The 284,847-nt window shown below is 42.8% G+C and overlaps 4 protein-coding genes, 2 non-coding genes and 1 pseudogene across 23 annotated transcripts; 4 read left to right on the top strand and 3 right to left on the bottom strand.

Annotated features, from left to right (window-relative positions):
• Positions 1–50,863: 50,863 nt before the first annotated feature.
• On the top strand, positions 50,864–75,231 carry VPS26C (VPS26 endosomal protein sorting factor C). Its single transcript, XM_069568192.1, has 8 exons — positions 50,864–51,098; positions 62,011–62,154; positions 62,862–63,011; positions 68,808–68,888; positions 70,942–71,016; positions 72,368–72,518; positions 72,715–72,867; positions 74,967–75,231. Exons 1-8 carry the CDS (start codon positions 51,042–51,044, stop codon positions 75,047–75,049), a joined length of 894 nt encoding a protein of 297 aa, XP_069424293.1. The 5' UTR covers positions 50,864–51,041; the 3' UTR covers positions 75,050–75,231.
• Positions 75,232–101,089: 25,858 nt separating this feature from the next.
• TTC3 (tetratricopeptide repeat domain 3) lies at positions 101,090–226,700 on the bottom strand. 18 transcript variants are annotated; one of them, XR_011252227.1, is made up of 47 exons: positions 226,542–226,700; positions 213,666–213,820; positions 212,671–212,713; positions 212,208–212,358; positions 211,679–211,766; positions 210,057–210,110; positions 208,938–209,058; positions 207,255–207,340; positions 205,626–205,720; positions 202,835–202,897; positions 191,619–191,673; positions 183,522–183,684; positions 182,277–182,322; positions 181,145–181,265; positions 180,549–180,612; positions 178,352–178,412; positions 175,385–175,469; positions 165,968–166,102; positions 165,178–165,258; positions 162,970–163,082; positions 159,471–159,591; positions 157,155–157,277; positions 156,153–156,254; positions 154,550–154,642; positions 153,831–153,895; positions 152,718–152,854; positions 150,357–150,683; positions 147,744–147,995; positions 145,228–145,274; positions 144,196–144,252; positions 143,003–143,076; positions 140,277–140,441; positions 136,098–137,145; positions 135,074–135,139; positions 132,549–132,698; positions 121,356–121,495; positions 118,973–119,041; positions 118,137–118,233; positions 116,369–116,469; positions 113,746–113,836; positions 113,194–113,295; positions 110,928–111,265; positions 108,851–108,977; positions 108,544–108,678; positions 104,869–104,961; positions 102,346–102,605; positions 101,090–102,259 (listed from the first exon to the last, which is right to left on the bottom strand). XR_011252227.1 is itself a non-coding variant. In XM_069568025.1 (46 exons), exons 2-46 carry the CDS (start codon positions 213,807–213,809, stop codon positions 102,531–102,533), a joined length of 5,964 nt encoding a protein of 1,987 aa, XP_069424126.1. In that variant the 5' UTR covers positions 213,810–213,820; positions 226,542–226,700; the 3' UTR covers positions 101,090–102,530. The 18 variants fall into 18 exon arrangements, 17 of the variants coding, with proteins under 17 accessions (XP_069424126.1, XP_069424133.1, XP_069424146.1 ...); XM_069568025.1 differs by having other exon boundaries at positions 101,090–102,605; XM_069568032.1 differs by having other exon boundaries at positions 101,090–102,605; positions 226,433–226,687.
• A 10-nt stretch (positions 226,701–226,710) lies between these two features.
• Positions 226,711–238,523, top strand: PIGP (phosphatidylinositol glycan anchor biosynthesis class P). Its single transcript, XM_069568179.1, has 5 exons — positions 226,711–226,958; positions 227,477–227,580; positions 235,579–235,651; positions 237,465–237,583; positions 238,331–238,523. Exons 2-5 carry the CDS (start codon positions 227,499–227,501, stop codon positions 238,441–238,443), a joined length of 387 nt encoding a protein of 128 aa, XP_069424280.1. The 5' UTR covers positions 226,711–226,958; positions 227,477–227,498; the 3' UTR covers positions 238,444–238,523.
• Positions 238,524–240,470: 1,947 nt separating this feature from the next.
• Positions 240,471–243,351, top strand: LOC138427969 (glycine cleavage system H protein, mitochondrial pseudogene; annotated as a pseudogene).
• Positions 243,352–256,842: 13,491 nt separating this feature from the next.
• Positions 256,843–256,946, bottom strand: LOC138431340 (U6 spliceosomal RNA). Its single transcript, XR_011253619.1, has one exon. It is a non-coding gene; the product is annotated as a U6 spliceosomal RNA (small nuclear RNA).
• Positions 256,947–270,985: 14,039 nt separating this feature from the next.
• LOC138431539 (U6 spliceosomal RNA) lies at positions 270,986–271,088 on the top strand. The gene has a single exon (XR_011253719.1). It is a non-coding gene; the product is annotated as a U6 spliceosomal RNA (small nuclear RNA).
• Positions 271,089–274,936: 3,848 nt separating this feature from the next.
• RIPPLY3 (ripply transcriptional repressor 3) lies at positions 274,937–284,581 on the bottom strand. Its single transcript, XM_069598579.1, has 6 exons — positions 284,324–284,581; positions 283,803–284,004; positions 282,822–282,900; positions 282,152–282,218; positions 278,335–278,402; positions 274,937–276,492 (listed from the first exon to the last, which is right to left on the bottom strand). The coding sequence occupies exons 1-6, from the start codon at positions 284,579–284,581 to the stop codon at positions 276,192–276,194; spliced, it is 975 nt and encodes a 324-aa protein (XP_069454680.1). The 3' UTR covers positions 274,937–276,191.
• Positions 284,582–284,847: the final 266 nt, after the last annotated feature.

Here is a 284,847-nt window from a genome sequence, read left to right as displayed (position 1 = left end):
GTGAAAGTGAAGTCGCTCAGTCATGTCCAACTCTTAGTGACCCCATGGACTGTAGCCTACCAGGCTCCTCTGTCCATGGGATTTCCCAGGCAAGAGTACTGGAGTGGGTTGCCATTGCCTTCTCCGTAATAGATTGCAAATTCCTTTACATCTTGTCCATAAACAACACTTTTACTTCTTTAATTTTCAAACAATGTGCTTTTTATTTCTTTTTTTCCCATGACTGTACATAGCTGAACCTCCAATATAATGTTGACAATAAGTAGTAATAGCAAACATTTTTGTCTTGTCTATTCCTAGAGGGAAAAGCAGTCAATATTTCACAGTTCAGAATTTCATGTATTAGCTGTAAGCTTTTCAGATACTTTATCAAATGGAGGGAGTTCCCTTCTATTCCTGCTTTACTGAGTGTTTTTGTCATGAACAGGTATTGAATTTCACTGAGTGACTTTTCTGAATTTATTGAGATTGATCATACAGTTTTAGTCCTTTATTTTGCTAGTGATTTTCTGTTAACTATAGCTAATTTTTTTAGAATTTTGTGTTTACCAGAGATATTGGTCTGTATCTTTCTTATAATGTCTTCATCAGGTTCTGTTTTCTAAGTTGTGCTGGCCTCATAAAATGAGTGAAGAAATATCCTCCTTTTATCCTTCCTGTGAAACAGTTGTATAAGATTCGTACCTTTTCTTCATGACATTTTTGAAAGAATTTACCAGTGAAGTCAATTGAGACTGAAGTTTTTGTAAAGTGACCTTTTTTTAATGACAGATTCTATTTCTTAAAGATATGACAATATTCAGATATTATATTCTTTATATGAACCTTTGATAAACTTATTTTTTCAAAAAAATTTCTCCATTTTATCTAAGCTATCAAATTTCTTGACATAAAATTGTTCTTAATTTCTTCCTATTATCCTTTCCATATCTGTAGGATCTGTGGTGATATCTTAGTTTTCATGACTGGCATTGATACTTGTGTTTTCACTCATTTTTACTCATCAATCTTATAAATGATATATTATTTTAAAAAATCTTTTCTGGAGAGCAACTTGTCATCTGGATTCTTTTCTATTGTCATTCTGCTTTTCCATTTCATTGATTTTTTGCCTTATTTAAAGTAGTTCTTTTCTGCTAATTTCTTTGGGTTAAATTTGGTCTTATTTTTCTAAGTTTTTTCAGATAGAAGTTTAGATAATTAACTTTCAACTTATCTTCTAGCTTATGCATTAGAACAATAAATTGCCTTGTTAAGAAATGCTCTGACTATACCCCACAATGCTGATAGGTTATATTTTAATTATTATTTCAAGTCAAGATCATTCTAATCCATTGTTTTTCTTTAACACATGGGTTATTTAGAAATGTGCGGCTTAATATTCACAAATAACTAGTTAGCTTTTGTTACTGATTTCAACTTTCATTCCACTGTAATTAGAGAACATTCTCAATGAGATTTCAATCCTTTGAAATTTTTTAAGACTTGGCTTATGACTCAGTGTATAGTTTATTTTGGTGAATATTTCATGTGCACTTGAAAATAGTGTCTATTGTATAGTTGTTGGGTGAAGTGTTTTATAAACGTCAATTGGGTCAACTTGACTGTTCAATGCTGTTGAAATTTTCTGTGTTCTTACTGGTTACTTGGCCTGTTTATATTAGTTATTGAGAAAGGTGATTGTGGATTTGTCTTTATTTTGATTGTGGATTTGTTTGTTTCTCTTTAATTTTTGTTAAATTTTGCTTTTTATGTAGAAGTTGTTATTAGACACAGATATGTTTGTGATTATTTTGTCCTCCTATTGACTTCACCCTTGTATATCATGAAATGTCCCTCTTCATCACCAGTGGAACTTCTTCTTGCCTTATCTTCTTTTGTGTGATATTAATTTGCCACAACAACCTTATTTAGCTAATGTTGACATAGTATGTAATTTTCCATCTTCACACTTTCAGTCTAAATTTATATTTAAAGTGTAACTCTGTGAAATAGCATATAACTGAGCCTGACAGTCTTTGCCATTGAATCATAATTTGATCCATTTTATTTTAACTTAATGGGCTCCTCTGGTGGCTCCTGCCAACGCAGGAGACATGAATTCCATTCTTGGTCAAGGAAGGTCCTCTGGAGAAGGAAATGGCAACCCATTCCAGTATTCTTGCCTGAAAATTCCCATGGACAGAGGAGCCTGGCATCCTACAGTCCATGGGGCTGCAAAGTGTTGAACACTGCTTAGCGACTGAGCGACAGCAACAATTTAATGTGAGGTGACTGAATCTGTGCCTCCGTCTGCTATTTGTTTGCTACTTATGTCTCCTGTTCCTTGTCCCTTTGTTCCCTTTTTTCCTTTTACTGATTTCTTTTGGATAAATCAAAGAAATGTATTATTCTTTATATTCCCTCTGTTATTTTTTCCATGTCATCCTTCCCTGATTTTAAAAGTTTAAGTGGACACAGGGTCTTTATAAGCAAGAAATATGGTCCTGAATGAAGAATCACATGCAAAAATCATATTTGTAGGAGGCATTTTGTTGGTGAGGATGTGGAGCAGAGAGCCTCGGTGTGGTGAACAGCAATGCAGAGCTGATCTTTGATGCTTTGGAGAAGTAAAGACTGAAAGAGTGTACTCAGGACACGTCATCTAATATTCAGGAACAGAACTCTGGCCCCTCCTCCATCTGAGCTTACTGAAATTCGCTTGTCATCAAAACCCTCTGTTTATTTACTTAATTCATAATTTAGAAATGAGCTAAAACAGAATCTATGTAATTATCTTGCCATAAGTACATGATGAAAAGAAGAAAATAGTAAATAAGAAACGTTAAATAGAAAACTATTGGGATGCAGCAGAAGAATGTTGTGACACTGTAGATGAAGTTTATTCTGAAAACAGATAAAACTGAATTACAAAAGCCTAATCAGGCTGTTCCCTCTACAACACAAAGTACAGATAGAGATATAAGAGCTCAGGGACATGCCAGGACAAGTTAAAGAAGTAAAAACTTAGAAAACAAATTTAAAAAGTAATTCCAGAAATGAAGCCTCAGCTGAAAGCTACATAAAGGAGAATGAACACTGTGAAAAATATAATGAATCATATAGAGAAGAGGAAAGAGAATAGCAGAAAAGAGAAATAAATAATTATTTTAAAAGGATTAGAGAGAATATGTTTCACATATGGAAGACAGAGACGATCCAACGTGCATAATCTTCATACCATTAGGAAAAGATTTTTTAAAAAACCCAGGGAGGAGTGAGTCTTAAAAAGTATTTAGAGATCTAATTCAAGACAACTCTCCAAAAATAAAAGAGAACTTCAGTCTGTAGATTCTAAGGAAATATTCTGTTCCAGGAAAAATCTCACTGAAAAGGACTAACACGAGGACGTAATCTCTAAGATTTCTGATCTTCAAAGACAAACGAAAATCCACAATGGATACATAAAAACTGGAGAGAGAGGAACACAAGCATGCCGCTAAGAAAGTCACAACATCCCAGAGGAGCAAATTAAAAGGAGGAAAGAACGGAGAACTACAAAATGCAACCGGGAAACAACAATATGTTTATAAGCACATCCCTGTCAATAACTACCATAAATGTCAATGAACTAAATGCTCCAGTCAAAAGATATCTAATGGCTAATGGAATCAAAATAAGACCCATCTATACACTGCTGACAAGAGACTCGCTTTAGAGCTAAAGATACACACAGAGTGAAAGTGAGGGGATGGAAAAAGGCACTTTATGCAAATAGAGATGATAAGAAATCTGGAGCAGTAATACTCATATCAGACCAAGTAGACTTAAAAACAAAGTCTATAATATAAGACAAACAAGAGCATTAGATATTGATAAAGGGATCGATTCAAGAGGATGTAACACTCGTTAACATATGTGGACCTAATACATCAGGAACACTTAGATATATAAAGCAAATATTAAGAGACATGAAAGGAGAAACTGATAATAGTACAATAAAAATAGAAGAGTTTAACACCCCATCAGTGAAAAGGTCATCCAGACAGAAAATGAATAAGGAAACAGTAGTCTTAAATGCAGAGAAGGCAATGGCACCCCACTCCAGTACTCTTGCCTAGAAAATCCCATGGATGGAGGAGCCTGGTGGACTGCAGTCCGTGGGGTCGCTAAGAGTCGGACACGACTGAGCGACTTCACTTTCACTTTTCACTTTCATGCATTGGAGAAGGAAATGGCAACCCACTCCAGTATTCTTGCCTGGAGAATCCCAGGGATGGGGGAACCTGGTGGGCTGCCGTCTATGGGGTTGCAGAGAGTCGGACACGACTGAAGTGACTTAGCAGCAGCAGCAGTCTTAAATGACAAAGCCAAAGACTACAAAAACCAGAAAATTACAAGCCAATATTTCTGATAAATATAGATGCAAAAATTCTCAACAAAATGCTTGCAAAGCAAATTCAACAATACATAAAAAGAATTATACACCATAATCGAGTTGAATTTATTCCAGCATCACAGGATGGTTCAATATACACAAATCAGTCCATGTGCCACACCACATTAACAAAAAGAAGGATAAGAACCACTGGCTACCTTAGCAGATGCAGAAAAGGCATTCGACAAAACTCAACATCCATTCATAATAAAAACTCTCATCGAAATTGGTATAGAGGGAATATATTTCAACATAATAAAGGCCATTTGTGACAAATCCATAGCTAACATGATACTCAGTGTCGAAAAGCTGAGTTTCTTTCCTCTAAAATGAGGGACAAGGACTTCCCTGGTGGTTCTGTGGTTAAGACTCTGAGCTTTCACCGCAGTTTTCACTGCAATACTTTTTAAGATTGTGTGGGGTTCAATCCTTGGCCAGGGAACTAAGATACTGCATACCATGTGGTGCAGCCTAAAAGGAAAAAAAAATAATAATAAAACGAGAAATAAGACAAGGATGCATACTCTTGCCACTTTTATTCGACATAGTATTGGAAGTCCTAGTGGTAAGAATCAGAAAAGAAAAATAAAATGCATCCAAATTAGAAGGTAAGAAGCAAAATTGTCACTATTTGCAGATGACGTGATACTATATAGAGTAAACCCAAAAGTCTCCACCAAAAAACCTATTAGAATTAATAAATGAATTCAGTAAAGTTGCAGGATGCTTTATTAGTAAAGATAAGCATGGTGCTTTTCTAAAACTAGTAATGAACTATCACAAAGAAAACAGTTTGGTTTAAAATTGCACCAAAAAGAATAAAATTCCTGGCAATAAACATAACAAGGAGAAGGAGGACCTATATTCTGAAAACTAAAAACAGTGATGAAAGAAACTGAAGGTGATTCAAAGAACTGAAAAGATATTCCATGTTCATGGATTGAATGAATTAATATTGTTAAAATGTTCATAATATGCAAAGCAACATGCATATTTAATGCAAATTCTGTCAAAACACTGATGAGATTTTTCCCAGAACTAGAACAAATAATCCTACAATTTATATGGAGTCACAAAAGACCCCAAATTGCCAGAGTAATCTTTTTGTGATTAATTTATTTTTAACGATGTATCAGTTCAGTTCAGTCACTCAGTTTAATGATGTATCAGTTCAGTTCAGTCGTTCTTTGCAACCCCATGGACTGCAGCATGCCAGGCTTCCCTGTCCATCACCAACTTGCGGAGCTTGCTCAAACTCATGTCCATTGAGTCAGTGATGTCATCCAACCATCTCATCCTCTGTTGTCCCCATAGTTGATTTAAAATGTTGTGTTAGTTTCAGTTGCACAGCAAAGTGATTCAGTTATTCATACATATATATTTTTTTCAGATTATTTTCCCTTATAGGTTATTACAAAATAGAGTATAATTCCCTGTGCTATTTAGTAGGTCTATTTTATACACATTAGTATGTATTTATTAATCCCAAACTCCTAATTTACTTCTTCCCACCCTGCCAAAGCAATCTTAAGGAAAAAAACAAAGCAGAGTGTATCACCCTCCCTGAGTTCAGACTATACTGCAAAGAAAAATTAATAAAAACAGTACGATATTGGCACAAAAACAAAGATATAGATCAATGCAACAAGGTTGAGAGCCCCGAAATAAACCCACTTGTGGTCAATTAATGCACAGTAAAAAAGGCAGAAACATACAATGGAGAAAAGACAGTCTCTTCAATAAGTGGTGCTTGGAAAGTTACATGTAAATGATTGAATGAAATTAGAACATTTTTTCACGCCAGATACAAAAGTAAACTCAAAATCAATTAAAGAGCTAAATACAAACCCTAAGATGATAACATTTCTAGATGAGAACAAGGGCAGAGTACTCTTTGGCATAAATCAAAGCAATATTTTTTGATCTTCTCCTAAGGCAAAAGAAACAAATGAGACCTGAATGAAATGTAAAAGCTTTCACACAGCAAAAGGAACTGTAGACAAAACAAAAAGAAAACTTACTGAAAGAGAGAACATATTTGCAAGTGATATAATTGATAAGGAGTTAATATCCAATATATATAAACAACTCGTACAACTCAATATCAAAAACTCCCCAAACAACTCAATTAAAAATAGGCAGAAGACCTGAATGGACATTTTTCCAAAGCAAATATACAGATTGCCAACCAGCACGTGGAAAGATGATCAACACTGCTAAATCATCAGAGAAATGCGAACCAAAACCACAGTGAGCTATCACCTCACCCCTGTCAAAATGGCTGTCATCAAAAAGTCTGCAAACCACAAATTTGTTGAGGATGGATAGAAAAGGGAAGCCTAGTACACTGATGGTGGGAATGTAAATTGATGCAGTTACTATGGAAAAGAGTATGGCGGTTCCTCAAAAAACTAAAAATAGAAATACCATATGACCCAGCAAACCCACTCCTGGGTATATATCTGACGAAAATGAAAACATTAATTTGAGAAGATATGTGCAGCCCAGGGTTCATAGCAGCATTATCGGTAATAGACAACATATGGCGTCAGCCTGCGCGTCCATCCACCGACGAATGCGTAAAGAAGGTGCGGTGTGTATACTCAGTGGAATATATCCTAGTCATAAAGAATGACATTCTGCCATTTGCAACAATGTGGATGGACATAGAGGGTGTTACCCTAAGTGAACTAAGTCAGAAACAACAAATACTCTTGTTTTCACTCGTGTGAAATATAAACAATATAACAAATAGAAACAGACTCACAGATTCAGAGGACAAACTGCTGGTTTCTAGCAGGGAGAGAGAAGCAGGCAGGGGTAAGACAGAGGATTAACAGATACAAACTATTCCGGGTAAAATAAATAAGTGAAAGTGATGTATTATACAGCAAAGGAAAAACTATACATTGTAAATCATAGTGAAAGTGAAAGTGTTAGTTGCTCAGTTGTGTCTGACTCTGCACACCATGGACGTAGCCCATCAGGCTCCTCTGTCCATAGGATACTCCAGGCAAGAATACTGGAGTGGGTTGCCATGCCCTCCTCGAGGGAGTCTTCCTAACCCAGGGGTCAAACCCAGGTCTCCCACATTGCAGGAGGATTCTTTAACATCTGAGCACCAGGAAAGCCCATATTGCAAATCAACCATACTTCAACAAAAAAATTTTTAATTTAAAAAATTTAATTAAAAATATATCATCAGAAAAATAAGAGAAATACTGCAGCCATGAAACAAGAATAGTATGCTCAAAATGGAACAAATTAGAGAAAAAAAATGAGCCCCTGAAAACTAAAAATATGATAGCTCTCGATATATATTATAGCAAAAAAGAAAAAAACAGTAAAATAGTTGAAAGAGATCTCTCTCAAAGTAGAGCAAAAAGAATATGTTCCACAGAAGAAAAAAGTAACAAAATTAGAAGCTCAATGTGGAAGCTCCAATCTGGGTGACAGGAGTCCCAGAAAGACAGACCAGAGAAAATGAAAAGAAGGAAATTAATGAAGAAATAGTTCAATAAAGTCTCCCAGAAGTGAAGAACTCAAGTCTTCAAGTGAAAAATTCCACTGAGTGCCAGGCGTGATGAATAGAAAAAGACCAACATCAAAGAGCACCGCGGCGCAAAGTCAGGACGTCAGAGGGAAAGAAATATCCCAAGAATTTTTAGAGAGAAAAAGGTCACAAACAAAGGGTCAGGAGTTGGAATGGAATTCAACTGCTCAACAAAACACAGATAGCTATCAGATAAGGAAGCAAAGAAAACATGGAATCCAGAAAATCTGGGATGCAACACGCGCGAGATGGTGTAGGAATTCGCAGGGCGGTGGTGGAGGAAAGTCAGTAAACTGTAGGACGGGAACCCTGAGCAGCACGCAGTCCAGACCCAGATGGTGCTTGGAGAACTCCACATCAGGTATCCTAAGGAAGAAGAGGGAAAGTTGCTCAGTCGTCTTCCACTCTTTGTGGCCCTATGGACTGTATAGGCCAGAATACGGGAGTGGGTAGCCTTTCCCTCCTCCAGGGGATCTTCTCGACCCAGGAATTAAACCAGGGTCTCCTGCATTGCAGGTGGATTCTTTACCAGCTGAGCTCTCAGGGATGACGTACGGGAAGCGGCATTGAGTGGGATGTTACAGCGCTGTTATTTTTGGGTGAGAAAACACTTAACAATAGCTCATAAAAAGCAAGGCAACTGAAGAAATAAAGCAACTAAGTCAATAAAAAGGTCATTTTTACAAATGAAGAGCTGTCATCATGGTGTACGCACTTGTTAATCAGTGTACGGCCTTACGTCATTTAGTTGCAAGAGTAAAAAGGTCAAACATGGATCTCACCGCAAAAGAGCTGAAAGTGTCACCTATTATCCTAGAAAGTTATTAGATAGATCTAACATTGTAGACCCAAGAAGCAGCAGTATCTGCATTTGTTTTTACATTTGGGAGGTATGTATCAGATTAAGCAACGAAATACGCTGCAAGCAGATAGCGTGGGCGACAGGAAGTGGGCAGAAACAGGAGACCACATTTTTTGCAGTGAGATTTTTCCCACTTGACTTTTGTCTCTAACTTGTCTCTTGAAAATGTTCAAATCTATATGAAAGGTAGAGAATAGCTCAGTAAGTCGTATCCATATACTCTCAGCCTGAGTTCCACATTTGCTTCCTCTCTCCCTCAGTTTTTTTCTGCACTGCTTGAAGTGAGTTGAAAACATCACAAAGCTTCATTCATAAATACTCCAGCTGGAGTCTCTTGAGAACAAGGACATTCTCCTCCACACACAGAGTGTCATCCCCACATCTAAGGAAATCCACAGTGACCCCCTGTGATCTCCCAGATGGACCGACGACAATCCACAGCCACATTTCCTCAGTAGTCCCCCAAATGTTGTTTGTATACCTTTTCGTTCCATCCAGGGTTTAATCAGATTTCAGAGTTTGCACTTGGGTGTTTTATCTCTTTGGACTCTTCGAGGATAGAAGAATCCCTGCCCCGCTAGGCTTTTTTCTGTTCTGTAATGATGCTGTCTGTTTTGAAGACAGGGCTCCAGTTGGCTCTTCGAATGCCTCACCTCTGGATGTTTCCTCATAATTAGATTCAGGTTCCTACTGAAACTGTCCCAGTGGGCACATATTACCTTAATAAACAAAGTAAAATGGGAAAAATGAAGATGGTATTGGTGTACTTTTCCGAAAAAGACGCCTTTCTCTCTTAGGTCTCTTTCAGCTGGAGTCTGATACCTTCCCTGTGTTAATTGGGTCAGCATGTGCTTACTAAGTGTTCCCAACACAAGTCACTCCAGGAAGCAGGTTAAACACCTTTTCTCGGAAAGGCGTACATTTTTACAGCTTTTCATTTTAAATGTGTTCCCAGTGGGGATTTTTTTTTTTTCCCCTCATCTACCCAAGAAATTCTGTGTCGGTTATCTCAAGCACAAATGGAAGGCATTTCCACACAAATCCCTCTGTTGCTGAATAGATTGGATTGTCCTGTGTGAGAAGCAAGATTCACAGAGGGAGCAGCACGGGGACCCCGCTTCTGAGTCCGGCTCTGCCATGGACGCCTCAGGCGACCTTGAGCCAGACCCCCACCTCCCTAGGCTCCAGCGTTCTTATCTATAAAAAGAAGGGGTTGGACCAAGTTGATAATGAAAGGTAGCTTTCAAACGACAGTTCTGAAGCGAGCAGAAAAGAAAGAGTTCAAGGGCGGGCCTGCACACCTCTAGAAGACGTCTTTTTTTACCTTCCTGACAGCCAGGAGTGGCCACCCTCTGCACAACAAAAAGTTGATCCTCAGTTGTCACGGGGAGACAAGGAGGTAGAGGATGGTGCAGGGAAGAGCAGATAAGGGGTGACGATTCGAATACCAGCACTCAAGTGGAGACAGAAACCCCCACCTTCCAGAGTATTCCACTTGAGGATACGCTGTGAGGCTTGAATTCAGAGAAACAAGGGTGAAAGGCTCTCAGTCATGTCCGACTCTTTGCTACCCCATGGACTGTACCCCGACAGGCTCCTCTGTCCATGGGGTTCTGCAGGCAAGAATGCTGGAGTGGGTTGCCATCTCCTCCTCCAGGGGATCTTCCTGACCCAGGGATCGAACCTGGCTCCCCTAGCATTGAGGCAGAAACAAGCCTAATGCTAAAATCGAGAGATCCTCAAGTACTCTTGTGACATAGGGATACTCAAACGTTTACTAAATGGTGAAGGAGTTCAGGACATACCACCCCAAAATATGTTGCTTTAGGACACTAATTATTTTGAGCTAAAGCCACTGGAAAAGTAGCACTCAGGTAGAGGCTTTCTCTGAACCCCCTGTCAGCTCCCTAAAGTCAGATCCTCCAAAAGGAACTTAGTCGACTTAAATTCCCTCTCCGGGAGGGTCATCAGCTGGGAAGATCCAGCCTTATCCCAGGACAGGAGACCAGACGTTGGCCCCAAAACCAGACAGACTCCTCACAAACCATCACATCTCCCATCTGTTCCTCTTAGAGTGCCTTCACCTTTCCTAAAAATATTTTGCTCTTCTCTGAACTGGCTACATCCTCTCTCCTCTTCTCCAACTGATGGTACTTAAGCTCCCCAATGGAGAAGGAAATGGCAACCCCCGCCAGTATTCTTGCCTGGAGAATCCCAGGGACAGAGGAGCCTGGTGGGCTGCTGTCCATAGGGTCGCACAGAGTTGGACACGACTGAAATGTCTTCGCATGCATGCATGCATTGGAGAAGGAAATGGCAACCCACTCCAGTATTCTTGCCTGGAGAATCCCAGGGACAGAGGAGCCTGGTGGGCTGCTGTCCATAGGGTCGCACAGAGTTGGACGTGACTGAAGCATCTTAGCATGCATGCATGCATTGGAGAAGGAAATGGCAACCCATTTCAGTATTCTTGCCTGGAGAATCCCAGGGACAGAGGAGCCTGGTGGGCTGCCGTCTCTGGGGTCGCACAGACTCGGACACGACTGAAGTGATTTAGCAGCAGCAGCAGCAACAAGTTCCCCAATGGGGCTTTCCTAACGGCTCAGGGGTAGAAAGTCTGCCCGCCAATGCAGGAGACACAGGTTTGATCCCTGGGTTGAGAAGATCCTCTGGAGAAGGAAATAACATCCCACTCCTGAAACTCCCACGGACAGAGGAGCCTGGAGGGTTCTAGTCCAAAGGCTCCCAGAGAGTTGGAGGCGACTGAGCATGGCGTAGCAGCAAGCTCCCCAGTGACACCAGTTTATTGAGTACTCACTTCTTTTCTCGTGATGCCCACACACATGACAGTAAAATGAACATTTGTGTACAGTTTTTCAGCTCTCAACCTGCCTGCTGTCTATGTCACAGACTCAGCTATCGAACCTAGAAAGGTGGAGGGAAAAACCTTCCTCCCCTACAGGGGAGCCTCCAGGTACAAGACGGTGAGTGATCTCAGGCCATCTTCAGGGCTGGTGTTAATTCATTCAAGTTGCTCCAAACGCTTTGTAAGTTCTCTCTTGGAACCTGAGAGAAGGAAGGCAGGAGAGACAGAGAGAGCCCTGGACTAGGCATCAGGGGGTCTGTCTCTCTTCCCACTCTGCAGGTCAGTCAGTTCAGTCGCTCAGTCGTGTCCCACTCTGTGACCCCCTGGACTTCAGCACTCCAGGCTTCCTGGTCCATCACCATCTCCCAGAGGTTGCTCAAATTCATGTCCATGGAGTCGGTGATGCCATCCAACCATCTCATCCTCTGTCGACCCCTTCTCCTCCCACCTTCAATCTTTCCCAGCATCAGGGTCTTTTCCAAGTCAGTTCTTTGCATCAGGTGGCCAAAGTATTGCACTCTGCAGGTAAGTGGATCAATTTGGGGCAAATCTCATAGCCCCTCTAGGCCACCATTTTCTCATCTAGGAGAAGAACGGAGGTGGGAGGTGTAGATTCACTCACCTCTCTAATTCTTTACTGCTGAAAACTTAATGAGACAATTTCTAAAACTTTGGGGTTAAGCAAGAGACTACATTTTTCGCATGATTTATACTGTTATCCTGTTGAATAACTGGACACTGACTTGGTGGTGCTTTCTCATTTCCTTTACTTAAATTATCTACTCTCTAACTGGTTTTCCTCTCTTAAATGTGTATCAAGGAAATATCCAATTTTTTCTCTCTAGGCTTATAGCCATGGCTTCTTGTCCCAGAGGTTTCTGAGCCTGTGAATAATTATCTGGTTAAGGTAAGGATGCCCAGAAGGTGACAACATCTGTTGCTCGTGGTTGAGGTTTCCTTGTCCTCCCTGTGTAACACTCTCCCCTCCAAAACATTCTACAATGATAACGATACCACTTTACATTTACACAGAAATTTCTACAAGAGTGTCTTCCACGTTTCTTATGACCAACACAAGCTTTAAGGATTAAGGACAAGCATATGTTGGAGGCTTTTAAAACCAGTTTTGTTATTCACTTGTAGATCTTAACATCTTTGCTAGAACCTCAGAGTCTGCGGAGCCTAGAGATAAGTGAAGAAGAAGGGAATTCAAGGAAGAGCCCTTTTCAGGCAGAGGGTGAGGTCCTGAGTCCTAGGTCAGACCTGCAGGAAGTAGAGGGGAGGTGGAGAAATCACTGTAGCACCCTTTTTTTTTTTTAAATTTGGGGCCATAGTTAATGTGCCATGTTGTATGGCACCCAGGGTTTTTAGTCTTAAGAGGTAATCAATCAACCACAGTGATAAGCCGCTTTTTAGATCCTGATCCAAACCACTTGTTTAAAAAAATACTATAGGACAATCAAGGAAATGAAGCACTTACTGGTTTGCGGTGAAATTAAAGAATTGCTCTTATTTTAAGATCTCATTATGATATTAAGCTTTCCTAGTGGCTCAGACAATAAAGAATCTGCCAGCAATGCAGGAGACCTGGGTTCAATCCCTGAGTCGGGAAGATCCCCTAGAGAAGGGAATGGCAACCCACTCCAGAATTCTTGCCTGGAGAATCCCATGGACAGAGGAGCCTGGAGGGCTACAGTCCACGGGGTTGCAGAGTCAGACATTTTTCACTTCATGATATTGAGGTTCACGTTCTCTTTGAATGGTTTTTATCTTTTAGGAATTCTGACTGAAATGATAATGGTGTCTGGTGTTTGCTTCAAAATAGCCTGAGTTGAGGGAGGGAGGATGAGAGATGGAGTAAGATGGGTTTCTCCAGTGGCTCAGACGGTAAAGAATCTGCCTGCAATGCAGGAGACCTGGGTTCTGTCCCTGGCTTGGGAAGATCCCCTGGAGAAGGGCATGGCAACCCACTCTAATATTCTTGCCTGGAGAATCCCATGGACAGAGGAGCCTGGCGGGCTACAGTCCATGGGGTCACAGAGAGTCAGACAGGACTGAGCAACTAAGCACATACAGGGTTGGGCAAAGATTAACAAGCGCTGAAGCTAAGGGATGAGTAAGTACTTGGACTTCATGATATGATTCTTTCTAACTCTACGACTGCTTGAAATTCTCCAAAATTATTTTTAAACAACAACCGGGAAAACAAATCTTTTCACAATTGAACAATAAGAGAATAAGGAAAAGCCAGATTTTGTGTGTTCCATTTTACATTAGGCAGCCTCTCAAGTTTCTTGGTTAGAAATAAACTCTTGCATTTTAAGGTAAATGTAAGGAATGGGAAATGGGAGAAGGGTGAAGAGTTCTGATGCTTTTCTTTCCCATATAACCCTGATATTGCCACACATTTGAGTGATGTCTTACAGTTTCAAAGTGCTTTATATCTCGTTCAATCTCAAAAAAAGCCAGGTACGTACATATGTTGTCATGTGTGACCTCTGACAAAATGTCTTCTTTATGTTGTTTTTGCAGTTTTATTTTTAGTGATTTACTTTAAGCCTCTGAAAATAGTCTTATTGTTGTATTAGTTTCTTAGCTGATACCTGAGGATTTATTTCCTGCTCTAGCTTTGCATGGAAAACTCAGCCTGGATGTCTATTTACAATATTAGAATTCTTAAATGTTCCCCTGTAATGACTGGGAGCAATTTTATTTTTCCTCTTAAGTTTCTGTTTGGAGAAATGTACAGGGGGTTGGGAGGGGGGGGACCTTTCTTATTTCCTTTGAGTCCACCCAGCTGTTTTATTTTGTGTTCGCTTATTTCCCAGGCTTCCATTTGGAGTGTGAAGCCATCAAAAGTGTTCTGTTCTTTTTAATACTTATCAGCATTTCCTTTATTAGCCACATTATCCTTGCTCTCTTTCCTGCGAAAGCTTTTAAAGTACCAATTGATGAAGCCACATCTTTTGTTATTTAAATATTATTCCATCAACATTTACAAGTGCATCCTAAGAAGACTCAAGCACAATATCCTACCCTAACGATCAGAAACCCACACATTTTTAAAATCTGACTTCTTTTCTTTTTGTGTGTGTGTGTTCCTCCCATTCCAGGATTCTACTAGCTGATTCCAGGAAACTACCAGAGCCCCGGTATTAAAAGTCCCCAGCTGATCACAGACCTTTAACAAGATCAAGAGAGGTACACACATTATAAGGGCAACACGTCCTTAAGTTAAAACAAAAGACTTAGATGTGTTTCGCCAGCATTGATCCTGAAGGAATCGCCGGACAGCCGCTCAAGGGGGATGGAGTTTCTATGCTGTACCAAGACGTGCTCTAAGGGTTTCTAATAAGCAGGGCCCTGGAGGAGAGGGATCCCTGGGGTGAAGGTGTCCCTGAACTCCAACTGGAGCTACTCTGTGACTCTGCAAATATTAAATATAGCCACATGAATCACACTACAAAATTCCAGTCCTGAAATCTGGTATCGGGCATAACAATTTGTTCTCTCTCCTTGCTCATGTGCAACAAAGAATCGACTGAAGAGATTTTTGGTGTAAAGAATAGGCTGGGTGCTTTTTACCTTCTTCTGAAAGACTCGGTCTGCTTTCGACAAGACATGCTTCTCAAGTGCTATTTTGTGTTTATTCATCTTTGAACTAAATTGTCAGTCCTTGTCACTAGAAAGACATTTCCCCGGAACCCTCCTGACTCATGCTCAGGGTACACAACAGCTGATAAACTCCAGTGACCTCTGAGGAGACAGATGGGCTGTGTGGCTTTGAATGCCCACGTGGCTTTCTGGGCTATAGCTGACCGCATAACCCACGTTAAAGCGGCTGGCAAACTGATCACGCTTTTTCCACATTTACCATGTTGATTACAGGGGTTGCGTCACCTATTTTATTGCTCTACCTAATCTCTTTCTTTATTATAGATTATATATTTATATATATATGTTATATTTCTTCATTATCTTGCCACTAACTTCTTTATTTGCATTTGTCTGTGTGTATTTTTCTTTATAATTACAAAATAATTCGTAGTCACTGCAACAGTGACAAAAGCTAACACTGATTGCTTCTAACATGCCAGACACATTCCTAAAAGCTTAACTCTTGCCTCACCTAATCTTCAAATATTTACAGGATCAATATAATGGTATCTATAATGATCTTCACTTTGCATATTAAAGAAAACATGGACGTAAAGCACTTAGAAATTTTCTCACCTATTCATTTTTCTTGAAAATATTTCCTTCAGGAAAAAAACAAGGAAGCCAAGAAAGAAAAGAGTATTAAAAACATGTAAAAGTAGTGAAAAAAAAAATCCTAGTAAAATTTATACTTATATTTTAATGTTAGGACATTTAAGAAAGAATTTTTAAGAAATAAAACAGAAGCCTGTAAGGAGGAGGTTAATGATAAACTAGAACTCAAATTTCAGAATAGTGCTACAAACATGAGATCCTTAAGATCTTACCTGGCTCCAAAGGTACAAGTTATACTGATTCATTCTAAATTCTTATAGAAAAGCACGTTTAAAAGGTTTTATTAAATTCAAGGGTATTCTGGAACAGATAAAGGACGTTTGATAAAAATCACATTGTTACAGAAAACCTGAGTTTGCCTCTTGGTGGGTGTTGAACTGAAAGACACAACCAAGGCAGAGAGCACAAGGAAGGAAGGATTTATTATCTTTGTAGCAAGTAAGGAGCACACTGGGGATCTTCTCCAAAGCGGTGTCTCTCTAAACAGCAAAGTTGGGAAGTTTTAAGCTAAGGATTCATGAATATTCATGGAGGGGCTTTGATGGTGTATGCACATTCATGAAGGGGCTGGTGCAGAGGAGAATTCAACATAGAATTGGGGCAAGGGTCCACAGAATCCAAGCTTTAATAGTTTAAAGTCAGAAGAAGTCAGCATCGTCCTTCCACCCTCCAGCAGGACGCGGGCCTCAGTTCCTGAAGACCTCAAACGTAATGTGCCAGACTGCTACCTACCAGACACCTTGAGGAGGAAGTAAGCCTCTGTGTTAATCACTGGACAGTTGTTTCTTGACTGCTTTTCCATAGTTCCTGCGTTCTCTCATTTCCCTTAAGATCATTCGTTACTGAGACCTTTCCAGGGCAAGCACTGTGGCTGGGCTTAGATCACAGAATGGCTTACACCAAAAATGGCTTCTCTTCTGTCAAGAAAGCTATGCCTGGTTCTCCTTCCCCAGAACCTCCTACCTGATCTGCTTACAATATGAATCAATATGAACTTTAGCTAAAAAGGGCTTCCTAGGTGGTGCTGGTAATAAAGAATCTGCCTGCCAATGAAGGAGACACAAGAGACTTGGATTCCATCCCTGGGTTGCGAAGATCCCCTGGAGAAGGAAATGGCAACCCACTCCCGTATTCACTTCATGACAAACAGATGGGAAAAAGTGGCAACATTGACAGATTTTATTTTCTTGGGGTCCCAAATCATTGTAGATGGTGACTGAAGCCATGAGATTAAAAGATGCTTGCTCCTTGGAAGGAAAACTACAAGGATGTGAGAGTTGAACCATAAAGAAGTCTGAACACTGAAGAATTATGCTTTTGAATTTCGGTGCTGGAGATGACTCTTGAGAGTCCCTTGGACTGCAAGGAGATCAAACCAGTCAATCCTAAAGGAAATCAACCTTGACTATTCGTTGGAAGAATCGATGCTGAAGCTCCAATCCTTTGGCCACCTAATATGAAGAGCCGACTCATTGGAAAAGACCCTGATGCTGGGAAAGATTGAGGGCAGTAGGAGAAGGAGACGACAGAGGATGAGATGGTTACACAGCGTCACTGACTCAATGGACCAGGAAAGCCTCGTGGGCTGTAGTCCATGGGGTCTCAAACAGTTGGACACGACTTGGCGGCTGAACAGAACAGAAACAAAGACAGCTTTTCTCCTTTGGCCAGTCAGCTCATCTTCCGATTCTTCAGTTTCCTCATCTTTCAAGCAGAGGTAATAATAGTATCCGTGTCATGGGACTCTTATAAGAATTATGTATAACACACATAAAGTGAGTGGCGCAGTGCCTGCCACAAAATACGTGTCCTGTGAGTATCACTCTCATATTCAAGAACAGAAATTCCGAGGTTGTATATTCCAAATGTCTTTCAGTAATGCTCTTGGTTTTCTTCAAAAAGGTCTCAAGCATTTGTTGTTGAACTCCTACTATATTTTAGTGTCTTATTGCTATCGGGAATGGAATTTTTTCTTCCTTTTAAGAATGTTTTCTCGTTGGTTATTGCTAGTATAGACAAATGTTATCTTTAATGAAGCAAAGCATTTTTTTTCTTTTAGCAGTTGGTATGGGGACATATTTATCTAGAAGTTGGTACCTTAATGACCGTTACTACCAGTTCCAATAGATTTTTATTCTTTCGGGTTTTCTGTGTAGACACTATGACCCACAAATGATTGTTTGTTTTCTCCTCTCATATCTTTTCCCCTTTTGCACTGGTTGGCACTTTGAGAATGATTTCAAATAATGCCTGTAGTCGAGGACGTCTTTATGTTGTCATGACTTCATTGGGAAGTTTTTACATTCTTTTTTAGAAAACAACTTTACATGTAGAAGAGAAACCAAGAGGAAATCAATAAACATTATATAGAAAAGGTTAGGTTGCAAAAGTACTCTGAAATTATGTTCCACATAAGAATAGATTCAGTCCATCACATATCTACATATGTGTTGAGCAAATAATGAAACTGCGAAGAGCATAAAATGACAATTTCTCAAATGAAGGTTAAACTATGCTTGGTAGATTCAACTAAGGCAAGAACACAAAACCACACGTGTTACTACATTCACTGAGAAAGTCAAATTAACCTTCATAAAATTAATGCATTCTCATTGAAAAAAAAAAAAACAGAAAATACAGAAATATATAGAAACATGAAGAAAATTTTCCCCTTGCCTATATTCTTCATTCTGTGTCCCAGAGGCATCCTTTGTTTACATGTCAGTGTATAGGCCTCTAGAAATTTTTTATGCATATACATGTACAAAAATGAGTAATCTAATTTGGAAACATGGAACAACTTTGATTTAAAAACCATTCGTTTTTAAAATTGAGCTTTAATTTTGTAACACTGATTTAGGCATAAGATTAAATCCTTAGGCGTTCTGGTCAACTGGGAATTTAATGAAATCACTGCTAAACTTTGAGATGTTTCCCTGATAAAAATCCTCTATTTGATATTTGCCCGGAGATTCTGTCCTCTTTTTAATTTATTTCTATTTTTTAAATATACCTTCTTTTTCATTGTGGTTTATTGCGGGACATGGATACACAGCACTGTACGGTAGGACTTTGTTGCTGCCCGTTCTACATAGCTGTTTGCAGCTGCTCATCCGGACTCCCCGTCCATCCTTCTCCCACCCCCTCCTCCTTGGCAGCCACAAGTCTGCTCACCCTGTCTGTCTGTCTCTGTTTTTTAGGGCTCATCAGCGTCACCATTTAGATTCTGCATATAAGTGATACCATATTGTATTTGTCTTCCTCCTTCTGACTTCCGTCACCTAGTATGATAATCTCTATTTATATCCTGTTGCTGCAAATGGCATCGTTTCATTCTGAGGACAGAGCAGTATTCCATTGTACATATGCACCACATTTGCTTTATCCATCCACCTGTCGATGGACATCCAGGTTGTCTCCATGTCTTGGCTATTGGGAGTACTGCTGCTGTGAATATAGGGGTGCATTTATCTTTTAAAATTATCTTTTTTACTTTGAGAATCTTTTGCTCTGACTGGAATTATTCTTAAACTCCGAAAATCTGGCTCCTTTATAGTTTTTTAAATTTTTCTTGAAAAATTCTTGCTCTTTTATTGTTTGTGACCAAGTAAAAAGATTTGGCACTTTTAAGATTTTGCCTTAGGCAAATCCATTGATTTACTAGATGCATTTTCTATATCACCACAGAGAATAGTTGCCAGACTTCATGGCATGACATAAAAGGGTTACCTTTTTTCAGTCCAATAATAATATCCTACCAGTCTCCTGCCTACAATAATATCTTCTCAAGGGACTGCAAGTTTACACTAACAGTCTCCTCACTGGCCTTCCCAGCTTCTGCTCTGTGTTGGTCCTGAGGCCCATGCTGGCTGTGTTAGGTTTTGGTCATGGGTAGCACCCTGATTCCAGATCCTACATTTCCACCCCAGTCACCACTGCTGCCAAAAAATGAGCCCCAAATTTAACAGCTTAAAACAATAATCTTGTTACGCCACCAGATTTTGTGGGTAAGCAATTCAGATGCAACACAGTAGGGACAGCTGTAACGCTTCCCTCGCGGCTCAGCTGTAAAGAACCGCCTGCCAATGCAGGACACATGGGCTCAATCCCAGCATCGGGAAAAAAACCCTGGGAAAGGAAATGGCAACCCACTCCAGTACTCTTGCCTGGGAAATCGCACGGACTGAGGAGCCTGGAGGGTTACAGTCCATGGGGCTGCGAAGATCGGGCATGATTGAGCAGCTAAACAACAACTGCCAGAAGGGGTAGCTGCGTCTGCCTCGTGATGTGTGAGGCCGCAGCTGGGAAGATGTGAAGGCTAAAGGGAGTCGGTGGCTAAGAGCTGGAGTTACCTGAAGACCCACTCAGAGTCTGGTGAAGCTCGGAGGGCTAGGACTGCTAACCAGTGTCTGCATGTTGTCTTTTTCCACATGTCCACCCCATGACACAGTGCCTGGGATCCAGCCCTTCTTCAGTAGCAGCTGAGGGCTCTTAAGGGCAAGTTTGCCAGCAAACAAGACAGACACTGAATCATACTTATGACCTAGCCTTGGAAGTCACACGGTTGAATTCTTCCCATTCTCTATTGTTGAAGTCATCCCAAACCCGCTAGGTTCAAAGGGAGCAATCGACCTCATCTCTGGATGGGAAGAGTAGCCAGGACACATTGTTGAATACCTTGTATGGTGGAAGGTATTTTTGCAGCTATCTTTGGAAAACACAACATGTTACGTAAGAAATCAGTAACAGTAGAGATTATCTGATCAATGCAAATAATGGAAATATATATACAGTGATCTACACAAGTTAATTACGTCAGTTTATTTGTATATACACATATGTTTGTACCCTTTGATCAGGGAGATACCAGAGCCCATGGGTTCACAAGGAGTTGGACATGAAGTGACTAGGCGCACAGGCACGCATGCACATATATGTATATGTGTGTTACACATATAAAACTTTCATTCTTCTGAAGTGTTCACAATATATCAACCAAAAATGATAATACGCTGAGCATAAAGCAAATCTCAACAAATTTCAAAGGATAGTCATTATAAAGAGAATATGCTCTGGCCCTAGTGAAATTTTCCCAGAAATCAGTAACATCCAGGTAAACAGAATATACTCATATGTTGAAAAGCAGCACATTTCTAAAAATTAGGTCAAAAAAGAACTTCTAAGGGAAATTAGAAAATATTGTAAGTTAAATGTTTAGATGATGTTTTCAATTATTATTTTTATTTTTCAGTTGAAGTATTATTAGCTTCCAGTGTACAACATAGGGATTCAAAAATTTATAGATTATACCCTATTTAAGGTTATTATAAATATTCCCTCAGTTCCAGTTCCTAAAACAGGCAATGCCAAAGAATGGTCAACCACCACACAACAGCACTCATCTCACATGCTAGTAAAGCAATGCTCAAAATTCTTCAAGCCAGGGTTCAACAATACATGAACCATGAACTTCCAGATGTTCAAGCTGGTTTTAGAAAAGGCAGAGGAATCAGAGATCAAATTGCCAACATCCTCTGGATCATCGAAAAAGCTAAAGAGTTCCAGAAAAACAGTTCTATTTCTTCTTTATTGACTACATCAAAGCCTTTGACTGTGTGGATCACAATAAACTGTGGAAAACTCTGAAAGAGATGGAAATACCAGACCACCTGACGTGCCTGTTAATAAATCTGTATGCAGGTTAGGAAGCAGCAGTTAGAACTGGACATGAAACAACAGACTGGCTCCAAATAGGAAAAGGAATATGTCAAGGCTGTATATTGTCACCCTGCTTATTCAACTTATATGCAGAGAGTTCAGTTCACTTCAGTTCAGTCGCTCAGTTGTGTTCGACTCTTTGCAACCCCATGAATCACAGCACGCCAGGCCTCCCTGTCCATCACCATCTCCCGGAGTTCACTCAGACTCTGGTCCATCAAGTCCGTGATGCCATCCAGCCATCTCATCCTCGGTCGTCCCCTTCTCCTCCTGCCCCCAATCCCTCCTAGCATCAGAGTCTTTTCCAATGAATCAACTCTTCACATGAGGTGGCCAAAGTCCTGGAGTTTCAGCTTTAGCATCATTCCTTCCAAAGAAATCCCAGGGCTGATCTCCTTCAGAATGGACTGGTTGGACTCCTTGCAGTCCGAGGGACTCTCAAGAGTCTTCTCCAACACCACAGTTCAAATGCATCAATTCTTCGCCACTCAGCCTTCTTCACAGTCCAACTCTCACATCCATACATGACCTCAGGAAAAACCTTAGCCTTGACTAGACGGACCTTAGTCAGCAAAGTAATGTCTCTGCTTTTGAATATACTATCTAGGTTGGTCATAACTTTCCTTCCAAGGAGTAAGTGTCTTTTAATTTCATGGCTGCAATCACCATCTGCACTGATTTTGGAGCCCAAAAAAATAAAGTCTGACCCTGTTTCCACTGTTTCCCCATCTATTTCCCATGAAGTGATGGACCGGATGCCATGATCTTCGTTTTCTGAATGTTGAGCTTTATGCCAACTTTCTCACTCTGCTCTTTCACTTTCATCAAGAGGCTTTTCAGCTCCTCTTCACTTTCTGCCATAAGGGTGGTGTCATCTGCATATCTGAGGTTATTGATATTTCTCCCAGCAATCTTGATTCCAGCTTGTGCTTCTTCCAGCCCAGCGTTTCTCATGATGTACTCTGCACAGAAGTTAAATAAGCAGGGTGACAATATACAGCCTTGACGTACTCCTTTTCCTATTTGGAACCAGTCTGGTGTTCCATGTCCAGTTCTAACTGTTGCTTCCTGACCTGCATACAGATTTCTCAAGAGGCAGGTCAGGTGGTCTGGTATTCCCATCTCTTTCAGAATTTTCCACAGTTTATTGTGATCCACACAGTCAAAGGCTTTGGCGTAGTCAAGAAAGCAGAAATAGATGTTTTTCTGGAACTCTCTTGCTTTTTCCATGATCCAGCGGATGTTGGCAATTTGATCTCTGATTCCTCTGCCTTTTCTAAAACCAGCTTGAACATCAGGGAGTTCATGGTTCACGTATTGCTGAAGCCTGGCTTGGAGAATTTTGAGCATTACTTTACTAGCATGTGAGATGAGTGCAATTGTGTGGTAGTTTGAGCATTCTTTGGCATTGCCTTTCTTTGGAATTGGAATGAAAACGGACCTTTTCCAGTCCTGTGGCCACTGCTGAGTTTTCCAAATTTGCTGGCATATTGAGTGTAGCACTTTCACGGCACCATCTTTCAGGATTTGAAACAGCTCAACTGGAATTCCATCACCTCCACTAGCTTTGTTCATAGTGATGCTTTCTAAGGCCCACTTACCTTCAAATTCCAGGATGTCTGGCTCTAGATTAGTTATCACATCATCATGATTATCTGGGTTGAGAAGATCTTCTTTGTACAGTTCTTCTGTGTATTCTTGCCACCTCTCCTTAATATCTTCTGCTTCTGTTAGGTCCATACCATTTCTGTCCTTTATCGACCCCATCTTTGCATGAAATGTTCCCTTGGTATCTCTAATTTTCTTGAAGAGATCTCTAGTCTTTCCCATTCTGTTCTTTTCCTCTATTTCTTTGTATTGATCGCCGAGGAAGGCTTTCTTACCTCTTCTTGCTATTCTTTGGAACTCTGCATTCAGATGCTTATATCTTTCCTTTTCTCCTTTGCTTTTCGCCTCTCTTCTTTTCACAGCTATTTGTAAGGCCTCCCCAGACAGCCATTTTGCTTTTTTGCATTTCTTGGTCTTGATCCCTGTCTCCTGTACAATGTCACGAACCTCATTCCATACTTCATCAGGCACTCTATCTATCAGATCTAGGCCCTTAAATCTATTTCTCACTTCCACTGTATAATCATAAGGGATTTGATTTAGGTCATACCTGAATGGTCTAGCGGTTTTCCCTACTTTCTTCAATTTGAGTCTGAATTTGGTAATAAAGAGTTCATGATCTGAGCCACAGTCAGATCCCGGTCTTGTTTTTGTTGACTGTATAGAGCTTCTCCATCTTTGGCTGCAAAGAATATAATCAATCTGATTTCGGTGTTGACCATCTGGTGATGTCCATGTGTAGAGTCTTCTCTTGTGTCATTGGAAGAGGGTGTTTGCTATGACCAGTGCATTTTCTTGGAAAAACTCTATTAGGCTTTGCCCTGCTTCATTCTGCATTCCAAGGCCAAATTTGCCTGGTACTCCAGGTGTTTCTTGACTTCCTACTTTTGCATTCCAGTCCCCTAGAATGAAAAAGACATCTTTTTTGGGTGTTAGTTCTAAAAGGTCTTGTAGGTCTTCATAAAACCGTTCAACTTCAGCTTCTTCAGTGTTACTGGTTGGGGCATAGACTTGGATAACTGTGATATTGAATGGTTTGCCTTGGAGACGAGCAGAGATCATTCTGTCATTTTTGAGATTGCATCCAAGTACTGCATTTCGGACTCTTTTGTTGACCATGATGGCTACTCCATTTCTTCTGAGGAATTCCTGCCCGCAGTAGTAGATATAATGGTCATCTGAGTTAAATTCACCCATTCCAGTCCACTTTAGTTCACTGATTCCTAGAATGTCGATGTTCACCCTTGCCATCTCTTGTTTGACCACTTCCAATTTGCCTTGATTCATGGACCTGACATTACAGGTTCCTATGCAATATTGTTGTTTATAGCATCAGATCTATGCAGAGTACATTATGAGAAATGCCAGGCTGGAAGAAGCACAAACTGGAACAAGATTGCCAGGAGAAATATCAATAACCTCAGACATGCAGATGACACCACCTTTATGGCAGAAAGTGAAGAGGAACTGAAAAGCCTCTTGATGAAAATAAAAGAGGAGAGTGAAAAAGTTGACTTAAAGCTCAACATTCAGAAAACTAAGATCATGGCATCTGGTCCCATCACTTCATGGCAAACAGATGGAGAAACAGTGGCAGACTTTCTTTTTGGAGGCTCCAAAACCCCACTGCAGATGGTGATTGCAGCCATGAAATTAAAAGACGCTTACTCCTTGGAAGAAAAGTGATGACCACCCTATCAGTTTAGCTCAGTCGCTCAGTCGTGTCCGACTCTTTGCGACCCCATGAATTGCAGCACGCCAGGCCTCCCTGTCCATCACCAACTCCCAGAGTTCACTCAGACTCATGTCTATCGAGTCAGTGATGCCATCCAGCCACCTCATCCTCTGTTGTCTCCTTCTCCTCCTGCCCCCAATCCCTCCCAGCATCAGAGTCTTTTCCAATGAGTCAACACTTTGCATGAGGTGGTCAAAGTACTGGAGTTTCAGCTTTAGCATCGTTCCTTCCAAAGAAATCCCAGGATTGATCTCCTTCAGAATGGACTGGTTGGATCTCCTTGCAGTCCAAGGGACTCTCAAGAGTCTTCTCCAACACCACAGTTCAAAAGCATCAATTCTTCGGTGCTCAGCCTTCTTCACAGTCCAACTCTCACATCCGTACATGACCACTGGAAAAACTATAGCCTTGACTAGACGGGCTTTTTTTGGCAAAGTAATGTCTCTGCTTTTGAATATACTATCTAGGTTGGTCATAACTTTTCTTCCAAGGAGGAAGCATCTTTTAATTTCATGGCTGCAGTCACCATATGCAGTGATTTTGGAGCCCAAAAAACTAGTCTGACACTGTTTCCACTGTTTCCCCGTCTATTTCCCATGAAGTGATGGGACCAGATGCCATGATCTTCGTTTTCTGAATGTTGAGCTTTAAGCCAACTTTTTCACTCTCTTCTTTCACTTTCATCAAGAGGCTCTAGTTCTTCTTCACTTTCTGCCATAAGGGTGGTGTCATCTGCATATCTGAGGCTATTGATATTTCTCCCGACAATCTTGATTCCAGCTTGTGCTTCTTAGAGCCCAGAGTTTCTCATGATGTACTCTGCATATAAATTAAATAAGCAGGGTGACAATACCCAATTTGGAACCAGTCTGTTGTTCCATGTCTAGTTCTAACTGTTGCTTTCTGAACTGCATACAGATTTCTCAGGAGGCAGGTCATGTGGTCTGGTATTTTCAAGGTTGGGGTTAGCAGATGTAAACTATTATACATAGAATGGATACACAACAAGGTCCTACTGTATAGCACAGAGAATTATATTCAATGTCCTCCAATAAACCATCATGGAAAAGAATATTTTTTAAAAATGTCTATATGTATAACTGAATCACTTTGCTGTACAGTGGAAATTAACACATTATAAATCAACTGTACTCCTTGGAAAAAAGTTATGACCAACCTAGATAGCATATTCAAAAGCAGAGACATTACTTTGCTGACTAAGGTCCGTCTAGTCAAGGTATGGTTTTTCCAATGGTCATGTATGGATGTGAGAGTTGGACTGTGAAAAAAGCTGAGTGCCAAAGAATTGATGCTTTTGAACTGTGGTGTTGGAGAAGACTCTTGAGAGTCCCTTGGACTGCAAGGAGATCCAACCAGTCCATTCTGCAGGAGATCAACTCTGGGATTTCTTTGGAAGGAATGATGCTGAAGCTGAAGCTCCAGTACTTTGGCCACCTCATGCGAAGAGTTGATTCATTGGAAAAGACTCTGATGCTGGGAGGGATTGGGGGCAGGAGGAGAAGGGGACGACCGAGGATGAGATGGCTGGATGGCATCAAGGACTCGATGGACGTGAGTCTGAGTGAACTCCGGGCGATGGTAATGGACACGGAGGCCTGGCATGCTGCGATTCATGGGGTCGCAAAGAGTCGGACATGACTGAGTGACTGAACTGAACTGACTGATACTTCTGTAAAAATTTTTTGAATTCTTTTTTTACTTTTTCAGGTATGACATTAAAAGAAAAAGAAAAATTGATAACTCTGCCTCTTCCGGTGCCTGCTTGGTCTTGGGGAAGGTACAGCTCCAGTTCCAGGCTCAGAATCAATGTTGTAAGTTGCTACGGATCCACACATTTGTAGTAACAGTATAAAAGCAGGCATGGAGACAATAATCACCAAACCCAGAGTGTTTCTTGCCCTTGGAAAGGCAGAAGATGTCTTGGACCTGAGAGGGGTACACAGAGACCTTTGATTCCAGCTACTAGGCAACAACAATGATATTTTAATTTTAAAAAATTATTGAAAGGAGATACAGCCAAATCTGAGGATTTCTCAAAGCCTTGCAGTGACTCCATTTGTTGTTCAGTCACTACATCGTGTCTGACTCTCGGTGATCCCATGGACTGTAGCACCCCAGGCTTCCCTGCCTTTCACTGTCTCCCTGAGTTTTCTCAAATTCATGTCCAGTGAGTCAGTGATGCCATCCAACCATCTCATCCTCTGTCACCCCCTTCTCCTTTGGCCTTCAGTCTTTCCTAGCATCAAGGTCTTTTCTGAAGAGTCAGCTCTTTGCATCAAGTGGCCAAAGTATCGGGGTTTCAGGTTCAGCATCAGCCCTTCCAATGAATATTCAGATTTTATTTCCTTTAGAATTGACCGGTTTGATCTTGCTGTCCAAGAGACTCTCAAGAGTGACTGCATGTGTGTTTGTTATCACTAAATTGTCTATGTCACTATTTGTTAATAAAATGATGTTTTCTAAACTTCAAGTCACTTTGTATAAGTGGTTTGTGAAATCAGCTATGTGCCCCATAACAAAACCTTTTTTAAAAAAAAAAAGAGAGGGAGGCCTTCCTTGGTGGTCCATTTTGGCAGGGGATATACTGTATGCCACACAGTGCAGCCAAAAACAGAACAAAAGAGAAAATAATAGGAAAGATTAGAATGCTTAGGGGGAAAGTTAAATATTGTTTTGTATAACTTTTAATTCAGGGATTAGTGTACTGCTGTATAAAATATATTTCTTCCTGAGGGTTCTGCACAAAAATATAATATACAAAGCTATTGGGGCTTCCCTGGTGGCTCGGTGGTAAAGAATCCGCCTGCCAATGCAGGAGATGCGGGCTTGATCTGTGATCCGGGAAGATCCCACGTGGCAGGGGGCAACTAAGACTGTGTGCTCTAGAGCCTGGGAACCGCAACTGCTGAAGCCCGCTCACCCTACAGCACATGCTCTGCAGCAAGAGAAGCCTCCGCAATGAGAAGTCCATACTCTGCAACTAGAGAAAAGACCCAGCACAGCCGTAAATACATAAGGAAAAGAACTTTTAAATACATATATAGAGTTGTTGTCCAAACATACTACATAGGTTGAACAAAATTCTTCTTATGTCTGTAGTTAAGCAGTTTTACTGTGTTCAGTTCAGTCGCTCAGTCGTGTCCGACTCTTTGCGACCCCATGAATCGCAGCATGCCAGGCCTCCCTGTCCATCACCAACTCCCGCAGTTCACTCAGATTCACCTCCATTAAGTCCGTGATGCCATCCAGCCATCTCATCCTCTGTCGTCCCCTTCTCCTCCTGCCCCCAATCCCTCCTAGCATCAGAGTCTTTTCCAATGAGTCAACTCTTCACATGAGGTGGCCAAAGTCCTGGAGTTTCAGCTTCAGCATCATTCCTTCCAAAGAAATCCCAGGGTTGATCTCCTTCAGAATGGACTGGTTGGATCTCCTTGCAGTCCAAGGGACTCTCAAGAGTCTTCTCCAACAGTACAGTTCAAAAGCATCAATTCGTTGGCGCTCAGCCTTCTTCACAGTCCAAATCTCACATCTATACATGACCACAGGAAAAATCATAGCCTTGACTAGACAGACCTTAGTCAGCAAAGTTCTCTGTTCTTAGTCGGCAAAATGTCTCTGCTTTTGAATGTGCTATCTAGGTTGCTCATAACTTTTCTTCCAAGGAGGAAGCGTCTTTTAATTTCATGACTGTAATCACCATCTGCAGTGATTTTGGAGCCCCCCAAAAATAAAGTCTGACATTGTTTCCACTGTTTCCCCATCTATTTCCCATGAAGTGATGGGACCAGATGCCATGATCTTCGTTTTCTGAATGTTGAACTTTATGCCAACTTTCTCACTCTCCTCTTTCACTTTCATCAAGAGGCTTTATAGTTCCTCTTCACTTTCTGCCATAAGGGTGGTGTCATCTGCATATCTGAGGTTACTGATATTTCTCCCAGCAATCTTGATTCCAGCTTGTGTTTCTTCCAGTCCAGCATTTGTCACAATGTACTCTGCATATAAGTTAAATAAGCAGGGTGACAATATACAGCCTTGATGTACTCTTTTTCCTATTTCAAACCAGTCTGTTAGTATTAAACAATTACAGGACACAGCATAATACTTTATACTTCATGATACTTTATTTCATAGTCAGCCACAGCTATAGAGATACAATCCAGAGCAGAAATTATAGTTTGAAAGACCTTTGCATTTTTCTTTACAATATTTTAAGTTAAATACTATTTTAAGAGCTGAAGTTTGCAACGGACTTAAAGTTAGCCTGGGTTGGGAATATAGCGAGGTGAGGACTCACATGGGATTCTGTTTCTTGTTTCTATCACCCTCACTGCAAAAGGACATGGCTCCATGGAGAACTGATGTCAACTAGCAATCGCTTCATTGACTCAGCCATATTATTAGCTTTATCCTGTGGTGTAAGTATTTCACATGAACAAGGACATTTTTAGATGCTCTCTTTGTGATGCTAAATCTATAGTCTCATTCATCAATACCTGGAGGTGCAATGAAGGCAGTCATTGAACCCTTCAGTGTAGAAACGGATTCAGTGTAAAAACGGATTTGGTTGTTTGGGTTTTTTCTTTTTTTCCTTTTTTTTTTTTTTGATCCCTGTATGTTTTGATTGGAAATGTCCTTGCAGTGAACTCCTGTTTCCATGACTCAGAGTGGGACTTCAGCCCTTGAAATCAAAAGTGCCACAACTAAGGCAATGTGAATTGGTTTGAATACACACTTGTTACAAGAGCGAAAACTGACCGTAGAGAGAGAGACCAGCCAGGAGAGGAGTATTGCAAAATCTAATCAAAGTAAACATGAACGGGAAGAAGGAGCAAGGGAGGCTGAAGGGGAAAGGACCAATGGAAAGACATGGACATTTGGATACTAAACGGGCAGTTGGGGGTCCTGGTCTCAGAGGCAGCCCCCAAACGTCTCTAAGCATGAGGATAACCACACAAAGAGGACAGTGATTGATAGGTCATAGAGGGAGCAGGTGGTCTCCTGCAAAGAACTGACTTTGGCCACCTTGAAAACGGATAGGGATGAAAGTGAAATGGACAGTCACAACTTAAACTTTAAATACTTCTCCACAAATCCACATCCCCAGAAAAGACCAGTGGAAGCATAGGGAATATATAAAGAATGAAATCAGATGCTCTGAACACTCAACAAGCACCCTCCCCCTCCACCTCCTACTCACTCCTCTAAATCAGAAGGCATGCATGGATATACAGAGCCTCTGGGGGCTGTTGGAGAGCACCCAAGATGCTTTATTTTCCTGCACACATGCTTTCAACCTATTTGGAAAATATTCTACTTTGAGAGAATGTTTCTTACTTTTAAATCTACCATGTCATTTTTAATAAAATAAAAACCTCTCAGTATATTGTTGTGTGTACTTCTTGTTTGTCTGGTTTTGTTTTGCCACGCTGTTCTGCATGTGCGGTTTTAGTTCCCCAACCAGGGATGGAACCTGTACCCTCTTGCAGTGGAGACTCAGAGTCTTAACCACTGGACCTCCAGGGAAGTCCTGTAGTTTTGTTTTTTTAATATAAAAGAAAGCTATAGATCTTAGGATATTTTATTTTCGATTGCACCATTGGAGATAAATTGAACACAAACTCAAGGTTGTTGTTTTCATTCAAGGGAAGGTGGGGACACACAGCCCTGGCATGTTTTAATTCATGTACTAGCTGTACACAAAGCCTGCTCCCATGAGTGGTGACTGCCTTTGGAATGACACTTCTGGATCTCCAATTTAAGAAGCATCTTCCTACTTTTGAGTGTTGATAGTTTTGCGTTATTTCCGAGGCAATCCCTTGAAAAAATTCCCATTGATGTTTTTAGAGTTACTTATCATGGAAAAATTTAAATATGTAGAAAAGTACACAGACTCATACGATGAACCCCAGTCACCCAGATTCAACAATTATCAGCTCAAGGTCAACTTGTTTCATCTACACCCTCACCCACTTCCTACCCTGTGGCATCATTTAAGAGCAAATCCTGACGTCATATCATTTCAGGCATCAATATTCCAATATGTAACTCTAAAGACAGAGACTCTTTTTATTATTTTTTTAAAATAAAATATTATTTTTTATTTTGTTTTGGGGTATACTGTTCAACACTGTTGTGATAGTTCTAGGTGAACAGCAAAGGGACTCATCCATATCCCTTCTCCCCGACACTCCCCTCCCATCCAGGCTGCCACATAATATTGAGCAGAGTTCCATGTGTTACACAGTAGGGACAGGGACTCTTTTTAAAACAAAACATACCCACAGTTCCATTCTTGTACCTAAAGGTTAATTGTTTCATAATTTCAAATACAGTCAGCATATGGTATAGTCAGTAACTCAAACCAGATCATTTTTGGAGGAAAGCTCTCATTTTGCACCAACAGTAAGACAATGTGGTCTGCCTTCCTGTCTGCCGAAGGAAGGGATAAGAGTTTAAACAAGGAGGTGAGTGTGTGCTAAGTCACTTCAGTCGCGTCCAACTTTGCGATCCCATGGATGGTAGCCCACCAGGCTCCTCTATCCTTGGGGATTCTCCACACAAAAATACTGGAGTGGGTTGCCATGCCCTCCTCCAGGGGATCTTCCCGACCCAGGGATCGAACCCACATCTCTCATGTCTCCTGCACTGGCAGATGAGTTCTTTACCTCCATCGCCACCTGGAAAGCCCAAAACAAGAAGGGTGGCCAAAGGGCAATATGATTGTACCTGGGTTTGTGAGGATGCTGACTGCAGGTCAAGGTAGATTAAACAACCATAGAAGCACCCTGTGTCCCAGTAGTAGAGGAGCATCTCGGGAGACTGAATGGCGCTGAGGAGGTGAGCTTGGCCCCAGAGGGGACCAAACAGTGAAACGAAATGAGTCACTTCAGGATGTCCTCTTTCTCAGATAACTCTCCTCTCTCCCCACTAGACTTCCAGGCTACTCCTTCCTCAAGTGGAAAGAAATGCAGTGCTAAAGTTGTTTTCCTCCTTCTCTGTATGAGAAAGGCAGCTCACACTGAGATGGAAATATCTTATCATTGCAAGTTTCCAGGAAAAGGGGCTCCCGTTGGGCCAGTTTGGGTTAAGTGGTCATTCTCGGTCCAAAAGCCAGTGCCTGAGGCAGTGGGACACACGTTAGACATGGGCTGGCGTGTTCGTAAGCATGGCTTACCCACGTGGTCTGACGGGTGGGCAGAATCTCCGAGAGGTGGTCAAGGACCACTAGCCACGGGCTGGGTCGTTGCGCAGGAGTGTGGAAAGCAAGGGTATCTCTGGAGCCAAGGGACCCACGTGGACCACTGCCCACAGGTGGGAGGGCACATCTCTCTCTCCACGTGACCACAGAGCAGGTATCCTCCCCAGGGGAAGGGTGCTGTTTGGGCTGGGCTTCAGATCCAACAGACCCTCGCTTCCCTCCCCTCAGCAGGGTTTCAGAACAAAGAATCACCTGCAGTTTCTTCTCGGGGATCCCAAGGTGAGCCTGTGAGCAAAGGCTTGATCTGCCTCCAATTCGGTCTTGTCCCATGGCGGGGCAGTGGGGGTTGTGCAGGAGAAAATACTTCAGCTGCTATCTGTCTCCAGCCCAACACAGGTGAGACTCCTCAACCTGAAAGCTGAGACAGGTAAAGATGAGGGCACGATGCCAGATGTGGAGATGAAACACAGCGAGAGGCTCAGAAGGAATTAAAACTAATTCAGCGGAAGTAACTAGACAGCAAGGCCTTCATCTTCATCTTTCTTTCCTCCCTTCCTTCTTTCCTCCCTGTCTGCCTCCCCTTCTCCTCCCTCCCTCCTTTCCTTCCTTCCTTTTCTTTTCCCCACTTCTTTCTTCAGTGTTCCTTAACCTGTGTTTTGAGGCCTTTCAGCATAAAGATCACTTGTCAGCTCATTAAAGATTCAGACTCTAGCCTTCCTTCCCAGACGTCCAGTTTGGCAGCGTTGGGACCCGGCCTGGGAACCTGCCTTTTTAACAAAAGTCGGGAGAGTCTGACGCACACCGAGTACGAGAACTGCTCGCTGTGGACAGAAACACCAGTCAAGTTGCCTCCAGAATGTTCCGTCCATTCTTCTGCCTTTGACCAAGATGACTTTTCCCAATCTAATTGCTCACATGTCTGTGGTGGTGGTGGTGATGAGTGTAACCAGCATGCCACAGTTGTTAGTGAAGGCATTTACGTCTACACCCTAAATACCCTTCCTCCTGCCCTGGGAGCCGCCCTAAACAGCTGTCTGGCTCAAGAAAAGCTCACGAAGTTCTCCTGGGCTCCCAGTCACACCACTATCCCCCCAAATTAGGGAAGCAGTGTGTTTGTTTCCCTCAATCTGACAGACTAATATTCTTGGGCATGGCATTAGTATTGTGTGTAGACTAATAGAATAATTATGCTTTGAAACTGTACATTGCAATTTTGGAAACCTGGCTTAATGTAACAGTATCTTGATGTGTATGTCAAAGCACCTTGTTTGGGAGACATTCTCTCACATTTCGAAAGTACAATGGTCTTCGTAGCCAGTGGTCTAATGGTTAAGACTTCACCTTCCAATGGAGGGGTGTGGGTTCAATCCCTGGTCAGGCAGCTAAGAGCCCACATGCCCCAAAGCTAAGAAACCAAAAACATAAAATCAGAAGCAATATTGTAACAAATTCAGTAAAGACTTTAAAAGTGGTTCCTATAAGAAATCTTTAAAAAAAAAAAAAAAAGTAGGATGGCTACCAGACTGTTAGAAGTGAGGCCATCTGTCTGCAACTGGCTGGTCCTGAAAGAATTATCTCTGTTCATTTCTCCTTTTGACAAAAACAGCATTGTTGACATACAATTTATGTATCACAAATGTCACTCATTATAAGGATACAGTTGACTTTAGTTTTAGTGAATTTATACATTTATGTACCAACAGCACAATCTGGTTTTTCAACACTTCCATTGACCTGAAAAGTTGCCTGTTTGCTCCCTCCTCCCACCTGTGGCCCCAGCAACTGCCGGTCTATACTGTCTCTATAATTTTGCCTTTGATAGAAATTTCGTCTAAGTGGAATCATCCAGTGTGCAGTCTTTGCATCTGACTACTTCACTTAGTGAAAGCTTCTGAGATCCATATAGGTTGTTCTGGAGATCAGAAGTTTGCTCTCTCTTTTTGCTGAGTAGTATTGCACCGGGCAGATCCTCTCAGTCTCCTGATTTGCTCTCAACTCTCTGAAACAGAATGTTTTCACATTGGTATGGTTGGAGCCTTCCCAGGAGTAGAAACTCCAAGCTTGGACAATCCCTTCCTGCCTCTGTGTTGTATTGTCAGTTGAGTAAACCTGCACAGCCTTTTGATTGTGCGAGCTGGCAGAGAATATGAAAGGATGGTTTTCTTATTGTGGGTTCAATACTCAGCTGGTATTCTCAGATTTCAACTAAAGATACCTAATTTTCAGTAAAAAATCATTGTACGTCTTTTTAATTTAAAATTTTCCAATTACTTTTTATTTCTTTCTTTTTGGTGCACTGGGTCTTTGCTGCTGCTCACAGGCTTTCTCTAGCTGTGGCGAGCCGGGGCTGCTCCCTCGTTGTGGTATGCTGGCTTCTCATCGCAGTGGGTTCTCCTGTTGCCCAGTACAGGCTCTAGGCACACGAGCTTCAGTAGTTACAACATGCACGTTCGGTAGTTGCAGCTGTTGGCCTCCAGAGTGCTGGCTTAGCCGTCGTGGAGCACAGGCTTAGTTGCTCCTCGGCATGTGGAATTTTCCCGGACCAGGAATCGAACCAGTGTCTCCCACATTAGCAGGCAGATCTTATCCACTGCACCACCAGTGAAGTCCTGTATATCTTTTTTAAAAGACATAATTGCTTCCACAAGCTTTTTTCTGAAACATGTTAGTGTCATTTATCAGGTCATAGCACTAATAACATGCCTATGAGTTTGATCACGATTTTATACGTCTTTTACCATAAGAAGATCAATGTAAAACCACGTGCCACGTATTTTATAGTTACTTTGATTGTTCAGTTCACAGTACTGGGCTGCAGCCCCTAAATCTGGTAAAAGCTTAATATTCCATGGATGTGCTCTATGCATCTATTTTCGAGTGCATATTCTTTGGTTCAGATATCTTTGTGAATATACTGCTTTGGAATTATCCACTCAGCTTCCGAGGCATTCTCCAAACACTTTCTGACATAGCCAACATTCCGGGGTATTTGAGGGAGAGCTGAAGTTGAAGCTCTCACTCCACCATCCATTTCCAGCTGCACAGCTGAGCAGCCCAAAGAGGAAAGAGCATCTAGCGGTTGAGAGAATTTAGTTCAGTTTGCCCTGGAGGTCTTTATTTTTAACAGTATGATTAACAATATTTCTGACAACACAGGAAATTAGACACATGTTTACTGAGAGCTTCTTTTGAAAGAGGCACAATGCTAGGGTAACAAAGCAACGATTTATATACTTCATTCATTAAAAAGAAATTTCGGCACCAAGTATGTGCTCAGTGGGGTAGGAGACACAAAGCTGACTGATTCTCAAATTCAAGGAATGACAGCCTACGAGAGGAGATGTGACTCCAGTGTTCTTCCTGAGCTGATCTGTGTTTGCTGATGAACTTTGAACATCTACATGATTTTTCTTTGGTTTTGTTGTTGTTCAGTTGCTTAGTTGTGTCCCAGTCTTTGTGACCCCACGGACTGCAGCACACCAGGCCTCCCTGTCCTTCACTATCTCCCAGAGTTGGCTCAAACTCATGTCCATTGAGTCAGTGATGCCATCCAACCATCTCATCCTCCATTGCCTCCTTCTTCTCCTGCCCTCAGTTTTTCCCAGCATCAGGGGCTTTTCCAATGTGTTTGCGGTTTGCATCAGGTGGCCAGCGTATTGGAGTTTCAGCTTTAGCATCAGGACTTCCAATGAATATACAGGGTTGATTTCCTTTAGGATGGACCGGTTTGATCTCCTTGCTGTCCAAGGTTTGGTTTGGTTTTAGTTTCTTCATTGCTCTGGAGACAGAAATCTTTTGCTTCACCAGAATACAAGTTTCTTTGCAATCAGAAGAGCACAAGTTAAGTGGGTCCAGTTGTTTCCTTAGGATGCATCTCAACATGTTTGCAGCTTAGGAGATCTTTCATTGTAACCTTGATGATACAAAACTTCTGTAACCATCACAGAGGACACACCGAATATTGAGAACAACTTGGGTGCTGATTATGCCTTTGCTGCTAACTAGCAAGGGGACCCGTGGCACCTACTTCGATGTCCCTGGGGCCTTGGCTATTTCATCTGGAGGAAAAGCATGTCAAAAAGACTTTAGGTTCTTTTTAGCAAGGGGCTTTTTTCACTGAGGACACAAATTGCTGTCTAGCCCCTGTCTAATAATTACTGCCAGGTAAGCTTCCTAGGTGGGCTTCCCTGATGGGCTATGGTCCATAAGGTCACAGTCAGACATGATTTAGTGACTACACAACAATAACAGCCTTTGTGACTCAGCTGGTAAAGAATCCGCCTGCAGTGAAGGAGACCTGGGTTACATCCCTGTGTTGGGAAGATCCCCTGGAAAGGGAAAAGGCTAACTACTTCAGTATTCTGTCCTGGAGAGGTCCATGGGCTCTACAGTCCATGGAGTTGCAAAAAGTTGAACATGACTGAGTGATTTTCACTTTGACTTTAAGGCTTTATTACTTTTCCATTCTTCGGGTGTTATACATCTTTTCTTTCCATCAGTTAGTAATGGAGCAAAGTAAGAAACACATTGATATGATTGAAGTCTTAAATACTGACTTTGATGGGGCATTAATGAGAAAATTAACTTTCATATTTCATGGTTTAGTCACTCAGTCATGCCCAACCTTTTGTGACCCCGTGGACTGTAGCCCGCCAGGCTCCTCTGTCCATGAGGATTCTCCAGACAAGAATACTGCAGTGGGTTGTCATGCCCTCCTTCAGGAGATCTTCCCAACCCAGGGATTGTACCCATGTCTCCCACATTGCAGGCAGATTCTTTATGTCTGAGCCACCAGGGAAGTCCATAGACATACATATATCCCTTTCTACCATGAAAATGAGAAAATCAAGTCATTAACGCAGGCAAATTAGAAGTAAGACTTTTGGGTTTCAGTGCCATTTCTTCCATTCTCTGCCTACCTTCAGTTTCAAGACTGGTAGACCATGAAGAGGGTAACAGATTGTACCATGTCTCAGTGTCAAACTGGTTGCTGTTCTTAAATAAAGGAAAGATAAAAATCCCTGTCTTCATAATGTAAAAAGTAATGTAAAAAGTAGTATTTGTTCATCCTAGTGATAAACTTCTTAGATAACTACAAAAGCTGGGATGAAGTCTTTATGAAGAACAAATCATGATGAAACACCAAAATCATAAAAATTTAAAAATTCTCTACAATTTGATACCTTGAGGACATGCGAAATGATGGGCTTAGTTGAGAAGGGGATGCCCTTACACTGAGGCTTACCTCTCGATTGGCTCTCACTCTCAGGCAGAAAAATTAAAATATGAGGCCATTTGTAAAACTTGGAGACTTAAGTACAACCATCATGTGGGGCTGCCTTTGCCTGGGGTATGGAAGCAGACCCCAGATTATCAGTTCATCAGAGAGGGCTTTGTTTGCACCACAGTATCCCCTGTCTACAAACTGGTTGGCTTCCTCACCCCACCCCCAGTTCACCTCTCCCTTGGGCTTTGCAGGAAGTAAAAGGAAACAGCCCAGGGTGCTCCAAATTCTGAATTGTTTAACCATTTTTCCTAACACTCAGCCTTGGTCAGCAGGTAGTATGCCTTCTAAGGTAATACTGGGGACTTCCCTGGTGGTTCAGTGGTTGGGAAGTACCTTGCAGCATGGAGGCATGCGTTTGATCTCTGCTAGAGGAACTGGAATCCCACACGCCTTAGAGCAGCTGGGTCTCCATGCCTCAGTTTGCTGAGCGCATGCATCATACAACTAGAGAGTGTGTGTGCTGCAGCAAAGACCCTGCAACTAAGACCCAACACTGCCAAACGAATAAATATTAAAAAATAATAATAAGTAGAGGTAATATTGGGAATATGCAACCAAATGTCTGGTTGCCGTGAACTAAGAGCTGTCGTTTTTCCTACCTGCTATAACAGAGTCCTCACCATCCCATTGCTACCTCAGTGCCGCACCTGAGCTTCCTTAGGTCCTGTCACCCGTATCTCCCTTCCAGGTACCCAACTCTGTATTAGGCATGACCAGAGTCAGCTGCCAGTGCCAGAAAGCACAAAATAACAGGCACTTCAGCAATCGTATTGGCCTCAGTTGGTAAAGAACTCCCCTGCCAATGCAGGAGACAAGGGCTTGATCCCTGGGTTGGGAAGATCCCCTGGAGAAGGAAATGGCAAGCCACTCCAGTATTCTGGCCTGGAGAATCCCACAGACAGAGGAGCCTGGCGGGCTACAGTTCATGGGGTGGCAGAGTCAGACATCACTGAGCGACTGAAAAACAACAAAGCAAGTGTATTATTTTCTCGTGGCTGCTGTAACAAATTACCACAATCTTAGTGGCGTAAAACAACACACATTCACTCTGTTATACGGTTCCAGAGTTCCGAGTCTGAAGTGAGAATTCTGCAACTAAAACCCAAGTTCATGAGCTCCTTCCGGAGACTCCAGCAGAGAGCCTGTTTCCTTGCCTTGTCCAGTTTCTGTAGGCATTTCTAGAGCCTATATTCTTTGGTTTATGGCTCTTCTTTCCATTTTCAAGGTGCATCTCTCCAACCTTAGCTGCTTCCATCAGTGCAGTCCATTTTCCAGTTTCTGAGGTTCCTACCTCCCTTTTCTAAGGACCCTTTTAATTACCTTGAGCCCATCTGGGAAATCCAGGCTAATCTCCCTGCTTCAAGATCCTTGACTTCATCACAGCTGCAAAGTCTCTCTGCCAGGTAACACATTCTTCTAGACTTTCTGCACGTTTTTTTATTTAATTTAGAGACTTACGGTGCATGTATTTTGTTTGTTTGCCTGTTTCTCACAGCTGCAATCGTATTACAGATAAAATTCTGAGTTCTTAAATTCTCGTTTTAGCACAACCATTTTTCTATGTTAGCATATGATCTGTATAACCATATTATTTAGCTTCTGACATCAATTTCTGGAAACATAGTTTATATAAAATGAGACATATCCACCACGCATATGGCAGTCTGGTGTGCTGCAGTCCACGGGGTCACCAAGAGCGGACACAACTGGGCAACTGAGCAACAGCCATGCACAGACAGCTTGATGAGCTTTAACACGAATAACCTGTGTGACCATCTCCCACTCAAGGTGAAGACTATTTCCTTCATCTTAAAAAGCCCCTCCTACCTGTAGCCCGTCCCCCAACCACCTCTCAGGTATCCACTGATCCATTTTATGTCTCTACTGATTGGTTTTTGCCTGCTTGCAACTTACATTAAGTATGCAGTCTTAGAGTTGGCTTCTGCTCAGCGTGTCTTAAGATTCCTCCTTGCTGTCCCACGTGTCAGTAACTTGTATTTTTATACTGATAAGTAGTGGCCTACTGTGCTGATACACTACCTGTGTGATGAAAATTTTAGTCGCTTCCAATTTTTGTCTGTTATGAATAATGTTACTATGAACACGCAAGTACAAGTCTTTGTGTAGACAGACGTTTTCATTTTCGTGGATAAACACCTAGGAGTGATCATGTTACACCATATCACAAGTGTATGTTTAACTTTATAAGGATTTGCCAAATTGTTTTAAAACCGTTTTACAAAATGTTTGTTTCATTTCGCATTCCCATCAGCAAGTGAAGGTCCCAGTTTCTCCACAATCTCACCCACACTTGGTATAGACAAATTCTTTCATTTTAGCCATGCATATGGCACGTAGTATACCTTGGCATGACTTTTTTTTTTTGGTCATGCCATACAGCCTGTGGGATCTTAGTTCCCTGACCAGGGATGGAACCCATGCCCGATGAATTGGAAGCATGGAGTCTTAACCCCTGGACCACCAGGGAAGTCCCTCTTGGCATGACTTTAATTTGCATTTCCCTAATAGTTAAAGATGCTAACCATCTTTAAGTGTGCTTATTGGCTATTCATGTTTTCTCTCTTGTGAAGTACCTACTGAAATTTCTTGACCGTTTATTAATATGGTTGGTTGTTAGGCAATACAAATCCTCCAACTTCGTTCTTCTTTTTCAAAATTATGTTGGCTACTTTGGGTTCTTTGTATTATCATATAAATTTTTAGATTAGTTTGTCCATTTTTATCAAAAAGGCTATTGAGGTTGTTGAAGGGGGTTGCATTGAGTAGAAGAATGGACCTCTTAATAATATTTAGTCTTATACTCCAACCATGGAAAATTTCTCCATCAATTTGGTTATTCTATTACTTTTGATAGCTTATGGTGAAAGACGTCGGATTTGTGATCTCCGAAGAAGAGGACTGAGCTTTGGGACCAGGGACCAGGATTGATCACTCAAGAGCTCTTGTGTAGCAGTCTTATTCACTTTAATAAGTGAAAACGGAGAGAAAAGCTTTTGACACAGACATCAGAAGGCAGAGTGCCCCCACTGACTAGTCTTATCAAGGCCTTCTATACTTTTACCAGACCCATGCCCCAACATACATCTTAAATTAATAAGATTAGAACTAACAATAGAAAGGTTTTACCAGACCCACTCCCACAACATAGCCTGGAGATAACAAGATTAGTCAGAAGGTTCTTGTTAAGGAGAAACATGTCCTTGGGCAAGATACATTGTTATATTAAGTCAAAGCAATGTGGAAAAAAACATTGTCCTTTTCTCCTTAAGAGCCCCAGACCTTTCTCCTCCTTGGGACCCCAGACTTCTTATCAACCTACCTACTCTCACTTTCAGCATAACCATGTTTTAATTTCTCTGATTTGAAGGTATAGTTTGCCAAACCATGCTTGTTTTGTGAATTAAATTGTTTCCAATCTTTTTCATTACTAATGCTGCTGCTGCTGCTGCTGCTGCTGCTGCTAAGTCGCCTCAGTCGTGTCCAACTATGTGCGGCCCCATAGATGGCAGCCTACCAGGCTCCCCCGCCCCTGGGATTCTCCAGGCGAGAACTCTGGTAGTGGGTTGCCATTTCCTTCTCCAATGCATGAAAGTGAAAAGGGAAAGTGAAAGCGCTCAGTCGTGTCTGACTCTGTGCGACCCCATAGATGGCAGCCCACCAGGCTCCCCCGTCCATGGGATTTTCCAGGCAAGAGTACTGGAGTGGGGTGCCATTGACTTGCTGTTAATATTGTGATGTGAAAGATTTCTTTCAATTTTAGGATTTATTTTCTTTAGATGGGTTTACAGCAGTCAGATTACTAGGTTAAAGAATACAAAGATTTAAAAAACACTGGTATATACTGCCAAAATCTTTTTTTTTCTATTTGTGTTGTACCATTCACATTGCTATCATAAATAAATGAAGATTTTTGCTTCACCCCTTACCTGCCAATACTGAATGTTTTTGTGTGAAATTAACCTAAGAACTGGAAGATTCTTATTAGCATTTGTTGTTTTTAAATTGAAGTTAAACATTTTTGCATATGTCTGCTTACTACTTAGTTTGCCCTTTTGCAAATGTTATTCATATCCTATGGTTTAGAGTTCTTATTGATTCAATAGTCCAAATTGTAAGAATGACCCCCAGTGACTTAGTCCTTGTATAATTTCCTTGCTTTTGAGTGGGGTAGAAGTTAAGAACATGATAAAATATCACCCCCAGGATTATGTTGTTACATGGCATGTCTAAAATAAAGAGATTTTAGTCTTGTCAGATAAAATAGATTGTCCAGGTGGGCCTAAATGAGTATCATAAGCCTTTTAAAAGCAGAAAAATTTCTCCAACTAGTAGGAGAAACAGAGTTCAGAGATTCAAAGTATGAAAATGATTCGATGCACTGTTGCTGGCTTTGAAGATGGAGGAGTCCCCATGCAAGGACCACAAAGAGACCTCTATGAGCTGAGATGGTCCCTGCTCATAGTCCTACAACCACAAGGAACTGAATTTGGCCAATAACCTGAATGAGCCTGGGAGTAGATGCTTCCAGAGCCTCCAGTTAACAGCTCGGGCTAGCAGACTCCTGAATTTCAACTTTGGGTGATTCTGAGCAGAGAGCCCAGTTGAGCCCATCCAGACCTTAATGACCAACAAAACTGTGAGCTGGTAAACGGGTACTATTTCAAGTCCTCCCAAGGTTTGTGGTAATCGGATACATAGCTATAGAAAACTAACACATCCTTTATCATCAAGATATGATCTTTGCTTATCTTTATTACATATCTTTCCCAATATGTTCTTTCCATTATGGATTTTCTCCCTTCATGTCTAGTAAAAATTTATATGTATTACATTGATTCTTTTTTCTCTTCATGATATTCTTTTATCAATCTCCATACTTAACCTAACCATATCAAAGTTTTAAAAATTCAGTTATATTTTCTAGCTTTTGTGTGGTTTAATTCTTTTTGAATTAAAATGTTCTTTTTTTTCTCTTCTTTTTCTTTCTTACTGAACTAAAACATTTATATGGTCCTATAGTCAAAGTTCTATGGCATTCCATGGTACATTCAGAGAGATCTAACTACAATCCCTGTTTTTCCCACCCTGTTCCATCTTTTCTCCTCACTGAAGTTAAACATTACTATTACTATGTGCTGAAGCTGAAGCTCCAATACTTTGGTTACCTGATGCGAACAACTGACTCATTGGAAAAGACCCTAATGCTGGGAAAGATTGAAGGCAGGAGGAGAAGGGGACAACAGAGGATGAGATGGTTGGATGGCATCACTGACTCGATGGACATGAGTTTGAGCAAGCTGCGGGAGTTGGTGAGGGACAGGGAGGCCTGGTATGCTGCAGACCAGAGGGTCGCAAAGAGTTAGACATGACTGAGCGACAGAACTGATTATTATATCACAAACCATCTCGAAACTTCTTGGCTTAAAATAATAATTATTTTATTATTTCTCACAGTTCTGAGGGTTGACTGAGGCTTAGCTGAGTGATTTTTCTCTGGTCTTGCTTTGTGTCTTCATATGGCTGCAGTCAGATGGCAGATCACCTGTGGGGCCCTCAGGGGAACAGCAGGAAGGCTGATCTCAGAGCCTGGGGGCTCTTTGTAGCCCCTCAACGTGGTCCCTCCACCAGGGTCTTGGGACTCCTTTTATGGTTCCTGGAGCTCCCAAAGTCCACATGCAGAAGCTGCCAGGCCTTTTAAGGCTTAGGCCCAGAATTCCCACTTCATGCTTCATTATTTATTTACAGTTAAAGTGAGTCACATGTGTGAACACCTGTAAAATACAGCCCAGGTCTGCCCTTCCCACTTGCTAATTTCTTGTGGGGATTTTTCTGGCTATTCTTGATTATTAATTATTATAAATAAACTATATAATAAATCTGCCTGGCTCCAGGAATAAAGAGAAGATGGTATTTTATTGGCATTGCTTTAAAATTGTAAATTAAGTAGAAGATTAAGAAGATTTTGGTGATGTTGAACCTTCCTATCCAAGCCCATGATAAGTTTTTTCTTCCTTCAAATCTACTGGTAAATCTTTTGCAAGATATTACTAGTTTTCCTCACATAGATTTTTCATATTTTTTAAATGCATATGCCTGACTTGTTTATCATTTCCTGAGCTCTTTAATCCTGATATGGCTTTTTGGAGAGGATGGGATAAGAGGACTTGTGGGGAGATAGAAAAATCTAAATAAATTTTTCTTATAAATATCAAGTCATTTAGCCTAATATCATTTACTGAAGAATCCCCTGGTCTCTACAGATTTGTGATAACTCTTTTACCATATATTAAAATATTATATACTAATAGAGTATATTATATAATATAGTAGCATTATATACTAATATATTGAATCCATTCTGAGCTATCCCATCCAATAGATCTTATGACAGAAAGATGTGGTTTTAACTCTCATAGCTTTATTATATTTTGTGTTAAGTAGGGCTCTTTTCCCTACAATTAACTTTTAAAATATCTTGGCTCTATTTATTTATTTATTTTTATTTTTTAAAGTAATGGCCATGTGGCATGTGGGATCTTAGTTCCCTGACCAGGGATCATACCTGAGCCTCCTGCATTGGAAGGGCAGAGTCTTAACCACTGGATCGATAGGGAAGTCCCCCTATAACTAACTTTTTAAAAAAGACAAATCATTTTTTAGTATTTATTATTTTTTCAGAAGAATTTTAACATAGGTTCATTAAATTTCCTCATTAAAAAGTGTATTGAGGGGAAGGAATTAAACCTAAAATTTAGTTTTCATAAGACTGGACATTTTTTTTTACTTTTTTTTTTTTTTAAATTTTTATTTTTACTTTACAATACTGTATTGGTTTTGCCATACATTGATATGAATCCACCACGGGTGAAGACTGGACATTTTAAAGTATTTAGATTTCCTATTCAGAAATATTTTACATCTCTCCATTTTTCAAAATACATACATCTTAATTCAGCCTCGTAGCTTCATTCATGCAACTCAAGTGTATATTACATTTCAAGTATTTTAGATTCTTATTGCTATTGAAAATATAATCCCTATTTTCATTTTACTTTCTAACTGGTTATTGGTGTTAAGTAGAAATGCCTATTGATTTTTGAATATGTAGCTGTTTGAAAATTTACAGGCACAACATATAAATGGCCAGAAAAGTGATAGCTTTCATTTCTCTATAAATTAACCCAGTTTCGCTCTCTAGCAATAATTTCTACTGAGGATGGAAAAAAATCAGTCTCACTATTCAGTTGGAACTCAGCTGACAGTGTCTTACCTTCTCCCTTCACATTCTCATCTCCCTCTCACCTTCCTGCTGAAGTATTCTACCTGGGATGAGAGAGACCCTGTACCCACAAAAAGAGAAACACAGATCACTGGAACAGGAAAGAAAATCCAGAGATAAACCCACACATCTAATCTATGACACAGAAAACAAGAACACACAACAGAAAAAAGTCTCTTCAATAAGCGCTGCTGGGAAAACTGGACAGCTACACGTAAAAGAGTGAAATTAGGGGCTTCCCTGGTGGCTCAGTGGTAAAGAATCTGTCTGCCAATGCAGGAGACTCGGGTTCCATCCCTGGTCTGGGAAGACCCCACATGCCACAGAGCAACTAAATCCATGCACCACAACCGCTGAGCGTGTGCTGTAGAGTCTGGGAGCCGCAACGACTAAGCCTGAGCACGCCGGAGCATGTGCTCCACAACAAGAGAAGCCGTCGCAACGGGAAGCACCTCATCGCACACCACAAGAGACTAGACCCCGCTGTCACAACCGGAGAAAAGCCCGCACAGCTACGAAGACTCAGCACAGACGAAGTAAAACAAATTTAAAATGTTTAAGTGTTTTTGTTTTTAAGGAGTGAAATTAGAAGACACTATACATAAAAACTACCGCACAATTGCACTCATCTCACATGCTAGTAAAGTAATGCTCAAAATTCTCCAAGCCAGGCTTCAGCAATACGTGAACCGTGAACTCCCTGATGTTCAAGCTGGTTTTAGAAAAGGCAGAGGAACCAGAGATCAAATTGCCAACATCCGCTGGATCATCGAAAAAGCAAGAGAGTTCCAGAAAAACATCTATTTCTGCTTTAGTGACTATGCCAAAGTCTTTGACTGTGTGGATCACAATAAACTGTGGAAAATTCTTCAAGAGATGGGAATACCAGACCACCTGACCTGCCTCTTGAGAAACCTATATGCAGCTCAGGAAGCAACAGTTAGAACTGGACATGGAACAACAGACTGGTTCCAAATAGGAAAAGGAATACGTCAAGGCTGTATATTGTCACCCTGCTTATTTAGCTTCTATGCAGAATACATCATGAGAAACGCTGGGCTGGAAGAAGCACAGGCTGGAATCAAGATTGCTGGGAGAAATATCAATAACCTCAGATATGCAGATGACACCACCCTTATGGCAGAAAGTGAAGAGGAACTAAAAAGCCTGTTGATGAAAGTGAAAGTAGAGAGTGAGAAAGTTGGCTTAAAGCTCAACATTCAGAAAACGAAGATCATGGCATCTGGTCCCATCACTTCATGGGAAATAGATGGGGAAACAGGAAACAGTGGCAGGGTTTATTTTAGGGGGCTCCAAAATCACTTCAGATGGTGACTGCAGTCATGAAATTAAAAGACGCTTACTCCTTGGAAGAAAAGTTATGACCAACCTAGATAGCATATTGAAAGGCGGAGACATTACTTTGCCAATAAAGGTCCGTCTAGTCAAGGCTATGGTTTTTCCAGTGGTCATGTATGGATGTGAGAGTTGGACTGTGAAGAAGGCTGAGTGCCGAAGAATTGATGCTTTTGAACTGTGGTGTTGGAGAAGACTCTTGAGAGTCCTTGGACTGCAAGGAGATCCAACCAGTCCATTCTGAAGGAGATCAGCCGTGGGATTTCTTTGGAGGGAATGATGCTGAAGCTGAAACTCCAGGACTTTGGCCACCTCATGTGAAGAGTTGAGTCATTGGAAAAGACTCTGATGCTGGGAGGTATTGGGGGCAGGAGAAGAAGGGGACAACAGAGGATGAAATGGCTGGATGGCATCAAGGACTCCATGGACGTGAGTTTGAGTGAACTCTGGGTGTTGGTGATGGACAGGGAGGTCTGGCGTGCTGTGATTCATGGGGTTGCAAAGAGTCAGACATGACTGAGCGACTGAACTGAACTGAACTGATACATAAAAAGAAACTCAAAATGGATTAAAGACCTAAATGTATGGCTGGATACTACAAAACTTATGGAGGAAAACATGGGCAGGACACTCTGACATAAATTCCAGCAAGATCTTTTTCGATCCACCTTCTAAGAGTAATGAAAATAAAAACAAAAAATGAACAAATGGGACCTAATTAAACTTAAAAATCTTTTGCACAGCAAAGGAAACCATAAACAAAATGAAAAGACAACTCTCAGGATGGGAGAAAATACTTGCAAATGAAGCAACTGACAAGGGATTAATCTCCAAAATATACAAACAGCTCATACAGCTTCATATTGAAAAAGCAAACAACCCAATAGAGTCTTAACCACTCTACCACCAGGAAAGTTCCTATATCCCTAAATATTTTTGTGGTATATACATACTTTTTTATTAAAAAAAACTTTTCAGGTGGCACAGTGCTAAAGAATCCACCTGCCGATGCAGGAGCCACAGGTTCAATCCCTGGGTGGGGAAGATCTCCTGGAGGAGGGCATGGCAACTCACTCCAGCATTCTTGCCTGGAGGATCCCAGGGACAGAGGAGCCTGGTGGGCTACAGTCCATGGGGTCACACAGAGTCAAAGGTAGAACCCAATTCCCCTTCCTTCTAGTATGGGCTGGATTTAGTGACTCTCTTCTGGTGGACAGAAGAAATGTGAATGAGAGGTCAGCCCACACAAGCCACTCTAGCTCCCTGCTTGCTCTCCCAGTGGGATCACCTATTCTGGGATAAATTAGCTCTGGTGGGCTTCCTAGCCGCCTATGGAGAGTCCTACCTGAGGAGGTCTCCAGCCCACAGCCATGTGAGGGAGCCATCTTGGATCTTCCAGCCTTAGTCAAGTCTTTAGGTGACTGTGGCCCTGACATCATGACTTCTACTACCTGAGACCTTGAGCCAGAACAACCCAATGAAGCTGCTCCTAAGTTCATGACCCACTTTAAACTACTAACTGTTGTGGTAATTTGTTATGTACAGTAGATATTAATACAGGTAGCTTTGGAGCTAGAACTGTCCCAAACTGGGGTGAGGGAAAGAGGTTTTTATACCCTAAATTGACTAGTCGTTACATATGGGCTGTCCCTGCCACCATCCAAGGGACCACGACTTTGGGGAAAGCGGTTTTCTTCAAATGACAGTAAGTTTTGAAGAGTGACTTAAATGAGAGATGCTGAGGGCAATACTCTAAGTCAGGGAACATGTCCTTCAGTCCTGAAAGGGTCTGAACAGAGCATCACAGTGTCCACTAAAAGACGTTCAGTGAGCCCTCTCCTCTAGCCCCAGAGAGGCACTAAGGTCACGGCTGAAAACAACACCTTACCCCAGATGCCACAATCAAACACAGACATGTTCCCCAAGGATTAATAAAAGCTTCAGATCTGGCCCGGCTTCCATGAAATACTTTCTCAGTCCTCTCGGCAGTTTATATAGAAGGCAGGAGAAGGAATCAAAGGAGCAGAGAGTCTCTGGTGGGAAGTGATGTAGTGGGGGAGGCTCTAAGATAACCTCTCCTTGAGACCAGTAGGGGCTACTGGCAGGAGAGGCGGGTGTTCCACTCCCTACTTGCAAACCTGTCTAGGCAGCATTCTTGCTGATTAATTTGTCTGTATTTCAAAAGGCAGGGAGATGATTGAAGGGAGATGGCAGGGTATAAACTAGAGACCACGGGGCAGCTTCCAGTCTGGTCCTTCCGTGTGGCAAGGATGTGTGTTTCTCAAGAGTCAGGGGGACTCAGGGGCAGATAAATGGTCTCTGGCTGTCTTTGTGGACCCTCACCCAGAAGACTCGTATCCTGCTGGGAGCTGGCAGTGGGCTGATGGTAAAGATCAAGCTGGAAGTAGATCTTCCATGAAATCATACAGAGAGGACAAGGCCCATCAGGCCTTCTCATATGTGTCCCATGAAAGAAGTTTCAACAAGGGCCAGTTATCCAGAGAAGCAGGGATCCACTAAGAAAGAACTCCAGCAGTGTAAAGTTAGACATCTGCCTCAACAGAGAAGCCAGGCCTTGAGGAGATGCTAAGGAAGTGTCTGAGAGCCAGAACCGTGACTTGTAGCTTTATACCCTCACAATCTAGGGTTCCACTCAAGCCGGGACATTGACACTTTGACAGGGTCTAATGTTCAGCAACTGAAATCGACTAGGTCATGGTGTCACCTAAGGAGTGTTTAAGGGATAGAAGAGATTCAAAAGAGCAGAGACTGGAGGGAAAAAAAAAAAAATCGACTGTTCTTTTTGGAAGCCATCACACCGAGAGCAGTTTAACAAACTGGTTATACTGATAATTGCTGGAACTAGAGCACTTTTTCGCATCCCACTCCAGTACTCCTACCTGGAAAATCCCATGGTCGGGGGAGCCTGGAAGGCTGCAGTCCATGGGGTCGCTAAGAGTCAGACATGACTGAGCGACTTCACTTTCACTTTCATGCATTGGAAAAGGAAAAGGCAACCCACTCCAGTGTTCTTGCCCGGAGAATCCCAGGGACTGGGGAGCCTGGTGGGCTGCCGTCTATGGGGTCGCACAGAGTCGGACACGACTGAAGCAACTTAGCAGTAGCAGCAGCAGAGCACTTTGCAGAGCCGTGGTATTCGGTGAATTGTGTTCAACCGACACAGATAAGTGAAATACAGTACCCTTGTCTTCTATGAACCAGAAATGTTGAGTCGCGGTAAAGCAGGTTTGCTGAAGCAAACAAGTCTGGAATGTGCATCCCTTTGTTTGTTTTCCTGTACTGTCTACTGGGATTAACACTTTACCATTTGGAAATGATGGGTGAGACTGGCAGAGAAGGACCCACTTCTTGAATTGCAAATAGACTAGGCAGTGATTAGTTAAGTCCCTGAAGAATTGTTTTTAGAATTGCTGAGTTTGAGCTGCCAGGGAAGTTACTCTAGACCGCAACGGAAGCCCGGGGGGGGGCGGGGGAGGGGTCGCAGAGAGAAGCTGAAAACTTGAGATCTGAATATTGGGAAATACCTGTTATCAACCTTCAAAAGCAACTGTAGCTATAGCACCATCACGGTTGTCCTAGAAAACACCTTACATTCTCATGAGAGAAGTACTCGTGAGAGTGAGTCAGGAAACCGTTTTAAAGAAAAACTCTCACATAATCCTAAAAGCGACGCCCTTTAAGAAAAAAAGAAAATCGGAATCGAAGAACCTTAAAAATCAAAAAGCACTTCTTGGCTGTATTAAGTCAGGGACCAAAACAATTATAAATATGCCTCTCTTATTGGAAAGTCCCCTGTTTAAAACCTTGACAAGGAACTGAACTGAACTGAACTGAAGCGTAGTCGGCTGCTCTGCCTGCAGGCAGTCCTTCCGGAAAGCCATACGTTTCTTGTATCCAAGTGAGTGGGTTCTTGCTGAGAATAAAAAGACTAGGCAGGACCCGCTCAGTTACGAGGTTATACATTTCCACGCACCGCCGAGACGCGGGGCCTGCAAACCGCGCCTCTTCACACTCTGCGCACGAATATGAATATTCAACGCCTCGTCCCAAGGCGCGCGCCGGTGGGAGTACCCACAAGCCCCCGCGGCCCGGCGGGGCGGGGCCAGGCCGCCCGCGCTCCCTCGAGACCTTGGGGCCCGCCGGCGGGGGTGTCGGGGGAACCTGCCAGTCACCGCTTTGCAGGTCGGGAGCGCGGGGCTGTGGAAAGGGCAGGGAGGACCGCCTCGTCGAGGACGGACACAAGGCCTATGACTTCAGCGCCGCCGGAAGGAAGCTGGAGGGTGGGAGGACTAGAAGCAACTAGAGGAAGGGATTAGAAGAGAAGGCAGTCTCCCTTATCACCTCCTTGAAGGCAACGCAATAGCCTAGCGCCGCTTCGCGCCGCACAGCCTGACGGGAGCCTCAGCCTGCGGGCACGGGCTGCGCCCTCGGCGCGTCCCTGGACCCGCCCCCTCCCCGCGCGGGGCACGCCGGGAGAGCCGAGTTTACCCCCCTCCCCCCGGTCAACGGGCGAGAAGAAGAGGCATTTCCGGCGTCAAGACTGGTCTTTGCGGAAGGGGTGGGGTTTCCTCGATCCCGCCCCTCACGCCCGGGGGAGGCCGGGCCAAGAGTGACAGTCCTCGACCCACGCTAAGGCCCGCCCCTGCGCCGGAAGGAAGAAGAGTGGGGGGAGGGCGGTGTCGCGCTGGCCGCGGGAGCGGGGTCACGTGACGCAGCTGAGGGCGGGGAGAAGGGGGCGGGGCCCCGGGCGGAGGGGCGGGGCGAGTCCTCCCTGCCTTTCGGTCACGCGCGGCAGGAAGTGGTGTGCGAGGGGGAGTATTCACGATGGGGACCACCCTGGACATTAAGATTAAAAGAGCGAACAAGGTTTATCACGCTGGGGTAAGTGGGGGAGTGGGCGGGCCTACAGGTTCTGTCGTCTCCTCGGGTCTGGCACACTTTGGAGTTTTCCTGGGCGGGTGCGTCCGGGTCAGGTGGGAGCAGCCAGGTGCATCCTCCGCTAGGTGCGTCCCCCGCCAGGTGCGTCTCGCCTGCGCGGCTGGCTGCTCTGCAGCGGCGTCCGCCGGGGTTGCCGCCGCGGTTGGGGGGCGTGCAGGGCGCCTGGCCCCTTGGACATCCAGCCTGGCCGGGGGCTTGAACTGTGACTTAGCACCGCGGTCCGAGGAGCTCAACCACCAGACGCTCCGTTTCTCGCTTGTAAGAGGAATGCAAAGGTCTAGGGCCAGAAAGACAGATGTAACCTTGGAAGTAGAAATACACTCTGTAGGCGGTACAAAAGTTACTCGTTTCTCTGGTTTTGGGGACTGAAGGAATTGCATGTTAAAATGCAAATTAAAAAAAAAACCTTAACGATGCCATAAACAAGTTTTGTGCCATAGCCTCTTAATCTCCTCGGGCGCCAGTTTCCTTATTTGCCAAAGGAGAATGCAAGGTTTTTCTCCCTCTAACTCGGGCAATCTCAACCCTTACTGTAACTAAATCAGAATCTATTGCCCTGGGAATATACGCTGACCGGGGTTTCATACCTAGAGACCCCTGTGATTCTGGCCCCTGTGCAGCCGGGTTGAAATCGCAGCCAACTCTATGAGTATGTGGAATAAAATTGAGAGGAGTGGTTGGTCACGTGAATGCAGCGAGGGCTCAAAAGGGATGCTTAAAGCCTTTGAGGGCAAGACCATTGAGGAAACTAAATGTTTACACAGATGCAAGACAATTTGATTATCTCCAGGTTATTAATTACAGAGGGAAAAAGCTACGTTTATAGTGCAGGAATCGGACAGTCCCTGTCCTAACCAAGACCTGCGGTGATACCACCTTACCACCATAGTTGACACGTTCTGGCACAGTAAAAGAGGATTTTGGTAGGGAGCACTGAAGGAAGATACGACTCAGCTATGTGGTGTTCCTGCCGAAAATGCCTAACTTTTCTTGGTTAATAGGGAAACAGGCATATTCACAATTGAGAAACATTCTGTGCATTTATTGGCCTGGATTCTTCAGATATGTCAGTGTCATTAAAAGGACAGGACATTTTTATTTTTTAAGATTCAAGAGATGACAGGGATCTAACGACCAAATATACCTAATTTTTGATAAATTTGAATATGGGCTATATGTTAAATAAAAGCTTTAAATTCCCCCAGTCTGATGTTCATATTTTGGTTATGTGGGCGACTCCTCTACATGCTGAAGTATTTAGGAGTGAAGTGTAATAACTAAATTTTAAATGACCTGGTCATAAATGGGTGTGTGTGTGTGTGTGTGTGCACGTGGGGAGAAAGAAAGCAACAGTGCCAACATACTAACAGTTGCTGACTCTGCTTGAAAGCCTTATGGGTCTAATTTGATGTCTTAAAAAAGCTTTATTGCGTTCTAATACCATAAAATTTACTCTTTTCAAGTGTATAATTCAGTGGTTTTAATATACTCAAGAGTTGTGCAACTATCACACCCATCTAATCTTAGAACATTTTTATCCCCCCTCTCCAGAAGAAACCCTGCACCCAGAATCCTTCATTCCTCATTCCCTCTCCCTCTTAGACCCAGGCAATCACAGACCTGTTTTCTGTCTCAGTGGATTTGCCTGATTAGGACATGGTCGTGTATATAGGATTATACAATCTGTGGTCTTTTGTGACTGACTGCTTTCCCTTACGCGTGAACTCTTAACACATTATGCTGCTGTAGCCGATATCGGTTCCTCATTTGTTTCCATGGCTCAGTGGTATTCTGTTGTGTGGATACATCACATTTTATTTATCCATTCATCTGTTGATGGACATTTGGGTGGTTCTCACTTTTTGACTATTATGATTAATGCTACTTTGAACAGCATTAATCTAATACAGGTTTTTGTGTGAACATATGTTCCATTTCTCTTGGATATATACCTTGGAGTGGATTTGCTGGGTAATATGCTAAACAGTGTCAGACTTTATTTTTTTGGGCTCCAGAATCACTGCAGATGGTGACTGCAGTCATGAAATTAAAAGACGCTTACTCCTTGGAAGAAAAGTTATGACCAACCTAGATAGCATATTCAAAAGCAGAGACATTACTTTGCCGACTAAGGTCCGTCTAGTCAAGGCTATGGTTTTTCCAGTAGTCATGTATGGATGCGAGAGTTGGACTGTGAAGAAGGCTGAATGCTGAAGAATTGATGCTTTTGAACTGTGGTGTTGGAGAAGACTCTTGAGAGTCCCTTGGACTGCAAGGAGATCCAACCAGTCCATTCTAGAGGAGATCAGCCCTGGGTGTTCTTTGGAAGGAATGATGCTGAAGCTGAAACTCCAGTACTTTGGCCACCTCATGCGCAGAGTTGACTCATTGGAAAAGACTGATGCTGGGAGGAATTGGAGGCAGGAGGAGAAGGGGAACGACAGATGATGAGATGGCTGGATGGCATCACTGACTCGATGGACGTGAGTCTGAGTGAACTCTGGGAGTTGGTGATGGACAGGGAGACCTGGCGTGCTGCGATTCATGGGGTTGCAAAGAGTCGGACATGACTGAGCGACTGAACTGAACTGAATGCTAACTTTGGCTCAGTGGTAAAGGACCCACCCGTCAGTACAAGAGATGTGGGTTCAGTCCCTGGGTCAGGAAGATCCCTGGGGAAGGAAATGACAACCCACTGCAGACTTCTTGCCTGGAAAATCTCATGGACTGGGGAGCTTGGTGGGCTACAGTTCATGGGGTCCCAAAGGGTTGGGCGTGACTTAGTGACTCAACAGCGCTAACTTTATATTAGTATTTAAAGGCCTTCCAAACAGTTTTCTGAAGCACCTGCATAGTTTTACTTTCTTACTGTTAGTGTGTGAGGGTTTCAGTTTTCTCGGTACTTTGTATTTTCTTAACTTTTCTGTATCTTGGAAAATACCAAAAGTAAAAATTGGGAAGACTTCCCTGGTGGTCCAGCTGTTAAGACTTTGTGCTTCCACTGCAGGAGTTAAAGATTCAATCCCTGGTCAGGGAACTAAGATCCTGCATGCTGTACAGTGCAGTCAAAAGGTAAAAAAAAAAAAGAATTTAAAAAAGGGGGGGAGGCAGGGACAGGCAATATGTACATTTAGTTTTAGTGCTTATTATTTTCCTTCAAAAGATGACACATTTTATTCCGAGATGTTACAGCAGCTGGGATGTTTTCTGTTTTAAAGTATGGTAGAAGTAGTAAAAGTTCCGTTCAGTCGCTCAGTCGTGTCCGACTCTTTTCGACCCCATGGGCTGCAGCACGCCAGGCCTCCCTGTCCATCACCGGCTCCTGGAGTTCACTCAGACTCATGTCCATGGCATCGGTGATGCCATCCAGCCATCTCTTCCTCTGTCGTCCCCTTCTCCTCTCGCCTTCAGTGTTGGCATCAGGGTCTTTTCCCAGGAGTCAGTTCTTTGTATCAGGTGGCCAAAGTACTGGAGTTTCAGCTTCAGGATCAGTCCTTCCTATAGATGATGTATGCATTACTAATACCAGACGTCAAAAACCAAGAGATGCTGTGAAACGGAAATTCCTCAGAACGTGGGCTCCTGAGTCTGTTTATGTGCTTTTCAGGCTCTTAGTTATTATGGAAGCATGTGAGAACGGTTTTGGTTCTGTGGACACCGAGAGGCTAAGTTATACTGGGGTTTTAAAATTGTCATTTAGGTGGTTTTCCTCGAAAAGGATGCTCATTCAAGATGGTAGTGCTTGTCCCCCCCCCCCCATCACAATTGAATCATTTTTTAAAAAAATATATAAACACAGGATTTTACAAAAGGCTGGGAAGTGAAAAGTCGGGTTCCTACTCTTTCCGACCCTTTTTCTGTCCTTGGAGGGATCTGTTGACTCTGTGTGTGTTCTTGTGCCAGACAATTTCTGTGAGCAGTAGTGGCCCGTGTACGCAGACTCGCACGCAGATGCAAAACTTCATCTTTTTGCTGAACCGTGTAGCCTGGATGTGCACGCCTTTCCATATCATCACATCATCATCAGTTCATTCTTTCTAGACTGTTAAAGCAGATTTATTCAACCCGTGCCTGTGGATCTCCTGATAGAAGTAAGCATACCCTCACCTGTGCTCCAGGGGTGCGTCTCTGTGTAAGGGAGCGCAGAGGGAGGTGCAGTTGTTTGGGGGGGGGGGTGGGGGCAGGGCCCTTCTGGAGCTCCATTGAGATGGCGAGGCTCCAACCTGGTGTTGAAAGCTAAGTGCTGGGCCGGGGTCTCCCTCTGCCCCCCACCCCCTCAGCCCCATCTGTTTCCAGCAGAAGAAACAGACAATAGAAGCGAAGAGAGCAGGATCTGGGAGACACTGGCAAAGCCATCCAAGTCCACAGACTGGCTTCTCTTATTCTTATTTCCCCACCTTTTACAGCTGCTCACCCTCATCTCATTTGTCAGTGAGTTTTTAAAGAGACTTTGCTACCTTGTCTTTCCGGAATATTTTTCTTTTCCTTGGGTTTATTCCCCTCTTCTCATGTTTATTGTTTGTTCGTTCGTTTTCGTATTTTAACTTCATAAATCAGCTGTTCGACTTTCTAAATTGTAGCCCTTTTAAAAAAAGAAGGCTTTTTCTTCCTAAGTGCAACTTCTCCAGGTCTTAATTCTCATCTGGAGGATGAGTCTGAGCCTACTCAGAGACTTTTGTTGTGAGAATTAAATGAGATAATGTTTGAAGATATTTACTATAGCTTCAGACCCAAGTGAAGTGAAAGTTGCTCAGCCGTGTCCGACTCTTTGCAACCTCATAGACTATACAGTCCATTAAATTCTCCAGACCAGGATACTGAAATGGGTAGCCTTTTGCTTCTCCAGAGGATCTTCCCAACCCAGGAACTGAACCCAGGCCTCCTGCTTTGCAGGCGAATTCTTTACCAGCTGAGCTGTGAGGGAGGGGTCAAATGCTAGGTGGTGGTAGCGCCACACTTTTCCATGACTTCAGTCACTGATGTAAATCTCGTTGTTCGTGCACCTCACACATGGCGTGGCGCATGCTCATCAGATACGGCAGTGACTGCTGGATGCGTCCCCACTGCAAACTGGCTGTGACTTTGGCATCCCTGTGTACTTCTTTGCTCAGTGAGGTAGGTGTGTTCTTGAACCAAAAGTTTGACTCAAATGCATTGTACATTACACTGTATTTTCAGTGTACTAGAGGAGCTTATTGGTTCAAAGAACCCTGCAGTAAATATTTTTGTAATGTAAATATGGTTCGTTTGTTTTTATAAATTCGGAATGTCTTACATTCTGAAATCCTGGCCCACATACTCATGAAAATGACACTGTTCAATATTATGGTTGTGAAAACATCAGTGGGAGGTTTACTGCCCAGCGTAGCCAGGCTGCGGTGATGAGGAATTTGTGCACAGTGGGCTGATTACTGTTACTACAAGAATATCAAGGTTTGCATTGTGTCTTACTGGCTTTCATGTAATTTCTTGTTTTTTAAGAAAAAGATTAAAAGAGGAAAAATCCTTAATATGCCAGTTCATAATTTTGAAGAAAAATTGCAAAGCTAGGATGTTGTGTAAAAAGCCTCAGTATTCTGCTGGATTCTTGATACATTAATGGTCAGTTTTAGTGAATGCTGGTGCAGATCCTTGGGTTAGGACTTTGACCTAGGAGGAATCTCAGGATAATTTTGTGGGAGGTATGAACCTTTTAAGGAACGCAGTTATCCAAACCTTAAGTGAGTCTTTTTTCTCACTAATTATCTAATACTCCCAAAAAGGCTTGTCTTCTCAATCATTTCCCAACACTTACATGATGCATGAGAAGTATTTTCAGTTACCCAAGGCTGTTTGAACCCTGGGACACGGTGAAAGTGTTCATTAGTGGCCCGTTTGGTGTTTGTTGCAGCAAATTTTGTCCTGGCCCAAGGATTACTGATCAAGTTCGCTAACTTCAGATTATATTACAAAGCTCTGGAACAGTGTGGTACTGGCCCAAAAACAGAAATACAAATGAATGGACAGGATAGAACGCCCAGAAATAAACCCATGCACATATGGTTAATTAATCTATGACAAAGAAGGCAAGAATATTCAGTGTAGAAAACACAGTCTCTTTGATAAGTGGTGCTGGGAAAACTGGACTGCTACATGTAAAAGAATGAAATTAGAACATTCTCTAATATGATACACAAAAATAAACTCGAAATGGATTAAATACCTTAATGTTAGACTGGATACTATAAAACTCCTAGAGGAAAACATGGGCAGAACACTTCTTGACATAAATCTCTACAGTATGTTTTTGGATCTATCTCCTAGAGTAATGGAAATAAAAATAAACAAATGGGACCTAATTAAACTTATAAGCTTTTGCACAGCAAAGAAAACCATTTACAAAAAAAAAAAAACCCTACAGAATGGGAGAAGATATTTGCAAATGATGTGAATAACAAGAGATTCATCTCTAAAATATACTAAAGTCTCATAGAGCTCAGTATCAAAAAACAACCCAACCAGAGAATGGGCAGAAGATCTAAATAGACATTTCTCCAAAGAAGACATACAGAGGGTAAAAAAGCACGTGAAAAGACGGTCAGCATTGCTAATTATTAGAAAAATGTGAATCAGAACTACAATGAGATTCCATCTCACACCGATCGGAATGGCCATCCTCAAAAAGTCTACAAGTAGCACACCTGGAGAAGATGTGGAGCGAAGGGAGCCCTCCTACACCATGGCTGGGAATGTAAGCTGGTGCAGCCATGATGGAGAACAGCATGGAGGGTCCTCAGAAACTAAAGATAGAGCGATTCTATGATCGAGTGTTCCCACTCCTGACCGTATATCCAGAGAAAACCATAACTGATTGGCAGGCAGATTCTTTACCACTGAGCCACCAGGAAAGCCTTTTTTTTTTTTTGCTTTGAAAAAAAAATAGTTTTTTCCAACATGTTTTCTCATTGATTGTTGTTGTGTATGTGTTGCCTTCTTGATTTTTGTATATTAATTTTCTACCCCACTATCTTCCTTCTTAAAATTCTCTTCATGTTGATCAGTTCAGTTCAGTCACTCATTTGTGTCCGTTTCTTTGCGACCCTGTGGACTGCAGCACGCCAGGCCTCCCTGTCCCTCACCAACTCCTGGAGTATACTCAAACTCCTGTCCACTGAGTCGGTGATGCCATCCAACCATCTCATCCTCTGTCGTCCCCTTCTCCTGCCTTCAGTCTTACTCAGCATCAGGGTTTTTTCCGTTGAGTCAGTTCTTCACATCAGGTGGCCAAAGTATTGGAGTTTCAGCTTCAGCATCAGTCCTTCCAGTCAATATTCAGGACTGATTTCGTTAGGAAATCCGAACCGGTTGGATCTCCCTGCACTCCAGGGGACTCTCAAGAGTCTTCTCCAACACCACAATTCAGAAGGATCAAGTCTTCAGCACTCAGCTTTCTTTATAGTCCAACTCTTACATCCATACATGACTACTGGAGAAACGATAGCTTTGACTAGACAGACCTTTGCTGGAAAAGTAATGTCTCTGCTTTTTAATATGCTGCCTAGGTTGGTCATAACTTTTCTTCCAAGGAGCAAGCGTCTTTTAATTTCATGGCTGCAGTCACCATCTGCAGTGACTTTGGAGCCCCCCAAAATAAAGTCTGTCACTGTTTCCATTGTTTCCCCATCCATTTGCCATGAAATGATGGGACCGAATGCCATGATCTTCGTTTTCTGAATGTTGAGCTTTAAGCCAACTTTCTCACTCTCCTCTTTAACTTTCAAGAGGTTCTTTTAGTCCTTCTTCGTTTTCTGCCGTAAGGGTTGGTGTCATCTGCATATCTCAGGTTATTGATATTTCCCCCAGCAATCTTGATTCTGTTTGTGCTTCTTACAGCCCAGCGTTTCTCATGATGTACTCTGCGTAGAAGTTAAATAAACAGAGTGACAATATACAGCTTTGACGTACTCCTTTCCCAATTTGGAACCAGTCTGTTATTCCATGTCCAGTTCAAACTGTTGCTTCTTAACCTGCATCCAGATTTCTCAGGAGGCAGGTCAGGTGTGTGTGGATTTTGTCTTACTTTAGTGTTGTTGTATTTGCTTAACTTTTTTAAACAGAAACTCTTCTTCTGTGTTTGGGAGTAGTTTAATATTGGTTTTTTCTGTACTTACACATTTGGGAATGATCTGTGAAGCTCTCTAGGCCTGGTGCTTTGTGGGCGTGGGGGACTCGTGTGTCACTTTTTCTAATTTTTCTAACTTGTTTGTTTAGCTTTCCCATCTCCTTTGGAGTTAGTTTGGATAAATTATATTTTCCTAGAAAAATAAATCACTTTATTGACTTTTCAAATTTACTTATATGCAGTTGAACAATGTGTTCTTTTATTATTATTTTAATTACTACTGTGTCTTTGATATTTGTTATTTCTTGATTAGTTATTTGCTTTGCTATTTTTTTCCCTGAAGAAAGACCTCTAAGACCTATTGGCCTCATTTGCAGGCTCATTTGTTCAGTTTTTGTGACTGTATCATGGGCTTCCCTGGTGACTCAGACAGTGAAGAATCCACCTGCAGTGCAGGAGACCCGGGTTCAGTCAGGAAGATCCCCTAGAGAAGGGCATGGCTACCCACCCCAGGATTCTGGCCTGGAGAATCTCTTGGACGGAGGGATCTGGTGGGCTACAGTCTATGGGGTCGCAAAGAGTCGGACACGACTAAGCAACTGACACACACACATTTTCTTAATTTGTTGTATTCTCTCCACTGTCATTTCTTAGTTGAAATTAAGAATGACAAGAGAGTGGTAACATTTTTAGTCTGTTTATTTCCCAGGTACTTCACCGCTTTTTCCTTCTTCTGCCATAGGGATTAAGGAAGGAAACCGTTCCGTTGATATTGTGCTTATACTGTGGCATTCAGTAGTCAGCTCAGATTCTGTTCCCATGAGATTAGCTGAAAATGTTACAATTAAATAGAAGCGGAACCAAGTGCTAATGTGTTATTTAATTGATAAAGTTTGTGAAATTGTATTGTCCGGTTTCAATTCTGGGACACTATACTTTTACATATATTTTAAAAAATATACTAGTGGATTTAAATGATGAAAAATTAGGTTTTTATTTCATTCTATTGTACAAAAGTTAATAGAACTAATTTTAATTAAAAATTTAAAAGTTAAATTAGTATTTCAGAAGAGTTTTCATGCAAATTTGCTTATGAGCTTCTTAACGTTAAGAACAAAATGTGTTCTACATCTTGAATTCTGCTTAAAATGGAGCTGATACTGTTTGTTTTAATTTAGACTTTGGGGCTTTGGGGTGGGGAGCAGTAAACAAAACCAAAATACTTAGAATATTTATGAGACATAGAGGGCTTCCCTGTGGCTCATCTGGTAAAGAATCCACCTGCAATGCGGGAGACCTAGGTTCAATCCCTGGGTTGGGAAGATCCCCTGGAGAAGGGAACAGCCACTCATTCAAGTATTCTGGCCTGGAGAATTCCATGGAGTGTATAGCCCATGAGGTTGCAAAGAGTTAGACATGACTGAGCCACTCAGCTCACTTCACTTCAAGATACATAGAATATCCCCTGCTCCCCTAATTGCACACAATGTGAAAACTCAGTGAATGTTTTTTCACCCAATGACTATAGGAAATAAAAGGTAAACAGATTTAAATGCCAGTAGAACAGATTTTTTTTTAATACTTAGATCTGTGGGATCATTTTTAATTTTTGCATTTTTGTTCCTTTTCTGCCATCATATCACCATGTGACCGCTATCACACACTGAACCTGAAGGTCATTTCAGAAAGGTGGTGTTTTGTATTTGCTGTGGATCCTCTTCGGTTCAGTTCAGTTCGGTCGCTCAGTCGTGTCCGACTCTTGGCGACCCCATGGACTGCAGCACGCCAGGCTGATGGACAGGGAGTCCATCACCAACTCCCGGAGTCTACCCAAACTCGTGTCCATCGAGTTGGTGATGCCATCCTACCATCTCATCCTCTGTCGTCCCCTTCTCCTGCCTTCAATCTTTCCCAGCATCAGGGTCTTTTCCAATGAGTTAACTCTTCACATCAGGTGGCCAAAGTATTGGAGCTTCAGCTTCAGTCCTTCTGATGAATATTCAGGACTGATCTCCTTTAGGATGGACTGGTTGGATCTCCTTGCAGTCCAAGGGACTCTCCAGAGTCTTCTCCAGCACCCCATTGCTCCTTGCTGCACACAAACCCCCATCGCGGGTGGAGACTGTCACGTCCGCGGTGACAGGCAGGAGTGAGGTTAATGTGTGTGTTCTCTGACTTCAGTGTCTGCGGAGAAGTGAATGGTGGTCTGGCGCGGAGTCCTCGTGCTGGACCGTGCACCAGCTTGTGAAGCAGGATGGTGGGGCGGGGGCGGGGACGGAGACGGAGGGTGCTGAAGGGTGGCCGCCAGGCTCGCTGGGCAGAGGACATGCTGTTGAGCCGCTCATGCCTTTGCCAGTGTGTCGTCATCTTAGCGTCACTGAGAAAGAAGGTAAAGGAGGGTCTTCCCTGTGTCACCCTTCTGAGGGGGTCGTCATACACGCTCCTGTGCCTGGCGGCTCTGAATCTGCCATCCCCCCAGGCCCTGCTCTTTGCCCTTTTGAAACCGGACCTGTGTTGGGATTCTCCAGTGGGAACCTGTGTCCAGCAGGTGGTGGGGGGATGAGATTGCACCCCCTTGGACCCTCCCCAGGGCCGGGCCTTCCCCACCATGCCATCCGGGCATCTCTGTGACAAGTGCCCACTGAGCGTCTTCATCTTGGACCACGTTGATGGTTCCAGAGGCCAACTTTGCTAGTGAACCAGGCGGATGAAAGAACCGTGCTAACGTGTCGGGTGGCTGTCTCCCCTCCCCAGGAAATGCTCTCCGGGGTGGTGGTCATATCTGGGAAGGACTCTGTCCAGCACCAGGGCCTCTCCCTGACGGTGGAAGGAACCGTGAACCTGCAGCTCAGTGCCAAGAGCGTGGGAGTGTTCGAAGCCTTCTATAATTCCGTTAAGGTAAGAATGCCTGACTTGCACGTCTGTAGCTCCTTTTCCAAATGTTGGGGGTTGGTGTGCACGTGGTGTCTTAGCTTCATCGTTGTTGTTTGCTAGGAGTGGTGGCAGGCATGCTTTTACGACTGAGTAATCAGACTGAAAAAACACATGCAGATATTTTGGTTCTGAATCTATGCTGTTATCAAAAGTCTGCTTGTGTTTATTCTCATCAGACAGGGTTAGGGGGACTTGAAGGGGATACCTTCAGCCCTTACAGAGCCCAGAGCCCTCTGGGAAGTTATGCCTGGGCCTTCTCACCTCTCACCTTCCTAAAGCAAAACTGTTATTATAACTCTTATTTTAGTCCAGCTGCGTCCAGGTAAAACGCTGGTGAAACCCTTCTTTCCTGTCGCTTGTGGTTCTGTGTTCTAGGATGTAAACTTTCTGTTGTATGTAGAGTTTCCTTTTCCTGAAGGGCAGATTTAACTCTTTTAAGTTCTGAGGAGGAAGAGTTAAGGGGAAAGAAGGGTTCACAAAGAGCATGCAGATTTCAGGGCCTGTCCACACGTCCCCACAGCTTTCTTTTCTTTTCCTCCGTCAGCACTTGAGGGACTCACTTCCAGAGTTGTGGGGGGGGGGGGTGCGGATCTCCCAGGAGATGATTTACTAGCCACAGGCATGTGACAAGGAGCGCGGACTGATGGACCGACTTGCACGTGCCCTTGCAGCCCATCCAGGTCATCAACAGTACCATCGAAATGGTGAAGCCAGGAAAATTTCCCGGCGGCAAAACAGAAATTCCTTTCGAGTTTCCACTGCACGTGAAGAGTAACAAAGTTCTGTACGAGACGTACCATGGCGTGTTCGTCAACATCCAGGTGCGTGTCCTGACTTCTCTTGTGCATGACAGCTTGCTCTTTGTGTCACTGAAAGTTCGTAAACAAATGGGCCCAAGAACTTAACGCTGTAGGCATTGCTAAGCCCCTCCTGTGTTCTGTACTGATTTCTCATCTTGCCCTGCAGAACATAGTGTGTGTATGTAAATACGACCATTATCCTTGATGGAGACCCTGGAGAGCCCACAGCGTAGCTTCTCCTGAGGAGTCCCACCGTTTCTCTGGGGCCCTGTGCAGGCCACGCCGACACTGTCGGGGGTGCTTTATTGTTGGAAATAGATAGGCCCTCACGCTTCTCTGGTGCCCGCACTGACTTGTCTGTTTCGAACGTATAAATATCTCTTTGTTTCATACCCAAAGGCTACCGCTCTGACATAGGCCTGTATTCTTTATTGAAGAGCCCGTGTAAATGAGTGGGGGGGAAGGTGGATTTATGACTTCCTGTCCACCTCTGCCGGTTCAGGATGTCTGTCACAGTCCCCATTGTTGTCTCAGGCGCAGTTTGGAGTCATGACTCAGAGCGAGAGAAAAAGAGCCTTTCCTTTATTCAGTGGAAAGAAAGGTACTTTTGTGATATCAGCCTTGCAGCCGGTCCCTCGCCGGATGAGACAAAAGCATTTTGTCTCACGTGTGTGCAAGAGGGCTGGCAGTTAGGAAATTTTTTTGATTTATTAAGTTTTAGCTGAAATTTGGTCCTGGTAGAGATGATTGCCCTGCTGTAAAATGCAGTGCTTTAAAAATAAAAATCCTCCAAACACTCGTGAGAGTTTAACCCATGGTTTGTGTGCATGTGGGTTTTATGAATGGCTTGAAAGGTTGGTCAAAAAGAAACATGTAGTGTGATGTAATATGTTGCAGTAAATATCTTTCTGTACAAAAACTTTTCTAGTCCTTTCTTGTCAGTGCACCTGTTTCAGCAGTAAATACTCTGAGGGCTTCGGGCCGCTCATAAGAAGGGACAGTAAAGTGCCTGGACTCAAAAGGAGCCACTTGCATAGACACACCGCTGGTGTAGAGACCCAAGTCCTCTGACCTGCTTTCAAGATGCAGAATATTTTTACCATGAAAGAAAGTGAATGAAAAGTGCTTTTTTTTTTTTGGCAAGACTGAAAATCTCTCAGTTCAGTTCAGTTCAGTCGCTCAGTCATGTCTGACTCTTTGCAACCCCATGAACCACAGCACACCAGGCCTCCCTGTCCATCACCAACTCCCGGAGTCCACCCAAACCCATGACCATTGTGTCAGTGATGCCGTCCAGCCATCTCATCCTCTGTTGTCCCCTTCTCCTCCTTCCCCCAGTCCCTCCCAGCATCGGGGTCTTTTCCAGTGAGTCAGCTCTTCACATCAGGTGGTCAAAGTATTGGAGTTTCAGCTTCATCAGGCCTTCTAGTGAACCCCCAGGACTGATCTCCTTTAGGATGGACTGGTTGGGTCTCCTTGCAGAAAATCTCTCAAACATCGCATTTTCAAAATTACTTTTTTTTCTCTTGTCAGAATCGCCATCAACCTGGTTTACCCACACAGCTCTTCCTTGATGCTATTTACTAATAGAAGCATACATTCATTAGAAACAATAGAATAACATCCAATTTTCTGTGGTCATACTTCTTACTTGTCACTTTCTTTTCCTGTGTTTAGCATTCTTGTTAAAAGATTCATTTGTTTAACATAAAGTTGGAAGTCTCACCCTTTTCCGCATAGTGCCTGGAAGGGCATCAGATGAAAATACAAAAACTTGGGGGTCCTGTGCAGCTGTGTGTGAGCTGGAAACCAGTTCAAATGCAGAAGGAGAGTTAGCATGTGGTTAATTCTTAGGTAAATAATCACCCTGACCTCGGTTTATTTAGATCATTAGATTTTACCACTTTGAGGGTCAACCTCAGAATGTTGTAACATGGAATTCTGCACCTCCCCAAATATCTCGTAAATTTCTGAAACCATAGAGATGTCCTCTCAACCTCATATTTATAAGAGCTGGTCACTCTTTTGCTTATCACCTAGATTCAACATTTATTAGAATTTTGCCACCTTTGTTTCATCTGTATTCTGAATCATTTCAAAGTTAGTTACAGAATCTTGACACTTCATCTTAAAATCATCAGGAGATAGGGACGTTCTTTCTACATAACGCCAATTAACGTTTTCACACCTCTCAGTAGGAACAGAAATTCTCCAGTGTCATCTAATTCCCAGTTCTTAACTCAGATTCGTCATTGCTTCTTTTGAGAAGCATGCGTCTTGGGAGACACCAGGATTGCGACTTCCTGATCTCGTTCTCATTCATCCGTGCACTCACTCAGTCTCTGGACAGGCCTTCTTCTAGCCTCTTGGTTGGACAGTGGGCGGGTGCCACCCGGAGGGGCAGCGACCACCGTGGCCTCACAGGGCATGGCCGTCTCAGTGCCAGGACTCATCACACTTTCCGTGAAGATTCCCGGGTGTGTCACTTGGGAGAGAAGGTGTTCTTGTTGAGCCTTAACAACAGTCTTTCTCAAATCATACCGGTGCAGAGACACTTTTCATTTATTGTTGGAATTGCGTTGTGGTACCGTATTGTGGGGCTTCCCTGGTGGCTCAGAGGTTAAAGCGTCTGCCTGCAATGTGGGAGACCTGGGTTCGATCCCTGGGTCGGGAAGATCCCCTGGAGAAGGAAATGGCAAGCCACTCCAGTATTCTTGCCTGGAGAATCCCATGGACGGAGGAGCCTGGTGGGTTGCAGTCCATGGGGTCGCAAAGAGTCGGACACGACTGAGCGACGTCACTTCACTGTAATGTAAAAATAGTAAAAAGCCTGACAACATAAAGGATTTAAAATGTAGCCAGTAGTAGGTTGCCAGCTCGCAGGGCCTGGCTTGCTCGCAGGGCCTGGCTTCCTCGTCACTTCTTAGGCGGAGGGCTCCATCATATTTGCTCTGATTCTCCTAAGCCACGTTTGCATCCATCTCTCATCCTCATTTGTAGATGGAGCATAGAGGAAGCTGTCAGTCTTGCCAGTCGTCTTCTGTACAACCACTTTTTCCTTGAAAAGTTGTTTAAATCACAGGGTAGTTTTATTTTTGTTCTACTCTTGTGGCCCTACTAGTGGGGTTTTATATTGTTAACACAAAGTACAGTGATACCCACACTTCTGCTGAAATGGTTTATTCAGCAGTAAATGATCGAGATGCCTGTCCTGCTTGTTTATGGTGAAAATATCCCTTCTAGGAGTCTGCTTTAAATCTGCTGGCCTATGTCTTCTTTCCTCATTCCCCTCCATGGTGTGTTTACTGTCAGTCAGAAGAGATCGCATCTTGGGGCTTGCCTGGCAGTGCAGTGGTTAAGGCTGCACACTTCCAGTACAGGGGGCTTGGCTTCCTCCCTGGTCAGGGAATGAAGGTCCCACATGGCACACAGCATGGCCAAAGAAGAAATCGACTCTTACACTTCCTCTGGAGCCCTGCTCATGTCTGACCCTCCTTAACCTCCTGTAGGTCTTGCCATGTAGATCACTCATTAATAATTGGGAAAGATCCAGATGGAGTGAAAAGATCCAGGGCTTTGCAGCAGACAGACCCAGGCTTGAGTTACCGTATTGCATAAAGATTTGGAGTGTGGGTGTCTGCCGCAGGCAGGTGTAAACTCAGATCCCACCTCTGTGAACCAGATGGCCTTTATGACCTCTCCTCCTGGGGGTTGATGAGGTCTCTTTGTGAAGTACTTACTCAGCCTAGTTCCCAGCACCCAGAACATGGCGAGTAAATAATCACTGAATGATTAAATAAATGAATTCATGGTGACTATCTGTATATTATGTCAACCGTCCTTACCTTTGTATTGTCAGAATTAATCAAGAAAGTGCCATAAAAGAATTTAGTCAAAATCGTTCAGTCATGTCTGACTCTTTGTGAGTCCATGGACTGTAGCCCTGCCAGTGTGAGTCCATGGACTGTAGCCCTGCCAGGCTCCTCTGTCTGTGGGATTCTCCACACAAGAATACTGGAGTGGGTAGCCATTCCCTTCTCCAGGGGATCTTCCTAACTCAGGGATCGAACCCAGGTTTCCGTGCAATTCCTAAAACACATTGGTGTTTTCCTGTTTTCTCCATCTTTCTGCCCTCTCCCACTCATCACCAGCTGCCTTATATTACCAATTACTGCTTTGACACTTAAAAAAAACCTTTAGTGACCCAGTTGGTACCCATTATTCACACTCTTTCATTTACAAATTATAGAAATCTCGCTCAAACTGGCTTAGCCAAAACAGGGACATTGGATCCTGGAACTCACGATTCCAGGGGACTGTCTAGGCTGGGAGAGGGGACACCGGTCAGCCCCCAGCTCGGCGTTCTTAGTGGCAGAGAACATTCTCCTGGCTTGGCCACCCCTGCAGAAAAGATTCTTCCCCTGGTCTAGCAGCGGTTCTGGCTCTGGTCACTTCCAAACCAGCGTGGGCTGGGGGAAGCCAGCCCTCCCAAACCCCTGAGGCTGAAAATGAGGAAGGGTCGTTCCCATTGGGAAAAGAATCAGGGAGACCAGGCAGGCCCAACAAAATACTGCCCATAGCGTGTGGCTGTACAGGAAGGACGATTACACAGATACACGTGCGTGTGTGTCACATGCAAACGGAACAGACGCGTGTGTAGTGCAGTCCTTGCTGAGCTAGTCCGGCTGGGGAGGCCAGACCGAAATCTCGATAGAGAATATGTGTGTGTTTTTGCCCCTGGAAAATCCACGGACAGAGGAGCTACAGTCCTTGGTTGGCAAAAGAGTGGGACACGACTTAGCAACTAACAGTAGCAACATATGTATATATGTGTGTGTGTGTGTGTGTGTGTGTGTGTGTATATATATATGATTGTGACTATACACACACACATATAAAGGCCCTTGTAGACAACAGTGTTCTTTTCTATTTCTTTTCTAAAGTTTCATCTCCCAGGAGAACCTTAATACATAGTAAGTACCTTAAGTACATAGTTCTTCTTTAACCTGGACAGGTCGGTCATAATAGTCCTAACTTCTTGATTCACGACACATACGGTTCCAGTTCTACAAATTATTTGTAATGTTTTTCCCGAGATGATTAAAACACTAGCTTGCTTTATTAAACGTACGCGATTTTTGTTTGTTTGTTTAAGACAGTAATGTGCCATAGAGTTTTGTTAGCAGTCTCTCGCTGCCATGGACAGGATGGGAAGGGACAGTCTCGAGTCAGGCCGACTTTCCAGCCTGGCGCCCAGCTCTGTGGCGGGCTCCCTGTCGCAAGGCACAGGGCCTGTCTTGCGGAAGGTACGGGGCGTCTGCCTCGTTGGCTGTGAGTCTCAATGCCCCAGGGTTTGCAGCTCTGCTGCTATGATTTCTCATCCTTTCTATAAAGTCGCTGCTGTTTCACCCAGAGCCGTGACGTGCCAGCCCTGACTTGTTATCTCACCAGGTCCTCACTAAAGTCGCATTGGTGTCCCCATCTTCCAGAGCAGGAAGCTGAAGCTCAGAGAGGCCGTGTTCCCTGTCCGGGCTCACACAGGGAGGCTGATGCGCAGCTCTGCCTCACGGGTCTTTCCCCGTGTGACAGGTGGGGTTCCGTGAGACTCTGCACCCGTCCCAGGGGTCCAGCTATAGGATGGCCCTGGGCACGGGCTGAGGTGTCTATTACAGAAATACTTTTCATTTTGAGCGTTAACTCCCCCGGGTCTGTAGACTAATTTTGTATGGCGTGTTAATGGGACGGAACCTTGTCTGTGTGTGATTCTGTGATGAGAGCAGACCCTCTCAAGAACGTCTTCTCTGCCTTTCTCTGCAGTATACCCTGCGCTGTGACATGCGGCGGTCCCTGCTGGCCAAGGACTTGACCAAGACCTGCGAGTTCATCGTCCACTCCACCGTAAGCCGCCCTCAGGGGCCCTGGGCTTGGTAGCAGGACTCTCCCGCGGGGCCTGGGGCTGCACCCGCTTAGCAGCAGCGAGTTAGCTGCATGTGCTCCGTGGCTGCTGCACAGGGCCCCGGGACTCGTCAGAGACGGGGGAGCATGATTCTCCCGGCCTGGCCAGCAGCAGGGTAGCAGCGTGCATGCCATTCCCTGGGCCAGACCCGCCGGGCGATGCCCCTAGCCCACGGGGTGCTGTGCCTGAGGATTCTGTGCCTCACCTGAGGAGCCCCAGGCCAGGTGCGCAAGCCCGCCCTTGGTCCTGGAGGGAGGCATCGTCTCGTCCTTCGAGGCCGCTTCCGCTAACATCTGGCAGAAACATGCCCGGCTGCGGGATAGGAAGGCCAGGGCCCTGCGTTCTTGGCCCATGAGGCAGGAACACGCTGGGGTGCTGGGGAGGGGGCAGGGAGAGCCTTTTCAGACACCTTCTGCCGGGACTCTACAGTGACAGAGTGTCCTTAAGCGGTCCTTTCACGTGCTAACTGGGGGGGCTAGGTCCCCTCCCCCCAGGGGACATGTCGGGGCTGGCACTCATGCCCACAGCCCTGGTGTCCCTGTGTCTCAGTTCTCCAGGCCTTTGGGGCAGGGCCTCTGGACCCTGTTATGAAATGTCCACGGATGCCTTAGTGATGACTGAGAGAAGATGTGGGAGCCTGTGCGCATAAGATCGGTGAAATCACTGATGCCCTTGCATCAGTTTTGTGACTTTTTTAGGATTTTCAATTGTGTGTAGTTTCCCTCTCTAAATTTTCAGTAGATGTTTCTTTCAGTGCTATGGTTTTTAAAAAAATGAAAATATTTCTCATTTTTGGAAGTCACTTCATTTAGAAACAGATGTTTTCCTTCTGTCCAATCAAGGGTTTTCAAATGGAAGCTAAAAAAATTTTCTTCTTCATGTAGATTACTCCCTTAAAAAAAAAACCACATGCCATTTCATGTCTTAAATAAAAAGAGCCTCCACCTTTGTGAAGAATAAGCCCAAATTCAGCCCCTTGCCTGGGGCTGGGCGCCCGGTGACCACACAGGCTGGTGGCGGTGGCAGAGCCACCTGGGGCTTCCTCCCTGCTCCTGGGGGTCACCCACAGTTAGCCCCGAGGGATCATGGTCTCTGTGAATAATTTCACTAGAAGCCAAACTACGCCATGACCCACAGTTGACAAGTTAAATATTCCTTTCTGTGCTGTGAGGAAAAATATATTCACAAAAGAATATGTTCATGAAGCTATTAGTAAAAAGAGTAGCTTCAAGAACACTATTTCCGAGAGTAAGCTTTTGGTGAGTAAAGTGGGCAAGCTGGTCAGGGGCCTTTCTCCTCCACGGCTCCCCCGACATCGGGGCCTCAGTGGCCTTTGGGCCCCAACCTGAGTAAAAGGCACTGGGCAGGCCCCAGGAAGCCTGGCTGCGTTGATGGATTCTGTGCCTATGTGATGGAGGTGGTCATTGTTAACAAATTTCCGTAACGCTGATAATTCATCTGTTGCCTTACAGTGTGATTCTTCCTGGTAGGAGGTTAGTTGTACAGCTGAGTGGCTAACAGCTCCAGCTGTGGAACCAGGGTGCCTGGGTTTGACTGTCTGTTCTGCTCTGGACTTGAGTGACCAGGTGAGCCATCTGTGCCTCACTGACCTCACCTGCGCAGTGGGTCCAGGGCCACAACGGCACTGCACGGGCCCGTCACAGAGACACTTCAGTGTACAATCTTATTCTTGGAGACAGCTTCAAATAAACGTCTCCCAGCAATACCGCCCTGCTTTTAAATTCTGGACCTGCAAGGGACCTTAGAGACAAAGAAGCCGGGCCCCCCATTTTCCAGATGCGGAAACTTGTTGGGGATGAAGACATTGGACAGACACAGCCTTATTTCCTGGTAGAACTATGTTTTAGAACCCAGGCACCCTGCCTCTTAGCACCAAGGTCTCCCGTTCTTGTGCTGCCTTGCATTTCCGGAAACGAGGAAAAACAAGTTGGAGCTGTGGGACTCTCTCCTGATTTCAGTTCTTCCCCGTTTTAGCCTCAGAAGGGGAAATGGACTCCGAGCCCCGTGGACTTCACGATCACACCTGACACCTTACAGAACGTCAAAGAGGTAACGTGCTCTGTACACGCGGCACCAGGGCGACTTTCCTTCCTTCCATCCTTCTCGTTGTCTTGGCTGTGCTGGGACTCACTGCCCCATGCAGGCATTCTCTAGTTGCGTCCCCCCGCCCCCCGCCATTGCAGCACCCAGACTTCTCGCTGCAGTGGCTTCTTGCGGCGCGCAGCCTGTGCAGGCTTCATAGTTGCAGCACGCGGGCTCCGTAGTTGTCAGGTACTGACTGGGTTTCAAAGACTCAGTAGGAAAAAAGAGAATTTAAAGCATCATGTATGATTGTAATATACTGATTACATGTGGAAGAGACAGTATTTTCAATATACTGAAGAATCGCCTGTTTCCTCTTTTTTTAAAGTGGCTAGTAGAAAATTTTAAATTGCACATTCGCTTCTTCCCATTTGTGGCTCACCTCATGTTTCTGTTGGACAGTGCGTTCTAAACTCTGAATTGACTTCAGTAACTGGGACCTCGCCGTAGGAAGGCGTGCTAGGCAGTGTCTCTAGCTCCTCAGACCTGTTCTTCCCACCACACCATCACTCACCCACGGCCATATTCCTCTGTCCAAAGAGAAAAGGTCCATAGGCGTGTAGTCCAGCATGGAAGAAAGGTTGTTCACTTCAGAAATAAAGTAAATCTCTCCTTGGCTTTTCAAAATTGCGTAGTTGGGAACACTTTTAAATTGATTATCTTTTTTTTTTTTTCTTGGTGACAGGTAGTCCTTAAACACTCTTGTCAACTTCCTCAGACGTTTTTTAAAATGTTACTTATTTATGGCTGTGCTGGGTCTTCACTGCTTTGCGAGGGCTTTCTCAAGCTACAGCAAGTAGGGGCCGCTCTTGCAGTGTGCAGGCTCCTCCTTGCAGCGGCTTCTCTTGTTGCCGAGCGCAGGCTCTAGGGCGCGGGCCCAGTAGTCCTGGCACCCTGGCTTAGTTGCTCCACGACATGTGGAATCCTACTGGACCAGGGATTGAACCCGTGTCCCCTGTGTTAACAGGCGGATTCTTACCCACTGACCACCGGGGAAGGTCCCTCGGACATTCTTATGTCATGGTACTTGGTCAGATGGAGTTGTGCAGACCTAAGGCAGGCAGGCAGGCTGCTTTGGCGAGAGAGCTGGTCTTTGTCAGGCGCCTTAGGTCTATAGATAAGTCGTTGAATCATTCCGTCTGTTACTCAGACTATTGTAAGTGCTGCTGTCCATTTTTGTCAGTTTTGTCAGCCAGGCTCCCAGTGAGTTTTGTGTAAATTTCCAGACTGTGTTCAGTTCTTCTTTGTACCAGAGTGGCTCAAGCCTTTTCCCCCGGCACCTCCCATTCCTGACGTGTCTGGTTTTGTCTCGTTTCAGAGGGCCTTGCTCCCCAAATTTCTCATCAGAGGACATCTCAACTCGACCAGCTGTGTGATCACACAGCCACTGACGGGAGAGCTGGTGGTGGAGAGCTCGGAGGCCGCCATCAAAAGCATCGAGCTGCAGCTGGTGCGCGTGGAGACGTGCGGTAAGGCTCCCCGACCCTCTGCTGCCACTGGCCCACAGCCACGAGCTCGCCTCTCATCTCCAGGGTCCTGCAGAGCCAGCGGGACAGCAGGGGACTCTCCTGTTGATGCACCTTCTCTCAGAGTCCCTGGCTGCTGCCTCAGCCTGAATGGACGTGCGCTGTGTCCTGACCCCACGATGCCCTCTCCCTGCTCCAGGCTGTGCAGAAGGCTACGCCCGTGATGCCACAGAGATTCAGAACATTCAGATCGCCGATGGGGACGTGTGTCGGGGGCTCTCCATCCCCATCTACATGGTCTTCCCCCGGCTGTTCACCTGCCCAACGCTGGAGACCACCAACTTCAAAGTGGGTACGTGCGCGCCCTTGAGGTGCCCCTGGGAGGGGATGGATCTGCTGGTCTGCTGATCTCGGGTGCAGCATGGAGCACCCAGTCCTTTGGTTGCTGCACAAAATTGTGTGCAGAGCAGCTGGGTGGCGCCCAGGGTTGAACTTGCTTCATCCCCCGAGAGACAGCGTGGGCTGTTCATGTGATGACGTGCTCTCTGAAGGACACTAACTTGGCCAGGGACCAGCTAGCCAAGCTCGTGGGGAGGTCGGATCGGCCCTCTGATGGGCTGGTATTTGATGGGGACACAAGACCTGTGACAGCCCAGTGAACAGTCATCTTCCCAAGGGCTGTGGCTATGGCAGCTGAGGGGAAGTCGGTGGTTTTCAGTGTTCACACGACACATACTTGGACCACAAGATCTGAGTTGCGTTAAGATGCACTTTTCAGTCCTGCTTTTTCTCCCTTCACCTTGTATTGTGGTTGAATCTGCAGATAGAGAACCGCAGTTGTGGTGGAAGTGGCAAATAAGGGGCAGCCTGTAAATTCCGTGTGGATGTGTGACTGGGTGGGAGCCTCCCTGACTTTGGTTGTTCAAGGGTCAGCTGCACCTTTGATTTTTAAGTTAAGGAGGAGGAGCTTATCTGTCAATTTTTCAACTTGGTTTTGCTATGTAAACTTTAAGAAAGGTCCCAAAATTATTCTTTTCTGCTACACTATGCATTAGGCACCTGTACTATCTGCACCTTATTTCTGTCAGACTTTACAAAGCATCCATGTAGCATTTAATGTAGCGCCCATGATTCTTCCATAGAAATAATGCCCTCAGCCCATCAGCAGAGACATTGGTGGTGCTTTTGTCCTTGTGGCTCATGTTTTGTTTGCTTGGGGGCTTGTGCAGTGGCCACCCCTTCAGCTGAGGGGCCCCCGCAGGAAGGAGGTGGCCTGTGGTCATTGAGCGCTGCAGCCTTTCGTTTCCCTGGGGTCACCGTCTCATGGCCGGGAGGTCAGGCTCCGTTCTCAAGGGGGAATAGGGTGAGCCCCGTGTCCTGAGTTAGGCACACGTCTTGGTGTGCTCTTCCACCCTGATGGTGCCCACCTCGGGGGACTTACTGGGCATGGCCAGGCCTACAGCTCTCCCTAGCTGAGCCTGTGGCCCTCCGCACTGGGAGGAAGCCAGCACCAGTCCTGCTGTGGGCCTTCTGTGCCTGCCGGGCCTCCTCTCTGTCCCCTCCAGGGAAGACAGCAAGGTCGCGGGAAGATAGGGCAGGATGGGGCTGGGCAGCCCAGAGGGTGTTGCGGCCTGTGACAGCCATCAGAAAGAGGAAGGGAACATGGCAGCCGCTGCGGTACACACTTCTGCCCTGGCCAGTGCCAGGCCAAGGCGATGGCCACACGCGGGGACTCCGGCCACAGGGGGCCCTGGAGGAGCCAGCCCCCAGCCCCTTCCCTGCACGCTGGGGAGGGACCCAGGCTTGTCTCTCTTTGGGGGCTCCCTCCTCAGACACCCCCTTCCCTGTCATCCATGTGCTGACCCTTAGCCCCTAGAGAGTGGGGAGAAAGATTCCTCTGTGTGCTGAAGGTAGCACACAGGGTAGAGGAATGTTTGAACAGGTGTCATGGACAAATAAACGAGGCTCCAAAGGGACAGCCGGGAGACAGCTTGCCTTCTTTTCTGAGTGCTGTTTCTCGCCTGGCCTGGGGTGCTCCCGGTGGGCTTCGGGCCAGCGTGGGGTCCACTAGTCCACCCAGGACGGTAGGACAGGTTAAAAAGAAAGCCAAAGCGCACCGATGAGCGGATGGGATTCTAGGAGATTCTGTGCAGTAGAGACAAGAGGACGAGATTATTTGAGAATGCGGGACCTTAACAGAGTGTCCCAGGGTGAGAAGACCAACATACTCAGGCAGTCCCGCCCGGGTAGCCACCTACACCGATTTCTCCTGGCAGCTTGGGAGGGTGCGCGTGCAGAGTCCCAAGGCAGGGGCTGCTGCCTCTCTGTCCAGAGCCCCAAGGCAGGGGCTGCTGCCTCTCTGTCCAGAGTTTGGCGGAGCCCGAGCGGGGCTGGCGTTCGCGCCTCTGGGGTCGGTGAGTGTTGAGCCTGTCTGTCCTTTCTCTCCCCCAGAGTTTGAGGTGAACATCGTGGTGCTGCTTCACCCCGACCACCTCATCACCGAGAACTTCCCACTGAAGCTCTGCAGGATGTAGCCAGGAGCAAGGGAGTGCACTGCGAGGGCGGCCCTTGGAAATGCAGTCATTCCCCCGCCCCCCACCCCAGGAGCTGAAGCTGGCAGCACGGACCCGCTTTCTTGGTGGTTCTGTATCAGAAAGAGTCTGACCCTCCTTCCACGTTTCTTTGAGGCCCCTGTCATCAGAGCTTCCCTTGGAAATGCGTCAGGATTTCTTAACGGTCTTGGCCAGATGGCTTCCCAGAGAGCAGGTGGTCTTCTCCCTCCTGACCAGACCTGCTGTTCACGTTCAGAAAATAGTTAACAGAGGCTGAACTTTGCTGGAGAGCGAGGTCAGGGAGGAGGAAACTTCCTGGCCGGGAGTGGCGGTGGCCGGGACTCCACTCCGCCCGCCCCGCCCCCAGGCCCCGCCCCGCCCCCAGGCCCCGCCCCCAGGCGGTCGCGCATGCCCACGGCTCAGGACGTTGGCCACGCCCACCGAGGATGGCACAGGGCCGCTCACCCGAAGTGGGTAATGGGTTTTCCTCTCTTTTCTCCTGCCATTTTTTCACGATAACATCAAACCTTTTAGGGAACCTGGGGAAGATGTGCCTTGCCTTCAGGGGAGCGAGGGTCTGGTGACCACGGCTGGCGCTGGAGTGTTTCTCTCAGGGCCTGCTGTGACGTGGCCTGCCGCCATCTCCCCAGAGTCCGTTCCAGTGCGCGGTTCTGTGAGGGGGTCAAGCCGCAGGTCCGCACCGCCTTGGGCTGGGTGCTGAGGGGCAGGACCCCCGGCGTGAAGACACCCCTCCGTGCTGGGTGGGGCCCGGACTCCGAGAGCTTGCGGTCCTGCCTGGAGGACCTGTGGTGGGGGAGGGGTCCGGAGTTGGCCGGAAGCCATTTTCTCCCCCGCCTCCCGTGGGAATTTTCTCAGTGGAAGGTGGGCATGTGACAACACGTTTCTTCCTTCAAATCCTACCACTGTTTCCGTGGGTCCGCGTGAGTTCACCTCAGAAGTGCACACTGCCTGGCCTTCTGCGGCAGCCCCCCGCCTGGCAGGCTCCGGCCGAGGGGGCCCAGGGGGCCCCAGTGGTCCTTCCATTGTCCCAGGCCAGCTCTGGTGACGCCGATGCTGAGGGCAGACAGACTCCACTCAGGCTCTGCTCCACCCTTGGGCTTCACCAGTGCGTGGATACAACTTACTCATCAAGTCATGTAAAAAGGTGTTCCCAGAAAATAGAATAGCTTATACATCTCCTTTTATGCGTATCCAACCTCAGCAGCCATCTGACGCTGCGTTTAAGCTAGACCAGCAGAAAACACGGAGTCCGCGCTTCTGGGAAGTGTCGCATGTAGAGATTGTTTCTGATGGGGGAAGAAGCTAAATGAGAATTTGTTTGGTTTGTTTTTTTTGCTAAATGAGAATTTGGAGCAAAGGTTGGGGACCTGTATTCCTATGTAATGTCTTAAGTAAGTCGATGTTACAGACGTAAAAGTGATGTTACGATTATTCTCCCTCAGGGAATAATCACCTGAAGAGCTGCCAGCAGCCTGTCCTCCTTTAGCATTTTGTTCAACCTCGAGGGACACCTCACCATCGATTGTTCAGGAAAACTCGGATGTTTGGGTGTCTTGGGCAGTGGTCCCACTACTGACCTGGCTGGAGTCGGGGTGTCCCGTGATCAGGCTTTTCCATTAGAACAGGAGGAAGGGGAGGTGAAGGGAAGAGGCCGTGAACCGTAAATCTAAAACAGTGCGCTTTTCTTGGAAAAGGCCGGTTAGGCTGGAGGACCTTCTGGCTCTTGGTGCTCCCGCAGAAATGGGAGCCTGGCTCCAGTTCTCAGCCATGTCGTGCGTTCCACAGGAAAGGTGGAGAGGTTAATCAGAAATAAAACGTTTAAAAAAAAAACGTTTCCTGTGGTTCCTTCTGAATGGCTTTAATTGTAGAAGATCTTTTCGGGTAGGCTCTGGTCTTTTTCTTCAATGGTTATTCTGTAAACAGTTGTAATTTTGGTGCGCTAAGGAGAGGCAGCAAGCTAGAGGTCTTCCTGCCCTTTCATCTCCGCTCATCTCCCTAGTGCTGTGTTACTGTTCATTACCAGATAATACTCCATTTTGTAGATACACCACACTTTTATTCACTCATCAGTTAACACATTTGAGGTGTTTTCACTTTTTCATTATTAAAAATTCAGCTGTGAACGTTCATATACAAGCTTTGGTACGAACATACATTTTTATTTCCCTTAGCTATATATCTAGAAGTTCAGGATCATATGATGGCTCTGTGTTTAACCTTTTGGGGAGCCACAAAAACGTTTTCAAGCATCTGCACCATCTTCCATACTCACCAGTGATGCGCAAGGTTCCAACTTCACATGCTCGTCACCGCCTGTGATTGTCCACCTTGTTTATCAGCCATCCTGGGTGTGAAGTGGTATCTTGTAACTCTGATTTGCATTTTCCTTATAACTGATAATGTTGAACATCTGTGTTCATTGCTGTGTTGTGCTTAGCCGTTCAGTCGTTTCCAACTCTTTGTGACCCCATGGACTGTAGCCTGCCAGGCTCCTCTGTTCATGGGATTCTCCAGGCAAGTATTTTGGAGTGGGTTGCCATGCCTTCCTCCAGGGGATCTTCCCAACGCAGGGATCGAGCCCAGGTCTCTCCCACATTGCAATTGGATTCTTTACCGTCTGAGCCACAAAGGAAGCCGCATCATCTTTGGATCTATGCTGATCTTGTTTTTTTTAAATATTTATTTATTTGGCTTCATCAGGTCTTAGTTGTGGTACACAGGATCTTTGTTGCTGCACACGGGCTTCTCTAGTGTGGCACAAGGACTCCAGAGTGCACAGCCTCAGTAGATGCGGTTCTTGGGTTTAGTTATCCTGAGATACGGGATCTTAGTTCCTCAACCAGGGAATACTTGCCATAAAGAAGGATGAAATACTGCCATTTGTAGCCACATGGATGGAAATGGAGAATATTATGCTTAGTCAAATAAGGTAGAGAAAGATAAATACCTTATGATATCACATATGTGAAATCTAAAACATAATACAAGTGAATGTATGTACAAAACGGGAACAGAATTCCTTGGCAGTCCAGTGGTTAGGACTCCACACTCATTGCAGGTTACCTGGGTTCAGTCCCTGGTTGGGGAACTAAGATCCCACAGCCTGCAGGCTGCACAGCCTGGCCAAATGAAACAGACACACAAATATAGAAAATAAACTTGTGGTTACCAAATGGGAGGGGGGAAAGGGGAGCGACAAACGAGAGGTGTGGGATTAACAGATGCTACTGTATGTAAAATCGATAAGCTACAAGGATATACCATATAGCATAGGGAATTACATACATTTTATTGTCATAACCTATGAAAAATGATCTGCAAAAATACTGAATTGTGGGAATTCCCTGGTGGTCCAGTGGTTTGGACTTGGTCCTTTCACTGCCAGGCCCCAGTTGGATCCCTGGTCGGGGAATTAAGATCCCACAAGCTGTGCAGCTCAGACAAAAAAAATAATAATCACTATGCTATACCCTTTAACACATTATTGTAAACCAACTCTATTTCAAAAAAATTAAAAAATATTTTGGGAGTTAGAATTCCAGGTTTAAGAATTCCAAGTGATTAGAATTTAAGGCTTTAACTACAGTTGCCCAGGTTCAATCTCTGGCTGGAGATCCGAGATCCTGAAAGCCACATGATTTGGCCAAAAAAAAATTTTTTTTATGTATTCTAATGCAACACTGATGGACTGTAAGTTGGCATACATCTGGACATACATATACACACAAATATATTTATGGTTCGGATCAAGAAAAAGATTGAAAACATCTGAGAATTTTTTTAAAGGTAAAGTATGCTATGATAATTTTCAAATGTGACATTAAATCTTTGGTCTAGTCAAGGCTATGGTTTTTCCAGTAGTCATGTATGGATGTGAGAGTTGGACTGTGAAGAAGGCTGAGCGCTGAAGAATTGATGCTTTTGAACTGTGGTGTTGGAGAAGACTCTTGAGAGTCCCTTGGACTGCAAGGAGATCCAACCAGTCCATTCTGAAGGAGATCAGCCCTGGGATTTCTTTGGGAGGAACAATGCTAAAGCTGAAACTCCAGTACTTTGGCCACCTCATGTGAAGAGTTGACTCACTGGAAAAGACTCTGATGCTGGGAGGGATTGGGGGCAGGAGGAGAAGGGGACGACAGAGGATGAGATGGCTGGATGGCATCATGGACTTGATGGACGTGAGTCTGAGTGAACTCCAGGAGTTGGTGATGGACAGGGAGGTCTGGTGTGCTGTGATTCATGGGGTTGCAAAGAGTCGGACACGACTAAGTGACTGAACTGAACTGAATGTACGCAATTCATCCTGGGATTTATATAAACCTAAAACAAGCCAACAAAACAGTAACAGCTTAGAGAATGCTTGAAAAAACATCTAGAAAATAATGTGGCACGTGTGAAGAAGAGATTGTGTGACTCGGGTAGGCTGTAGGACCTGGGGATGGAGGGTGAGGATGGGTCTGTGTGTCTGTGTGTGCACTCAGTCGTGTCTGACTCTTCGACTCTATGGGCTACTCTCTTGTAGCCCGCCAGGCTCCTCTGTCCATGGGAATTTCAGGAGTGGGTTGCCATTTCCTCCTCTAGGGCATCTTCCTGATCCAGGGATTGAACCCAGGTCTCTCGCATCTCTGGCATTACAGGCAGGTTCTTTACCATTAGTGTTGCCTGGGAAGCCCCAGTCCCCAAGAATGGTTGTCAGCTATCAGTCCTGGGGCAGCACGCCTGAGTCCATGCCCACAGGTCCCACCCATACCAGGCAGTAGTATCTGTCCAGCTGAAGTCTCTCAGGTGAGCAGAGAGGAGTAGGGAAGGCTGCTGTTTCCCTTTACTTGAGTCTCAGGTCTGGCCTCTAGTTTGTGACAACAGCTAACACTTACCCAGCACTTAACTGCACCAGGCACTGTCCTAGTGCTTTATGTGAATTAACTTCTAATTCTTACAAGCCTATAAAGAGAGCACTCTCATGTCCCCATCTTACAGACGAGGAAACTGTGGCAGTGAGAGGTCAGTGTAACTTCCCAAGGTCTCCTAGCGGTGAGTGCTGGAGCTGGCACTGCCAGTCCCCAAATAGGCCCCTGACTGCGGCAAGGGAGGCAACCAGGCCATCTCAAAGAAATCCTTCCAGGCCGGATGTGAACGCGATTGATTCAGTCGTCCAAGTGGCCGGCATCTGCAGGTTCGCTGGTCCTCTGCCTTGGCTGCGTGTTGGAAATGTCCAGGCTTTTAAAGCCTACAGGCTTGATTGGAGTGATTCCTCTAAATGCTGAGAAGAGAGCCCAGGCCGGCAGCTGGTGCTTCTCATAGAAGCCGGAGGACCACCACCTGCGCAGGGGCTTCGCTCATCAAAGACTGGGCGTTCTGGCAGGTCTCTAACTTCGCCCTCAGACGCAGGGCAGTCATCTGTGGGAGCAAGATTTCCTACCCACCCCTGGGCCCAGCTCACATCACACAGCGTGAGGGGCTTCGCTAAGCCTCCCGGGCCCTCCGTGGGGCAGGTGCTCAGCAAATGCCGGTTGAATAAGGGCCCGCAGGGGAGCCAATGAGATCACCAACCTGTGGGTACTGCCGCTGAATCAGCCATTGTTTTGAAAAACAGATGAGCTTAAAACCTAAATTAGCTCAACCACATTTAGTTAGTGACTGCATATATAATCCTCAGGCCTGCCTCTGGAGCACGTAGAAACATAAATTAGATCATCCCTCATCTGTGAAATATGGACAATAACTCCCATCTTGAAGGATTCAAACAGCCGGCACAGGGCTGGTCCACAGAAAGTGCTGGGTGAATGGTGGACATTTTCATTCCCGCAGGGAAGAGGCGAGACCAACAGCAACTTTATCAACAGATATCTGCTGCTCACTTACTGTGGGGCCCTGGGGTCAAGCAGATGGTCTCCGTTTTCACTGGCCTCTCACTTTAGGGTAAGACAGACTAGAAAACAGAAGGTCATAGAAAGTCAGAATTTATACTCGTAATACCCTAAAAATAAATTTTCATTTTTGCCTGTTGGTCACTACATCTATACTAAGAGGCCATGTCCTTTTCTTTTTACTGGCATTGAGAAAAATGTAGGGACTGCCCTGGTGGTCCAGTGGTTACGACGTCACCTGCCAATGCAGGGGTGCAGGTTCGATCCCAGGTCAGGGAGCTAAGATCACACAAGCCTCCCGAGACAAAGAACCAAAATATAAAATAGAAGGAGTATTGTAACAAATTCAATAAAGGTTTTTTTTAAAAAAATGCTCCATATAAAAAAATCTTTTAAAAAAAGAAAAATGTAAAAAAGGCATAAAATACAATTCTGCCACACGTTGTTGCATAAGAGGCATAGTGATTTCACTCTATGATACTCTGGGTCTTCAGATGAACTCTTACCTGCTCCACCTAGCTTTAAGAGGGAAATTCTTAGAGCAGAAAACTTGTCAGATGCTGGTAGATAAAATCAGTTTAAGACCAGGAAACTGATTCCAAGATGAGTAAGAAAAAAATGGCATTTAAAAATGCCATTATTTTCAGGAATTCCCTGGTGGTCCAGTGGACAGGACTCCAGACTTCCAATGCAGGGGGCATGGGTTGCAGCCTGGGCCAAGGAACTAAGATCCTGTTAACTGCAAAGGGCATCCCAGAGTAAAATAGTTTTACAGTTACTTTACACAGTAGGCTTTCTGTAGTTCAAAGGTAAAGAATCTGCCTGCAATGCAAGAGACCCGGGTCCAATCCATGGAGTGGGAAGATCCTCTGGAGACGGGAATGGCAATCCACTCCAGCATTCTTGCCTGGAGAATCCCATGGACAGAGGAGCCTGGCGGGCTACAGTTGGTGGGGTAGCGACTGAGTGACTAACACCTCACTTTACTGACATACTAGGGGATATTTTCTGGGAAGGCCTTTACCTTGGAAAATAATCTGAAGGCATCACCCAGTTTTCTAGAATCAGGGACATTTTGGTGCAACTTCCGCATAAAAAAGTGAGTAAAGCAAAATATCTGTCCCGTTTCTCCACCGCAACAGTGGAGACTGGTTCAGGTTTCTATTCTGCTTCCAGAGAGGCACTTAAGACCCAAGTCAGGGCCCTGCTTCTGCTGCACGGCCTTTCCCTGCCTCCAGCACAGGGGCCCGACATTCCTTTTAATAACTAGTACTTTTTACATCTTTACTCATGACCGATATTTACGTGATTTGCAATAGTTTAAAACTGCTTGAATATATCTAAAGATCTCCTACAGTAAGTACCTGATAAGAAATGTATACATAGCATAAGCCACCTACACACATAATTTTTCAAAGTCAACATAATGTTCAACTGTAATATATACAAGAAAGAAAAGTGTGTTTCAGTAAGTGGATGCTTAGACGCAGATGAACTGGGAGACAGCACGGCAGAATACTGAAGTACGCAGTGCCTGTACACACAGGCAGGGTGACTATGAAAGCCAGAGGCACTCAGTCATGTCCGACTCTTTGCCACCCCATGGTCTATACTGTCCATGGAGTCCTCCAGGCCAGAATCCTGGAGTGGGTAGCCTTTCCCTTCTCCAGGGGATCTTCCCGACCCAGGAATCGAATCGGGATCTCCTGCACTGCAGGCTGATTCTTTACCAACTGAGTCACCAGGGAAGCCCAAGAACACTGGAATGGGTAGCCCATCCCTTCTCCAGGGCATCTTCCCAACCCAGGAATCGAATCAGGGTCTCCTGCACTGCAGGCGATTCTTTACCAGCTGAACCAGCAGGGAAGATGACCATGAAAACAACAACTATTAATAACAAACGCAGCTGATTCAAGTGTGCTGTGATGATAGATGACATCACTTTCCAAATCGGTGAACAACTCGTGGTAAAGTTCAGGGAAAAAAGTAGATTCAAACCTCAGGAATTCCCAGGTGACCCAGTGGTTAGAATTCTGGACTTTCACTGCTGTGCCCCTGATTCAATCCCTGGTTGGGGAACTGAGATTCCACAAACCATGCAGCATGGCCAAAAAAGCCCCAACACCCAAATCCCCTCAAGCCTCTTTTTGCATGGTAACACATTGCTGGAAAATTCAACTACACTAAAATGCAAAAGATATTTGATATTTACATAGAATGAGGTAAGGCTCTCCATCTGTACCATCCAGTTCATAAGCCACCGGCCGCACATGGCTACTGAGCATTTAGTGTGGCTGCCCTGCATGTCGTAGACGCCATTTAGAATTTTCTTAAGATGAGGAACTATATTTCAGTAGAACATATATGATGTTTACATTGGTTGAAATATTACTTTGGATCTGCTAGGTTAAGTGAAATGTATACCCAAAATTAATTTTACTTGTTTCTTCTTATGTTTTTTGTGTAGCTGCTAGGGAACTTGAAATGCGATGTATGACTTGCGTTCTTGGACAGCAGGACTGATGTGCATAGACTGAGCTCAGTGGGACTTTGAAAAGTCTGGGCAGCGGACCAGTTCTTGATCTGTGGGATTCAATTTCAGTTCAGTCGCTCAGTCGTGTCCAACTCTGCGACCCCATGAACTGCAGCACGCCAGGCCTCCCTGTCCATCACCAGTTCCCGGAGTTCAGCGAAACCCATGTCCATCGACTTGATGATGCCATCCAGCCATCTCATCCTCTGTCGTCCCCTTCTCCTCCTGCCCTCAATCTTTCCCAGCATCAGGGTCTTTGCAAATGAGTCAGCTCTTCGCATCAGGTGGCCAAAGTGTTGGAGTTTCAGCTTCAGCATCAGTCCTTCCAATGAATATTCAGGACTGATTTCCTTTAGGATGGACTGGTTGGATCTCCTTGCAGTCCAAGGGACTCTCAAGAGTCTTCTCCAACACCACAGTTCAAATGCATCAATTCTTCGGTGCTCAGCTTTCCTTATAGTCCAACTCTCACATCCATACATGACCACTGGAAAAACCATAGCCTTGACTGGGCAGACCTTTGTTGACAAAGTAATGTCTCTGCTTTTGAATATACTATCTAGGTTGGTCATAACTTTCCTTCCAAGGAGTAAGTGTCTTTTAATTTCATGGCTGCAGTCACCATCTGCAGTGATTTTGGAACCCAGAAAAATAAAGTCAGCCACTGTTGCCAGTGTTTCCCCATCTATTTGCCATGAAGTGATGGGACCAGATGCCATGATCTTCGTTTTCTGAATGTTGAGCTTTAAGCCAACTTTGTCACTCTCTACTTTCACTTTCATCAACAGGCTCTTTATCTTCTTCACTTTCTGCCAAAAGGGTGGTGTCATCTGGATATCTGAGGTTATTGATATTTCTCCCAGCAATCTTGATTCCAGCCTGTGCTTCTTCCAGCCCAGCGTTCCTCATGATGTACTCTGCAAAGAAGTTAAATAAGCAGGGTGACAATATACAGCCTTGACGTATTCCTTTTCCTATTTGGAACCAGTCTGTTGTTCCATGTCCAGTTCTAACTGTTGCTTCCTGAGCTGCATATAGGTTTCTCAAGAGGCAGGTCAGGTGGTCTGGTATTCCCATCTCTTGAAGAATTTTCCAGTTTATTGTGATCCACACAGTCAAAGGCTTTGGCGTAGTCAAGAAAGCAGAAATAGATGTTTTTCTGGAACTCTCTTGCTTTTTCCATGATCCAGCGGATGTTGGCAATTTGATCTCTGGTTCCTCTGTCTTTTCTAAAATCAGCTTGAACATCTGGAAGTTCTCGGTTCATGTATTGCTGAAGCCTGGCTTGGAGAATTTTGAGCATTACTTTACTAGCATGTGAGATGAGTGCAATTGTGCGGTAGTTTGAGCATTCTTTGGCATTGCCTTTCTTTGGGATTGGAATGAAAACGGACCTTTTCCAGTCCTGTGGCCACTGCTGAGTTTTCCAAATTTGCTGGCATATTGAGTGCAGCACTTTCACAGCATCATCTTTCAGGATTGAAATACCTCAACTAGAATTCCATCACCTCCACTAGCTTTGTTCATAGAGATGCTTCCTAAGGCCCACTTGACTTCACATTCCAGGATATCTGGCTCTAGGTGAGTGATCACACCTTCGTGATTATCCAGGTTGTGTAGATCTTTTTTGTACAGTCCTTCTGTGTATTCTTGCCACCTTTTCTTAATATTTTCTGCTTCTGATAGGTCCTTACCATTTCTGTCCTTTATTGAGCACATCTTTACCTAAAATGTTCCCTTGGTATCTCTAATTTTCTTGAAGAGATCTCTAGTCTTTCCCATTCTATTGTTTTCCTCTATTTCTTTGCATTGATTGCTGAGGGAGGCTTTCTTATCTCTGTGGCACAGTATCTCACGTTCCTGGTCCTTGCCCACCTGATTCTCAATCGTTCTACCAACCATAAACATCCTCACAGATCTCCAACACACCCACTTTGGGGCGGGGGAGGGGGTGGGGGTAAGGAGGGGTGGGGATGGGGTGGGGAGGAGGTGCAGGGCACCACCCTGTCCTACAAGAGGAAGCCCCCAGGGCCCACCCCATGCTTCAGCAGCCCTCAGCTCCCTGGGAACCCCTCACACCTCAATTTTGCTCCTGGATTCATCTTTGATGATGTTTCAAATCTCCCTCTGGCAGCAGAGACTCAAGTCACTTAGTATATGGTTTAAAAGTGGAGCCATAAAATAAATATCAATAGATTTTGTTGTTGTTCAGTTGCTTAGTCATGTCTGATTCTTTGCCATCCCATGGGCTGCAGCATGCCAGGCTTCCCTGTCCTTCATCATCTCCCAGAATAGATTGAAAAGGATTAAATAGATTGAAATCAATAGGTTTAAAAGGATTCAAATCATACAAAGAATGTTCTCAGATCACAACTGAATTATATCAGATCACAGTAGTTCAATATAATTGAGTTGTATCACAGTAAGATATTTAGAAAAGCTCTAAATATTATAGATTAAATATACTTTTAAATAATCCATGGATCAAAGAAGATATAAGGAAATTTAGAACAAATTTTGTTACTGAATAAAAAAGGAAAACACAACACATCAAAACTTGTAAGATACAGCTACTGCATGCTTTAGAGGGAAATTATCATTTAATTGCATATAAGAGAAAAGACAATACATTTATTTATTTTTAAATTTTTACTTATTTTAAAAATTTATTTTAATTGGGGGCTAATTACTTTACAACATTGTGGTGGTTTTTGCCATACATTGACATGAATCCGCCAAGGGTGTACATGTGTTCCCCATCCTGAATCCCCTCTCACCTCCCCTCCCCGCTATTCCATCCCTCAGGGTCATCCCAGTGTAACAGCCCTGAGCACCCTGTCTCATGCACTGAACCTGGACTGGTGATCTGTTTCACATATGATAACATACATGTTTCAATGCTATTAAGAGAAAAGACAGTAAGTTTAAAACCAATGATCTAAGAAGTTAGAAAAGGAAGAGCAATAAACAATAGAAAAATTTAACAAAGCCAAAAACTGGTTCCCTGAGTAAAACTGATAAACTAGCAAAACTAATGAAGGGGAAAAAAAAGAAAATACAAATAACCAATAGCAGAAATGAAGAAATATCTACTGGTCCTTTACATATTAAAAGGATAATAAGGAAATATTTAAACAACTTTACTCCAAAGAATGTGACAATTCATATTAATGAAAAATTCCTTGAAAGACCCAAATTACCATAACTGACTCAAAAAGAAATGGAAAATGGGAGTGGCCCTATATATTTTAATCTTTATATAAAACTTTTCCAGAGAAAAATCCAAATTATCAAACATTCAACGAAGAAATAATACCAATATCATATAAGCTCTTTCAGAAGAGAGAACATTTTGCAGTTCATTTTATGAGGTCAACAAAACCCTAATTCCACATCCTGGCAAAGACATTCCAACAACGGAATTTACAGACTGAGATCCCTCGTGAACACAGATGCAAAAGTCTTCAATAGAATTTTATCAAATCTAATCCAGCTATACATCTTGAACAAGTAGGGTTTACTTGAGGTTCAACACTGGAAAGTCAATGTGATTTACCACATCAACAGAATAAAAGAGAGACATCATATGATCAGTGAAAAAACTGACACAATTCAGCATCTATTAATGACAAAGAAACAAAAGCACCACCAACAACCCTCTCAACAAACTAGGAATATGAAGGAAACTCTTAATTGGATAAAGGGCATCCAATGGAAAACCTACAGCTAACATCATACTATTGATGAGAGACTAAATTCTCTTCCCCTAAAACTGAAACAAGGGGACAATGCCTTGTACCAGAAGTCCTAGGTAGTGCATCAAGGTAAGAAAAAAAGAGGTATAAGATTGGAAGGGAAAAAGTAAAATTGTCTCCATTTGCAGACATGGTTGTCTACATAGAAGATTCTAAGGAATAAGAAATACTACTAGAATTAATAACATTTATCAAGGTTGTAGGATATAAGGTCAATACTGAAAAATTATATTTGTGTGCCAGCAAAAATTTGTTTTTTAACAACATGAAATTTAAAAACAGCATTTCCAGCAGTATCAAAATATATAGAATTCTTAGGAACACCTTTCATGAAAGATATGAAACGCTAGACTGAAATTATAAAACATTGATAAGGAAAATTTTACATGATTTAAATTAATGGAGAAACATATCATGTTTAGAAAATGGGAAGAATCAGTATGGTTCAGGTGTCTATTCTTTCAAAATTGATCCATAGATGCAGTGCAATTCTAACCCCCCTGGCAGGACTTTTGTAGTAAAGGACAGTCTGCTTCTAAATTGTATTTAGCAATGCAAAAAAAACTAGAATAGCCAAAGTTATCTTGAAAGAGGAAAAATGCTGATGCTGGATTGTGTTCATTTGCAAGGAATGCCACAGCAAAATACCACATAATGGCTGACTTAAATAAGAAATGGATTCTCTCACAGCTCCTGGATCAAGGTGTCTGTAGGTTTGGTTTCTCCTCTCCAGGAGGCCTCTCTCCTAGGCTTCAAACAGCCACCTTCTCACTGTGGCTCACAGGATCTTCTGTCTGTGCGTGTACATCTCCAGTGTCTCCTCCTTTTCTTACAGGGACACCGTCCTATCAGATTAGGGTTCTGCCCTTAGGGTCTCTTTTAACCTTGTGCTGTGCTTAGTTGCTCAGTCGTGTCTGACTCTTTGCGACCCCATGGACTTTAGTCAGCCAGGCTCCTCTGTCCATAGGATTCTTCAGGCAAGAATATTGGAGTGGGTTGCCCTGGCCTCCTCCAGGAGATCTTCCAAATACAGTCACACAGCAGGTTATAGCTTCAGAACTCAGGGGCATTCAGGCTATAAGGTGGATCTCAGCCCTGAAAAGTCAGATTTGGCTGGTCCAGGAACCATGGTCAGAGGAGGCTTCAGTGATTGCAGGGATTCCAGTGAGAAGAATATGGGCAAGAACCGTGGCTGATAACAAGGTCTGGGCCGGTGGGTGAACTGGTCGACCACAAATTCTCCTGGGCCTCCCAGACTCCAGCTGAGGGAGCAGAGCGACCTAATACCCAGAAGGACTCGGGGAGCAGGCCTGTGACAGGAAAGCATTCTATTTCAGACACTCCTGCGCTGTGCAGGGTGCTGGGATCAGCTGTGTCATGAGCATCGCAGCCCAGAATGAGGTGTGCTGAACAGATGCCATTAGCCAGGCATTGAATCCCCATCTGGTCCACTCTTCCCATGAAACCCCAGTGAGGTTCAGGCAGTGGGGAAGCATGGCTGAAAAAGAGGAGGGAGCCAGGGCCTTCCCTTGTGGCTCAGTGGTAAAGAACCTGCCTTCCAATGCAGGAGACACAGGTTCAATCCCTGGTCCGGGAAGATCCCACATGCTGTGCAGCAGCTAAGCCCCGTGAGCCACAACTACTGGAGCCTCTGTGTCCTAGAGCCCGTGGTCTGTAACAAGGGAAGCCACCACGATGCGGAGCCCGAGCACCCCAACTAGGGAGAATAGCCTGCACTCAGTGCAACTAAAAAAAGCCGAGCAGCAATGAAGACCCGACACAGCAGAAAGAAATAAGTAATTTTTTTTTAAGAGGTGGGAAACTCAGGAACCTCAAACAGGGGCTCTGTATCAAGCTGGAGGGGTGGGGTGGGGAGGGAGATGGGAGGGAGGTTCAGAAGGGAGGGGATGTATGTCTACCTGTGGCTGATTCAGGTTGAGGTTTGACAGAAAACAGCAAAATTCTGTAAAGCAATTATCCTTCATATAAAATAAATTTAAAAAAAAGAGGAGGGAGCCGTCCTGGATTTTTGAGCCCCCGTGGCTGGATGTTGGTGGGTTTGTTCACTTGCGGTCCCTGTGTTTCCACACCGCCGTTGTTTGTGGGGTGCGTCCCCGCTCTCCACGACCACACCCCCAGGTCAGAGGGTTTGACAGCCAGAACCTCGGAGCATCCCTACAGCGCTTCTAACAGACACGTAAAGTTTTAAAAATAAACCAGTCGGTTTCTCCTCTGGTTGCGTCCTCAGGATTAAAAAGACTATTTTTAGGATCGGTGTGTGGTGACAGCTGGCAAAAGGCAGGGAAGGAAGTTCCAGACTTCGCATCTTCTTCATCTGCGCTCTGGGCTCAGCTCACCCCGTCTTGTCCCCTTTATGTTTTCGGTCAGCGCGGACAGCGGTCTGCAGGCCCTTTGCCCCTCGCCTGGTCCCAGCAGAAAGTGGCTCTGCCAGCTCCCGTCCTGGCGGCCCAGGGGAGGGAGGCAGGGAGAGAAACAGCGAGAAGACAGGGAACAGGGCCCCACGGAGCCCCAGGGCTGGCACCCCCAGCCCTGGGTACCCCCCAGCCTCCCCCAGAGGCGGAAGGCCACATCTGTGCTCTCTGGGCTCCGCTTTCCCGGGCGGGGTCCCCAGGCTGGCGGAGTCTCGGGGCTCCGGGCGGAGCGCCGGCGCTTGGAGCCTAGTTGCGGATTCCTTTCGGCACAATCTCCTTCCCTCTCTCCCGGCCCGAGGCCCGATTCCACCCGCTGTCAAGGGAGCGCACGCGGGCCCTGCCAGGGGCTGCCGCGCCAGGCACCCTAATGACCCGCCTCGGGGGCGGTCACGCCGCCCTGACACGCAGAAACACGCAGAGACAGAAAGAGCCAGCCTCTCCTGAAGTGTGGCTCGGGGTGGGTGGTCAGAGCGTTAGGATTATAAGAGAGCGTGGCATCAGAACTTAAATCTAAAATCATGTGACCACTCAAGGGGAAAAAAAGCACAGAAATATATAGAAATGACTCTCTTTTGCCTTTTGAAGTGAAAACGTAAACTCAGCTCATTCATTTATTTGTTGTGTTTCTAGGATAACGTTTCACCATTTCGTAGGCAGATGCCCCTGTAGGTACTACAGGGAATGTAAAGGTTAACTAAGGTGTCCGCAGGATTTCTCAGATTCCTCAAGGCGAGGTTAAGCTGAATTCTTTTTTCCGCCTTGCCCTGTCAAAATACAAATTTTCCCCAATATACCAGCAGGTTCCACGGGCTCTCTGTCAGAGCCGCTCTGACACGTCACTGAGTCACGAAGCGCTTCCTCGATCCGTTCCTTCCGCAAACCTCGGCCCACACAGCCGTGTAAGGGCCACAGATGGCGCGCAGAGGTGGGAGGGCGGAGACCGAGACGCGCCTTCCGGAAGCGCCAGCAACCTCAGATGGAGCGTCAGACACCCTGTGTCCTCAGGGTCCTCCAGGACTTTCGGATCGCGTCAGAACTGAAGAACAGGCAAAGGACTTACTCCCTCACACCAGAATATAAAACTGGACACACACGAAGCAACTGCTCTCGGAATCTGTATAGAAACCGGCGCAGGACTGTGGACCCTGAGGCGAGGCTAGACGCACCACGGCTTTGGCCTGACAGCAGCTTGGCCCTCGCTGGGGGCCAGCAAGAGAGACTGCGGTTCAGGCCGCTGAGGTGGCTGGAACCGCGCGCACGCGCGCGCCGAGAGGGGGCTCCGGAAGTCGACACGCAGGTTCCGGCTCAGCCCAACGCTATGCTGTGCGTGTGCGGGACAAGACTCCACGAGGCCTGAACCGCTCCCGAGAGGCTGGGAGACGTGGAGGTTTTGGGGACTCATAGAGGGCTGGGGCTCTGACCAGCCAGAGCGGAGAGAACTGGCCTAGCACCCCGGTCCTTCAGCAGACAGCCCTCTTAGGGGCACTCCTCCAGCTCCAGGGCAAGGCCATCCAAATCTTCCCTGACAAAGCCTACTGACGAGTGGAAGGTTCAGTTCTACCAGCAAAGTAACTGCCTTTCAGCATAAAACTTCACACAGTTTAAGGGAAGACACTGAAATACAGACTCTCGACACTGGAGCAAATGCAATGTACTGTAGAGTTTATAATTTACAGGGTTTAAAGTGTACAGCAACCATGACACCAAGGCCAGAAGGGGAAATGGAAGAATATGGCTGTAAGGTTCTCCTAAGAAAACTGGCACAATATTATTGGAAGGAAGTTTAAAATGTATATTATAAATCATAAATCAACACTAAAATCAAAAAATTAATATATAATTACTCAAAAATATGGCAAAAAGAAATGGGAATGAAAAGATAGTACAAATAGGAAACAAATTGCAAGATGTTGGGTTTAAACCCCACAATTACACCAAATGTAAGTGTCCAGACACCCTAATTAAAAGGCATAAATTGTCAGCTTGGCTAGAAATGTAATACCTAACTATATGCTGCTTAAAAAGTACCTAGTATAAAGACAACTAGGTTAAAAGTAAAGAAATGGGGAAAGATATACTGTTCCAAAACTAACCAAAAGAAAACTGGAGTAGCTATGCTAATATCAAAGAAGATCTCAGACCAAAGAATATTACTGGAAATAAAAAATGGCCACTTCATAATGATAGTTCAGTTCAGTCACTCAGTCATGTCCGACTCTTTGAGACCCTATGGACTGCAGCACACCAGGCTTCCCTGTACTTCACTATCTCCCAGAGTTTGCTCAAACTCAAGTCTATTGAGTTAGTGATGCCATCCAACCATTTCATCCTCTGTCTTTTCCTTCTCCTCCTGCCCTCAATCTTTCCCAGCATCAGGGTCTTTTCCAATGAGTCAGTTCTTCGCATTGGGTGGTCAAAGTATTGGAGTTTCAGCTTCAGCATCAGTCCTTTCAATGAATATTCAGGACTGATTTCCTTTAGGAATGACTGGTTGGATCTCCTTGCAGTCCAAGGGACTTTCAAGAGTCTTCTCCAACACCACAGTTCAAAAGCATCAATTCTTCAGCACTCAGCTTTCTTTATAGTCCAACTCTCACATCCATACATACTACTGGAAAAACCATAGCTTTGACTATACGGACCTTTTCAGTAAAGCAATGTCTCTTCTTTTTAATATGCTGTCTGGGTTGGTCATAGCTTTTCTTCCAAGGAGGAAGCATCTTTTAATTTCATGGCTGCAGTCACCATCATATCAGTTAGTTATCAGTCATAATGTAAGGAGTATACAATTCATTAAGAGGTTATATACTAAATAATTAGGTACCTAATAACACAGCTTCAAAACACACAAAGTAAAATCTGTTAGAACTTCAAGAAGAGAGAAATCCACAATTATAGGCAGAAGTCTCACACACTAATTGGGAGAACAAATTGAAAGAAAATCAAAATATATAGGAGGCTTGATCAATGTATTGACTAATTCCACTGGTTGATTGACATTTATAGGATACTTGATCTACCAACAAACAGCAGAATACACATTCTTTCTAAGTGTGAGTGGAACGTTTGCCAAGTTTTGGCCCCATGTTGTGGGCCATAAACCAACTGAATAATTTTAAAAGGATTCAAATCATACAAAGTATGCTTTCTGACTCACGGAACTTAAAAAAATAATAAATTGGAAATAAAAAGATATATGAAAAAACCCCAAATATATGGAAACTAAATAACACACTTTAAAAATAACCCAGTGGGTCAAAGAGAAAATCAGAATTAAAATGTATTTTGAACTGATTCAAAATGAAAACAGCAATCCAGGTTCAGATGTGTTTTAATGATAAATTCTACCAAACATTTCTGAAAGACATAGTACCAATGCTACACCAACTCCTTCAGAAAATCAAAAAGGAGGAATACTTCTAAAATCATTATATAAGGCCACAAATCACCCTGTTACGAAAACCAGAGGGAAGACATAAGAAGAAAAGATTAATCAGACTAATATTCCTCATAGACATAGATGCAAAAATTCTAAAACAAATTAGAAAATTGAACTTAAGAATATGAAAAGGGATGCAAAATGGGCTTTATCCTAAGAAAGTAAGGTTGCCTTAATATTTGAAAGACAATCAGTATAATTTACCATATTAGCAGACTGAAAAAAGAAAACCAAAATCAACCTGACACAGAAAAGGCATCTGAGAACTCCAACATTAATTTCTGCTTAAAAAGAAAAAAAACCTCTCAACAAATTAGGAATAGATAAGAACCTGCTCAACTTGATAAAGGGCATCAATGAAAAAGCCACACTAACATTATTCAAGAAATCAACCCTGAATATTCACTGGAAGGATTGATGCTTTAGCTAAAGCTCCAATACTTTGGCTACCTGATGTGAAGATGCTACCTCATTGGAAAAGACCCTGATGCTGGGAAAGACTGAAGGCTGGAGGAAAACGGGACAACAGAGGATGAGATGGTTGGATGGCATCACCGATTCGATGGACATGAGTTTGAATAAGCTCTGGGAGTTGGTGATAGACAGGGAAGCCTGGCGTCCTACAGTCCATGGGGTCACAAAGAGTCGGACACAACTGACAGACTGAAGAGCAACATTATCCCTGGCTCCATGGTAATGAATCTGCCTGCCAATCCAGGAGACACAGGTTCGGTCCCTGGGTCGGGAAGATCTCCTGGAAAAGGAAATGGCAACCCACTCCAGTACTCTTGCCTAGAGAATCCCATGGACAGAGCCTGGTGGGCTACAGTCCATGAGGACATAACTTAGTGACTAAACAACCACCACAACAAACATTCTCCTTAGTGGTGAAGTACTGAGTGCTTTTAGAATATGTAGCTGAAGTTTCTGTTGCCGCCTGGGGGCCTGAATTCCGGCTGCAGGGGAAGCGGCCAGCAGATGAAAGGCTGGAGCAGTAAGTCAGCTGGGCACGGGCTGATCCTGACTCTGACATCTTCCAGCTACGTGGCCTTGGGGAAGTTGAGTAAACTGTTTGGACTTGTTTCCTCATCTATAAAATGGGAGTTAAGAGTTAGCACTACTTTGCAGGGGGCCTGGAGAAACCAAGTGCTGTGGTATCTGTGATCACTCAGAGCAGTAGCCAGAAGACCCTACCACACTCGAGAAATGGTCGTTCGTAAAAAGCATTGGGTGACACTGGCCAGGCAGTGTCTGGTGCCAGGTGCCAGGCACCTCTGGGGGAGGTGAGGAAGGTTGGAGGCCCCCGATTCAGAGACCACCGTGGCTGGTTTGTGGGGGTGGCTCTGATACTGAGTGGGCATGTTCTTTTAAAGTGTTTATTGAGCAGCTACTATGTGCAAGCACCCTCATTTAGTCCTCATAGGAACATGGAAGCTAAAGCTCCGAGGATAAATAATCTGCTAGCCACACGACTGAAGGGAAGCAGACAGTGGGGTGGAAAGAAGAGGGGTCTGGGGGTCAGCCGGTAGTGGGGGCCCCGGGAGGGGGCTGGTGGGGGCGACCCAGGTCCCGCTGCAGGAGGTGAGGGGAGAACAAGGCTGAGGGCGGCAGTGGGGGAACACGTGGGCCCGGATGTGGGGGCCTGGAGCCCTGCAAGGCAGATCCACTGAGTGTAGGTCTGTGGGGCTGGACTGGGTCCAGAATTTCCAGTGACTGCATGGGGTGGGAGTGGGCCCCAGGGGGGTCAAGGAAGCAAAGGTTTGGCGAGTAGGCTGCTAGATGCGGCTATGATTGTATCAGAAGTGCCCCCTGCCTGGCCTGGGGCCCATTCTCTGAGACTATTAAAAGTCCACAGGTACAACTGACACTTAACGAGGGATGTCACCCGCAGGCTAAAAATGCTCCCCGTGGTCTGGTCTCAGGCCCCCACCTCGGGCATCTCTCCCCTCCCCTTACGACAGCAGCAGGTCCCTCCCAGCGGGCTCGGCCGGTGACTTCCGTCGGCCTGGACCCCTGCCCTTCTTTCCACCCCAGGTCCCCACTGCCTCCTTCAGGGCTGCAGGTGGACGTGACTCTCCCCTCCCAAACACTGCCTCAGCCCCTTGGGGCTGCCTTTCCTCCAGACCCCCCAAGGCACACCAGGTACCTGGCATGGCTGACACAGGCTCCCCTGAAGAGGATGAGGCTGGGCCTCTGGGTGCCTCTGTCCTCTTGCCTCTCCAGCACCTAGGAGAGAGCCCGCATGTGCGAGACCAGAAATCTGACCAGTGACCATCAGGGCCACGTTGGCTCACCCCCAGGGCACCCGGCGGGGATGCACAGAGGTGCCACAGGAGAAGGGAAGTGGTGTGGGACCCCTGTACCCAAGCATGCTAAGTTGCTTCGGTCGTGCCCGACTCTTTTGAGACCCCCACGGACTGTAGCTGCTGGGCTCCCCATGGGATTTTCCCAAGAATACAGGAGTGGGTTGCCATTTCCTCCAGCAGGGCCCTGGATCTTCCCAACGTAGGGATCAAACCCACGTCTCTTATGTCTCCTGCATCGGCAGGCGGTATCTTTACCACTAGCGCCACTCACAGTGAGGACAAGGAGACGCAGGCTCAGCCGTCTCTTCCAGGCCCAGGACGCAGAGTTTGATGGACAAGTCCGTCTCTTACAGAGAAGGGCAGTAGCAAGTGCTAGGCTTCAGCTTTCAAAGGTCTGGCCAATCCGGAGGTTGTGGTCCTTTTGAAACCGGAAGCAGAAGCAACGGGGCCTCCAGTGAGGCCCCGATGAAAGCCAGAGTCCCGCGGGGCGCTGGGGCAGCCGCCAGCATCTGCAAACACCGTGTGGATCTGTTCAGGTGCTTTCTTTTCTCGGAGGCTGCTGGCTCAACCCGCTAGGATGGGTAGCACTTCGGGACAGCACAGCTTGGAGCTGGTGCAAGTTTCTTGGAATAGGGAGGACAGAGATCTAAATTCAGACCTTTCTATCACACCAAATAAACAGAAACTGTACCAGAGGGCTCAAAAGAATTAGGCAGAATGCCTTTGCACCTAACTTCTGAAAAACGGAGAGAGAAAAGTTTGAAAACAGAATGGTATTCACTCGAATCCCAAGGTATTTGCCGAAAACAATGACACCTGTTTGACACAAAAATACATGTTAGGAAGGGGACAGAGGATGTCTGTGGCCTCTAGCTTGGACTGTCCTCATGGTTGTTTCCCGTCTGCTACACCTGCTTTTGCATTCACCTGCACACTCCCAAGGCAGGGCCCCCACCAGAGCAAGGAGGAGTCTTCTTGGTTTCAGCAGGGGAGCTGCGGCAGGGCCAGGGGACAAGGGAGCAAAGCTGCTGAGGGGGAGGCGGATTCAGGGCTGGACTCTGGGCCTCTGCCCCTGCAGGCCCAGGGATCCACAGTGACCTGAGTATTCTCTCCAGGATGACAGCCAAAGAGGAGCCCGCCTGGGATGCGGTCTGTGGGGGCAGGGGCAGCACACACCCACGGCACTGAGAGCGAGAACCCCAGCAAACAGAGCTGAGGGCAGAAGCTCTTTCAGCCTAAAGCATCTCAGAAGAGCTACGCGTCAAAAGTCCCCTGATCACCATGGGAACTGAGATGAGAAGCATGCACTAGGCAGGCTGCTTCTCCTACAAAAGACTCCTCCTTCACAGATGCTTTGGGGAGGCAGGCGGAGGGGAGGCGGGGGAGGAGTTATATGTAGCATTTGCCAATTTCTGTGGTGTAAATACTCCCGCCAATAGCCAATTTCAAGCCACCTATGTAAATCCTAAGGTATCTATGTGACACCACAGGACTGAGTTGGGAAGAGACGCAGTGTCTTACACAGTATTTCCACCCTATAGTAACTGGCAAAGCATAAGTAATAAACTGCAGTAATTAGGAAGTAATTGCCTTTTAAAATATACGTATAATTTCATTGTAAGCTTATGTAATTCAACTCTTTAACAGTAGTTGTGTTCAACAGCCAGCTCACAGAAATGCTGAAAAGCGAACAACTGGCTCCTGTTACAGGGGCCAGTTGGGGCAGACTCCAGCACCTCAGACCTCACCTGTGCCAAGAAGGATGGTCCTCCCTGCTGGTACCAGGCAACACCAAGACTGCTGGCACTATCTTCCTAGTAAGGTGTGGTCTGGCTTTCTTCCTCTTGACTCAGCAGCAATAACCAGTTGGCATCAGGCTCACCTCCTCCCTGCCTTCCAGGGCAACTTCCCGAAGGCCCACTGGCATGCCGAGGTGCCCACTGGCAGGTTGCAGGAACCAGCAACCACAGGAGGGGACACAGTGGAGCCTTCAGGTCGCTCCAAGCCTCAGCAGGAATGGAGTCTCATAGCTGTGAGGGGCCACTGCGTGTGGGAAGGGGGAGGCCAACTTCCCCAGGAGCACCGCAAGGCCCACAGTTATCACTGCCTCCAGGGGCCAGGCATATCGTCTTGTTCTTGTGTTTTGAAAGGTTTAGTTTTATTGAAAGCGACGACAGGAAAGTGCATATTTTTAACATATAGCTCCACGAATTCACGTAAGCGTGGCTCAGCTGAAGATGAGAGCGCCCTTCCAGCTTTACCCTGTCAGCAGCATCGCCTCACAGCTAACTGCCCTCTGCCAACAGCTTCCAGTTCTCTGAAGTCACGTTAAGTGGAGCTCCATTTTGTTGGACTACTTTGGCTCAGTTCTGTGAGAATCCTGTGTAGTTGTGTGCAGCAGCAGTCCCTTCATCTCATTGCTGACAATCATTCCATTGTGTGAAGAGGCCATGACCTGCGCATTTTACGTCGAGGGATGCTTGGGTGGTTTCCAGTTTGAGGCTATTGTGCATGAAGCCAAGTATGAAACACTTGCACAGCGGCATGCGTTTCTGTTAAGTGTGTGCTTGGGGACTGTGTCCTTGGGCACTACAGGATTAGTTGTCTTTTTTACTTTGCCATCCTGGTGGGTATCTGCAGGATGTTACTGGTTTTAATTTGTATTTGATGACAGAAACACACCTGGCTATTGAAATGCCTATTAACCATTGGATAGTTGTGAAGAGCCTATTCAAATCTTTTGCTCATTTCTAAGTATATCATCGCATATTTTTCATTAATGACACATTTTTTTTTATACTTCTTGGAACCTTTGTTGGAAGTATTACAAGCTTCTTCAACTTCATAGCTTGACTTGGTAAGAGTCATTAATTATAATACCCAATTTATCAGATTTTTATCTTCATGGCTAGCACTTAGATTGTAGTAAATCTTTGCTAAGGACAAGAATTGTTTTCTGTAGAAAAACTATTTCATTTCTCATACTTAGGACCACTAGAACCTATCCATTGGGAACTATGTCTTGTATGATGTGAGGCTAAGGTTTTTTCCTGTATGTGTACCCAAGATTAGTATTCTTAACGTAGACAAAAGCTTTTTTCTTTTGATTACTGATGATTGTCTCATTAGGATTTTGTAGTTTACTAGTGTTAATTTCTAGACTTTGGCTGAATATTTTCTCATTCTTGTTCCTTTAAAGGATAAATCAGTTCAGTTGCTCAGTTGTGTCCAACTCTTTGTGACCCCCTGGACTGCGGCACACCAGGTTTCCCGGTCCATCATCAATTCCTGGAGCTTGCTCAAACTCATGTCCATCGAGTCAGTGACGCCATCCAACCAGAAGAGACAATATAAACTGGGGGTGATGACAGTAACAGTCCTCTCCCCAAACAGGGGAGCTGGGGTCACATGTCTCCTCCAGTGGGATGAACCTGCCCAGGCCTCTACCATGCCAACCATACCAAGACCCCTGCCAAGCTAGGCACAGAGCTCTGGGCCTAAACCCAAACTGAACAGAAAAGCTACCTCAAAACTGCTCCTCTAAGTAACTGGACAGCCCAGGTGAGATCATCCTTCACTGCGGAATCATGATGTAGACAAAGTCAACTTGGGGAGATTTCAGGAACAAAGCTGTTATTTTTCAAAATGACTTTGAGGTGATGGATTTCTTTTTTCTACTTGACTACGTTCCACAATCCAGGCTTCCTAATCTAATGAAAAGCAACCCTGAACATGCTGAAGCTCCAATACTTTGGCCACCTGATGCAAAGAGCTGACTCACTGGAAAAGACCCTGATGCTGGGAAAGACTGAGGGCAGGAAGGAGAAGGGGACGACAGAGGATGAGATGGTTGGATGGCATCACTGACTCAATGGACATGAGTCTGAGTGAACTCTGGGAGATGGTGAGGGACCAGGAAGCCTGGTGTGCTGCATGCAGTCCATGGGGTTGCAGAGACAGATTAAGACTTAGCAACTGAACAACAAAACCTAATGAAACTTTTCTTACACAAGACCACCAAGCTCTCTCCTTGTCCAACTTCCAGACCCTGACCAGGGTAATAGTTAGTAGATTCCTTTTGTCATAGGTTCATGTGCTAGGTACTGTGCTAACCACTTTATAGGGATTTTATTATTCATCTGTATACCTTCCTTGATACTTTAAAGTCCTCCTCGGCACCAAGTTACATTCTGAATTTGTTTACTGTCTGTAACTGGAAGACCAGTTTTGTGGAGTCCGTGTCCCTCCTTCACTACCGTATCAGGATGCTGTGCCCAGGGCCTAGCATGCAGCAGGTGCTCAGTACCCAGCTGTTTTCACTGGCGTCCAGGTGTGCCCACCTTCTTGGCAGAGCACTGAAGGTATGTGGCTACACGAAGGTGGGCGTGCCCTCTAAGCAGATCACGTGGGGGTGAAGAGGAAAAGGGGATTAGCTATGGCGACGCACTTAAAATTATTCTTTGAATAAGGTTTGATGATTAACATTTATTAAGTTTGAATAAAGTTAAAACGCCTGCAATGTAGTTTCTTTCAAGAAGGGTTACATTGGAGATGTTTTTGGTCTTCATTCTGACAAGCCTTCCCCGTCTTTATTTTACAAAGACTTTACTGCCTTTGCTTTTTATCAGCTGCACCAGCAAGTACTTCACATGATGATGAAAGGAATTTCCACCTTTGCTATTATCTTTTACCTGTTTTCTTTAATCCGTCTCTCCAGAGAGCATCTTCTGACTGAAAAGCTACCTAAAATTGCTTCGCTGCTTCTGTCTTGTGTTGTGATCACTTGGCCCACCTGTTTCTACTCTAGTCTTTGTAATTACCTTAAAAATGTAGTAATGTATAGCAAGAACCATCACAATATTGTAATTATCCTCCAATTAAAATTTTTAAAAGGTGGTTAATGTTTTGCAATGCTAGGGTAACATTTCAATTTTGCACTGGATTATGCCTTATGTATAGCATAAACTTTTCAGCAGGGAAAATAATCCAAAGTCTTAGGAATAGTCACTGCTCAAAGTTATACACTACTCTGAATTAAACGCTATCAGGTTGAAGACAGAGACTGATAACACGGGCTTTCCTGGATCGGCTCTTAATGCTCGGCAGACTAGAAGGTCCTCTGTCAGGGAGCCCTTTTTTCACCAGCCTCAGCAGCCCTGTATCCACAAGGACCAAAAGGTCCCTAAAAGCTGGTCCAACCTACATCATCCACGGGCGTTATCTGGTCCATGCCACAGGCTCTGGGACAAGACCACGTATCAAGGTCATTTTGGTGTGAACCAGAAGTCTGCTAACCCTCCCCAAGTGCCTCAGAGAGATCAGCAGTGAGAAATGCAATCTGGTTAACTTCGACACTCTCATACGTATTCGCCTGAAAAACCTCTCATCCTAGCCTAGAACAGTAAACTCTATCATCTCTGTCTAGTCTTTCCATTCACAGATTTCAACAGCCAATCTTGTGAACTTGAGTTTAGCAACCTCTACTTAATTAAGCAAAAGGATGCTTTGATCCAGTTTTGAAAATGCCCTTGGAACTCTTGATTAGACTCCTCAGACGTACAGTGGCTCTTCTGTCCAAACAAACCACCTTTTAAATTGGTAGCATAATATATGTCTTGAATTTTCAAGCAGAATGCTTTAAATTAGACAAAGAATGGATAACACGGCTATTATTTTAGAACGCTCTTTATTTCGACACAGGACACGTGTAAGGCATGTTCACAAGTAACAGTTTGAGGTTATGCACGAACACATCCTCTCACTCTAGCTGTTCTCCTTTCCTGCTGCGCCTGCTGCTACACATGGGTCCCTGTGTACCTTCATATCTGCAAGTCCTCAGTTATTACTGAACATGCAGACAATGATTTAGGGACCTGCTTCAAAATATGGTATAAGCGTCTATGCACTAAGTCACTAAGATGTCAAAACTGAGGGAGAAGCAAAGCAGACAGAGGCGACTGCGTCAGCACGTGAACCTGGGGACTCTAAGCTTCTGAGGGAAACAGAGAATGCGTGGGAAAACACTTTTTGGTCCTTCCGGTTTGAGAGAGATGGAATGTGCCCGGAATTCATGGTTCTATGTCTACTACCATCTATAAGTCACTGAAGATAAGCAGTTTGTCTAATGCAGCTGCGGTTTTGTTCTCAGGCTACAGTACACGTGTGCATGCATTACTCTACACAAATGTCAAACACGAACGGCTGTAACAGCAACATCTCAGGACTGTCTAATTATACAAGCGTCTCTTTTTGGTGCTAGGGTAAAGAAAGGGAATGATGGTGACTGTTTCCCTCAGCTGCTGCTGTGTGCCAGACAGATACCCAAAAGCTTGTTGTCTAACTCAGAGAGGGGGACAGAGGTCACTAACGAGAACAGTAAGATATTCAAAACCAGTCCGCTCCAGACCCGGGGGTGGGATGACGACGAGGGAGCCTCGACTTCAGGGGTTAAGAAGTCTTGGCTGATGTTAGTAAGGGTTTTGTAACTGATTTTCAAAAATCATTGTGTCTTTGAAAGATGGAAAACAAGCACTTATACATCTACTGGGAAGAAAAAATAATGAAATGAAAAATCACATGAATAGGAGACTTGAATCTTCTGGTCTGAAATCAGCCAATATTAACATTACAACCTATTAAAAGGTGGTCTGCTTAAGCTCATTTTTTAAAACACAGAATCTTTGAGGAAAAATGTAGGCGTAAGTTCAGGAATACCAATCTCAAAAACCTTCTCCCGTGGGGCACTTTAGCAGGCCAAGGATGCTGATAATCGAGTCCCGCTTTGAGGCACTCACTGTCTTTTCCTTCCATCTCAGAGTGCGCCTCTGCAGCAGCCCCAACTACAGAAGGAAGGGGTCACACGTGATTTTATCAGCCACCACTTGGCAATTACTGTATATCTAGTCAGAGTTGGGAAATTACTTACTCTCAGCTGTATTAAAGAGTTCCATTTATTAGCACTGCGACACAGAGTGCAAAGAAGCTTCAGGGGTCTGCTTTTGATACCAAAGGGAGTACACTGCTAGTCTTCCAACTCAACAAGCAGTGTATCTCCAGCGCGAGCTGTAGCTGCCAAGAATAGCAGGCGGGCCTCCTCCAGCAGGGCAGCTACTACTCCTCTGACAGGAGGTCGTGACCCAGGCAGGCTGGACAGGTGCGCTGGCTCTTCAGCCACTGCTTGAAGCACTGAAATGAGACAAGACAATCAGCTGGCCCTTTAGGAGCCTGGGGACCTCAGCTCTCCTGCGCCACTCGCCTCGGCAGACACAGCAACATCACCGTGAGAGAGTGACTCTCTTAGGTAGGTTGGAGTCTGAGGCCCTCAAAAAGGGAGATATTTGTTTGTTTGTTTACACTTCTTCATCTTATAAGACGTTTTTTAAGCCCAGAGCTAATGATTACACAACAAAACAAGTCATCTTGCTCAGGGGATGTTTTTCCTTAAAAGTGAGAGTGAAAGTTGCTGTCGTGTCCAACTCTTTGTGAGCCCATGGTCTATACAGTCCTTGGGATTCTCCAGGCCAGACTACTGGAGTGGGTAGCCTTTCCCGTCTCCAGGGGATCTTCCCAATCCAGGGATCGAACCCAGGTCTCCTGCACTGCAGGAGGATTTTTCACCAGCTGAGCCACCAGGGAAGCCAAGGAATACTGGAGTGGGTAGCCTATCCCTTCTCCAGGGGATCTTCCCGACCCAGGAATCAAACTACAGTCTCCTGCATTGCAGGCAGATTCTTTACCAACTGAGCTATCAGGGAAGCCCTTTGTTTTTCCTTAAGCTCTGTGCTAATGATTATGTAACAACATTGTATCTTGTTTGAAGACAAGTTTCTCTTTCTTAACAAGAACCTTCTGAATAAACTTGTTATCTTAAGAGTTATGTTGTGGGAGTGGGTCTGGTGAGACCTCTCTATTGTTGGTAACCAAATGAAAACGTATATAAGGCCTTGCTAAGACAGATGGGTAGGGCACTCTACCCCCTTCTGAGGTCTATCTCAGAAGCTTTCTGTGTCCCTTTTTCACTGTAATAAAACTCTGCTACACAAAATCTCTGAGTGATCAAACCTCATCTCTGGCCTGGAAACCAAATTCTCTCCTTCAGAGGCCATGAATGTGACCCTGTTCATTGTAAGCTATCACCCGTGATGTCCAGGGGGACCTTGAGCCACTCAACACCCAGGGACACCAGAGCCTGCTCAGGGCAGGAGTCTGGACCAAGCCCCAGGAACAAGGACTCGCACCTCAGGATGTGACCGTGAAGCCTCAGGGTCTGACTGTGCCTCCCCTTCCTGCTCTGCTCCAGTCCAGTCTGTGCTTCAGCTGCCCTGACTGCTGGAGGCTGGCACTTTCCGGGCCCTTGGACTCCCCATCTGCCCGGTCTTGTTCCTTGTCCCTCCCCAGTCTGCACACACACACAGTGGCTGGCCTGCTGCCGCTACGGAGCTAAGTGCGGTAAGCTCAGAGCCCAGGTAGGACCCCCACCCAGGAAGGAGACAGGCACACGAGAGACTGTGGTCGGCCTGGCAGGACCCCCGCCCAGGAAGGAGACAGGCACACGAGAGACTGTGGTCGGCCTGGCAGGACCCCCGCCCAGGAAGGAGACAGGCACACGAGAGACTGTGGTCGGCCTGGCAGGACCCCCGCCCAGGAAGAAGACAGGCACACGAGAGACTGCGGTCGGCCTGGACTCTGGCGGCACGAGCCAATGCAGGAGACTCAAGTGACGCGGGTTTGATCCCTGGGTTGAGAAGATTCCCTGGAGCAGGACATGGCAACCCCTCCCTTTTCTTGCCTGGAGAATTCCATGGACAGAGGAGCCTGGTGGGCTACAGCCCACGGGGTCACAAGTAGTCAGACATGACTCAGTACATGCATGCACACGCACGTGCACACACACAGAGTGCACGCCCCTTCTCTCAGGGATTCATACACTCACAGAGCAGAGACGGGACGGGCTCTAATCCAGCAGTTGGGGTGCAGGATGAGTGCTCACAGCACCCAAAACCCCAGAACAGCTAACATCCATCCCGGAGGGGCTCAAGCCAGAATCCCCCAGGCACAGTGGAGCCTGTCAGGTTTCCTTTCTCTTCTCTAAAGTGTTAAACTTACTTCACACACTGCACTGAACTGACAAGCTATTTCACCGTCTGTTTGACAGTGCGAGTAAGAGCATGTAAGGAAATCACACTCTTTGAATTTTAGCGACTGAGAGAGCCGAGTGCTCTCCCCACCCAACACGGAGAGGACCATGGAGAGTGCGCCAGAGGCCCGGAGTCTACCCCCCTCCCCCAGCACAGTCTCGGTGAGGGGGATGATGGCCATGCACACAGCACGCTTGGAATTTGCTTGGAAGATGCAAGGACTGAAGCCTAGGGGAAAAAGTCCCTTTCTTTTTTCTAAACACTCCACAGTCAGGATGCATGGCGTGAAAAGTGCCACAGAGAACTCTCACCCCTTTGTGAAGCCTGTGCCCACACTGCAGCTCACGCACGTGTTTGGACTTGAATGCTTCTTGGCACATTTCACAGGAATTGGCACAGGACACCTGTGGAAACAAATGTATCCCAGTAATAAAGGACTCTTCCCACAATTGGCTTTCCAAAACTTTTGTAGCACAGGGTACAAATTATTCTCAATTACAGTTAAGCAGACTGAGGGAACAACTTATTTTTGAATAACATTTCTTAGGAAAAAACAAAGTTTTCATTTTCTCAGATAAAATCATGATTTATACAGTTAACTCACTCACAGTTAAAATACTACAAATACTTATTTATCCCATTCCATACCTGAAGTATGGTACTAGCTGCATATTACAAATTAACTATTCATCTAATTATCTAACAGCTGGAGACCGTAACAAATTATGACACCTCTACACTATTGATTATCGTGGGGCTGATTAAAATTATGGAATTGAATTCCATAATCCTTGGTACAGAAGGTGAAAGTGAAAGTGAAGTCGCTCAGTCGTGTCCGACTCTTTGTGACCCCATGAACTGGCCAGGATCCTCCATCCATGGGCTTTTCCAGGCAAGAATACTGGAGTGGGTTGTCATGCCTTCCTCCAGGGGATCTTCCCGACCCAGGGCTCGAACCTGAGTCTACCGGATTGTAGGCAGAAGCTTTACCATCTGAGCCACCAGGTATAGAAAGCTGGTCCCAAAAGCTCTCTGAATAATAGGCTAACAGAACAGTAGGTATCATATGATTATATAATTTAAGTTTTTAAACAGAGATAGAATGTCTGTATATAGAGATGCCTAGAAAAGAATCTGGAAAGATATAAAATGTTGATGGTGACTGGCTACTTTTGGGTTGAGAGATTTAACTTTTTCTTGGCTATTTTTCTAAAGTTTCTATGAATGTGGATTATTTGCATCTGCTTCTGCTGCTAAGTCACTTCAGTCGTGTCTGACTCTGTGTGACCCCATAGACGGCAGCCCACCAGGCTCCCCCGTCCCTGGGATTCTCCAGGCAAGAACACTGGAGTGGGTTGCCATTTCCTTCTCCTATGCATGAAAGTGAAAAGTGAAAGGGAAGTCGCTCAGTCGTGTCCGACTCTTCACGACCCCATGGACTGCAGCCCACCAGTCTTCATCCATGGGATTTGCCAGGCATGAGTACTGGAGTGGGGTGCCATTGCCTTCTCCGGGATTACTTGCATAAATCAAATCAAAACAAACTGATGGCTCATTCAGCAACATCCCTGTCAGGGGACACAGGTGAGTGGGAGGGCTCCCGGCCCCGCCACTCAGTCTGGGGACAGAGATAGCATTCTCGTCTGGAAGCAGAGCCGGTGCCACCCTAGGACTCCGGGCACCACAGCCTCCCTGCAGCCCCTAGCACCCGCCCCACGCCGAGGCCTTCTCCTTGACTCTCACTCCCCCCTCTTAACTCTGAGCACCCTGAAGGCAGGAAATGGCTTTGCTTCCGTGTGTTTTTAGCAGCCAGTGAGGAACCTGGCCCCAAAGGGAGGCTCTGGGAACTGTCAGAAAGTGAGTGAATGTAGCCCCGGCAGTGGGTGATGGCCAGGGTGTAGGGTCAGGGCAGCGCCTGAAGGCTGTGAATCCCGGAACTGCTGAACAGGTTTTTCTGTCCCTCTCAGGGCACTGCAGCCACCACTGGGCACCAGGCAGTGATGGGACAGATGCGATCTCGCTCCCCTCCCCTCCCCTCCCCTCTGCGGCCCCCAGGGAAGGGTCTGGGAGAATTGGAGGCAACAGCGCTGGGGGAAATGACAGGTCAAGGCCTCTGCAAGGTGGCCTTGGGGCCTGGGGAGCTGCAGTCCATGGGGTTGCAGGGAGTCGGGCACGACTGAGTGACTAAGCACAGCACAGCACAAAGTTTAGGAAAAAAAAAAGTTATTACTTCCCAACATGATAAATTCGGCACAATGTACTTCTGAGTGAAAAAGTAAAAAGAACACAAATATATGTATATGGTTTTGACTAAATTCACATATACACAACAGATTAAAAAAAAAAGTTCAGAAAAAATGCATCAGTATGATAATACTGGTTACCCTTACAGGGTGGGTTTGGGGGTTCTTTATATGTTCTTTTTATTAAGAACCTTCTTAATAAAAGAAGGTTCTTCTATTAAGAACCACATTACTTCTGTGGTTTTGTGGTTAAAAATACAAAACATCATTACTTAAAAAAAAAAACAAAAACCCTATGATTAGCAAATTAAGTCTTGGTTTCAATACATATTTTTCTTATAAGCCAGCTTTCACGTCTTTATTACCATGAACTGTGAAGCAGAAAGTAATCTCACCTTGAAAGGTGATTATGATCTAACTTGGGGTGGCCAATAAGTGTGCAAGTGTGCATGTGCGCACTCACACACTCACACACAAATCAGTGAGAATGCTGAGAAGCCGGTCTGGTTATTGGACCACAGAGCACATAACCAGCTGGATACCCCTGAGAGGGAGTGGATTCCAGCCAGGCTTGGCAGGAATGCTCTGCACGGTATAAGCTTTCTCAATGGGGCGGGGGGGTGGTTCCCTCTGGCACCCAAGTGTATGTGACGAGGAAAATCTCCGAAGGCTGGTGCAAAGTGAAAATGTATGGGAGGGACAAAAACAAGTTCACAGAAGGAGGCACGACCTAGGTCAGGTCAGCGAACCAGCGCTCTCCGTGCAGTCCTGCACTGCCGACCCCACTCTGCCTGCAGCTCTTCTCATTTTACTTTCACCTGAAGCTGGACAGAAGGGGAAGATGTGATCTACGCCAGAACTCCCCCTGGAGCCCACAGCTGGGAGCCACCCAGGGGACCGCCTCCCTACCACCCACATATTCAGTGCCGACTGCATGATCCCCCGTGTGTGAGGTCCGTGTGGGTGAGGACAGGGATTACACGCCACACACGCAAATCAAAGGAAGGAACGACAGCCAGAAGCATGAGTCATCAGTGCCTTGGTTTCCTCATTCATAAAGACAGCTATAATACCTTATCAACTGAGATTGTAGATATAATGGTATTTTACAGAAAATTCTATGCAACTAACATTCTCATCGTCTAGAAGGACAACAAACAATTTAAATCAGTGTATCAAATAAAAGCAACCTCAGCCCATTTCAGCATGCTCCCAACCCCCGTCCCCAGGCACATGAAGGGGAGGGGAGGGAAGCAGCCAGTCTGTTCCGAGAACAGCACGTGACCCTGCTAACCCCACCATAGCACTTCATCCAGACAACAACCCCAACAAGCAGATACGATCCAGCCTTACAGTGTTATCAGTGATGAAACCAAGTTCGTGTGATTCCAAAGCCTATGGTCACATAGAAGAAAACCGGCGAAAAATCAATTCTGCCAACTATTCACACTTGATGTGAGGAACAGATCTGACCATCTACAGGCCCCGTGTCCATGGTGTGGCCACTGAGCCTCTTGACCCCACATGCAGGGGCCCTGAAGTCCCCACAATGGTGGGGAGAACCTCGCTAGTCACCAGCTCCTCTAACCGAACACTCAAGTCACCTAAACGTGGCTTCTAACGGAAGCTCAAAGAAAGTCCATCGAGAAATGAAAAACATGAGGCTCCATCATGGACTATCAGCTGCTTCTTCCTGCTCTTCACAGAACAGAGGGCACGCACGGTCACGCACACAGCACTCACAGGGACGTCCTCGGTCTTCGGCCCCCTGGTTTCGGGTGATGCTCCGACAGGCACGGAGGGCGGGTCCTGGGCGGCCCTGGGTGCAGGAACAGCAGAGCTGGGTGCAGACGGCCTCTGGTCCTTTCCTGGATTTAGCTGCGGCCAGAATGTATAGTAGGGAAGCAAGTACAGTTACCCAAAAACGTCAGCACTGTCTACTTCAATGCTCCCCATCTTCTGTTGGAAGCATTTCCCCCCACAATTCTCACATTTTATAAATAAACAGCAAGAAAGTGGAGTATATAATGAATTTAAATGCAACACTGACCTTTTTCTTTCTCTCTTCATCAAGGATGTGTTGTGTCACTCTTTGCACAATTTCGTCAATACTCAATCCAGACAGAGAGGTCTTGTTTTTGTTTCTAACTTTTTTAATAAAACCAGCAAGCTCCGTGCTAAAAGGGAAAGCGGGGAAGTCAAGAGAAAGTCAAAGTTTTCTACTGTGAAGAAATATTATGTCCAGTATCAACCCAGCAGCTGAAAAGAAATGAAATCAATTACACAAATAATTCATTTGTAAACAACAGTAACTGTAGTAAAAGCAGCAAAATCACTCTTTCAAAAAAAAAGCATTGTGAACATTTCAACATTATTCCTAAAATATTTGTTTTAATATATTTTCAAAGTAATAGTGTACCTGACAGATCCATTTCAGATTTCCTTCCCTACTTAGAAATCTGACTTCTTAAAAGCCTGGACATACTGTAGCTTTAAGCAAAATCACTGAATGATCAGACACCACTGGATCTGACTTGAAATCAATAAAATCTCTAAGAACAAACTACTTTTTTACTTTCTCCCTTTAAAAATCTGACAAATAAATAAATAAATAAAATAAAGATCTGACAAAGTTTTCAGTTTTCCTGCATTTTTCACAGGTAGCAGTAGATGTGATTATATCATTAATCAATAGGAACTTGGTATCTACAGCACTAATACCTCATGTGCTTTAACTTGCAGAAAAGCAAGTTAACATTAGCAACATACGTTTATTCTGCCAAATTTAGACAGGACTGCAAACAATTTTATTTGTAAGGTACTTCTGGTAATTACAACTTGACTATTTTTACTAACTTGCATGGTAACTGCTATTGAGAGAACTTACAATGCTTTTCAAACTTACGCTAAATATGTCCACATGCAGACAAGATACACTGACTTCCAAGTGGCCAGGGCTCCACTGACAAACACAAAACATTAATTCTGGCCAATCATAATTAACCACTGTGTTTCAGAAGTTCATCCCAGAGACTATGACGAATACTGTGTCAAAGACAGAAGTAACACGGGAGGTGCAGAGGATCATTCCTGGATGTGGATTCCTCTCTTCTGCGCTGTATCCCTGAGACATTCCCTCCACTTCACCTTCCCTCTGGCCTGAAACAAGGAGTCCCTCTGCCCCCTCGTACGTATGTGGAGAGTGAGGTCAGAGGTCGATGCAGGAGCACTCTGGAAGTGCCCAACTGATGACTCTGGCTGCCTTAGTTAAAAGCAGCTCTCCCCATCTGCAGCAACACGGATGGACCTCGAGGTTGTCCTGAGTGACGTCAGTCAGAGAAAGACCAACATCGTAGGACATTGCTTATACGCAGCAACTAAAAAAATGGTACAAATGAACTTACAAAACAGAAAGAGTCACAGATGTGAAACTTATGGTTACCTGGGGGGAAAGGGAGGGATGGATAAATTGGGACATTAGGACTGACATATACACACTACTATACATAGAGCAGGTAACTAAGAAGGACCAGCTACACAGCACAGGGAGCCTACTCAATACTCTGAAATGACCCACATGGAAAAGAATCTGCAAGAGTGGACATATGTGTTTGTCTAACTGATCCACTTTGTTTATAGCAGACACTAACACACATTGTAAATCAGCTCTCCCTACCTCTCCCTCCACAACATGCTCACACACCTTACTCACTGGCAAACTGTATCCAGTCTCTTCACCTCACACCTCTAACAAACCAGAGGGGCTGTTCAACAAAGTGTAAGTTGCTGCTGCCTTCTTTGATATATGTGAGATTTTTTTCCCCCTGAAATGATACAAAACTAATGTTTTGAAGTTCATTTATTGATTCCATAAATAGTGCTGGAGCATGTTACTGCATTCATCCAAATCTTAGCAAATTGCCATGGGTTCTGATGAGTGTGGATTAATCTGTTTGAAAATGCTTTTATGTTTACAAAAGGAAGACAAATGCGGTGTTTGTGCTTCTGAGTTAAATAATTGCACAGTCCTTTCCACATCAGCTCCTAATTGGCCAAACTGTTATCTGATCAGGAAACATCAGTTCAACAAAGCGTTTACCAGTGCTGCTGACGTTTTAGATTCGTACCTGCTGTAACAAGGGAACACCACCGACAGGTGCTCAATAATGCTATTGAACGGCTTCTTTGGAGACTGGCTTGGACGAGTGGCACGCTCTGGAGCAACAGGTAACTTCTGATCAGCCATCAGGCCTAGTTCTGGCCCAGCTGCCTGGCCAGTGCCCTCACGCTCTGGCAGCTGGGGGGCTTTCTGGCTGCAGGAGGGCGACTCCACTGGGCTGTCAGCAGCAGAACCCAGACTTGACTCCTCGGGAGCTGCTGTCTGGTCTCCGGTCCCATGACTTGCAGAAGTGGAGAGACCTTGACCCTCCTGGCCTGAAGACTCATGAAGTAATTTAGGATGAATCTGAGAGGAATATACCACAAAAGCTGATCACTAAGAGTTAGATCCATGAACAAAGACTAATGATTAAGCACAACTATACTGAATCCTGCTTGCTCAAGTGCACAGAGCTTGAACTATAACAAATTAAATGTTATTGTCCGTAAAAGTCACTGGTAACTGACTCTCTAAAAACAAGCTGTTCAGGGCTCCACACTGCCAGGCCCTGCTGGGCTCTCCCCGAAGCTCTGCAGTCCACACCAAAGGGCTGAGGCTCCCCATGTTTTCAGAGCCCCAGTCTGCACCCCAGGCTACCCGCTCTCACACCTCCACAACTGCGTGCTTGTTGCAAATAATTCCCCCTTTTTAAACGATTCCACTCTAGAATACCTTCCTGAGATCCAAACATCCTAAAAGGCAGCTCCCCTTGGGTGATTCCAAGGGCACTCAAACTCTGTCTGCAAACACAGCCTCCAGGCAGGCTTCCTCACCTGCTCTTCCTCTGGCGCCACCCGACACAGACCAGATTTGGCGTCTACTCCCTGACATACTCATGCTGAGCCCTGACCGCACAGGCAGCGCCTCTTTCAGACCACCTGAACACCGGAAACGGCTCTCCTCTCTCCAGTCCCGCTGCCTCTCTCACCGGGCCCAGCGGGGACAGCGAGCCGCACCCGATCCGCTGCACATCCCTCGCCTGGGCCCCTCTCCCACAGGTCTCCACACTGCAGTCAGGCTGACGTCATTTCCTAACTGGAAACCTACACTGGCTGCTCAGTGAACTGAGGGGAAGTCCACACTGCGAAACACACCTTAGGGAACAAGGCTCCCTTTGTTCTGGCCCGTGGGTACGGTATCACAATCTTTTCCCTACAGTCCCCTTTGTCCTAGTGAACTTCTTTCACAGCTGTGAAAGGTGTTCTTTTTCTAGCCTCCAAATACGCTATTTTCCTCCATCTGAACGTTCTGACCCTGAAACATCACACCACACAGCCCTCCTCTCCTCCCCCCCCCGCCCCCACTCTCATTCTCTCTCTCTCTGTCTCTCTCTCTGTCTGTCTCCCTCCTTCTGCCTGGTGAACTCCTATTCCAGATCTCTGGCTCACTGAGACCTCCAGCAAGGGAGCTTCTGCTGAGGCCTAGGCCTTGGGGTTAAGTTACTTCCCCCTGATTTCTGCTGCCATGGCATTCTATGTTCTTGGTGCACTCTGCTTATAATTATGGGCTTGAAGTCACTCCCAAACCCATGTGCATTCTGAGGGCACAGACCGCATCTAATCCGCATCTGATCACCACTAAATACCCGATGAATGAACAGCAGAGACGTGACACACAAAGTAAACCATTTTTAGGGGTTCTAATTATTCAAGCCCCTGGCACCCTGAGAGTTCCCAAGGTCTTCAATTTTAAAATTCTTTTGAGTCATTTATAAAATCACATAAACTAGAATTAAAAATTAACACTAAAATATTCTACTGAGATCTCATGCTTTTCCCCCTCTGTATGTGTTGTAAGAACTTGAAAACACTGGTGCTCAATAGAATATTTTACGCAGTTCAAAGTGGCTAACCTTTTTAACGTTTTAAATCTTTTTTAATTTCTATTTTTGCAGATGAATCCACAGTAAGTTTGAATATTAAAAATGCACAGTATTGAGAAGAAAAACACTTTCAAGATCAGCTTCTGACTGCAGCTCCAGAGCCTAATGCCTTAGCTGAGGCTGAACGCATAGACGGAAGGGTCATGGGGTGAGGGGCGAATAAGGGCCACTCTGATGAGGGCTTCACCTAGCACCTGATGCAGACAATAAGGTAATTATTCACCCAGCTCACGCCCACTCCCAAACCAGTAACAACAAACTACTTGTGGCCAGCTAGTAAAGAAATTGTGCCTCACTCCTTTTCAGTTCTGTTTCCTTCAAAAAAGAAAAAAAAGAGATGTAACAGACTCACTGTGTTACAGGTAGGAAACGAAAGCTCAGAAATCTGCACTTTAGGAAGTTCACTGAGCCGAGAACCATTTTTAATTGCCTGAATTTGTTCTTCAAACTGAGACTGTAGGTAGAAAGGAAAATGTTAAGTTTTTCTAACAAATTCCAAGGAAAACCACAACTGTCCATTAATACTATTTTCCCCCTTACTATACATACATAACAAACGCTCAACCATTTCCCAGGAAATATAACTGGGATGCAAGGTTACTTCTTGTAAGGAAAGAAGTTCAAAATAACTCGAACTGTTAATTTTAACTAATTAACTCTAATATTACTCTAATTATTAACTAGAATGCTCTAAGCCTTATCAAACATAACTTTGCTATCTTATCAATCAAGGGCTGAGCTTAAATAGTTAACAAGATAATATTTCTTTCATGAAAAAGTCTTAATTACAACAAAAACAGTCTTTAACAGCCCAAAAAAGAAAGTTTCAGTATGACACTACCTCTTTTAGAATTATAACCATCAGACAGATTTTGACAGAATGATAAAATACCATATAACTTACCTTTGCTTTCTCAATTTCTTTTCTAACATCAGAAAGAAACGATTCCCATGAATGTATGTCTGAGTCCATGTCAGAATATGCGGCTGAATCACTGAGAGAGGAGAAAAACATAAAACTGCTGATATCCACTTGAAGACTTTTAAAAATTGAAAGCACTAAAGTACAAATGAAAATAAACATTTAAAGATAATGAGAGAAACAGGATCATGCACACATAGCAAAAAAGATGATTTTTAAAGAACTGTGTATCTTACAAAGTCACTACACTTTAGGAAATATTATCGACTGACCTAACCCAAAGCCCAAAACTGTGGACAGAGAGCACATATTCTCCTGAATTTTACCTTCTCTCCTCACATTTGAAGATTAGACAATTCTTCAGTTGACATCTTCATATTTAACATCAAAGGCTATCTTAGCATTGAAAAACGGTCAAAAGTTGGCAGCCTGGATACATTCCAATAAAACCTTCACCCCTACTTCACTGTAAAACAAAGGGTGGGGCCTAACAGGCTACATTAAACTTCTCAGCACCTCATGAATCTGGTTCACTGAAAGTGACACGCAAGCTTTCTACTCCAATCGAGAAGACCACTCCCACCAATCCGTGGTTATGTCTGTTCTCACACACCTTAAAGAAGAACCAGAACACTGCTTTCATGGCTTTCCTCTTTTGCCACCCTTTAGTGGAATGAGCAGAGTTAGCACAGACCCCCTAAGAAAGACCACCTGTGTACCATGAGGCTTACTAAGGCGTCAATGCTATTAGATAAAGTGTGGCCTGAGAGCTGTTTCCCAGATGCACAATCCAGAGCCCGTGGCGTGCTGCACACTGGCTACTGAACACCACAGGATCTCAACCTCAGATGTATTAGTCCTGTAATCTGAATCAGCATACCAGTTTACCTTTCATCAGAAAAGTTTTCTGATGTGAAAAAAACTTAATCTTGAAAAAAGAAGAAAAAAGAACTGTACATTAAAACTGTTTTTCCATGACCTGTAGAATCTCTGGTTCAACACTGAGGGTTTGAAATTTGAATAAAAAAACACTAGGAATTAAAAAGTTAAAACGTGTATGTGGAATATGATAAAAGGACCAGATGAAAAGTAATGTGCAAAAATCCATATAGAAAAGTGCTACATTCTAGACTGAAGGAGACTCTCTGGCTTCTCATGGTAAACCTTATTCCAAAAAGAAAGCAAAATAAACAAAAACAGGTAAAGATTATGGAGGGTTGAAAAATGAAAGAAAAGTGAAAGAAAGTGAAGTCACTCAGTTGTATCCGATTCTGTGACCCCATGGACTGTGGAGCCTACCAGGCTCCTCCGTCCATGGGATTTTCCAGGCAAGAATACTGGAGTGGGTTGCCATTTCCTTCTCCAGGAGATCTTCCTGACCCAGGGATTGAACCGGGTCTCCTGCGTTGTAGGCAGACGTTTTACAGTCTGAGCCACCAGGGAAGTTGAAAAAATGACCATATGTAAATATCTTTGAAAGCGACATTCCCATACTCTACCGGTAGGACTGTTAAATAACTATTCTTATGGAAGGCCACTGCTGAAAAGCCTCAAAAATGTGATCTTCATTCCAGGAATTTATTCATTGCATGGAAATGACTAATAATTTAGTTATAAGGATATTTGCCCCAGCAGCTCTGAATAGCATAATGTGCAAACAACCCAGCTCTCCCACTACAGAGCTATTTAATAAATCATGACATGGTTGTACACTGGACTACTATTCAACCTTTTAAAATTAGGCTGGAGAAATGTAATTACGGATATGAAAATAAGTTTCCTATATACTGCTTGGGCTTCCCTTTTAGCTCAGTCAGTAAAGAATCTGCGTGCAATGCAGGAGACCTAGGTTCAATTCTTGGGTTGCAAGGATCTCCTGGAGGAGGGCATGGCAACCCACTCCAGTATTCTTGCCTGAAGAATCCCATGGACAGAGGAGCCTGGTAGGTTCGCAGACTATGGGGTCACAAAGTGTCAGACATGACTTAGTGACTAAACTACCACTAGATATTACTTAGTGAATAACTATATATAAATTTTCTCCCCCCCCAACACCTTAATGGATTTACCACAAAACTAAATTAACTAGTTATAACTCAATTGAAAATTAGGATAATTTATCATTTTGTTGATATGTTTTGATTTTCCCATGATTGAACATGTGTTAATTATAATAACTATTAAAAATAAAGTCCCGTGGACTGCAAGGAGATCGAACCAGTACACCCTAAAGGAAATCAGTCCTGAATATCCACTGAAAGGACTGATGTTGAAGCTGAAACTCCAATACTTTGGCCACCTGATGAGAAGAACGGACTCATCTGAAAAGACCCTGATGCTGGGAACGATTTAAGGCAGGAGCAGAAGGGGACGACAGAGGATGAGATGGTTGGATGGCATCACCGACTCAATGGAGATGAGTTTGAGTAAACTCCAGGAGTTGCTGATGGACAGGGAGGCCTGGCGTGGTGCAGTCCACGGGGTCACAAAGAGTTGGAGACGACTGAGCAACTGAACTGAACTGAATATAATTTTTCATCAAATCAGCCCTAATCTTTATTTACTCAATAACAATTGTGGAAAGACACCTGTGACACCACAGTACCTGCTCATTAGCTTCAAGTTCTTGAGAAGCCCTTCGGCCTGTGACTCCATGCTCCGTAACTTACACACCTCCACATCCTTCCAGTTTTCAAGCACAGATACCTACCATTAGATGAGAAAATGTAAGCATTTTAAAACAATCTTAAAGCTGTGAAAGCAAACATTCTAAGCCACTGTCAAATTTCTCCTTAAATGACACATGAGCAGAAGAGTGACCAGAATTTAGCTATTGTTTCTCTCAAGTGAACCTGAACTAAAACTTTTCGGACCTCTCTGATGGTCCACTGGGTTTTGTGAAGATTCCATAGGCCTTGGGGCAACTGGGCCTGTGCACGACAACTGCTGAGCCTGTGTGCTGCAACTACTGAAGCCCGAACTCCCAAAGCCTATGTTCCCCAACAAGAGACACCCCTGCTTGGGGCAACTAGAGAAAGCCCACATGCAGCAAGGAAGACTCAGCACAGCCCGAAATTAATCTTAAAAAAAGTTAGGATTTGAAAACAGAACAACAGAGGGATAGTAAAATTATATTCCTAGAGTGATACTTTCTTAGATATGAAACTTTCCACAAGGCTTACTGCTGAAGCCATACAGGAGCACAGAGCTAGGTTACCTGAAAGTATATACCTGGTGTGCATAATGTAAGGTGCTGACCACGGTAAGCAGAGAGCCAGGACCCTGCAGAACAGCGCCAAGGCTGCACCTATGGATTTAAAGGCCTGGGAAGCAGACTCGTGGTTGGCAAGTGGGAGGGGAGGAGGGGATGGAGCAGAGTCTGGGACCAGCAGTTGCAAACTATCACACGGAGGAGGGGCGCATAGCAAGGTGCTACTGCACAGCTTAGAGTAAGTTATTACCAGCAAGGGTAAGTTTTGAAAACTTTAGACTCTGGCTCCCCACAGAAGCCAATTGGCCATTTGTGTCAAAGTCACTGCAGAAAATGTAGACTGGCCTTGCTTTAATTCAGGTATCAGTAATCTTGACAGGGCCCACCAGGCAAAACTGCTTGCTAAATGGTGGTAAATGGGAACTGGGTGACTTGGGGACAGAGATGCAGGAAAAGGGCCCACAAGGCAGAAGTAAACACTGGGACTCTTTTTTTCCTTCCTTCCTTTAGAAAAGCAGCTGCATAGCTGACATTTCTTTTAAAGACCCATGTTTACAGACTGCATGAGTTAAGCTCTTCCTTACCTTTCTAAAATAATCGTGGACACATTTACTAATAAATAACATTTACTTTGCAAATTAGAAAAACAAAGGCAACCATGTTTCAGGAATTCAATAGAATATAGCCAGAGATAATTATTTTTGTCTCAGTAGTTTCTCAAATCGTATACTGACTTTAGTGTATATTCTTCCACGGGGAGGAAAGAGAGTATATATTCTTAATAAGTATATTATTTCCAAGTTCCTTTTCCAGCACTGGCAAATAGCTTTCTGGTTGGCTACTTCATGGTACATCACTTGATTAAATATAATGAAACCATTAAAAGTACAGAGCATTGAAAATGACTGAATTGTGTTAAATACGGAAAGCTAGTCACAAAACATGGTGTACACTCTATCATAAGATAGGCATAAAGGTAAAAAATTTTTAAGTTATAGGCAAGGAAAGAGTGGTTGTTTCAGGGAGGCAGGATTATGGATGAAAGGATACCCCTCAGCCTCCATGCGTCCCAGCAATGCTGTCCTGCTCATGTGTAATTAAACGCGGAGTAAACAAATGACACCCTGCCGAATCTGTCAGTCACCGAGTACTGCGGACTCACCTCTGCATCCAGAGCCCTCTGAAGACTCTCTTCATAATGCTCTTTCCCTTTCTTTATACTCTCTTCTATTTTCATTTTCTCATTTGTAAATGTATTACTGTAAATATTAGAGAAAACAAAAAAATTAACTGAAAAAAACATAACCAGTGAGCTCACAAAGGGTGAAGTCAGGTTAGTGCTGAAGTCATGCCACAAACAGACAATAGAACATCTTCCAGAGAAACTTCTTGCCCAACATTTGGCTACTTAACACAAGACTCATTATTTGCTCTCTGCAAACGATCAAAGGAAGATGAGAAATTAAAAGTAAGTTACTTGGTGGCAATGCTGTGAAATGGGTTTCCCATTTTTATGAAGTTAGGTGAAGTTTAATCTGATTATGTTAATAAACTTTATATACTGGCTTCCAGTATGCACAAACATTATTTGCAGTAGTAAAGATTAAAAGGAAAACTTTTTATAGGTTCATAACAAACATTCTTTAGTAATTTTTTAATTGTAGAGCAATGAACTACAATAGTTGAGACTGTTATTTCAAGTAATGTAAGTTCTTAAAATACATTTTTAGTTTCAGGTTAATTCAAAGGAAATGAAGAGTAATGAACAATGCTAAATTTAGGACTTTTTATACTGTCAATGAGAACTAAAAGCAGAAAACATAAAATAAAAATACTTAAAGAATAAATTAATATAAATAATAAAACAATTTTTAAAAAGAGAAATATTTAAAAGAAACATATAAGCAAAAATATATTTGTATGTCTAACTATATTCAGACTGTGCCTCTGATATTAATAATACAGTAAGATATAAAAATAAATTTAAGCTTAATTTGCCTGATTTCAAGGGACTGATCCAGAAGTAATTCAAGTGCCTTTTCCTTTCCATCGTTTTCCTGTGTATACCTGCAAAAGCATAATCACCAAATTTTAATCAATTTTCAAAGATTTTTAAACGCACAATCTCACACAGTAAATACATCCATGCAAACATTTCTTGATTTCTTTACATTTCTAGTATCTTCTAAATAGGCAAAGAATTTGGGTCCTTTTCCTTTTGGAAAAATTTCCCTTCTACCCCTGGAGGGCAGATCGCCTTTTCTTTACTCTGCGTTGCGTGTCTGCAGCACAGACCCCGTCTCAGTCCTGTGTCAGGAGCACCTCCATCCAGGTGGTTCAACATAGGACAGAGGAATAAGGTGTTGGGTAATCACCAGTGTAACATAGGTTCTCACTCAAAATGAAAACAGCCTTCTATTTTTTAAGCCAGAATCTGAAGTCCAATTACACATACACATACACGCATGCACACAGTAGGATAATTCTTCAAAACAAAGTGTGTAAATCTTTGATTCTTAATAAGCAATGCCCTGTACCAAGAGAGTTCTGCCTCTTTCATGCTCTCCTTCACACCTTTTTAGTCATCTCTGCTGGATAAAAACCCGTTTCCGCAAACTACCGATTTAAATGCCATTTCAGTTCTTTTGTAAAACAGTTCCTCTAAGTTTTCAACACTGGGTAGCTTTTCATGGAATTTCTGCCTTCCTTCAACAATTATCTCTGACTTGCATCACCGCACCTACCATGAGCTCCTCGTGACCATTCATTTCTTAATGAATACCAACTGTGATCTAAAGCATAGAAAAATAAATAAAATAACCTCATATACCTTTGTTGTTCTCTAAGGGATCCAAAAAGTTTTAAGATCTAAATATAAAAATTTAGCTTTTTTTGGAAAGTACAAAAAGCATAAAGAAGCCTATAGCCTGTCTTTAAACTACAACAGAAAAAGGCGAAGAAATACACTAATAAAGTGAAAAGACAATAAAAAGTTATTCCTCAGCAGAAATGATTTTTATGATAGCACAGAAAAAAATTTTATCAACAGTCTCAGTTTCATTTATTTTGTCTAGTTTGATAGTATGTCTGAACTAAACATATGAAAAAATTAAAATATAAATACGCCAGAATTTTTGAGTAAGCTTAAAAATTAAGACTGTACTTGCTCAAACAGTAAGAGGTAAAAAGCTTTTTAGATTTCCATGTGTTCTTCTAATGAAACTTTGAGCAAAATCAAATGACATATGCAGTATTTTCCATTTTATCATGCTTTATAAATGACTACTTAAAAACTGTTCAAAGGTTAAGGTTAGCAATACTCATAATGAAATTCACCTGATCACAGGGCACAGCAAGTGCAACATAAATGCACAGGGCAACATAAATGCCCTGAACAGTGAGTGTGGTCAGTGGAGTCCCAGGGAACCACGCCTCCCCTTATTAACGCCCTTCAATCTGGACCAGGCCTGCAATTTGCCCGAAACAAAATGCGGCAGAAGTGATGCTGACAGTTCCGGGCCTGAAGCTTCAGAGGGCCTGGCAGCTTCTACCTGTGTACTCTTGGAAGCTCTCAGCCATCACACAGGAGGTGTGGCTACTGTGCTGGAGATAAAAGTCACATGAAGAAGTCACGTGGAACGGAAGAAGCCCTGAAACTGCATAGAGAGAAAGAGGCCAAAATATTTTGGCCAACTGCCAGCTAAACACAGCCACAGGGGGAACCACTGACAAGACCAGCAGAAGTGTGGCCCAGCCAAAACAGCCCAGAATGCACGATCTGGATCAAATTAAAATTAAGTTAATTTAAGCCAGCAAGCTTCAGGTATTTTGTTCAACAGTAGGTAGCAATTAAGCTGAGGAGTCATACAATTATTTAGGGAAACAGGGGTTAGGAATGGATTGCACAGAATCTTAAAACAAACCTAGCCCATATGACAACTGCCTGAATGTATATTATTGAATGCTTCATATTACAGGACCAAATTTTACTAATTTAAAGATTCAGGGTGGAAGTAATAAATAAAATGATCACCACAGAATCTTGGTGCTGGAAAAAACCTTAGATCTAGACAAGTCCCCTCATTTTATAACAAAGAAAAGGGGTCAAAGATAATGTTCAGAGAAAGAGGTGGTGTTCAGACCAGAAGTAAGTTCTTAGACTTGCAGTCCTACTTTTATTTATGTATAAATATGAGAGGTTTAGAAAAAGCTGTAGGTGAGGTAATTCCCAACAGATGTTCTTTAAAATGAAATGAGAACAGTGTCAAAAATTTTCACTTTACTTGATAGTCTGAAACTGAATACCAGAAAGGATAAAATAAGCCAAAATATACCCAAATTAAAAATAAATGAAAATCATTGTCTTTCAAGTGTTACTCACATTCTGCTGGCATTCAACACCTTTTTCATTTTCTTCTTCAGTGCCTTTAGTCTTTCTTGGATTTCTTTTTTCTCCTGTTCCCATTTTTTAATTTCCTTGTTCAAATCTTCAAGGAACCAATCTAGTTCTGTCTTTGAGATCTAAAAACATTTTAGAAAGTATCTAAATAAATGGGAAGATTTACTTTTTTTTCTTTTTAAAAAGAGCCCAAGAGACTAGTGTTGCGGTGGTGAACTAGCTTAACTAATGACTACAGTTCCTTGGAACACACACTCAGGAGCTGGCTGTACGCGCTACCCCAGCTGAGCCTGGGACATGAAGTCACACAATACACGGCCTCAGCCCTCAAATGAGGGCGGGCAGAGACACGGCAGATGCTCTGGTACTCAGGAAGGGATTCTCCAAATCAGTACAATTTGATCTCTGTCTTCAGAGATGGGGCTGTCACACAGAGAATGGATTCCAAGTAGTGGGCATGGAGAGGCAGAAGGTTAGAAGAGAAAGGCATGTCTGTATGGAATGGTACGAGGTGGATGTTAGGACCTCAGGCGCCTGGGACACCTTGGGATAATGATCAGGGGCCTTATGAGCAATGCTGAGGAGTGCGGCCCTCATCCTGCAGACAACAGGAAGCCAGTGAAGGCTCTTCAGCAGGGTTGTGAGATAATGAGATTCTTATTTTAGAAAAATAACTGAAAGACACAGAGGCAGATCAGGGGAAAGAGAATACATAAAGGTTAGACAAGAACAGCAGCTTTCTTGTTTTCTTGACTTTCTCTGATACTTTCTTATTGTGACCCACAACAGCAAATAGATTTTAATCATGATCCCCAGCATTATGTACATACATGTATGCATCTATACACACACGAAGCTGAAAACACTGCCCTTACTTTCTGAGATGTTTTCCTATATTTTTATTCTATTATTAAGAACAATTTTAGTCACCATCATTAAACTGACTTCACAGCCCATTAGGAATTATAATCTTTAGTGTCAAATACTCTGTATTAGAAGAAGATAAAATCTCACTGCACTAGCCCAGGTGAGAGACAATGAGGATGACAGAGATAACTAAAGGGATGATAAAAAGAAATTAAGGACACTTTAGAAGACTAGGACGGATAACAAGACCGTTATTATGTGGCTATATGATGTAAAGTGGAAGGCGACATTATCTCTACCCTGGATGAATAACTAAACAAAATTCTATTAACAAAACGGGAGACTATGGAAGATATACAGGAGAGAAATCAACCTAGGTAAGTATTTCAAAATAAATTCAAGTAAACAATAAAATATATATTAAGAACTCAATAATTTTGAACCTGCAATTATTTTGATGGGACAGAGAAGTTTATAGGTGTCTGACAAAGACTATACATCCAAGGAATAAAATACTAAATGGAAATAACAAATAACTACCTTTCAACACAACCACAGAGAAAGGAGTAACGTATTGCTAAGTCCTGTTGATTTACACATCTGCCAACAGGCTCTTCTAGCACAGGTTAGCACACCATCAAGTCAGGTGTGTTCTGCTCCCCAAACACCTTTCCCAACATGGGGAACTCCCACCTATTAACATACTACAATTTCAAAGTACATTCACCAGTTCATTGGCTGTAACTTGGAATGCACTTCCCCATAGAAAGTTATATTAGAAACATCAGTTAAACAGCCAACATTTCTCTTCCAAGAAGCTCTCAGTTCCATTTGTAAGCTGAACAAAATGAGGTCTACAGTGTTAAAGAGGGCACATTCCCAGACCATGAGTCTATTTGATTGAGGAAGAAATAAATCTCCACGGGGGTGCTGGAGCAGAACATGCGATGCTGGAGAGACAAAGAGGAAAGCAAAGGCTAGCCTCTGAGTCAGGTTTGAAAAGATTCATGTCCATCTTCACAGCCTCCCGCCTTCCTTCTGGTACTCAGTTCCACCCACTGGGGGCCCTTCCTTACTCTGCACCCTCGAGTTTCTCTGGACCCCTGACTTAATTACCCCCCAGTTGAGGGCCTGCCCAGCGCCCAGGCACACTTCCACAACGTCTCTCCTCTCCTTCCTTTTCAATCTCTCACCCGGAGCACGTCTGAAGGCAGCACAGTGCTAAAAAGACCTACTTCAACTCGTCTGGAAGTATTCACACTTCACTCCTTAGCTTAAGCGATTCTCTAATCTACACAAGAGTCAGCACGCATGTTTTATTTGGCAAGTCCAATACTTGTCTGTTTGCTTTTTAAAGTACAAATGTGTTATCTCTGTCTGGTGATAAAGGTTGGGGGGCTGCAATATCTGTCAGAATTTCAGGCCATGTGACAAAGAGAAATGAAACGCTGTATCTTGAGGCTCTGGGTGGCTAGGTACACCACCACCTGAGACACAGCCTTCTCCGTCAGCTATCTTACATAAGGGCTGCCTTTTGAAACTTCTTCTGAACCTACTAATTCTCTAAAAGTTTCATTCCAGTGTTTCAAAGTGTCATCTCTTCAATGTCAGCAGACAGGTAGTGCACATGCCTGTAAATGCCAGTCATTTATAAATAAAATAAACTCTGGACTACTGTTTCTAACAACTACTGTGCGAGTCAGGATGGAGAAATATTTACAAGAAACTAAAAAAAGAAGTTTAAACTTTAATATTTTCCAGTTTGAAATTCTACTAGTATCAATGACTGCTTACTGGTATCTCAATTTCATTTTTGCTTTAGGGATCCTTTCACGTCCCACTTCTGACCAGGTTCCCTATAATCTGACCTTCCTGCTTAGGCTTAGAATGTGGCCAGGTCACTGAGGACAAGGGTTCAGCCACAGAAACTCAGGGTCTCCTTCTTCAGAGAGGACAGGGTACCCTGGAGCCAAGCTACACAGATTCCCTGGGAAATAACAGCTTCGAGTCAAAACAGGCACTGACTTAGAACATTCCACCCTCGTCAGCTTTAGACACCAGGGTTTCGGATGTTCCTGGCAAGCAGATTCAATGCCATGAAAGTACCTTTGACCAGCCCAGGTCCCTCTTGAATTTCAAGTCCTGCCTCAGGAGTAGGTTTGACTTCAGTGGCCTTGAGATGTGCAGGCCAACTGTTTTTAGGAAGAAGAGGTTCAACAGTTCGGTGACATTTCCTGCAGCCTGGGGACAGATCAACTCACACTTCTCTTGCTGTAACCTTGCTGATTCTTCAATTTGCTGAGTCACTACTGTGATGGAGGTGACCACCATGCCTACCTGGCCTCACGAAGAGGGTGCTACATAAAAGTCCTGGAAGATCGGCACAGAGCCTGGCACTTAAGGAGCATCCAATATAAATATCTGTCAAATGAAAGAATGAGTGCTACCTTCCACTACATACTAGCAGTAAATAAAGTAACAATCATCATAGAACGTACAGGCCTGATGACCTTTCCACAGGCTGATGGAATATGAAGACACAATTCAGTAAACTCAGTTCTGTAGGGGCCCAAGTACACACTGTTGGGTAACACTGGCAGAGCACCTAGTCTGCACACTGAGATCCATGGATGGCTAAGAAACAGTCCTCACTCGCAGGGGGAGGATAGTGGGGAAAATATGCATGAAAGATAATTACTATACCATACACAAAAAATTAACTCAAAGTGGATCACAGGCCTAAGTGGGGGAGCTAAAACTATAAAACTCTATAGATCATAGGAGTAAATACTGCTGATCTTGGGTTTGACAGTGGTTTCTCAGCTATGAACTCAAAAGCATAAGAAACAAAAGAAAAATTAGAGAAACTCGACTACACTGAAAATTTAGAACTTGTGTGTTGCAAATCATAACATCAAGAAAGTGAAAAGACAACCCACAGAATGGGGCATAGGAGAAATAAATCTGCAAATATGGGAAGATGAGAGAAAATATTTCTAAATGATATATTTAATAAGAAATTTGTACTGAGAATACATATATACATAAGTGTGTTTGTGTATATATAATAAGACTCTTAATTCAATATAAAGAACAAAAAATCCAATTAATAAGTAGGCAAAGGATTAAAACAGACATGTCTCACACTTTCCAAATATACAAAAACAGACATTAAACACATATAAGGTGCTCAACACCATTAGCCTTTGGGGAAACACAAACCATTCTACAATGAGAAACCACTTTACACCCATTAGAAGAGCTAAAATAAAAAAGATGGATTATAGAAAGTGTTAATGAGAACACAGAGAGATGGATCCCTCATACACTGCTGGTGGGAATATAAGATGGTGTGGCTGTTTTAGAATAGTCTGGTAGTTTCTCAAACTCTTAAATATAGAGTTAACAGATGACCTAGCATTTCCATTCCTAGGTATACATCCAAAAGAAATGAAAACATGTGTCCACACAAAAACTTGTACTCAGATATTTAAGTGTTGTTTGTAACAGTCAAAAATGAAAAGAATTCAAATGTTCATTTACAGATGAATGGGTTAATAAAATGTGATACAGCATGTGATGGAATATTATTCAGCAGTAAAAAGGAATGAAGCACTGATCCATGTTATATGGACCGATGTACATGGATGGACCTTGAAAACATTAAGCTAAGTGAAAGAAGGCACTCACAAAAGACCACGTATAGTTAAGTGTGATGCCATTTATATAAAACACCCAGAAGGGGCAAGTCCACAGAGTAAATCAGTGGTTCCCAAGGGCTGAGGGAGGGAGAACAGGGAGTTACTGGCAGTGGTTAGACTTCTTTTGGGGTGATAAAAACGTTCTAAACGTGGATTGCAGTGATGGCTACACAACTCTGTGCCTATACTGGAAACAATGACTACACACTTTAAAGGGGTGAATTCTATGGCATGTGAACTACATCTCAATAAAGATGTTAACAAAATGATAATTACTGTCTAATACAGTGAGGTGGTCATTATCACTACCACAGTAACAAAGGCCTCTACTCAAGGCTGAGGTTCTGTCAGTGACTGCTTGCTTCACAGTGACGCCTGAGTTGGACCCAAAGGATGAGGGATGAACCAGGCACGGGGATGGAGAAGGCCCTTGAGGCGGAAGGACCAGTGCTGGGAAGAGGTCCAGAAGTGAGAAAACCACACAAGCTCCACTACCCAGTGTACAAGACAATGCAGAGAACCGGCAGAGAAGAAGCTGGAGATGGAGTAACAACCAACCACAGGGGGGTTTCAAGCTCGTGGTGACTGCTGAGTGTTCATGAGTTACAGCGCAAACCTACAGTGGCAGAGGGATGGCACACACAGCCCATCTTGCACCCTCCCCCCATCTACACCCTCCGTCGTGGGACCCTGGAGTTCCCTTCACTCAGGAGCGAGTCTTTTCCCACCCCTTGATCCTCAGCCGGCTATGGGACTTGCTTTGCCTGATCGGGTATTAGCAGGGCTGGTTCTTGCTTGCTCTTGGACTCACACTGGAAGATGAAAGACACACGGAACAGAAGGAGTTGCCCCTGTTGCCCCAGCTGAGGCCACCGTAGATCGGTCTATAGCCAGATGACCCCAACACGTGAGCAAGCACAGCCAGGAACAGTGGAGCCCTAGCTGATCCAAAGGTGAAGCCATCCAGCCAAGCTCAGTCAGGATCGGCTAACTCACAGACTCACACATGTGATATTTATTGTCATGTGTCACTGAGATTTTTACTCAGCATTACTGTGGCATCAGTTAACCGATACACTGTTCATGGAGTGCTGGGAAGTGTTTTTCAACTGGCTGTGGAATCGACGTTCTCTTAATGGATCTGGAGCCTGACACTCACCACCTATTCTCCTGCGCTTACTGCTGGTGCAACTTGGAGTGAGACACCTTAGTGAGTCCAGCTTCCATTTCCTCATCAGTAAAATGGAGACAATGCTACATACTGGAACACACTAGTGCACTAGAATTGCTTTCAGATTTAATAAAATAATACAGCTAAAACATTTACGACTGTGTATGGTACATAACAGGAGCTCCATAAATGCTAGATTAGAAAAGAGCTGAACTTGGCAAGGACCACGACTGAATAGGACCACACCTCTCTGCACATGTGGGGTGAGGAAGTTTGGGTAGGCAGGAACCCAAGATTCTGTTGAAACAGCACAAAGTTTCAGATTCTACTCCATAAATTCGTCTAGGCCAAAATTATTTTGACTGTTTTAAGAGTCAATGCTAACTAAATACCCATCTTAGCTATAAGCAAATCTCATCAAAGCACTTTAAGAACATACGATCTTCAAAAGAGGGGGAGTGACTGCCTAATGAGAATACAGCTTCTTTTTGGAGTGACGAAAGCAACTCTGGCGTTAGATGGTGGTGGTGATTATATGACATGGTGAAAATATTGAAAACAACTTAACTGCATACTTTATAATGGTTAAATGTGAACTTTACCTTGATAAAACAAAACAGAAGGCTTCCCTGGTGACCCAGTGGTTAAGAATCCCCTTGCAATGCAGGGGACATTGGTTTGATCCCTGGTCCAGGAAGACCTGACATACCTCAAGGCAACTAAGTCATTGTGCCACAAATAATGAGCCTGTGCTCTGGAGCCCAGGAACCACAAGTACCGGAGCCCTCGCTCTGCAAAAAGAGAAGCCACTACGATGAGAAGCCCGCGTACCACAACTAGAGAGTAGCCCCCGCTTGCTGCAACTCAAGAAAGTCCATGCAGCAATGAAGACCCAGTATAGTAAAAAAAAAAGATAAAGAATTTTTAAAAGAGAGAGAGAGAACATATGCTGGGCATATGTTCTGAGCAATACGGCACCCAGTTATGACCTGTCAGTTCCAAGTTCAGTTCAGTTCATTTCAGTCGCTCAGTCGTATCTGACTCTTTCGAACCCCATGGACTGCAGCACACTAGGGCTCCCTGTCCACCACCAGCTCCCGGAGTTTACTCAAACTCATGTCCATTGAGTTGATGATGCCATCCCACCATTTCATCCTCTGTCTTTTCCTTCACCTCCAGCCCTCAATCTTTCCCAGCATCAGGGTCTTTTCCAATGAGTTAGTTCTTCTCATTGGGCGGCCAAAGTACTGGAGTTTCAGCTTCAGCATCAGTCCTTTCAATGGATATTCAGGACTGATCTCCTTTAGGATGGATTGGTTGGATCTCCTTGCAGTCCAAGGGACTCTCAAGAGTCTTCTCCAACCCCACAGTTCAAAAGCATCAATTATTCAGCGCTCAGCTTTCTTCATAGTCCAACTCTCACATCCATACATGACTACTGGAAAATCTATAGCTTTGACCAGGTGGACCTTTGTTGGCAAAGTAATGTCTCTGCTTTTTAATATGCTGTTTAGGTTGATCGTTAACTTTTCTTCCAAGAAGCAAGCGTCTTTTAATTTCATGGCTACAATTACCATCTGCAGTGATTTTTGGAGCCCCCCAAAATAAACTTTGTCACTGTTTCCACGGTTTCCCATCTATTTCCCATGAAGCGATGGGACCAGATGCCATGATCTTAGTTTTCTGAATGCTGAGTTTTAAGCCAACTTTTTTACTCTTCTCTTTCACTTTCATCAAGAGGCTCTTTATTTAGTTCTTCTTCACTTTCTGCCAAAAGGGTGGTGTCATCTGCATATCTGAGGTTACTGATATTTTTCCGGGAAATCTTGATTCCAGCTTGTGTTTCTTCCAGCCCAGTGTTTCTGATGATGTACTCTGCATATAAGTTAAATAAGCAGGGTGACAATATACAGCCTTGATGTACTCCTTTTCCTATTTGGAACCAGTCTGTTGTTCCATGTCCAGTTCTAACTGTTGCTTCACTATGAACAAGGGTACTTTAAGAACAACAGGAGATTCTGGCTTTAGAATTGCTATTTTCCTCTGGCAGGGAACAGAGAATTAGCTAGGCTAATTATTAAAGGCCATTTCTAGCTCATGAAAATCAAACTCTATCAGCTACACCCAATAGCTAGCCCAGATCTTTACTGATACTTTGTAAATGCTCGACATTCTTCAAATGCTTTGTAAATAAGTTATTTTTCTCAATAAGGCACTACAACATTCTGGGTGGGGCAATTCTTTCCCCTACTATACGTATCTTGAGCCACTCCCCCATCCCTTTTCAACCACTCACTGTGAGTCCTCACAAAACTATGAAGTATAGCTTGTATTATTAATGAGGAAATTGAGGGTCAAAGAAACTGAGTTAATTATTTTAGGTGCCAAAGCCACTCAGTGGTGGGGCTGGGGTCACCAGTCAGGCAGTCTGATTGTACTGCCCGAGTTCTTAAGCATGGTTTGCTACAGCTTGCCTCTCTCTTCTCTATAAAGCAAATCACTGCAAATGGTGACTGCAGCCATGAAATTAAAAGACACTTACTCCTTGGAAGGAAAGTTATGACCAACCTAGATAGTATATTCAAAAGCAGAGACATTACTTTGCCGACTAAGGTCCGTCTAGTCAAGGCTATGGTTTTTCCATTAGTCATGTATGGATGTGAGAGTTGGACTGTGAAGAAGGCTGAGCACCAAAGAATTGATGCTTTTGAACTGTGGTGTTGGAGAAGACTCCTGAGAGTCCCTTGGACTGCAAGGAGATCCAACCAGTCCATTCTGAAGGAGACCAACCGTGGGATTTCTTTGGAAGGAATGATGCTGAAGCTGAAACTCCAGTACTTTGGCCACCTCATGAGAAGAGTTGACTCATTGGAAAAGACTCTGGTGCTGGGAGGGATTGGGGGCAGGAGGAGAAGGGGACGACCGAGGATGAGATGGCTGGATGGCATCACGGACTTGATGGACGTGAGTCTGAGTGAACTCCGGGAGATGGTGATGGACAGGGAGGTCTGGCGTGCTGCAATTCATGGGGTTGCAAAGAGTCAGACACGACTGAGTGACTGAACTGAACTGAATGGAATTACAGCTAAACGTGGAATCAAGAAAATTTAAGTAAAAATACTAACTCATAACCTTAGTGATCGAGAGGGTCAAAGGCCAAGAGAAAAATCAACAAAAGCAAAAATTTACATTTATAAAAGATTTTTCTATGAGTGAATTATGAGCATAATCGTAATTAATAAAGAAAATCACAGCTAAATCTCACTTGCTCTTTTCTATAAACAACTTAAGGAACTCAGGTGAACAATTTATCCTGAAAGGAAACAGGTAAACATTTTGCACGGAAAATCTAATAGCCTAACAGGTCTGCAACTTGAGGGACTAAACAACGGCTCTTTTTAAAAAATGGACTAACTACTCTTAAGCACAACCCCATGGAACCAGGCCCAGAGTCTCAGCAAAGTTAAGAATAGGTCAAGAGCCCAAGCCCACTGGTTAAAGCTGCTGCTCTCTCACAGCCCTACTCCCTGGGTGCTCATTTACTGTACATTTCTTGGTCCCGTGTACAAAGAAGTCTTGATGAACTGCACAAACACAGGACCCAGTCAAACCAGGAGCTTATAAAGCTGGACAAGCCTCTACCAGAAAGAAAGGAACCTCACTCATCAGAAAGTGAAATGTGAAAGTGGAAGTCGCTCAGTTGTGTCCATCTCTTTGCAATCCCATGGACTATAGAGTCCATGGAATTCTCCAGGCCAGAATACTGGAGTGGGTAGCCTTTCCCTTCTCTAGGGGATCTTCCCAACCCAGGGACTGAACCCAGGTCTCCCTGACCTGGCAGGCGGATTCTTTCCCAGCTGAGCCATAAGGAAGTCCAAGAATACTGGAGTGGGTAGCCTATCCCTTCTCCAGCAGATGTTCCCGACCCAGGGTCTTCTGCATTGCAGGCAGATTCTTTACCAACTGAGCTATCAGGGAAGCCCTCACTCACCAGATGACCACCTCAAATCAAGTGGTTGTGTCTGCATCTGTCTGCATCACTTAATTGGGTGGACACAGGCATTCTCATACAGTTTTACTAAAACTGAATTTTCCTGACACAATATGAAGTTTACAACAATGTTTTGTTAAGTCCCCCAAGTAGCTTATCCAAATTAGCGTTCTATGAGTCTCTGTGAAAGGTTTTATTTTTGTTCATTTCCCCCTCTTTCTAATCAGAAAGATTTCATTCAACTGGGAAACTGAGCAGAAAGGCTGGTTCCTTCTAATTTTTCAAATCTCCCCAGTCTCATCCCAAGTGAAAACATGTCCTAAGGAGTGTTATAACGGTCAGCTCTACAAAACAACCCTTTTCTTCTGGGTATACTTAAATCTCAACAAGTAAGTTTATTGATTAAGGTCCCACAGCTAATTTTCTTCTGTTTAATATGTGACCTCAGCTAATGACTCAGACTTCTGGAACAAATTCTTCCTTTATTAAATGGACTAACAGGCCCTTTTCACCTCTGTACAAAGACTTCAGTTTTTACAACCTAATTAAACAAAAGGCAGAAGACCTGAATAGACATTTTGCCAAAGAAAACATTAAGATGGCCAACAGGCACATAAAAAGATGCTCAATATTACTCTTCATGAGAGAAATGCAAATCAAAACCACAATGAGGACTTCCCTGGTGGTACAGTGGGAAAGAATACACCTGCTAATGCAGGGGGTGTGGGTTCAGTCTCTGGTCCAGGACGGTTCCATGTGCCGCAGAGCAACTAAGCTGGTGCGCCACAACACCTGCGCCCTAGAGCCTGCGCAACCACAGTGAGAAGCCTGAGCACCTCAATGCAGAGTAGCCCCTGCTCTCCACAACCAGAGAAAGCCCATGGGCAGCAATGAAGACCTAGTGCAACCAAAAACAAATAAAACAAATTTGAAAATTAAAAAGAGAGTAACAATGTAACCCCATAAAATGGGAGCAATTATTACCCAAACTACAGAACTAAAGCAGAGATGTTACACACGCATCACACACACCAGTCTGCCCAAGAACAGAACTAGTATAGAATTAAGCCTGGATCTGAACCCAGCCTGTCTGTCTCCAGGTCTCACACGTGGAACCTCTAGTGCTACACCGCTACTCTCACTATGAAGAAGAATTTAACTTGGAACTTACCTGGAAATAGTTTTAGCTAATCAAGGAAACCAAGTTATAGATAAATGAAAATTCAGATTCACAGCACTTTTCTTACATGACAACTTGTAGAGGTTGTAAAACACTGCAAATAAAAACACTGTCACTCTAATGTCATAAAAACTGAAACAGGCAACAGTGAGAAAGAATCCTCTGTTTAGCCAACAATGCAGTAGCTCAGCTAACAGAGGCTACACAAGCACAATTCTCTGAATGATGCTACATGCTACTGAAAAGAGGTTTCAGACAGGATTACCTTATTTTCTTCAACGTTCCTTTTCAACTTTTCTTCCAAGTCCTTGGTTTCTTCTGAGCCCCTGACATTGCTGTGTTCATAATTTTCACATGCTTCCTTAAGCTGCTCTTGTAAAACCTGGTACTCCTTTTCAACCTGTGAAATACCTCCCTACAAATGTAATACAAAATTACCTGTTAAAAGTAGTTTTAAAAACCTATTTCTGATCTTGTTCTGAAATGTCTCTTCAGATAAACAAAAGAGGATATAAGGCAGATGAAAATTTACAAGGAAAATGTCATAATTCAAGAATTTAAAACCCCTTACATTGTTTAGAAAAGTCAGCTCTTTTTTTAGAAAAGTTATTTGTGTTATTGGAATTCATAAGGAAACTTTCCAATATGCACCATAATTAGCTCTGAATATTTGTTTTAGAAGGGTTCAGTATTAGTCTGATATGACTGTCATCCTCCACAATTAACATCAAGAACTATTTACTGGCTTTAAGAACCGCAAATATTATGCATGCATTAGATATGAATAGGACATATTAGTTTTGGCCTTACTTTTATAGCGTTTCAAATAGACGGTTGCTGATTATTTTTAAAAGATGACTTAAAATATTATCAAGAAATTATTTTCAGTATGTAACTGTCTCCTGGACAGCTTTAAAATAAAGCAAACAGAAGTCATACTGTACTGTGAAATGCTGGCCAGCAATAAGCAGCATTTATGTATTTGTAAGCCTTTTATCCTACTGAGATGGGCAGCAGTCAGTCACACACTTGTTGTGAACAGAGCACCTGTCAGACTCTGGCAGCTCCTCTCAGCTGCAGGCAACTGCTCTGCCCAGCTACGAGGGCTCCGGCAGCCAGGTTTGGGAATCTAAGCCAGATGCACACACCTGGCCCACCTTTCCCATCCCCTGCATCTCTTACAGCACGTTAGCATCTCCCAAGTGTACAAAGGCAGGGAACTGAGGTTCTGAAATTTTGTTCATTGTCAGAGAACTGTGAACTATGGCCAAGCTGACCACACACCCCAGTCTGCTGTTTATGTCGTCCAGACTGAAAGTTCGGCACTATGAATACAGTTCATGTTTACGGTGGATTCATGTCAATGTATGGCAAAACCAATACAGTACTGTAAAGTAAAATAAAGTAAAAATAAAAATTTTAAAAAATTAAGTTAAAAGTCTAAATTATTTTAAAGTAAAAAAAAAAGTAAATAAATAATCAACTAGATGATGAACCCATGAGCAAGCTTTTATGGTTTCAGATCTTAGTTATTTCTATTTTAATTCTCAATTCAGCTTGGTATTATGAATTAATTCATATGCCCTAAACTGCTGACAGAGACATTGTTATGTAGCAACAGATAACATGCATTCTATTCATGTCTGTTTTGAGACTGTGTTAAATTAAAATCTTTAGAAAGCCAATCCCTGTAATACTAGGTCTTCCTATTCAAGTACACTGAACATTTCTCATTTACTTAAGTATTCTGTGTGTCTCTCAGTAGCATTTCAAAGTTTTCTTTTACAAGATAATATATTTTTTGATACTACTAAAAATGAAATCTTTTCCTTTACTATGTTTTGGAATGGGTTGTTTACATACAGAAAGGTATTTTATCCATTTGTATTTCTAAATTCTCTTACATTTTGGTATTGGTTTCTGATCAATCATTTTGGATTTTACAGGGACACAGTCTTAGCCTCTATAAATAATGATATTTTACACTTCCACCTTTAAAATTTTATTTCTCTTCTCTACTTTTATCAACCAATATCTCCAGGATAATAATAAATATTAATGATGATATACATTTAAGCAGGATGATGGGGTTTGGCTTAAAAGGGAAAGATACAAGCATGCTGAGAAGTATTTAGCTATTCTCATTTGATTATGAGTTTTAAGTCAAGAAAAAAATTTGAATTTTATCCAATACCTTTTCAGCAACTATGGAGTTGATCAAATGACTTTTCCCTTTAAGATCTATTACATAGTACTTATATTAATAAATTTTCTAACTGAATCATCCTTAAAGTGTTTAAGATTTTTATAATAATTTCTGTATTATTCATGTGAATAAGCTTTTATTTATAAATACAAGTTCATTATACCAGTTAAACCAATAAAGCCGTTAGGATAGAAAAAAACTTTTCCTCTCCCTCTCTTTTCCAAATTTGAACAATAAAAATAAATAACTTTTTTGTTATGTTCTAAAGCTTATTCTACTTCCCTGGTGGCTCAGCAGTAAAGAATCTGCCTGCCAATGCGGGAGATGCAGGTTCAATCCCTGAGTGGAGAAGATCCCCTGGAGGAGGAAATGGCAACCGACCTCCAGTATGCTTGCCTGAAATTCCATGGACTGAGAAGCCATGGGGTCAGAGTCAGACATGACTTGGTGACTAAACAACAAGGCTTATTCTATGATGTTTTATATGAATAACTCGCTTCAAAACAGTTCTAAGTTCATGATTCCTATTTAGTTAAAGTAATGAAAATTAAAACTTTAAACAGTTTAATATAGTTCTGACTCACCTGTTGTGCCTCAAAAGGACCATATGGCTCAGTATTGACTTCCTGATGTGTTATATTCCAAGACACCTTTGGGGCAAGACAAGAACATTCAATCTGTCTCAAACGCTCTAGTAAAATAAATCCATCATTTGATAACATTTTGAAACATGCCCATAATTTTTCAAGGTTTTAATTTTTTTGCCAGTTTAGATAACATTCTATGCTTTCTACAAATGTTTGGAACAGGAAAAAGCATCATTTGGAACTCGTAAAAGTGAAAGTGATTTTGGTTCATTACTCTTAACATAATTTTTCAAAGCTTTCTAGAAAGCTTTTAAAAAACTTAATGAGTAGCAGGATAACCAGTAAGGGTTTCATGCATTCATGCCTTATAAAGCTAACTACAGAGAAACCTTATTCTTGAGCTTGCTAGGAAGGAACATTTACTCCTATCCCTCATTTCTTTCCATCTGGCTGTGTCCTGTGTTTCCCTCACTCCCCCACTGGTTTGAGAGTGAGGGAAACACAGGACACAACCAGATGGAAAGAAATGAGCATGTGCAGCCCTGACTCTTTCTTTTTTCTCTTTCTCTTGGTTCAGAGAGCTGCCCGTTCAGAGAGCACATTTTCCCGTTCCTACTCCTTGCACTGTCTTGGGGGCAAGCACCCAAGTTGGAAGGCCTTCTAGTCCAGCACTGCTGTGAACGAGGCAGGGAAGCTGCTAAGTCATGGGTTTCAGTCTTGGGACAGACACTCTCTAGAGAAAAGAGCCACATCATCCTACTGCACTTTTATTAATTATCAAGGCGGTGCTTTGGCTCCATCTGCTGATTCTACTGCTTTATGTCTCAACTGGTGCAAAACTTGGATAGGATAAAGGGTATTACTTACTACACTTCAAAATTCCTTCTGGCATTACCAGTCATGCCCTACAAAAGGGTTCATAAAGTCCATTATTTTAAAGGATTTTAGTAAATATAATGACAATGAAAAATGAAGAGGAAAATTTAACTTTGATATTAAAACTTTCTCACTTTAGTCTTACCTGTACAGCAACCACTTGTGTACTTGGAATATTTGTTACTTTATTGGTGCTTTCTGGATTTACTTCCCACTTGGCAGAATCTCCACAGTAGTCCTCGTTTCCGCTAGCCTCACTCTGGGCTATATCAGCACCATCAGAGCTGCACTCTGACTTCACTGGTGTTTCCAAAGATTCCTCAAGAATCTGTGTTTTGGAGGCAATCTGGTTACCAGGGGCATTCTCAGCACTGAAATGATGAGCCTCAAAATGCACTTCCGTTATGTCACTGGCTACAAAAGACGGCACCACTGGTATTGGTCTTTGCAGGTGATACTCAGTAGGAACGCTGGCCAGGGGGGTGTAAATGCTATACTGGGGCAAAGTCGGTAACACACTGATGAAGGCTGGTGGTGTCTGGGTAATGTCAAATCCTCGAAAGGGAAGATATGTACAGTATCCTGTGACCAACTGGGGTCGAGGCCAATAGGTCGCTTTCACTTCCTCGGGAACTGGTTTGGGAGAATTAGAGGAGACTGGCTTGTGAATGGTCTCCTCAAGGACTGGCCTGGGAGAATCAGAAGATATCCCTTTGGGCTTCTCATCCTCAGAAACTGATCTGGAAGAATTATCGGAAACTGCTTTTGGCTTCCCAGTGTCACGAGCTGATTGGGGAGAATTAGCAGATGCATGCTGAGGCTTCATGTCCTCAGAAGCTGGTGCTAAAGGTAAGTCAGACACTGGTTTGGACTTTACATCTGGTTTAAATTCCCTAGCAGTTGGATTCAGTGGTAGTTTAACTCGTAAATACTCTCCTGTTTTTGAAATTTCTTCTACTTTTGTCTTAATGTTTTTCTTCTTTCTCTTTTTCTTGAGCCGTAATGCAACTTTCTTCAATGCAATACAGTTGTCAATCACAACAAAACGAGGACATCCCAGGAGAAACGCTTTCAAACCTCCTGCTTTTTCTAGTATCTGTCGAGTTTCTTCTGGGAAGAACTCATATTCTTCAGAAAACATCTTGTTACTCATGTCCAAGGGACCATGTTCCTCCAACAACTGAGAGAAATAACTAGGCAAGAAAAATTTACATATGTTATTATAAGGAAGTACTTACACATGCTTTTCTGAAGAAAATATTTCTCAAAATTTCCCCCAAAGCAAAATACTACTTTATTTCTGACCTGAACATCTCCTCAACAAACACATTATATTCATATTAAATCTGAGAAAGGCTAACTGAAATCAATGATACTATAAATAAATTAAGTTTACTCCTCAGAAAATAATTCTTTAGAAGTTTTGGAAAAAAAGAAGACTAAAAGGTTATTTTTTATACACTGTGATTAAATATTCTATATATATATATTTTTTTTTAAATACTTGCTTTTGGATTAAAAAAAGTTATCTGGCTAGGGCTGCCGTCTATGGGGTCGCACAGAGTCGGACACGACTGAAGCAACTCAGCAGCAGCAGTCTTAGTTGTGGCATGTGAGATCTTTATTTGCAGCATGTAGATCTAGCTTCCTGACCACGGACCAAACCCACGCCTCCTGCATTAGAAGTGCGGAGACTCACTGGACTGCCAAGGAAGTCTCTGGAATATCTTTTCATGTACCGGCTGGCCATCTGTATGTCTTCTTGGGAAAATGTTTGTTAAAATCTTCAGCCCATTTCTAAGCTGAATTTTTTTTTTGCTACTGAGTTGCCTCAGTTCTCCATACATTTGGGGAATTAGCCCCTTATCAGATATGATTTGAAAATATGTGTATGCATATTTTCATAATTGAACGATGACCATTAGTGTCTTCAACGGTCCTTGATGGACTGCCACAGTGCCCGTGCATGTTGCTGCCGGCACGGGGCCAAGGGGCAGAAATGGGAAAAATATTTCAGAAGGCATTCCCGTCCTAGTGCTCCAGGTATGCCCCTTTGAAAAACCACTGTTTTCTACATGCTCATGATTCCTTTCTCTTTTTTTCAAGAAGCAGATTAAAGATCAGGACCCAATTGCCTCTTTCTTGGAAGAAAGCACGACAAGCAAGCAAGAACCACCATGTTCTTCTTGGTAGGCAAAAACTGACAGGGAGAAAAAACATGATTCTTATTTCACAAAGTTATTTTTATTTGCAACACACTGTGATTCAACCTACAATCAATTTCACTCTCCTGCTATCTGTAAGCTACATGCTAGGATCACATTTTCTACTTTTTTTTTGAAACCTTCCACTTTAACTGGTTAATAAATCTTGATTAACACTACTAAAGACTGTTTTAGGAAAAAGTGAATGCAGAAGACCATATACTACTGGCATTGCAGATATACTATCTGCAATGTATAGTATAATACCATATACTACAATAGTATAGGATAATACCATATACTATCTGAATGCAGAATACCGTATACTTCAACTATCTGTATCATAAAACATTAGAACGAAGGGGGTCACTGAAAACAAATCAGTCCAATCCCTTACTTTAAAGTAAAATATTTAAGTCAATTAAAAAAGCAGTTATCCCAATATCTTAACTCCATGTCTGTTACACTTTCTACTCTAACATTCTTTTCAGATACAAAAGTTTAGTTTCATTTTTCTTTTACCCAATGGCCAATTAAAAAATAATCTTCAAGCCAATCATCATTACATGTTTAATTTTTTTAAATTCAAAGAAAAGAATTAAGTTCTGAGGTATGACTTCCTGTAACTTCTTGACTTACTCCTATTATAAGATATAAACTTCATTTCAAAATATACAAACAAATCAACCCATTTTCTTCTCATAAAGTTACTTAATTTCTTCCCACTTATAAAGGTAATGTAGTCTTTAAGATGCAAACTCCTGAAAACTACAGTTTAGCTTCAGTTTAGATGCTTGAAGCAAAGGCTAGCATGTTTTAAGAAATACTAGTATAGTCCCCTGGAGAAGGAAATGGCTACCTACTCCAGTACTCTTGCCTAGAGAACCCCGGGGACAGAGGAGCCCGACGGACTATAGTCCATGGGATCACAAAGGGACGGACACAACTGAGCGACTGAACAACAATAACAGTACAGTTTAACAGTTGATTCCAGGCTGTCATCCAGCTCTCTGGGAATATGATTTGTTCAGCACTTCACCTCTGAAGAAAAACTATGAAGAGGGATCCAAGAGCATGTAACTAAACTGAAGAGGAATAATGCAACTGAGAAAAATAGAAAAAATAACCAAATTACAGATGAGTGATGGGTTTTCCAGGAGTTTGCTTACAAATTAATTTTCTATTGCAGATCTCGGCCCCTCAACTTCTTTTCCTAAAGAAAGCATCATGTACTACTTCTTAATGCCAAGCTTAAAAAAAAAAAAAAAAAGGCAAAAGCTTTTTAGATTTTCCTGAAATCTATTACTCTATCCACTCCACTCAGACTTGACTTTAGTGTTAACTTCTTTTTCTTTTCCTTTGGCCACACAGCATGTGGGATCTTGGTTCCCTGACCAAGGATCATGCCCGTGGCCCCTGCAGAGTCCTAACCTTACTGGACCACAAGGGAAGTCCCCTAGTATTAATTTCACATTCACATTTTCAAACCAAAAGTAATTCAGCCCAAAGTTTCTTAGAAGGAAATCTTTTACTAGATGAATGTCAGGAGGCCAAGTTTTCAGTACAATACAGAGATACAGGGCTCTGTATCTGTACTACATCCCAGCTGGACAGCTCTCTCAGCAGTAGTCACCAGATCCTGGTATCCCTTCCCAGTGAAGGGTAACACTTCACCAAGCCACATGAAGTGTCACCAGGCTTAGGAGACACCAAACAACTACATCATATCAATGTAAAGACAATGAGAGCAAATAATCATACTATTCCCTGTCAAATATATACTGTGGAATTCATGATAAAAGATTATCACTGGAAGCTTCATTTATCATTCCTATCAGGACACACTAGGACAGTTTTGGAAATACAAAGAATCTACATTAGCAGCGCAAACCGACACAACTAATAAACATTAGGGTTCTAAAAAAAAATCTTTAATAGTTAAAAATCTCCAATTAACTTTGTATAATACATGACCAAAAGCCATAGAAATACTTTTCTTCCCCAGAGTCTGTGAGCCAAACACAGATTCTTTAATAAATGGAAAGGGACACAAATTTAAAACAACTTAAGATCTTTTACTGGCAGCCTCAATATAACAGCTGGAATGTTAGGACACTTACTCATATAGAGTTGAACATTTTTGTTTTGGGTTTATGTCCCACAGCTTCTTATTACGGACAACATACTCATTACTATGCTGTTCATACAGAGCTTCAAATTCTTCTACATCCTGCCGAAGGTGATCAGGCACTACAAAGGGGCCCGCAGAATTTAAACTGCGTTTGCTGATAAAACAAACAAACAAATGATTTTCTTGTGAGTAATAAACTTCTAGGTGATCCAGAATAACATTTAAATTGGAACAAAGATAACATATTATTCAATTTTTGGATGCAAAAACACACTACCAGAGAATTTAATGCAGAAAAGTTAACTTTTCACAACTTTAGTCAAGAGACACCTGAGTGCTGAGTAAATTCTTTTATTAATACTTACTCATGTTATCAACAGTAATTTTTTTTTAAACTTCTGGTTTAGAAAAAAAATCAATGTTGTATTAATTGTAACGTGTTAAAAAGCAAAATGAAAGGTTTTATTACAATGGTGATCAATTTAAGTTAAAGTGAGACTGAGACTGGTAACTACGGCACAATTGCACTCATCTCACATACTAGTAAAGTAATGCTCAAAATTCTCCAAGCCAGACTTCAGCAATACGTGAACTGTGAACTCCCTGATGTTCAAGCTGGTTTTAGAAAAGGCAGAGGAACCACAAATCAAATTGCCAACATCCACTGGATCATGGAAAAAGCAAGAGAGTTCCAGAAAAATATCTATTTCTGCTTTATTGACTATGCCAAAGCCTTTGACTGTGTGGATCACAATAAACTGTGGAAAATTCTTCAAGAGATGGGAATACCAGACCACCTGACCTGCCTCTTGAGAAATCTGTATGCAGGTCAGGAAGCAACAGTTAGAACTGGACATGGAACACCAGACTGGTTCCAAATAGGGAAAGGAGTACGTCGAGGCTGTATATTGTCGCCCTACTTATTTAACTTCTATGCAGAGTACATCATGAGAAACGCTGGACTGGAAGAAACACAAGCTGGAATCAAGATTGCAGGAGAAATATCAATAACCTCAGATATGCAGATGACACCACCCTTATGGCAGAAAGTGAAGAGGAGCTAAAAAGCCTCTTGATGAAAGTGAAAGAGGAGAGCGAAAAAGCTGGCTTAAAGCTCAACATTCAGAAAACGAAGATCATGGCATCCGGTCCCATCACTTCATTGGAAATAGATGGGGAAACAGTAGAAACAGTGTCAGACTTTATTTTTGGGGGCTCCAAAATCACTGCAGATGGTAATTGTAGCCATGAAATTAAAAGACGCTTACTTCTTGGAAGGAAAGTTATGACCAACCTAGATAGTATATTCAAAAGCAGAGACATTACTTTGCCAACTAAGGTCCGTCTAGTCAAGGCTATGGTTTTTCCTGTGGTCATGTATGGATGTGAGAGTTGGACTGTGAAGAAGGCTGAGCACCAAAGAATTGATGCTTTTGAACTGTGGTGTTGGAGAAGACTCCTGAGAGTCCCTTGGACTGCAAGGAGATCCAACCAGTCCATTCTGAAGGAGATCAACTCTGGGATTTCTTTGGAAGGAATGATGCTGAAATTGAAGCTCCAGTACTTTGGCCACCTCATGTGAAGAGTTGACTCACTGGAAAAGACTCTGATGCTGGGAGGGATTGGGGGCAGGAGGAGAAGGGGACGACTGAGGATGAGATGGCTGGATGGCATCACAGACTCAATGGACGTGAGTCTGAGTGAACTCCAGGAGTTGGTGATGGACAGAGAGGCCTGGTGTGCTGCGATTCATGGGGTCGCAAAGAGTCGGACACGACTGAGCGACTGAACTGAACTGAACTGAAAAGGTACTTAAAAAAAAAATTTTTTTTTTAAAAAGAGTATAAGAGTCTAGCATGCTGCAAAGCTGGAGCAGTGTTGAGTGTGGACTCTAAACTGGATTGCTGGTTTAAACTCTGGCTCTGCTGAGTATGAGCTTGGTGTCCTTGGGCACAGTCAACTGCACTGTGCCTGAGCATCCTTATGTGTAAAATGTATGTAATAGTATTTATCTCCAAGAAAGAAGAATGGAATAGATGAGTTTATATATACATAAAAAGCTCTTAAAACAGTGCCTGGCACATAAGTGCTATCAAAATATAGGCTGTTATTATTTAAACTTAAAACAACTCCCTCACTGAAAGAGTCCAAGAAAATATGCAAAACAACTGTTACTACAACTCATTTAAGAAATGTGGGGGGGGAAATTTGTGGGTCTTTGGTCCATAAAGGAGTATGAGATAAAAAACTTACTGCTACTCACTAGTTTTATTTCTTGTATCTACCTGTCTCTTGAAAAGTCAGTTTCAACAATCAGATGCACTGGAAATCGCTAATACCTAAGGCTGAACCGTAATATCACATAGAGCCTCCAAAATATCTTCCTAGTAATTATCAACAGGACATTCTCTTCACTGAACATTTTAGAGAGTATTTTCTAGGATTTTCCAACAGTATCCTGCACACAGTAATAAGTTCTCAACCTTATCAAGTGAATGTTATCAACCCTCTGATTTTAATACAGTTTATATCAATTCTTAACACCGACAGCCCACACTATATAAATCAACCACAATGGGTCACATCAGGTTGTTACAACAGATGCATGTCTTGAGGCAGAGAAGTTAGGGAAATAAAAAAAGACAAGTTTAAAGGACACAGATTAATATACCTTTTAAGTTAAAATAAAAGCAAAAATTTTCAGACTGTGCTTACATATGGTCTTCACCTGAAGTGAAAGTCTCATTGTTTGGTGTGACTGAAGGTGTTCCAGATCCAACTAACATAGGCTGGTTTAAAAAACAAAAATGACAATGATTTTCCACTTTTACCACTAAAACTGATGAATGCTCATATAAATATGCACAAAAATTGCCAATATATATGACTTATCTAAATTTTCTTGTGAATAGGGACATATAGTAATTAAATTTTCAACAGCCAAAAATAGGCACAAGCTAACATTTAGATAGTTTCTGAAACTCCAAAAAATTTTACACTATCACTGTGGAAACTCTCATTTTTAGATAAACTACAGATATATAGTCAAAGAGAAAAACAAAAGTTGTACTGGAACTTTTAAGCTACTGTTATCCGCCCCTATTTTCAACCCTTGCCTCCCATTTGATCCCGCAAATGTGTGATAGCCATTAAGAACCCACCGTAAGACTTAAAAGTAATGCCCCAGTCATCTCACGGGCTTGAAGCAGGGCTTTAGGTGAGCGGAAGGAAGGAGTCTATCAATTCTGAGGCTCTGCCATGATGGTTAGTATTTAGCTTTTTTTTTTTAAGTCTTTATTGAATTTGTTGTAATACTGGTTCCTCTTGTTCATGTTCTGGTGTTTTTTGGCTATAAGGCATGTGGGATCTTAGCTGCCCAACCAGGGACTGAATCCTCTCCCCAGGCACTGGAAAGTGAAGGCTTAACCACTGGACCACCAGGGAAGTCTCAGCATTTTTACTTTGAATATTTAGGTAATAATCCCATTAATTAATAATAATATGCATCATGTCTTGTCATACAGATAATGACATGAGGGCACAGGGAAGTCAATTTGCCCAAGGTCACAGAGATAATAAAAATAATAATTGGTAGAACCAAGGTTAAGAACCCAGGTCTGCCTGATCTCAAAGCAGCCCTGGTCACCCTGATGAACAGCCATAAAAAGTGCTACATTACAACAATGATTTCACTAGGAAAAACCTAGAAAATGAAAAGGATAATAGTCTCTGTTAAGAATTACTTACCTACGACATGAAACTTCAACTTCCTCAAAATGTAGGAAACTCACAAAACATCTTTAAAGCCTAGAAAGTCTTTCTCTACAAAGTTCTTCAAAACATCCCAAGAACTAATTAATTCTTATTTATAAACTCAATTAAGAAACAATACAGAAAATATTCCATACCTTTGAATCTTTTGGCTTCTTTTTCTTGCCTTTGTTTTTTATCTTGGTAAAATTACACTAAGAAGTAAAAAAAAAAAATTATTGAACACTCAAATAATAATATTATGAAGCTACTATATATTATAAAGATGCCATTTTGATTTTCATAGACTGGTCCTAAGTTGAAGTACATAAAATGTTTACCAAAAATTAACACTTTAGTGTGTCAAGCCCCACTGTTTTGATTTATAATAGAAAATAAGAAAAATGCTAAATGACACCTAATGCTAGATTAACTAAAATTAATCGTTCCAACTTAAGATGCTGGTACTCATTTTCAACAAGGTTTATGCCATTTCAAGTAATTGATGAGATTTATAAAGTAATTTCAGCTATGTGCTTATCACATTTTAATGATTTTTCTTCACTAACCAAACTAGACATTCTGCACTTGGCCAGACACCAGGGGACCAACAGTGAAATTAGAAGCAGCATCCAACTTCCCATCGGGTCATGTCATCTGTGCTTCCAGTCAGCCAGATAGGATCTGACTGAATGAAGACAAAATTTTAAGTACAGACAACGTGATCCTAAAAAAATCATTAAACAAGTATGTCTCTGTTCGAAAACGGCCACAAACTAATTAAGGAAGACAGCTCTAGAATTATTTTAACTTTTTAAGCTCAATTATAAGCCACTCAAAGTCCATTTGTTTTCCTTACAGAACAAAACATAATTTTTATCATTATAAGGTTAACATTTTATTTTTATGCCATCAGATGACTCAAGAACTCCCTTCCTATGTCTATGATTAACATTCATTAGTTGTGAAAATTTATGGACACTGTCTAATTTAAGTCGCAGAGTGTGCTGTCTGTTGCTCCAAGAGGAAGACTGGGATTACTCTTTCTGAGAAAATGGCCATGTTACCTTGAAGTCCTCAAGATTTGGGTCTGCAGTGCCTCCTGGGATATAAACAAACGCTGGGTCCTCCCCTCCTCCTCTGGCTGACACAAATTAGAATATGACATTGAAAACAACAGGGTAACTTACTGGCACGTCACCACTGTCCTGTTTCCTTAACACAGTGCAGCGGCTGTCTGTTAGAAGATACAGATGGTTTTGTAAGGAAATGAAAGGTTTATATTGCCGTATGATACACGAAGTCCTTAAAGAAAACCACCCCAGAAACTACTAACATCCACTATGTCCTACTCCTTATTTGGCTTTGACACAGTTTAGTTTAGAAACCAAGAGCAAAATGGCTGACTCAGTGGAAAACCAACTACTAAGAATCACAAAATTTCCATCTAACTTAGTACAACTTGAGTTTTTTCTAGATACCAAACTCTGTGCATGCTAGGTGCTGGGAATACAGAAATGTATAGAAAAGTCCCTACCATCAATAAGCTCACGTTCTGCAAACTACACAAGAGAGGCAAACACCACAGCCTAGTGTGCTAAAGACAGTGGAAACAAAGCTGACAGAGGAATGCCGTCTTCAAGGGGAGCAGCCCAAGGAAGGGTCAGGGAGGGCTGTGGGGAACAGAGGACTTCGGATGAGTAAGCAAGAGGCTGGATGTGAGCAGGGACAGCACAAGGCAGGTTTGGGCGCAGCAGGAAATGAAGTGTACATTCCGTGGGGAGACAGGAGCACGCTGCTGAGCCCAGACAGACACTGTGACTTCAACCTACAGGCAAAAGGAAGGAAGTGTTTCCCAAACAGACTACTTAGAGAGGATCAGACAGATGTTCTAGAAGAGTCAGCAGAAGCAGTGTGAGAGAAAGGTTTGGAGTGGGAGGGTCAGAGGCACGGAGACCTGTTGGGGACTACTGAGATCATGGAAAGGTTATTAAGATCCTGGCCTAGGGAAATGGAGATGGACAGGGAAGCCCAGATCAAGAATACAGCTTATTTGACTTGGCAACAAACTAAGTAAGGGGTAAAAGGCAAGAGGAAGGGTCAAGACCAATTTCAGCATTTCCTGATTGAAAACAATACATAAAGCATTATTATCTGAGATAAATCTCATGTGGCTTAAGCCATTCCGAGAGAGAGTTATGCACATGGGATCCAAGAGAGAGTTTGGGTCTCCCAATTATTACAGCACTGGTGATGTTATTGAGCACTGTTAATTTATAAGATCAGTGGATTTTGAGAAGTTTTTAACCAATGTAATTGTTCCTTTAAATGAAAGGAGATAAAATTGAAAATGTTGGGGTAAGGGTGAGAGGCAGAGGTAGTGGACTTGAAAATCTGTTGGCTGGTCATTTGGTTGGTGGCTTGCAACTCTATGACTGAGAACAGAGAAACTCACAGCTAGATGGATTGGGTTTTTCAGGCACAGAACACAAGAACCAGAGAAAATGCACAATGAAAGGGAATTGTGTCCTCTGGAATTGTCCTTGATGTGATCCAAACACGCATCAAGTTTTGTAAGCTCAGTCCCAGAAAAGCATTTTATTCCCAGCAGCAGCAAGCTGAGAGCAATCAATCCAGGATATCAAGAAGCATGTCATCCCCAGTCATGAAGCAGTGTCCCTGGAAAATAAAGCCACCTATATCTGAGTATGTTCTCTCCTAAGAACCACAACGAAAGTAAGCTTTTCAGTTTCTTATATTGTATCTGAATTTCATAATGTATAACTCTTTAGTACAAGGCCAAAATCTTTTCATTTACCCTTTAAAACAAATAGCATGAAATCTGAGTCTAACTCCTGACAATACATAAAGCAGAAGTCTGATGAGAAGGGAAAAGGAAGAGGGCAGGGAGAGACAGTATCCTAAGAGATACATGTAGTACCAAAGATAAGAAATTTAATTTCCGAACTGAAGAACGTGTCTAACTCTGGATGTCAACTGTCAAATCCACCTCCATGTTCACAGCCGGGCGTGGACTCTACTCCTGCACTAAAAATTTCCTCTTTCCAAGGAGGGGAACCGCTCAGCACTTTTCCTGGCCCTCTCCTCTCCCATATTATAGTTACTTGTATATTCATTTTACGCCTTTTTCTAAACATAAGGTCCTGAGGGCAAGGACTAGCGTAAGCATTTCTGAATTCCCTGTTATCACACCTAGCACAAGGTGTTGAAGGCAGCAGTAAAAGATTTCTAATGAACTGAGTTAGGGGTGTAGCTGGGCTACAGCCTCCTTTTCTGACTCCCAGCTCTAGGCTCTTCCCATCACAGCAGATATGCTATCTGTTCTAGATTCTGCAAACACTGCCTCCTTCTGCAGGCCAATGTTTCCTTGAATGCTACAAATCAAACCATTTCCTAAGAAACCTCATTCCCTTAATATATATGCCATCTTTGCCATGACACTGTCAAAACACCTACAATGAGAATAGTCCATGTAATGTATCCATCTGAGTGTCCTGACAACACTGAGATCCATAGAGTAAAAAGGCTTTAGTATATGAAAAAAAATCACTGTTCTTAATACTAACTTCCCCAAATAAGCCAGATGTAGCATAATGATTTTCATTATTTTCTTTGTTAAGTATCTAAGTAAGCTAGATCCTTTGAAGACTTTTTCCTTAGACACAAATCGAAACTGTCCACATACCCATTATATCAAAGAACTCGTCCAGGGCATTATGCAGTGCCGGGAACTTGTCTCTGTGTTCTTCCAGCAGCCATATTAAACACCGCGCTTCCTTCAGTGACGTAGGCTCATAGAAATAATCAAGTTGCTTTCCTTCTATAGAGCCTAGCTTATGACCATATTTCTCATTCCAGAGAAAAGTCATGATGCTAAAATCAAGCTCCTTAAGAGGAGCCCCATAACGAGAAAAGAAAGGTCCTGTGGCATCTAAGCCTATAATAAAAACAAAACCCAAGTCAGAAGAAGGGAGGATTATTTGCTATAAAATTACATTCAGTTTCACATCTTGGAAAGCAGTTCTATTATAGTTTGCTTACATTTTCAGTGAAAACATTTAAATACTTGAGAATAAACTTATTCAAGCTATTATGGATTTTAGAAACACCATTTCACATGAATATGCTAAATACAGTAATTCTTACCTATTAGTTGAAAAAGGTGGGCCAAAGGCTTCTATTATTCTAGCTATTTTTATTAGACTTAGGAAAAAACAAATTTTTTAGTATTTATTCTTATTTATTTCTGCTGAGTCTTAGTTGTGGCATGAGGGATCTAGTTCCCTGACCAGGGATTGAACCTGGGAGCATGGAGTCTTCACCACTGGATCACCAGGGAAGGCCCAGAAAAGGAATTTTTTAAAGGCATTAAATTCCTCTAAAAATATAACAGTAACTTTTCACTACTTAATGATTTTCATTCCAATTAGTACAAGCTAGCTAGATTTTACAATGCTTTTCTACATATATTCTATAATAACAAAACATCAATAATCTATGGAACTTCCCAAATGCCTTTAAAACAGAAAATGGGTGAACTCTTCATCCGACACCTTCAAGAATGCACCTCATCCCCTCGAACACCGTGGCCCCTTATCCTCCTCACGAGATTCCAGGTGGTCACTATTCCTGATCTTTCTCCCGCTTCTACAACTCCAGAGGAAGGGGTGGCTGCACCCTCATGCACTACTACTGAAAGGAGGTAAGCCCCTACTGCGTGCTAACACAGCCACCAAAAGCAAGGACTGGCTCTGCTTTCTCCCCCTACATCGCTAACACTGGACGGGGCACAGGTTCTCAGTCTGCAAATGAAGCAGAGCCTGCCAAGTCAAAACTACCCCAGACAGCTGAGCCTTCCAGATGCAACAGCTTTGCAGAGGTCATGTTACATACCAGTGTATTTAAACACAAGAATCAGCGACCATGTGAAATACTCACATGATACAAGGTTTAAGAGAATCATGGATGAAGAAATACCACATTCAAATCTCCAAATACAGCTCAAATCAGAGCGTGTGCTCAATGAGAGGAAGGCAGCAGATCACACCTAGTACTGAAATGTTAACCCCGCTCCTACTCAATTTAAATTAATCTTTGTTAAATAAAGCAAATTAAAGTAAGAAATATCAAACATTTTATCATTTCCTTGCCTGTTTAGCAGACACTAATGGCAGTGTCGCTTGGGACTAGTGTTATGGGGCCAGGAGCCCGTGGAGATGTATGTCCACAGCAGCAACATTAGTCACCAATCACAGCAAGTGTCCTGCCACCTCACTGCGCCTCCTGGCAGACACTTACCAGTATATTCTCTGAAACTAGTGTTCCATCAGCTCCCGTCTCTAAGGCAAGCCAGGCTGGCAACCTCTACGGGCCACTGCTATGGCTCCCGCTAGCCTTTATCCAATAGCTGCCGACTGAATTGTCTGCTGGGCTAGGAAGTGGCCACCTCGGTCACCAGGACAAACAAGGCCACGGTCGGTGCCCAAGGACCCCATCCTCTAGGGTCAGTTGGCAGCTTTCTCTGCCACTGCCTTCCATGGTCCCTGAGTAGGTCTGGTAAAGAGCCTGCTCGAAGGTTCTTCCTCAGCCAAACTAGGAAAATGAGGACAGAACGCCAGAGTTTTATGATCCTGTGATTCACGCTGCTGAAGGTCAGCCCCAGGACATTTCTCTTGATTCTTAGATAAAGATCTGCCACAGGCGATCCTAACCAATCATCCATAGCTCCATCCACTCTCCCCTCCAAACTCTTCACAGAGGGCACCCCTGCGCAGCTGACTCCAAGGGGTGCTATTCACCTAGGGGAGTGCCTGGTAGTCACGAAGTTAACATACTGACAATAGCTGAGCATAACACAGGACTAGACTTTCTTACTGACATCTTTCACAAAAGCACAAGGTAACCTTTCTATAGAAAGAAAGTGAAGTTGCTCAGTCGCATCCGACTCTTTGCGACCCCATGGACTGTAGCCTAACAGGTTCCTCTGTCCATGGGATTTTCCAAGCAAGAGTATTGGAGTGGGTTGTCATTTCCTTCTCCAGGAGATGTTCCTGACCCAGGGACTGAACCTGGGTCTCCCGCACTGAAGGCAGACACTTTACCATGTAAGCCATCAGGGAAGTCAACTTATCTACAAGGTAACCCAAAAATTGTGAACTTCAGGAAACAGTGTTCTTCAACCACAGAAATTTGTAGTTCTACATTTTAAAAAATCATAAATGATAGTAAAATGAAGAAGGATTCAGAGATCTGTATTTATCCTCCTACGAAACTGCATCTCTACAATTAAGAGACATACCAAAACTATTAAGTTTCTGGATCCAGGTGGCTAGTTTTGGCTCCACTTCTTTAAGCTCACTCAAAACATGCAGAAATACCCTTGTCTTTACTCTGTTCTTTTCCTGGATCAAATGACGAATAACATAGTCCACTGCTTCATTCAGGAAATTTCTGCTAGAAAAACACGTTGTGTAGTCTTCTGTGGTTAAAACCTTCCAAGAAAGCAATTCTTTGAGAAGCTTGGAAGTATTCAGTATCCCGGACTTAATCTTGTCAGCGTACTGCTTTATGCACTGCAGAATTCTGTCATCAAGGAACTGGCAACTTTGGACACGGCTGATAGTTTCTAAGGATAAATAACAGTGGACAGTAAAAAGGAGAAAGAGGACCAATTTGCAAAAACATACACTGTGAAAAACTTAACCTAACACTGTGTGTGAAAGTGAAGTCAAAGTGCTAGTCACTCAGTTGTGCCTGACTCTTTGAGACGCTGTGGACTGGAGCCTTGCTAGGGTCCTCTATCCATGGAATTCTCCGGCAAGAATACTAGACTAGGTAGCCATTCCCTTCTCCAGGGGATACTCCCAACCCAAGGATCAAACCCATATCTCCTCCATTGCTGGCAAATTCTTTACTGTCTGGGCCACTAGGGAATTACACAGCAATATAATCCGTGACTCAGATGTATTCTTTATGTTGTTTTAAATAACCTAAGAACTTTTAAATTAGATATATGAAGTATTTAACTTTAAAAGTGCCTTTAAAAGACATGAAACTTCACAGTAAATCAAACATATCAAGTATCTTATTTCCTTCACTGGTACCACTCATGTAACATCTAAAAACTTAGTTCCTCTAAAATAAGGTTACTTCCCACAACAATCTTAACTGAGCCTTATCAACTACTCAAATTTTACATTCAATAAATATGTTTCAGGCATAAATGTAAAGCTTTTTTTCCCCCCTCGAGTTGAAGGGATCGTCGCTTCAGGTATAAAAACAATATTTGGTTGAATTTGGATAAATACGTGTTATTTATCTTACTGTTGAATCCTAAATCATAGACCTGTGGAGTTACTGATTGCAGTATCTCAAAAGTGCCTCTTCCTACCCAGGCATTTCCCCCAAAAAAGTGGCCATTTAACCTCTTGACGCTAATACAGTAAATAACATACAAATACAAAAAATATATAAAGTAAATGATGTTCCCTAAAATTTTTTTCAGTAAAAGACAGTTCTAATTGATTTCTGGAACGTTAATGGAATAACCAGTCAATCCTAAAGGAAATCAACCCTGAATATTCATTAGAAGGATTGATGCTGAAACTCTAATACTCTGGCCACCTGATGCAAAGAGCCGACTCTTTGGAAAAGACCCTGATGCTGGGAAAGATTGAGGGCAGGAGGAGAAGGGGGTAACAGAGGATGAGATGGTTGGATGGCATCAATGACTCAATGGACATGAGTCTGAGCAAACTCTGGGAGATAATAAAGGTCAGGGAAGCCTGGTGTGCTACAGTCCATGGAGTTGCAAAAAGTCAGACATGACTTAGTGACTAAACAACAAGATGAAAAACAAAGATAGCAAGAGGAAATATTAATGCTGACCACAGTCATCGGAGTAGAAAATAAGAATAATTTACTTTAACTTAAAACTGAAAGTAGTCCTAGGGATACAGCGCACAGTACAATGACTATAGTTAATAATACTGTTTCGTGTATTTGCATGTAGACCTTGAAAGTTCTCATCATGAAAAAAAAATTCTGTATGTATGGCGGTGGATGTTAACTGGATTTATTGTGGTAATCATTTTGCAATATATAGAAATATCAAATCATTATGTTTTACACCTGAAACCATACATTAAAAAAATAGCAAAACCACAAAACTTGAAAGTAAATGTGTCCACAGGGACAGTAAATCACTGAGACTGCTCCCATGTTGATCAGGGAATGCTGATGAGATGAGCATAAAACACGAGGTAATCTCTCTGGCATCTTATATGAATGGCTTCTTTACGTGAAGCAGCATACTTCAGATAATCAGTGGCTAATTTATAGTTCAAACATATGTGTGGAATTTCAAATACTATTTTCATGTTAACAATGGAGATAAGGGAACTGAGACAATTTGCCCTGTGTAAGTGGCAGGAAAGTGTTTTTAATTCCTGTATATTACTTCTAAATTCAGTGTTCCTTACACTACACCCCTTCCCATCTCAGGATAATCAAAAGATGGTGATAGTATTAAAATACCAAGGGAAATCTAAATTTCAATTCAATTTAAGTATTAACATAAAGCCTAACAAGATGAATATTTGTATACACACTTTTAAGCAAGAATATGAGATTCTCATCATGCCTCAGACTCCCAGCATACCTCTCTGCTCTTCAGTTTTTGGTGGGTTACTTTCCCTTAGGTCCTCTTCCAGTCTTTCTTGTGCTAATTTTTTTGCTTCCTTTTTTTGGAGCTTTCGTTTCAATTTTTTGTCTTCTTTCAGCCTCAACTTCTCTAGGCTGATAAATAATTACAATTAGTGACAATTCACCTTTGTTATGAACTCAATCAACTACTTTCCTTTGCCAATTGTAGAAGCCATTTTCCAAGTTTTCTCTTTTAGTTAGAACTTGGGACTATATCCTCTGTTCAATATCAAAAACTTTTGACACATGGTCAATTCAGTCAAAACAAGTGTACTTGTATTTCATAAAAACAAGAACATCAATGACTAAGGCATTTCTAATTAAGGATGCATATATAGATCATACAGATATTATCCCCATGTATAGAAGATACCATTAGGGTAAAGAGGAATAGTAAAAAATTACTATGCAAGATAATACATGTCAATACTCGTTTCCACAGTAAAATATCATTTTCATAACCCAATAATGATCCACAACATTCAAATTTGGTCAATACGGCTACAAGAAATTCTCTTCAACAAATAATTCATTTTCTTTTGCTTTTTCTTGGTCACCAATGATAAAAAAAATAACTTCTTAAAGTGGAAAACAAAAAGCAGGGCAAAAAAGAAAAGAAAAAAGGATTGAATTATTTGAACAAGAAGATAACAGAAAAGTGACTAACTTTGACAGTTCATTAAAGTATTTCAGGAGAAAGAGTCACTGGTTCAAAATGTTTGCTGAAGAGAACAAAAGGAAAGATGTTTTTGGAATTAAAGAGTAAACAACTGAGAGATAAATATGTAATTTTTATCCAAATGCCAAATCTACTGAACACGTCATTTCATAGTTCAAATGTCATTTTACTTATAAATTCAATCACTAAATAATGCTTTTTATTCAAGTTTTTAGCATTTAACTATTCAAGGTTGTCTTGAAAGTTATAAATACCTATAAAATTCACTTTAAAACTACTTATTTGGATATGTGTGCTGAGCCAATTTTTAAAATAGCATTATTTAGAAATGTGCATTTAACAGAATCATATTCTAATGGACATTATTAATCTGATTATTAAAAATCTTACCTAGAACATTTCTGTTTCAGAATAGGTCTTGGAGGAAGCTTTTCTTTAATGACCTTGTGTTCAAACTTTAAATAAAACAGAGACATCTAAAATTTGTCTCATGCTCCCATGACATTAAGCATAAAATCACAAGTTTAACAAGCATTTCAAAAGCAGAGTCAACATCCAAACTGATAGAGAACAGTAATGGTACTCTGACCCAAACAAAAGCCCAGAACACTTTAGCAACACAATTTACTGAAAAGAAAAAGAGAGTACATACAGTTAAAGGAGGTTAAAAAAAAAATTTAGAGTAAGCAGAAGATCAAATGAATGACAGATGTCATTACAACAACCCACTCCTATAGCTCCCACGCGGTACAGCTCAAGACCCTCTCCTCCCTCCCTAAGATCCTCTACCTTGTCAACATCAAAATATTTACTGGAAATTAAAAAAAACAAGGTTATCAAAAGGAGTAAAATCAGTAAAACTGAAATGCAAAAAACCTCCTTTGCCTTTTAGGAGACAAAAGAACACTAGAATCCTTAATTGCAAAGAATTATTATTTTTTTAAAAAAAGAGAGAGAAGCAGCATTCTTACATCCCATTATTTCCTATAATTTCTTATATTAAGTAACTATTTCATTCCTGGAAAATGCAAGGAAATTTTACATAATATTTTATAAGGTATAAGCAATTTGGTTACCTATTTAATGAGATTTCCCCAGGGTCTACTTACTTCACATTTAACTTGACCACCACTGCTGAAGATGATAATCTTTGAAATGATTCCTTTACAATCAGGAGTAAGACAAATTCCTTGCAGAAAATCCTATTTGATTTAAAAACGGGGGCGGGGGGGAAGGGGGTTACATCTTGGCATAAATGTACACATGTATGCCATTTTAACCACGGAACAGTCAAAATATGATCTAAAACCTTCTTCAGGAGGCACTGCAAAGTCCCTGCTCACTGCCAGCTGACTTCCAGAGCCTCCAGCTGCAGGGCTGTCCACCTGACTTGCTTGGTCATGTAAGATGAGCTGCCTTGACGTGTGCTACCATCCACACCAAAGCCTTAAGAACGCTGAGTGGACTGGCCACTGCTCTTTCCTCTAGATCACAAGAACATGTCTCAGTCACTCCTCAACCTCAATTAAAAAACAAAGTCCACAGCCCCAAAGACCGGAGCTGCCACTGCCCAATCCTGGACAACAACTGCAAAACTGCAAGACAAGTAATGTAAGCAAGAAACAAGCCTTTCTTACTTTAAGTCATGAGACAGTTGAGTTACTTCAAGGTACCCTAGTGAAAGCTAATATACAGAGGGTACTTCAACCCAGGGGAATGGTTAGGACCACTAAGGGCATGGGTATAGCTGGTAGTGGTAGTGGTGATTGTGTCCCACTCTTTGCAACCCTGTGGACTGCAGTCCACCAGGCCCCTCTGTCCATGGGATCCTCCAGGCAAGAATACTGGAGTAGGTTGCCATGCCCTTCTCCAGAGGATCTTCCCGACCCAGGGATCGAACTGGGTCTCCTGCATTGCAGGTGGATTCTTTGCCGTCTGAGCTACAGCGCCACTGCCCTGAGGGTATAGCTAGAGAAGCTCAATTAAAGTGAGACAAAGACATAGCACAAGTGACTCAACGGCAACAGTTATTTGGTCACATCATCATACCTCTAGATAACAACATGAAACTATGTAAAATGTGGGCATTTATTTTTACTAAACTTGAATAATTACTTCTGCTGACATTCACCTAGCACAACCACTTTATTCTTTCCTCCTCAATAAGGACAAGAGTTTATATGAGGCTAAGTAGTGTAGAGTAAGGTTCTTTTTTTAAGTCCATAGTTTATATGGATCAGAAACAAAGTCTATGAATGAAGATTATTAAACTATGACTGCTCTCAAAGTGTATCTGGCTAATGGTAATTAACATAATTATCTCGCTAATTAAGAGAAACCCCAACCAAATATGGCAGCACAAAATTTAAGTTGATTTCTTAGTACAAATTATCTCAAATGTTTTTAGAAAATAAAAAATTTGAGGCCCCAATTCTACATCATAACATTAAATCATTTATTTTTGATCATACATTCCCAACATAAAAGGGGAGGGTTCAACAATTTACTAAAAGCCTCTATGGTTACTGCCTTTACACTTGTACAAATGAAAAACAAAACCTTTCTACTTTATCATTAAAACTTCAATGCCTTCTAGTTATGTCTCACACAGAGAGAAATTCATACTCACTTAAGACTTTTCTCGAAGATTCTTGGGGAAGAAAAATCAATACCCAATAAGCATATTAACAAATCCAGAAAATCTTGTCTTACCTTGTCAATTTTATCATTGAAGGTGGTTGTTTTTAACTTCTTCCAGCAGTTCATGTGAAATTCTATTTTACAATACTGGCAACAGCTGATTCGTATAAAACCCTGGGGTTTTAAAATAATTTTTAATTCACACCTTAAAAATGTCTACATGCACTCTCTCTTTCACACCCACAACACATAATAAGACAGAGACCTGCATTCACCTGGCAGACATAACTAGATGTCACATTTCCTCTTAGGGGAGTATAGTACTTCCATACCCCAGATTGCCTAGGGCTGAAAACACTGAGCTTGATTGACATTCATTTCCACAATTTACAGTTGCGTATTCCTTTGGAAGTGAAAGTGTTAGTCACTCAGTTGTGCCCAACTCTTTGTGACCCCATGGACTGCAGCCCACCAGGCTCCTCTGTCCATGGGGGTGTTCCAGGAGAGGATACTGGAGTGGTTTACAAAATATCAAATACTTTATAAACTTTATTTCATCTGAACTACTAACGAGGGACAGCAGGCAGCTTCTATCTTCTTGAATAAACTAAGGTGCAGCGTTCTATTCACTTAATTAACTGCCACACTCAGTCTCAGATTTAGGTCTCCAGGAGTTATTCAGTGATCAGAATGATTCTTGGATTTCAATTCTTCAGATTCTTGGACTCAAATATGTAAGAAATTAGAACTGCAGCAAATCAGGATAACTACCTCACTGTGTTTCCTGGGCTCCTAAGGAGCAGGCAGTTACATGGAACAGTGGCTAGAAGGCGGAAATGGAATTAGTTAGCCTGCCTTCTCAGGTCACCACCACTGCCCTCAGTGTTTATTTCAAGGACTCTGGGCCCCCACGTGAGGTGCTGCAGACTGCAGTCAGGGGACGAGGCAGACAAGAGGACGCAAAGCTGCCAGCAAGGCATAGAACTTGGGTGGCTCCAATTAAAGAATTTGTTCTGAAACCATTTTCAGGCACAATTCAGCAAGTTCATGTCCCGGTATACCCTCATTCCGTACCTTGAAGTCTGGATCGGTTATATATATCTGAATTTTGGAATATCCATGGCACTTCTGATAGCAACAAGTGGCATCCGGCACTGGAGGGAACCTGCATTCTTCAACGAATTTTTCTAACAGCATCTACAACAAAAGTTAACAAAAATAATACGACAACACTAATTCATCAATCAAATTCTTTCAATAATCTCTCGCCAGCAAAATATTTTCAGCACAAAAAGGACCAAATGCCTTTTAGCCAAGAAACTACATACAACTTATAAAGTTTTTCCTCCTGGAGAGAGGCTAATACAGAGACATGCTGAGAAAGGAATGGAAGAAAAGGACTGCACAAAAAATTTTCAGAATTTCAGACTGAATCAAAACCTTATCCTTTGTTGTAATCCTCAAACCTCATTTTACAACACATACCTCTTAAAAACCTCTTTTAAGCATTCACAGGTGCCTAATGAGGTAGAATTACCCTTAAGACTCCACTGTTCTGCCCAGAGTCACTTTACCTGGGACATCCTCCCACCCCTCACTGACATTCATCCTCCTCCCCGAATCCTTGCACCTGTGCTTGCCCATCCTCTGAAGAATTACACCACTGCCACCAAAGCCCCCAAGACTCATGCCAGGCTTCCCAGGATGGTTCATTGTTATCAATAGTTCCAATGCCTCCATCCCAGTCCAGAATAAAGAGAGGAAAATCCAACAGTCCCTCTGTTTTATTTTTTATAACAGTTTTGTTCATATATAATTCATGCACCATACAATTCATGCACTTAAAGTGTATAGTTCAGTGGTTTGTTGGTATATTCAGAGTCATGTAACCATCACCATAGCCTAAATTTAAAACACTTTCACCACCCAACAAGAAATCCCACAGCCATGAGTAATCCCTCATCTTTTCTCAGTCCCCTATCCCCTGACAGCCACTAATATACTATCTGCCTTCATATATAGATTTTCCTATTGTGAGCACTTCATTGGAGGGCCAGTGGTTAACACTCTGTGTGCTTCCATTGCAGGGGGCACAGGGTCGATCCCTGGTTGGGCAACTAAGATTCCAGATGCTACATGGTGTAGCCCCCAGAGGAAAAAGTCCTACTGTGGAGATTCCAGCTAAACAGAATCACACAGTATCTGGCACTTCGTACCTGGCTGCTTTCACTCAGCGTAACGTTTTCAAGGTTCATCTATGTTGTAGTATGTATCATTACTTCATTCCTTTTTATGGCCAAATGTGTTATATGGATACACCACATTTTATTTACCCATTCATCAACTAATGGCCTTTGAGTTCTTTCTACTTTTTGACTATTTTGAATAATGCTACTATGAACATTCATGTGTAAGTTTTTGGGAGAACTTATGTGTTCCTGTCTCTGAGTATATTTAGAACTGAAATTGTTCAGTCATTTGGTAACTCTATCTTTAACCAATGAAGAACTGCCAGACTGTTTTCCAAAGCAGCACCAACCACCATTTTAAATTTTATAGCAATGTATGGGGGTTCTGATTTCTCCACATCCTTGTACAACACTTGTACTGTCTTTTTGATTATAGCCACCCTGATGGGTGTGAAGTGGTACCCTGTTTTTATTTGCATTTCTCTGATGGCTAATTGTTGAAAACACTTTGCACGTTTATTATCTATTTATACAAGCTGTTGGCAGATACTCCTATGCAGATCTTTTGGCTACTTTTAATTAGAGTAAGAGTTGATTCCTATGCTTATAAAAGCTTTAGTTCAAAGCAAGTTCTGAGTATACACCAGAGCTCACCACAAGTAAAGGCCTATCCCAGTCAAGTTACATGATTTAGTCTTTCTAGAACTGGCAAAGCACCCCATGATTCTGGACATGAGACCAATTTATACTTTTTAGGTCTTCAAATACAATATCAATAACTACAGAAAGTATAAGGAAACAATAGTGTGAAATCTTCCTCCATGTACAGCCAGCACACAATAGTGCACTCTAGCCAGAATGCCTAGAGTCAAGTCAGCTCCACCATTTCCAAGCTGGTTAATCTTGAACTCATCAATGAATCTGTCTAAACATAATCTTCCTCATCTGTCAAATGGGAATAATCACAGTGCTCATCACATAGGGTTGCTAGAAGAGGTACAGGTAATGATAAATGGAAGGTATATGATTGGCAATTAGGAAATACTCAATAAATGTTGGTGATTCCACCAGTTTTTAAAGGGGAAATGAAGGAGCTGAGGACAGAGTGTTACTACCTCTCTGTCATCTTATACCTGAGTCAAGAGCGCAGGAGTGCAGATGAGCTTTTATGGTTAGTAAGAAGTTCTACAGAAATAATTACCTTTATCTTCCCTGGCTGAGTCTCCTCAATAATCACATTACTCGTGGGCCAAGTTAACACTCCAGGAAGACGACAGATCAAGGTTCTTGCTTTCTCAAAATGATTAAGAGCTTCTAAAAATCTAAAGTCAGAATTATGAAGAAGGTATTAAAGATGTGACATGAATTTCCACTCCCCACAAGGCACAGACATTTCAAGCTTACCAGAAGAGTACATTTGACAAATCACTGCACAGAAATATTCACAGTAACCCATACTTTCTTCAAAAACCAAGACATTATCACTCTTTGCTACTAAAGTAATATAAATTAAACACCAGTCTACCAGGACACTGGCTTTACTATGGTAGGTACACACTAGTTCAATTTACAGCTGTAATTTATTTTTTAAAGTTTCCCACAATTAAAACAGAAAACTGAACAAATTTGGTTGTTCCATTTTTATTTAATTTACTAATCTAATTAAAGGAGGTCCTTGTAGTACAACACCATAGGTCCACTTCAACTAATTAATCATAAACAGGGAAATTTTTTTTAACTTGATTCATTTAAAATGGCTATAATAAAATCCCTCTGCTGTAAAACTGTTAAAGAGCTCGTGTATTCTGGACATCTTTCTTCAGCTATAAAGCAGTTGATTATTTTAACACAACAAATGTGTATGTAAACTGTTTTACCATAAATATGATATATTTTAGTGCCAATTTACAGTTTAAAAAAATACCAATAGATTCCCAAAGTTCATTCAACCAACGAATACTAGAATAATGAATTATCAGGTTCTCCCAGTCTCTCTTCTTCTTGTTAGACTATAAAAGCAAAAGGTTTCCTCCTGTTCTTCAATCTTGAAACCACCTCCCAATTGAAGAAGTCATTTTTACCTTTGCGTAGGTGACTTCACCTGCAGAAAAGCTAGACCACCATCCACCGTAAGATGGTTATAAACAGCAAGATTTTAAACCAGAGACTACACATTACAACAGCAAAAAACCAGCTAGCTTATTGGTCACTGGACGCCAAACTGTATTATTTTGAAATTAAAATTTAAAAGCCTTTCCACAACACTGTAAATCAACTATACTTCAATAAAATTTTTAAAAATTTTAAATGACTTTCAAAATGGTAAAACACTTCTTCACTTATCATAACCTCCATGATGTTACAGATTTATGTTATTTTCCTAGATCTAGTGAATACGTGCATGTGGTCACTGCATTAAACAGGTGTGTCCTAAACAACTTACACTAAACTTTCAAATTAACTGCATTTGTTATTACCATGGAGATGATTGCAAAATCCTCACTACCTCTGATTCTTAACAGAGATGAGATGGTCAGACAGTAGCTTTAGGAAGTAAAAGAAATTTCTTTAATCTTTAAAGACCTTTAAAGAAAGTTCTAGACAGCCTCTGAGGTTGAGTTCTCCAGAGTCCCAATGGTCTGATAACATTTCCTCTAAACAGTTAAGATGAAAATTTAAGGATAATTAAAAGTTATGAATAATATTCAATAAGTTAATTATTTCTTTATAAAAGTAATCTAACATACCTACCACTATACTGGGTTTAAGTGGCAGGAACAGCAAGTTGTTTTTGTTTTTTAGAAAGCTCAAGTCATAATCCTGTCCCCTAATGCTCATAGACATTTGGGGAGGTAAGACATGAAACAGGGAACAGATATATATTAAATGTTTGAGTAAGGACTTCATCTGCAAGTTCAGAAGAGAGTTTTTTTTTTCTTTCTTCTAACTCATGGTATCTTTCAACAGATATATACTTCATATTAAAACCATCCTCATACAAGTTTTGAGGGGAGAATAGGTGACTGCAGCAAGCCAGACTTCCTGGTCCTTCACTGTCTCCCAGAGTTTGCTCAAATTCATGTTCATATAGTAAGTGATGCCATCCAACCACCTCATCCTGGTACCTGCTTCTCCTCCAGCCCTCAATCTTTCCCAGTATCAGGGTCTTTTCCATTTAGTCCACTCTTCACATCAGGTGGCCAAAGTACTGGAGCTTCAGTTTCAGTATCAGTCCTTCCAATGAATATTCAGGGTTGATTTTCCTTTCGGATTGACTGGTTTGATCTCCTCACCATCCAAGGGACTCTTAAGGACTTCTCCAGAACAATTCAAAAGTATCAATTCTTTGGCACTCAGCCTTCTTTACTCTTGGATCCAAACATGACTACTGGAAAAATCATAGCTTCGACCATACGGACCTTTGCCAGCAAAGTGTCTTTGCTTTTTAATACACTGTCTAGGTTGTCACAGGTCTCCTCTCAAGGAGCAAGCATCTTTTAATTTCATGGTTGCAGTCACCGTCTGCAGTGATTTTGGAGCCTAAGAAAATAAAATCTGTCACTGCTTTCACTTTTCCCCTTCTATTTGCCATGAAGTGACGGGACTGGATGCCACAACCTTCCTTAGTTTTTTTTGGACAGCTGAGCTTTAAGCCAGCTTTCTTACTCTCCTCTTTCACCCTCATTAAGAGGCTCTTTAGTTCCTCTTCATTTTCTGCCATTAAGAGTGGTATCATCTGCATATCTGAGATTGGTGATATTTCTCCCAGCAGTCTTGATTCCAGCTTGTGATTTATCCAGCCTGGCATTTCGCATGATGTACTCTGTATGTAGATTGAAGGCAGGAGGAGAAGGGGACGACAGAGGATGAGATGGCTGGATGGCATTACCAACTCGATGGACTTGAGTTTGAGCAAGCTCCAGTAGTTGGTGATGGACAGGGAGGCCTGGCATGCTGCAGTCCATGGGGTCGCAAAGAGTTGGACACGACTGAGGGACTAAACTGAACTGACTCTGCATGTAAGTTATATAAACAGGGTGACAAAATACAGCCTTGTTATGCTCCTTTCCCGATTTTGAACCAGTCAGTTATTCCATGTAAGGTTCTAACTGTTGTTTATTGACCTGCACATAGGTTTCTCAGGAGACAGGTAAGGTGATGTGGTATTTCCATCTTTAAAGAATTTCCCACAGTTTGTTGTGATTCAGTCAAAGATTATGTAATCAGTGTAGGAGAAGAATACTGGAATGGTTTGCCATTCCCTCCTCCAGTGGACCACATTTTGTCAGAACTCTTTACTACGATCCGTCCTTGGGTGACCCTGCACAGCATGGCTCATAGCTTCACTGAGTAAACAAGCCCCTTCACCACAAGGCTGTGATCCATGAAGGGGTAATGTAAACCATTAATTTATATCAATTCAGTCACAATTTATAAATGACATATACCAAAACATACAATATAAAACTTCTTGTGCCACATTATTAATGAGTTTCTTATTAGATTCAAAATTAGAAAGCACTGGTAACTGAATTGCTGACTTTAATAATTAATATTGAAATGCCAGTCCTCAAAGTGAACACAATTATCACAGTATGTAGGAAAAGATGTCAAAATCACTCCAGAACAGGGGCCATCATCCCATGAGACTTCAAATGAGTTACCAGCCTAGAGCATAATGTAGTGCAGTTTCCACTAACCTGTTTTTTTTCAAATATACTTTTCCAATTCCACAGTAGGCCAAGCAATCAAGTCCCTCATTGGGGTAGTGTTCAATCATCCTCTTAAATTGGTTTTCAGCTTCAGATAACTCCTTTGGCAGCAATGAGAACAGTGATCACTTACAGAGAAAAAAAGGCTGGGAACAGATTTTACCTGAAGGTTGATTCTTTTTGCATAATATTAAAAACAACTGTATACCCAAAAATTTCTATGGAAAAATTACACCTTCTGCATTTCATTTTCTTAGTAATTACATAAAATATGACCATATGGATACTCAGACACAGAACCAAAATGATCCAGCTCTGGAATGAGAAGTTGGCACTGAACACAGGCAATGCACCAAATGAGCATTTACTAACACACACACAAGACCCAGTGTGTGCTGGCTAAAAAAGAAATAAGCTCACGGCAAAAAGACTGATTTGGATGCAAATGCACTATAACATGTATCCTAGTAAGCACTGCTCCCTTAGAGTCACAGGAATTCCAATAATGTTGCCACAATGTTTTGTGACATAAGACAAATGCTATGTCTTAAAAACAGCTATTTAGTAAAAATTTAGAACTTAAAATACATTCTTTTGACAATTCTCAACAGTGGAAGCCTCTGGGCTTTGAATGAATTTTGTTTTGGAAAAAAATCCAAAAGATATTTAGCTCAAAGTAATACTGGCCGTCACTCCATTGTGGGTGATAAAGGAAATGTCACTACAGAATGGAGTTAATAAGAAGCTCTGAAGCCAGTTCTAAAGGAGGCATTCTAAAGCAAGGGCTTTTCTGGAGTAAATACATCCATTCCTTCTGGAGATAGTCTGATTGATGAAATTCTTTTAAATGTCTATCATTCTTTTAAGTTCTATCACCCTGGTTTTTTTTAATCAAAATTAAATCAAAGTAAATTAAAAATGTAATAAACTATTTCTTCAATTCTGATGAAGCAAAATATGATATTTATTATTACTCTGTTGAGAACATGTCGCCCTGGCTTCAAAAATCTACCAGAAAACAGAGTCAGAGAGTCCCTAATGGAAGACATGCATCTGCCACATCAGGACAAGAAAAGCAGCCCGTCATGGGAAAAACGCCCTGCAGGCTCTGTGGGCCACTCAAGACAGCGAACCTCATTAGGTAGCTGTTAGCCGAGGAAGCCTCATCTAGCCTAGGAAGCTTGGAGCCTAAGTTGGTACACAGGGTAATTTCTACCTGAGGTTAATTCTAGAACCATTTCTACTTTTTTTCAAAAATCCAACACCATGGAAAGCAGAGTATAATGCTGGGCAGTGCAGGTAAGTAAGCTTTCCAGGGGCACACTGAAGGACCCTGAGTAATGGACACCAAGTGTGCTCACATCCATACCCTGACTGCATGTGGTTATGGGAAGCCTGAACTCTAGGAAATAATAAAATACCCAAGGTACTTGCTATCCAGAACTAAGAGCTATTAATATTAGCATTTTAAGTATGTTTTTAAAAAATAAAACAGTATAACACAAACCTGAACTCTCCTTTTTTAACCTCCCGAGTCCAACTCCTTTCTTCTATCACCAAATGCAACCATTACCTTAAACTTGATATATAAGGCTAGTTCATATTTTTTTCTTTTACAAGATGCAGATAGCCATAAACAATATATACTTCTGCTCTGTAAATATTCCAAATTGTACATAAGTGGTATCACATTGTTTACTACATTTCCAACTTGCCTTTTTCCCTCGATGTATTTCCAAAATCTATCATGACCCATCAGGTCTTTTTCTTTTTATATTAATAAAAAGTAGATTCCCACTGGTGACCTGGCATAACTTTTTTCTAATGGAAATACAAACTAAATTTTCGTAAAAGAAAAAAAAACCCACAAACTAAATTAAATTTAGGCATTTCAGAAAAAATTATCATCGCTTCTCAGCCTTTTGGCCAAGATCAAGTGTAGAAAAAATTATCAAGAAAGTACACAGACAGCACTCTCTGAACTTACTGTGCTAATCATTTCAGGATTTAATCAGTCAGATCATTATGCTCTACACCTTAAAATTATACAAAGCTGTATGTCAATTATCTCAGTAAAACTGGAAGAGAAAAAAAGTACACAGAAGGAAACAAGCCCAGAAGGGAAAACTATTTTAACATACCTTCTAAAGTTAATGGTGTATTTTAAGAGTCTATTATCACTGTTACAAATCTTACCTCAGGCTGTCCTATTCCAAGGAGTGAAATGGCAAGTCCGTAGACTACTAACACGTAGTTAATCATGGCCAGATTCAATTGCTGTCAATAAAAATCCTCTTGTTAAATATCTGAACAGAATTCTGCCCAATTTACACCATATTGATATGATAACCACAACACTAAAAAAAGTGTAAACAATCTAATTGCTATTGGGTCAAGGCCAAACAGAATTAGAAAACATATTTTGCAAAGATATGAAATTATATTGCTATGAAGTGTTTAAAACACAGAATCACTGTATCAGAATTACTTGAACATGGTTCATAATACAAAAACTGATATCATGTTCTTCTGCATAAAAATGGGAAGAGTAACATTCTTGGGTTAGCCATAAAGTCCATTCAGGTTTTGCCATACCGTCTTATGAAAAACTCAAACTTTTATGGCCAACTCAATATTTGCTCTCTCACAATCCCACATAAACTATTTACCTACTATTTCTTTGTAGATGAAAAGACATGACTAAAGTGAATCCAAATCCTCGATTTTGTACTCTGATTAAGAGAAAAGGCCAAGAACTCTAACCAACACCAACTATAGTGCAATGAGAGTTTAAACCCAGGCTGTATAGCTAGGCCAACCATAGAGGCTGAATCAGAGCATTATCTGCTTCTCACAACCTGGAGTAGGTTCAGCCAATGTCAGCATGGTCTAAGATGCACTAAAACAACGAAGCCAAAGTTTTGGTTCTCCTCTACCTTCCTCTGAAATGCGTCCACACTGATAAATCACCAGGAGGCAATTTTACCTTTATTTTTTGAGGATCTAAACCGTTGAGCAACTCTGTGAAGGCCTGGGCAGCACTGCGGCAGCGCTGCTCCAGCAAGGCCGTGTAGCCATCCTGGATTAAGCTTCTCAGCATTTTCATTATATTAGCAAAATCCTGCAAAAAAAAAAAAAAAAATCCTATTTCAGTAGTCTAGAGCTGTGAATGTTTAGTCTAAAATGTAAGATGACAAAGTTCATCATTAAGCAGTTATACTTTATAACTGATTATAAAATATGCAAAGCTAACCTTCTGCACTATAGTCCTTTTTCAGCATCACTTCACTTCAGTTCAGTCGCTCAGTCATGTCTGACTCTTTGCAACCCCATGAATTGCAGCACGCCAGGCCTCCCTGTCCATCACCATCTCCTGGAGATCACTCAGACTCACATCCATCGAGTCCATGATGCCATCCAGCCATCTCATCCTCGGTCATCCCCTTCTCCTGCCCCCAATCCGTCCCAGCATCACAGTCTTTTCCAATGAGTCAACTCTTTGCATGACGTGGCCAAAGTACTGGAGTTTCAGCTTTAGCATCATTCCTTCCAAAGAAATCCCAGGGTTGATCTCCTTCAGAATAGACTGGTTGATCTCCTTGCAGTCCAAGGGACTCTCAAAAGAGTCTTCTCCAACACCACAGTTCAAACACATCATTCTTCGGCACTCAGCCTTCTTCACAGTCCAACTCTCACATCCATACACGACCACAGGAAACACCAGAGCCTTGACTAGACGGACCTTAGTTGGCAAAGTAATGTCTCTGCTTTTGAATATACTATCTAGGTTGGTCATAACTTTTCTTCCAAGGAGTAAGCGTCTTTTAATTTCATGGCTGCACTCACCATCTGCAGTGATTTTGGAGCCTCAAAAAATAAAGTCTGACACTGTTTCCTCATCTATTTCCCATGAAGTGATAGGACCGGATGCCATGATCTTCGTTTTCTGAATGTTGAGCTTTAAGCCAGCTTTTTCGCTCTCCTCTTTTACTTTCATCAAGAGGCTTTTTAGCTCCTCTTCGCTTTCTGCCATAAGGGTGGTGTCATCTGCATATCTGAGGTTATTGGTATTTCTCCCGCAATCTTGATTCCAGCTTGTGTTTCTTCCAGTCCAGCGTTTCTCATGATGTACTCTGCACAGAAGTTAAATAAGCAGGGTGACAATATACAGCCTTGACGTACTCCTTTCCCTATTTGGAACCAGTCTGTTTTTCCATGTCCAGTTCTAACTATTGCTTCCTGACCTGCATACAGATTTCTCAAGAGGCAGGTCAGGTGGTCTGGTATTCCCATCTCTTTCAGAATTTTCCACAGTTTATTGTGATCCACACAGTCAAAGGCTTTGGCATAGTCAATAAAGCAGAAATAGATGTTTTTCTGGAACTCTCTTGCTTTTTCCACGATCCAGCGGATGTTGGCAATTTGACCTCTGGTTCCTCTGCCTTTTCTAAAACCAGCTTGAACATCAGGGAGTTCACGGTTCACATATTGGTGAAGCCTGGCTTGGAGAATTTTGAGCATTACTTTACTAGCATGTGAGATGAGTGCAATTGTGTGGTAGTTTAAGCATTCTTTGGCATTGCCTTTCTTTGAAATTGGAATGAAAACGGACCTTTTCCAGTCCTGTGGCCAATGCTGAGTTTTCCAAATTTGCTGGCATATTGAGTGTAGCACTTTCACAGCATCATCTTTCAGGATTTGCAACAGCTCAACTGGAATTCCATCACCTCCACTAGCTTTGTTCGTAGTGATGCTTTCTAAGGCCCACTTGACTTCACATTCCAAGATGTCTGGCTCTAGATTAGTGATCACATCATCATGATTATCTGGGTCGTGCAGATGTTTTTTTATAGTTCTTCCGTGTACTCTTGCCACCTCTCCTTAATATCTTCTGTTTCTGTTAGGTCCAGATCATTTCTGTCCTTTATCGAGCCCATCTTTGCATGAAATGTTTCCTTGGTATCTCTGATTTTCTTGAAGAGATCTCTAGTCTTTCCCATTCTGTTCTTTTCCTCTATTTCTTTGCATTGATCGCTGAAGAAAGTTTCTTATCTCTTCTTGCTATTCTTTAGAACTCTGCATTCAGATGCTTATATCTTTCCTTTCCTCCTTTGCTTTTCGCCTCTCTTCTTTTTGCAGTTATTTGTAAGGCCTCCCCAGGCAGCCATTTTGCTTTTTTGCATTTCTTTTCCAAGGGGATGGTCTTGATCCCTGTCTCCTGTACAATGTCACGAACCTCATTCCATAGTTCATCAGGCACTCTATCTTCAGATCTAGGCCCTTAAATCTATTTCTCACATCTACTGTATAATCATAAGGGATTTGATTTAGGTCATACCTGAATGGTCTAGCGGTTTTCCCTACTTTCTTCAATTTGAGTCTGAATTTGGTAATAAGGAGTTCATGATCTGAGCCACAGTCAGCTCCGTCTGAGCACAGTCTTGTTTTTGTTGACTGTATAGAGCTTCTCCATCTTTGGCTGCAAAGAATATAATCAATCTGATTTCAGTGCTGACCATCTGGTGAAGTCCATGTGTAGAGGCTTCTCTTGTGTCGTTGGAAGAGGGTGTTTGCTATGACCAGTGCATTTTCTTGGCAAAACTCTATTAGTCCTTGCCCTGCTTCATTCCGCATTCCAAGGCCAAATTTGCCTGGTACTCCAGGTGTTTCTTGACTTCCTACTTTTGCATTCCAGTCCCCTAGAATGAAAAGGACATCTTTTTTGGGTGTTAGTTCTAAAAGGTCTTGTAGGTCTTCATAGAACCGTTCAACTTCAGTTTCTTCAGCGTTACTGGTTGGGGCATAGACTTGGATTACTGTGATACTGAATGGTTTGCCTTGGAGACGAACAGAGATCATTCTGTCGTTTTTGAGATTGCATCCAAGTACTGCATTTCGGACTCTTTTGTTGACCATGATGGCTACTCCATTTCTTCTGAGGGATTCCTGCCCGCAGTAGTAGATATAATGGTCATCTGAGTTAAATTCACCCATTCCAGTCCATTTTAGTTCGCTGATTCCTAGAATATCATCGTTCACCTCTGCCATCTCTTGTTTGACCAATTCCAATTTCCCTTGATTCATGGACCTGACATTCCAGATTCCTATGCAATATTGCTCTTTACAGCATCGGATTTTGCTTCTATCACCAGTCACATCCACAACTGGGTATTGTTTTTGCTTTGGCTCCATCCCTTCCTTCTTTCTCGAGTTATTTCTCCACTGACCTCCAGTAGCATAATGGGCACCTAATCACCTGGGGAGTTCCTCTTTTGGTATCCTATCATTTTGCCTTTTCATACTGTTCATGGGGTTCTCAAGGCAAGAATACTGAAGTGGCTTGCCATTCCCTTCTCCAGTGGACCACATTCAGCATACCACCATTAAAGTAGAAATTAAAACATACAGCTTCACATCTTAATTCCAACATTTCCAGTGCTGCCCATGACAGGAAAGGGTGGTTCACTTTATAATATTAAGCCGTGTTCTCTTTACCAGACTAGACAGTGTTTTGAAGTTTTAACAGCACAAATGGAGAAGATTAACCATCATTTAAGTACGTATATTATTTGGCTGAGACTTGAACGATTAGACAAGTAAGAACAAGCAATCAATTTACGGGTCACTATCAGATTTCAACAACTGCCCTCATGTCCTGAAACAAACCCTAATTCTCAGCAAGAAATGGCTACTTCAATCAGTAGCTCTATTCCTGCCTAACCATGTACCTGAATATAATTAGAATTATATATTATAATACTAGGTTAAATGCAAAGGGAAGAGCATAAAGAAAAAACTGCTATAATGCATCCTGAAATAAAGTGAGAAAACTTTATAATCTGAATATACATGAGCATATACATTATAATTTGAATTCAGATTTCAGTCACATGGCAATAGCTATAGGCCAGAAAAGTTGTATGGAGACTGGAGAAATAAGACTACAGGCTAAACTCACATCTCCCCATGTCTTGACATACATGTGTACGTAGTTCACTGGAGCAGAAAATGCAAATATGTGCATGACATTCCTCACTGTTTCTAACAATGAGGATCCAAAACACACAGAGGGAAAAACAGTCTGGTCACAAACAAAGCTACCTATTGCTTTTTGTCCAATGAATCAAAGTTTAAGAGCATTTTACCCCTGAATACACATAGAAAAGAGCAGGTCGCACATAAACTTGGTATTTGCTATACAGTATTTAAATAGCTCAACAACAGCCATATTTATGTCATAATAAGAATTTTAACACTTACAGAAGATGATGTGCTATCTACACACATACTAGTTTATTAGCCTTGAATGAACTAATTTCATTCTAATCTTTCATTCTAGAAAACAGATCCATTTGCCTTATGTTTCCATTGGGAATTAATCCTCTCAATACAGTACAAGTTAGTGGTCTGTACTGAAAGCTCCATGAGTGGGCTGAATGGCACTGCCAGTCCTCGGCATACACAGGGGCCTAAGTAAAAGTGTGTTAAACAAATGAAAGCTCAAAAATAACTATCATTTTTATTTAAGCAATCTTTTGTCTTTACAAACTGTCGTTAATATTTAAGTCCCTCAGTCTTTAGGATAGTTCAGTTCAGTCGCTCAGTTGTGTCCGACTCTTTCTAACCCCATGAATCGCAGCACGCCAGGCCTCTCTGTCCATCACCAACACCCGGAGTTCACTCAGACTCACGTCCACTGAGTCCGTGATGCCATCCAGCCATCTCATCCTCTCTCATCCCCTTCTCCTCCTGCCCCTAATCCCTCCCAGCATCAGAGTCTTTTCCAATGAGTCAACTCTTCGCGTGAGGTGGCCAAAGTACTGGAGCTTCAGCTTCAGCATCATTCCTTCCAAAGAAATCCCAGGGTTGGTCTCCTTCAGAATGGACTGGTTGGATCTCCTTGCAGTCCAAGGGACCCTCAAGAGTCTTCTCCAACGCCACAGTTCAAAAGCATCAATTCTTCAGCACTCAGCCTTCTTCACAGTCCAACTCTCACATCCACACATGACCACAGGAAAAACCATAGCCTTAGGATAAGTAAACTCAAAATAAAGTGACAATTTAAACACCGTTAGAAATTCTAAAAATGCTTTCACGCAACTAATTAGAAAGTTGTTGAAACTGATTAGGAAACATTAAAAATGCTTGAAACTTGCTTCATTCCAACAGACCTTAAAAAGAAATGTCATATATACCTAAAATAGATAAAAGAATTTTTAAATGACTTACATATTGACATAAGTATTGTGTTCCATGTTAATATTCATTTGGGGGGATTTAAATCCAGTATTTTACTTTAGAAGAAACAGATCTGTATTTACAGAGCACTGAATTGTCAAAGCAGACTTGTATGAATCACATTTAACCAAAACAAACAACTTTTCACCGAAAATAGTCTATAGGTATTCAACGACTGGAATAGTGACTAGTTATGGTTGGTTCTGGAAATTCTGGATTCTGTTGTTTGTTCAGTCGTGTCTGACTCTTTGCGACCCCATGGACTACAGCGAACCAGGCTTTTCTATCTTTCACCATTTCCTGGGGTTTGCTCACACTCTTATCCATCGAGTCAGTGATGCCATCCAACCATCTCATCCTCTGTTGTCCCCTTCTCCTACCTTCAATCTTTCCCAGCATCAGGGTCTTTTCCAAGGAGTCAGCTCTCGCATCAGATGGCCAAAGTACTGGAGCTTCAGCTTCAGCTTCAGCATCAATCCTTCCAATGAAGATTTAGGGTGATTTCCTTTAGGATGGACTGGTTTGATTTTCTTGCAGTCCAAGGGACTCTCAAGTGTCTTCTCCAAAACCACAGTTCAAAAGCATCAATTCTTCGGCACCCAGCCTTTTTCATGGTCCAGCTCTCACTTCCATACGTGACCACTGGAAAAATCACAGGATTGACTAGATGGACCTTTGTCAGCAAAGTAATGTCTCTGCTTTCTAACATGCTGTCCAGGTTTGTCATAGCTCTTCTTCCAAGGAGCAAGTGTCTTTTAAATTTCATGGCTGCCCTTACTGTCCGCAGTGATTTTGGAGCCCCCAAAAATAAAGGTTGGTCACTGTTTCCATCGTTTCCCCATCTATTTGCCATGAATTGATAGGACCAGTAGAGACGGGACCAGGGCTTCCCTAGTGGCTCAGACAGTAAAGTACCTGCTTGCAATGCAGGAGACCCAGGTTCCATTGCTGGGTCGGGAAGATTCCCTGGAGAAGGAAATGGCAACCCACTCCAGTATTCTTGCTTGGAAAATCCCATGGATGGGGAAGCCTGGCAGGCTACAGACCACAGGGTTGCAAAGAATTGGATACGACTGAGTGACTTCACTTTCTCTTTGAAATAAGAAGCAGATAGTGTTAAGTCCACTGACTTTGTTCTTTTGATCGGACCAGATGCCATGATCTTTGTTTTTTTGAATGTTGAATTTTAAGCCAGTTTTTTCACTCTCCTCTTTCACCTCCAACAAGAGGTCTTTAGTTCCTCTTTGCTTTCTGCCATAAAGGTGGTGTCATCTGCATGTATGAGGTTATTGATATTTCTCCAGGCAATCTTGATTTCAGCTTGGGCTTCATCCAGCCCGGCATTTCGCATCATATACTTTGCTTATAAGTAAGCAGGGTGACAATATACAGCCTTGACATACTTCTTTCCCAATTATGAACCAGTCCATCATTCCATGTCTGGTTCTAACTGTTGCTTCTTGACCTGTATACAGATTTCTCAGGAGGCAGGTAAGGCGGTCTGGTATTCTCATCTCTTTAAGAATTTTCCACAATTTGTTATAATCCACAGAGTCTGTTAATGTTTCTATTTCTTTATGAGTTTTTATAAGCTGGATTTTTCTAGAAATTTGTCTTTTTCATCTATATACATTTTCAAGTTTCTTGGTATAATGTTCATAATACTATTTTGGTACAGTAATTGTCAAAGTAAAGAGTCTGTGAGTAGTGTGCCTTTTCCATTCTTGAAATTGCTTTATTGTATGTTTTTTTATCAGTTCATGTGTGCTGAGTCCTTTCCAACTCTTTGTGGCCCAAGGGAATTTTCCAGGCAAGACAACTGGAGTGGGTTGCCATTTTCTTCTCCAGAGGATCTACCCAACCCAGAAACAGAACCTAAGTCTCCTGCATCTCCTACACTGGCAGGCAGATTCTTTACTACTAGCATCACCTGAGAAACCCATCAGTGTCCGCTGCTGTTGTTTAGTTGCTCAGGCATGTCTCTTTGTGACCCCATGGACTGTAGCACACCAGGCTTCCCTGTCCATCACCAACTCCCGGAGTTTACTCAAACTCATGTCCATTGAGTCGGTGATGCCATCCAACCACCTCATCCTCTGTCACCCCCTTCTCCTGCCTTCAATCTTTCCCAGTATCAGGGTCTTTTCTCATGAATCCACTCTTCACATCAGGTGGCTTAAGTATCGGAGATTCAGCACCAAGTCCTTCCAATGAATATTTAGGACTGATTTCCTTTAGGATTGACTGGTTTGACCTCCTTGCAGTCCAAGGGACTCTCAAGAGTCTTCTCCAACACCACAGTTTAGTTTCCATGCTGCTGCTGCTAAGTTGCTTCAGTCATGTCCGACTCTGTGCGACCCCATAGACAGCAGCACACCAGGCTCCCCCGTCCCTGGGATTCTCAAGGCAAGAACACTGGAGTGGGGTGCCATTTCCTTCTCCAATGCATGAAAGTGAAAAGTGAAAGTGAAGTCGCTCAGTCGCGTCTGACTCTTAGCGACCCCATGGACTGCAGCCTACCAGGCTCCTCCATCTATGGGATTTTCCAGGCAAGAGTACTGGAGTGGGTCACTGGTGTATAAATTTTATTTATGTTGTCAAAGACAAAGAGTCAACTTTTAGCTCTGTGGATCCTTTATGTGTTGTTCCATTTCATTACTTTCTTTTTCTTTTAATAGGTAAGAAGTAGACTTATTCCAGTCCATTCTAAAGGAGATCAGTCCTGGGTGTTCTTTGGAAGGACTGATGCTAAAGCTGAAACTCCAATACTTTGGCCACCTCATGTGAAGAGTTGATTCATTGGAAAAGACTCTGATGCTGAGAGGGATTGGGGGCAGGAGGAGAAGGGGATGACAGAGGATGAGATGGCTGGATGGCATCACTGACTTGATGGACATGAGTTTGGGTGAACTCCGGGAGTTGGTCATGGATAGGGAGGCCTGGCATGCTGCAATTCATGGGGTCACAAAGAGTCGGACACGACTGAGCCACTGAACAGAACTGAACTGAGACTTATTTAGAGAGAAACACACTCCACAGTGTGGGCCATCTCAGAAGCTGAGAGGCTCATTTCATTATTTTCTACTTTGTTATTTCCTTCTACTTTCTCTTTTGGTTGTTTTTTTCCCCCTTGTTCTTGAGAGGAAGGTGTCACTAATTTAAAAGTCTTGGAAATCCCCTGGTGGTCCAGTGATTAAGGCTCCGCACTTCCAATGCAAGGAGTGTGAGTTCAATCCCTGGTCAGGAAACCAAAGATCCCACATGCTGCAGCAATAAACAAGTAAATATATAAATGTCTGTTCTTTTAATACATGCGTTCAGCTTGACAATTTCCTTCAAAGTGATCTTTTAGCTTTATCTCTTGCATCTTTTAAAATGTTTCCTTTGAGAGCAGTTTTAGGTTTACAAAAAAACCTAAGAGAGAGGCACCAAGATTTCCACAAACTTCCTTATTCCCTTAAATGCATAGCTTCCCCCACTATCAGTATCACTCATCAGAATGACATACGACACCACATAATCATCCAAAGCCCACAGCTTACCTGTGAACCCTATGGTTCACTCTTGGTGTACATTCTACAGGCTCAGACAAGTGCATGATGTATCCATCATCTATACTATCAGACAAAGAATTTTCATAGCCCGAGAAATCCTCTGTGCTCTGCCTATTCATTTCTTCCCCCTTAATGTACATTTTTTATTACTTACTCAATATCATAGAAAGAATTTTATATACAGTTATCCGATAAGTCAAAGAATAAAATGTTTGCTCCTTTAAGATTTTATAGTAGGTGTAATAAAACTGCAGGTATTTAAACCTTTTAAAATTATTTAACTTAAAAATTAAAACTTTGGGAAGCAAAGATCGCCAAAGCTTTACATCTTTGGAAAGACTTGCTTCTTCCTTTTAAATCTTTTGGAAACAAACACTTGTGCAGTATTAACCATTAGTTAAATCTCAGGTTCACGTAACTACCAAGTTAAAACTTAAATTTAATGATAGCGTGGTCTCTTAGCAATCATCTATTAAATTCTATGTCCATAACTAAAATTACATTAGAAAAACCCCAAAACTTAAAGAGTGGTACGTGATTAGATTTCATTCAAGTGACAAAATGTTATGTTCAGAGAGTCTCTTTTCCATTAGCAAAGTCTCTGCCTTTACCTGGTGTGCAGCTCTGGAAGATTTAGAAAACTGTTTCTCCAAGATGTTTTTCAAATCTACTGGTAAAGTTTCTTGTGAACCAGGGCTAAAAGAGAAAAGCACTGTTGTGAATTATTTTAAAACACTCCTGCTTATATAAAGGAAAATACTGTTATTTACTGAAAGTCACATCAAACACTGAGCAAATGGAGAGTCACAAATTCCTAAACAGAAATATTACCAAGATGCTGATTCTCTGCTAAGTCATTTCTAAGTGTAATAAAACCCCTATTAAATTAGAGGGGAAGGAGGACCAGCTGAACTCACTATACAAACATTATGGAAGAACAGCTTTAAAAAAAAAGAAATTTGGGATTTACACCTATCACCAAGTTATTACAAATTTAAGTCATCAGTAACAACAAACTCCTGAGATAATCAATGTGCCCAATAAATACTGCAAAGATGGTCCATCTCATGCAAAAATCAAATAAAAAGACACAAACATTTCAGAAAGGCTGACCTTAAGGTGGTGTTTTCTGACACCAGTTCTGACACCAAACATATGGCGCTTTGAAACCAAATACCTGTGATTTTCCACACCAATTCTGCAACATCAACTAAGAGTCCAACAATTCACTTCTAACACCAGCTATGGAGTTAGTAACTCAGGCCCCCACAGGTTACAGGCCCAGTCTCACAAGGCTGCCCTCACTTCACCCACAATGGGGTACCCAGGCTACTCATGCTTATGCCCCACTGACTACAAATTCAGGGGTTCCTGTGACCACCCCTTAGGTTCAACTATTCCTGAGGACAACCCACAGAACTCAGGAAAGCACTTTACTTACGGTTATCAGTGAATCGTAAGGACAGAGGTCAGGAGCAGCTCAGTGACTGCCCCCAAGTCACTGCTCCTCACCGTCTCCATGTATTCACCAACCCAGAAGTTCCCTTAACCCCCGTGTTTAGAGGTTCTTATTGAGGTCTCATTACACAGGCATGAATGATTAAATTACTGGACACTCGTGACTAAACTCAATTTCTAGCTCCCTTCCCCTCCCAAAAGATTGGGGGGTGGAGGGTGCTGCAAGTTCCAACCAATCACACGTTTAATCTTTTTGGTGACCAGCCTCAATCTTGAAGACAGGGGCCCAGCCTTGAGTCACCTTATTAGTATAAACTCAAATAGGGACGAAGGAGCTCCAAAGTCTTTCGGAAGTAACCAAAGATTCTCTCTTCACTCAGGAAACTCCAAGGGTCCTAGGAGCTCTGTGCCAGGAACTGGGGACATGGACCAAATCTATAAACATCTTTTTTATACCATACCCTCTCGTAGCTTAGTACCAGTATGAACACTGTTCATTTTTTGAGAGGAAAATATGGCAAAGTTAGTTACACATGCCCTTTGATGGCAATTCCTACTCTAGAAATTCCTCCTTCACATAACATCTATTTCACCAAATATCCTACAGCCATGAAAATGAAGAATGTAGATATCCATGGTCTGATATGGGAAGGTAGTCAAGCCATTTTAGAAGAGATAAAAGGAACCTAGAGGCCAGAATGGTTCTAACAATGAAAATGATAGTGTTAACAATGATGATAGTTCCAGTGTATTGAACATTTACTATGTTCCAGGGCTTTAAGAATTTTATGTGGTTGTCCTACTTGGGCTTCCCATGTAGCTCAGTTGGTAAAGAATCTGCCTGCAATGCAGGAGACCTGGGTTCAATTCCTGGGATAGGAAGATCCCCTTGAAAAGGAAAATGGCAACCCACTCCAGTATTCTTGCCTGGAAAATTCCATGGACAGCGGAGCTGGTGGGCTACAGCCCATGGGGTCACAGAGTCAGACACGACTTAGTGACTAAACCACCATCCACTTTATTATTTAATAACCTCATGAAATAGATATAATCAAGAAGGGTGTTCAGTTTGAAAACAGAAACAAAACATCATGAAAATCGAGTTATCTTTAACACAATGGGTTGAAATTGTAACTATGCATTTGAAGAATAAACATGTACTGGGTTTTGGTTACTTTTTGTGCTGAGAGAAGAGGGGTGAGGAGGAAGACCCAGGGCTTTTCTAACAAACAAGAGAATAACATAAGGCACTATAGCTTTGCATTTAACTTTTGCAGCACCATCAAAAAATGGTACTTTACTAATTTCTCTTAGTGCTATGATATTCAAATGATATTCACTCTCCTTGAAGCACCTATCAAGGAATCAGCCTTCAGATACAAAGAGAAAAGTGAAGACTAGTGGAACTGTGGTAAGGAAGGCTTTGCAGTTTCACCAGCATCATTTTCATTGTTTTCATGAATTTCTGTATCTACTATAAGATTTACACTTTCACTTTTCCATCAATTTACATCACTGTAGGTAATGGGAGATTAACTATAAAGATTGGTGCCAAGAGTTCCTACTGTTAACTGGGGGAAATGCTTGGTAGAACCAACTTTGTAAGTGGTTGATTTATTAGTAAATCCTTTCCTCTAATGGGATAATGATTTAAAAGGGCCTCTGAATACACACACAGCCATGTCAGGGTACGCATAGTTAGTTTCCAGATGGTCAAGAAATGATTAACAGCAATTTCTAAAGAAAGGCACTAGAGAAGGAACTGAGAGACAGGTGAAAGCAACTGAACAGTGAAGGAGATCAAATACTTACTTTACAGTTATCTGAATATGCCTTCCTCTTCCTCTTAGGAGCATGTGTTTTGAAATCTTAGAAAATTAATGCTGCTATTATCTATTATATAACTCTCAGTTAATTAACATTCAGGATTAAATAATCCTTTAGCCAAAAATTATCTTCTTCCAAAGATATGCCTAGACATTTGAAAGAGATGTACTTACCACAATACACATATGCAGAAGTAGCTACTACTTGAAAGAGATTTATTTTTCCTTTCTTCTTGGGAGGCAGACATTATGGAAACAAAATAAAGCCAAAAAAAAAAAAGATAAGAAACATACCTGAACTTCTCCAATTCATTGTTTCGAGCTTTTTGTTTCCCTTTATATTTTGGAGGCTGACCTGCGAATACAAAAGTATTTGTTCCTGACACCTGTACATAAAAATCTACAAGCTTAAAAGTAAAGTTTTTAAAAGATGTAAATTGGAATAATAAAGCAAAGAGAGCAATACTGTCAGTCTAATAGGTAAGTGATTTAAAAAAAAGCTACTGATAATGTTTCTCTATGTATGCTATAAAATTATTGTAAGAATAAATTATAATGATGATTATCATTTAACCCTACAGTAGATACAGAAGAGATACAGTTTACAAGAGAGAGATAGCTATAGAAGAGACATAGAAGGCTATAGTTGCTTTCTTTTTTTTTTTTTCAGGCTATAGTTTCTATTCTCAGGAAGTTTATAATCATATGGGGGAAAAAAAGACAGTCACTTCAGTAATTAAATAATAACCCCCACTAAGAAAAAAAGAAGATTCTATGTTGTTATTAAAATATCAATCCCATAGTAACTGCTCTTGTAATTCCTAGAAGGGAAAATCATGTAAGTTGGAGTGACTGGGAAAGGCATCAGGGAGGAAGCAGCATCTGTGTTTAAGGTTAACAAGTAGGATTTACATAGAATGGGCCAAATGGAGTTCATTTTAAGCAGCACTAGGCAAACCTGTGTGATTGAGAGGGTTAAGTAAGGACAGGCTGAAAGGGGCAGGTGGTGTGAATGTGTACATGCCCAGTGCTTCTGACTCTGCAGCTCTGCAGCTCAGTCTTGACCTCCTCAGGAGGAGCAGAGCGCCACTGTACACACTGTACACAGTTGTGCAGGAGCGCACAGGTAGGGACGAGGCGCGTCTGAAGGAAGCTCTGGGAGAAGCAAGTCAGCTATTACCAGGGAGGGGCTGACAGCCTGAGCTCGGGGGGCCTCAGAAAACCAGAGACTTCTAGAAAGAAGAGTTCCAGTTTGATTTCTACTGGGTGACCTAGGGCAAAATTTAATTAATCTAATTCGGGGACCTCAATTTCTTTGAACATAGATGCAAACTATGAACAGTATTTAAATGATTTAAATGTGCTGTCTAATAATGGCCTAAGAAATATCAATAAATTAAAAGCTGTTTTTAAAGAAACAGTTTTATTCTCAAATATTTTGCATATGCCATAAAGTCACATCAGGTAAGGCAGGCACCTGTGTTTCCCACCCTTTATATCTGTGCTATAGTGCTAACCAGTAGTAAGTGGTTGGATATGTAGCACTAGAGCCTAAGAGAAGATAGAGCTGCAGATGTATAAGACCGAAACGACTGCCAGAGGTACAAACACTGAAAAAAATTTAAGGAACCAAAAAACTAATGAAAAAGAAGAGAGCAACAGCATCACTAACTAGGTCAACCATCTCACCACAATAGCTCTGAAAGGAGCTCATGAAAGCTTGAGTAAACACAACCTTGAACCACCGGGGACATCTGAATTCTCTCAACCTTTGTTTTAAAAGGCAGAGAAGAATGAAATCCACTTCAGAATGACCTCCTTCAGAAGCAGGGAGTATAAGGGCACACTGAGAAAAAACGCGGCATGAGTATTTGCTTCTCTGCAATCTCTCATTTCCTTAAGACACCAAGTAGATGAGGTCTGCTGTGTGTCTACATGTTTTCTAGATGCATAAATAAAGGAATGCACTAAACACATATAATTTAAATAAACTAGTATTAAAGTATATCCATTCTCAACATATACTTAGGGGTGACATCACCCCCAAGAAAGTTGGAATTGGTTATTGGAAGATGAAAAAAATCTGTTTTTATATATAAAGCACACATGTACATATAGCACATAAAACAGACAAATGGTATTTGAAGTATTAAAGTTTCATGAAAGGAGAAACAGCTCTGAAAGCAGGGGGTAGATAATGAAATACAGAAACACCGGCCTAGTGGAAATTAGGTAGCAGACCAAGAAAGCATCATTTTTCCTTTCCATACCTTTACCTGGATTTCCAAAATTAAATTTATTAAGTAATATGAAAAGACTGAGCATTTATTTCAAATAAATATTCCAATTTTTTTCTAGACTCAAAAGTACTGCAAAGTAAAAGGAGAACAACAGCAAATATAAGTGAGGCTTTTGTGAATTTTAGCATGTAGAAGCTTAGACAACACTACATGAATTCAGCAAAAATTTACAGAAGGGGAAAAAAACTCACTTGGTGGTGGTACAAATTCAGGATGACAGTCACAATCATCTACTTTCAGAGCTTCATCTACCACCTACCATGAAAATAAAATTACTGAGACTTTAAAAACACAATACAGCCATGAACAGCTAAATAGTTATGTAGAACAGAATTTATCTAAGCACCTAAAATGTTCAGCTTTACCAAATTAATAAACCAACAAAATGGTAAGTACTGCATAATAAATGCTGAATTAATCCTATCACATCTTTCCTTATGCTCCTCTCCCAAACTGAATATAGCCTCTTTGAGACCTTCATTATTAACAACAAAAGAATTACATGGTGAATTGGGAGAGTTCCCTTCAATGCCCAGCTAAGTCCAAAACACAATTCCTTTTTTTCCCCTCTCAAGCCCCGGAAAGAAATATTTATGTGAACTTGACCTCTGAGTACATTACAGGTCAGAGGAAAACTCAGACACAGGTCATCTGGGACACTGAGCACAGAGCCGGGCTATAGGCTTAGAGACGCCTATTAGTTTCCATTATCACGAAAACATTATTATAAAATACGAGACTATCTATACTCAAAATAATTTTAATCTTGGTTTTTAACTGAGCTTACCTTTGGATTCTGATTACCACCGTTTGCCATTTCGTGGTTAGTTTTTCTGAAATTTTTTTCAGTTTCCACAAAGTTAAGTGAAGTACTAAATGCAGGTGCTGATAAACTAGGTATGTAGGCCCTGAGCAGTAATAAAAGAAATAATTTTATTTCTATTGTTTAGTATTTTTTTAAAGTTATCCTTCAAACAAGGAGGTTTTAGCAAATATTACCTTTTTTCCTCAAAAGCAAAGTAATAGCTTCAAAAAGAATCTCTGCCTCTGAGATTGGGTTTTTACATAAATATTGCTTTAAATTTGGAATTAAAAGCTCAAAATAGATAAAGAACAACTCAAGAAATGTATACTGGTTTCTAATATTAAAATAAGCAAGTCTGTCTGTTTTAAATTTAACAGCTTCCACATCCCAGGCATGTGGGTAAACCATGTGGGTAAAGTTTAATCTATTTTAACTGCCAAATAAAAGAACATAGACTCCTGACTGCTGTTTGTTTTCTTACGAGCAGAAGAAAATGAGCTCAAATCTATCTGCTGCCTACTTCTAACAGGAATGCCTCAGCCTTTTTTGAAAAGGTATGAGGAGGCTGGAGGCAGATGCTTCCAGGATGGAGGTGAGGGGTGAATGGCACAGACTGTGCCCCTGGTCTCTGCTGCTAGGACCCTCATGGCTAAAACTGGTGCCACTGAAGCACAGTTATGTCTTCTTAACACTTCACACCTCCTCCCCATGGGCTTAGGCTATGGATCTCCAGTACACATATATGTAAATAGCTCAGCAAAACAAATCACAGGTCATGACCTAATCTTACAAACACACTTTAAAATCTCTCCTTGGGATTTCCCTGGTGATCCAGTGACCAAGACTCTGAACTTTCAACTGCAGGGGTCCTGGGTTCAATTCCTGGTCGGCAAGCTAGATCCCACATGATGTAACTAAAAATTCTGCATGCCGCAACTAAGATCTGGGGCAACCAAATAAAAAAAAATATTAAAATCAGTAAAATAAAACCTCTTCTTGTTCTTCCATTCCCAACTTTATTGTGGTTGCTATTATATACTAAAGCATCAGACAGTAACTCAAACTCAGAGCAAAACAACTCTAAGTAACAGCTACTGATCTGATATTAACTCACCTGCTTTCACAGAAGGCTTTGACTGGATTACTAGCTGGTGTTCGACCTATAAAAATGAACCACACACACACACAAAATAATCAGTGGACTGGCAACACATACTTTAAAAGATTTTCACTCTTAGGCTGACAATAAGTATCAAATTTAGGGAACTGAAAAACTAAACCTAACCAATTTTACACTTTCAGATGTTTTCAGTTTTAGAATGATGTCAACAAGATGCTGCTGCTGCTAAGTCGCTTCAGTCGTGTTCGACTCTGTGCGACCCCATAGATGGCAGCCCACCAGGCTCCCCCGTCCCTGGGATTCTCAAGCGAAGCACACTGGAGTGGGGTGCCATTTCCTTCTCCAATGCATGAAAGTGAAAAGTGAAAGTGAAGTCACTCAGTTGTATCTGACTCTTAGCGACCCCATGGACTGCATGCAGCTTACCAGGCTCCTCCATCCATGGGATTTTCCAGGCAAGAGTACTGGAATGGGGAACAAGATGCTACACAAACCTTATTTGACATCCCATTACATGTGATCATTGACTAGATGCAGCAATGTATAAACCTCAATCAGAGATGGTACCTGTCTTCGAGGAGCTCACAATCTGATAAACATGTCCTGTTGGATGACAACATCTGACAGTGAAATAGGACTGCTGGGCTCAGCTTCGTTAGACACTAACTACTCACAGAAGAAAGAGCAGGAAAGGACTCTAGGCTGAGTAAGGTAATTTCAGGCGCTGGATGGAGCAAAATGACTCAGGAGAGAAAGTAAGGGCAGAATGAAAACCTGGAGTTCCCAGCCTGCACACTAATTTCTGAGGTACCTATGTATGCACACACATTCAGCATGCTACAGAATTAGCCACCATCTTGGTGCAAAAGCAAACAACTCTACTGAAGGGCCTTTTCTTCAGGAAATAACTATAATAATGGAGGAAGAAATTTAAAACTTTGTTTCAAAAGGTTTTCCTTCATTCAAAATTTCAAGAAAGCATATTTTTCTACAAAAGAATAATTAATTTGTTGCTATTTCAAATAAAAAATACAAATCATTTATTATTACCAACTGGAATATAATACTAAGAATTCTACATGAATACAAATGAAAAATTTAAGTGAGCTGACCAAGATAACATAAAATACAAGCACAAATCTTCTGAGAACTGATTTATGGTCCATTAATCCAAGAAACCCACCTTTGGAAGTTTTTAAGGGAATTCGACTGTAACCAAAAGAATCTTAGGTGAAATACCTTGCAGGTCTTCTATCTGTTTTTGTAACTTTACATGCTGCTGAATTAGATCCTTGATTCCCTCAGGGTCATTTTTACAGAGTTTTTGAGCTTTTATGTTTGCTTGCAGGGCCCAGTCATATTCCCCCAGCATAGAAAGAGCAGCACAATAACGATAATGACCCTGTTCCAAAAAGATAAATTCAATTTTTTCTCAAAAATATACTTAAAGAAAATTTAATGAAAAAATATTTTGCTTGAAAACTGGTTAGTTACTTGAAATGTTACACTAGGATCCTCTCAATAAAAAATAAATGACAATGTTAATACCTCTCAGGAAATAAAATTACCTAAAAGAGTTAAATGAAAAGCTACAAATAACAATTTTTAACAACTGACTGTAGTGATCAGTGTTTTTGCTTAAGAGATTTTTGTATCCACCCCAAAGATAACAATTCAATCTATACTGTATGTAAAAGACATTATTTTGTACCAAATAAAGTATAAAAGTAATTCATAATAAATGAGTAAGTTAATTTTTTTCAAAATATTTTTAGGCAATAATAGTCTCTAAGTCAGTATATTCCCTACATTTTTTTTTAACTTTAAACTTTTAATTTTGTATTGGAGTATAGCCGATTAACAGTGTTGTGGTAGTTTCACGTGAACAGCAAAAGGACTCAGCCATGAATATACAAGCATCCACATTCTCTACACTTTTGAAATCAAGAGTTTTAGAGCTGGATGGAAGTCAGCTTGTGCAGTAGTCTTCAGACCCCTCTGAAGAGCATGGGCACAGATAAGGGGTGCATATATTACTCCCACCTTTCTTAATCAGCTTTCAATTATTTTCTAAGTACAGTCCTCGGCTTTAAGATCCAAAAACCACTGATTTACTCTTAATTCCAATGATCAGGTTGTTTCTTTTCTTTTTTTGCTACAGAATCATAGTTCTGGCTGGTCCCTTAATTTATGTGTTTTGGGAAATCTGTATCAAGCTTGAGTATTTTAATCCAGAAAGTTAATATTACCAAAACTAGGGTTAACTCAGACAACCTCTCTTTTAGCTACTGAACTGAACAGAAACCAAACCCCCATTTTAGGCTTGGTATCTCCATTTAAGAAGTGATTTACAAGTGTGAGAGGCTAGAACTGGCCTGATGCCACATTTATTTAGACACAAGCCAAAGAACTTAGATCTTAGGACTCCAGGTCCAGAGCTCTTTCTTCTTTAGTACACATTTTACAAAGAGCATTCTGATTCTATTAGAAAATATGAAATCAGAAATAAATGATCCTGTTAAGAAAGATGAATTTTTCACTAAAAGCAGCAAGAAACAACCAGCGGACCTATGTTTACGTAGGTTTGGTGCATATATAATCCCACTTCGGTGCACCAACCCAACCACAGAAGTCCAGAGCATTTCCTAAACAGGATCTCCAGGCTCAGCTCAATGACCCCCAATTCAGACTGCATTTGGTTACACTCTGCTTTTCCTCCAAAGGTAGAAGATAGATCTCACAATTATGCTACAAGACCAAAATTCTATCCACTAAGCATAAACCGACCTCAAACTTTAAATAGCTGCATTAAAAAATAATAACAGCATAGGAAATTATGGGAGATTATAAACCTCACCTACTAAATTTGTAGAAAACACTTCACTTCTTTCTCTTTTCCACCCATCTTCTACTGAGTTCTTTTCCCTAAGCTCTGTAAAACCCAGTGTAACTTCTATCAGATGAGAAGGGACTTTATTCAGATCTCTGTGCTGAAGTTGTTTGAATGAAGCTTTAATGAAAGGTATCTCAGAAACTTTCTTGAACCCAACTACGATAGTTTTGCTCTTCTGTGACATTACCTCATTCTCTATCACACACACTGCTCATCTGCCTAGTATCTCTTCCTTGTGTGCTATCACGTTGCTACTCCACGTAGTAATGCCCACATCTGAACAAGGGCCAGCAGGGAAGAAGCAAAGCTGTGACCCAGGAGATTGGCCAACAGAAATGTACCATTCACAGTAACTGAACCACAGGTGGGCACATGGCTCAATCAGGATCAGTCTGAGGCACCCCACAGTTATACTATATAAATACTAACAGAGGCTCTCTTTCCACTAGAAAAGTTACTAGAATCTTTCCACTAGAAACGTTAACAGAACAGTTACTAGGATATCAGTTTGGGGCTCCCACTATTTCAAAATGAAGCCGAGAGCCTATTCTCTAATTGCCATCTGTGATCAAGATAGATTAACAAGGACTGGATATACCCTCTTGCTTAAAAGTAAGACAAAGTACATGAAACAGGTTTCCTAGACACTGGCTATCAGGCAACAGAAGAAAGTGATTCCTGAGAGATGAGAAGCACAAAGCTCTGTGGTTGTTCCCACTTACTGTGGGAGAGTTTCTCAGCCACAGCACAGGTAGAAGGAACCCAGGGAGAGGCCACAAGCTCAGCGAAGGCAGGGAAGCCAAGGCGACACAAGTTCCCGGGGCAGAGGACCAGAGAGGGCAGACCTGGACAGAGGGCGCCGGAGGTTCCAGAGGGCCCCCCTGGAGTCTTCAGCTGAGTATCAGCCAGTACATGCATGTGCAGCAACTACCCAAGCCAGGGAAAGAACCACTTGAAAAGACTAAAAGGGAACAACAGTCAGCACTCACACAGGGCCAGGATAATTCCTGTTCCCACCAACCAGAGCAGAAAACGTCACGGGAGTATTAAGTACAGTACTCAGCAGAGTTTGGCCTCAGTTATGGAGAAAAAATTAGCCCAAGAACAAATACCACTATGATATCACCCAACAAAGCCTAAAACAATACTCCGAAGAATCTGTTTTCCAAGTAGCTTTACTGCATCCGAAAACAAAACTCAAAAATATTTACAGAAGACGAAAAAATATTAGGACCAAACAAGGTAAAATTCACAATGTCTGGCATCCAATCAAAAATTACTAGGTATGCAAAGAAGGAAAATGTGATCTATAATGAAGAGAAAAATCAATCCATTGAAAACAATCCACAAATGACACAGATGACAGGGATTAGCAGATAAGGACATTAAAACAGCTCTAGGTAATATATTTCATACGTTCAAGACACTAAGGAAAAAACAGAATATATTAAATAAAGACATGATATATATAAGAAACACTCAAACTGAAATTCTAGAAATGACTGCTACAGCACTCAGATGAAAAATAAATTAGATGGAAATAAAGGCAGATTAGACATAACAGAAGGATTTGTGGACTTGACACAGCAATAAAAATCTAGGTAAGATGGAACGAAGAGAGAAAAGACTAAAAGTGATACAAACAGGGAAGCACCACTGAGAAACGTAGAGTGAACACAGATCTGGATCCAATCGTGCCTGAACTACCACCCAACCAGATGTGAGCCAGTAACTTCCCTCTTCCACTTATGCCAAATCTGAGTTAGGTTTTGTCACTCCTGAACGAAAAGAGTCCTAACATACTCCTCAATATTAAAAAGTCCTTGGGGACATTTGTGAGGCTAGCGGTTTGTATCTTGTATAAATACACCAAAAGACAATGCACATAGAAATACCAACAAATATTTGGTGACTATATGTAAAAATTTTCACTCTTTAGGATACAATGATTCAACGTCTCTTAAGCCTAAAAGTATGTGCAGGACTCATAAATCAACTATACCTCAATGAAAAATAATGAAAAAATATATTATTTAAAAATTAAAGTATGTTTAGGACAACTGACATTGTACCAGTTTTCTCTATCTGGAAAAAAGGAAGAAAAATTGGCCTACCCTCACACAGAAATCTACATACTACCCACCTATACAGGATTATATCCTAGACTCAACAGATTCAGGTTCATAAATGGACTCTGATAAAAGAACGCACCTTGTACAGTCTATTTTGGTTTTTTAAGTTTAAAATAGCCTTCAATGAGCACTCCTTTTTGGTAAAACAAAATGATAAATGACCTCAATGTACAGTTACCAAATTTTTCGAATACTAAAATTTTCTGAATACTAGGGAGTTGTGTTTTTTACCTACACAAATAACTTTTGCAACTATCAAAAAATTCCCAATTAAAAAAAAAGGGAACCCACATAAACAGTCAACCGATCTTTGACAAAGAAACAAAGACAATACAATGGAACAAAGACACCCTTTGCAACAAATGATACTGGAATTGGACATCTACACACTAAAAAGTGAATCCAGACAAAAAATCAACTCAGAATAGATTACAGACCAAAAACTCCTAGAGGAGAGCATAGGGGAAAAACTAGATGACACTGGGTATGGTGATGACTTTTTAGATACACCAAAGGTATGATTCATGAAAGAAAGAATTGATAAATCAGACTTGATTAAAATGAAAACTTACGCTCTGTGAAAGAAACATCAAGAAAATGAGAAGACAAGCTCGGATCTAGGAGAAAATATTTGCAAAAAATACAGCTGATAAAGGGCTGTTATCCAAAATATACAGAGAACTTTTAAGAAATAAGAAAACCACCAGTTAAAAAATGAGCCAAAGACCTTAACAGACGCTTCATCAAGGAGGATATACAGTGCCAAATAAGTATATGAAAAGATGCTTCACATGTCATATCAAGGAAATGCAGATTAAAATAATAAGATACCACTATGAATCCATCAGAACAGCCAAAATTCAGGACGCTGACAACACTAAACGCTGGGAGGACGTGGAGCAACGAGAACTCTCATTCACTGCCAGTGGAAGTACAAAATGGTATAGCTACTTTGGAAGACGGTTTGGCAACCATAAGATTTTAGTTTTCAAAAAAAAAAACAAAAAAAAACCCAACAACATATTCTTACCATATGATCCAGCAATTGCACTCCTTGGTATTTACCCAAAGGAGCTGAAAACATATGTCCACACAAAAACCTGCATATAGGTATTTATAGCAGCTTTATTCATAACCACCAAACATTGGAAACAATCGAGATGTTCTTCAGTAGGTGAATAAACTGTAATATATCCAGACAATGTAATATTTTTCAGTGCTAAAAAGAAATACCTATCAAGCTATGAAAAGACATGGAGGAAACTTAAATGCATAGTACTAAGTCAAAGAAGCCAGTCTGAGAAGGCTATACATCATATGATGCCAACTATATGACGTTCTGGAAAAGTAAAACTATGGGAACAGTAAGAAGATCAACGGTTGCCACCATGTGGGAGGAAGGATGGATAGGCAGAACAGAGGATTTCAGGGCAGTGAAAATACTCTATGAACCACAATGGTGAAACACAGGTCATTATACATTTGTTCAAACCCATAGAAAGTCCACTTTGGGAATGAACCCTAAGACCAACTATGGACTTTTGGTGATTATGACGTGTCCACGTAGGTTCATCGGTTTCCACAGATGTGTGTCTCTGTTGGGGGAGACTATGCAAGTGCGGGGCAGGGAATTTACAAGAAATCTCTGAACCTTCCTCTTAATTTTGCTGTGAACCTAAAACTGCTCTAAAAAAGTCTTAAAAAAAAAGAATGAATATTTTGTTTGATAAGTTAAATCAGGAATAACCATTCTACATAAAGTCTTCAATGTAATTAAGAAAGTTCTGAATTTAAGACGTATGACAGATAGCATACATATACAGCATCAGTCTAATGGAAGTTTTGCAAAAATAAACTGAAGAGGAGGCAACATTCGAAGAGTTAAGGGTGAAAATATTCCAGAAATGCTGAAAAGACATGAATCCTCAGATTTTAGAAACCAAGCTATCCCAAGTGTGAAAAATTTAATGAAAATTCCTCCCAGACAATAAAATTTGCAATAAAATTGCTAAATGTTAAAGACAGTGAGATTTTCAAACACCTAGGAAAAGCAAAGATTACTTACAAAGGAAAAATAGCAGACCTGTCAACAGAGGCAAAAACAGGAGTCAAAAGAACATAGACTTAAACATCTGCATTGAACATTATACTCTGCTTAAATACTATTTAATTTTTTTTAAAGAAAGTTTTGGAACACTTTTTCTAAGTTGATAATAGACTGACCTAGCAAGTTACCTCTGGAAAATCAGTATCATGATCTAGGTTTCAGTATTATGAACACGAGCATCCATTCATTCCGTAAGTAAATTTACACAGCACCTGCCAAACGCCAAGTTGAGTGATCAGCAAAGATTACGCTTCAACTACAAGAGCAACTCATAATGAAAATGGCAACAAACAGATCACCTTCAAGCAGAAGCCTGTCTAACGCTGGATTCTCAGTTCATTCTTATCTCTACTTGCAATGACACCTTACAGAAAGTCACTTTGCCCTTCTGGGACTTAATTTTTTAATCTAGAAAATAAGGCATTTAAGAAGTGACTCCAATATCTGGATGCAGAAATTCACCTGGAGAATTTTATAATTCCCAGACTCAGATACACTCCGAGGCCATCTGAATCATAATTTGGGGGCTCTAAAATTCTATGATTCTATTCATTCTGGTTTAAAAACAAATATGTAAACACTTTTTAAAATCTATAATTATTGGTAGCCAATAACTCATTTCAACGCATTCATTCATTAAATATTTACTATGAGTGCCTGCTATGTGCTGGGCAGCTTCTCAGGCAGGTGATTCAGAAATGAACAAAACAAAAAAACCTATCCTAAAAAAAAAAACAAAACACACACACAAAAAAAACTTGTCCTTAGGGAGCTCACGTTATACTAAAGCACACACAAATAAGAACACAACTGAAACAACATACATATATGCAATCACGTTAAACGCTAAGAGGTAAAAAGATAAAGCAGAGAAAAATAAGCAAACGTCTAGGAAGGACCAGGTTTGCTCAGGGAAGGTTACTGAGAAGAGAACTCTCAGTGAAGAAGGAAAGGAAACAAGGGAGCTCACTCGGGCTCTTGGAAAGGCAGTCTGACCCTAGGCAGCGGGAAGAGCAAGTATGCGGTGGGAGTGGGCCTGGTGCACGAGAGCACAGCGAGGCGGCCCAGGGCTGACAGAGGACAAAGGGGAGGCGAGCAGGGGTGAGGCTGCAGCAACGATGGGTGGCTAAAGGCACACAGGGGGCTGACCAGAGGGTTTGCAGTAATAACTTTGACCAAATGAAAATACCACACTGGTCCACTGCTTTATTAATGTGTACTCAGGTATTTGCAGTTCTGTGCCATTAAAACCATACTGCAGTGACCAAGCTTGCACGTCTCATCACGTACACATAGGCAAGAACGTTTGTGGAGTACACACCCTTGGAATCAATTACAACACAGGTAGAGCAGAGCTCTCCAAGGTGGCTGTGACCAACTCACACCCCACAGGCTTACTGAGAGCTCCTGTCAGCAAACACGCTACCAACACACAGGACCAGCAGTCTCTAACTTTCACCTATTGAAAGAACCCAAACAATATCACTGTTTTTTGCACTTGTGGGTATACATGTGGGTATGTTTGGAGGTTCTTTATTAGGCTCTCTTGGTTTCTATTTCTTTACAATTTTAATTACTAGGAAATGCAATCTTTTTTTCCTATTGACCATTCAGGTTTCCTCATCTCTGAAATGCTTATTTCATGGGCCCATTTTCTACTGAGTTTCTTTATTTCTGTTCTTCACATATTTTGAATGTAAAGCCCTATCAAGTTATTTCTGTTCTATGTACGACAAACTATCTCCTCCCAGACTATAATTTCATTTATGGTGTCCCAACATACAGAAAATTTTAAGCTTGAGATAATTATCAGAGTTTTTTCCTTCTCTGACCTGTGTATGTACGTAAAAAAACCCTTTCCCACCTCAAGATTACAAAGCTAGTCTCCAGACACTCCTGAGTTTTAAGCCTCATTTTCCACAGTCAGGGCCTTAATCCTTCCACAATGTGCAGATGCTGACACCTCAACCACTCAGGTGTGCTCACGACCCCTAGGGGCGGCCTGTCCCCGACAGACACACTTGGCCCTTACCGCTGGGCTGCGGGTCCTCTCTGATTATGGAACTGAAGGTTCCCCTGCCACACTCCTGAGCTCCATGTACTTTCAACCAGAACTTTTACATAGGGATTTATATCCTATAAACAGACTTTTCACAAAGTTGTACGGCACTGTTTAGCCAAAGTAAAGCATGCAAGAAACCTACCTTTGTCCAATTGTTCTTCAGAATGGTAGCTCTCTTTCCATCACCAAGTGCATTTCTAAAAGAAAAGGAAATAAAATACTCAAATTTTTCAACGGGTATTATATAATGTGTATCTATTTGTACTTTAATTTTCCATATACAATCTAGTTTTTAATTTTTTTAGTCTATATATGTCCATTATAGGAAATTTGGAAAATACAGAAAAGCAAAACAAAGGGAAAAAGTCATCCAGTCACAATCACAATTACCCAAGAATAGGTACTTTCAATATTTCTGGAGTATTTCCTGCACACAACTATCTATATCTCACCTATCCCTACCTTATTATTACTCGCATGAAGTTTTTTTGGTACTATGTGGTATTGTCAGCAAGACTTCTGATCTTGGGGAATAAAAGTCCCAGATATTTCACACAACACACTGGCTAAGCTATAATGGACAGAGCATAAGTTGGGACATGAAATTAAGTCCAGCGCCATCACTAACTCTCACTGGGGCGGATAGGAAGTAATTAACCTCTTTAGGGTCACTTTCCCATCTTTAAGATGAGGCTAACAATTTTGGGTTTTCCTGTTTTCAGATACTATGCTCAAGCACAGTACACTGTAAACTGTCGGGCACTGAGGTCTAGCATCTGGTCTCTCATAGTTTCCTTAGAGTTAGTGGCCTTCTCTGCCCAGCTCAGCCACCCACCACCGCCGTCCCAGGGAACTTTACCACTGCTCAAAACTGTTCAGAGCCCAAAATCACTAATTCAGGCATCCCACTCTTTCCCTTGATGGCATAGCTCCTTCCATCCTCCTTATTCAGCTATTCCTACTAGCTTCTCAGGGGGCTCACCTCACTGACTTACCCATTTTCTTTTTTAAATTTCCTTATTGACCTATCTTAAGATTCGCTGGTTCCTTATTTCATATTCCCCACGCATATAGCTGCATACTTCTTTGTTCCTATGTTTACATCTTGCTCTACGGCAAAACCCAATTCTGGATGAGCCCTGCTTCCTGCTTTCTCCAGGACCACATGTAGGGAGCCAAGTACTACCAGAGGAAAAAACACAGCAGAGCACACCAGGAGTACTACTTACTCAGGATCCCAATGACCCAAAGGGGCCTTCAACAGTGTTACCCAATATTCTAGATCAAATCACTCTCTAATTTTGTTAAATGACCATTTCAAATCTTATGTCCTTTCCAGGACTTCCTGGTGGTCCAGTGATTAAAACTCTGCACTTCCAATGCAGGCAGGCATAGGTTTGATCCCTGGTCAGAGAACTAAGACCCCATATGCCTCGCAGAGTGGTCAAAAAAAAAAAAAAAAAAACAACTTAGGTCCTTTCCTTCCAACTCCCCTTTCAGCCAATGAGCTTTGCTCCTATTTCAATGAGTAAACTGGACATAACAAAGAGAACTCTCTCAATCTAGCCCTGACTTTTCTCCTTTACAATGAAAGTTTCTTCCTCCTCCTGTGGCTGATTCCTCCACTTGTGCCATGTAACTACCCATCCTTACAGTATCAATCATCCCTTCTCTCTCCTGTAAAACCAGACATTCCATTTAAGGAATTTACCCCATCAGTATGTTTTATTGTGGTAAAACACACACCATAATTTACCCCATGAATCATTTAAATGTAAAATTCAGTGGTATGAAGTACATTGACGTTGTCATGCAACTTCCTATTGACTTTTAATCTGCTCAGATTTCTCATCTTTTAAAAAGCAAGTAAAAAATAAATAAATGTCTTAAACCCTAAGCAAACACTGTTGGTAATCTACCCAGCAGCTAACCTCCTCCTCTGACTGCTACACACTTGTTGTGAGGGTCCACCTCTAAGACTGAGATAATTCTTAGCTAAGTTTAAGCCAGTCATCACAAACCCACTCTCCACTGAGTGGTTTAGGGGTACACGGTTCAGGTATGACCCAGAACTGAGGGGACCGCTCACTCTTTAAAAACCGATTATAAAAACAACCAAGAAACAAAACAAAAAGATTACAAAGAACAAAACTAGCTAACTTATTCTACCACACATCAATACCTACTGCTACTGCTGCTGCTGCTGCTACTACTACTAAGTCGCTTCAGTCGTGTCCGACTCTGTGTGACCCCAGAGACGGCAGCCCACCAGGCTCCACCCTCCCTGGGATTCTCCAGGCAAGAACACTGGAGTGGGTTGCCATTTCCTTCTCCTATGCATGAAAGTGAAAAGTGAAAGGGAAGTTGCTCAGTCGTGTCCGACTCTTAGCGACCCCCAGGCTCCTCCATCCATGGGATTTTCCAGGCAAGAATATTGAAGTGGGGTGCCACTGCCTTCTCCACAATACCTACTAAAAGACCATATATACATTTTAAAGATAAAATGCAAAAGCTATCTAGACAGCCTGACAAACAGAAGAGGATACAGAAATCAGAAACAGATCCTTACAGATCCTGATATAGTCACCCGATCTGTATGACAAAGCTAACACTGCAGTGCATGGAGAAAACATACTCGTAAAAGATGGGGCTGGGTCGGCTGAGGGGGTCTCTTCCACATCCCTGCAGGTAGCGCAGAGCCTGCTACGCAGAGATGCTTGTGCATTCTTTAAACGTTCAAACACTGAGTGAACGAATGTGTGAATAAGTGTGTCTTCCATATACACGTCGGAGGCAGAGCTGAGGCAGCAGCACAAAACCGCTGCAGGGTTGTTGGGGGCAGGGGGAGACCTGCAAGCAAATGGAGAAGCCAAAGAGTCCTCCTCCTCCTCTATCATCCACCCAGCCACCCACTTCTTGAGCACCTGCTACATACGGGCATACAGGCGCTGTGTTATGGACACAGTGTGGACAAGCTGGACACAGCCCTGCCCTCTTGGGGCTAGTACTCCAGTGGGAGACAGATAATACAGAAATAAAAAACAAGCGATTTCCAAGTCATATGAAAGTTAATGAGGTGGAGAGAGTGAATTATCAGGAAAAAGGGTCAGGGCAGGCTTCTAGGAAGAGGTGATATTTGTGCTGAATCTCTAATAAAGGGAGAGAGGGAGCCTTGTGATGCTGGGAAAGAGCATCCCAAGTAGAGAGGACAGAGTGTGCACAGGGTCTGGGGGGGCAGGGGGGTGGGGGTGAGAACGTCATCCCGGAGGTAGAGAGGAGGGCAGGGACAGCAAGGGTTCCCGAGTCGGAGGCCGAGGGCCTGTGAGGGCTGGAGGTGAGGGCAGAGGCCTGCGGTCTCCGGCACAGGAAAGAGACACCAAGGGGCTGTCTCAGCAGAGCCGCTCTGGAAGCCTCAGGGCAGAGGTGAAGCTGGGGGAAGAGGATCAGATTTGGGGATCAGAGGGGAGGGCCCCAAAATAGGAGCCCAGGAAGCAAGGAGGTGCAGGGCTGAGGGGGGCTGGCTATGCTGGGAAGCAGTCCGAGCTGCAGGGAAGGCCAGGCTCTGGGTGACCTCAAGAGGAGCAAGACTAGGGAGCAGCAAGAAGCATCTGAGCCCCACTCACAGGCTCCACAAGAAGCCGAGGGTGGGTGCAACGAGGCACCCTACTCTGGCCATGTCCCTCAGAGGCAGGGGGAGACCCTCTCTCTTGCCCTGGGAATAGCAGCCCCACCAAGGCTGGCCCTGGAGTGGGGGAGGGGGGGTGATCCAAAAATACCCAAAACAAAGGCTAGAAGAAAACAATAATAGAGCTGGGTCAACTGGACATTCACATGAACCTTGACCCCTACCTCATACAAACAACCACCTCCAGACGGATCATGGCCTATCTCACGCATGTGTGCTCAGTCGAGTCCGACTCTCCATGGATTCTCCAGGCAAGAACACTGGAGTGGGCTGCCATGCCCTTCTCCTGGGGATCTTTCCAACCAAGAGATCAAACCGTGTCTCTTCTGTCCCCTGCACTGGCCGGTGGGTCTGTACCACTAGCGCCACCTGGGGCTCCCCAGATGGATAGGAGATTTAAATACCAATAATCGGTCAAGCTTTTAGAAAACAAAGAGTATTTTGCAGAGTAGGCAAAGATTATAATCAGAACACAAAAATTGCTTACCATAAAGGAAAAAAATTGATAAATTGTAGTACGTTAAAATTACTACTTGCGTTCATGGGAAGAAAGCAAAAAGAGGCAAGCCACAGAGTGTGAGAAGGCATTTGTAATATTCATATTTTGACCAATGACTCCTATCCAGAATATTTTTTAAAAACCTACTAATAAGACATTCAACTCAAAAGAGAAAAACAAAAAAAAGACTCAAACAGGCACTTCACAAAAGATATCTGACTGGTCGATAAGCATATGAAAAACAAATGTTTAACTTAAACCTCCTAAATTAACTTAAGGAAATGCAAATTAAAATCACAGCATCGTATCACTACACACTCAGCGGAATGTCTAAATGAAATGACACAAAATAATAAGTGTTAGTGAGGACTTGGAACTAAAACTCTCATGTGCTGCTGGCAGGAGTGTAAAATGATGCAACCACGGTGCAAATTATGTGCATAGCTGAGCATAAGCACACCCTCCTGTCCCAGTAATGCCACTCCTTTATTACATACTTAACAGAAATGAAGACATGTTCACAATGACGCTATCTGTAAAAGTACTAGAAACCCCCAAATGCCCATCAACAATAGAATGGATAAAATGTGGTATATTCATGCAATAGATGAACACTTTCCAACTACATGCAACAACATGGATCTCAAACACAATGCTGAAAACCAGACATAAAGAGCACGTATCACATGACTCTGTTTATACTGCACAAAGCAGGCAAAACTAACCTATGGTGTCAGAAGTCAGGACAGGAGTTATCCTGGGGAAGGAAGGGGGCAGTGACTGAGGGGGAACAAAGGTGACTTCCAGGGTACTGGGGTTGTGATCTGGATGCTGGGTATGGTTATTTGCGTCTGGAAAATCCAACCTGCACACTTATGAACTGTACACTTCTCAATATGTGTATTAAAATTTTTCTTCTGAGGAGTACAAGAGTCATCCTTCTGCGGGAGGCTGTAATGGCCAGTGTGGTGTCTGAATTACAGAAGCCCTCCTGCCATCCTGAGGGGGTGGGCAGTCTGAGGTCCAAGTCACATGGTGCGGCTGGAAAAAAAAAAACCACCTAGGTCTTTGATGACATTGTCGAATCACTCACTACATACACAACCCTAGAATCTTCTGGAACTCTTGGATCAAGTAAGTTTTCTTCACCATTTAAACCATATGAATTAAGAGATCTCTATTATTTGCAGCCAAAATCACCTGAATACAATGGCAAACCTCTTCCTTCCTCTCTGCTCGAACGCCTTCACCAGCTGCCTGCGCTGGCTGCCTCCATCTCCTCACCCTCACTTCTGAGCCCACTCAGGCCTGGCATCTGTGCCAAGCTTCCCGCTGACGGCTCTCCCTAGGGAACTAGGTGTCCATAGAACTAAACCCACGTTCCAAAGGGCTTCCCAGCAACAGGCCCTGCTGGCCACTCTCTCATTCGCTTCCAGGATCCTACACTGACTCTCCTAGCTCTCTGGCGAACCTCGTAGGAGTCTCCTGTGCAGCTTCATCCTTCTCTAATTGGCCACTTTCTCTGTCCGGCAAAGCTCAGTCCCAGCTCCCCTTCTAATAGCAGCCCACACTCTCCCTAGACCAGTGGGCAATCCTGGCTGCACATTAGTACTACCTGGGGGGCTTCTAAAAAAGCCCGATGCCCAATTAAATGAGAACTTAGAGGGGTGAGTGGGGTGGATTTCTTCAAAGCTCGAGTGCTTTCAATGTGCAGTAATAGTTCTGGACTTGGGAAGGGAAGGAAATGCTATTAACTGACTCTCTCAAACCACCACACCTAAGTATGTGAGAACTTTGAATGCCACAAGAGAGTTATCATCTTTCCCCCTTATGGCAAATCGTCATTTTCAGGGTCTGACCATATCACAAAGAAATAACATCTTTACTCCCCAAGTTTCTTGATCTCACAATGAAGCAACAAAAGCAGGATTCAGATGGAATGGTCAGTTACTGTCAAATATGCAATGACTATTAACCACACACACATCTTAGATCAAAAGTTAGTATCTGGAAGTAAAATTACATATGTTCTATCATCCAAGTAAAATAAATTCTTATTAGGAATTTATCCTACATATCTATGTATACTGCATCAGAGTATAAAACATTAAAGGATATTACACAGTTTTAGCTAACTTTTTAAACTGGAAATAAGCTCTGTTCTCATACAAAGTAGTACATAGTAAAACACTATGCAGTCATGAATAAAAACTGGGGTAGATGTCAGTATCCACGATGTGCAACAAATCCAACAGTTAAATATTAAAAGCAAGATGTACAACAGGGTATATAATATGCTCTTATCCATGTTAAAACAAAAGACACATACATTATACTGAACCAAACGAAAATGCCTTATTCCAACTTATAAAAATGGCAACTTCATCTGGTTCAAAGTAGTAAGTGTTCATATAGGCATAAACTATTACAGAGATGCATAAGGATCTGAAGAAAGGGATTAGGGCAGGGGTTTCAGGTGGGCAAGAGTTTTCAGTTTATCCTTTTGCACTCTTTTAACTTTTTATGATGTGCACTTGTTACTGTGTTTTAAAAAGGGGTGCACCTCAAAGAAGTTTGAAAAAGTAACTATTTTCTTCAAAAGCAAATTCAGCACTTTTTTTAAGCAAAATAAGAGACCATACAAGTAAGAGAACAGAGTAAGGAATAATTCATTAACCAATACACACACTAAAAATGCCCCACATACACTAAGATTTTTGAAAATTCTCACAAAAACATACAATTTACTTGATTTACACCTCAGACCTCAATTCAGAAACACACACATACACACAATCATTTAAAAGCTAGCTGCCTCCTATTATTCACAAGTTGGGAGCTAACAGAAGGGAATACCATCTAAGGGTAAATACCAAAGGGTCAGAGTAAATACCAAGTTTTAAAATTCTATACTCTTCCTAAGTAAATTTAAAATATCCGAGACTAAGCTTTCCCCTTTTCCAATTACATTTCCTATTACACAGTTTATTCCATCTCACCAAAGAATTCAAATTTCCACACAGGAGTGTCACGGAGAATGAATTAAACAGTAACCCTAATCATCTACCTTGTATAACTATTGCAACCACAGAGGCTATAGGTGTCCGATTGCTTTTTCTAGATTCTGCTCTAATCTGAAATTTTTTAATTACCTCAATTAAAAGCATCACTCTAAGACACCCTGGACCTCTCAAATTCTATTTAAAATGTGGACTTATAGAAGACCGGAATATAAAGGACATCTCATCCCAGCCAGGCACCCTGGGATGCACCGCACACAGGCTCAGTGTGAAGGACTGGCAGGAAGGAGTGTGAGCCCGCCCTCCCCTCCCTCACCCCAGCCCCATTCCGCAGGTTTCCTGGAGCAGCACACCTCGGGAGAATGCTAAGCGTTCTGACTGGCTTTTGGCCTCACCTGTATCCACCCAAAGGTGGTCAGATTTACAAACCAACTACATGGCATTAAAACCTCCACCATCACGCTGAACCATTTCTGAATGAAACATTTTCCCCACAAATACCTCACCTCAGGCTCCCAGCCAAACTGGCCTTAAAATATTTGTGTTTCTCCCCTTTCAACATTATTTTTCACTTACTTTATCCTAATGCTTGATGTTTCATCTTATGTGCATTGTTAATTACACTTTGTATCAAATATATGTAACAGTACAGTACAGAGAATAACATTAACATAATCAATACCTATGTACCAGCTTAGTAAGACCTTAACATTTTGCCATATTTACTTCAGATCTTCTTGCCAGGTTTGTTACAGGTGACATCCATTGTGAACCATCTTTCCCAGCTCTAATCCATTTCCCTCCCTCCCTCCCCAGAGACAGCCACTCCATTGGTATTTTAACATGCCCATGCACTTCAAAGTCACTGTTAATACATACTATGTATTACTTATGCATATGCATATCATTTTGCACATTTCAAAACATCACATAAATGGCATCATACCGTACAAATCATTCTGCAACTTGCTTTTTCACTCAACACTGCATTCATTTTAACAGCTGCACAGCATTCCATTGTATGAATATACCATAATTCATTTTATCCATTCCCTATAGAAGGACTTTTAGGTGGTTTCCATTTCTTTACTCTTAACCACAACGCTCTAATGAAGGCTTGCACACATCTTCTCGGGTAGCCCAGAAGTGGGCAGGAGAGTACACGTCTTCACCTTGCCACACAGCTCTCCACAGTGACTGCACCGATTTAGACATTTCTCCAGCCGAGTATGAAAGTTTCCTTTGTTCCACGTCCTCTCAAACACTTGGTGCTATGAGGTTTTAAAATGTTTGCCAATCTGATGGGTACGAAAGAGAGACTCACAGTTTTTAATCTGCATGTCCTGTAAGGATAATCATGTTTATTGACTATTTAGATCATTCTTTTTTTTCAACTTTCACATTGCCATTTGAGCCTATCATCACCTGTGCCTGGTGATTAATCGTAGAGACTGTGCATCCACCTGGGTTCACACCACCCAGTGAGTGTCTGAGGACACTGCTTGACCGCCCAGGCCTCAGGTTCCTCATCTAGAAAGACCCAGCAGCGCCTATCTCACAGGGCTGGGAGGGTTTTATGAGTTAACACAGGAAAAGCACTCAAAACAGTGCCAGGGAGGCTGGATGCTTCACCATCAGCTGCTCAGCCAGATTCTCATGACAGATCTACTAGCCCTAGAGAGGAGGGCTTCAACACCTCTCAATCCTGGTAACTCAGCTAAATGGCATGGGTCCTCCTGGGTCAAGGGCACGTCTGAATCGCTGGCAGTGTGTTCTTTTCTTAAGTCATATAATCTACTCACTTGATAAGGAGTTATGTGCATTTCAGGTTCAGGAAACATTATCCCTCCATTACTAAGCAAGTCATGTAAACAGTGAATGAGGTGGGAAACACCAGTAAAACCAGGGAGGCATCACGCTTCTGACATTAAACAAGCATCCAGCACATACTGGTGATTGCCTAACAAGGAAATGCTGCTGACCTGCCTCTACAGGAAAGTGCTATGGAGTTGACCCACCAAGCTAGACCGTCAGCTGGGAGGTACAAGGATGGATGCACAACCCTACTCTTGACTTTGACCTCACCAGGCTACCTGGCTTCCATATTTTTGCTTCGATGCACCTTCTTCAGAGCAGAGTTTCAGCAGGCTGCTGCTTGAGTGTCTAGCCTTCAACACTCACAAAAGAAGGCAGAAACCCCTCATTTGCCTCTCAGCTCCAACGGATCCCCTATGCAGAGGGGATGACCTTCAACCCACTCTAAAGTTTCAGACAGGTGCCTCGATTTTCACAAGAGGCTACTCAAGTTGCCAGCCAACCTATTCACCTTAAGAGCATACAGAATGGCCTTCAAACAGCACAGGATATCTGCAAGTCTGGACCTAGCCAGAGGCAGTAACCTAACGACATGTGCAGCCCATTTCTTGCCAGAACCAGTTGAGGACAGTGGTACTGATGGAAGACTGTGTCAAGCCCATCCATTCCTCTAGACTAGATAGCCTCGGTTATCCACGGCTTAAGCCATTTAAAAGCTGCATAACGTTAATACAGCGGTATTCTCCGAGGAGGTGATTTTTTATTTTCTTCTTTTTAAACTCTTGTATTTTCCAAATTTTCTACCATGAGAAAGTGTTCTGTTTATAATAAAAGAAAAACATAAATGTTATTTTTGAAAACTGTATACTTGGAATACACCATACTTCCCACTCCCACCTCCCACACTCCAATGTAAGTACTCTCCCTGAAAAACAACTGATAGCAGACTCTCTGCTCTTATAAGAACCTTAATTTGAAAAACTACTGACGAAAACCAAAACTGCACTCTCAGGGTGTGTTTCTTTTGCTCTGAACAGGAATCCTGCTGAGATTGTTCTCTACCCCATCACTCAGTTCATATTACTTGTAAACCATAGAAGAAATTTCTTCCGGAACCAAACATCAGGAAAACAGTTCCCCTGAGAAACTGGTGTGCTCTTTCTTCATGTATAGTGAGAATTCTATAACTTGCCAGGTATCCTCTTTTTATTTTGGGCAACAGAAAGGCAAGATGCAAATAGGAATTGTAACTAATAACTAAGCAGGACCTTATACCTACGCAGCTTTATTCTGAGGATCCCAGCCTCTAACGTGTTTTTTCATAGTTAGTTTTTAGTATTTTTCTACTGAATGGATGTATTCCTGAAACAATCCTGTAAGACAGAGTTAAATGTAACAGTCTACACTGCTCAACATTCATGCTTAATATTTAAGTTCTAAAAACTATAAGCTGAGAGACAATAAAATCATGGGGGCACTGTCAACAATCTTTCTCAGCTAATAAATACAAGCTCAGTTCAACATGAGGAACTAAGAATTAATTAAAATTTCACTCTCATAGTTAAATCATTAAACTTTTCTTTCCCTTATGAAGGACATTTACTTAGTTTCATTCATACTAATACAGAGGAAACAAATACAGTAAGAATTCTTCTAGAACGATACAGATTAGCTAAGAGCAAAAGAAGGTAACATACTATGTGTTATAAACATAGATTATGCATAATCAGGTAAGAGCTGTGTTTGAATCTTGGCATCACTACATCACAGCTTGAAAAAAAGTGGAGCAGGGTAAAACAAATTTCACAATTACTAATGGTATGACTTTATCCACACGTAAAATATGGAAAATGACATTATCTACCTATTAAATACACCAAGTCGCTGAGTTGTGTCTGACTCTCTATAACCCCATGGACTGTAGCCCGCCAGGCTTCTCTGTCCATAGGCTTTCCCAGGTAAAAACACTGGAGTGGGTTGCCATTTCCTCTTCCAGGGGATCTTTCCAGTCCAGGGATTGAACCCACATCTCCTGCCCTGGCAGGCGGATTCTTTACCACTGAGCCACCTGGAAGCCCTATTAAACGTGTTGTTGAGAATTAAATAACCTACGTGAAGTGCTTAAAATAATGCAAAGCATATACTATCCACTCAAAAAAATCACTGTTTCTGTCATTGCTGTTATTATATATAAAGCCTACAGAGCTCTCTTTAACTATTTAACTATTTCTGCCAAAGAACTACTGAAGGATTTTCTTGCATAACTGCAAACAGAAATATTTCTCAAATATAGGTATTTAGCCTAACAGCTGAGTAATTAAGCACTCTAAGCAACTGACCTGAATTGTCCAGTACGAAGAAAACAAAGAGCTCGGTTACCGTAAAGCAGGTGATTTTCAGGCCTTTAAAAAAAACAGTGTTTCATCAGTAAAGAATATTACATTTAAAACAAAAACATAACACAGAAGCCATAAGGCAAGAAAAAATTTTCAAAACCTTCATATCTGTTTGGCAGAGCAGAAATGAATATAGGATTTGGAGTCCTAACTGGCTAAGTCCTGGTTCTTTCACTTCCTGAGGGGCTTGTTCACATCAACTCAACTTCTCTGTATTCAAAATGAAGTCTAAAAGTTCTACTTTTTCTGTTGCACTGTTGGGGCTGCTGAAAGGATCAACTGAGACGTTAAAAATCTAGCGAACTACAAGCATGTTGTCACTGTAGAGGACAGAACACTTTTATTTAAGTCAGAACCTTGACAAAGGACATCTGTAAACTGCAACAGTAATTTAAATAGCGTGACTTCAAGCTTTGTCCCATTTGGTTTTATCTTACTCCACCTATATTATCTCCACCTCTTCCTAGAACAGACAGGCAACCTTTCAGATGTGGTTTGCTACCTAGATTCACTTACTTCCTGTGGAGATGGGTACATATAGAAAGAAAGCAGCTGTCTACAGCACACCCTCCTAAGGCTACTACGGTATTAGGTGGCCCAGCAAAGATGTCAGTAAGAACCAAGTGAGGTACACGTGTAAGAATGCTACAAAATTCTAGCAGCTGGGAAAATAGAAGATAAGGTAGAACACATGTATTCTCTCAACAATCCCAACTTTTATCCTTTAAAAGTCCCCTCATAGAAACCACAAATCCCTGAATGGGTGACGTCTAGTAACTAATTAGTTAACTAATTAGTAAAGAATTAGTAACTAATTCTTTCTTATCAGTCAATAATTTGGAAGTTATTAGAAGAAGGGAAAATGAGTCCAAGAAAAAACATGACAGAAGAGGTGGCAAGAATACACGGAAGAACTGTAAAAAAAAGATCTTCACGACCCAGATAATCATGATGATGTGATCACTAATCTAGAGCCAGACATCTTGGAATGTGAAGGCAAGTGGGCCTTAGGAAGCATCACTACAAACAAAGCTAGTGGAGGTGATGGAATTCCAGTTGAGCTGTTTCAAATCCTGAAAGATGATGCTGTGAAAGTGCTGCACTCAATATGCCAGCAAATTTGGAAAACTCGGCAGTGGCCACAGGACTGGAAAAGGTCCGTTTTCATTCCAATTTCAAAGAAAGGCAATGCAAAAGAATGCTCAAACTACCGCACTCATCTCACATGCTAGTAAAATAATGCTCAAAATTCTCCAAGCCAGGCTTCACCAATACATGAACCGTGAACTCCCTGATGTTCAAGCTGGTTTTAGAAAAGGCAGAGGAACCAGAGGTCAAATTGCCAACATCCGCTGGATCATGCAAGAGAGTTCCAGAAAAACATCTATTTCTGCTTTATTGACTATGCCAAAGCCTTTGACTGTGTGGATCACAATAAACTGTGGAAAATTCTGAAAGAGATGAGAATACCAGACCATATAACCTGCCTCTTGAGAAACCTGTATACAGGTCAGGAAGCAACAGTTAGAATTGGACATGGAACAACAGACTGGTTCCAAATAGGAAAAGGAGTACGTCAAGGTATATTGTCACCCTGCTCATTTAACTTCTATGCAGAGTACATCATGAGAAACGCTGGACTGGAAGAAACACAAGCTGGAATCAAGATTGCTGAGAGAAATATCAATAACCTCAGATATGCAGATGACACCACCCTTATGGCAGAAAGTGAAGAGGAACTAAAAAGCCTCTTGATGAAAGTGAAAGAGGAGAGTGAAAAAGTTGGCTTAAAGCTCAACATTCAGAAAACGAAGATCATGGCATCGGGTCCCATCACTTCATGGGAAATAGATGGGGAAACAGTGGAAACAGTATCAGACTTTATTTTTGGGGGGGCTCCAAAATCACTGTAGATGGTGACTGCAGCCATGAAATTAAAAGATGCTTGCTCCTTGGAAGAAAAGTTATGACCAACCTAGACAGTATATTCAAAAGCAGAGACATTACTTTGCTGACTAAGGTCCATCTAGTCAAGGCTATGGTTTTTCCTGTGGTCATGTATGGATGTGAGAGTTGGACTGTGAAGAAGGCTGAGCGCTGAAGAATTCATGCGTTTGAACTGTGGTGTTGGAGAAGACTCTTGAGAGTCCCTTGGACTGCAAGGAGATCCAACCAGTCCATTCTGAAGGAGATCAGCCCTGGGATTTCTTTGGAAGGAATGATGCTAAAGCTGAAACTCCAGTACTTTGGCCACCTCATGCGAAGAGTTGACTCATTGGAAAAGACTCTGATGCTGGGAGGGATTGGGGGCAGGAGGAGAAGGGGACGACCGAGGATGAGATGGCTGGATGGCATCACGGACTCGATGGATGTGAGTCTGAGTGAACTCCAGGAGTTGGTGATAAACAGGGAGGCCTGGCGTGCTCCGATTCATGGGGTTGCAAAGAGTCGGACACGACTGAGCAACTGAACTGAACTGTACTGGAAAGCTTGGGAACAAACTGGGGCAGGATAGAAGCAAATTCAAAATTTTGCCTAACAGGCTTAAGTTATATAACTTAAGTTCATCTATTCAGTTCACCTCATGTTTCTTATACCTACGGGTGAGAAAACATTCTGCATAGCAAACTGAAGATACTCTCCAGTTCCTCATCTTGTGTTTCTTTCATACTGACTAGCACTCTAACGTGATCTGCCACATAGAAAGGGTCTCAATATTCCATTTTGCTCTTACCTACATTCAATGGCTCTGGAGTAATAGATAATAGCTATATCATATCTTTCTTTGGAAAACTCTTCATTTCCTTTCATTTTCATTAGTTCTCCTTGCTGAGAAATCAAAGTAAAAGAAGATTCATCAATTACATTCAAAAAGAATCAGGAACCCAAAAACCTAGGGAAAATGGCTCTGGGTTTTTATCTTAGAAGTCAAAAATAATCTGGGGTATTACTTATGTAGAAAATGAGAATTCAATACCCAATATTTTGGCATACACATTTAAAGAAGCCTGTCTCTAATGACTCAGGGCTAACTTTGTTAAAAGGAATATTAAAAAGCAAACAAAACCACTACATTATGAATAATATGAACAATTAATTCCCTGTGTACCATATTTGGCAGGTCCACTTTTAAATATACATTATGCCTGCATAGCAGGAAAAAAAAGTAGATTCAAGGCAGAATTTTAATTTTAGGCTAGAAAATGTGATACCATTTAATAAACGTGAGAGCTTAAAAAATATATACATCAATAACATATAGGAAATGCTGATTAGACTAATTGCCCCTCAAAAAATGAGGTGACAAAGTTTGCAAAGATGAAATAAAAACAAAACGCAAAAAAAAAAAGGGCATGAAATCAAATATGCTATAGCTGTAACTAAAAGTTCAACAGAAACATTCAAATTTTCAAAATAAACAATTATTTACTGGATTATATCATGAATAGAAAAACAATTTCCGAAACCCTTTTCTAAAACTTTAGTTTTTAAAATCTTATTTTCTCTGATTAAACTGTATGACATACGAATTACATGTCAATAAAGCTGGTCCCAAAGAAAATCATGCTCTTTCAATTAATTAAAAGCCTTTTAAATTAAATTTTAAAAAATCAAGCTTCAATTTAAACCTTTAACATAAAATTCTGGGACTTCTCTGGTTGTCCAGAGGTTGGGAATCCGCCTCCCAATGCAGGGGACCCTGGTTAGTTCCTGGTCTGGGAAGATCCCGTGTGCCTAGGGGCAACCAAGTCCATGTGCCACAACGGGTGAGCCTGCGCTCCAGAGCCCATGAACCACAACTACAGAAGCCTACCTACTGCATCTACTGAAACCTGCACACCCTCTGTTTGCCTTAGACAGGCACTGAAGCCTGTGATGTGCAATGAGAAGCCTGCTCACCACAACCATAGAAAGCCCACGCAGCAACCCATGCAGCCTAAAATAAGCAAATTAAAATTTTAAAAATTTTAAAATTCTGATCAAGATGTCTTCCTTTTCCAAAACCAATTCCAATCAAAATTTATTAAAAATTTCTCTCGAATATGTTATCAAATTCTATAAGAGTTCTTCTTATATTCAGATGTGCTGTGTGCTTAGTTGCTCAGTCGTGTCCGACTCTTCGCGACCCTGTGGACTGTAGCCTGCCAGGCTCCTCTGACCATGGGATTCTCCAGACAAGAATACTGGACTTGCCATGCCCACCTCCAGGGGATCTTCCCAACCCAGGGACCGAACCCACGTCTTCCATATCGCAGGCGGATTCTTTACCATCTGAGCCAATACTGAACCTTCCCCTGAATATTAATAAAAGTTCTAACAAGTAAATCTCAAAATATACTTACAAATAAATATTTATTCTCACCTCTAGACACTCCGCACAACTTTGAGTTTTAAATTCTTCAAGCAAACTGCAGTTTTCTGTTACAATTTTAGTTATGTGATACTTGTCTAAATGTTATTTTTAGGAGAGAGTGAGAAAAAATTTATTAAAGTAAATGGTATTGTTAATGTTCTTACTCTTAGGCTAGGTAGGTGAGTCTGTAAAGTTAAACAACTGATAAACTGTTTCAGAAAACATTCAATTCATTGCTTGCCATGAATCTAATTGGTCTTATTTCCAGCTTATTATTACTCTAGTTCTAACTGTAGTTAACAGTGCTCTGTCGTAACACATTCCAAACAGGCCTCATAATTACTCAAGTCAATTTAATAACACTGAGCTACAGTGTACCCAGCACAAAGTTCAACTAAAATTTCTGAAAACAAAAGCCTGGGAAACTACTTTCTAAAATGTATTTAGTATAAAAAAATTTTTTTAATGTCTTATTTCAACATTATAACTCTCAAGTCAAAATCAGACATTTTTTGAAACGTTCTCATAAAAATGTAATAAACTAATTCAAATGCAGCAAGTAATAACTAACATTTATGTTAAAGTTTACAAGACCTCCTTTTCTATATTTTAAGCTGTTCCATAAACAAGATTTTATTAATAAGTGGTAAATAATAATTTTATTGCAACAAAACTATAATTATGCCTCCAGCCAAATATGTTCATTTCCAAAGCAAAAGTAGTACGTAAAACTTAACACTGAAAAATTTCAGAAGATGATGGGGACAGAATTAGATTATAGAACAAAAACCTGAACTTTGGGATCAGAGAGACCTAACTTCTTATCTAGGTTCTACTAATTAACAGACAAAAGCAGTATCATTTAACCTCTCAAAGTTTACTCATTTCTAAAATAGGATCACAGCAGCTACCTTGCAGGGTTATTATAAAGAACAGAGACCACAGAAAGAGTCAGAAACAAGTCCACACAGACGCCCAGTACATGATACTGGTCGTCTAATTTCACCATAAAATCTAGCCTTTAATTAAAGGCTTCCAAAACAACAAAGAGAACCATCTCTACTCATGTAATACAGCCCAGCATCTAATAAGTATCAGGAAAACCTGTCTTCATATTTAAACTTAATTCCTAACACCCAGGTCAAGAGTACAAAGTATGCCCTCTACTCAGTGGAAATGGCAAATAATCAGTCACCATCAACTAAAGAGTCAAACACTTCCTGTTTCAAGATCCCTATAAAAACACTGCTAACATTCAAATGCTTTAGAGAAAAATATTTCACAAGGTAAAAAATATATAAGGCAGTTTTATCATACATAAAAGTAACAGATTTATCAGAAAAATGAAAATTATGGTCTTAGCTCAGTTACCTATTTCTCTTATAAATGAAAATACATGAACCCCAGTGTGGAGTCTTTCTTTGGGTATTATATATAAGAACTCATAGCATCCATTTGGTAGGATGTTTAAAAAATATATAGTCACACAAATCATCAATACAGGAAATACAGAATCAAATTAACTACAGAGTTAAAGTTCTCTTATTCAGTCTTTTCTCTTATGCACAAGAGAAAAAACATGTTTAAAAATCCTAAGATAAACACCGAAATCACACAGCCATGCACTCTACTTTCCAAAATAATACCTTTATAAAACTAAGTCAAGTAACAATTTAAAGCATTTATACTTACATTCAGTAAAGAAAATACTTAACATACGCCAACAGTTGTCAACTGCTCCTAATTTAGATAAAATTGTTACATCGCCTGTGGATTTCACCCAATTCAAAGCTTCTTCCATTGCCAAGATTTTCTGTTTCAAAAAGAGGGGTGAAAATGTGATTTATGTATTAATTAACTATAAGTTTACATGTGGCATTATAAATTTCTCTTATATGGCATTTCAGATTCTTAATAAAAACTTGGAAAACTTTGTATTTTCATTACTCTGGTATGCAACCTACAATAGCTAGACCCAGCGCACAAGTTAACAGAGACCATAGACTCACACATGTTACATCTTCAGGGAACCTCAGGCCACCCTGAGAGCTCAAAACGCTGCTGCAGTGATTACAGACAGGAAGCTGAGGTCTACAACCTGGCCAGAGGCTGCCCTGGGGAGCAGGAGAGTCCGATAACAGGTGAACGAGGGTTCTCAGGTCTCATCTACACTAGGACTTCCATCCTTAACTCAAAATTAAAGGTACAGATTAAGGTTAACAAAAGGTACTATGTATTTTAAATGGTCTGTGGCAGAGAGAAGAATAAGCATATACACAACAAGAGGAGTGCACGGCTGGACAAATGAGCGCTCAGTGCAACGACCTTCATCAAGGGTCAAGGGTTCATAGAAATGTTATCATACTTCCAATGTCTGAAAAGACTTCAGAAATAGTGGAGTTATCAATGCTGGTGTCAGGCTTAAGGCAAACATGTATCTGTCAGAAATTCCCTGGCAGTCCAGTGGTCAGGACTCTGCAGCCTCACTGCTGAGGGCCCAGGTTCAATCTCTGGCTGAGCAACCAAGATCCCACAAAATGAGACTATCCAGTAATCGTATACCGAAAAATGTCCACACCAGGGACCTAGTAATTTCATTTGGGAGAGAATATATGCCAGATAAATAAAAGAGAAAAAACAATCAAATTGCCAAAAAAAAAAAAAAAAAAGCTATGGGGGAAAAATGAAAATGATACAAACCACCCAAATAAGGAGATTGCTCAGGCAAAATACAGAAATCCATACGACTAAATGCTACATATGAATAAGTGCCACTTATTCACAGTGCTGGATTCTCATGTTGAAACTTACATTCTCTATTTTATAGCCAATTCTCAATAAGCCTCCGATAAAGAATGTATCATTCTGCAAAACAGAAAAAACATTTTTTTATTTGGCCAGTTATACTTTAATCTTCTAGTGAATAAAAAAAATTCTACATTTTAGGAATACTACTGTTTGTACAGGGCTTTCGAGGTGGCTCAGTAGTAGAGAATCTGCCTGCCAAGCAGGAGATCCCTGAGTCAGGCAGATCCCCTGGAGAAGGAAATGGCAACCCACTCCAATATTCTTGCCTGGGAAATCCCATGGACGGAGGAGCCTGGTAGGCTACAGTCCATGGGGTTGCAAAGAGTTGGACACAACTGAACAAGTAAAACCCACCATATGTACATAGTAGTCCACTTCCCAGAGCAGTATCATGCCCAACTGACCTCCTAAGGACCCTGAGTCAAGTCAAAAACAGTCTTACGTAGGGTTCTAATAATAAAATGATTTAGTATAACTTTTAGATATACTGATTTTAAAGTTTATTACACCTAAAAATCTTTTTATAAAATTCATGGCTTATATAAATTATTGCAAAGGATTATCTATAGGAAATAAATATCAGAATGCCCTTTCTAAATTTAAGTTTGCAATCAGAATTTGCAAGAAAAACACTTGGCCCCATAGCCAAATGAAATAAGAAAAGTTATTAATGGCTTTCAAGGAAAAAAAAAAAAAACCTTTCAGTGTAGTACACAGATAACTCCTCAAATCTGACAAGATATAGTTTATTCCAAAGAAAAAATATTTGTGGTGGTGGTGGTGAAAATGACATGATTTTATGTTACAAGAAAGAACCTGTCACTTTCAGAACCTGTGACAAAGGTTTCTGTGAACCAGGAGCACACTTTCATTCGTGACAAATTCTAATTTCTATTCTTTAAAGAAATGGAGCCAGCCTGGTTCTCATCATGTCACATCAGAACCATGAAAACAGCCATCTACCTAACCTCTGAAATACACAGCATGAACTCATGCATACCAGAATAGGCTCAGGTTGCACTGTGCTGTGCTGTGCTTAGTAGCTCAGTCGTGTCCGACTCTTTGCAACCTTCATGAAGTGCCTCTCGCCAGGATTCCCTGTCCTTCGCTATCTCCCGGAGTTTGTTCAGACTCATGTCCATTGAATGAGTGATACCATCCAACCATCTCACCCTCTTTTGTCCCCTTCTCTTCTTGCCCTCAATCCTTCCTAGCATCAGGGTCTTTTCCAATGAGTCAGTTCTTTGCATCAGGTGGCCAAATACCAGAGCTTCAGCATCAGTCCTCCCAATGAATATTCAGGATTGATTTCCTTTAGGATGGACTGGTTGGATCTCCTTGCAGTCCAAAGGGACTAGCAAGAGTCTTCTCCAACACCACAGTTCAAAAGCATGAATTCTTCAGCACTCAGCTTTCTTTATGGTCCAAATCTGGGACATCCATACATGACTACTGGAAAAACTATAGCTTTGACTATAGGGACCTTTGTTGGCAAAGTAAGCTCAGGTTAAACAAAACTAAAACCATTCCTGTTAGCCACTATAAATTAGTAGCATGGGCCTGATACCATATAAATATTTATATTCTTGAAATAGGGAGGGTGGGATATACATTCTATCACTTACCACAACTTTCTTTGCCAAATCCACAATATCTTCCATCAGCTCAAGCTGCTGTAATTTCTTCAAACTTATCTCACAAGCATGAGAACCGCTTAAAGACAAATTTATTTTTTAAAAGATTATGTTTTCATATATAAAAATTCATTAAACTTTACATTCGACTGACTATGTTATACCTCAATTTAAACTACTGTAATAAAAATTGTTTCTTTCCTCCAGGTAATAACAAGCTATTTATTAAGCAGACAAAATATTATACCTTCTTCTTTCTTCTGTATTATAATGCTGGTATTTATAAACAAGTATATTATTTCTTCCTTAATCTAATGCTCTTCAATTTCATTAAGTCACCAAGATTACTCATTAGTATCCAAATCCTAATATTAACTTTTTCCACTCTATTAAACAAAAGTAGAGTTGAACAGTATATAAGGAGGAGACATAAGCCTTCCATTGTACTTGGCATCCCTCAGTGGTAAGGCAACATGCTTACCACTGTTCATACAGAATGGTTTAACAGACAGTAACTCACCTGGTCCTTACACAGGAGTGCATCCGTGTTATTATGGAGCTCTGCTGACGTTGAAACAGAAGTGGCCAGAAGATGTGGACTTTAATGGCATCACAGTAATCTTGCAGGACAGAAACAGGTTTACTACACCACATAGTGCAGATGTCAAATTCTTAATAAAAAAAAAGTTCTAAATTAATATTTCGTGCCTTGTTTTGGAATGAATCAACACTGTTAAGGGAAAAGACAAAAATGGATATATGGAAAGGTAAGATATGAATGGATAAAATATCTGAATCTGTCGGATGTTAAGAATATCTAAATGTTAGCTAAAATGATTTAACAAAGGATTATTTAATTTCTAGTGGAAAAGAACGGCAAAGAATAAATTCTCTTAAAGATACATAAGTCTATTATGTTGATGTGAATGCATGAACATCCTGTAGAAGTTGTTTCAACAAAATTAAAATATCAATGTACTCACCTAAGTTTCCCTCAGTTTGGGTATAATCTTTATACTGTCTACCCTAAAAAGGAAAAGAATTCTTTTGATTTGCATCTGGTAAAATGCAGAGTGCGGTTCTCGATTTCTTTCAACTTTATTTATTTACTTTGGTTGCACTGGGTCTCCTCGGCTGCACGCACGCTTTTCTCGAGCTGTGGTGCACGGGTTTTTCTTCTCAGTGGCTCCTCTGGCAGAGCACAGACTCTAGGGTGCCCAGGCTTCAGTAGCTGCAGCAAGCGGGCTTAGCTGCCCCACAGCAGGTGAGATCTCCCTGGAACAGGGATTAAACCCATGTCCCCTGCACTGGCAAGTGGACTCTTAACCACTGGACCACCAGGGAAGCCCCCAGTTCTTGACGTAAGGGTAATCAGCACTAAACTAAAAACTTTCGGGACATTTACTTACACACTTTGAACACATCTTCAACCGATGTGTCTTTCAGCCTTTTTTCACAGGGTTTCCCCCAGTCTGTTTCTATGGGTCTCCCCTGAGAGCCCTGCTCACCTCCAGGCAGAAAACAAGCTTTCAGCAGCACTGCACAGGCCCCCTGATGAGACACTGCCTACTCTCTGGTCTGAAATGACCTCTGTAGAAACTATACATACCTCCCTGTAAAATTTCAAGTAGCACATGAAATATTTAAGGTTCTCACAAGAAGGAGAAAAATGTGTAACTATGTTGTCGTGATGGGATGTTAACTGGACTTACTGTGTTGATCTCACAATACATACATATGTTGAATCATTATGTTGTACATCTGAAACTAATGTCATGTCAATTGTATCTTAATTTAAAAAAAAACTTTAAGAAGACATCATATTTAAAACAAAAAGTTAAGGGAACTTCCCTGACAGTCCAGTGGTTAGACTGTACATCCAATGCAGAGGTCATGTGTTCAATCCCTGGTCGGGGAACTAAGATCTGGCATGTGGTGCAATAAGGCCAAGAAAAAAAGAGTTAAGAAATATACTTACCACTCCATCACAGTAAAGCTGAGTTACACGAACATAATCACTGGACATAAACTCAGGGGCAAAGACACAATCGTCCATGTAAGGGCAATCTTCTAACAAGGCATAATCTGCTACCGAAAAACTTCCCTGGGCAAAATCGGCCATGGTACACCACCCTAAGGACACAACACAAACTCAAATCAACAATGAAATCATTTGAGATGATGAGAAGCAGTTTTCCTAGCTTCTATGGTATGTTTGATAAATGCTTGGAACTTACGCCTCCAGGAAGCAACTCTGATGAGAACACTGAGCTCTGAAGAGTCTCACCCTCATTTGCTAGTCTCTCCCCTGACTCTCTTCAAGCATCAGTTTCATCTATTTCTTTTCTTTAGGTTCAAAGAGTCACCAACTCTGAATTTAACTGTTTACATGTCTCCTTTAAATGGTAGATAATTAAGGGCAGCTTTATTTCATCTTTGTATGCTCCTAGCATGTGCTAAGGCCTCAAATAATGAGTTCAATAAGTGAACAAAAGACATCTTTCCACCGCTGCCCTTTAACTCCATCTGCTTTTTACTGTATCTATGAAATACATCATTTCATCTTACACAAACTCTTGCCACATTCTCCACCTCCTGGCTAGAACTAAATCTTGATCCACTGAAAGAAAGGTTTCCTATCCAGACCACACTGTGTGTTTCTGTCCTGGGCACAGGGGCAGAGCTGAAGCGATGCAGGGAGAGCGTGCCCACCTCTTAATTCCTACAGCCGCATCCAGACCTTCCCAGCACTCACTCGCTGCTCCTAATTCTCTAAACTACTGCAACACAGGTCAGCACTGCTAGACTGCAACAGTGGGCAAACCCCTCACGTTACCAACAACCACATTTTTAAAATAACTATTTCAATGGGGGGACGGGGGCTGGAGTTGCAGACTCAAGATTTTTTTCCTAAAGAAAGTTCAGTCATAAAAAGGTATAGCTGTCAGAGAACTGGTACAAAACCTAACTATCACTGAAAAAAACTCAGTGTTTTACTACTTCTAACTCTTCTCCAAAGAGTGACTTTCCTCTTCGAGCATCACCAGCACCATTACTAACAGCGCTTTTTAACCTTTTCACTTCACCACTATCCCACTATTGTTAGGATAAACCAAGTTTCTTTTTTCCTAAGCAAGACCACCATCAGCCCTTGGAAAACACACTGTTTCTTTAATTAATCCTTCTCATGTTCCATTTGCTGTACAACCACCTCACAATATCAGAAGTGAAGAACAATAACCACCTTTGTAGCAAACCGTTGGTACCATTTGTCACATGATGTGCCAAGCGTTTTGCGGGCACCATCTCATCAATCCTCACAGCAACTCTCTGCAGGTACAAGTATCACCATCATCACTGTACAAATGAAAACATTCACAGCAAAACTAATCTGCCCAAGATCACCAAGCTTGGGGGGAATCAAACCTAGGTCTTCGGATCCACGGTCTCCTCTCGAGCGCTGTGAGTCACTAGGTCTGCGTCTCCGTCATGGGTCTAGCTGCCTCCTGGCTGCTGTCGCGCTAAAGAACACCGGCAACGAGTTCACGCTGCTCCCCACTCTCCTCCGATCGTCACTCCAGTCACACGAAGGTGGGCAGGGACAGCCCTTCAGGACCCAACCCTTGCGGTAAGACCGCCTCCTCAACTAAAGTGCACTTTGCTGCCCTCCTCACCTAAGCCCTCGTTCACAAGGCCACATCTTGGATCACTGCCCAGGTCTAAACCAGGTTCTAAATCTGTAACTGATCAGCTCCTTGCTGACCACAGCCAAGAGTCATCACGGCTCAGGTCTCCCCAGTCTCCTACCACAGACGTTTTTCACCTTCATCAAGAATGCTTTTTTCCCTCCCATTCAAATCCTCCATTCTCCTTCATTTTCAGTTTCCTAATGTTGGGCTTCCACTTCCACCATTCAAGGGAAGTGCTTTAGTGGAGTCGTTACTGATCTTTTCCAGTAGACTGGGTAACTACAGTGTCTGGAACCTTCTGACCTGTTCTGGGTGACCAGTAGTTCCCATTTAGAGAATTCAACTCCAAAAGCAAACAATGACTGAAAATAAAAAGTCATTTTAGCACCCAAAGTATGGCACATGATATGGGACATATGCTATTCTGGGAAATACATAGACGTTTAAACTCATTTTTCTTAACAAGTGTTTTTCGTATGTAAATACAGAAAGAGCCCAGAACTGTCTGTCACAGCCCACGCATCACCGGCACAGCACTGGATACAGTTAATGCGCTCAGGTGGGGCAAGCTGGGCCACTGCGACACCACGCTGGTCAGCCCCAGCCTGGCAGAGCTCGCCGATACCACGCCCTACACCTACCGCACCGTAATCACGGCATTTGTGTTATGGTTATTTTCTATTGTTTTAACCAGAGAGGCAATGCGGCATAGTGGTTAACAGCACAGACTCTGGAACCAGACTGCCTGGGCTTGAATCCTGGCTCTCCGATTTCCTGAGTGTGTGATCTGGGACGAGTTACTTAACCTCTCGAGGTGTCTGTTTCCTCACTTATTAAATGAGGACAGCAATACTACCTATTTGATTAATCGGCTAACATATGTCAAGTGCGTTTACTAACACGTGACGTATAGGAAATGCTATGAACATCAGCTATGACTAACATACTAGATGAGTATTTTTTAATCCACTATGTGGATGCCTCCAACTAAATGGTCTCCCTTAATAGCTACGTCCAAAAGCACTTTTCAGCTTACAACTTACTTGACGCTGTGGACCACTTCCTCCTCCTCAGAACTCTTCATCTGGACTCCAAAGACCATCTTCTCCTGGTCCTCCTCCTATTCTTCTGGCTGCTCAGTCTCCATGGGCGCTTCTTCTCCATTCCCCGCCACCCAAAGGTCAACTCTCTCTTCTTCCCATGCTCACTCTCTCCACACCCATGGCTTACAACAGCGCTTTCTGAACTTTCATTGTGTGCAAAGCGTCACCACAATTTTTGCCATTTCCACAAGTCACATGTATTTTATTTTCTTAGTATTTCTTTTTTACTGGGCTCACTTGGCCTAAGTGGTAACACCCGTGATATCGTAAGTTTGAAGTACAGCTTATATTTTTCAGACATATTAGCATATATTCCTATTAAAAACTTTTTATCTATGTAGTACTTTAAATGGTCTCATAACCCACTGTAGCAAACCATGACTAAAAATGCAGTTAAGACTCTCAAATCTCTCCACGCTGGGTTACAACTCATAGACTTCTAGACTCTCCCTGTCAACCGCTACTGGATCTTAACCAAGACGTCCCACAACCCTATCAGATTCAGTGAGTTCAAAATCAAACATCCTTTTCCTCAAGAACAAATGAAACCAAGTTCTTTCCTCTTTCTGTATGTTACCAGTAAACTGCTCTACATGCCACATGGTTACCCAAATCTGGAGGTCAATCTAGACTCCCCAGTCTCCTTCAATATTCCTAACCAAAGTGACCACAAAGTCCTGCCATTTCAACTCCTCTAGGAAACCCAAATTAGCACACATACAACTCTTCGTGCCCAGGGCCACTGCCCTGGCGGTGGCTTCATCTCTTCTCTGAACTACTTGAACAAGCAGCCTCCTAACTGGTGACTTGCCTTCGATCTTGGCATCCCCTAAAACTCTGATCATAACATTTTATACGTAACTCTAGCTTCTCTTTATCTTCAGAATAAAGACCAAACTCCCTACTACAGCACAGAAGACCTTTTGTGGTTCTGTTCCTGCATTTCTCTAGTCACTCCATGACATAACGTAGAAGCTAGTCCTACCCAGCTGCCTGCCATTTATAAACAAACCTCATCTGCAACCAGATTGCCTACCAGACCTTAGTACTCGACTCCAGGAAGCATTTCCTGAACTTCTTACTACCACCAAGTTTATTTTTACACCTCTTCTCTGTAAGCCCTGAGCATCCTGCTCACATCATTTTGACAGCAATGTTCACAGTTTGGTCATTGACAATTTCTCTCTGTAGGTTCACTATGGGTCCAAACGGTACCTTGTACATAAACGCATCTTTATTCCCTATCTGTTTTCCGAAGTTTTAATTCACACACCCCAAAGTAGAAAGCTTTGCCAAATCCACCTGCCAACTGTGCTGTTACCTACTTAATATTTTGATTTAGAATAACTCAACTTTCAACTTAGATATAAATTTCTTTTAATAGAAAATGTTATCACCAAGAAATCTTACGTTTGATAGAACAGAATATTTTTCCTGATACAAACTAAAATGAACATACTACAAAAATTTAATACTAGTGTAAAGGACTTCTGATCCCATCAGTTATGATGAACCAACGGGGCATCTCATGACTGAAAAACAAAGTGGATGCTAAATTTTTTTTTAATGTTACTGAGCTCACAGAAATAGGGAACATTTAAAGTCACTTTTTCCCTCCAAAGCAACAAACTTCTATCTAGAAACTGAACCTGACAGTCAAGATGACAAGAACAACGTGGGACACAGAGCCATGGGCCAGAAGCAAAGTGAGAGACTGAAAGGGGGTCCCACAGACAGCTCACAGCCAACGCTGACACAAGCCCTATCAGAAGGAAAGTATCCCAACTCAGACTCTCAGAATTCCCACAGAGAAACAGCAATCAAGAAAGGGTTCATAACTGAAAATCTCCAAGCACAGGAGGTGACAACCCACCATGTGGGAGATAACAGAAAAAACAAGCAATAAATTTAGATCCCTAAGGACATCAGACATGGGGGTCGCCACTCTACAGAATATCTACAGATTCCAAAAAATGAGCAAGCAACAGGAGACTAAAAAAAAATGACTGGGTACAGCTAAAAAGAATGGAGTGATACTTATAGAAATTAAAAGTATAATAGTTAAAAATAAATAAAACAGATGGATTGATGAGATGATTAGGCACCATCAAGAAAATTGATGAAAAAGAACATGTGCCTGATGAAATTATCCAGCATTTTAAGTTCTGCCAAAGACACAAGGAAGTTAAAAATATAAAAGATGAAAAATAAATGATCTGCAAACACATACATACATACATACATACATATATCCACTTAAATCTTGGGAAGGAGAAAGTAGATAAAATCAAAGAGAAAATGTTTAAAGAATACATGGCTCAGAATCTTCTAGACTTCATGAAAGAGTATTCTGAATCAAGAAACACATGTATCCAAATAGGATAAATAAAAAGTAATCACTATCTAGACTCAGATGTAAAGGTATAATCCCAAAGACAGAAAATTCAATGCAGCGAGAAGAAAAATAATATTTTCTTCAAATTACCATAAATAAAACTGGTAGCAGACTTTGCAAGTAGAATAACATCTTTACACATGAACAGAAAGCAAAGCATCAACCTAAGAACTGTATACCTATCAAAATTCTCTCTCAAGAACAAGGGTAAAATAAAACTAATTTCAGATTTAAAAAGAGTTGACTACCAAGAGACTTGAACTTCTAAAAATACCAATTAAAAATCATAAACTATCTGACTGTATTAAAAAAAAATCTAGTAATACATTCTTAGGAGACACCTAAAATCTAAGGACATAAAAAAAGTGACAGGAAAATGAAGAAAAAAGGTTAATCCATGTAAACTACCACCAAAAAAAGGCGGGACAGACAAAACAAACCCTAAGACAAAAAAAGAAATTAGGCATAGGAAGAACCACAACATAACAGAAAAGCGTCAAACCACTAGGAAAACAATGCTTAGCTTGCAAGTATCAGATAAAATAGTCTCAAAATACATAGAAGAAAAACTGATAGAACTACAGAGAGTCTGTAAGAAGGTAACAGTGGAAGATTGAAACACACTTCTCTCATGCTAGATCAAACAAATTAAAATTAATATAGACAACCGGAAACACAATTTTTAAGTTTGATCTAACGGATACATAACTAGAGAAATATAATCTCTTCACAAGTACACACAGAACAATTATAATTCCCTAGGTACAAAGCCATAAAGCAAGAACGGACAAATGTTTTAAGAAAAATACACACTACATTCTCTGACAACACAACTAAGAAATGAAAAACAAAAAGGAAAATGAAGAAATATTTGGAAATTTTAAAACACATATTTTAAAGAAAACTCTCAAACATGTAAGTCAAAGAAGAAATCAAAATAGAAATTTTAATTTTGCTTAAATTTAAAAGTTAATCAAAGTGGCATAAATCAAACCATATTATATAAAGCAAAAATGAACTTTTGAGGAATTACATAGCTTTACATGCTTGTAGTTGAAAACCAGAATGGCTGAAAAGTAGTAAGCTAATCATGCAGTTTAGGTTAAAAAATAATAGAATCAAAGAAAAATTTTTTAATCAAAAGCTTAGAAAAACCTTTGTTATTTTCATCAATTAAAAATAAAGTGTGCCTCTGGTGAGGATTATATTAATAAATATTTGCATGCTCAAAATAAATAAAGAAGAAAAAGGAAGGAAATCATAAAGGAGAAAAAGACTAACTAAAAATATAATAGAACAAAATATTAATAGACAAAAAATTCATCCTCTGCCAAGATTAATAAAATAGATAAACTTTTGGCAAAATTAATGAAAAAAGTCACACAAATAACATCCAATACGAGAAAGGGAAGATAACTACACATAAAAGATTAAAACGGGAATTAAGACAGTACCACGAACCTGATGAAAATAAACTTAAATTTGTTGAAAGAACAAGTTTCTAAAATTTATCACACTGTAAATCAACTATATTCTAACAAAAAATTAATTTAAAAAATAAATAAAATTTACAAAACTCACTAAAAGCCGAATAGCTGAAGTCCTATTACTATTCAATTGCTAATTACTACTATCAACAATTTACAATCCTTCCACACAAAAAATTAGATCCAAATGATCTCACAGGTAAATGGCACCAAGCTTTTAAGAAACAAATCATTCCAATCCAAACTGTCCAGAGAACAGAAAAAAATGAATCACTGTACCTGGCATAAAGCAGTGTAACCTGAACACCAAAATCAGACAAGATAGTCAAGAAAAAAAAATGACAAGTGATTTCATTCATAAACAGATGCAAAAATCTAAATAAAATACTAGCAAACTTCATCCAGTTCACAAAAAGACAACCCATCAAGGTCAACTTACATCTATCTTAAAAACAAATGTAAGAGAGAATAAAGAATTTTTAAATATATAAATTGGAACCATTACACTTGGTGTATTAAAGGAGAAAATCCACAAGATACTGTCAACAGATGCAGAAAAGCATGTGACAAAATAGACAAATGACGACTTCCCTAACTTAGTAAAGACTGTCTACAGAAACTCATAACAAACATTTTTAAGGGGAAAACATTCTTTTTGAAATCAGGAACAAACATGTATGCTCACTCTAAATCACTTCTAATGAATAACCATAATCACATTCATCAAACATAGATCTAGAAGTGTGCCAGAATAATAAGGCAAGAAAAAAAAAATTAAGGAAAACTAATTGGAAAGGAAAGGAGAACCAAAAGTGTCACTGTTTACAAGTGATATAATTATCCACATAGAAAACCCAAAAGGATTATAGAAAATATATCAGAATAAATGTTTATCAAGTGGATGACTAAAGTTCAACGTAAAATCCATAAATTTCTATTAACAATAAACAGGAAATAGAATCTAAAAAGCATCATTTGTAACAGCAACAAAACTAGAAACATCAGAATCAACATTTAAAACCTGTTAGATCTGTAAGGAAAAATTCACAAAACTGTATCAAAAGTCATTAGAAACCTAAATAAATGCAAATACATACCTCAAAATCTTAAAAATTTCAAATCTCTCCAAACTGATTTTAATCATTCCAATTCATGCCCCAAAAGCTTTTTCTGCCATATGACAAGATGATTCTTAAAAAACAGCTAAGACTCAAGTGCCCCTCAGACATCAAGATGTCAGGTAAAACTACAGCATTAATAATCATGACAGTGTGTTATCAACAGATAGACAGGTAGACAAGTGGTACAGAAAGGAGAGTCAGAAAGAGATCCATGTATATAGAAACTAAACATGTAAAAAAGGTGGTTCAGCAGATCACTGGTGAACAGATTCAATTCAATACATGTTATGTGGTCAACTGTAGCCACATGGAGGGAAAAATGAAAGTGGATCATTAACTCACACCATATACAAAAATCAGTACCAGATGGATTACCAACTTAAATGTGAAAGGCATCATTTAAAAATTTTTAAAGAGAAACACAGGAGAACGTCTTTATGATCCCAGGGCACTGTAAATTTCCAATTAGATTACATTGAAATTAAGAACTTCTGTTCACCAATACACACCATAAAGTGCAAAAAGACCACGAACTGGAATAAGATATTTACAATGTATATACCCAATAAACGATTACTGTTACCTGTTACAGTTTTAAAAGAGAACCCAACAGAAACGTGGGTAAGAGATATGACCAGGTATTTGTGTGTGTGTGTGTGTGTATGTGTGTGTCTGTGAACAATCAATTTCCTTTTTGTGAATAAAAGGGAGATAGATGGTTCACAGACAAAGGAAAACATGTTCAAAGTCATTAACAATAAATGCACATTAAAACTACAATGCACATTTCATATCCATTCGGCAAATATTAAGTTTGACAAGTAACAAGTGTTGCAAAGGATATAGATCAACTATAACTCTTAACACAATGCTAATCAAAGTATATAAATTAACAAAATAGCTCACCAAAGCATAAGCTGATACAACCACTTCAGAAAACAATTTGGTATCATCTTATAGTAAACATTCATACCCCATTGTCCAGCAATTCCACTTCTAGTAAATAGCTTACCACAGTGGTATTTCAACATTCTTTTTACTCATGAACCACAATAAATGCTATTAAAGATTACACTCATACTTTAAAATGATATCTAAAAAATTTCAGTCCTAAGTTTAATTGCAAAGGATAAATTGCTCGAGTACAGTGATATTTTAAAACACTGACATATCACTGGTTTAAAATGTTGTAATTATTACGGCACAGAGTTCATCAAAAGATAACTAGTATATATGCTGATGTGTGTATGTGTGCACTCTAAGTCACTTCAGTTGTGTCCCACTCTTTGTGACCCTATGGACGGTAGCCCGCCAGGCTCCTCTGTCCACAGGATTCTCCAAGCAAGAATACCGGAGTGGGTTGCCATGCCCTCCTCCAGAGGATATTCCCTGCCCAGGGCTTGAACCTGTGTCTCTTACACCTCCAGCATTAGAAGACAAGATTCTTCACTACCATCACCTGGGAAACCCTATATATGCTGATAATTAAACATGAAAGTTACACTTTATTGGAAATGCAGCTCTTGAGGAGATGGGAAGTGTCTGCACTAAAAGAAGTGTTTCCTAATACTATAACTGCATGTATTTTAAATTATCCTTTTGTCCCACGGGGAGTTTTTCAATTGGGACGTTACCCTGGTAAGATTCCATGCAAGTAAGCGGTATGCCTTCCTAATTTAAAGCAGAAATGCTACTCTGAAGGAGGAGGTGGGCAAGTAGAGCCAAGAGGAAGTTTCTATCACAGGCTCTAGGCATTACCAATGTTAGGAAAGGATACATGTAGAATTTAATGATCTACAAATTGATTCATTAATATCACTTGTGCCCAAACACCCCTCAGAAAATCTTTATTACTTCCCTGGAAGGCATATATCCCAGTGTGAAAAGTAGAGAAATTCTTGCAACTGTGTACCAGAAGAAATATATAAGAATCTTCAAAACAGCAAAACCTAGAAACCACCAAAATGTTCAATAGAAGAATGCATACATTGTGTTATATTCTCCAACAGAATATTACACAGCCATGAAAATTAATGAGATGTCTGAGTATCAGCGACTCTTAAAAACATAACATTGAGTGAAATAAGCCAGTCCAACAAACTGTATCCAGTATTCCTTTTTTAAAATTCAAAAACAATAGAAATCACACAATATACTGTTGAGGGATATACACATATTTGATAAAATTATTTTTAAAATACAAGGAATGACACATAATTCAATAAAAGCCACCCTGGGGATGGTAACATTCAAAATCGGTCATTTTGATTCTTGGACTGAGTGGTGGGTTGAGAGGCGTTCATTTTATTGTCTTGCTTCACAACTTGCATATATGTCACATATATTTTGAAAGCATTAAGTATAAGTGTTACATTAAAGAGGAAAAAAGATTTTTTTAAATCCATTCATCATATGCAAAAAATAATTAAATCACCTCACCTGCCACTAGAGAAGTACATCTAACATGGAAATCTTTATCTTACATCAACCACAGAAGTACATTACGTACAAAATAAATGTTCACTGCAATTAATTTTATGAGAACCAAATGAGATAAAAGATTGAGTCAGCTCTGAGAGAGGAACCCACAGGCTTTACACAGGGCTAGCACAGAAGCCAAGATGGTTGTAAGCAAATTTAGCTGCAAGTTAAAGTTATAAGGAAGCTGGTCAGTAAAGAAGAGGCAAAAATGTAAGTCAGGTAACATAAAGGGTTTAGCAATAGTGTGAGGAAATGGGTGTCTTCACTCAATACCAGTCAGAGTGATTAGTCAGTGCAACCACTTTGAGAGCTTCTGTGATATTTTGGTTACATTGAAGATGCATATATCCTACTATGCAGCAAAATCCACTATCAGGTGTATTTTCTCAAGAAATTTCCAAACGTGCACAAAGCAGACAAATACAAAGATGTTCAAGGCAGGATTTAGAGTCAAAAACCTTCAAAGTCCATCAGTAGGAAAACGGATCAGTAAATTATGGTATATTCATACAATGGAATTCTATACCAGCAATTAAAATGAACCAAACACAATTATCCAATTTATTCACGTGTAAATCTGAAAATGTGATGCCGATCGAAAAAAGCAAGTTGCAAAAAGACACATTGTTTAATACCATTCAACACTATATATTGTTTATGGATTCACCGTGATCAAAGTATAAAATATGCAAGGAGATATACACAAACCTAAACACGGTGACTACCTCTAGGAAAGGAGGGGTGGGAATGAGAGCACCTCCACATTTTGCAATTCTAGTTCTTTTAAATTAAAAAGAGGATCTGAAGTAAATTCGGCAAAATAATTACATCTGTAAATCTCAGTCATGAATTGGTTAGATCCCACTCTGTATTCTGTGTGAAATCATCCAGAAATTGAAAAGAAACAAAATCCCAGAAAATTAGGCAAAAGAAAGAAAATTGAGCAAATGAACAGGGAGAAACAGAGACTAAAAACGCAGCCCTTGAGCGCAGAGCACGAACCTTTGAGCAAGAGGAGCAGCTGGGTTTTTAACGTGTTTGAAGTTTCCTTCCCTGTGAAGCCTTGTAATAAATCCCATCTCCCTTAGGATAAAACGCAAATTTCCTGCAATACAAAATGCACCTAACCAGAGCTGTAATTATGAGGAAATTGCTCCCAAAGGAGGATTGAAACCTGTAAGCTGTCTACCTTGTTTCCATCGCCAGGACCCTGAGCAGAAACCAAAAGAGGTCATTTATGTGGACGCCACAAAACACTTATGTGAACCGTTAAGTATCATCAAGAACGCCTACGATTGGCTAGAACGTATTTGCCCAGCTGTCGCGTGTGTGTGTGTGTGTGTGTGTGTGTGTGTGTGTATATATATATATATATATATATTTTGGAAGGAGTCTGCCATCGAAGATCTTTGGGCATCTTAGGAGGCCTCTAAAAATGGTACGCCACACGGGTATCAAACAACATCCACCTACGCCTTAGCTCCATTTTTGGCCCCCGGCCCCTTATTCTGTCCCCAGAACAGGCTGACTCGACAGGCCACACTGGACATCCTAAACACTACGGAGCAGCTAGCCGGACCCCCATCCCCCCGGCTGTCCCCGCCTCTTCCCATTAGCGAAGGGAGGTGGGGGAGAGGACGCTCCGAAGAGGCGCGGCGAGCACTGCGTTCAAGTCTCCCTCCCCCGACCCCCTCCCCGCACTCGGCAGCCATTCTCTCGAAAACAGGTGGCGCATTTGTAAAGAACGCAAAACACGGAGGAGGGGGGCGTGCAAAAACGTTCACCAACACTCTAGAACGAAAACCCGCACCCCGGAGAGCACGCACTCGTGAGGACCCAGACGCGCGGGGACACGCGAGGACGCACCCCCGCGCGGGAGCTGCTGCAAGGGGGTGGGTCACGACTGCAGGCGGCGCGGCCACGCGCGCGGGGGGAGTTGGGGGGCGAGCACCCCAAGAGAGGGGCTGTGACACCAAGGCGGGGGGGGCGAGCACCCCCAAGAGAGGGGCTGACATCAAGGCGGGGCTGGGGGGCAGTCCAAGAGAGGGGCTGTGACACCAAGGCGGAGGAGGCACCCACGCAGCCGGAGCGTCCACGCCCGGGCCGGGAAGAATTGGCACGGACACAAAGGGGCCGGGAGGGAGATACCTCGCGTGTCCACGCGCGCTCGGGCCGTCGGAACCCCCAAGGCTAGCGGGGGTGTCACTCGCGCACCGACGGCGACGAGGGCGCGCGGGCGGCCGGGGGACGCGCACACACACACGGGCTTCTCCCACCTTCGCACAGGAGCCCGGAGGGAACCACACTTGAAGAATAGGGAAACCAGACAAAAGAGACACACCTACTGGGGCCGACGACAGCGGCCACACACACACACACACACCCCGAACCAGCACCATCCCCCCTCATACACACACTACAGGCAGCACAGCCAACGACGCGGGGCGACGCGCACACACCCACACTCACCACACACCCACGGAGGGGGTGTGGAGGGCCTCTCGCCCCGGCCATCTCGGCTGCTGCGCGACAAGCTGACACATCCGGCAGCCCCGCCGCGCGCCAGGTGTGCACTCACCGGGGCTCGCAGCCCGCGAGCCTCGGACGCGGGCAGCCGCCGCCGCCGCCGCCGCCTCCTCAGGCTCTCCACGTCAGCCGCCTGGCGGGCGGGCGGGCGCGAGCGGCCGGGCGGCGGCGGGGGGGGCGGGGAACGTGCGTCACGTGAGCCGCAACGCACATGCGCCGTCGAGCACGCCCCGCCCCGCCCCCCGCTGCGAGTCCCGCGATTCCCCGCTCGCCCCCGCGCTCTCCAGGGGCTGACTGACCTGAGTCGCGGTGCGCTTGCGCGCGGGCAGAGTTTCCGTGGCAACCGCGCGGCTCGCTGTTTGTCCTCTCTCGCCCTCGTGCGGCTTCCGGAATCCGCGCCTGCGCCGAGGCCTCGGCCCTGAGGTGGCCGAACGTGCCGCTGGGGGAGTCGGCGCTTGGAGGACCCAAGGTCGAGGGCTACCCCGCACCCCGGGGGGAACTCGAATGAGAAAATTGAGCTATGAGACGGCAGGGCCCAGTTCTGGGTGTCGGGGCCCAGTTCTGGGTGTCGAGCCCCAGGCGGGAGGGCGCTTGTGCGCGGGCCCACCATCCGTCCTTGCCCTTTCTTCCCTGTTCTTACGGAGGCGAAGCCTGCAGAGTTGGGGTGGCGTTCAGTGCCCCCGGACCCCCGCTCTCCCCTTGCCTCCCCCCACTTTCCACTGCAGGAGGTGCGCGCGCTAGCCCGTGTGCTTGTGTGCGCGTGCACGTGAGGTTGGGGGTCTGGTTGCTCGTGCAGGCAACGTTTGGGTGCTTGTGTGCACCTGTGCAAGCAGCTGTGTGTCGGATTTCAGTGCGCCGGTGTCTCCTGTTTGGTTTACTGGAGAAACGCAGAGGCTGTGCCCATAGCAAAGCGGTGAGATTATAATAGACCCGTAGTGAAAATGAGTGGATCACTGACAGATGACTTGTTTTTGTTTTCCCCCACAGAATATCTAAAGCCACGGGGAAAATGGTGGAAAATTCACCGTCGCCGTTGCCAGAAAGAGCGATTTATGGCTTTGTTCTTTTCTTAAGCTCCCAATTTGGCTTCAGTAAGTACTCTCCTCATGGATGGCCAGGGCCTTTCTCTGATGTTCAAGGACAAGGAAATTATTCCGTTTGTTAGTAGAATGTGTACACGTGAACTGTGATTCTTTCAATCTTTCTCTCTTTTTGAGAAAACCTGAAGAGACCTCTTGTCTCTTCAGCATGTTACTATATGCCAGATATGAGCCTGAAAGATTTAATCTCAACAAATCTTTAAAAATGCCTCACCAGGAAGGATTGCAGAGGAAATGAAACCTGATCCCTGCCCTTAAGAAGGTCTTGGTTTTGTGGACAAGATAGAGGATTAAATCTCAGTTAATACACTGTGATACGTGCCTTGGGAACCTAGTGAAGAGATAAATCAAAATGGAAATTCAGGGAATTCCCTGGCAATCCGGTGGTTAAGACTTGCGCTCTCACAGCCAAGGCTCAGGTTCGATTCCTTGTCAGGGAACTAAGATCCCACAAGGCACTGAGGCAGTGCAGCCAAAAAAAGAAAGTCAGTTAATTTTTCTCCCAGGGACTTTATCTTCAACAATAAGGAAGAAGTGGGAAGGCCTTGAAGGGAAGCATGGTGAGGTTTGGAAAGGAGTAATCTAGTCTGGCCCCAGTGCAGCTGGGGGACCAGGAATCAGGTTCCAGAAGTCAGCTGCACTTTACATCCTGGATCTCAGTCAGTCCTCATATGGTCCCATTTTACAGATAAGAAAGCTTGTTCTCTGAGACACCATATTCCCAGAGTCATACAGCCGGCCTCATGTCTCTCCCCAGAAGGATCTGAGAATTAGGGAGAAGAGTGGATGCCCAAAACTTTTTAGAATTTTGTGGAAACCAGGCAGATGGAGTGGCCGTGCTTCTGAACCCTAACTGCATCAGTATAGCCAACCAAGCTGTTGCCTAGGGCAGTCTATGAAGAAGTTATAGCTTGAGTCCAAATCCTGACTCCACAGACTTGCTTTGAGGAGGACTGTTTGCATCTTCGATTCTTCAGATGCTTCATCTGTGGAAGGGTGGTCATGTCTATTAAAAGCTAAGGAAGCATAAGACAGTCCAGTGAGATAGAAATTGTCATTACAGTCCTCATTTGCAGATGACAATATTGAGCACACGGGGCTTAAATAATGTGCCCAAGGTCACACCACTGGTAAATAATAAAGCTAAAATTTCGATGCCAGCACACTGGGTTGATGTCACTGTACTGCCTCTCTATGTCTGTTGTAAAGATAAATTGCCATCATTTATGCAGAGCAATGGCTTACCCAGTCCAGTATTCTTGCCTGGAGAATTACATGGACAGAGCAGCCTGGTGGGCCAGGCACAACTGAGCAACTTTCAGACACATGCATTCTTATGAAATCTTGGAGAGCCCAAGTGGTATAAAAAGAAGGGCACATTTGCTAACGCACAAAAGTTGAGCTCATGCACTCAATTTGATAAAGATACTCAGTTCAGGTAAAGATGCTCATACAGTTCAAAGCTGTGGCGGCTTGACACTAAGATGGGAAAGGAGCTCGGACAAGCCACACTCCCTGCTCTGGGTGCGAACTGCTACCACAGCTCCCTGCGAAACAGATGCAGAAAAGGTTTTTAGTAAAAGCAAAAATCGTCTTCAGATTTCCTTTGGTTAAAGAAAACATACTACTGTAGGTCTTTGCTAAGAGCAAAATGGCTTAAAGTGGACTTTCAAAAAGTGGGGGCTACCTGTACTTTACTGGAGTGGGTTGCCAAATTCACTTCTCCAGGGGAATTTCCTGACCCAGTCATTGAACCTGGGTCTCCTGCATTGCAGGCATATTCTTTACTATCTGAGCTACCAGGGAAGCCCAATTAAACATTAGCTGCGACTCTGATTGTTACCATCAACATCATCTTTTTTGCAAATCTGTGTTCTATAGAGTATTTGAAGGATTAGAAACTATACAGATAAATAAAAGCAATGACTTGAATAAGACTTTAACTCCAACAGGACCCACAACCAGAGATTTTTTTTTAATTGGAGGCTAATTACAGATTTGTGGTTTTTTGCCATACAGTCACATGAATCGGCCATGGGTGGACATGTGTTCCCCATCCTGACCCCCCTCCCACTCCCTCCCCATCCCATCCCTCAGGGTCATCCCAGTGCACCAGCCCTGAGTGCCCTGCCTCATGCATAGAACCTGGACTGGTGACCTGTTTCACATATGGTAATATACATGTTTCAATGCTATTCTGTCAAATCATCCCACTCTGCCTTCTCCCACAGAGTCCAACAGTTCTTTACATCTGTGTCTCTTTTGCTGTCTCACATATAGGGTCATTGTTACCATCTTTCTAAATTCCATATATATGTGTTAATATACTGTAGTGGTGTTTTTCTTTCTGACTTACTTCACTCTGTATAATAGGCTCCAGTTTCATCCACCTCATTAGAACTAATTCAAATGCATTCTTTTAAATAGCTGAGTAATATTCCATTGTGTATATGTACCACAACTTTCTTATCCACTCATCTGCCGATGGACATCTAGGTTGCTTCCATGTCCTGGCTGTTGTAAACAGTGCTGTGATGAACATTGGGGTACATGTATTTCTTTCAATTCTGGTTTCCTCGGTGTGTATGCCCAGCAGTGGGATTGCTGGGTCATAAGGCAGTTCTATTTTCAGTTTTTTAAGGACTCTCCACACTGTTCTCCATAGTGGCCATACTAGTTTGCATTCCCACCAACAGTGTAGGAGGGTTCCTTTTTCTCTGCACCCTCTTCAGCATTTATTGCACAACCAGAAGTTAATTCCACAGATTTTTCTTCTGTGCTTTCCATGTGCTGGGCACTGTCACTGACCAGAGAGGAGCAGAACAGCCCCAGATTTCCTGCTCTCAGAGTCTGCATTCTGCTGGGAGGGAGACGGTCAGTGGGCAGTTGACATAAGTAAAACATACAGAATGTCAGACGATAATGTGTACCTTGGGGAGAAATTAAGCAAGAAGGAGAGTAAGGAATGGAAGCAGCTTGCTGTTGTAAGTACAGCTGTCAGGAGGTGCCTTACTGACAGATGAGTTTTAGACACAGACGCAAAAAATGAGAGTTGCCATGGCAATGTTGAGAGCGAGCCTCTCAGAGAACAGCCAGTGCAAAAGCCTAACTATGCCAGTGGTTTGAAGGAATTGATGGAAGTCATTAAACCTGAGACAGTGAGGCAGAAAGTAATCAGGGAGGTGAGAGGCCAGTACCCAGCAGTTTTAATAAAACATAGTGGTAGGTGCACAGGGGTTATATGAGTCTGTATGTATGTTGAAATATTTACTGAATTTAAAAGCTAATTGTGGGAACTTCCCTGGTGGTCCAGTGGTTAAGAATCCTTCCAATCCAGGGGACGATCCCTGGTTAGGGAATGAAGATCCCATGTGCCATGGAGCAGCAAAGCCAGTGCACCTCAACTAAGACCCAGACCAGACACAGCCAAATATATTAAATAATTAACTTAGGGAAAAAAAAGCTAATTGTCTTAATCTGTTTAGGCTGTGACCAGGTAGCTTAAACAATAGACATTTATTTCTCAGCTCTGGAGGGAGGGAAGTCCAAGATCTGGATGCCAGCATGGTTGGGTTCAGTGAAGGCCCTGAAATGGTTTGACCATCACTTTCTTGTGTGTCCCCACAGCCCTGATCTCTTCCAGGTCTCATGAGGACACTAATCCCATGATGGTGCCTGTCCCTCACGACCTCATCTATACCTGACTGCCTCTCAAAGGCCCCACCTCCAAATCCACCACATTGGGGATTAGGGTTTCAAGGTAATCATTTAGGGGGAGGGGCACAAATATTCCGCCCATAACCATAGTTGTAGACTGGTAATGACTTGGAAGGAAATAAAGAGAAATGGCAAGGGAGTAAAAGGGTGTGGTGTGCAGGTGGGACATAGCTGGAAGAGCAAGTGACTGGGGAAAGCCTCTCTGAAGGTGACGTTTGAGCCAAGACGGGAAGCAAGCTAAGGAACCAAATGCGTTGAAAGTCGGAGGAAGAACATTTCAGGCAGACAGCACTCACTACAAGCTCTGTTACCCTGTGTCTGAAGGTTGTGTGAAGTGCAAACATGAAACACTGTCTGGAGCTGAAATGTAGTGTGTGAGGACTGGACCTTGGAGGGGCAGGCAGGAGCCTGGTCATTCTAAGTTCTTGCAAAGCCTAGGAAGGACTTTGGATTTTATTCTAAAGCCATCAAAGTTCAAAAACTGGCAAATGATGCTGTCTGATCAGTATTTGGGGGAAATCTCACAGTGCAGTGTGGAGAATCTCTTCAGGGTTGGAATTACTAGACCCCACTCTGAAAGCCTGGGAGTCCTCTTTGCCTGCACTTCTCCTCCCCCACCTTGTTCATCTGCTCCTGCCATTGTGGTTGCTGGGGCCTCTCCTCCTCCACAGAAACATAGACGCAGCTCTCACAGCAGCGCGCTTGAGATCCAGGCCTGAACTCCCCAGATGAAAACCTCTGGAGCCTGAGTGGTTATTTCTCTTGGTGTGTGTGTGGGTTGGTGCGTGCTCAATCATGTCCGACTCTTTGCAACCCCATGGACTGTAGCCCGCCAGGCTCCTCAGTCCATGGGATTTCCTTGGCAAAAGTACTAGAGTAGGTTGCCATTTCCACCTCCAGGGGATCTTCCAGAAATACCCAATTATCCCCCTTGCCCAAAACATAAAGTTCACATTCCTTGCCCACAGTCTTCCATGATCTGGGACCCGTTCACATTTCCAGCTGGTTTCTCACTGCGCAGAGCCTCCCACCGTATGCCCCAGTCATGCCAAGCCACCTGGGGTTTCCCAGATACGTTGCTTCCCCTTCGTGCTGTTAACCAGTGCTCTGACTCCTGCCTGTGAGTCCAAGGTGAACACATGCCTGAGTTCTTGTTCCATCTCAGTAACTGTTAGCTTTGAGACCTTGGGCAAGTGACTTTAATTCCCCATGACTTAGTTCTTTTTATCTGTGAGTGAGGAATAATCTTGGCACAGACTTCAGAAGAGTTTGAGAGGGATCACATAAGACAGTGCTCAGGAGGTTCCTGCCACTGCATCTGGCTCATTTTTGTCACCCACAGGACTTGTGAGGATAGACACCATGTCTCATTTTTCTTTGGAGCCTTGACCTTTTGATAGCACCTAACATATAGCAAATGTACAATAAATATTCATTTAATTAGTTAAACTAAGCAAGTTATTTCATTTTACGAATTTGCCTCATGTTTTTGCCACTATTTTTATTTCATTAACCTTGAAAACTCAAGTTGCAAGCCTGATCCTTTCCAGCTTTTCATTCTGCCATCCACCACTACTCTCTCTTTGATTCCTGACGCTCTCGCTGCAGCTCGTGGCCAGGAACACCGTTTTCTCATTATTAATATTTCCTTCCTTCCTCACAACTGCAAGCCCAGCCATTAGCATTTTCATCTGCCTAACCCCCACTCATCCTTCAGGCCCCAGCTTAATGACTTCCTCCAGGAAATCTTTCCTGTCCATTAACATCACTTCCATCACCACCACCGTGGGCTGAGGGCTGCCTTATATGCTCCTGTATCATCTGCTATTACGAGTTCATTAGCACTTATCACAGTGTATTGAAAATAGCAGTTTATTCATCTCTGGTCCTCTGCTTAGGGAGGGCAGAGGCCATCATTTGGGTTCACCATTGTCTCTCACACTTCTGACATACAGAATTCTGTAATACATATTTGTTGAGGAAAATGTTAATCTTTCATCATGGTTGAGACAGGTGGTTTGAAATTTGTCTTTGTCACTTGGGCAGGGCTTCCCTGCTGGCCCAGATGGTAAAAAAATCTGCCTGCAAAGCAGAAGACGTGGGTTCGATCCCTGAGTCAGGAAGATCCCCAGTGTTCTTGTCTGTAGAATTCCATGGACAGAAGAGCCTGGTGGGCTACAGTCCATGGGCTTGCAAATAGTCAGACTTAATAATAACTTAATGACTTAATGATAACACTTTAACTTACCTTGGGCAGATGATGTAACATGTCCAAGATTCCAGTTCCTCATCTGTAAAACTAACATAATACCTCCTAGGATTGTTTTGAGGAAATGAAATAATACATGTAAAGTGCTCAGAGGGCTTTCCTGGTGACTCAGTGGTAAAGAATCTGCCAATGCAGGGGGCCCAAGTTCAACCCCTGGGTTGGGAAGATCCCCTGGAGAAGGAAATGGCAACCCACTCCAGTATTCTTGCCTGGGGAAATCCCATGGACAGAGGAACCTGCTGGGCTACAGTCCAATGGCTCTCAAAAGAATCAGACATGACTTAGCAATTCAACAACAATGACAAAGTGCTTAGAAGTGTGCTTAGCCCACAATGAGTGCTCAAGAGGTTGGCTGTTGTTATAACAGGTACAGTAGTAAAGGCCACAGAAACTTGACGTGGCGATAAGACTGTTCTAGGAGATAAAGCATGTCATGAATCAGAACAGGGTAGATAAATTCACCTTTACACCACTAATTGTCTGTAGTTGTTTCAACCCTGTAGGAATAAAGTGTAGAATACCTACTACATATAAAGAAAATTGCTAGCTGCTCTAAGAATTACAGCAGTTCTTAAGGCACGATTTCTGTCCTTAAATTGCTTAAAATAGTATGAGTTAAGTGTGAATAGCATGAATTAAAATATCAGTTCAGTTGCTCAGTCATGTCCAACTCTTTGGGCCCCTCATGGACTGCAACATGCCAGGCCTCCCTGTCCATCACCAACTCCTGGAGTTTGCTCGATCTCATGTCCATCAAGTTGGTGATGCCATCCAACCATCTTATCCTTTGTCGTCCCTTTCTCCTCCCACCTTCAGTCTTTGCCAGCATCAAGATCTTTTCCAGTGAGTCAGTTCTTCGTATCAGATGGCCAAGGTATTGGAGCTTCAGCTTCAGCATCAGTCCTTCCAATGAGTATTCAGGACTGATTTCCTTTAGGATGGACTGGTTTGATCTCCTTGCAGTCCAAGGGACTCTAAAGAGTTCTCCAAAACCACAGGTCAAAAGCATCAATTCTTTGGCACTCAGCTTTCTTTATGGTCCAGCTCTCACACCCATACATGACTACTGGAAAAACCGAAGCTTTGACTACACAGACCTTTGTCAGTAAAGTAATGCCTCTGCTTTTTAATATGCTGTCTAAGTTTGTCATAGCTTTTATTCCAAGGAGCAAACATCTTTTAATTTCATAGTTGCAATCACCATCTGCAGTGATTTTGGAGCCCAAGAAAATAAAGTCTGTCACTGTTTCCATTGTTTCCCCATCTATTTGCCATGAAGTGATGGGACCGGATGCCATAATCTTAAGTTTTTTGAATACTGAGTTTTAAGCCAGCTTTTTCACTCTCCTCTTTCACATGAGTTAAGACATACTTGTTTTAAATTAGAGGACTTGTTTAGTGGGTATAGAGTTTCAGATTCACAAGATGAAAAAGTTCTAGAAATATATTTAACAGCAGTGCAAATATATTTAACACTATTGAACATTACGCTTGATTCAAATCGTAACTTTTATGGTTTTTTAACCACAGTTTTTTAAAATGACTGGTAGATCTTGCCTGGGAAATCTCAAGGACAGAGGAGATGGTGGGCTACAGTCCATGGCATCACAAAGAGTCAGACACAACTTAGCAACTGAACAACAACAGCACACAATCGGGCAGATTGTGATTTGGGAAAATAGTTCTTGATGGAAATGTGCCATCATAAAATGGAGAGGAAAGTGACCTAGCAATATGGAATATAGGATTTTGTAAGAAATTAAACTTTATGTATAGAATAATAGTTGTAGATATTGAAACAATAAAGTCCATGGCTAAAGGGAAAAAAAAAATGACTAGTAGAAAATAATTGTGCAGTGTTACAGAAATGATACAAATAAGGAGGAAAAAATCATTTCTCAGTTAAGCAACATTCAAAGGATCTTTTTTTATTTGAATCTTGATAAATCAGATGCATGCCTTACTGACCTTTTTTCCGTTTTTGTTTTCCCCCTCTTCTGCAGTATTGTATCTTGTGTGGGCTTTTATTCCTGAATCTTGGCTAAACTCCTTAGGCTTAACTTATTGGCCTCAAAAGTAAGTTTAATATATTTCTTAAATAAAGTGAGAGTATATCAGTGCTGTTTTGAAGGATAAGATTTTTCTCAAGACTTTTTCACATCTTATATTTGTTCTTTTAAGATCTGTACATAACCATATAGAAAAGTAAAGTTTTTAAAAAATCTTTATTGATATGTTTCTGCTTAAAGATGGTGGGCTGAATGCACATTTCTATCTCCACTTCCTCCCAAAATCTTGATAAAATAAGCCCATAATAAAAAATAATTGTTAAAATATAAACCCACAGGAGCAAATAAAGGCACAGGAGAGATGTATCAATAAAATCTGGAAAGTGGATTGCAGACAGGTGGAGAGGTACCTGACTTAATTCCCACTGTCCCATGTCGGTCATGCAGGAGGCAGCCAGAGTCTCTGTGCCCACAGCACAGAGGCCCAGACGTTGGAAGTGTGGGCACCTCTTAACATTGTATTTCTGGTCCAGGCTGAAAACAGTGTTTAAAGAGCATTTGGCCCTCCAGTCGTCCTCCTCAGCCTTTAAAGCTGAGAGACAAAACCTCCCCTGCAGAAGGAGTTTTACACCCTGGAAAGACTGACTTGAGCCTGTAATCTGGGGTACTCTAGGTCTGTGTAGGCACCTTACTGAAAACAGGAATAAGTGAGGATCTGCTTTGCTGAAGTGTGAGTCCTCCTGAGCACCTGTCCTACTTCCCACCTCCTCCCAGCAAGATCGGAGGGTCCTCCCTGAGAAAGCTGGCCAGCTCAAAGGCTATCTCATTCCTGAAAACGAGAGGTCCTCCAGTGGAATGGCCAGGGCTCCCATAGTGAGGGTCAGTTGGCCATTCCAGTGCACATGTGCACAGTGCTTCCAATTAACGTGTTGGTGCTTCATCTATATTTCTCTAATGTTTCCCCCCACATGTCTTCTCCCCGTACTTCACATGTAATTGTGAGTGGACAACCAAAACTTACCAGACATGAAAAGAAAGCCTCTAAAATGAAATAAAAGAGAAAAAGCAAAAGAAACTTGAAAGAAATGGAGATAATGCAAAGAACAAAAGAAAACGTTAACAAAATCCTCAGAGATAAGAAAAGAGTATAACTATGAAGCAACAGGATGCTATAAATAAGGAATGTTCAGTGAATTACTGTATGGAAATTATAACTATGATAACCAAAATTAACGTTTTAATTCTACGTTTAGAAGAAACACCAAAAGTAATCTCCAGAAAGTAGAATAGAGTATAGCAAAACAGAAACAAGATGAGAGAAGTAAAACAGCAAAAAATCCAAGTCTTAGAAATGCCAGAAAGAGAAAATGGCAAGAAAGAAGTAAATTATACACCAATAAAACATGTGAGAGCATTTGACATGCTTAAATGTATCAAGAGGCATATTAGAATCTGTCAGAGAATTTGAGGATTGATTATTGATAAGTACATGGAAAACCAAGCAAACAGACTAAAAGTGGTAATTACTACAAAAAATTGTACAAGACAAAATAATAATACATTACGGTGCTCAGTGGCAAACATTATTTCTATAAACATCTTCATGTCCATATTAGGAAGTTCAGAGGAAATATCTGAAGACAAATCAAGAAACAATGATATGAGTATGTTGTATAGAAAAGTGGAGGTAAACGCCAAAAGAAACGGCCCCGTGCCCCCAAACAAGAGAAGCCTGCTTTCCACAACTAGAGAAAGGCCAAGTGTAGCAATGAAGAGCCTCCACGGCCAAAAAGATTAAAGTGTAACAACTTGGTGATGAACTCTTGAGAACTGCAGCTTTGTGTGAGGTCTGTTGCCTATTTTAATATTCTCTTCTGCAGGTATTGGGCCGTTGCTCTGCCTGTGTATCTCCTCATTACCGTATTCATCGGTTATGTCCTCTTATTTGGAATAAACATGATGAGTACGTCTCCACTTGACTCCATTCATAATATCACAGGTAAATTTATATCCGAGGAAAGCGCTAGGGGAGGCAGGAGGGGGTATTAACACTTTTATCAAGAGAAGCGACCAAAAGCAGGCCAAGGCAAGTGCCACACGCGGTCGCAGTAGAAAGAACCTGGGAAAAATAGATCAAGTTACACCAAAGAAAGTGGTCACAGGGCACAAATAAGCTTTTGTGAAAACACCATTTAATAGCACTAGTTAACAGCCACAAATATGTAACGTGTTCCTTGGCAACTCTGCCTGGGAGAAAATTCTGTCATCCTAAACAGGCTGTGTGGATCAGGAATGACAAAAGAGGTCCCTGCAGACTCTGGGAGGAAGAACTCGGGTGGCAGGGGGAGGGTGTCCTTGGGGTCACTGTGTACCCCAGACACCAGTTATGTGGTCAGAAGAGTCACAGGTAACCTACTATGTTCCCTGTGTATTTGGTTGGAATTACGGCAGATAGACAGTTTGTACAAAGAGGGGAAATTGTGAGGTTTGTATGAAGGATTGTACCCAATAGTTTCATAATTTCTTATCCAAGTTAGAGGTTGCAAAAAGTACTTTGCTGGTTTTTATTCTAATTGGGACATTTCTTCTAAAAAGAGGATTTAAGGGGCCTTCTAATTACATCATACATGTTATTTGTCCTTATCCAAACGTTAGCCCATCATACTACATGGTGGGTCTCCGCAAGCACAGAGACTGTTGAAGAGATTACTTGGATAAAACAGAGCCTTTTGTCTTCTTCTTACAGATAACTATGCCAAAAACCAACAGCACAAGAAAGACCAAGAAGAGGCCATCCCAGCACTAAGAGATATTCCTATTAGTGAAGTAAACCAAATGTTCTTTCTTGAAGCCAAGTAATTTTACACCGAAAACTTAATTGTATGTAGACTAATACCAAACATTTAGTATAAATTTTTGACATAAAGGTTTCAACCATACTAATTTAGGTTGTCTTTCTGATTAATAAACAGTGTTAAAAAAAAGGTTGAACTTATTTTATATTAAGTTCTAATAATATTATAAATGTTATCAAATAGTAGTTACTAATGGACAGAATAAATACTGCATTCAGTTCAGTTCAGTCGCTCAGTCATGTCCGACTCTTTGCGACCCCGTGAATCGCAGCACGCCAGACCTCCCTGTCCATCACCAACTCCCGGAGTTCACTCAGACTCAGGTCCATCGAGTCAGTGATGCCATCCAGCCATCTCATCTTCTGTCATCCCCTTCTCCTCCTGCCCCCAAGCCCTCCCAGCATCAGAGTCTTTTCCAGTGAGTCAACTCTTCGCATGAGATGGCCAAAGTACTGGAGTTTCCATATGGCAAAAAGGCATTCATGTTGTAATTTTCAAAGGGCAGTTGTATCCTCCCCGCTGTTTGTTCTTCGAAGCCCAGAATCCAAACTCTCAGACTTTGGAGAGGAGACATTTAATGTGTCCTCGCCATCAGATATGTGTCTAAGGGACAACTACGTGGGTGGTCAGGGAGGGCCGCTGAGAGGAGACAGTTGGGGTTGAGATTTGATCAGCAGAATCAGTGGCCATTTATGAAGACGAGCAAGGCAGGAAGGAGCTTTCTGTACTGAGCAGCCAGGGCGGAGGCCTGCCGGCTGAAGGAGCTTGGTGTGTCGTATGGCCAGCAGGGGGCCTAGTGCTTGCTTGCTTCGGGAGGGTGTGAGCATTGTGTGGGCCCGCGTGAGATGTCAGGTTTACCTGTCACTATGATAGGCGTGAGGCACTCCAGATACTGAGCCATTGGTAGGTTTTAAGGAAGAGTGTGACATGGCCCGATCTGTATCTTTAAAAGCCACTGGGGGGAAGTCCCTGGCAGTCCTGTGGTTAGGACTGTTGCACTTTCACTGCAAAGGGCACAGGTTCAGTCCCTAGGGAACTAAGATCCCACAAGCTACAAGGCCCAGCCAAAATATATATATATATATATATATATATATATATATATAAGCCACTGGGCAGTGAATGGAGGGTGGATTCAGAGGGGGACTTGGCATGGGGCAGGACTGTGGACATAAGGAGACTGGTCAGGAGGCTGTTGCATTGGTCCAGGCAGGCAGTGCTTGCAGAGGGGTGGCAGTGGGGCTGGGGAGAAGCAGGTGGCTTTGTAAGATTTGTTGGTGGCACAGCTGGATCTGGCAGTTCAGGGTAGGCAGGTCACGAGAGGGGTTGTCGGTCAAGGGTCACTCCTAGGTGTTTTTGAGTTAAGGAACTGAGGAGACGGTTGTGCCTTTCACTGAAGCAGATTTGGGGAAGTACCGTTGAAGGGGTTGGAGGATTTGGTATACGGATTAGTTTGAGTAACTCTGCCGGGGCTTCCCAGGTGGTGCTAGTGGTATAAAAAACTTGCCTGCCAGTGCAGGAGACATAAAGAGACTTGGGTTCAATCCCTGGGTCAGAAAGATCCCCTGAAGAAGGGAATGCCAACCCACTCCAGTATTCTTGCCTGGAGAATCCCAAAGGCAGACAAGCCTGACAGGCTACAAGTCCACAGGGGCACGAGAGTCAGACACAACTGAGGCGACTGAGCATGCACACACGCCGTACTAACATCTGGGTCTGTCTCACGTAAGGTGAAGAATTGTAGATGGAAATAAGTTTGAAAAAACAAACCATACCCAATTCAGCAAGAGTTTACTCACAGGTGGCCAGTGGGACGAATCTAAATTCATCCAGCATTCAAGGCCACGTAACTTTCGATAACTTAAACCTCTACACAGGTTTGGAGACATTTTTTCATTTATGCACATTTAACTGTGCTTTACTACAAACAGGAAAGAAAGAAAAGAAAAAGAAACTACTAATTTTCAATAGTTGGGAAAACTAGAACTTGCATACTGACATGCAAGTTCTGGAGAAGGCAGTGGCACCCCACTCTAGTGCTCTTGCCTGGAAAATCCCATGGACGGAGGAGCCTGGTGGGCTGCAGTCCATGGAGTTGCTAAGAGTTGGACACGACTGAGTGACTTCACTTTCACTTTTCACTTTCATGCACTGGAGAAGGAAATGGCAACCCACTCCAGTGTTCTTGCCTGGAGAATCCCAGGGACGGGGGAGCCTGGTGGGCTGCCATCTATGGGGTTGCACAGAGTCGGACACGACTGACGCAACATAGCAGCAACTTAGCAGCCTTATCCCTGCCTTGCAGAGGTGTGAGCTGGATGGTGTGAAGGTGCTGTTTCTGTCCTCTAGTGAGTCCCAATTCCCGAGTCAGTTTATGGTAAGGGCATATCACCACACTTAAGAGCAGTTTGAAGGGACCAGCCAACTCTGTCAGGGGTAGAATGGTCAATAAACTATGTCCTGTTTACACAGTGGAAAACCACACAGCCCTGCAAACACGAAAAATTACTGCTCTACCTAGCAACATGAGTGAACGTCACAGATACAATGTTGGGCATAAAAAGCCAGACATAACAGAGTACGTGTATACTGTGTGATGCCATTTATATGGAGGCCAGAATCAGGAAAAACTAACCTATGGTGATACACATTAGAAGAGTGGGGTGAACTAGGAGAGGCTTCCCTGGGGCTCAGTGGAGAGAATCTGACTGCAGTACAGGAGATGCAGGAGGTATGGGTTCAGGCCCTGGGTTGGGAAGACCCTCCTGGAGAAGGAAATGGCCACCCACTCCAGTATTCTTGCCTGGAGAATCCCATGGACAGAGGAGTCTGGAGGGCCATGGGGTCACAGACCGTGGGGTCACAGAGAGTCGGACACAACTGAGTGACTAAATGACAACAAAAGAACAGTACTGTGCCCCACCCCCAGAACTTTTGATTCCTTGGTCTGAGCTGGGGCACAGGCTGGGGTAATTTTTAACATCTCCCAAGATGCTTATAACTTACAGCCAGGATCGGAACTTCTGCCTTCAACTGGACTTGACCGAGCCTGGGGTCAGCCAGGGGAATGGCCATTCACTTTGGAAGAGAGAGTGGCAGTTAACAGAGCTGTCCTCTCCCCACCAAACTATAGGCTGTGATTCTTTTGAAGGTCACAGTTTAGTGCAGTGATTCTCAGCTGCTTTTTTTTTCTCTCCCTCCTCTTTTTAAATCTCAAGACTCCTTTATTTATACTTGCGTAAAGTCCCAAAGATATTTTGTGTACATGGATTACATTTAGAAATGAAAATAGAAATGTTAAAAGTATTTGTTTATAAATAATAAGCCTATTAAATTTTGTTGTATTTAAGTAATACTTTATTTAGAAAAATAAATATATTTTCCAGAACAAATTTAGTGAGATGAGTAGAATTGTTTTACATTTTTGTGAAGCTGTTCAGCATCTGGCTTAAAGGGAGACAGCTGGGTTCTCAGACCTGCATCTGCAGTCTGTTCTGATACCACACGCCCCAAACCTCTGGAAGATTCCACCGAACACTCAGAATGGGTGTGAAGAAGAAAAATGGCATCTTAATGTTATTACAAAAATGGTTTTGACCTTGCAGGCCCCCTGAAAGGGCTTCCCCAATGGCTCAGGGGTAAGGACTCCACCTGCAGTTCAGGAGACTCAGAGAGGCAGGTTCAGCCTTTGCGTCAGGAAGATCCCCTGAGGAAGGAGATAGCAATCCACCCCAGTATTCTTCAGTAAAGAATCTGCCTGCAATGCAGGAGACTTAGGTTCTATTCCTGGGTCTGGAAGATCCCCTGGAGAAGGGCTAGGCTACCCACTTCAGTATTCTTGCCTGGAGAATCCCATGGACAGAGGAACCTGGGGGGCTACAGTCCATGGGGTCGCAAGAGTTGGACAGGACTGGGTACCTTTCATTTCACTTTCACTTCCAGTATTTTTTTTAATTAATTTATTATAATCAGAGGCTAATTACAATATTGTGGTTTTTGCCATATATTGACATGAATCAGCCATGGGTATACAAGTGTCCCACTGTCCCAAACCCCCCTCCTACCTCCTTCCCCATCCCATACCTCTGGGTTGTCCCAGTACACCGGCTTTGAGGGCCCTGTCTCATGCATCGAACCTGGACTGGCGATCTGTTTCACAGGTGGTAATATACATGCTTCAGTGCTATTCTCTGAAATCATCTCACCCTCACCTTCTCCCACAGAGTCCAGAAGTCTGTTCTTTATATTTGTGTCTCTTTTGCTGTCTCACATATAGGATCGTTGTTACCGTCTTTCTAAATTATATGTGTGTGGTGCTCTAGGTGCCGCGCGGAGACCCTCTGCACCCGTGCGAACATGGCGCTGCGCGCGGTGCTGAGCGTGCGGGCCGCGGTCGGCAGCCTGCGCGCCATCTCGGCACCCAGCGCACCCTGCTCGCTGCGGCCCTGGGGACTGAGAGCGTGTGCCGTCTGGGTGCTGCGCACCGGCCCTGCTCTGCTGTCGGTGTGGAAATTCACAGAAAAACACGAATGGGTAACAACAGAAAATGGTGTTGGAACAGTGGGAATCAGCAATTTTGCACAGGAAGCTTTGGGAGATGTTGTTTACTGTAGTCTGCCTGAAGTTGGGACAAAGTTGAACAAACAAGAGGAGTTTGGTGCTTTGGAAAGTGTGAAAGCTGCTAGTGAACTCTATTCTCCTCTATCAGGAGAAGTAACTGAAATTAATAAAGCTCTAGCAGAAAATCCAGGACTTGTCAACAAGTCGTGTTATGAAGATGGTTGGCTGATCAAGATGACATTCAGTAACCCTTCAGAACTAGATGAACTAATGAGTGAAGAAGCATATGAGAAATACATAAAATCTATTGAGGAGTGAAAATGGAACCCCTAAATAAACTACTTTGAAACAACTTAATCTAGCATAGTTGTCTTAAATTAGTGGTGGATAGATATTTAAAAAGCAACTTTTAGCAAAAGAAACTACTTGTAACAATGTTTCCTGAAGAAAACACGGCTTAACTTTCTAATGACTTCAGATAAACATGGTGCATCTTTTCCACAGCATCCTGTGATTTTTAGGCTAGGCTCCAGTTATAATATTCAGAATTCCTGAAATTATCTCTGGTAAAACTAATTACAAAAATTATGTAATTCAAGGATAACATGGTTATCTTAAACCTTATATGACACTGTAACTTGCTTACAGCTATCCTTGGATTTGGGTCAAAATTATCTTCCCGCTAGAAATAACTGCCAGTGGAGAAAAGTCTGTTAGTTGTATAGTGTCCAATGAAGAATATTACTATCTTAATTTTGCAATATACTATGTTTGCTGGTGCTATTTTTATACAGTGAAGTAACAGCCTTGCATGAGAATAAACAATTTAATAATAAAATATTCAACTTCTTAATCATGGAAAAAAAAATAAATAAATAAATTATATGTGTGTGTGTGTGTATGTTAGTATGCTGTATTGGTGTTTTTCTTTCTGGCTTACTTCACTCTATAATAGACTCCAGTTTCATCCACCTCATTAGAACTGATTCAAATGTGTTCTTTTTAATAGCTGAGTAATATTCCATTGTGTATACGTACCACAGCTTTTCCATTCATCTGCCTGTGGACATCTATGTTGCTTCCATGTCCTAGCTATTTTTAATAGTGCTGTGATGAACATTGGGGTACACGTGTCTCTCTCAATTCTGGTTTCCTTGGTGTGTATGCCCAGCAGTGGGATTGCTGGGTCATATGCCAGTTCTATTTCCAGTTTTTTAAGGAATCTCCACACTGTTCTCCATAGTGGCTGTACTAGTTTGCATTCCCACCAACAGTGTAGGAGGGTTCCCTTTTCTCCGCACCCTCTCCAGCATTTATTGTTTGTAGACTTTTTGATAGCAGCCATTCTGACTGTCATGAGATGGTACCTCATTGTGGTTTTGATTTGCGTTTCTCTGATAATGTCACTTCCAGTATTCTTGCCTAGAGAACTCCCATGGACAGAGGAGCCTGGCAGGCTACAGTCCGTGGGGCCACAAAGAGTCGGACACGACTGAGCGACCATCACTTTCACTTTTCACCCGCTGCAAAGACCACTTTGAGAACCACTGGTTAGTGGACCTCAACTCGAATGTGTGTGTGTGTATGTGTGTACGTGTGTGTACTCGAGTAGAATACATTATAGCAGAGTGCATTGCACTTGGTTAATAGCTTGATTGAACACCTGTTGTGGTCACTTGGGATCGTCTCTGTCCCACCTCTTACTGGGGCCCCTGATGCTGCTCTGACCAGGTCCACACAGGTGCCACCTGACCGCTCCCCCTGGAAGCAGAGGGAGTGGACACCCACAGGACATGGTGGGCAGGCGTTAGGCTCCCCTAGAGCTGGATCTAAGCCGCCTTTCCTGAGCTCCAGGCAGCCCCGGTGAGCCTGTGCTGTGGTTACCATGGCAATGGTGAACTCGGGGTGAGCTGGTCCTCTTTGTCTTGCTCCCTTTCTATCTCCTCCTCCCGAGTGTCGCTTTACAGACAGACTGACTACACATGCCTCTGTTGCAGGCTCTGCTTTCACGGGAGCCTGGGGCTGACACCTGTGTATTTTCTAACAATGTTGCTTCAGTTATAGGGCCATGATGTCTGATGCACTGGCCTGCTGCATGTCATAATGAAAACGTTGGAAAAACCCTGTGTTTTGCAGTCAGCCCAACATAGCATGAAATATTCCAAATAGAAAATATCAGTGATAGAAGAAATGTTGTGATTTTAACAAGACCCCCTCCAGTAATTAGATCCGCAATGAGAGTTAGAAGTTCAAATATGAAACTACCTATGAAAAGCCAAAAGCATTTAAATCCAAAATACTGCCCTCCCTTATTTCTTGACCCGCCCTCCTTTAGTCGGAAGGATCTCCATTAGGAGCTTGGATTTTCTGCTGCCAAGGCTTTCATTAGAACAAGTCTGACTCCTTAAGCAGAGTTGGCCAAAAATGTCTTTATATAAGGGCTACCCCGGTGGCTCAGTGGTACAGAGTCCACCATCTGCCAATGCAGGAGACCTAGGTTCAGTCCCTGGGTCGGGAAGATCCCCTGGGGAAGGAAGTGGCAATCTACCCCAGTATTCTTGCCTGGAACATTCCATGGGCAGAGGAACCTGGCGGGCTACAGTCCATGGGGTGGCAAAGAGTCAGACATGACTGAAATGACATAGCACTCATGTTTTGTATATTGCACTTTTTCAAAAAGTCAGAAGGACATAGCATATTATATTACTAGCCCCTTGCCTTAGAAAACCCAGCTAAGTCAACTGATGCAGGAGTTACCCCGACTCTTAGCGACCCCGTGGACTGCAGCCTACCAGGCTCCTCCCATGGGATTTTCCAGGCAAGAATACTGGAGTGGGTTGCCATTGCCTTCTCAGCCTGCTGCTGCTGCTGCTGCTGCTAAATCATTTCAGTTGTATCCGACTCTTAGCGACCTCATGGACTGCAGCCTGGTCAGGCTCCTCCGTCCATGGGATTTTCCAGGCAAGAGTACTGAAGTGGGATGCCATTGCCTTCTCCCCAGGGAAGTCTAGTCTAAGTCAAAAGACAACAAAAGCACATTATCCAAAAGACAGCACTTTGAGATAGCCACCAAGTGGGGCTGCATACCCACGGACGGCTGGTGTCTGGGGGTCACTAGTATGGATTGATGACCAGGACTAAATATTCGCTCCCCACACTATACCCCATCACCACAAAAGTCCCAGGTGTGCCAGAGATGTGATGGAAACCTCAGGGACCCAGGGAGCCACAGTGTCAGAAATGATGACTGTAGAGAAAATGCAGTTGTCATTCCTGAACAAGCGCATTCGTGGGCCAAGATTTCTTCTGTTTCCCATGACCCAGAGGAAAAACTCTTTCCAGTACTTCGATGCCTGTCTTCGGCTATTTCTGCAAATCCAGAGTGTCCAAGCTCTGCTTGGGGGGGGGGGGGGGGGGGCCATGGTCTCAGAGGGTCACGTGGCCAGGGCTGATGACGCCAGCCTTACAGTGACTCACACTCCAATTGTGCCAACTGTGTTATTCAGCCTGTTCCTGGGGCCCACCCCCTCCCCACCCCCGCACAGCAGAGGGGCAGCTGTGAGTCAGCCTGCAGCAGCTGCTGCCAGACTCCACGGCCCCTCCTGCCTTTAGACGCTTGGGCTCTCAGCCCCACCTCTTCTCCCTGTTCTTGGCGATACTCCTGGGATGGCACACACCTCCCAGGAAGCACAGTCACCCCTCACTACCCTTCTGAGAAGGAGAAGCACCCAACAGAACTAAAAATACAGCATACATCCACATTATAAGCCTAAAGCCCAAACCAGGCTCTTGTCCCTACAGCTGATGTGAGCGGGGGTGGGTATGCAGAGCTGGAGGCTTGGTGAGACCAGCTGCCTGCACGAGGACGTGTGGTCTGCGGCAACCTGGGTGGTCTAGGCAGAGAGCAGACAGCTGGTGCACGGTCAGTAGCCTTGGCCTGTTTCCACCATCGGCTAAATTGCCCCTGTCCCTGGTGGCTCAGATGGTAAAGAATCCCCCTGCAATGCAGGAGACCCAGGTTTGATCCCTGGATCAGAAGGATCCAGGGAGAAGGCAATGGCAACCCACTCCAGTCTTCTTGCCTGGAGAGTTCCTCGGACAGAGGAGCCTGGCTGGCTACAGTCCATGGGGTTACAAAGAACTGGACATGATTGACCGACTAACAGACGCGTTTGTTGTGAGGGTGAGGAGTAGTGATCAGAGGGAACCCTTTTCCCCAGTTCTTCTCCAGGAAGGCAGAAGTGTCTCAGTCACTGAGGCAGAAATGTGAAGAAAGACCATAGTCCCTCCCCACTAGCCACTTAGGTGGTATCCTGTTTCACCCTATTTTATTTTAATTTTTGTCTTCATCCTCATCAGTTTATTCAGTCCCAAGTACTTAATTCTTATTTTGCTTGATCTTGAACTACCAGTTTTTAAAAAATATCTTTGTAATTTTCAATTGGAGAATAATTACTTTACACTTTAGTGTTGGTTTCTGCTGTACAACATTGTGAATCGGCCATAAGTATAAATATGTCTCCCTTGAGCCATATCCCGCCTATCCCCTTGAGCCTCCCTCCCGCCTATCCCCTTGTTTCTCCCCATTTTAAATAATCAAAACAGCAAATATCTTTGAGGAAGTGTGCCCCCTGAGCTAGATTCTTTATATTGGAATTATTACAGGGTCAAAAAGGCTTGAACTTTTTTTTTTTTCTGGCTGCACCACATAGCTTGTGGGATCTTAATTCCCTGACCAAGGATTGAACCTGTGCCCTCAGCAGTGAAAGTGCTCAGTCCTAACCCCTAGATCACCAGAGAATTCTCTGTCTTGAACATTTTAAAGACACTTAACATATGACTCCAGACTAATCTCCAAAAAAGATTCTATCGATTTACACACTCCCTTTAACTCACTTAACATCACCTACTACCCTTAAGCTGGTGGGATGGATAATTTTATGTGTCCACTTGACTGGGCTAAGGCATGCCCAGAAAACTAGTAAAACACTCTTTCTGGGTCTGTCTGTGAGGCTGTTTCTGGAAACGCTTAGCATTTGCTCAGACGATGTTCTGCCCGCCCCAGCATGGGCAAGCATCATCCACACCACCCACTTTCTGATTCTGCAGTTTACAGATGGCAGACTGCGGCACATCTCAGCCCTTATCCTCACATGAGCTGATTCCCACCCACAATAAATCTCATGTTTCTAGGCACATCCTCTCGGTTCTGTTTATCTGGAGAACCCTGGCTAATACAGCGGGGTGTGAGATGTTCCTCACATTTGGAGCATATGAAATGTCAGTATTCCATTTTCCCGAATCTGGCTAAACGTGTTCCCACTGTCCATCACTGACAAGAATTTCAGAATTATTTGGTGGGGGGCCTTCCTCACCCTCCTTCGACTGTTAATCCCTTATTCTATCCAAGAAAAGAGAGCTTTCCTGGTGGCTCAGGGGTGAAAGAATCCATCTGCCAGTGCAGGAGACATGGGTTCGATCCCTGGTGCCAGAAGATCCCACGCTGCTGAGCAAGTAAGCCCACGCACTGCAACTACTGAGCCCGCGGACTACGGCGACCGAAGTCCACGTGCCCTGGAGTGTGCACTCCACAAGAGAAGCCACCACAATGAGAAGCCCGCGTATCACAGCTAGAGAGTAGCCCCTGCCCACCGCAACTAGAGAAAGTCTGCTGGCACCAATGAGGACCCAGCAGAGCCAAAAATAAATAAACAAAAAAATTTAGAAAATGGGAGAAAATACTGGCTTTTAGTGCATGGTATTTGCCATCTCTACCATTGTCCCACCCTCTCCCAACCCCGCCAAAAGATGACCCTGGGCTCATGTGTCTCGCACGGGTGTCCACCTGCCCCAACTGACCACTCTGTTCAAGGCCCCCACCCTGGGGGCTGCACGACTCCCCATCTCAACACAAGCAGGCATCACCACTGGGGTGGGACACCCACCCGGCCACAGGAGTTTCTATATCTGCCCCCACCCAGGTGCCTCCGAAATGGTTCCACCTGGTAACCCAGAACAAAGCTCTCAGCCAGGCAGGGCAGCTGGGGGTTTTCTGGGCAATGCCCAAGATGGAGGGAGAGGAAGTGTATGCAACTTCCGTAAACTGCCTTTCAAAGAAGGAGCATCCCTTCTTCATCCCTCCTCAATCCTAGTGCCCAGCATGGGGATTTTAACAACTGGAAACCAAGGCGTCACCTTGGACCGTGAAGTGATCCAAGGAGCAGAAGCCACCCAGCAGCAGAACAAAAAATAGAAAGGACCCGAGTCGTCTCACCATTCCAGCTCTGAATGGCCCAGGCCTGGACACAGACGTGGCGAGATACCCTTTAAACAACAGTGACTGAAATGAGATGGAAGATATTGTTTCAGTCACTGTTGTTAATATTCTGTGTTGCCCAACCACAGCCACTCAGACGGTAGTCTGTCTACAGTGCAGGAGACCTGGGTTCAATCCCTGGGTTGGGAAGATCCCCTGGAGAAGGAAATGGCAATCCACTCCAGGACTATTGCCTGGAAAATCCCATGGACAGAGGAGCCTGGTGGGCTACAGTCCATGGGGTCGCAAAGAGTCGGACATGACTAAGCGACTTCATTTTCACTTTCAACCACAGCTGCACCTGAACCTGCCCTTACGCTTCCCTTCAAGGTCTAGGCACAGAGTCACCGTCTTTTCCTGCTGGGATAGTCTGCCAATTGCCAGATGGGGTGGGATGTCTATCCTCAACCTCTGAAGGGCCCAAGAACACCTAAGGAGCTGCTAAAATGCAGGTTCCCAGCTCTAGTGAGCCTGAAAGTCCTTGGAACCTGCATGTTTAACAGGTATCCTTGGAGAGTCTGATGGGAATGGACCGTGATCCACATGTGGAGAGTCGATGGGCCTTTGAAACAAAATGCCAGGGTAGGGATGGTCTCCAGGCTAGCTACGAAGCCACTTCTACTCAGAAACCTCTTGTCTTCCCTTCACGCTACCTGCCCCCAAACACCCACGTGTGCACATCTCCCACCAAAGGAGGCCTTCACCTATGCCTGTCTGTTCTCCCTGGGAAAGACACTGTATTTTGAATGTGGCACAGTAATCACTGCTTGTCCCACTTTTTTTCACCATAGAAAATCAAAGAGGGACTTCCCTAATGGCCCAATAGCTAAGACTCCACGCTCCCAACGCAGGGGGCCTGGGTTTGATCCCTGGTCAGAAAGCTGACTCCTCAGGCCATGTGTATGGGTTCACATGCCACAACTAAGACCCAGCACAGCACATAAATAAATATTTAAAAATATTTATATAGAAAATATAGGAATAATAGGTAGCTTTAATTTTCAAATTTGAATACTAATAAAGTTCAATGTTATATCCAAACAGGGACTAAATACACATTCAAATGACCAACTTCCAAGAAGCAAAGTAAGCAAAGCCCAGCTCTGCTATTTCCAGCCAGAGTCACCTGGGGTATGTCATTGACTTCTCTGAGCCCTAGTTTCTCTAAGAGTACAACACCACCAACTGTATAAGCTCTAGGGAAACATGGCTATATAACGTACTTAAAACAATGCTTCAGATTTCTCTGGTGGTTCAGTGGCTAAGATTTCACGTTCCCAATTCAGGGAGCCTGGGTTTCACCCCTAATCACTGAACTAGAAAAGACTCTTGAGAGTCTCTTAGACAGCAAGGAGATCAAACCAGTCCATCCTAAAGGAAATCAACCCTGAATAGTCATTGGAAGGACAGACGGCTGAAGCTAAAACTCCAATATTTTGGCCACCTAATGGGAAGAACTGACTCATTGTAAAATACCCTGATGCTGGGAAAGATTGAAGGCAGAAGGAGAAGGGGATGACAGAGGATGAGATGATTGGATGGCATCACCGACTCGATGGACAATGAGTTTGAGCAAATTCTGGGAGACAGTGAAGGATAGGGAAGCCTGACATGCTGCTGCCCATGGGGTTGTAAACAGTCAGACACGACTCAGCGAATGAACAAGAGGGAACTAGACCCCACATGACGCAAGTAAGAGTTGGCACGCCACAACTGAAAGATCCCATGTACTTCAGCTAAGACCCCGAGCAACCAAATAAATGAATAAATATTTTAAAAATAAAATAAACCTGCCTGGCACACAGTAGGCCCTCATGTGATGATGCTCATGACTCCATGCCTTGTTTTTCCTCATTGGGATCACCACCCTACTTTTGCTTCTTGTCCACAGTTCTTGTCATCACTGCATTAGTGGCTGCCGTAAGAAGTCACCTCAGGGGCTTCCCTGATGACTCAGTGGTTAAGAATCTGCCTGCCAACAGACAGAGGACAGACTTATGGACAGGGGGAGAGGGGAGGAGAGGGCGAGATGTATGGAGAGAGTGACATGGAAACTTACAATACCATATGTAAGATAGAGAGCCAATGGGGATTTGCTGTATGACTCAGGGAACTCAAACAGGGGCTCTGTGACAACCGAGAAGGGTGGGATGGGGAGGGAGGTGGGAGGGGACATGGGTGTGTGTACCTGTGGCAGATTCATGTGGATGTATAGCAGAAATCAGCACAACATTGTAAAGCAATTCTCCTCCAGTTAAAAATAAATTTTCTTTTACCAAAAAAAAAAAGAATCTGCCTGCTAAGGCAGTGGACACAGGTTCCATCCCTGGGCTGCAAAGATCTCCACATGCCTCAGGGCAAATAAACGTCTGCGCCACAACTGCTGAAGCCCATGCATCCTAGAGCTTGTGCCTGGCAATGAGAGAAGCCCCTGCAACAGGAAGCCCAAAAATCGCAGCGAGAGATAGCCCATGCACAGCAGTGAAGACCAGTGTAGTCAAAATAAATAAATAAAATATTTTTTAAAAAAGAGTTTGGGCTTTGGATCAAAGCCATCTGGATACCAGTTCTCAGGTCCTGGCTTCACCTTCTACTTGGTGTAGGGGGATCTTGGAGAGTTCACTCCCTGAAGCTCAGTCTTCTCACCTGTGGGATGGACAGACATGCTTCTGGATAATCCTGAGTGTTGAATCGGGCGGGAGAGGGGGAACCCCTGGGATTCGCGGGGCCTGCTCCACGGTGCTCCCTGCTGCTCCCCAGCCACCCCCAGACGTGCTTCCCTCCCTCTCGGGAGGTCCTCTGGGCTAGACACACTGAGCCAAACACATACTTTGCTCTCTCTATTTTCCTCCAAGGGGACTTGTCTGATTCACCTTGGGTCCTCAGTTCCTAGCACAGAAGAGCGAAGTATAGAGTTGATAAATGTAAAAGAAAAAGTTCAGAGGTTCCTATCTGAAATCATCAGAAGTGTCCTCTGTAAAATTGTTTTGAAAGTGCAATGAAAGCTCCTTTTCTTCTTTCAAGGAGCCAAATCATTTGAGAACCTAAATATTTAGGATTATCTACACAGGGACTTCCCTGGTGGGCCAGTGGTTAAGATTCCATACTTCTAATGAAGGAGATGCGGGTTCGAGTCCTAGTCAGGGAACTAAGATCCCACACGCTTCTCTGTGTGGCCCCCCAATTTTGTTTTTAATTAGAATGATCAACCCAAAGATCTTGTAGCAACCTTAAATCACTAGAAAGCCACTGCTATTTGTTTTCTACTTTTGAATTTTGATGAGCCCTTAAAAATTTTTTTTGAAGCTACTGAAGTTTATGAACATAGTTCAGTAGCTGCTTCAGATCAAATTCCCAGTCATCATTGAATGTTAAGATTAAATTTAATGTGTATGAGAAATAGATGAAAGGGTGAAAGGCAATTAGAAATAATGGCCTCTGGCCATGAAGGCACAGATTAAAGAACTGTCAACCCAGCTCAGAGATTCTATCAGTGATGAATCTGTTGGTTCACTTGACTACAGATCTAGTACAATTATGGGAAAACTAACAAAATGACCTGAGTGAACAGACAGACTGGGGCCATTTGCTTAAGTGAAACTTCCAGGCACCCAACTCCAGCCTTTACTTCTCCATCACCACTGAGTGGCAGTTGGCAGAGAGAGGTGACCTTTACTTAACCTTGAGAATAACTCTACGCCTCCCTGGCCAAAATGAGGAATGTGTAATATGTCAATGCCTATTGACAATCCATTTGCAGAAGTTATTGAGTGTTTGGTCTAAGTTGATGATGTCTTTGCCTTTTTGAACTTTATTTTACAAAATAAATATTTTTCATACGTCATCTTAGAAGTCTGAGAGGGCCACACACCAGCTACAGATGATGACCAATTTAAAAGGAAACTTTTATGCTTTGTTTTGGTTTGAGGGGTTTTTGTTTTTTTTTTTGCTCAAACATTCATCTGAATGAATATAGAGAAGGAATCAAGTTTCGCCTGCCACTTTCTTACTAGAAAGCAATCTACTTTCATTCCTCTAGGTATTTAGAAAATGTTTATTGTTCTCAACAGCCCAGTAGATAAGTGATTCCAAAACAAATCCTAAATCAAGCAGTGCTTAACTCCTTCCCTCCCTCACACCCCTAGGTAATGATTTGTTCAAAGATCTGAAGTAAACGAAATCAGATCAGATATCCAATCCCTCAAAGAAAATGGTTTCAGTGAAGTTAAATCCCAAACTTGCCCTCATCTTCACCTCTCCAACCCATCCTTATCAGGACTTTCTTGTCACCAGTAAGATTAGTGGTAGTTAGTGCATTGGGCTAAATCAGATTTTTCACATTGGATTAATCGTGAAAATGCTATGAACAAATAACTTACATGATTGAAGGGTACTGAAGACCCCATTAACCACACATTCTATGAATCAACATACTACGTTAGAAATACCCTTGATTAAAAGTCTATAATATTTTGACTAAGGTTATTTCATTATTACAGAATTTTTAATCCATATAAGTAATAGATATGAATTGACATCTAAGGACTGATGGCTTAAATATTTTCATTGTTACTCTTAATAAGTATCACTTATTCTTAAAAAATACATATTCATTGTAGAGCATTTTAAAACTATAGAAAACAGGGAAGTCCCTGGCAGTCCAGTGGTTAGAACTCTATGCTTTCACTGCCAAGGGCACAGGTTCAATCCCTGATTGAGAAACTATGATCTTACTAGCTGTGCTAGATGGCCAGAAAAAAAAAAAAAAGAAAGAAAGAAAGAAAAAAATCCAAACTACAAAACTTCTAATATAAGTCTTATGGGAAAATAGTAATGACTTTGGATTTAGCAAAGATTTCTTAAATACAACCCAAAAAATACAAACTAGAAAAAAAAAAAACAGATAAATTGGACTTCATTGAAATGAATAGTTTTTGAAGAAATTGTAGAAAACATCAAAAAAATTACATTACCCATAATCCATCACTCCAGAATAATTACTTTAAACAGTTTCTATAAGCTCTTCTAAGGTGGCTCAGAGGTTAAAGCACCTGCCCGCAATGCAGGAGACCTGGGTTTGATCCCTGGGTCAGGAAGATCCCCTGGAGAAGGAAATGGCAACCCACTCCAGTATTCTTGCCTGGAGAATCCCATGGACAGGGGAGCCTGGTGGGCTACAGTCCACGGGGTCGAAAAGAGTCGGACACGACTGAGCGACTTAACTTTCAACTTTCTATTCAAGGATACATGTATTGCGGGTTTAACAAATAAGGATCATGGTGTAAAAATAATTTTGCTTCCTTTTTCAAATAGCACATGAGCATTTAACAACTGCACAATATTGCCTCATATGGATGCACCATAATTTATATTGTAAATAGTCATTTATCTATTACTGACTTTTAGGATGATTCTAAGTTTTCATTTTTTGGTAAAAATTATTATTATAGAAAATGTTGTTATTGTTCAGTTGCTGAGTTGTGTCCGACTCTTCACAATCCCATGGACTATAGCACCAGGCTTTCCTGTCCCTCACCGTCTCCTGAAGCTTGCCCAAGTTCATGTCCATTGAATCAGTGATGCCATCCAACCATCGCATCCTCTGTTGCCCTCTTCTTTTATCTGTGTATAAACATATTTGTCCTTACTTCTGATTCTGTCTCAAGGAGATATTTATAAAAGGGTAAGGGATGTAAATTTTCTTAAAAGCTCATATTCCCCATGTATTGCCAAATTGCTGGGGAGGAAGCTGAGATTTTACACTCCCGCCAGCAAAGCAAGGGGCTTCCCTGGTAGCTCAGTGGTAAAGAACTCTTGCCAATGCAGGAGACACAGGCTTGATCTCAGGTCTGGGAAGGTATCCTGGAGAGGGAAATGGCAACCCTCTCTTTCCTGGAAAGCCCATGGACAGAGGAGCTTGGCAGGCTACTGTCCATGGTGTCACAAAGAGTCGGACACGACTTAGAGACTAAACAGTAACAACAACAGCTAATCACGACTGTTTACTTGTCAACATAATGTACTGGCAGCCTATTCATTCATTTAATATGCATTTTAAGCTCTAATTATTTTAAAAAGTGATAATGGGTCTTCCATGATCATTTTTAGAATAATGAAATAAATTCAAAGAAATTACAAAGTGTGGCTTGGATAGTTGACAGGAATTTACTGAGACTTATTTAATAAGCAAACTTCTATGAAGAGAATAGACTTGTGGTAGCCAGGGCGGGTTGGTAGGAGGTGAGGAAGGGATGGATAGGGCGTCTGGTATTAGCAGATATAAACTATCGTCTCGGCTTCCCTGGTGTCTCAGTGGTAGAGAATCCACCTGCCAATGCAGGAGACATGGATTTGATCCCTGGGTCGGGAAGATCCCCTGGAGAAGGGAATGGCAACCCACTCAGTATTCTTGCCTGGAGAATCCCATGGACGGAGGACCCTGGTGGGCTACAGCCATCAGGTTGCAGAGTCAGACAGGACTTAGTGACTCAACAACAATAAACTGCTATGTATATAATGGATAAACAACAAGGTCCTGCTGTATAGCATAAGAAAATATATTCGGTAACCTGTGATAAATCATAATAGAAAAAAACATGAGAAAGAATATATGTATGTATATATATAACTGGATCACTTTTCTGTACAGCAGAATTTAACACAACATTGTAAATCAACTATATTAAACAATAAAATAAGCTTTTTAAGAAAAGAGGAAAAGGTCAACAAAAAAAGAATACATAAAGCAAACGTAGTTGGGGAAAAAAACAGGAAGAAACTGTCTATGAAGAGCTTTGTGGCAGGCCCAGGGCAAAGAAACCACTTATTTGTAAGGCATGACTCAAATTTTCAAACTTATTTTGAAAATTCCCTTCAGGAAATTCCCTGGCAGACCCAAGACAAATAAGTCGCTTATTTGTAAGGCATGACTTGAATTTTCAAAGCTATTTTGAAAATTCCCTTCAGGAAATTCCCTGGAGTCCAGTGGTTAAGACTCCACACTTTCACTGCGTGGACCCGGGCTCCATGCCTGCTCTGAGGAACTAAGATGATCAGGGTCTAAGGAACCCTGGTCCACGCCTGGGAACTAGGGTGCCGCAGCCTCGATGACAATGGCCTGGCGAACTTCTCTGCTGACGCAGCACAGTGCAGGGAGAAGAAATACTGCGCCCCCCCCACCCGATTCCAGATATATGCAGATTACTGAAGGCTTACAGACCATCCTGTTAAAAGGGTCTCAATTACAGCCTGCATTTTATCTTATTTTATTTTATTTTTTGCTTTTTTTTTAATAATAATTTTTTTTCCTTTATTTTAATTTACAATACTGTATTGGTTTTGCCATACATTGACATGAATCAACCACGGGTGTACATGCGTTCCCAAACATGAACCCCCCACCCACCTCCCTCCCCATAACGTCTCTCTGGGTCATCACCATGCACCAGCCCCAAGCATGCTGTATCCTGCGTCGGACATAGACTGGAGATTCGATTCTTACATGATAGTATACATGTTACAATGCCAAAAAATATGGAATGCTTCACGAATTTGCGTGTCATCCTTGCGCAGGGGCCATGCTAATCTCTGTATCGTTCCAATTTTAGTATATGTGCTGCCGAAGCGAGCACTACAGCCTGCATTTTAAAAAAATGAATGCAGACATCACAATTCTGGAAATTGTGGTTAGGACTCAGTGCTTGCACTGCAGGGGGCCTGGGTTCCATCCATGATTGGGAAATATTAAGATCCCACAAGACTCAGAGCCAAAAAAATATTCACAGTTCATAAAGTCATGCTAAAATCACTAAATTTTCCTTTTAGTGATTTACACGGAGAAGGCAATGGCAACCCACTCCAGTACTCTTGCCTGGAAAATCCCATGGACGGAGGAGCCTGGTGGGCTGCAGTCTATGGGGTCGCTAAGAGTTGGACACAACTGAGCGACTTGACTTTCACTTTTCACTTTCCTGCATTGGAGAAGGAAATGGCAACCCACTCCAGTATTCTTGCCCGGAGAATCTCAGGGACGGGGGAGCCTGGTGGGCTGCCGTCTATGGGGTCGCACAGAGTCGGACACGACTGAAGCGACTTAGCAGTAGCAGCAGTGATTTACAAGATACTTCAGAAGTTTATAGCATCTTCACATCATTGTTTAGGGCACCTATTATCACCCAGTTGTGGAAACACAAACATCAAGGGATAGAAAGGCACTCAGCCAACTTTTCTATCACCCAGTCTCTCCTCTGATGTTTCAGAAAAATTCTGAATTTGAATTAAGTCCTTTCTCCATTCTTCAGCTTGTTTTCTTAGTTGAAAAATAGAGTATCTTTGAGGAAAGCCTTCTTTAAATCAGATTTCACCTTGGCAGCATCTTGTCTCAATCAATAAGTGCCCAAGGCACAAGAAGTTTCTTTTAAAAGGGTTTGGGGAAGTTCCCTGGCAGTCCAGTGGTTAAGACTCCACTGCAGCGAGCAAGGATTAGATCCCTGGTCAGGGAACTAAGATCCTGCATGCCATGGCAAGGCCAAAAAAACTGGGCTTTGGGGAATTCCAGGTGTTCCAGTGGTTAAGACTCAGCACTTTCACTGCCAAGGGCACAGGTTCAATTCCTGGTCAGGGAACTGATCCTGCAAACCTCACAGTGCAACCAAAAAAAGAAAAAAAAATTTTTTTTTTTAAAATAAAAGGGTTTGCATGCTCCAAGAAGCTGATGTGAAAACCCCTGTCTCCAGATTGGATTTCAGCTGAGACATTGGTGTCACAGCGTCTTTCTGGGTCTGATGTGTGTTACCTGTGAGGGGCAGGTAGGAAGTGCGGATGCCTCATGTGTTCACCCCAAGTCTGCACAGGAACAAGCCCTCCTGGAATCCTGTGAACACTGACCCCCAGGTGCAGTTGCTGACTGAACTCTTCACCTCCCAGCTGGCTTCCTCGGCCTCTCCCACTGCGTTCAACCCACTGCCCCAGAGCAGCAGAGGGCGACTTTCCTCATAAGCCAGACACGTCACTCTTTTCCCTAAGACACTGTGGTGTCTTCTCGGGGCCTCTTGAGGGCACCCAAGTGATCAGGCCCCACCTCCCACCATCTCTCCTTGCTCCTTCTGCTCCAGCTCTGCTGACTTCTGTCCTATGTCAGGCCTCCTGATTCTCTCACCCCAGGGCCTTTGCACAGGCTGTCCCCTTGCCTGGAAAGCTTCCTCTGCTCTTTGCCTGGTTGGTTCCTCCTCACCCTTCAGGTCCCATCAGATCCCACCTTCCTTAAACCAGGTTTCCTTGTTATTCTCCTTCATGCTCTTCATGGCAGGAATTGCAATTTATGGTTTAGAGAAATGCTTCTCAAATTTTCTCGAATGGGGGATGACTTTTTCTAAATTTCTAGTCCATTGCACATCTATACATTGGAAGGACTGATGTTGAAGCTGAAACTCCAATACTTTAGCCACCTGATTCGAAGAGCTGACTCATTGGAAAAGACCCTGATGCTGGGAAAGATTGAAGGTGGGAGGAGAAGGGGACGACAGAGGATGACATGGTTGGATGGCATCACCGACTCAATGGACATGAGTTTGGGAAAACTCCAGGAGTTGGGGATGGACAGGGAGGCCTGGCGTGCTGTGGTCTGTGGGATCGCAGAGTCAGACACAACTGAACTGAGCGACTGAACTGAACTGAACTTGTAAAACATAAAAATGCTTACTAGAAAAACAAAATGGAAAAAAGATAAACAAGAGGCTGTTATTTAAAAAAAAAAAAAAAACTAAACAAAAATAAAATTACTCTGTCAAAGAGCTAGAGAAGTTCCTAAAAACGTCTGTCGAGTTCAGTACTACCTTGTCTGAGACCAGTAACATGAATGTTCTGGCCTGGCCCTGTGTCCATAGACCCCACTAAGAGAATCACTGGTTTTCCCCCCTTGACTGTGAGCTCCCAGGCAGGCAAGGGCCTCATCTGTCTATTCACCACATGTCCCTAAGACGTAGAATGATACCTGGCACACAGTAGGTGTTCAGTCCAGTTTTAGTAAATGATTTGAGTGGTTGAATAAGCAGTCACTAACAATAAAGGGGTGCACGCTTAGTTACATCAGTCGTGTCTGACTCTGGTCGAAGCCGTGGACGGCAGCCCACCAGGCTCCTCTGTCTGTGGGATTCTCCAGGCAAGAATACTGGAGTGGGTTGCCATTTCCTTCTCCAGGGGATCTTCCTGACCCAGGGATCCAATCTGCGTCTCTTACATCTCCTGCACTGGCAGGCTAATTCTTTACCGCTAGCGCCACTTGGGAAGCCCCATAATAAAGCAGGGTCTGGAGCAAAGAGGGATCCCCTGGGTGGTGTTGAGAGAGGGTTGGTCACTGTTGGCTGAGGGGCTGAGTGCAGGTGATGAAGTCTGCAAGCATCATGGGGGCCAGCAGGGCCCGGAAGTGACTCAGCAGTGCTCTCACTCCCCAGGTGGGTGCGGGGCAGGCAGTGGCCTTTGCCCAGGCGACAGCCAAGCTTCTCTTGGCCCATCCTGCTCCTGCTGCTCGGCCTGCTGGCCCCTCTGATCGCTGACTAGACTCCTTTTGAGGACCCCGGGTGGAAACTCCACGCAAGGGCCATTGACCCGAGACTTCCACAGCAGGCCGGTGGCTAAGACGATGCCTTCCAGTGCAAAGGATGTGGCTTCAATCTCTGGTCAGAGAACTAAGGTCCTACATGCTGTCAGGAGAGGCCCCACATTTTCATAAAGGGGAGGGCATTGACCTGGGTGAGGGAGGGGGGTTACCTGCGGGGAGACTCAGAGAGCCTGGGGTTCTGGTTTAGGAGGGATAAGGCTGGCAGTCATTGGCCTTCTGTGAGTGAGTTGGTACCTAAGTGACACCTACCCTAGACCCAGGGGGCCCCAGGGGGTGCCTGGCAGGGACTCAAACTGGAAGCAGAGACAGAACCTGAAGGGCTGGGGGTAGGGGGGAGACTGAGGTGGCGGAGTCCAGTCTAGTCAGGCTTCCAGAGGTTGGCCCCTGCTGCTCAGGGGCAGGTGACTTCAAGAGAGACCAGGCCCAGATATAAACCCACAGTGCAGATAAAGCAACAGAACTCTCTAGGGACTGGGAGAACTGTTGTGGGCAAAACACACAGGACAGAGAGAAATGGGCAGAGAGGAGAGGGCTGGACCCAGGGGCCTCAGGACAGGAGGAGGAGGTGATGGCAAGGTCAGCCAGGAAGCACGCTTTCTCCCACGGTGGCGGGAGGAGCCAGAGCAGGACCACCAGGCAGCCGCAGGATGCAAGCGCAGGGGGCAGGAGGGAGAAGGGGGCAAGTAGAGGCGGGAGGGTGCGGGCGCGGAAGGCACCGGGAGCTCTCCGAGGATGGATCTGGCCCTGGCTACCATTTGAGTGTCACTGAACAGCAAAAAATTGATGCTTTTGAACTGTGGTGTTGGAGAAGACTCTTGAGAGTCCCTTGGACTGCAAGGAGATCCAACCAGTCCATCCTAAAGGAAATCCGTCCTGAATATTCATTGGAAGGACTGATGCTGAAGCTGAAACTCCAATATTTTGGCCACCTGATGCGAAGAACTGACTCATCGGAAAAGACCCTGATGCTGGGCAAGATTAAAGACGGGAGGAGAAGGGGATGACAAGATAAGATGATTGGATGACATCACCGACTCAATGGACATGTTTGAGTAAACTTTGGGAGTTGGTGATGGACAGGGAGGCCTGGCGTGCTGCAGTCCATGGGGTCGCAAAGAGTCAGACACAACTGAGCGACTGAACTGAACTGAACCATTTGAGCAGAGCTGTCTGGTCCAACATCCCCTTATAGTGTGCGGAAACCTTGGGAAACATCCTCAAAACTCACTGCAGCAAACGGCCCCGGAAAGGCAGAAGTTTAGAACATGGTAGAATTGGAGAGCATGGCCACAGTTTATCAGAACAAGAAGGGGATTCCCTGGCAGTCCAGGGGTTAAGGCTGCACTTCCACTGCATCAGCTGTGGGTTCCAGTCCTGGTCAGGGATCCCGCATGCCTCGGGGCAACAAAAAAGAGGAAAAAGACAAGAAGTGTGACTGCATTCAGGAAGCCCATCTGAGCTTGGAGAACACAACCTCTAGAAAATGAGAAAGTAAAAAATTGTGGCAATTTTTAATAAATTTATTTATTATTTTTGGCTGCATTGGGTCTTCGTTGCTTTGCAAGGACTTTATCTAGTTGCTACGAGTGAGAGCAACGCTTCATTGGGGGGCACGGGTTTCTCACTGCAGTGGCGTCTTTTGTTGCAGAGTACAGGCTCTAGGCACTCAGGCTTCAGTAGTTATGGAGTGTGGGCTATGTTGCCACACAGCGTGTGGGATCTTCCTGGACCAGGGATCGAACCTCTGACTCCTGAACTGGCAGGCGGATTCTCATCCACTGCACCACCAAAAAAAGAAAAGGCAAGCGGAAAGTCAAGCACATACGATAACTTCTCTTGACGATGAACTCTAGGGCTACGGCCGCTCCCTTGGGGACAAGAAAAAGGTCTGGTGGAAAAGAAAAAATGTAGTCACCACTTGCCATCTGAATGCAAAGACAATGGACACTCTTCAGGAAGCTGCTCCTCTGTGTTCTAACAAAGTACCTCTCAGACTCAGAAAGATGAAACAACAACAGAAAGAATCCAAATAGAAAGAGAAGATGAAAGAAAACAAAACTGAGACATCTCTATCATCCAGTCCTTTAGGGTGTAAAGAAAACCTCAAGGTGTGGGAATTCCGGTGAATCCCTCAACTTCCCGAGGGCAGGTGGGAAGCCAGAGGATCCCTTGCGTTCATCGGAAGTTTTCTCCCAGCCCAGGTGGAACACCCAGTCCAAAGACCAGGAGGTGAACCTGACATGGATACTCCCTTGGAAGTTCCGTTCCCTGCGGGCAGAACCTCTGGATTTCTAAGACTCGCCTGGGCTGTGTAGTATCGTGTAGTGAACCAGGGTTCCCTAGCTTGACCTCAACTGTCAAGGTGAGCAGTCAGGGGTGGGCTATCACATGGGCCAGTTTATGAGCCCACAGCTACCCCAGAAGTGGTCATGGGCAAGAGCCTAGAACCCTCCTCAGAGACAGCCACGGAGCTCCAGAAAAATAGCCAAGTGCCCCCTAAGAATTGGAAGACTCAGCCCACCTTCTTGTGGTAATAATTACCTTGGAGGGGACTTCCAAGGAAATGGCAACCCTCTCCAGTATTCTCTCCTGGAGAATCCCATGGACAGAGGAGCCTGGCTGGCTACAGTCCATGGGGTTGCAAAAGTCAGACCTGACTTAGTGACTAAACCACCATCACCACTTCCAATGTAGGGGGTGTGGGTTCAATCCCAGGTCAGGGAACTAAGATCCCACGTGCCTCACAATGCAGCCAAAATAATAATAATTGTTGATGACGTTCAGTCGCTCAGTCAGGTCCGACTCTTGGCAACCCCATGGACTGCAGCATGCCAGGCGCCCCTGTCCATCACCAACTCCCGGAGCTTGCTCAAACTCATGTCCATTGAGTCGGTGATGCCATCCAACCATCTCATCCTCTGTCGTCCCCTTCTCCTCCTGCCTTCAATCTTTCCCAGCATCAGGGTCTTTTCAAATGAGTCAGCTCTTCACTTTAGGTGGTGAAAGAGGAAAGTGGAAAAAGTTGGGTTAAAACTCAACATTCAAAAAACTAAGATCATGGCATCCAGTCCCATCACTTCATGGCAAATGGATGGGGAAAAAATTGAAAATAATAATAATTGCCCTGAACTTTTTAAAAACCTCTCAAAATAAATTGGTTTTCAGGCCGCAGGAGGAAATTGAACAAACACTGCTTTTTTGCAGATCAAAGCTATAGCAAGATGGAAACTTCGTTCCTCCAGATCCTACCTGGGAGCTTGCAGGAATGCCAGGAAGTTCAGGGTGGCCTCGTTTCCCGAGGGTTGAAACCCACAGGAGACACGTCCTGAGAAGTTATGTTTGTGTGAGATCACAGTCCAGTAACTTCGTGACTGATTCTCAATTGTCCCACCTATGAGACTGTTTGCTCAGGTCAAGTCTGAAGAAGAATGAATGTGTGTTTATATTTAGGAAATTTCTGCATTTAGGAGTGTTTACTCTGAAATCACTTCAAGTAGCTTTCTAGATTTTAACAAATCCAGTGATTTATACTCAGGCTAACTATACACATACCCTATGACCCAGCGACCATTCCCAAATATCGACTCATCAGAGATGTACACACTTGTAAGCGAAAGGCACAGGCAAAAATGCTCACAGCTGCTTTGTTCATATTAGCCCCCAAACTGGAATCAATTCAGAAGTCCATCAACAATAGAAGGGATAAATAAGTAGTGATATGTTCCTGCAATAGAAGAGAACAGTTGGTGACTCACGTAGGGTAAAAGAAACTAGAGGCAAATGAGCATATACTGTATGATTCAATTTATACAAAGTTCAAAATTGGGCAAAAAGGGGGACTTCCCAGGTGACCCAGAAGTCAAGACTCCATGCTCCCAACGCAGAGGGCACAAGTTTGATGCCTGGTTGGGGAACTAAGATCCCACGTGCCACACAGCCAAAACAAAACCTGGGTGGGCGTGCAAACCAAATCTATGGTATTTGAAATCCAAACAGTGATTATTTTTGAGGAAAAGAGTGAATGTGGTAGCTGGGAAGGATCACCAGAGGGGGCTTCTGGGGTGGTGAAATCTTCTTTTTCTTAAATTGGCTAGAGTTTCGAAAGGTGTGTTGTTTTTTAAAATTCCTCACATGCTTATAATTTGCTCACTTTTCTGAATCTGTTGTATGTTGATAAGAAAATGTACTTCCAAGGAAACATTTAAAAATATCTTTTAATGATCCACATGGTAGCTGTAACTATTGCTAGGAATCAGCAGCATCTTGTAGAAAACTACGTAAACTTCTGAATTTGCAGCTGTACTATTCGAGGTACCTAGAGAGACCCCAAGTTATGACAATTGGGGACCATTATTCATTCGTATTGTTGATAACTGAAGTCTTACACTTCACTTAAATCTGGGTATTGGCCAGAGTATGTTGTTCAATAACATCATCTTGAGTTTAAATAATTTAAGAGACTCAGAAGTATCTAGCCTGATGATGACCTGGATCTCAGCAACTGGTCTTCCTGTCATGTCTTACTTTGAAATTGAAGTCCTCATCCTGAAAGCACACCTGGGACTTCTTTACGTTTACGTGATGGATGGTTCAGAGGTCACTGCAAGTGTGCAAAAGACAGGAACCTTGATAAACCCAGGAGAGTCAAAAACTAAGAGTGCCCAAGAGGAAACCAAAGGGTTTCTTGAGAGCTTTTATTCTTTACGTCACTTTTCAAAGTGAATTTTGTTATGCCAAAAAGAGATTGTATAATTCTTTTAGTGGTTTAGTGGCTTAAGAAGACGCAAATATGGTTATAGTAGAAGAGCTTAAGCTTTTTAAAACAACTTTATTGGGGGTGTAATTTAAATACTATAGAGTTTTGTTGACACTAAACAATTCAATGATTTTAGTAAATTGATAGAAATGTTCAACAATCACCATCATCCAACTTTAGAACATTTCTATCACTGCTAAAAGTTTCCTTGTGCCCATTTACAGTTAATCCCTGTTCCCACTGCCAGCACGAAGCAACCAGTTCTGCTTTTTGTTATTATAAATTTGCATTTTCTTATATAAATGGAATCACACACTATAATCTGTTGTATCTTGTTGCTTTCACTTAGCATGACATTTTCAAGATCCACTCATGTTTTAGCCTGTGTTAAAACTTCATTGCATTCCTTCGATTGCTCGATAATGTCCCATTACATGGTTGTCTCATATTTTATTTATCCATGCACCAGTTGATATATCTATCAATTTGGACTATTTCCAGTTTGGAGTTATTATGAATAAACCTGCTATGAACATTCATGTGCAAGTCTTTGAGTGGACAAATGCTTTCATTTCTCCTGGATAGAGTCCAAGGAATGGAACGGTTAGACTGTATGTTAAAGTTCTGTTAAACTTTTCACTGAAGGGCTTTCCTTGTGGCTCAGCTGGTAAAGAATCTGCCTGCAATGCGGGAGACCTGGGTTCTATCTATCCCTGGGTTGGGAAGATCCCCTGGAGAAGGGAAAGGCTACCCACTGCAGTATTCTGGCCTGGAGAATTCCGTGGACTGTATAGTCCATGGGGGTCTCAAAGAGTCAGACATGACTGAGTGACTTTCACTTCCACTTTTTAATGAAATTGCCAAACTGTTTCCCAAATTGTTAGCTAATTTACACTCCCACCAGTGATGTATGAGGTTTCCAGTTTCTCCACATTACTGACAACACTTGTTGTTATCTTACACAAATAGTAACCATTCTGTGGGCATCATCAAAAAGTCTACAAATAATACATGCTGGGGAGCGTGGAGAAAAGGAAACCCTCCTACACGGTTGTGGAGAAGAGTATGGAAATTCCTTAAAAAATGAAAAACAGAGTTACCGTGTGATCCAGCAATCCCACTCCTGGGCATATATCCAGAGAAAACTCTAATTTAAAACAATGCATTCCTCAGTGTTCACAGTGGCTATTTACAATAGCCAAGATGTGGAAGCAACCTAAGTGTCTCTCTACAGATAAATAAAGATGTGGTACATATACGCAGTGGAATAATAGTCAGACACGGATGACATTTTGCCATTTGCAGCAACATGGCTGGACCTAGAGGTGATCACACTAAGTGAAGTAAATCAGACAGAGAGAGACACATTTTATATGGTATCACATATATGTGGAATCTGAAAAATAATAGAAATGAATTTATTTAAAAAGCAGAAACAGATCCACAGACATAGAAAACAAACTTATGTTTATCAAAGTGGAAGGGGGGAAGGGATAAATTAGGAGTGTGGGATTAACATATACACTCCTATATATAAAATAGATAACCAGCAAGGACTTACTGTACAGCACAAGGAATTATATTCCTTGCCTTGTAATAATACATAATGGAAAACAATCTGAAAAGAATATAAATATAAAACTGAATCACTTTGCTGTACACCTGAAGATAGCACAATACTGTAAATCAAATACAGTTCAATTTCTAAAAAAATTGTGATAGGTTTTTATCACAACTTAATTTATTAGAATTTTATCACAATTTAATTCATTAGAATTAAAAACTCTAATGACAGTATCTCACTGTGGTTTTAATTTGCATTTCTGTAAGGAAAGGGGTCCATCTAGTCAAGGCTATGGTTTTTCCTGTGGTCATGTGTGGATGTGAGAGTTGGACTGTGAAGAAAGCTGAGTGCTGAAGAATTGATGCTTTTGAACTGTGGTGTTGGAGAAGACTCTTGAGAGTCTCTTGGACTGCAAGGAGATCCAACCAGTCCATCCTAAAGGAGACCAGTCCTGGGTGTTCTTTGGAAGGACTGAAGCTAAAGCTGAAATTCCAGTGCTTTGGCCACCTCATGCAAAGAGTTGAATCATTGGAAAAGACTCTGATGCTGGGAGGGATTAGGGGTAGGAGGAGAAGGGGACGACAGAGGATGAGATGGTTAGATGGCATCACCAACTCGATGGGTGTGAGTTTGAGTGAACTCCGGGAGTTGGTGATGGACAGGGAGGCCTGGTGTGCTGCAATTCATGGGGTCACAAAGAGTCAGACACGACTGAGTGACTGAACTGAAACTGAAGGAATAATGACATGGAGCATCTTTTTTGAAATATCTAAAACTATAAAATAAAACCAGCTTGTAAGGGTTACCATTTAGGGACATAATGAAATATTAAAATTAAAAAAATAAAAATATTAAATATTAAGTATTAAAATAATACTGCATTTTAGACTTGCCCAGCAACCTCAAAGGAAATTTTTATAAGCATCCATCATTTTCATGATCATCATAAAAAATCACCTACTCATGCATTGGTCTTTCACCAGTAATTCCACAAAAGTGAGTCAGTTACTCGTGCCCTTCAGGAAAGTAGAAAATTCTCCCTCTGATATTTCTTTTTTTTTAATATTTATTTATTTTTAATTGATTGATGATTGCTTTACAATATTGGTTTGATCTCTCATTCCCAGGAGCTCAGCTTGCCCCTCTGGAGGCCTGGGGTCTTCTGCTGTAGGAGCTGTTGCAGTATCTTGATGAGTTTCTGATGTATTTGTGGGGAGGCTGGTGATCTCCCCATCTTCCTCCTCTACCATCTTCTTCCACCTCCTCCCTGTGATATTTCTGTATAGCGTACTTTTTCTCATATTCAGAGATATCATCTTCCTGCCACCAAAAAAAAAAGTGATTAAAATAAACTAGGACAGAGGACAAATACCTCTGAGTTGAGTTGCTTGTTCAAGGGTCCAAAATAAAATGACGGAAACATCTTAGTAGAGTCTGTATAATTCACAAAGCAAGGTGTGTGCTACAGAAACAGATAAGAGTAGGGACCCGTGGCCTGCGGTTCGTGTGATTAATTCCAAATCAGGGAAGCTGCCCAGAGACCAAGGCAGGGAGGTGGGGAAGGGGCCTGGCTCACTGCTGGAAAGAGTATTTTTTGGGTTGTGGGTTCTGTTCTCAGATTTGACCCTTTCTGTAGTTGGATTTTCTCTGTATGTAAAGGGATGAACCGAGTTCAAGAGCTTTGTTGAAAGCTCAATAAGTTTGTGAAAACTTCTCGGAATCTGAAGAAAAGAGTTCTTAAATTTTCTTCTCTTTCAACTTGTTGAAGGAGTTGAAAGTCCCAGGTTTCCCCTCACATTTCTATTGCATGTCCCATTCTCTAACGAAATAAACTCCTAAATCACATTACAGAATTCCAACTCAGGAAAAATGAAGATCCCACCGACTATGGTCACTTGCTGGCCCCAAACAGCGCCTCTGAGTTCCAGCTCATCTTTAAAGATCTCAAAGAAAAAAAAAAAGGCTTGTTGTCATCTCATGCTTTTTCTTTAGAACTTCTTGGTCTCTGTCTCCCTTTCCCCAGTTCTTAAACTATTTTCTGGCTGGAAGAGACCAGACACACGCAGGGTGGACTCATAAATAAATTAGTGCGCTCTTGCTTTCATTTCTATACACACAGTGGAAATGGGCCCATCCTTCTACCAATTGCCATATACACGAATGGTCAAAAGTGTTATTCCTAATAGCTCCAAACTGGAAACTGAGCCAGTACTCATCAGCAGGAGAAGGGATGAGGAAATAGTGGTTTATGGTGAGTGTAGCCATGCAATTAAAAGACACTTGCTCCTTGGAAGAAAAGCTATGACCAACCTAGGCCTCATATTCAAAAGCAGAGACATTACTTTGCCAACAAAGGTCCGTCTAGTCAAAGCTATGGTTTTTCCAGAGTCATGTGTGGATGTGAGAGTTGGAGTATAAAGAAAGCTGAGCGCTGAAGAATAGATGCTTTTGAATTGTGTTGGAGAAGACTCTTGAGAGCCCCTTGGACTGCAAGGAGATCCAACCAGTCCATCCTAAAGGAAATCAGTCCTGAATATTCATTGGAAGGACTGATGCTAAAGCTGAAACTCCACCTGATTTGGCCACCTCATGCGAAGAGTTGACTCGCTGGAAATGCCCCTGATGCTGGGAAAGATTGAAGGCAAGAGGAGAAGGGGACGACAGTGGATGAGATGGTTAGATAGCATCACCAACTCGATGGACATGAGTTTGAGTAAACTCCGGGAGTTGTTGATGGACAGGGAGGCCTGGTGTGCTGCAGTCCATGGGGTCGCAAAGAGTCAGACATGACTGAGCGACTGAAATGAATGGGGGTCTTATTCAGCACTGAGAAGAAGCCATCTATAACTGCAACACTCTGAATGAAGTCAAAATGCAATGCTAAGGTGAGAAGCCAGATAAAAAAGAGCCCATGTGTGAGTCCACTGACTGCAAGTTCAGAACCAGGCAAGTGGAATCCATAAGTGCTGGAGGTGGTGGGGACCAGGAGCAGTTACAAGAGCTGTCCTGGGCTTCTGTTATTTTTTTATTGGGATGCTGTTTTCATGCACATATTAACTTTGCAAAAATGTATCAAGTTTATGTTATTAGAAGTTCTTCAGTTCAGTTCAGTTCAGTCACTCAGTTGTGTCTGACTCTTTGCGACCCCATGAGCCCCAGCACGCCAGGCCTCCCTGTCTATCACCAACTCCCGGAGTCCACCCAAACCCATGTCCATTGAGTCGGTGATGCCCTCCCACCATCTCATCCTCTGTCGTCCCCTTCTCCTCCTGCCCTCAATCTTTCCCAACATCAGGGTCTTTTCAAATCAGTCAGCTCTTCGCATCAAGTGGCCAAAGTATTGGAGTTTCAGCTTCAGCATCCGTACTTCCAATGAACACCCAGACTGATCTCCTGTAGGATGGACTGGCTGGATCTCCTTGCAGTCCAAGGGACTCTCAAGAGTCTTCTCCAACACCACAGTTCAAAAGCATCAATTCTTCAGTTCAGCTTTCTTTATAGTCCAACTCTCACATCCATACACGACCACTGGAAAAGCCATAGCCTTGACCAGACGAACCTTTGATGACAAAGTAACACCTCTGCTTTTTAATATGCTATCTAGGTTCGTCATAACTTTCCTTCCAAGGAGTATTATTTTCAATAGGAAGTCTACACTGGGACTTCCCTGGTGATTTCAACTTCATGTTTCTACTGCAGTGGATTCGGGTTTGATCCTTGGTCTAGGAACTAAGATCCTGCATGCCCACTTGGTGAAAAATAATAATAATTACATTAAAAAGTTAGCTTGATTTTTTTTTAAATCAAGGGAAGGGACGGAATTCCCTGGCATCCCAGTGGTTAGGACTTTGTGCTTTCACCCAGGTGGCTGGGGATCTCATTGGGGAACTAAGATCCCATGAGCCATGTAGCATAGCCAAAAAAAAAAAAGATCGGGTTAAGGAGGAAGGGGTGCTTTTATTTATTAATACTTATAATAAAATTGCTATGAAATTTCCTCTAAAAAGTGTGCTCATCAAATAGACCTCTGGAATATAAAGAGAAATGAAATATTTTATATAATTTCAGAAAGCAGTTTTATGCCTCTATTTAAAATCTACCTAAAATAAAGTCTCCAATTTTTTTGTATGAAGCCCACTAGAATTTACTACCAAGTCCTGAAAAGTAGGCCTAATCCCCTGGGCCTATGGGCTTTGATAGTACATATTTTAGTTCTTCATAGCTTTCCGTGATAACAAATATTCAGTTCTCCCTGCATGAAGACAGTTCTATTGAAAATGCACCGTGAGTCATGTGATGTCAGTTAGATACTGAAAAGGGGAGGGGGCAGTTGGCATGGGGCGAGCTTGGCCAACTGTAGAAATTTGCAAAAAAGGTTTTGCTTATTTCCTTATTCAAAATGCTTTTTCCCTGAGCCAAGGTAGCTGGATTAAAGTCCAGTAGAGTATAAGCAAGGTGAGGGGTTTGTTCATGGATACATACAGCCCAGGGGAGGATGCCAAGGGATCCGTGGGAAATAATGCAGCAACAAAATGCCCATCAACTGACTATCAGGTCAATAAAATGTGGTCTATCCATACAATGAAATATTATTCGGCCAAATAGTGACACACGCTACAACATGACGACTCTTGTAAATGTTATGCTAAATGAAAGAAGCCAGCCACAAAAGGTCACATGTGTATGGTCCCATTTACATCAAATATTTAGGGAAAAAAAATTCAGAGAGCTCTTGCTTCAGCAGCACATATACTAAAACCGGAATGATACAGAAAAGATTAGCATGGCCCTTGGGCAAAGAGGACATGCAAATCTGTGAAGCATTCCACATTCTAAAGAGCATGTGGTGTATATGCGTAATGGGATATTACTCGGCCATGAAAAAGAATAAGAGGCTGCTATTTGCAGTAGCAAGGATGGACCTGGAGATTGTCATGCTGAGTTAAGTAGGTCAGGCAGAAAAAGACAAACATGTGATGTCACTTACATGTAGAATCTTTAAAAATGGTACAAATGAACTTATTTACAGGACAGAGATAGAGTCACAAATGTAGAAAGCAAATTTGTGGTTGCAGAGGGAGAGGAGAAAAAGGATGGATTGGGAGATTGGGATTGACATATATACACTGCTGCTGCTGCTAAGTTACTCAGTCGCTCTTTGCAACACTATGGATTACAGCCCACCAGGCTCCTCCGTCCATGGGATTCTCCAAGCAAGAATACTAGAGTGGGTTGTCATACCTTCCTGCAAGGAATCTTCCTGACCTAGGAATCAAACCTGCATCTCTTATGTCTCCTGCACTAGCAGATGGGTTCTTTACCACTAGCAACACTTGGGAAGCCTTATATATGTGTGTGTGTGTGTATATATACACTGCTGCTGCTAAGTTGCTTCAGTCGTGTCCGACTCTGCGCGACCCCATAGACGGCAGCCCACCAGGCTTCCCCGTCCCTGGGATTCTCCAGGCAAGAACGCTGGAGAGGGTTGCCATTTCCTTCTCCAATGCAGGAAAGTGAAAAGTGAAAGTGAAGTCGCTCAGTCGTGTCCAACTCTTCTCGACCCCATGAACTGCAGTCCACCAGGCTCCTCCATCCACGGGATTTTCCAGGCAAGAGTGCTGGAGCGGGGTGCCATCGCCTTCTCCGTATATACACACTACTATGTGTAAGACAGATGACTAGTAAGGACCTACTGCACAGCACAGGGAACTCTGCTCAGTGCTCCATAAAGACCTATGTGGGAAAAGAATCTAAGAGTGGATTTATGTACATGCGTGACTGACTCACTTTGCTCCACAGCAGAAACTAACACAACACTGTAAATCAATTAGACTCCAATTAAAAAAAACAACCCAATAACAACAAAAAGAAATTGAGAGAGACAGAAAGTAGGTGTCAGGGACTGGAAGGGCTGGGGGAATGAGACTGACTGACAATGGAAACGGTATTCTTTTGGGAATAATGAAAATATTCTGGAATTAGAGGAGATGGTTGTGGAACTTTGTAAATATACTAAAAGCGAGATGTACACTTTAAAAGGGTAAATTTTAGAATATGCAAGTTATAACACACACACAAAAAATAATTTCTGCCCCAGAAACTGGATTGAAAATAGTACAGAAAATGCAAGTACAAGCAAACCACAAGATAATAGCAAGGCTGAAAAACACCTTCATCATAACCTCATCTTCTACATTATCAAGGCAGTAAGATCAGATGAAAAGATGGCAAAACAATTGAAATTTTCAAGAAAAATAATTGATTATGGTGTACACCCAAACTAACATAGTGTCTGCTGCTGCTGCTAAGTCTGTTCAGTCATATTCGACTCTGCGTTACCCCATAGACGGCAGCCCACCAGGCTCCCCCGCCCCTGGGATTCTCCAGGCAAGAACACTGGAGTGGGTTGCCATTTCCTTCTCCAATGCATGAAAGTGAAAAGTGAAAGTGAAGTCGCTCAGTCGTGTCTGACTCCTAGCGACCTCATGGACTGCAGCCCACCAGGCTCCTCCATCCATGGGATTTTCCAGGCAAGAGTATTGGAGTGGGCTGCCATTGCCTTCTCATAGCATCAATTTTACTCAACTAAAAAATAATTGAATTAACATTATCAGCGGACCTCAAACAAAGCATATTTTATACCTTAGATATAATGACCACATGTTTAAGACTATGGGATTCTCAATCTAGTATTTTACCAAATTTCGTCAAACTTAATGATAAATGTTTTGTGATCTCCTCAGGACAGAGGAGCCTGGCAGGCTACAGTCCATGGGGTCGCAGAGAGTCAGACATGACAGAGCAACTAAGTACAGATTGTTTAACACAGAAGTGCAAAAAGAAACACACCACTGGGATAATAATTTTTTTTCCTATTTAAAACTGGTTAACATAGTAAACAAAAAACAATATGAAATGCATTCTTTTGTTAGCAGATGGGTTGGAAGAATCAATGAAAATGTGGTAGAAATTTGGAGAAACACATTACAACAAACTATTCAGTGTGGGAGGTTTGCAGTACAGCTGGGTGAAAGTTCAAAAATGTTTCTAGCATGTTTCAGCTTGTGGTATTTGCAAGATTCCTTGGGAGCTACTTTTGTGAGCCATCAAAAGAGAGATGTGTCAGGGTAGTTGGCCTCAAGCATAAATTACTTATTCAAAATAAGAACACTTTATGGAAACCTGGCAAGTGTAACCATTGCTGGGGTGGGTACTTTGATTAGTAAGATTCCAGAGGAAAGGTAGAAAGATGGTCATTTACAAACTGCATCATTATTAGGCAAGCTATTGCAGGAAATAAACTGAAGGGGAAACGCAGATTTTAGAAAATACCATCAATTGGATTTTTTTTTTTTTGTAAGTGAAGGGAAATTGAGATTGTCGGTAATAGGCCTGGAAATCCCATGGACAGAGGAGCCTGGTGGGCCAGTCCATGGGGTCCCAAAGAGTCAGACACGACTGAGCATAGTGTGTATAGGTTAATTCCAAACTCCTAATTTATCTCCCCCTCCCCTCAGCTGCTTTTTTAATGCTAGGGATGCATGATCAAAAGTGGGGAACTTGCTCAGGTTTGAGCCTTTGTGTAGCCAAACCAGTCACCAGCAAGAACACAGGAGCCCCAAGGCCACCATCTCCTGAGTCACAAATGCCCTCATGCACTCACAGAACCTGTGACACCGTTACCGCCGTGGCTACAGGGTCTTTATTTTCCACATTTGCACTCGGCTGGCTGTGTGCTAAGTAATTTAAGGAAAGTTGACCATGCAACACATTTAAAATTCTGGTGCCACGAGGGCTAGGTTCGGTTTCTTCAAGGTGAACAGGTGACTGGGCCAGATTTTTTTTCTCAGTAAAGTGGATTTATTAGAAAAGCAAGACAAAGCTAAATGTGATGACTTAAGCTGCATCCCAAGCATCATAGGAAGGGAAAATAAGTGTAAGACTTCTAGTTAACTAGATAAAAAGGAAGTCATCTTAAATTCTTTCCAAAATAAGCTCCATTTGTGTCTGAGAGAGCATTGCTCAGTTGTGTCCAACTCCTTGTGACCTAATGGACTGTAGCCCGCCAGGGATTTTCCAGGCAAGAATTCCAGAGTTGGTCGCCACTTACTCCTCGAGGGGATCTTCCCAAACCAGGAACTGAACCCGGGTCTCTCACATTGCGGGCGGAGTCTTCACTGTCTGAGGCACCAGGGAAGCCCACCAAATAATCCCCACAGGAATTGTTAAGATTAGAAAAAGGTTATTTAGACAGTAAGTAAGACAATACAACTAAAATAAAAACATCTAAAAATATATTTTTAAAGAAAAATTTAAAGGAAAAAAATTTTTAAGTATTTCTTTCAAGAGGAAGAGCAATAAAAAAAAAAACCAGATGTTGGCTACCTTTGGACAGAGAAAGAGGAAGATAGAAGGTTTACTTTTACTTTACGACATACAATTTTCAGTACTGTTTGGATTGTTAGAATATTTGCATGTGTCTCCTACTGTTTAATATTAATGACTTGTTTGAGCATTGAGGTTATAGGCCATTTTACTTTCATTTTTATACTTTTTCTGCATTCCTAAAAAACAAATATAATTTGAAGAGTTACACATAGAAAAATCCTGACAAATTTTTAAAAACTTTAAAGCAGGCACTGATTTAATGTAAAACATCAAAGAGAAGGTGATTATCAAATGATTTTGTCTTTCAAAATATTTATTTCAGGTAGAAACTAGGAAGACAATCACATGTAAAATAGTTCCATAAAAAACTCTGACAAATACACTCATCTGGTCGTCAAAAAATAAAACCCTGAAAATAATATTACACTAAGTACTTCGATTGGAAACAGTGTTTTGTTATTTAAGTAAAAAGCCCAAGGCAGTCTCCAACGAAGAGCTAGTAAGCTCTTCTGTTCATACACACAGCCCTTAGACAAGAATCATAGACATTTTTATCCAGAATGGTCTTCCATCCCCAAATCCTGATCTTTTATTTTTGTTACTCTTATGGAAATTATTCAATGTGTTTACGTGCTTTTCATAACCTTTTTTCCAGAATGCCTAAATAACCACATCAACCTTGAACAATAAATCATTTTTATAAAAGTTGTTGTTCAGTCGCTCAGTCATGTCTGACTCTGCATGACCCTGGACTGTAGCCCCCTAGGCTTCCCTGTCCTTTGCTATCTCCCAGAGTTTGCCCAAACTCACATCCATTGAGTCAGTGATACCATCCAACCACCTCATCCTCTGTTGTCCCCTTCTCCTCCTGCCCTCAATCTTTTCCCAGCATCAGGGTCTTTCCTACTGAGTCAGTTCTTTGCATCAGGTGGCCAAAGTACTGGAGTCTCAGCTTCAGCATCAGTCCTTCCAGTGAATATTCAAGACTGACCTCCTTTAGGATGGACTGGTTGCATCTCCTTGCAGTCCAAGGGACTCCCAAGAGTCTTCTCCAGCACCAGAGTTCAAAAGCATCAGTTCTTCGGCTCTCAATTTTCTTCACAGTCTAATTCTCACGTCTGTACATGACTACCAAAGAAACCATAGCTTTGACTGCTGGGACCTTTGTTTAAAACGTGGATGTAGCCAAACGAGGGGTCTCAGGTTAAGTGAGAGGCAAGGGTGGGGTACTAATCGATATGGAATGATCTGTCCTTTAATCGGCACAGTGACACTGCTGGGTGTGCTTTGGAGGCGGGCCCTACCGGGTAACAGCCTGCGTTAATGCAAACATCTAGGATCTAGAATCCTCTCTCGAAGCTACGAATGGGACACAAAGAATCACTCAGAGGAGGATGAGTAAAAGCCAAGTCCTGGGGGCCGGTGGGGTGCTACCCAAAGACAGCCGAGTCCTTGTAGGCCCAGTGGACACGCGAAGAGTCCTGGAGCGGCTGTCCCGCAGGGCTGTCCCCGGGGCACGTGTGAGGTGGGCTGGTGCAGGAGAGACAGACTTACACGCTTGAGAGGCAAGCAGCAGCCTCGGGGGAGTCAGGGTCGGGGGGTGGACGCCTCCCATTGAGGCCCCCGGGCTGCCGAGCCGGGTTTGCAGACCCGTCTCTGGCCTTCCCCTCTGAGGTGTCTGCCACCTCCTCGCGCTGCAGGGCGGAGAGCTGGGTGTCTTCCTCCAGCTCCTCCTCTGACTCAGACTCGTCGTTGTAGAAGTGGATGGTGGCTTGCACAGGGAAACTGGCCAGCACCTTCTCCCCAGAGCTCTGCAGATACTCTTGACGCTTAGAAATGGGCAAGTAGAGTCTGAGATGAAAAACAAGTACACCGTTAGTCAGCCTGAAGAGTCTTCAACGGCATCGAGAGAAGCCTTTAGAAGCAGCTAATGCCCAATCTTCCTCTCTCATTTTGCCTTCAGTGTGCACGGTGGGTTTTTTTTTTTAAATTATTATTATTCTGTGCACAGAACACAAAACTGAGCAGGTGGGGGCACCTGGTGATGAACCCCGTTCTAGGTCAGAAATGAGCTACCAAGAGCTCCCTGGGAGAGCCAGTGGTTAAGGCTGCGCTTCCACTGCAGGGGGGTGCTGATTGGATCCCTGGTAGGGGAACTAAGATCTCACATGCTGCAGGACCCTGAACAAACAAAAATCCCGAAACCTGCTCTTTTCAGGCTTCCCCAGTAGCTCGGACAGTAAAGAATATGCCTGCAATGTGAGAGGCCTGGGTTCGATCCCTGAGTTGGGAAGATCCCCTGGAGAAGGGCATGGCAACCCACTCCAGTATTCCTCCCTGGGAAATCTCATGGAGAGAGAAGCCTGGCGGGCTAAAGTCCAGGGGGTCACAAAGAGTCAGACATGACTGAGCTTTTCTCCAGAATCCCCAGGGAAATCACCCCACATTAGTATTTTTAAAGCTTCCTCAGTGATTCTGGGGCTTCCCTGATAGTCAGTTGGTAAAGAATCTGCCTGGCTCAGCTGGTAGAGAATCCGCCTGCAATGCGGGAGACCTGGGTTCCATCCTTGGGTTGGGAAGATGCCCCTGGAGAAGGGAGAGGCTCTCCACTCCAGTATTCTGGCCTGGAGAATTCCATGGACTGTATAGTCCATGGATCACAAAGAGTTGGACACGACTGAGCGAACTGCACGGCACTTGCAGTGGTTCTATGAGAATTGAAGACTATGGGTGGAACACTAGGAGAACGTCCTTTATCCCCAAATCACTCTTTGATCAGTCTGAGGGGCTCAGAATTTTATCTCCAGCAGATAGTATCTTCGGGTTTTATTAAAGCCTCTAGTCTTCCAGACTAACCAGGGTAACAATACTCTGCCGAGAGGTAATAGCACAGGGTAGGTTTATTTTGATGAAGGAAATGACAGCTGGAGAGAGAGGGGCTGAGAGAAATAGAGAGAGGCACACAGAGGAAAAGACACGCTGAGAACGAACCACTTGCCTAAAATGAAACGTAAAAGGATTAGAGCAGTGAGGGTCCTGATCACTGTCAGCAGAACCACTGAGATGGCAGAGGTTTCAACCACAGTACAGCATCCATCCAGCCCCTCATTTTCTCCACACCCACAGTTAGGAGGTCTATTTTGCACTAGGCAATATATTAACTTATATGCTGGGAGAAAATAGAAAGGAACCTAAATATCTAAGTGAATAAGCAGATATATACATCTACAAGTCACATGCAATTAAATGCATGGCAAAATGTATAATGAGAGATATAAACAAAAAGTATCAACACAGGGGATTTTCCTAGCTAAGATCCCCAGCTCCCAAAGCAGGGGGACCCGGGTCGACCCCTGGGCAGGTGACTAAATCCCACAAGCTGCAACTAAAGATTCCACATGCTGCAACTAAGATCCAGCACAGCCGATAAATAAATAATTTTTTTAAGTATAGATATAAAAAAAAGAGGCCAATTTCAACTTGCACCTGAAACACTGAATAAATAAATGAATAAATTCCAGATATCCAACGGAATATTCTTGAACTTCCTTAGGGTAATCATAACCAAATAATGTTGGTAAATACACTGAATTTTTTGCAATTTTTGAAAATGTATACACTTGAAGACACTAAAGTGTGCTGAAGCTTATAGTAAAAGGAATGATATATTTCTATGGTGAAGTTAGATATTACCTGACAGGATGCTGAAACCCAAAGGCCCCCTTCGATCCAAAGGTTTCTTGATCACCCCCAGGCTCAAGCTGCAAGGACAGACACATACAAACTCAGACACAGTCAAGAATCCTTTGAAAGCAGCATCCCGAAGCCTTAAAAAATAAAATGTAAGTAGCCTGCACTCGGGCCTTCCCAGGTGGTGCAGTGGTAAAGAATCTGCCTGCCAACTCATGAGATGCAAGAGATGAGGGTTTGATCTCTGGCTCAGGAAAATCCCCGGTATAGGAAACGGCAACCCACTCCAGTATGATTGCCTGGGAAATCCCAAGGAGCCTAGCGGGAACTCCCGTGGGAGCCTAGTCCACAGGGTTGCAAAGAGTCAGACACGACTGCACACACATGTGTGCACAGCCTGCACTTGGTAGGATCAGTTCCAATTTTAGAGACAATTTAAACAATAGAATATTGATGAGCTCCCCTTCCTTTGACAGTTGTCACAATGTCCCAGCACTGTGAGGGGTCCCAAGACGGAAAGATGAGTTGGACACAGGCCCGCATTTCACACATTTTAAAATCTAATGGGGAAAGACACACTTGGAGGTAAATAACCACACTATAAAAGCATCAAGCAGAAAGATGCTAACTATTCTAAGCAAGGAGGGGGATCAGGAAAGGATTCATGGGGAGCCTGGCAGAGACATCGATAGCACTTGGGTATTCAGTTCTGGGCCCATCCACGGTGGAGCAGAGCATCCGATTCCAAGGGTCAGGAAAATAGACAGCATAGGTAGGGAAAGGTAGAGCCCAGTGTGAAATGAATGAGAAACTGCACTAGCAAAAGGGCTCAACAGGATGTTGAATCCAGATACCGAACACCTTGAAAACACATGACTGAGTCTAGGTTTCATTCTGCAGACAGAATTTAAGACCATTAATGATTTCTAAGTTAGGTGTTCAACAATGAGCTCTATATTTTAAGGATCATGGTGGCTGCTAGAAGTAGCGAATAGCATAGATTGGTAAGGTAAGGGCTTGGAGGTCTCTGGCAAGAGGTGACAGAGATTTGAACTCAAGTAACACAAACCAGGGGGCTTTCCAGGTGGTATTAGTGGTAAACAACCCACCTGTCAATGCATGAGACATAAGAGTTATGGGCTTGATCCCTGCGTGGGCAAGATCCCCTGGAGGAAGGCACGACAACCCACTCCAGTATTCTTGCCTGGAGAATCCCTCGAACAGAGGACCCTGGTGGACTCCAGTCCACAGGCTCATACACAGTCAAGACACAAATGAAGCGACTTAGCATGCATGCAACACCAACCGGAAGGGAAGAGGAAGACAGGTTCCCAAGGACATGCATAGCATTTGAAAGGTAGGACACTGCTCGCTGCAGGCCCTGAACAGCCAAAGCAATCTCAAGAAAGGATGACAAGCTCGAGACATCACGCTTCTTGGTTTCAAATTATTAGTATATTACAAAGCTATAGTGAGCAAAACAGTAGTTGATCAAAATCAAAACAATATCAAACAGCTATTGGCTTAAATACAGACACATAGATCAACGGGACAGATTAGAGAGCCCAGAAATAAATTCATGCATATATCAGCAATCAATTCATAACAAGGGGCCCAAAAAAATACAATGGGTAAAGGACAGTCTTTTCAATAAACGGTGTTGAGAAAACTGAATAACCACGTGCAAACTGGGCCCTTGTCCTGGCCCTGGTTTCAGGAAGTCACGTCTGCGCTAAGCTCTTTTGTAATTATTGCTGTTGTTCAGTGGGTCAGTCATGTCCAAGCCGTGAAAGGGAAATCAGATCGGGGAGGGTGACCCCCGCTGCTCAGGGGTTTGAGACTTTCCCTTGACTTTAGATTGTATTCTAATTTTGGTCTGCTGACCTGCAGTTCAGGTCACTAGACAGTAGCCCCCTCCACCCCGACCCCTACCGTCCCAGGCCAATGACATTTCTCAAGAAATACAAACAGGGCTTCCAGTGGTTAAGAATATGCTTTGCAAGACAGGGGGCATCGTTCAGTCCCTGGTCCGGGAGTATCCCATACGCTGCAGAACAGCTAAGCCCCTATGACAAAACTACCCTGCTCTATCTAGAGCCTACGAACTGCATGCCACTAACCGAGCCCACGTGCCTACAACTGGGCTCTGCCACGAAAGGAGTCACCGCAGTGAGAAGGCCCGTGCACCACAGCAAAGAGCAGTCCCCGCTACCCTCAACTAGAGAAAGGCTGCGCAAAGCAACGAAGATCCAGAGCAGCCAATAAATAAATAAATAAATAAAAAGGCAGTTTTAAAAAAAGAAACATTCAGCATAGCTCAGGAGCCGAACAATTCTCCCGCTTTGTCGGGAGGGGGCGCTGCTGAGCAAGAAGCCGGCCCTCGCCTCTCCTGGTTGCGCTCACCTGGCTGGGGCTCGGGGAACCCACAGCGGTACCGGGGGTCGTTCGCCACTGACCTCTCTGTCCAGCCAATCGGACGCTGCAAAGAGCGGGCCAGTGGGGAGCCGGGCAGCTGAGCGCTACAGCTCGCGCGAACACCCACTCTCCACCCCACCCAACTCCCCCGCAAAATAATCCATGGACACAACTTCATCCATTGTGCCTTGTGGATGACCCATAGAAAGCTGCTATAGCTTAACATTTTTCTGCAAGTAATCATTTTTTCTCACCAATGGCCTTCTCATCATAATAGAAAACAGGACTACCTTACACTAGGAAAGTGTGCTGTATTTTTTATTTTTGCGAACAACTGGTAGACTACACATACTTTTCATTTAAAAGAAAACTGGATATTTTTTTTCTTCCAAACACTGTTTAAAATTAATATGCTTACGAACTTAAGTTTGGATGCAAGAGAAGGAATTACTTCCCATTATCTAGTTATTGCAGGTAAGAATAATTTGGGCTAAGAAAAAATTATATTCCTCATTCATTTAACATAGATTTGATTTGCTGCACTTTAGTAACTGAATTAAAACTCCCATTATTCAGACTAATTTAATAAAGGAGTCTAAATATCAAAATGCCAGAGAAGTCTGAACCTGAGTTTCTTAGACTAGAAATAACTGTGCACTCTGCCATAAGTGTTACCTAATGGTCCTTCCTAGCCTGATTAACTCTGGCACTTTAAAAGCCATTAATTTATACTTTAAAATATAACAAAGGACAGGTGAATTCTATGAAGGCAAGTCATTACTCCGGTAAGTATAAAGCACTTTAGTTACTAATGCAGGAGACGAAAGAATAGTGGTGGCGATTAATCTTGCCCTCCAAAGCCCTCAGCTGGAGTGTGTTTGCTCAGCAAGCATGACTTAGGAGCACTTGCAGACAGGGCCCAGAGTTTCAGAAGAGTCAGATGGCAGGTGGAGACTTTTCACTGCACCTTCTGGGCCCTCCAGACAGAGCTCTGCCCATATTTGCACTATGGCACCAGCCTAGTGCCAATCTTTTGAGCCTATGCTCATCTTTTCTCTAATTTGAGGGGAACCAAGGCCTTCTCTCCCTCCTACCTGCTGTGTTACCAGGGGGAAGAAAAAATGCAACGTGGAAGAAGCATTTTATGATGTCCTTGAAACAGTTCTACCATCGTGGCTTTGCTTTTCAAGAAACAGAAGCAAGCCAGAGCCAATCTGTGTCTGAGTCAGATCCCATCAACACCTGAGCGGCCAGGTGCCCACTCCCAGACCCCAGGGCAATTCTGCGTTAGATGACCGAGGGAGGGACTGGCTGAGGAGGCCTTTCCTGGTCCCTTCATTGTAGAGATGGTGCCGCTTCCTGGGCGAACCGGTTGGTATCTGCAAGGCCCACACATTAACCTTACCTCACTTCCAGCTCTGGTGGGCTCAGCTTCCTGAGGGGTCAAGGTCCAAGGTCTCCAGGGAGTTTGGCTGGAAGGACAGGGACCAAGAGTGAACCACAGCATTTTCTGCTTTTAAAGTTGGATCATAAGAGTTATCACTCTAATCACTTCTAATGTCTGCCTAAATGTCACTGGACACACCAGAATGTTCTTTCAAGTTCTCAGTCTGTGTGTTAAGCCTGTGCTATGTGTGTGTGTGTGTGTGTGTGTGTGTGTGTGTCTGTGTTTCTCCCGCCACATTTCCAGTTCTCTGCCTTCACCGGGCTTTGAGAACTCCCAAATCTGAGACACATTAGTTGAGAAATTGCTCTCACAGCCTAGCTGGATTCTTCAGTTCATCCTCCCCACTGTAGCTGGCTACTTGGTCGCTCATTCATTTCAACCTCATTTCCCTGATTACTGAAAGATCAGGACTCCAGAGACCAGTCGGCAGAGTTTTACCAGGCAAAAAAAGCGGGACTGAGTTTCTCCTCTCTGACCGTCTGGCCACCCAGCCCCTTCCCCACCTCCCCTGCTAATTTGATTTTAACTTGACTACCTTAAAAGGGGCTGGTAACCCCCACCCCCACCCCCACCCCCGCACCGCCGGGACAGCGAACGCTGAACCCCAAGCACGGGACAAACAAAGAACATCACCAAGGATGTGACGGTCAAGAGGACGCGACACCCCCGCAGGGCTCGCTCAGCGGCCAGCTGGGTGGGTTCCAGACCTAGAAACGGAAGCTTTGGTCCACTGCCGGCCACCTCTGGGGCCTCCCCACTTGGGAACGGAGCTCAGGAGCCGAGAAGATTCTGCATCTCTGTCTCACTCCTAGGAACTTGCGGGGCGTCGCCGTCGGGCTCCAGGGTTCCGCCTGGTCACCCCGCGATCAGCGCGGCCGGAGCATCCTGCCTGCTTTGCCCGCACCCACGCGCCGCGGGGACGCCCTCACCTCTCGGGCCGGCGCGGCGCCGGTGGTCCCCGGGGACCGTCCCCGACGCAATGACAGACGCGTCCCCGCGCCTCCGGGGCTCCGGCCGCCGCCTCGGGTCTCATGGTGCCCTCGGAAGACTCGGCGCCCGCGGTCGGCCGCGCCTTTAACCGCTCCGGCGAGGGCGCTCCCCCACCCGCGCGCTCGGCGCCAGGTTTAAAAACGGGGGGCGGGGCGGGGAGGGGACACGGAGACCCGGGAGAGGGTGGGGTGCGCACCGGAGAAACTCCGGGAGGGGACGAGCGAAGATCCTGGGAGGCTGGGGGACCAGGCCAAGGAGCGGACTCGGGACGCCCGGGGGGCAAGGGCGTGGGGGCGGGGGACAAAGGAAACCCCGGCAAGGTCGCCAGGGGCAGGGGCGAGGAAGCTGGGGAGGGGGCGGCGGGAAGTGACCCGGGACGCCAGAAGAGGGGGGCACGTGGTGGGCACCGGGGGCGGGGGGCTTCGCCCAGGCGTCTCCCCCCTCCCGGGGCTGGAAAGGCGGGATCCCTGGCTTCTCGCCCTTCTGGCGTCTCCGCGGCCCTCGGGTTTTGGTTCCTGCCCCAGTATCTTGGTCTCCAGATTGGTGGGAAAAAAACCCTAACGTCCGCGGCTGTTAAAGCGGCCGCGGGGCTCGTGGCTGGGTCTGGGGGAGCGCTTACCGAAGCCTGTGGACCCGCCCTGCCTTCGGGCCTGGACCGCGGGCGCCGGGGACGCACCGACTAGGATGCGGAAACAGGCGATGGGGCTGCAGCTTCGCTTCCAGGCGGAGGAAGGCGGCCGACAGACCTCTCGCACCCTTCTCGCCGATGGGGGCCTTGGGACGGGAGGTGGCTTTTTCTGGGAGTGGGTGCTATTTACCAGCTGAGCCACAAGGGAAGCCTAATGGAAATCCGTCCTCAATATTCATTGGAAGGAGACTGATGCTGAAGCTGAAACTCCAATACTTTGGCCACCGGATGCGAAGAGCTGACTCATTTGAAAAGACCCTGATGCTGGGAAAGACTGAAGGCTGAAGGAGAGGGAGACTACAGAGGATGAGATGTTGGATGGCATCATGGACTCAATGGACATGAGTTTGGGTAAACTCTGGGAGTTGGTGATGGACAGGGAGGCCTGGCGTGCTGCAGTCCATGGGGTCGCAAAGAGTCGGACACGACTGAGCGACTGAACTGAACGGAACTGGGTGCGATTTTCCTCGGGATAGCCCCAGGCCCGGCACAGCGCCTCGATGAGCCGGTAAGGTGCGCGAGCCCTGAGAACACCTGGCCGGGCTGCAGGGCTCCCGGGGGGCGTGGCTGTCGCGGTCCCCAGCGCTGGGGCAGGAGTGCTGTTTGAAGAGCAGGGCCCCGCGGAAGAACCTGAAGGCGGCCAGCCTGGACTCAGGCCCCTCGCTTACAGACGCCCCATCCCCGCCGCCTCTGAGAACGCCAGCCTCCATTCTGTGGCTTACAGTGAAAGTGAAAAAAGCGAAAGTTAGTCGCTTAAACCTGTCCGACTCTTTGCGATCCCATGGACTCTAGCCCACCAGATTCCTCTGTCCATGGAATTCTCCAGGCAAGAATACTGGAGTGGGTTTCCTTTTCCTTCCCCAGGGGATGTTCCTGACCCAGGGATGGAACTCAGGTCTCCTTCATGGAAGTCAGATTCTTGACCATTTGAGCCACCAGGGAAGCCCCCTGACTTACAGTAATGGTTTTGTTTTGT

The sequence above is a fragment of the Ovis canadensis genome, chromosome 1, assembly GCF_042477335.2.
Source record: "Ovis canadensis isolate MfBH-ARS-UI-01 breed Bighorn chromosome 1, ARS-UI_OviCan_v2, whole genome shotgun sequence".
NCBI classification, from domain to species: domain Eukaryota; kingdom Metazoa; phylum Chordata; class Mammalia; order Artiodactyla; family Bovidae; genus Ovis; species Ovis canadensis.
This window is presented reverse-complemented; position numbering and strand designations above follow the sequence as displayed.

What these genes read in the sequence shown, in the direction of transcription:
- VPS26C (XM_069568192.1), top strand. Translation starts at nt 51,042, where the DNA reads ATGGGGACCACCCTGGACATTAAGATTAAAAGAGCGAACAAGGTTTAT. An exon ending in GGTGCGCGTGGAGACGTGCG is followed by an intron (nt 72,519 to 72,714) that starts GTAAGGCTCCCC and finishes TCCCTGCTCCAG; the next exon opens with GCTGTGCAGAAGGCTACGCC. An exon ending in GACCACCAACTTCAAAGTGG is followed by an intron (nt 72,868 to 74,966) that starts GTACGTGCGCGC and finishes TCTCTCCCCCAG; the next exon opens with AGTTTGAGGTGAACATCGTG.
- TTC3 (XM_069568025.1), bottom strand. Translation starts at nt 213,809, where the DNA reads ATGGCCGATTTTGCCCAGGGAAGTTTTTCGGTAGCAGATTATGCCTTG. An exon ending in TCAATGATAAAATTGACAAG is followed by an intron (nt 154,643 to 156,152) that starts GTAAGACAAGAT and finishes TAAATCAAATAG; the next exon opens with GATTTTCTGCAAGGAATTTG. An exon ending in CCAGAAACTTAATAGTTTTG is followed by an intron (nt 147,996 to 150,356) that starts GTATGTCTCTTA and finishes TTTTTATTATAG; the next exon opens with GCTTAGATGCCACAGGACCT.
- PIGP (XM_069568179.1), top strand. Translation starts at nt 227,499, where the DNA reads ATGGTGGAAAATTCACCGTCGCCGTTGCCAGAAAGAGCGATTTATGGC. An exon ending in AAGCTCCCAATTTGGCTTCA is followed by an intron (nt 227,581 to 235,578) that starts GTAAGTACTCTC and finishes CCTCTTCTGCAG; the next exon opens with TATTGTATCTTGTGTGGGCT. An exon ending in TTAACTTATTGGCCTCAAAA is followed by an intron (nt 235,652 to 237,464) that starts GTAAGTTTAATA and finishes TCTCTTCTGCAG; the next exon opens with GTATTGGGCCGTTGCTCTGC.
- RIPPLY3 (XM_069598579.1), bottom strand. Translation starts at nt 284,581, where the DNA reads ATGGAGGCTGGCGTTCTCAGAGGCGGCGGGGATGGGGCGTCTGTAAGC. An exon ending in GGGCGGGTCCACAGGCTTCG is followed by an intron (nt 282,901 to 283,802) that starts GTAAGCGCTCCC and finishes TTCCGTTTCTAG; the next exon opens with GTCTGGAACCCACCCAGCTG. An exon ending in CCACCAGAGCTGGAAGTGAG is followed by an intron (nt 278,403 to 282,151) that starts GTAAGGTTAATG and finishes CTGTCCTTGCAG; the next exon opens with CTTGAGCCTGGGGGTGATCA.